General features: G+C 46.3%; 1 protein-coding gene and 1 non-coding gene across 3 annotated transcripts; one reads left to right on the forward strand and one right to left on the reverse strand.

Annotated features, from left to right (window-relative positions):
* Window positions 1-12,083: 12,083 nt before the first annotated feature.
* On the reverse strand, window positions 12,084-12,219 carry LOC150003728 (small nucleolar RNA SNORA48). The gene has a single exon (XR_016512899.1). It is a non-coding gene; the product is annotated as a small nucleolar RNA SNORA48 (small nucleolar RNA).
* Window positions 12,220-61,686: 49,467 nt separating this feature from the next.
* Window positions 61,687-182,866, forward strand: DOK5 (docking protein 5). Of its 2 annotated transcripts, XM_090285327.1 has the most exons (8): window positions 61,687-62,019; window positions 122,323-122,430; window positions 140,011-140,125; window positions 140,211-140,330; window positions 143,006-143,195; window positions 157,224-157,359; window positions 175,349-175,463; window positions 182,363-182,866. In XM_090285327.1, exons 1-8 carry the CDS (start codon window positions 61,954-61,956, stop codon window positions 182,425-182,427), a joined length of 915 nt encoding a protein of 304 aa, XP_090141453.1. In that variant the 5' UTR covers window positions 61,687-61,953; the 3' UTR covers window positions 182,428-182,866. The 2 variants fall into 2 exon arrangements, with proteins under 2 accessions (XP_090141453.1, XP_090141454.1); XM_090285328.1 differs by lacking the exon at window positions 122,323-122,430.
* The last annotated feature ends 105,492 nt before the right edge of the window (window positions 182,867-288,358 follow it).

The raw sequence follows: 288,358 nt of genomic DNA on the forward strand, positions 1-288,358 counted from the left end.
TGCCTGGAGCTATAATGTGAAATAAATCTCAGTACATTTTGCTTAGAAAGCTTGCTCTGCACTCGCATGGGTTCCTTCTCTAGGTTTTGCTTCTTACTGTAGATATGGTCTCCTTTTTCAGTGCACTGGTCACTGTCATGGCCAGATCTTACTTTAGTCCTCGGGTAATTAGAAAACCTAACACCTTCATCAGTGGGGAAAAAATGTAGACAATTAGAATCTTTTCCATCCATCTACATACTTATAGACCACAGAAGATTTGTGTTCATATCATGATGATACAAATATTAGAAACACATTTCTTAAAGTTTAAAGTGAATGTACCCAAAGGTAAACATACTTATGGCCCAAATGCTTGATTTTATGAACTCTAGTGGAGCGTCACATTGATTTGGGGCTATGGTTATGAAATCACTATTTAATATTTAGAATATTAGAATAGAAAATGGAAATGCTGAAGGTTGGGTCTGAATTTAAGTCCTATTCCTCCCAAGCAGCTTTGCTTGAGATTTGAGAATGTGAGATTCTGGGGTCATACAGATGGGCCCCTCCTCATTAGAAAAATCACTTTTCCTCGCAGGTGTGAGGTGTGTGCCGAATGAAAGCTGATGTGTGCACACCTGGCCGAGAACACAGAGGAACCATTAAATGAATGTGAGTTCCCTGCCACCCTTGCCCCCTTTAGGATGGCTATCCTAGGCGCAGGAGAAAAGCACATATTGGCACAAGCCTACAATTTAAACTGAGACCTGAATTCCAATCGGGGATGTGCCGCACCCTAGCCATATGTGGTTATAGGCGCGCTGCGTCACTTCTCAGGGCCTTCGTTTCTTCATCTATAAAACAGGGCTGGCAATCTCTCTTTCCTACTGTCATAATTAGGAGCAGATGAGACACTCCATGTGTCTGTTTCCCTCACTTAGTGCTCAATAAATTGTCACTGTTGTGATTGGCAGCTCACGTGTTTACACAACGCTGACTCATCTCTGTTCACGAGACCAAATGCTCTATAACACATTTAACGTGGCTTAATAGTCACGTTGGTTTAATCTGTCTGTCTACCGACCTGGTTAGGTGTTAAGAATACCATAGTTGTGCCTTGACTCGCGTGGCTCAGTCGGCTGGGCATTGCTCTGCAAAGTGAAAGGTCACCGGTTCAATTCCCGGTCAGGGCTCATGCCTGGATTTGGTCCCTGGTGGGGGCTCTTAGAAGAGGCAACTGATTGATGTTTCTCTCCCTCTCTTTCTTCATCCTTTTTCCTCTCTCTAAAAATAAATAAATAAAATCTTAAAAAAAAAAAAGAATACAAGTGATCCGAAACCAGAGCAAATCATATTACCCACAATTTCCTAAAATGTTTGACTGCACGCCAGGCAATAAGATGTAACAAAATGGATCGCCAGGAAAGTGTTTGGGGTTCCCACAGGATGGGGAGAATCTTGATGAACGAAAGTCAAGCTCCTGCCTTCACTGCAGGACTTTTCAGAGCCTTTAACGTACAAACATGCGTTGCGACTTTTCACGGGCAAATCGTGGAGGCAGTTTTCTGACTTATTTGACCGAGAAACACATTTGCGTGGGGTTAGGGCTGCTCAGAAAGCCTGTGAAGAGGGGATGGCGTAGCCGTTTCACTGTCCACCTGCCAAGTGGCTCAAGATGCGATCACGCCAGTAGTCCAGCTTGCCCGTCGTTGTCACGGTGAATGCACCCTCCTTGCTCTTGAAAGCTGGACTCCCCACTCCCCAAATTGAGTTGCAGCCTATGAAGGGGAATCAAATTGCCTTCCCACTGTTCACACGTCTGCTCTGTCTGTAAATGTTAGGGAATGCCATAAAAAGAAATTTGAATTCCTGCAGGAATAAATATGCAAATACACATTTTCTACAAATAGAGCTAGGGCATCTTTTCCCACCCTTTCGTCACCTCAGGGTCCCTAAACAGGTTTGAATCTGTTGACAAAGCCTTTTAAAGCCGTTCTAGCTGACTTTTTCTTTTGTGTGTTAGCAATCTGCTAAACCATGTTCTCAGGGAACATGGACGAAGAGCGAGCAGGCTTGCTCTCTCCTCCACCCCCCCCCACCCCACCTCTCCCTGTCCCTCTATCGCCCTTACTCTTCTTCTTTCTCCCTCCCTCTCTCCTTCCCTGTCCCTGGCTCCCTCTTTCTCTTTCCTTTTCCCTATTCCTTATTCCTTAGCAGTTTCACCACTGGATGGGCAAGTGGGGCCTCACGCGGTCTTCTGCCTTCCGAGCACCAGAACTTCGTCAAGCACATTCTCTGCCATTGACTGAGCAAGGACTTGAAGTTTGCTCTCCACAGTTTAATTTTTTGTCCCCAGCCTACCACGGATGGCAGGGGAAGCTTGCCTGCAGAGGAATGAGGTCCTGCTCTTTAGGTGGGACATGTTCTAGTTTGCTCCAGACTCCGGTGCCGGAGTGCATCTCAGGAAAAAAAAAAACATTCCACATGTCCATCTTCATTTAGAAGTGCAGTGATGTTTCCATCCAAAGCCTAACGGGAAAGAAACCGCGGACGGCGTATGCACAAATCTATTACTCAGAGCTTACATTGAAAGTCGAAGGGGACCATTTTCAAGGTTCGCATAATGCAAAATTTCCTTCAGCCTCTTGTGCACTCATTATATTTAATGATAATAGGCACGTGTTCAGGATCCTAATGGTGGTGATTACTAAGGTCATGTGTTCATACCGATGGGATTAACTTGAGCTTTGCAGAATGGAGGCTGAGCTGAGGTACAGTGTAGACAAGACAGACAATAGAGAGCCAGATTCTGCACCGTGGTGGCACATAGCAAGTGCCCGATAGCTACTTGTCTAAGGGACAAATGGAGGTCTTCTAAGAGGCTGCTTCAGCTCTGAACACGTGTCCCCTCTTTATCTACGGAGTTGCATGTCATGGCTAAGCTATGCCGTGACTAAGTGGTACAGCGTAATAGTTAACACTGGCCTTGGAATCAGAGTCTTGAGAGGCAGGCCCGGGTCAGCCCGGTGTGGCTTTCGGCAAGTTGCTGAGTCCCTGCGCCTCACTTCCCTCCTGTCTGCAGGAGAGACGATAGCAGCGACATCAAACTAAATGCAATGACTGAGTAAGACAGTGTAGATAAAACACCTTTGCATGGCACCTGGCAACAGCAAGCTTTCGGTACATACAAAGATGACTATAAACCCTGTATCAAATGGATTTAAATTGGACATATTGCAGGTAGAGCAGTATATACAACATGCTATGTAGCTCACATGTTGTATAAAAAATTTATCAGTGCGGCTATTGGGTCCAAAATGAGCATGTAGCACTACATTATGTTGACAATAAAGTCCTGTCCCTTCCTACCCACCCTGATCATCAGGGGAATAGTTGATAGCCCATCTCATGGAATACCTTATGAATAATTATTTCAAAGCATGGTTCTGGGTCAGTAGTTCTCAGCCGGGGACAGTTCCCCTGACTCCCCAACTCCCCTGCCGCCCCACCAAGCCATTCAACAATATCCGGAGTTATTTTTGGTTGTCAACACTGGGCGGGAGGTGGGGTGTGCTACTGGCTTTTAGTGGGTAGAGACCAGGGGTGCTGCTAAACACCCTGCAGTGCCCAGGAGACCCCCTCCTCACCCTCAACAGAGAGGAAACATAGTACTCAGATCGGAGAACCAACCCTGCGCTGGATTTTTGGTTTTAAAAATAACTTTTTAAAGATTCTGTCAGAGTCAATCCTTGGAGCTAAGTGATTTATAAAATTATTTTCAGAATTTGAAAAAGAGTTAAGTCACGTGGCTCAGTTTGTCTGTGAGAACTGGGTAACGAGATCATTCTGGGGAGACCCGAGCCTGTTTCTCTTCCTGGAATGCGTTTGCCGGGCTGCAGGATCTGGGCGGAGAATCGTGGTCTGAGGCAAAACGCCTCCAGCAAATATCCTGCTTTGGAAGGTTTTTAATGAGTCCTTTTCAAAAACTCCAATGCACGGACTAGTGACAAAGATCCTAATTAACCCAGATTCCACTAAAAATAGGAAGAGCTCATTGCATCTGTGCAGAATTTTTTCATTAGATTGTCAAGCAACCCTGGGAGATAGGCAGAGGAGATAAATTCTGCATCATAATTGGTATTGTTTAGTAAGCACAAGCACTGGGGGGAGGGGAGTTGCTGAAGAGCAAAATGAGGCAGAAGTTAGGGTCATTTTTCAGTTGGAACAAAATTGGTGTTTTACCATGAATATATATAAAAGCGAATTTTGCCCTGGCTGGTTTGGCTCAGTGGATTGAGCGTCGGCCTGCGAGCTAAGTGTCGCTGGTTCGATCTTCCAGTCAGGGCACATCAGAGAAGGAAAACTCTGACTCCAAAAAACCTCCGCTGCCTTGCGGCATACCTCTTCAGGGGAAAGGCTAAGGGAGTAAACCCCGACAGAAAATCCGGAGCCGGAGTCCCTAAGGCGGTTTGACGTTGTAGTCAACACCGGCAACTCCTGCGGCGCACCTGAAGCCAAGCTGTATTGACTCCGTCTTTCCCTTGGACCCTTCAGCTGCGAAGAGAGGGGGGGTCTGCTGCATGGGCAACAGCAGACCCTCCATATCACCCTGCCCAGGCTCTGTAGCTTCAGCGTCATCGCAAGATGTCGATTCAACATGGGAGGAGACAGATACCGTGTCACTCCCGAGTCGGACTGCACAGCCATTCTCGGCGGTGCAGATAGACTCTTAAGAAGCTACACCATCGTCTCTCGAGACAGACAGCTGCCGCCGCCGCCGCCGCCGCCAATATAAAAGCGAATTTGTTACTTGGGTCCTCATTAGTTTAAAAAGTTCTATTTTCCATCCAGGCCACATGACATACATATATAATATAGTATGATGTCACGCGAATGTCATATATAATACATGAGTGGCTATACATGTACTGACACGTGTGTTCAAACTATTTTCATTGAGAGCAGTGCCTGGGTTTTTTAATGGCGGTTGGGCTAGGCGACCAGCGACGTCGTAACTAAATCTGGGGAAGAGTGAGGGTAAAAAAATGAAAATTCTTGTCAGGTAGAGAAGATAGGACTTAATATTTCTCATATCTCGTCTAGCCCTCCATACAGTGTTTGGCCCTAAAGGACTTACCAACCCGAGGCCTGCCTCGTCCTTGCCTGGCCTTGGGTGCCCGTATCCATAGTGCCTGTGCTCAGACAGGTCCTACCTCCTGGACTGCCTTCCTCATTCCTCTCTACCTCACCCCTGTCCAGTCTTGCCTACCAAGACCTCCGTGACCACTTCCGATGGAAGTGAGATTCTGCCTCCTTTGAAATTCCAGAGCTGTGGCTCATGGGCGGGGCAGGTCTAGATGGCTCACGGTCTCCTGGTCTTCCCTCCAGAGACTCTGATTCTGTAAGTGTAGGCCAGGGGCGATGTCGGGCATTGCTCAGGGCTGCATTCCTAGCTCTCCAGTTCATTCCAATAAGTCACCCCCAGAAATCAACACCCAAGGGATCTGTGGTACTGGCTATTTAGCACATGCCCCTCTGTGGTACCCTTTCTTTTCGGAAGTTATCTAATTTTTCTAATTAGCTTGCGTGTAACTCAGAGTAGGGATTATTATCGTTGTTTGACCGTAGTAGGTAATCAAGAAATCATTTATTCATTATAAGGATGGAATGATGGATGGGTCTTAATGCCCTGAACTCTTTTTAGAATTGATGTTGGGTCCTAAGCAAGTGGCTCGGTTGGTTGGAGCATTGTCTCGTGCACTAGAGGGTTGTGGGTTCAATTCCTGGTCGGGGCACATACCTGGGTTGTGGGTTCGATCCCCACTTGGGGTGCATTCGGGACGCATCCGATCAATGTTTCCCTCTCTCTGTCTCCCTTCCTCCTCTCTAAAATCAATAAATATATCCTCAGGCGAGGATTAAAAAAAAATAGAATTGATGCTGAAGGTGCACAGTCCCAAGGGGCCCTCATGCCCTGAGCCAGGAGGGTTTTTGGCTTTGCACAGGAAAGAATCCAAGACACGAGCCAGACAAGGGGTTAAAGCGGACAAGCAGGTTTTATTGAGCAGAGGGAACAAGCAAAAAAAGCTACTAGGGAGACAGACGAGGTAGCGGGTCCTTCCCATGAGAGGAGGAAGAGAGACCCCAACCTTCTCTAGAGGCTGAGCTTTGATGTTTGTAGTTTCTAAGGAAAATCGCTGGTGTGGGGAAATAGAGAGCAGAAAAGGTTGGGATGAACGTTAACCTTTACAGGGTATATTTTGTGGCCTGGTGGTTTTTTTTTTTTTTTTTATGGTATGGGTAAAGGATAAGGTATGGGTGAAGAGCTAGTCATCAGTCTTTGCAGAAATTGTCTTTGTCTGGAGGCTTTCTGGGCTCAGCTTTCATCTCAGCCAACAGGGTTCCCTGTCAGGCGGCCCGTGGCAGCCCCTGACTTAACTTGGTTTGACTTGGGTGAGTTTATATAGTTCTCGGGCCCAGATCCTATATTAGAATGGCTCTAGGAGACAGTGTAAAATGCTAATGGAATTAATGGAGTCCTAAAGAAAAACAGGTAGCGACAATAATTGAACCAATTTGTAGGTCAATAGGTTTTCATTGTCATTCTTGAATTTTTATTTTAAAAAAGAATGTTCTAAAATGCTTCCACGTGCTTCTTCTCATCCAAGTAAATGCTCTTTAAAAAAAAAAAAACTCTTCCTACAGATTTCTCTCAAGTTATCTCTAGCCAAGTAATATTCAAAGGATTTTATTTTTTAATGAGTGGAGCTGGGAATTGGAAAACAAATATGCAGAAACCTATTAACAGGCCAGTAAATGAGAATAAAAAGAGCGAAATTTTCTGCTCTTAAAAGAGGGCTCTAATTTACATGCAAATGTGCAGAGGAAAAAAAAATGTGTGCTGGAATTTATTTTTAATGGATCTAGAGAAGAGACAAGAGGCACAAATTGATGGCCTTTCAAACCCACTGCTGGTTAGCCCTGCAAAGAAATGGGCCAGTGTCCGTAAGGACGAACTATTTTAATAATAATCGTGCCACACGAGAAAAATTATTAATCCCTCCAATTAACATTAGTATGTAAATTATTCATTAGCGCAACTATCAGAATGAAATGAGATTTTCTAGGAACTTGTCCACGGTTCTGTCTTCCGCAGTGTGAGAGATGCCGTATTTTGGAAGACTAGCAACTACTTTAGTGAAATATAATTACAGATGGCAAAGGGAAATGCAGGCCTTGAGTATAATTATAAATTTGCTCTTAGCAAACAATTAGGCTGAGTTATTTTGACAGGGCTAGGCCTGTTGACTATTTGTGATTTTCAAAAGCTTCCCTCGTGCATGGAAATAAGGGGGTGATTTTGATATGTGTAGATTTGGGATTTTTTTTTTTAATCTCATAAATGGAACTCTACTTGCCCTCTTTCTCTATAAGCACAAGAGCCAGCCTTCACTGTAGCAAACAGGTAATGTCACACGAATGGAATGAAAGGATTTCTTATCTTTATTCTTCCTGAGTTTGGCCTCACCCCTTCCCCTCCACTGACAGCTTTACATTTTGCTGTCAGCCGAGTAAGAAGCGTTTTGGCAGGCAGTATTTACAAAAGCCTGCAACAGCTCAGGTTTCAGGACCCGACGCAGAAATAATTTTCACCGCAAATCTCTCGCTTCAATGTCTGTCCAGTTCTCGTGACATGGAAAATTGTGACCCCCCTCCAACCATTTCTCCTCCTGATTATCTCAAACTAACAAATCAGTCTGTTTTCTGGGAAAAACCAAACAAAACCCTTGCTTGGGCAAAGGAAACTTAAGAATTTTAAATATATCAATACATGCACTCTATAGACACAGTCGTCGTCGGCAGCCGTCCGTCTCGAGAGACGATGGTGTAGCTTCGTAAGAGTCTATCTGCACCGCCGAGAATGGCTGTGCAGTCCGACTCGGGAGTGACACGGTATCTGTCTCCTCCCGTGTTGAATCGACATCTTGCGATGTCGCTGGAGTGTCCTCTCCAGTGGAGCTGAAGCTACAGAGCCTGGGCAGGGTGATATGGAGGGTCTGCTGTTGCCCATGCAGCAGACCCCCCCTCTCTTCACAGCTGAAGGGTCCAAGGGAAAGACGGAGTCAATACAGCTTGGCTTCAGGTGCGCCGCAGGAGTTGCCGGTGTTGACTACAACGTCAAACCGCCTTAGGGACTCCGGCTCCGGATTTTCTGTCGGGGTTTACTCCCTTAGCCTTTCCCCTGAAGAGGTATGCCGCAAGGCAGCGGAGGTTTTTTGGAGTCAGAGTTTTCCTTCTCTGAATAGACACAGTACACATATGCATATGTATACATTATAGATACATTTATGTGCATGACACGCATTAAGTTCTTTGTGTAGGATTTTTGAGCTCAAGGTTTTCTTCTAGTCAAAATCCTTCGTGGCATCTTACCCTTTGAGGATCCAAAGTCCCCACCATGGCCTATAAGGCCACAAAAGTGGTTTTCTTCTTTCTCTCTCAAATCCAGTGATCCACTCCAAGTTTTATTTGCCCCCCCCATACACACAGTCTCTGATACACTGTGATAATTGCCGTGATAATTGCCCTAACAAACCCATCGTCACCTGGCAACATGGAAGATTCTGGTTAAAGCATGATTTTCCATCATTTTGGATGGCAAAGAATGAGTTTTCACATGCAAGACCAGGATCGGTAGTTGGGTAACCTGTAAACATTTGCTCTGCATCCGGGCAGAGACCTGGCCCTGGTACCTGGGACCCGCTGAGAGCGAAGACTTGCCCGGTTGGCACTCTCTCAACAGGACTCATTAAGAATGTGTTCTAAAATAACTTAGGATGGAAAAATACATGAAAATTTTTTTTTCTTGTTTGCACCTAGCAGCCCAAGCAGAAAGAGGCGTTTGAGTGTTCCATTGTTAGCAATGGCTCTTTCCAAATTAAGTTTGAAAAACTCTGATTGAAGCTAAATAAAAAAATTAAAAAAAAAAAAAAAGAATTTGGAGTCTTCACCTGTGACCAGGGAAAACAGCCATTTTTAGAAACAATAAAGTTAGAATATCCAGTTGATTAAGTTTCATCAGTTTCAAGAGAGAAAGAGAAATACTGAGCTAAATCCATCTTGCCCTTTTTCTTAAAGGTTAATTGGAACTTGGCTCCACTGGGCAGGGCGGGTCTCCGCATCACCTATGTACCTTTAGACTACGAATAAGGATTTTATTTGCTGCTCAGGAAAGGAAGACAGATCATTCTGATTCTCCAGTCCCCAAATAAACTCTGTTCGTCATTAATTTTTATAAAAATAAATAAGTTGGAATGTGTTGAGTGCATCAGGGCTAACTAAAACCAAACCAGATTACAGAATAAATTGGTGGAAGGATGCCCTTGTATTTCACAGCAATTAGCTGCGTGATTGGTTATGGCTCTGCCGTGTTCATGTTGGAAAATCAGATTGGAAAATTAGGTTGGGAATAATAGAAGGCATTTGCTACACTGATTACCATTTTTTTTGGAAGGCTGTAGTTATGCATAAAACAATTTGAATTTCAATGGTGTGAGCACAATTCCTGACGTGGAAAGTTTCATTTAAGATTTGAACCTGAGGAAGAAATTCATTAGTTAGCTATTACCTTATGGCTTTGCGCTGCTGTAATGAGAAAGTGGCATTAAAAATTATTTGTTGAGCAATTGCTTTTCAAGGCTTTGGGTGTTTACAATGCGTAAAAGATGCATATGTTTGTGAAAGATGGTCCGTTGGAGATCCATTTAGGTACTCATATATTCATAGCCTCTGTGTTTTGAAAATTCTAATTGCCAACACCAAATTAAAGTCATTGCTGTTTTTAAAAATGTTCCTGCATTTTATTATTGCCGTGTTCTGCACATTGGGTTATAAATATTTATATACCTAAGTGGAATTATGTAGCTTAGTGGCTCCAGAAGGAATATATATATATAAAAGAAGACTGTTTTCAGCAAAACAGACAGACAAACAAGCAAACCCCAAACCCAACAAAAGCAGGAAAGTATTACCGAGAATCCGTCCTTTGAACTCCATTTTTTGCTTTGCGGCATTTTCTTGTCACAGAGCCATGAAACCCCCCAAAGGGAAAAGTGGACTAAATGAGTTCTGAGAAAGCAGTGAAGTGAGTCTTTGACCACCGTGGCTCCGCACAGTAATAAATTGTGTAGAGCGTTATGGAGATCTGATCTGAAAACCGACTTTCAGAAACATCAGAAGGCCTGTTATGTGCTCTCTGTAATTCCCTGGGTTAATATCTCCACTCCTATAATGATGATGGCTTTTGAATGTCGCATGTTAATTCTGTGACTTCACTCACTCCTTTAATTAAGTGCCTCAGAAAACTGCCAGATTTCCACGTCAGTTTGGGCCAGACTGACTTATTTGGGGCAGGCCCATCTAGGTGATGTATTTCTTGGGGGGGGGGGGTAGGGGATGGGAGTCATCCACTGGAGAGCTGTTGTTCCAACACCCCCAAGGAAAGGTCATGAACAGGCTTGGTTCCTCTCTGAGACTTGTTACAAGAGCAGCAATGATAATAATGGCTCATAACCATGGATAAAATGTCCTCCACGTGCCAGGGACTCTATGTCAGCTCATTTCAGCCTTGCCCCACCTGAGGTAGGCAGTGTGTTGACACCCTCACGTCAGGAACGAGAACGTTTGTGCCCAGAGAAGTTATAAAACTTGTTCAAGGGTCCTGAGTTAATAGATTTCGGAGCTCGGGCTTTGCACATGGCACAACCGATAACTTTAATGGAACAGGCATTTTCAATGTACCCAGGTGACTTTCGTTGGGTGAGTGTGAGTCATTTTCTGATAAGTTAGGCAGAAAGTCTCAACTTTTATAAAGTTCAGGTACCACGTATAGGAAAAATACTTGTGTAGGCCCTGTATTAGCTTAAGTTGCTTGTATTATAATGTTATTTAAGGACCAAGCAAAGCTAGGACAAGCTTACTTGACAATCTTACTTTGATTTCTCATGTTCGACTATAACATCATGATGAATTTACAAGTTGATTTCAAATAAAACTCTGAAACCAATAAAGCCAAAGTTGAAAGGATCAACTGTTATGTTAATAATAGATGTTTTATTGCCGAATCCATATTTCTTCTCACAGAGTAAAAATGTACTAGCACCTGGAACCAAGGGTTTCTGAGTTTAGCGTGATTGTGGCAGTTTATGCCAGGCAAGGACCCCAGCCTCCCATCATTTTTCCCTCTTTGAACTGCTCCTTTCTTCAGTGTCCGGCAGCATTTTACACCATCCATTGATACGAATGGATCATGTCCCTAGTAGGCCCACATCTCTTCTTCTTCTTCTTCTTCTTTTTTTTTTTTTTTAACAGATAAGAAGAAAAACTTGATACAATAGAGAGCATACACTTTGGGATCATAGGACAGTCAAGGCCTTGCAAAATGAGATCTATGAGCACCCAACAGAGCTATGTGCCAAGCATAAAATGCCTCACAGACTTAACTCCAGCACAACATAGTACCCTAAATGGGAAGAGATCTGGTTATTAACTCATTTACTATTACACGAGAAAGACTAGAAATAAAGAGCAGGTTGTCGTCGTCGTCGGCAGCCGTCCGTCTCGAGAGACGATGGTGTAGCTTCATAAGAGTCTATCTGCACCGCCGAGAATGGCTGTGCAGTCCGACTCGGGAGTGACACGGTATCTGTCTCCTCCCGTGTTGAATCGACATCTTGCGATGACGCTGGAGTGTCCTCTCCAGTGAAGCTGAAGCTACAGAGCCTGGGCAGGGTGATATGGAGGGTCTGCTGTTGCCCATGCAGCAGACTCCCCCTCTCTTCGCAGCTGAAGGATCCAAGGGAAAGACGGAGTCAATACAGCTTGGCTTCAGGTATGCCGCAGGAGTTGCCGGTGTTGACTACAACGTCAAACCGCCTTAGGGACTCCGGCTCCGGATTTTCTGTCGGGGTTTACTCCCTTAGCCTTTCCCCTGAAGAGGTATGCCGCAAGGCAGCAGAGGTTTTTTGGAGTCAGAGTTTTCCTTCTCTGAAAAGAGCAGGTATGAGCTGGCAAAAATGCCTTATTAACATTAAACCACTAATCCATGTCTCCAAGGCATGAACCAGGCATGGGCACAAACCAAAAGCCAACCTGGGATAAACAAGGAGTTACTTTGTCCCTGGCTGATATGAGATTAGCACCACCAAACCAGATGCAACTCTACCCAGGTCAGGGACAACGTCTCTTCTTCTCATTGTCAAAGAGAGATTAAGTTATAGTAGCCTAACTCGGCCTCAACTCAACCAGACGCTCATACTTTAGAGCGGAGATGGAGTGAAGCATTCAGATACAGAGCAGCTTTTACTGACATTACCGCCACCTGTTCAGGTCCCGACCCCTTTCTGAAACAGACAGGCAGTACCCACGCTCCTACCTGCATGAGACTAGGTGTAGCCATGGACATACTAAAATATGAGTGGAAGCAGTAAAAACCGGTGTACAACACTCCATGTGCCCTTCCTCAGCTGTGGTCATGGGGAACTTGTTTTGACATCATTTCTATGTGACTAAAGTGGCCTCCGTCACTGAGCCAGCCCATGGCCCTGCAGTGAGAAATGCACCTTGGTTGTGTTCATCACTGAGATTGAGAAGTATTCCTTATAGCAGCATAACCTGTTCTAACCTGGCTAATGCAGGGATCATCCACATGATTAAGAATATTCTCATGTTTATCTGGAGGGGGGGTTGTTATTTAAATGAAAACAGGAAATTGAAAAGGTCACTTGGGACATCCTTAGCATCTCGTGATATTCTTAGAGCTTCCACAGAGTCCTCAGTCTGCAGGTTGTAAGCCCTTACTATCTGCAGAGTATTGCTCCTGCCCTTGTAAATGACATTTTCTGATCCTACTTGGATATGGTTGCTTTTTTACTTAAAATTCTCTGAGAAGTAATGCTCCACCCCGGGAAATGACTGCGTGATCCTACATTGATAGAGTCAAAGGAAATTCATTTTCTCCTTGGCTGTATCAGCCCATTTCATCTAGAAAATGCTTGGGTGTCTGGAACTTCAGGAGAACACGCAGAATCTGGCACCATGCACTTAACTCTCTTCCATGCCTGAGTTAAGCGTTTGTGGCCAACCCTCTGGGTTGGGGGCTCCGACACCTGTTTCCACCCACCCCTCTTCAGAAGGCGAGAGACCTAAGTACCTGCGGCTGGCTGTGACCCTGGGTTGCAGTCCGGCCCATCCAGCCTAACCTGTTACTTTACCAAGAAAGGCGATAGCGTGGTCCTCACGTGTTGCTGTGAACACAAGTGTCATAGCTGGGACCACAGCAGCTACGTTTTGACTCTGAGGGGAAAAGCCAGGAGACCTTCTCATGTGGAGCCGATGAAATGACACCAGCAACTGCCTACTTCCAGGCTCCATGTTACCTGAGAATGATTAACTTCCGATGAGGCTTTCTGTGACTCTGAGCCGGGGTGCCACCTCCCTGACATTTACAGGATCCATTCCCTTGCTGGAATCTCACTTACTGCAGAGGTGGCAATGCACTAGTAAGAATATACCCCTTGAAGAGGTCAGAAAAGAAAATCCAGACGGGTCAGTTAGCTGTCTTCCTAGCAAACATCACGTTCTATAGTGTGTAGTTTCTAACTGATGACAAAGGGGCCTTGTTCATCACAGTTTATCGTAATTTATCAGCGTGATATTTGGGGATGTATCTGGAATATGTCCCCAGAATATGTTAGATGAATTAATGAAAGTAACGCAGGATTAAGGAAGAACCCCGGTTCACTGTGATTGCATGCTCGTAGCCCCAATTTGCCGACATGAATGCCCGGCTTCCCATCAGGGGCCTGCTCCTCATTCCCTTTCTGCAGGAATGAGGCTGGTTGTACAGATACACACCATGGGGTTATCCCTCTGGGGAGGAAAATACCTCTCAGGAAAAATCTATTCTACAAAGGCTCTCTCAAAATTACAAAAGCCATCACCAGACACTAAGCTATTCTAATTAGCCAATTCCTCCTGGCCTTGTGCAAACACCCAAAGGAAAGAGGAGAGCCAGAGATGTTTGGGAAATTTTCCTAGGGGAAGAGGTTGGGGAGGAGGGGGAGGCTCAGCCTGCTAATTAAAAGAATGAACTTGAGCTAAAGAGTCTAGTGGGACTGTTGTCGTAGTAACGAGATCCAAGTAAGAAAGCATTTCTTGGAGTTGCTATTCAGAAAAAGCCCCTCGGTCGAGAAGACGTGGCTTGTGATGTGGGACACCAAGTTTGCAGGCCTCAGCCTGGAAGGTTCGAAAGCATTTATGTCACGTCAGTCACATTAATCCCCAGATACAAGGAAGATTGCTTATAATGTTATGCAAATAGCCAGCAGGGAGAAAAACACAAGATAATTTCCAAGCATCGTGTGTTAATGTTATTAAATGTCATCGAAAAGAAAATAATTGGAAAGATTGATTCTGCTGTATCTTCTTTTCATGTCTTTGGAGGAGGCAAGAGAACTTTAGAGTGAAGTAATTATGTCATATTAAAAATCGTCGCACCAGAATATATTAAATGCCGTCAGTGATGTCACACATCTACAGATCAGTTAGCTATCGCTGTGTGACGACGCCCCTTCCCCAAGGGCAGGGACTCGATTGTACTTGTTACTGGTTATGAGTCTGTGGGTCAGAGGAGGGGACCCTGTGGGATTTGACTGATGGCAGCTCATTGCTGTGCTAACTCCAGACCCAGCGGGTGGCTTTGCTGATTAAATGGGCTCTGTCAGATGGAGAGGAGTTTCCTGGCCAAATATTGGGCCAGAATGGCCTTGGCCAGCGTGACTGGGCTCTGTTCTGTGTGATCTGTCATCTTGCGGTACATTGGTCCAGGCCGTTCACACGACAGGGGCGGGGCTCCTAGGAGGAGCGGAAGTGTCCAGAGGTCTCAGAACTCACCCCACGAATACCACGGTGTTCTGTTGGCCACACATGGCCAAGATGAGCTCGGATGCACAGCTGGGGAAGGAGGCGCCATTTCTTGTAAGGTTAGTGACAACTTGCATGGAAATGAGGAGGGATGAAGAAGTGGGAACTTTTAAAAAATCACCCTCCCTCGTAGCATGCTCTCCTTCTTTCTCAATTTGAAAATGATTTATTGCTATTCATCACAAACAATAATAAGCCATTCCCGCACTGGGAACCGTGCTACCGCATCAGATGAAAGATCTATTCTTGGAAGAGAGCACACCATCTTCCGGGGGCGGGGGGCAAGGTTTAAATTAATTCACGTCAGTATGCAGCTGCGGAGTACTCCTTCCTGCTCAGTACTGAGTTAGGCCCCGAAGGGTAAAGTACAAAGTGAGACAAGGGTCCCCACCTCTCTGGACTGCCTGATATTTTGGGGGGCAAACCTGATAGATTGAAAAAATATATATGCTAAAACAGGGTTATGTGAAGTGAGATATTTTAAATATTTATTGTCTACAAATTAACTGACATCACTTAAATACGATGCAACATACGCGTGCTTCCTACAAGATATTTATAGTAGGAAATGTTGATTACCAATGCGTGGATGTAGCATGATCTGGTTGTCATGCAAGTTCTCTGAGTTTGTTCCTTCTGTTATGTCTCATATTCTCTTCATCACACCCAGTAATTTATTTATTTCAGAAGCTCCCTTTGGGTTTTTTCTTCTAGCTCATTTGTCTCCAAATTACGTTAGCATTTTTAAAAGAAATACTTGAGTATATTTACAGTAGCCATTTTATATCTCGTTAGCAAATTCTATCTTTTTTGTCATTTCTGGTTTGGTACGCAATTGACCTATTTTTATCCTAATTATGAGTCACGTATTTTTCCTGCTCCTTGGCCTAGTGATGTTTGACTGAATTCAGGTCATGGCGACTTTCCCATTGCTGAATAATCTGGATTTTGTTGTCTTCTCTGGTCAAGTGTTAACCTTGATAATAGCAGGCAATTAAGGAAACTGCAGACCAGCTTGGTATGTGCAAGTCTTTTTTAAACCTTCAGTATTATAGCTATAGGACAGGTTTGGCCCCTACCACCAAGGCATGGCCCTTCTGGGGGCTCCGCTCATGTCCCAAGTAGGGAACAGAGGCTGTGCGTTCTGGTTGGCCGGGACTTGGATGAGCCCCGGTCTTACTTACCTTCTAGTCACTCTTGGCTCAGCCTTAGAGAATGTGGGTCTACGCTTGCACGTCTTATAATTCAGAAAAGAGCCCGGTGCAGAGAGACGTCGGGAGTTCTTTTTCTCCACGGCTCTCTGTTTTCCGGAACTCTGCCACGTGTCTTCCGGCAGCATCAGCCTCCACGAACTCCGATCTAGCTCCTCAGCTCAGGGAGAAGACAGAGAGGGAGGCCTGCCCTCCTTCGCCTTCTCTATCCTCGAACTCAGGCGGGAGTGTGACTGTCAGCACAGACTTGAGGCATCAACAGGGCGCCCCGTCTTTGTGTTCTGTAGGGGCCACAGTCTCTCACGGACGGTTGTCAGTGTCTGAAACAGTTTTTTCTGTATTTTGTCCAGTTTTCTGGAGCATCATTCCAGTGCCAGTTATTCCCCTGTGGCCGGAGTTAGATGCCATTTTGAGCCGGAAGTCTCACCTAATGAACTACGTCCATCAAGTGGCTTCTCCTTGTATGTTTTCCACCAAATTACTCCTTAGCATCTCTCCCGAGCAACTAGCCATATTGTAGTAGGAAAAGGATGCTCATTTTAATATTTTATTAAGCGTATTAAATAACTAAAACATGATTACAAAAGAAATGACTGAAATTCAGCGTCTATAAAAATCATGGCATCCTATTATCTTTTGAATCAGAATATTTTTACTGCTCTATTGGCAGAGATGATTGAGATGTGATTCTTTTCAGTAAAATCCTGGATTAGAACCATATAATCACTCATTTCTGCATCACCGAAGAGCTATTAAATGCACAGCATTTTAACCGAGTTCACAGTGGTAGAAGCAAACATGAGATTTAATTTTATTGTTATTGTTGTCATTGTTTTTTAAAAAATCATATTTCAATAAGGAAACGGATTTACCTTAAAAATTTTTTTTCTTATGAATTTTCTTGCATTTGGATTAGAAATATAGTTAAGTTTGACATTTCCTCTAGTGCATACGCACCCTTGCCAATTTATTCTTTGCCATAGTGCCTGCTATGGGGATCATGCCTCTGAGACATTCAGTAATAGTGGGATGATGGTAGTTTTTTGGCTCATAACTCCTAAAAGTGCACCACACACACACACACACACACACACACACAAACAGAGGGGCAGTGAGAAAACAGTACCCACTTTTCTTATTTTTATATTTGGGTTAAATCTTTAATATAAGTCCTTATTAATAAAATTCTTCATGGAAGTAGCATATTTAGATAATGTGTTTGATTTTTTTCCCCCCTTAACCTACAGTGGATTTGAAAATAATGTTCATGACCCCAGGCTCAGTTTTTATGAGCGTTTTTCAATTCCTGATCTGTTGGAACAGAAATATGTCACTTACCACATCAGTGCACTAATGAAATGTTGCATCACTAAATTGCCCAGCGACGACCCCATGCTCATTCTTGGAACACACACACACACACACACTGACACATACTCACACACTCACACACACACTCACGGCCTGGGCACTAAGGCAGAGACCTAATCTGGTCATATCTCCCCATTCTGAAGAAGACATCTTGGTACCTGGGCAAACAAAGCAAGTGTCAGTGGCTGTGGGGTAGCCATTGCAGATGAATGGCCCGCTCAAGTGTGAAGACTAAAAGAAATGATAGCCAGTTGGAAGTATTCATCATTTCTTGACAGGCTGCCCTAATAGCGCCGTTTTTATAGCTCTGTGGCAAATTCTGTTTTCAGACAGAAATCATTCCGTTATACATCATCCGTGTTTGTAACAGCTCTCCTCGTTTCCAATATAAGATCCAGAATCAAGAAGACGCTTGGGAGATAGGAAGTGGAGGGGCAACGCGTTTTCAAAGAATCGGGAGCTTTGTGTCATCTCTGATTTTGAGTTAAATGCAGATGCGATGATATTAATAACATGACCAAAGAGCATTGCCTTTAAGCCAGAGATAAAAAAAAAAGTACATACAAAAAAAGCAACGAGTTCCCTTTCTTGATCATAACTCATTCTCAATGCCGTGAAATATAAACACCAATGGGATCGTTGCCCTGTGGCTCTCCGGATCTAGCGATGTGTTTCTGGATGGCACACATCTATCTTAAACACTGCGATAGTGGGTTGAACTCACGAGGGGCTCGTTGCCTACGCGTGGAGATTGCAAATATGTGTTTGGAATTATAAGCGGTTATTCCAACCACAGCAACCGTAATTAAAAACGTAGTTAATATTTTTTGTGCCGAGCCTCTTAACAAGTCTCTGTGCTTCAGTCCCCGCCCCCTACTCTCAACACAAAAGGCAGAGCCATCCTGTTCCAGGCCTGGTCGGATCCCACTGTCCCCGTGTTCACAGCCTTCCCACTCCTGCCCATCACAGAGGACAAGCCTGAGGTAGGGACTGGCCAGCGATGGCCTGAGAGCCAAATCTAGCCTGGTTCCTATTGTTTACAGCCAGTGATCTAAAAAAAATTTTTTTTTTTTTTACATTTTTACGTAGCTTCTGTGGCAGCTTTGGTGAGGCCAGGGCACAATTGAGTCATACACGAGATGGTGTAGCCGACGAATCAAAAAATGTAGGAAGGAATTCCCAAAATAATACCATCCCCGACCTTTTTTTTTTTTTAAAGAAAATTTATATGAATATGAAAAAAGGGACTTAAAATTTAACCACGCTTATTTCTGAGTGATTAACTTATGGACGGTTCTTGTTTTATTCCTAATATTTTTTTTCTGTAGTTTTTAGAACTTCTAAAATCTGCCAAAGATCCTTTTATCCCTGTCTGTGCCTCTGGTGTCTGAGTCTTTGTCAAATGTCCAAAGCTTGATTTCAACCATGCAAACCCCAGCCCCTCCCCAGCTTTTGTAAGAAATATTTGTGAAGTCCCCTTAGTTATTATGACATTAAATTAACAAATACTATGACCTAAATAGACATATAAGATAGATACGGTGCTGTAACTATAATATATAGGAAATAAAAGCAAAGTAAATTATGACCAAATCATATGCATTTAAAAATATAAATGCTCGACCCTCACTGCATTAGATAGGACAATGACATCTCTTGACCCTCCTATCATTGATGGAAACGTTGTAAAACTTGGAAGCTTCCAGTACAGGCTGGTCTAGATGTGGGCACAGAAATTCAAATACAATGATCCACAAGGTCACCAGGGACAGGATTTTTACAAAAGAGGAAAAGTTGATAAAGTCCCAGCAAAACGAAGCACAGGCTTCTCTTGGTTTACACAACGGTTTCCTGCCTGTGAAAGTCGTTGAACAGTGGAGCCCTGCATTGCATTTCTAGTGACGGGAGTTCGGATTCTAACTGCAGTTTGTTGTAAACAGGTGCTTTGCTTGTGAATGGCATTTGGAAGTTGGGCCGAAGGGGAGACCATTCTTCTTTGGGCAGGACCATCGGACGCCTTGCAGACACTTGCGTCTTAAGCCACCTCCTGTCTTCACGAAGTGCTTATAAGACCCCACACTAGGACCCCCGAGGAATGCCCCACGCATTTCCACAGTTTCCTTCAGCGAACCACAGTGCCCCGTTGCAGCTCCGCTCTGCATTCCTGGCCTCGCTCCGCCCGCGCCCAACAATCCGCGCCATCAGTTCCTTGTGGCCAAGCCCAGGGGGCCAGCTCAGGCCTCTGTCCTTTTGAACTACCGATTCGTCTACGTGGGACGTCCCACCGTCTTCCCTCCCCGCCAGGATGTCATCGCACTGCATCGAATCTGAGATGCCTTTGACATCTATTATTTATGTGCCACCAGGAAAGGAGAAGAGCTGCCAGGAAACCGAGGGCATGCCGTGGAATGTGAAACGCATCCCGATTTCTGATAGAAAATGTGAAACAACAAAAAAAGTGCTTTTAGAATCAGTGAAACCTGGTCTTGGCTGGTCAGACTCAGGCTGCCTCAGGGAGGCTGTTTGCCTAAGCAAATCGGGATCCAGGCTCGGAGCTGGGGCCCTCACTCAATACCAGTTCCTCCAGTTACAGCGCCGCTGCCTCCCTCTTCCGAACTCTTCACATAGGGGTGAGGATGAGATTTTTGGAGAATGAAACGTGGTGATTGACAGCCTTGGTTCCCATGGGCCCCCTCGCCCCGCCTGCCTGCAGCTGTCTGGGAGTTTCCCGTGATAGCGGGGTGCATCAGGCTGAGCCCCATTTGGCCTTGATCAGCCTGTCACGCTTACAGCTGTAAGATGAACTGAATTCAGTAGTTCCTTTTTTCTTCCCCCTATAAAACAATCCCCTCCTTTCCTAGGACCCCGGAGTTGGGCCATTCACGGCACAGCTCCCCCCCAGCTTGCTAATTCCGTCAATAAACTTCTTTTCTCTGCGCGCCGCGTCTTCATGGTTTTCTGAGCGACTCCGTTCTTACAGTAATTCCTATAAAGCGCCCAGCTCGACGTCTTGCGCAGTGGTAAACCCTCGGCGACGGTGGTTATTTCTTATTACTAAGTATGGGCTGTTGTGTCACCTCTACTGTCAATTTGTCCCTGATTCTCTCCATCGGAAGTAGCCCTTCCTTTCTGTGAAGGTTTTGGGAGCCTCACACCACCCATGCACCCCCTTGCCCCCACTAATCATTAAAAGGTTCAACAGGGTTCCCAGAGGGCTTCTTATTTAGAAATAATGTTGACATTCATGGGCACATGCACACATGGGTGCGCACACATGGGAAGCCAAGAGGAGAAATAACTCGCTCCATTCCTAGAGATAGGGGCTAACATTACCTTGTGTTGCCTCTTGGCCAGGTGCTGGGCGGGGCAAGGAGCACCTCCCAGGCATGGGCTTGCTTAATCCTTGTGGAAATCCTATGAGGTGGGCATGGCATAGTCAAGAAACTGTAGCTCAGCCAACAGAGCTGATGGGACAGAGCCAGGCGGTCATCCCAGGGCCTCTGACCCCGGAGCCCCAAATCTGAACCTACGGCTTATCTCTGGTTCCATTAAATCAGTGTCAGAACCAAGTCTATAACAAGCTGGCTTGTCTTTCACGTTCATGACTCTCTTCGGCCATGACCCCATCAAGAAGGTTCATTAATGACCTTTCACCTTTTGGGATTGGGGACAATAATATTTGACCATTTCCCAGCAGCTTCTTAGTACTGAGCAAAGCTGTGTCAGAAAAGATTTTTTAATCTGTCCATTTCCATCCCAAACAGTGAGCCAGGTAGAGAGAGGGCGAGGAGGTGGGATTTGATTAATGCGTCAAGCCGGCTCCGAGTCTGGATGAATTTCTGAGAAGAAAAGCGGCCTGGCCCTCTGATACAGCAGCATTGCAGTCGCCGTGTGCTTCTGCCAGATAAACACCCTCGCCCTGTCTCATTCTCTCCGGGGAGCCGTACAGCCGCGGAGCTTTGCATTTGATGACTCGAAGTCGGAAAACCCAATGCTAGACTTTTTCTTTGTCGGAGCTTTGTGGATCCAGCCCCTTTATTCTCTTCTCTCCCCAGTGATTCATGATCCTGAAAACAGCAAAGATGATGAAAATGGTAACCAATAGCTTAGTAAATATGCAGGTCATTTTTCCTCCTTATTTTGTTTGAAAACATGGCATGGCAAATTTGCCAACTCTTTTTTTTTCTTTTTTAAAACCCAAGGCAGTGAAGGCAGAACTATCAGTTAAGAAATGTGCAGAGCTGCCAAAATCCTGCTGAGCAGCCCCCAACATCTGGAATTCAAACTGTTGCAAAGACGGGGAGTAAGAAATCTATTCTCCTGCTGTTGCTGGCAGATAAAGTACCGCTCATTAAGGCTCAGAGTGACGTCCGGGGAGCCAGTCTGGCGATGAGAATGCCTGTCATCTTGTAGAAGCCTTGCCTCGTGCCACTGAAATCCCACAGAAGGGCATCAGGTGCTCTCTAAAATGGGGCGGGGGGGTCTTGTCGTATATATTTCCTCAACTAAAGGTACTTTTATGTCAGCACACACAGCCATCTGATACGCAGTGCCTATTTGCTTATCCGGAACTCAACCGAACAAAACATTTCACTGATGGATTGTCGTAATGATGATCCTGTTGTCATTAAGTTCCTTTTCAGACGTCAAAGGAAGATTAAATTCTGTCCGGTGGACTTTGGTACTCTTAACTTGAATAATTTCCTAAGTGTTAACTTTCAGTCCAGGATGGCAGATGTTACCGTCAAGTATACGTGTCAGCCCTGCCCCTGCCCAGGAACCCATGGAAGCCACCTTTCAGTGAAAACGGAGCTCTTCCTTCCAGACCACCTGTTCTTATCCTCTAAACCTCTACTAAAAGACGGGCCACACTGATGCTGAAATATGGAGTAATGCTTCTTTGTCGTTAAATTAACTCCTAAGATTTTGTCAAAAGAATATTCAGTTAAGAGCCAGATAAACAGGATTTTGTGGATCTTATGAGAAACTGTATTGTGCGGATTGCAGTTCAATGTGCTATGGATCTGTGTTTTATATAATATTAGGTCTTTTCTTCAACGGGTGCAAAGCTGAGCAAAACTATGCAGGCCGCTGGTAAACTTGGTAATATAAAGTCACAGGGCATATATCTTAAGGGTTAAAATGTGATTACATGATTACATTCACTTGGTATATATATATATATGTAATATATGATGACATTTATAATATACATTAAGTGTAATATACATATGAGCAGGAGACTGCACCACGGTTAAGTAGCTAACACAGAGGAAGTATATGTTCCATTTATGCAACTTCATACGTTATTTTTTAATGAACTATATATATTATAAAATGCACACGTCTTAAATGTAAATTTCTATATATACATTCACACCCCCCACAGACCTCTCAACTTCTCAAGATATGAGCTATTTCCATCACCCCCAAAATTTCCCCTGTGCCCTTCCCTGTCAATCACTGCCTCCCACTCCTATCTGCCACGAGCATCTGCTCTCTGGCTTCTGCCTCTGGGTGGGTTTTGACTATTAGAACTTGTATATCATTGAGATCACACAGTATGTACTTTTTGTGGCTGGCTTTTTCTATTCAGCAAGAAATTATTTTTAGATGAATACATACGATTACAGGTAACAATAGTTTATTTCTCTTTCATTGATGATTTGTATTCTACAAATTGCTTTGTCTATCTTCCTGCCAATATACATACATTTAGGCAAAACTTTGCAGATCAGAACTTATTAATGTACATATGGCTTAACTTTTTTAATAACATGGATTACTATCAAAGTCCATAAATTTAGGCTGCAAGTAATAAAGACCAGTTTTAAGGATATCCACATTTAGAATAGGACAAGGAAAAGAAAAGAAATACAGTTTATAAATATTAGAATGCAGAAGACAAAATTGTAATGATTTTCAGATTCAATCTTTCTCTTTCTAAAAACCCAAGTGAAAAAACTTTGAACTTAGTAAGTTCAGGAAATGGCCACTGAAATAAATTCACAAAAAAAAAAAAAAAAAAAAAAAATCAGTAGTTTTTCCATGTGTTAAAAATTGTCAGTTACAAAAACATGCAATATAAGATCATATTCATACAAGTAATGTCAAAAAGAAACTACACTCATAACTGGAAGTAAACTTTTTAAAAAGGCAGGGCCAAATTTAAAGAAAACAGCGGGATTTTTCAGAGGGACACAATGTCAAACAGGCGTGAAGGCGAGCCATAGTGATTGAAGTTGCGCACGTTAAACTGGGGAAATACTCACCTGGAAGAGGTAACCCATCGCCTCCTACTCATTACAGCCTTCGCTTCCGTTTGCTTAGTGTACAGTGGGGACTCACTCGGCAACGTCCTACGTAGCGACACAGCATGGGCGGGTCTGTTAGTAGAAATGATCAGAGAAAAAACCCCGAAGAGGGAAGTATCAGAAGGGACGCTACCATGGGATGTGTTAACCTTTATTGTCAGGCTCTCCACACGTGGACGGCTTTCGTAATGGATTCAGACTTTACGGGTTAAGCAACGTCTTCATGGAAACCCCTGAAAAAATATGGAAAGCTGCAACTCTGGTAGATCATTTTTAAGGTATATTTGTATGTGCGCCATAAAATAACAATATGGCACCCATCAGCCATGTTGGGGATTGTGGCTGTTGCCCCGGCGACACTGAGTGTTTCTCCCAAGGGCGCCGTTGGCCGAAGCTTCGGTAAGCAGGAGGGCAAGCAGCGCCCCGTGGCATATACGCACCACAGCTTTCGTATCCGGTCGTTGGCTCAGCCGCGAGCAAAGACAAAATGCTGTCATGTGCAGCAACACGGATGGATCTGGAGGCCATCACGCTAAACAAAATAAGTCACATGGGAAAAGTCAAGAACCCTATGATTTCACGCCTGTGGAATATGAAACCGAGGGCAGCAAATGCACAAAACAAACAGACAAAAACTCACAGACACAGCAGGGCGGTGGTCCCCAGAGGGGAACGGGGCGGGGGAGGCAGCATAGGATAAAGGGGCCAAATAGAAGGTGACGGAGGGAGGGTTCGTTCACCTTGGGTGCTGATCACAAAACGCAATATGTGGATGAGGGGCTGTAGAGCTGTACACTTGTATCGTTTTATTAACCGGTGAGACCCCAATACATTTCATAAAGTTACAACGAATAAGCAGGAGGGCAGCCAGACCATGGACTCACACAGCGGCCGTGCCCTGGAGCCTCGCTGAGAGGGTTTTACACCTAAGGCGAGAAGATGGAACTCTGGCCATGATTCAAACAATAGCATCGATGGCTCTTACAGCTTTTGTTAGTTTAAGACAAAAGATGGTTACTTCGATTGAATCGTTCCTGAAAAAATTTTTTCCACTTCAGTTCTGTCTGCTGTAAACAGTCCACTGAGTCTTTGAGGGCTGACTGCGCCCCCCAGGGCGGAGAGGGGCAGGGTCTGCACCCTTCCCGTAAAGAGCTTTGCCAGCTACACGGTCTCTGTCTGAACTCCCCACACCGGCCGTGGTCTCAGAAAAGCAGCCACACATGACAGGCAAACACATGAGCGTGGCTGTGTTCCAATAAAACTTTATTCGTAGTCACTAAAATGTTAATTGCATGTAAGTTACATGGGTCATGTTCTTCTTTTGACTTTTTCTGCCACCCACTTAACATGCAAAAACCATACTTAGCTCCCGAGCTGTGATTAGATGGTATAAGCCAGATCGGGTCACGGGTCCATAGCGTGCCAATCCCAGGGTTATGACATTCATTGATTGTTGATACCCTTTTGACAAAACCTTGAAGGAGGCTGGGTGGGTATAGCCTCGTGCTTGGGAGCCAGGCAGTGGCGTGAGAGCAGCATCATTGCTTTGCGGTGCTTCTGACTGGTTGTGTGACGTTAGGTCAGTTATTAACCCACCGAGCCTCCGCCTCTTCACCTGTAAAATGGGGGTGTTAATACTCCTAATCTGTAGGATCGTTGTAGAGATTCAGGCAGTGGCTGGCGCCTAGGCAGTGTCCATTACATGGAAGCACTGGCCTTGTGTTGAAATTGAGCTTGGATGGGAAGGAGGCGCACTGGAGCCCCTAGGAACGCCCCTGGACTACGATGCCCACTGGGCAGATGGTCGCTGGAAGAAATCAGTTAATTGCGTTGAGAGTGTTTGTGTTAGAGGTGACTATGCCTCCCGTGTCCATTTCCCGCACCCCCAGCCAGCTCTCGAGGCCAGCTGACGCGGGAGGCTTGGAAAGAGAGGATTCCACGCTCAGGTGTGAGTTCCATCTGTCTGCTTATGATGAAAAGCGTCGTTCGGGCCTTACACAAGGAGCGTGTCATATTTACTGACCAAGGGCTCAGGGACTCTGTGAAATGTTGCAGGCTCACCTGGCTGCTTGGCCGCCTCTCAGCGTGGTGGCATCGTAGCTCCTGGCTGAGATCCTTGGAGCGAGGCTGGCCTTCTGTTTCTTCAAGCTGCAAGCGCGAGGGCTTCATCTATGCCTCATCCCCTAAAAACAAAGGTGTGCACAGCCACCCAGGCACTCCGCGAAAAAGTAGGATAACACCGTCACCCTTAGTCAAAGAGGGATGGGCTGAGGGGGGCCTTAAGGAGCCCTCTCCAGTGTGATTTGCCAAGTGGTGCCCCCCCAAGGAAGCAGGCAATAGAATTTCAAGCAGAGTAACCGGGCACAGTAGTAAGTAATCTTCAGAAGTTCAAGCCTCCATGTATAGAACTGCTGGAATTCTCGCCCAAATTGCCCCCCAAATTGCTCACTGAGGGTCCCAGGGGCTCACGGGGGAGGGTGGAGGTGGGGGTGGAGGAGGCAGGGTTGTCTGCCACCACCCACCACACAGGAGTGGCCCTGGCTCTGCTATGGAAGTGGGTCTCATTAGCAATTGAAGTCGATGGCCATTTACATCACACAGGATGATTTTAGCAGCCTTTTTTGTTATTTTCCCCCACTAGAGTCTTATGTTTTTCCAGGGGCATGCCACGGCTGTTCCCCACAGTGGGTGTGGGGTTTCTGTCTTTCAGTGGCAGGCAGCTCCTACCCTGGTGCGCCTGCTTGATCACCACACTTCAGTTCAACCCTCATATACACGAGGGGACAAACTCCTGGACCTGCCTTCCCTATAGGTGCGTGGCCACGCCCACCGGTAAACGGACTGACAGCAAGGACTCTGCCTGAGCACTTGGTGCCCCTTTGGACACTGCCACCCTCCTTGGCACAGGCAGGGGAAGGCTCTTGGTCAACACAATTGCTGTGAATGCTACCAAACTTACTTTGTGACTTGGCCTCCTAGGTTGGAGCAGGCGGCCCATTCAGAATCTCAAAGGTTGGGTAAATGAACCTTTCGCGTAAGGACCTACAGGCGTCCCCTTTCCTTGGTTCTGGCGTAGGACATGTCCTTTGTCACCCCAGGGGCTGCTCCTCCTGCTAAAACTCTTCCTCTGTGTTGCTCGCCCCAGGGGTCGTGTGGGTCCCACCCCAGCAGGGAAGAGTCCCTTTTCCAGCTGTCCCACCTTTGGTGAGCATCTAAACAGTCCTTTGAAGGAGGGGCCTGGGCTTGGCCACCATTGTCAAGCAGCTACAGTTCCTTGGGACACGCACAGCCCAAGGTGGCTCTAAGGCTGGCTTTTCCAATTCGCCCAGTTCTTCTGAGACCTGGCTTTTCCCACTCGGAGGTTTGTGTCCCGGGTGTATAACAGTTTTGACCAACATTTCCTCCAGGAGAAGAGGCCCCCCCACCCCCACCCCCCGACCCAAAGGCATCCTCCACTTCTTTCTGTTTGCACATCTACTTATTTTTCTCCAGCTGTTACAATACAGGGATGTGGAGCTAAAGCAATCGATGCATAAACATGTAAGTCGGGTGACAGATTAACTACAGGTGAGAGTGAACACGTATGTGTTCATGCCATGCGACGGGCAGGATGCTGACCCAGGGAAAATGCAACTCTTTTAAACCAGGGCTTGGAATATGCCACAGAAGTGGAACCTGGTAACTGTTGAGATTTCAGTAGATCAATAAGTCAGCAAACTTTTCCAGAAAAGGGGGCAACCGGAAATATCCTAGCGTTTGCAGCCCACGCGGTTTCTGTCCCAACTGCTCTGCTTTGCCCTTGTAGCAGGAGAGCAGCCACAGACGGTGTGCTGGGTGGTATCCCAATAAAACTTGGTTTACAAAAACAGGTGCCAGATCAGGCCATACTTTGCTGATGCCCCCGGCCTGTTTGATTTCACTTAAGGCAGAAGGTATTCATTTTATCCCAGACCTGAAAAAAATGTGTACCTTCTAGCTCTACCTCGTCTTCAAGTTGATCCCTCGTCGCTGCTATCGCTGTGTCTTTAAATATCATCTTTGAAAGTAACTCAGCAGGTTGTGCTGTTTTTGAAGTGGCCAAGTGTGCTTTGCTTTTCTTGGGTATGCAATTTTTCCATGTTTCTAAGAACCACCACCTTTCCTAAGATGAATTATTTAATGAACACATCAATCATAAAGTAGTTACTTATTCTCACTTGGAAAAATGCTGTAGCGCATTAAGGAAACTGAGGGGAGGCATCAGATACTAGAAAGGGTAAAACCTTCACTGCAATAATGATGATGGTATTTTTTACTGTGATTGGCTCTGCTAAACCTGTGTGTGTGCCTTAAAAGAGGGATGTTATCATCCCCATTATGAATTGGAGGGAACATAGTCCCCAAGGTTTTAAGGGATGTGCGGTGTCCAAATATGTCTGCACCCTACACGGATTGCTTGTGGGGTTGGCTCTGGGCACCCCTCACAGGCCTCACTGTCTAAATAAAGGGTTGGTTTCATGAGCTTTAACATCCCACCGAATGTCCTTATTTGAAATAGCATTTAGTCGCTTCAGACAACAGGCTTTAAGGATGTGGCAGACACTGATAAATTCTGGGGACATGGATATTTTCCATGGAGTTGGCTTTCTGGAAATAAGAACTGTATTTCCTGTACAGCATAGGATGTATTTTACAGCTCTGAAGAATGGAACAGTTGTTATTAAAACATCGTGCGGGCCCCAAGCTTTGAATAGAACTCTTAAGGCTTGCAGGCAGTGGTGTAACTAATGAAGAAAAGAAATCCCTAAAATTCGAGTGGGGGCTTTTATTTAAACAGAAAAAGCTGTGAAAGGACTGAGAATACATCATTTACGTGTGAGAGTTGGAAACGAAGTCCCAGCTAACGACAACACATGAACTTGAGGAGGCGTGTGAGTGCAGGAAATGATAAAAAAAGAGGAATTATGAGCAGAGCGACGTGTGCAGGAGTCTTAAGGTGGCAAGCAGCAGAAAGAACACACGGCGCGTAGACCAGAGAGAACTCATCAGCCCAGTACACACCACGGACATGGAAGCCTCGCAGAAGGCGAGGGGGCTGGTTGCCCCAGAGTTGGGAATAATCCCAGACGAAGGATTCATGGAGGTTAGCAATCATCTTCTGTCTGCAAGGACCTGGTTCAGGGTGCCAGAAACATTTCCTTCCCCTGGGAAGGAGCCCCTGATGGTGGAGGTTTATTCACAAGCAGGGCCCTTTCGCACGCCAAGAAGGTACTTTTCCCACCCTGGTTTTCCTAGAGAGAGGCAACCCTTAGGGTTATCCAACTACCAACACTGCGTACGAATGGGGAGAGGATCCCCAAAAGGAGATGGGAATAGAATGGGCAGGCCAAAAAAAAAAAAAAAAAAAGAAGTGTCCCTATTGAGAATATGACTCAAAACAATCGATGAGTTCACACCCAAAATTTTGATGTATTCAGATAACTGCCCAAGTTTATTGTCAAACGGCAGGCAGCATATTCCATTTGGCCGAATCTGATCTTAGATAATCAGCTTTCATGTTTTCAAATTATTCCTCAAATGCAAATTGGATTCCTAATTTCCTTTTCCCAAACAGTAGTAAGCTAGAATTATGTCCTATTAAGCACCTGCGAACGTAAAATGAGGCGCGTGGGGGAAACAAGGATCATGGAGTCATTGAATGTTGCTGTGGCGGGGATGTGAAATTGATTTTCATGACAGGGCAAGGCCAGCCAGGGGTGGGAGTCGATGGCTCTATTTTAGGACAGCTGGCAAGTGGATGGAGGCGAGGCGGCGTCGGGCATTTTTATTCCCTGCCCCGCAGGAGCCTCTGTAATTGGGCTCCGGAAGTTGAATGAGTCTAGAGCGTGCGAGTGAGGTTGACGTTTGATGATGCACGAAGACTTCCTTGACTTCTCCTGCCTCGAGGTAGAGACGCAGCCAACATTTCCGGGGTGCCTTCTGTCTGCGTAAGCGAGGCTAACCGTGCGTGTCAGAGGGGTGAAAACCTCATGGTTTCAGTGCTAGAGCAGCGTGTGGTCTCGTTGGGAAAAATGGACAAGGAGGTTAAGGTTATGATGAAAACAGGAGCTACGGGCACATCAGGGGCTATGGGAACCTAGAATAGGCTCCTCTCCAGCTTGAGGTTCTACCACAGAGTCCCCGGAAGATGACGTACCCTCTCTTGCTGAGAATATAGCACAGTGGTTTTCAAAGCGTGGTCCGCTGGCCGGCAGCATAAGCCTCACCTAGGAAGTCGTTCCCAAGGCCACGTCTGGGCTCCCTCAGCAGACAGACTGAGTCCTCATAAGCCCTCTTGGTGACGAAGTCGGCTGTGTCTCAAGTTTAAGAGCCACTGATACAGCAAAAATGGTTAAGACTGCTGACTTTCCTATCAGATCAATAGTTCCTGATTCCAACTATGTGTTAGAACCACCTAAGGAATTTTTAAAGGCCTTGATGCTCAGACAGGATTGTATCAGTAAACTCTCCAGGACTGGAGCATGCGCCTCTCTCTCTCTCTCTCTCTCTCTCTCTCTCTCTCTCTCTCTCTCTCTATGTACACACATAAATACATATTTAAAATGTTTTTGCAAGTGCTTTGAATGCTAGATCGAAGGTGGCTAAATCCAGCCTTTAATTATTGAATGCCTTCTAGGTGACAAAGCCGTAGGTTGAGAGCAGATGGGAACAAGCAAAAGGAAGAAAGAGAAATAACACCTTTTTTGAGGATGGCAGGTCAGGCACTGAACAAGGGGCTATCGAGACAAAGAAAGAACAAAAGGAAATGATGAAGAAAAAGGAAGGGAAAGAGGGCATGAGAGAAAAAAAGAGCTTGGGAGCTTTTAGCCACTCTACAGACGTGACACCATTCGGTCCTCATGACGGCCCTTCCACGGGGTTGATATTAGACCCACCTCAAAGATGAGAAAAGTGGCACTCAGAAATAATAAGTAATTTCTCAGGGCTCTGAGACTAGGAAGCAGCAGAGTCGATACCTGAACCCACGGTGGTCTGCCGCTAGACCCGAGGCCCTTTCTCTGCTCCCTGAAAGGTCGTGTAGCACTGTGGCCGGGCCCGGGGACTCAGACCAGACTCCTCACTGTCAAATCCTGCCTCTTTCCCTTTGAACCGTGTGACCGTCAGCAGATTACTCAGCCTCTGCTTCGGGTCCCTTCTCTGTAAGCAGGGGACATGAATGGCACAGAGATTGTTGTAAGGTCAGGTGCGTTAACGGACACAAAGCTTTTCGAACAGCATCTGGGCCATAGGGAAGTGCGGAGACATTTGGGAGCATCATAAGCAAAATAAAAACAAAAAACAAAAACCAACAGAACAGGACTGTTGTGGACGGCCCCTGTGGTCATAAAACCGTTCAGTAAAAGGAGATAGAACTATAAACAAATAAGCTGACTGCAATGGGACCATCTTAACAAAAGACTTCAGAGGAAGTTATAATTGTATACATGGGCATTCAAACTTAAAGTGTAGTGTGGCCCTGGGAACTCCACTTTTGTGAACCTTTTCTGTAGAAGTAAGAAAACTTAAGTGGAAACAAAACGCACTGATGCATTTCTTGCGCCTTTCTGGTGGGGTGACCAAAGTAAAAAAGAAGAACGAGGGAAGGGAAGGAGGAGAGGAGGAGGTGCAGGAGGCAAAAGAGGAGAGAAGTCACCCAAATGCCTACCAATAACAAAGCATGGTGTCTTTATCAATAGGATATTATACAGTTGTTTAAAACATTTTATTTCTGCCCTGGCCCATGTGGTTCCGTTGGCTAGGCATCGTCTCATAAGCTGAAAGGTCACCAGTTCGATCCTGGGTCAGGGCACGTGCCTGGGTTGTGGGTTCGGTCCCCGACTGGGGTGCGTACGGGAGGCAACTGATCGATGTTTCTCTCTCTCTTTTTCTTCTTCCCTTCCCCTCTCTCTGGTCAATAAGCATATTCGTGGGTGAGGATTAGAAAATAATAATAATTAAAAAAATAAAAGTTGTATTTCTCCATATATGCTTACGGGGATATTAACGATACAAAAAGTAAGTTGCGATGTATATAATGCAGGGTGATTCCACTTAGAAAATGAACAATAAAACCGATATAGGTTTATATAAGTTTACATAAGCATTCAAAAAATGGCAGGGGAAGTTTTCATTCCAATTTTGTTCACCTCATTGCTTCAGGGATCAGAATTAGAGGAGTAGATGGGGCTTGCCAGCTTTTTATTCACTTTTGTTTTTGTTTCTCTTTATTCAATAAATGAAGAAGAAACAGTGTTTGAGAAACTACCGGGACTTTGACCCGTGTAACTCTCTGCCTCTGCCATCCAGTGAAGAGGTTCTGGGAGGCAGGAGTCCCCATCCCTTCATCTGTCAACCTCCAGACACAGCCCAGAGAGAGGCGTGTGCATACTGAGAAATCTGTGTGTTGTGTTGAGCCGCACCGTTGAGAGATCTCTGAGGCAAGGTTTGGTGTGGGGCCTGAGGAGGAAAGAGGGGTTTCTTGGGAAGGACCCCTGCTACCTACAGGTTTAGCTTCAGTGCTACTACAGGGTCTTTGAGATCCAATGGGATGGGGAGAAAAATCAATATACTCTTGATGATTCACATTTTGTGCGTGAGTACCTCGGGGCAAACGAATTCGACTTTGCGTGCGATGAGGGCTTCATTGGCAAAGCATGATGGATTTGGGTCAGGTTTGCCAATCAGTCCTGTCTGTTCTCCACCTGGGGAAATGATGGAGCTAAATGGGGTTTAAAACATGATTGTTCTTGGCTTCCTTAGAAATAAGCAACATGCAAATTACATAGGTTGCCTGGAATATGCCGGGAGTGACTAAATCAAATGTTGCTCTTCAACTGAAATCAGAGTTCAGAAACGTCCAACCGTGTATTTCCTTGACTCTGCCCACGACGAAAACATTCTGTGGTGCACACACTTGGGGGGGTGGGGAGTGCTTGCGGCCTCCATCACGGTCACCCGATGATTCGATCGGTAATCAACTCGAGTGAAGATGATGTGAGTGACTTATCGCAGGCCAATGGAGCGTGCTGAGAAGTTATTACCTTTTGTCCCAGCAAATGTGAAATACGTGCAGGCTCCTTCTGCAACACCTTGAAATCATTTCAGAGGTAACAGATTAATTAGTCAGCTTCACTTAGCAAGCAAGCGGTGTCGATCATTTGCCGTTGGTAGGCAGACGTGTTCCTTCCCTGTGCCTCTGTGTCCCAAGCATGTGGGTGATTTAAGGAGAGAGGAGCTTCTGGATTTATTCTCTCCCTCCCAGACACTGTACCTCACCCGCAACGGGGACCCAGATGATTTTGTGCAAAGCAATCAGACTTCATTTGCCACAGATGGTGTTCTGGCCACGTTGGCAAAAAGTGGGCTCCTCTCTGTGCGCGGCATCAATATTCCAATCTGGTCTTCTGGCGAGGTTGCCTTGAACCTGCAGCAGAAATGTGTCTGAAGTGCAAAGGAGAAAAATAGAACTGCATATGGACTGGATCCACTGACCATGACTGCTTCTAGACTAATATTTCTTTTTTGAATATCCATAAAGAATGCAACACAGAAATAAAATGGACAGCATCATTGGAGATATTTCTTATAGGACGAGAGCCTTTCTAAAAAGACTAAGTTCTTAATGGATCTTCCTGGGAAATCCTAGGCTCTGGATGGACACCATGAAAATCTTTGTTTAGAGCAAACACTTCATGGGAGAATTGTCTGGCCTATTCCTAGATTCTCCGATTTGGGCCAGTGACAATCAGATACCCATGCTTATTTTTGTCAACCTGCTGGCAGTTCCAAAACTCAAAAAGATGACTCAAACTGTCTTCAGTAATAATTTATTGGCTGACGGAACAGAGAAGTTGAGATCAGTCTTCAGGCGTGGCTGAATCCAGGTGCTCAGACTTCATCATTAGGGATCTCCCTGTATCTCTTCTCTTTGCTTTCTTCTATCTTGACTTTAGCCAGGCTCTTGAGTCATTGTAACTAAATGGCCTCCAGAAATTCTAAACATACATCCTGTTAGAATGGCACCGGCATTGTAAAGAGAATTTCTTTTTATAATGATTCTGTCACAACCTTAAGGTTGTCTTATTGGTCTGGTTTGTGTGCACTCCTGAACCTAGCGGTGGAAGAAATGTCCCGACTGGTCATGGCTTAGTCAAGTGAGTACTGCTGCAGCAACATCAGTAGATTCAATCCTACAAATACTGTACAGACTAAATTAAGGAGGATTTCTTTTCAAAGGACGAAAGATGGACTCTTACTAAAGAACAGAGAATGGATGATGGTAAACAGAAACCAACCAAGCAACCAACAAAATATGTCCATCTGTTGGGGATGGAGATGGGAAGACCATTGCATCAAAAACGATTCACCTCCCAGCATTTGCTTTAGTGGCATCTCCAGCAGAATAATCGAGCTATGGCCTCTGTCCAGCCTCAGGGAGGAGCAGTACTGAGCACCTGACTTACCCTTACCAACCTCTGTGGAGTGCTTTTTTATCAGAAGAGGTTCATACAACTCAACCAAGTATGTACCTTCTATTGAAAAGCCTTACAAGGTCCTCACATTTTTATTCCTGATGACAAAAATGAACAAGCACCAGGGACCTCAGTATTCTAAAGGAAAAAGGAAGTTCCAGGGTGCACATAAAGTACTTTGTGCCCAGAAAGGATTGTTTAAAGAGAGGCTGGACTAGAAGAATGCTTACATTTTTAAAGAGCAAATTGAAAAGTGCAGAAATGCTTGTATTAAATTTTAATGTGAGGGAAATGGTCTCTGTCAGGAGGTAGAAGGCCATAGAGCTTGTAAGGTAATGTGAGTGCATTCAGACTTTAAATTCTCCCTAAATGCCACAGGAACCATTTTACATTAATCACGTCTAAATGAAAGAGGGGGGCGGTGTAAGTCCCAGGAGGAAAGCTAGAGCTAGAGGTCACCCTGGCCCCACCCCTAGATAGACTCTCTATTCTACTGTGACCCTCGGGGACCAAAGGGTTTATTCGAAAGCCAGGAGATTTGTGCCCATGCCATAGCCCTGGAATTTTAATTTTCTCTCTCGGAACATGAATACAAATGCAGGAGAAGTTTAAGAAAGATGAAGAGACCAGTTGTGTATCAAAGAAGAAGGTGACCCTAAACTTGAATGCCATGGTTCATCTTCTAATTAAATAAGCAGCCAGATAGATGTCTACTGTCAGTGAGGATATTTCAAAGAGTGATGCTTCTCCTTCAAAGCAGGGTAGAGTTTAAAACACACAGTCTCTATAATCTATATTTTGCAGTTTCCTCCCTGGTCTTAAAGGGGTACCTGTATAAAAATGAACCCCTCAGTGTTCTCAAAGCACTTTGTCCACACCCCTGTCATAGGAATTCGCTCATTTATCCACTCACTCACTCACACTCGTTTAAGAGAGATTTATTGGGTATCACCTATGCTTCGGGTGCTGTGGATTCATCGAGGAACAAAACAGAGCAGGTGGTTTTCTGCAGCTGATAGCCCAAGACTCGAATAAAAGTCAACAGGCAATACACCAAACGATGATGCAACAACCGATCCAACCCCTTTGATGTTCTCCGTCTCCTAATTTTGTTGTGTGTATCAAGTAATATAAAATATGTAAAATGCTTAGTGCAATGCCTGAAAGGTAAAAAAGAACCCCCAACAATCAGTATTATCGCTATTACATAATTAGTTCTTCGATTATAAGGGTGTGTATCTAAATAAATTCATGTGTTTTGTAAGACGTTCTAGAGTTAAGTAATTCTTTATAATAATATCAAGATTTACACATCTGCTACTAGGAATGATGTGGTTAAAACCACTTTCTAAAGATATTAGTGTTTGTGAAACATTAATCATGTGTCATCTTTACAGTTGTTGACATATTATGTATCATGGATGCCCGTTCTATTTTGATTTATGATTTTTAATGGAAGAATCTCTCTTCTTTCTTTATATATGTATGCAAATACACAACATACAAATAAATACTTATATGTGTCTTTTTATGTCTTTTTACACATATATCACATACATAAATACTATGTCACTGGCTTAAATGGAGAAACAGTATTTTTCTGATACATAGTAAAATGAAGGCATTCCTGTTTTTAAAAAGTGTCACACCTGAGTTCATTTCATACCCAACACTTTGGGAAACATGAATGAGTTTATACTCGTTAGGTAGAAGTGCTCTCTTCACTCAGATCCTTGCCCAGCTTATTTGTAAAGACCTCTTGAGTAGATTTCATAATCACTCTTAATTACAACCTGAACAGGAACTCGATAAAGGTGGGAGCTTTGATTTTATTCCCTGCTCCATAAATAGGTGTGGAACGAATTAATTAATTCAGCGATTGGCCCTCTCCTTCCCACCATTCCCTGGGGTTGCGGCGGGACTTGTCGCAATATATGTCCCTGCTGTGGTTTGTGGTTAGCGTGCATTCTGTGGGAGAAGTGGCAGAATTGGCAACTCTGCGCCACTTTTAGAAACTTCGTTAAAAAATAAAGAGTCGCATTGCTTGGCGAGAGCTTGGTCCTCAGGATGTTTGGTTTTGATATAGGCCATGCCCTCTGTCACATTTCCCCCTTGCTCTGGGAACTCTTCCTGGAGATTATTTTCGAGTCATGAGATTTTAAAACTTTTGCAGAGAGTAGTGCTGATGCTATCGCAATATAATTAGACATTTGGAAATGGGTAAAATCCAGCGAGCGTATATTTGGTTTTAGTTAGAGCTGCACCTTACGTAAGAAGCAATAACTCAGTCCCAAATGCTAAACAGGGCCTATAATTAGAAAGGCCCACTTTTATAATGGATGGGTAAAATTATTGTAACGTGCTTAGTGGGCTTACTTTTGTTTTTCTTATCATCAAGAACATGTAGGCAGCCTGTTTATGCCTTTTAAAAGAAGATGCACAAAATTGTCCCTTAAAAAAAAATAAGGTCACTCTATAAAGCATGGTTATCTTATGTTCTACTTTGTTAAATGACATAGTTTGTAAGTTTTCAAAGTGCCATCTGCATTCTATAATTAGAGCAGTATATTTTTCTTCTAAACATTTGACAAATTAAGGAGCCCAAGGTCTCAAACATAACTTCACAGCATGAGCATAATGCTGGGAGCTTCTGTGTATGTATATATATCAATTCACGATGAGGTTAGGCCATTAGTAGGAAAAACAAGATTAAAAAAAAAAAAAAGACATCGGCCTGCGAGCCAAGTGTTGCTGGTTCGATTCCCAGTCAGGGCACATGACTAGATTGCACGTCAGGTCCCCAGTTGGGGGCGCGAGTGAGAGGCAACCACACAGTGATGTTTCTCTCCCTCTCTTTCTCCTTTCCCCTCTCTCTAAAAATAAATAAGTAAACAAATAAATTTAAAAAACAACTTTAAAAAAAAAAAAGAACATGGCTTGGGGTAAAAATATACGAGTTGAAGGCACGGCGCAGCCCTTTGCTAGCTTGGGGAATTCTCTGAACTCCTTTGCACCTCTTTTTCTCATCTGAAGAAGTGGGGAGATAGGAACGGGTCTGAAAGAGCGGGGTGTTCAGTGCAACAAATATTTTTCTGAGTCTCCATCGCACGTCTGGTCCTTCCTAAGTGCATGTGAGACAGAGAAAAACAGGGGGAACCCTGCCTTTGGGGAGTTTGTACTCTATTCTGCAAGACAGGAAAATAGAAATAATTGCATTGTAATAGAGGGAGAGAATGTCAAAATCGGTGTGGGTGAGGGGCCCAAAGATAATCATCCCTTCCTACATCCCACAAATACTGACTCAGTACTTCTTATGGGCCAGAGTCTAAAGAAAATGGATTTTCACCATCAGACAAAATGACAAGTGTCCCAGCTTCCAGGGAGGCAGGACCTTTCCTGCCTGCCATGAGCGTGGTGTGAGGACTCAGACGAGGAGCAGAGTGGGGGTAGAAACCCGAGAAAGATGTTGGGTGGGAGAGCCAGGCGACTTTAGACCGGCTGCTGGAGAAGGCTTCTGTGGGAAGACGTGCTTAAGCCCAGCCCTGCAGGCAGCTGGAAGTGGGACCGATGAGCCCTGAGGTCACAGTGTCCTTGGAGACGGGCAAGGAGTGAGAAGGGAACCCAGATATTTCAGGCCTTGTAGGTCGCCGCCAAAATTTCCAGTTTTACTCTGTGCGTGTTGGGGAGGAGAAGGTGATTTTGAGCAAAGAAGGGCGTGATCTGTCGTCCATGTTTTCAAAGGATGGCACAGGCTGCCTTAAGAGGCACGGGCATCCCCGGAGGGAGCCGGGCAGACAGGGAAGGGCCGTGATGCCTACAGGAGAGGGTGTTCTTACACCAGTAGGACCACGCCGAGCCCTCCCTCGCCCGTTGGAACCCGGACCACGGGAGACAGTGTAACCCGCCTTCCGTGGTTACAGAACAGCCGCGCTCCCGGAGGGGAGGAAGAGCTCCCTGACGCCCAGGGACTGAACGCGTGAGGAGGAGGAGGCAGGTGCGGGAACGGGAGGGGCGTCTGGTACCCAGGTATATGGTTTCCGGAGGAGCACAAGGTTTTGGGCGTTGGGGGTAGAGAAACCCAACAGCGTGGGGAAGAGAGACATTTGCAGGAGGAGAGCTGGCCAAAGGGTCTTCAGTTTTCAGCACTGACAACGCACGCAGATGGGATGGAACAGCTAATGGATAGAAAGGGAGAGAGTCAAGTTCAGTGCAGCCACATCCCATTTTCAGACGATGCTGAGGAAGGGAGAGGCAACCTCCTGGTGAATACTTATTGAGAATGACTTACTTCAATTTTTTCCTACTATATATTGATCCTTCAATGGGACAGTCCCCCCTCCTAGAAATGTATTCTCTAAATAGGTAAGGATAGGTGCAGATACTTAACTACAAATACATATAATGCAATAATTAAAATTAAATTTAATAATAATTAAAATTTTAGAGTCAGTGTCCTGTAGTACATACTGGTAGATGTAGGGGGTGCTCACACAGTGGAATATTATGCATGCGTTTACAAGGATGTTGCGTAAGAATAGTTAACCGTATGGGAAGTAAGTATTCCTGAAACATTATTAAATGAACGAAGCAAGTTAAAAACAATCGTTTCATGTTATGCCATTTATGTCTGCGGGTCTTCATGATCCGAGATTTCCTTATCTGAGCCCTGTGGTTCAGGAGAAAGTAAAAGTTATCATAACATAGAAGTGTTGATTAAGAGACTACTTTAAATTAATAAAAAGTAGTCTGTGCTTAAGTACCCTCCCTGCTCAATACCAATAGCCCTCTTGGTAGAATCCTAGTTGATAGAAAGTTGATTTTGGGATGTTATAAATATCTAAAAATGAGCAGGGAAGGAACTCAACCTGTTTGATAGTCACCGTGAACAATACAAGATAGGTCGGCTCTGGAACAAGATTCTCCGCACATTCTGTCTTTCATGGGGCGGGTGGGTTTGGACGGAGGCGGTCGTAAAGGTTGCTCTCGGACCCGGCTCCACTACAGGCTCCCCATTGTTCTAGTCCCAGACACACGCCAAGGAGCAGGGACAGGTCTTCAGGTGACGGCAGATCCGGACGGACGTAAAGCCAATGGCAGTGCTGCCTTGACGAGGGTGCAGACCGGGGACTCCGCCGTCATGGCAGCGAGCCGTAAGCGAGCCTGCGTCCTGTCTGGGGGAGATGCCCCTTCATCCCTCAAAGCTGCTGGCTGCAAACAGAGTCCTGAAAAGTGACCTCGGTGAAGAGCAGTCGGGGCATTGCATTCTTGACACACTCAGCAAGAACAGGCAGGTATGCTACAGGCGTCACCCCTCGCCCCAACGTCAGCCCGACATCTCCCAATGGAAACGGAGCCATTGTAAGAGCCAGGTTACCCCTCACGCTGTTTTAGAAAAAGGCAAAGAGCTGCTTAAGAAATCAGAGCGCTTTTGGCTGCAAGTAAGGGAATATTCACTTTTCAGGATCTTAAAGGACAATTTCATTTGGACCTAAAAGAAAGCTCTGGCAGAAGGCGGTGGTTCAGTGGCTCAGCAGTACCCGGGCTCCAGGTCAGACTTCCTGCAGTTCTCTAAGCTTTCCACTCATCGTTACAAGGCGGGCCTGACGCTTCAGAGTGGGATGTTCTTGCCCCCAAATTTCCGAAGCAAGGGGGAGCAGGGGAAGTGAACACAGACAAGTCACTTTTTCAGGGGCCTCTGGGGGACATTCTTGTTTAGATCTTGTTGGCCAAAACTAGTCACACGACCACTCCTAGATTGGCACCCGTTTCTTTCTTTCCTGGAGGACCTCTGCCAGGTATTTAAATAAAGCTGAAGCTGCGTGAGCGAGGAGAGCAGGTGTTGTTGGCCCGGCCCGTCTCTGCCGGGTTACTGGCTGGCATCCGGACCAGGGCTGGAACCCATCCTCCCCAAAGCACGTGGGGGCTCTCTAGGTGCTTTCCCAGGGGACCCACAAGCCTGCGCTGGCGATGGATGCAGAGCCTGCCAATTAATTTGGCCAAAGAACTCCGCTTCAGTGAACTTTAAGTAAAGAGCACAAAAGAAGGCCCAGGGGAATTATTTCGTAATCCGACTCAAGCCTTGCGTGTTCCCGAGTCGCCGCCGAAGAACAGAGGGAGGAGAAGGTCTTCCTGGTGTCCGCTGCCAGGCGGCCGCAGCCGGAGGGGCGTGGGGAAAGGCTGTCCCTGGGCCTGGAACCTGTCACAGAAATGCCAGAGCAGCACAATGAGTGTCCCGCTTCTCGGCAGGCGGCGCAGGCCGGAGTCGGCGTGGTCCGTGTACCTGCAGGTTTAGTCAGCGTTCTTTCCCCTCCTTTAAAAATATGCACCATATTGACAGTCATCTGCAGGTTCTTCATTTCTGCATATGGTCCTGCGGAAGTCATTCTTTCTTTTCTATGCTTGCCCGAGACCTTGTTCGAGAAACACCTGATACAGGCAAAAGATAAATCAATGTAAAAACATGTTTACTACCGGGCATCAATCAGAAAACACCTTTGGAAAGTTCTTCTGGCTTTTGCACAGAAAGTGCCACATCTATTGGTGTGATGATGGCAACATCTAGGACATTTATTGTTATAAATTAGAATCATAATCACAGACTGTTTTCCATTGAGAATTATTTTCCACTATTAGGTCTGTAATATATCTTTTTAAAGTTTAAAGAAATAAGTTCTTTTTTTAACTTGCTAAACAGCACATTTATCACACACCAATTCTATTGTTGTATTTATTAGAGGTCCGAGTGTACCTAGAACTATGACGGTGTTTTTATGTGGACAGCTGTGTGTGTATTTGAACCTAGAGAGTCTTAAGGGCCCATCAAAGACAGATCATAAAGGCAACTGGCTCAAATATTGGCCCAAATAACAACATAGCTTCAGCCAGATACTTATTGTAGATCTGGTGGCTCACAGGGTGGCTCTGAAGGGTTCCAAGTCTTGCCCTGTCATGTGACCTTGGGAAAGTGACTTTATTTCTCTGAGCCTCAGCTTCCTTATTTATTGACTGGGTTAATAATAAATAGAAGAGTAATATTGAGATCAACCGTAATGATAATGATAGGGATGATACAGTAGCTAATAGTTATTGAGTGAGAAGCACTGTCCTAAGCACTTCTCACGTGTTTACTTACTTCCTGTTATCACTATTGATAATTACAGGGGTTTGTGAGGATAAGATGTAATGTGATATCCCTAACACAGTGCTTCATATGTTGTAAATATTTTAAAACATGTAGTAGCCAAGATAAGATTAATCGAATGAATGAATTGGGAAAATACGTCAAAATGGAAGAGACCAATTAGGTGTCTAGACTCCACCTGGATGCCCCAAGCTGTACTAATTATTGAATTTCAGAGACATCGCCAAGGTGTTCTGGGCAAAGGATTTTCAAAGTATTTCTTACCCTGACAGAATTCACCAAAGACATTCACAACAAAGGATCCTTTGTCTTTCAAATGAGAGCCTTTAAGATTCCGCATGCTTGCATGTGCATCTGGGTATTTCTGGCTAGCGCCTCGAGGGTTTAATTAAATAATGGCACAGCAGACTTTCTCCAGAACGCTTGCAGACGACAGTTATTCCACCTGCTGCAACTTCAGGTTGGCTCGTCACTTGGTTGGCATTTTTCCTTTTCTGGCTCTGGTCCCCGTCAGCCGAGGGACCCCCAGCTGTCCCCACAGGAGAGGTTCCGAGGGGCTTTCTGGGCCTCCTGGTTCTAGCAGTTGTTAAGCCCTCCCCCGCTGCCTTTTTAGGAACGCACGCAGAAAATCGGCTCACGCCATTCATTCATGCATGTGCTCATCCCTCTGTAAGAGCACCCAGACGGGGTGCTCAGGGTTTGCAGAGCAGAGCCCGAGGCCAAGCACGGAGGCGGGGCCGGGTCCCCGGTCTCTGTCCAAACTGACGCGCGCTCAGCTCCCCGCGCAGCTCAGAAGCAGCGGCGGCTCTGACCCGAAGCAGGTGGGTCCCGCTGTGCGCCGATAAAACTTTATTTATCAGCACAAGCAGCCGGCTGGATTCAGTGGGCGATCGTTCGTGCACCTCTCTTAGAGAGGGGGATGTGCATGCATTTGTTATAAATAGCCGTTAAATGGCAGCAGGGGTTTGCACTTAGGTCTTTGTGATTCCCATAAGCTAGATTTTAATACTTAATTTCTGTACGGCCTCCCCTTCCCACTGGCCCGTCTAATGGATCGGGGCCACTATAGTTTTTAATAACTATGATGTACATTTATTGACTGCTTACGACGCACCAGGCCATGTCTAAGGGATCCATGTGTATACAGGGCAGGGCAAAAGGAGGTTCACAGTTGTTCATACGGAATTAATAATAATAATAATAATAATAATAATAATAATACAGGAATAAACTGTGTTTCAGGTACTCACAACTGTAAACCTAGTTTTGTCCCAACCTGTGGTCAACAATTAAATCCTCCTGGTGTTGAAGGAAGAAGCCACCTCTCAACATCTGAAATAAAAAGCTGAATTTCTTGTTTGCTAAGGAAGGAGAACTGTTTTGGTTAAGTCTCCCTCTGAACAAGCAGAGAGAGAGAGAGAGCTGACCTTTTCAGGGTTTGGGGAAGTGTGGAGTCCAAGGGTTGAAGGAGGGCTTGCCTTTGGTTTTGGAGGTCTGGTTAGTTGCCCGAGGCTGCTGGGGATATACTGTTGGAAGAGGGGTGCTTGGGGAATCACCCTGGGTAGCCTGGGATAGATTTCAGCCAATTCGGGTGATTACTTGTTTGGGGCATGGACGAGGGTCAGAGTATCGTCTGCTTTTTAAATTTTTCTTTAAGTTTATATTTATGGAATATTCATTTTTTAAAATTTATTCATTTGTTTATTTATTTATTTGTAGAGAGAGGGGAAAGGAGAAAGAGAGGGAGAGAAACATCACTGTGTGGTTGCCTCTCACTCGCGCCCCCAACTGGGGACCTGACGTGCAACCTAGTTATGTGCCCCGACTGGGAATCGAACCAGCGACACTTGGCTCGCAGGCCGACACTCAATCTACTGAGCCACAGCAGCCGGGGTTCGGTCTGCTTTTTTCTGTCTTGAATTTGGATACTCAGAACTTTTAATGCTTTAGTGCCCCTATAAAGGAGAAACTCTTGCCTCCGATGTTTCAGGAAATAGAAGCATATAGAGATTCTGTGACTTGCCCTGGATCTTAAGGCCCGCAAATGGTGGAGCCAGAACTTTAAAATTGAAAGTGCAATCCATCCTAACAAGGATCCTCTCTGCCCCTCACGTCACAGCTTGCTTTCAGCGAGAATTACAAGTTGATCACCTACAGGCATTCAAATGAATTCCCCTTTTGAAGCCATACATTTATTCATTTTCACTCATCATTTGTTCTCATCCCCGGTCCCTCTTTTAGATAACAAATGGCCACTTAGAAAGGAACATCCACAAGGCCAAGTTCCTTGATGAGAAATGCAGTGCCATTTAAGGTCATTGTTCTTAATATTTAGCTTCTAACTGAAAAGTCGGGCTCGCTTTTGCTGAAAGGTTAATAAGCAGAAATCTTGGCTTCACACTACATCAGGACAGATAAATGACTACACAGAAGATAATGCAAAATTATAGCCTCGTTTAACCCTGCTGGGTTTGTTCTCGACTCCTAGACCAACCTTGCAAAAGGTGAAATGGAAAATGAAGGGAGACGCACGCTTCCTTCCCTGCAAAAGCATGTCCCACCTTCTACAACTTACAACTCACAGTCAGGGGCAACATCTACAGCAAAACTAAGAGAATTATACGACTAAAGAGTTACGATTGTCGCCGACTTGACCACAGACTGACTCAGGGGACAGAGGGCTTGAACTTAGTCCCAACTTCCCCAGTAACTTAGATGGGGAAATCCTGGGAAATGGGTCAAATCTATCCATATGGATTAGTATCCCAGGGTTGCTATAACGAAGTACCACAAACTGCGTGTCTTAAAACAACAAATATTTATCTCATAGTTCTGGAGACCAGAAGTCTGAGATGTAGGTGTTGGCAAGACCATATTGTTTCTGAGGACTCTGGGGACAGTACCTCCTTGCCTCTCCTAACTTCTGGTATTTACTGGTAATCTTTAGCTTTCCTTGGCTTATACATGCATCGCTCCAATCTTGGCCCCTGTCATGACATAGCTTTACCCATCGTGTGTCTGTTTCCAAGTCTCTTCTCTTCTCCTAAAGCCGCCGGTCAGAATGGATTAAGAGCCCACCCTTCATACTTTGACTCGTCTTTCTAATCACATCTACAATGACCTTATTTCCAAATAAGTTCACATGCTGAGGTACTAAGGGTTAGGACTTCAGCCTGTGTTTTAGGGGATGCAATTCAGCCATAATACCAGGATTTCATGTTCTTATTTGCTTTATGATCATATGATTGCCTTCTTCATGGGGATGCTGAGGGAAGGTAATGAGATTCAAGTCCTTTGAGGGGAAAGTACTCTGTGATTATTAAACATTTCACTGCCAGACTAAGCAAAAGGATGAGGACATATTCATGGGCAGCCTTTATGGAGACCAGAATTCTTTTATTATAAACTCAGCCAACTTCCTTTTTTTATAAGAGCTGAGCTCTCCAAGGCATTTTTGTTTTGCCAAAATAATAAATAACTTCAAAATAAGTGAGCCATGGACAAAAGAATGATAATTTCTGCCCTAGATGTGCTTCTGCAGTAAGTTTTAGAAACTGCTCCCTTTACATATAGATTGGACATTTCTTAAGAGAAACCCAGTTTCTCCCCAGAGATGCGAAGGAGTGTTTCTTCTGTTTGTTCTGGAAGAAAAGGAAGTTTTTCATCAGCACAGCCTATCTATATTTGGCTTTGTCACTGAACTTGTAGAAAAGAATGTCAATTCAGAGACTGATTTTGTGGGAGGTGCAGAAAGTGCTCTCAGGCCTCTCAAGAAGTAAAGGTTGAATGAAATGGAAAAAACATGATCCCATAACCTTGTTCTGGGTTTTGTTTGCTCACTCGCTGATTTATTCAGCACCTACACAGCCCACTAGGTGTCGGGCAGAGACACCAAAGGCGAAAAAGTCCATCAGATACGACCCCTCCCTGAAGAGAGCCCACAAGGGAGAGGAGAAAATATCTAAAGAAACAGCTGCGCTATGTTAAGTGTGGGAATTGGGACAGGGGGAGGTAGGCTGGGGCCGTGTCGTGAATATTTTCTTAATATGTGACACTGAAGAATTTGAACTCCATCCTCCTAGAATGACAATTTTTAAAATTTCCTTATAACTATTTTTTCTTAACTTGAATTAGTGCCAGCTTGTTCTATAAAACTTTAAGTGCTATATAAAATTTAAAGTATAGAAAAATGTACACATGAAAATTAAAATCACCTTTAATCTCAGCGTCTCGAGGTAGTTTTTTGTGTTTTATGTCTATCCTTCCATTTTTTTCTTATAATTAAATACATGTGACATAATGTATTTATTTTAATTTTAGTTTATTATCATGTTAATATATAGATAGATAGATATGTAATGTTATTTCTCTTTTTTTTTCACTTAAATTATCTTGTAGACTTTGTCCTAGACAAAGTCTAGACAGTGTTGTGATGTGTCTATATTTTTAAAAGATGTTTAACTGGCAGCAAGGAGAGGGTCCACAGTCTAGGGTAATGACATCACAGACGCTATATCAAAAACTTGAATTCCAGCCATTCCTAGCTGTAGAATTCATTCAGTCTTGATGCCTTTCCACTCATCATGTGACTCACAGAAATAAAACAAATGCCTTTTTTTTTTTAATAAAGGGGAATTTTAAGTGACAAATAAAAAAGAAAATGTTGATGAGGAAGAATGGCAGGTTTTAATCAGTGCATTGATTTTCTAAAAATAAGCATGTCTCTTTATTTAAACTTAGAGTCTGAGCATTCTGAATATGAGATACTTTAATCCTAAGATTTCCATGAACTGCATCATTAAAAGATGCAGAAACTTGGTTGTCAATATTACAGCCATCTCATAGAATTTATCTGGAGTACAAATATGAGATCAAAATAACACCACGGGCCACACCAGAGTTTTTAAAACGTATCCTTAAAATTTAAGATAATACCATTAGAATGGATCCAAGTAGGTCCAATGGGCATGCAATGAAGCAACCGACAGGAACGTGGGCCCGTCCAATGTCTCCTGGGCTTTGTCTACCTCTGAGATGATTTCATGTTTTAATGTGAAAAGTCAATAGTTGGTTGCAACTTTAGCAATATTTAATAACATCCACAAATTCCACTAAACCAGAGTTCACAAACAAGATAAACACGATGATTTGTATTTTGCCTCATCTTAAATTAGAGGTTGTCAATGATGCCTTTTAATTGAGCATTCATCTATGATGACACTTTACGTCTTCAAGGATAAAGAAAAATATGTTAAGGACCTAGAGGGAAAGTCAAGTTATCTCTAAGGAGACAAAGGTCAGGCTAGTTCCAACCTTCTCTACGGGGGCAGAAGGAATTAGACAGCCCTGTCCGTTACAGAAAGATAATTTTCAAGGAGAGGTAAAATCATGACTTACGTAGAGATATCAAAGTGAACAGAATGATTTTATTTTACTCACAGGAGAGGTCCAGGCTGATGTTATAATTGGTTCAAAGGAAAAGTCAAAACAGCACAAAGTATCTGGAATAGAGAAATGTTGATATGAATTACAAGCAAAGACAAAAACTGTTTTTTTTTTTTCCAAGGGTAGAAGTGACAACAATTGGAACCTCTACCAGATAAGACCTACTTTGTGTATCTATCAGTTATCTGTGAGTTACAGAATTACAGCATCGCTCCAAGTCAAGGACCAGAGCTAGATTCCCGTAACTCAGAAGGTGCGCTACAGACGCGTATGGTCTTCTACTGAAGGCCCTTCTTTATGCCATGAGGACAGTTTACCTCTTTGTCCTGTGGTCTTCTGATCCCCATTCTGCCAGTCTTCTGTAAGTCGAAAGCCCAGAATCAAGTAAAATGATGCCTATAGTTTTAGGAGAAAAAAAAAAAAGATTTTAAAAAGCACGAACCTAGGCTCCAATAGTCACTATTACAGTTCACGGGCAATGGGCCGGCACTCTCCCACTGCAGGGTAAGTTCTGTTAACCTAGGACCTCCTGCTGTGTGGTCCACTGCTAATGACAGATCCTGGTTTTTGAAGCTTTTACAATGATTGGAGCCCTCCTGACAAAAGAAAATGTATGGAGAAGTGTGAATACGGAGCAAATATTTACTCAGAATGAGAGGATAAATAATGAAATAAACAGTCAATCATTAAAAAATCATAAGTCACAAATGATTTTAAAGCTAATAAAAACTGCATGTGCCACTGAGTGCAGGAAAAATAACATAGGACTGATTTTTTGTTAACTAGCTGATCCACACCTCTCTAGTCCCTTTTCCCTACTTTTTTTTTTTTTTTTTTTTTGTGGGCACACACTTTGATCTTTCTTCCATAGGACAATGATTTAGTAATATTATTTTCTAGGGGGAGCAGTGAAAGAGAATTCAGTCTTCTGCTGTGGCTGATTATTTCTGATTTGAGAGCTGTTTTGTGTGCTGTTTTGTCTGGATACGCAAGACTTCATCAGAACAAGAGGTACCAGATGAGCTGTGATTTCATAATGCTGCCGCTCATTTTTCTGTGTGTGTCTTGTACGTGATGAATGCAAGATTCCGGAAATTCTGTTTTCCATAATTCCCATCAAGAGAGGCATAAAAACGTATGGTGCATTTATTGTTACTTATGCTATATTGGCAAATAGATTCTCAATGCTGGAGATCCTGGGTGTCAGAATTTTCCGGAGGCTGTCATCTGACTCTGAAACGTTCCACGCGCTGTTTCTCCTCCCTGGCCCACGTACTCGGGAGGTCAGGAGCGTGGCTTTGTTGTGATACCGCTTCTGTCTTCACGTCGGGTGGCGTGACGCCCGGAGGGCCCACCCTTTAGTCACTGAGTGTCTCCCAGGGAGCAATTCCTACACCAGCACAGTCAGCGAAAGTGAGCTGAAACACATCAGTGACTATCAATCACATATATGTATATCCCACTGAAGCCCAAACCAGCGGGCCCTGAATTCATTTTGCTCTCAGTCAGCGGCTGGCCACTGCCACTTTCCTGCCGTTGATAAGAGGGAGGGGGAGCACACGGGAATTCGGTGGGGAAGGAAGCTGCATTTCAGCTCACTCATGCTTGAACATCTCACTCTTACAAAATGTACGAAAATATAAAAATAAGTGTCCGTGTGAATATATTTTCAGTAATCCTCCTCCATGTCTCAATGTATCCCGTTTCTTGTATGTCACATGGATTCTAATAGACACTTAATAAATCTCTGTTTGAGGGTTAAATCAATGCTTCATGAAGCAACAAGAAAGAAAGGATATATTTATGGGAGGGTTTTTTGTTTTTGTTTTTTGGTTGCACATGGAGAAAATACTATACAGAAGGTTTAAAAAATTAGTATTCAGTTTATTAACATTACAGTTGTAAAAAAATGCTAGCTTTTTCTTAGGTTTTAAGTGGATCTCACAAATCTATTATTCTGTTTTTAAATTCAGCAGATGTTAGTAATAACTTTAAAGGGATCTTTGACCAAAAAAACTTCCTTTAAAAGCTTAAATGCCTCAAATATTTTAAACACCCTTTATACATTTAATGTATTTCCTTTATTTAAGTACTCCAAGAGAGTGAAGTAATAAAAGCAACTTTCCTGAATATTTACCAAGTCTTTTTTATTTACTGATGTTTAAACTTATAAAAATTTGAAGTTTTCATTTTCTTCAAATGTTTCAAATGCATAAGATAAAGTGTGTATAATTTGTTGTTTACAGAAAATATTAATAGTTACTCTCAACATTTTAATACTTAATGTTGATATTTAAGAAATCTGTTCATATTTGAAGAATATAGTTATCATTCCAATTAAATGGATTTATTCATGATCACAGGTTTCATTCACAAGATTTTTAGTGGCCACTTTACTGGGACACATTGAGGTCTATTTCAGTTTCCTTATCGTGTCTCCATAACTCCAAGATACACTCAATTAGCCTATATCCCCAAGTTCATGTTGTACACATTTATTAATCCATATGTCTATTCATAGATTCTATACCTATTACCCAAGTTGATACTTGATTTAATTTTGATTTTTCTTCCTCCATCAATGATCCTTGCTAAATCAGATGTATGAATTTGATAGAATTTTAAAGACAGAAATATAATTTCTATCCAAGGATAAAGACTTGCCAGTTTGATGATCTCATTTTAAAAAATATATTCTCAAATTTATACAACTGGTAGAGATGTTTACAGTGATATACAGTTGAATTTTGTAGACTTCATCTGATTTGCATTAAAATTCAGTCATTCTACGAGAAGGAAAGTTAAGTACTTTTCTTAAAATAAGACTTCCTGCTATTCATGAAAATATATCAAAGAATTTCAGAGAAGAAAAACGACAACATAAAAATGGGCAGTGATCAAGAGAAATGTGATTTAACACAGGCTTTCGTTACATGTGACAGCAAGAATAACCAAAAAATTCAAAAACAATTCTCGAATGAGAAGGTGCTGAAAACAATAAATAATGAAGTTATGGATTAAAAATCTCAGTTTCTAGAGGTTCTCTATAACAGATAGGAGAAGAGGTAGGGCAAAGCTCATGTAAAACAGAATGCTAATTTCCTATCATAGATATTTATATACTTATAAAACCTAATTTAGATGTCAAAAATAATTATTGAAAGAGTAAGAGTGATGTAAAATCATCATCATCTTCACCATTATAATCCCCCATCATCATAACAACGAAGGCTAGGAAAGGGGATAGGGTCTTGGGGAAATAAAAAATTGCTTAGTTTTTTCTATGTTCTCCAAAAAGTTAGACTTTAACATTTTGGGACATAAATATGAAAAATAGATTTAAATGTATTCATAGAACTATGAAATTAAATGCCAAGGAAATAAAAATAGGATGGTGGTGTTGGCTGACTCCCCAAAGAGGTCATTCAAAACAACCTGCAGATCAAAGCCAAGTTGATTGTCTACTGCAGGAAGGGAGGGCGGAGTGTCCAGAACGTCTCTGAAGGAGATAAGCCAGAAGTGGGCTCTCTGTGAGGCTTTTGTGTCCTGATTGAAGGTGGGTCTTTCGGTCTGGGGGTCTTGGTGGGATCTGGCAAAGTTCGTGGCTGACTGGTTGAGATGTGATGGATGTGGAGAGGTGAAGATTTTGAAGTGAATCTTTAAAGAATAAACAATAATTTGATGAAGCCTCTTGAGCAATCTGTTGTATCATAGGAAGAAGAGACCGTTGTTCCCTGTACTGAGAACAAGGTGAATAGTCTATTGTTCAGATAAATGGATGTTTCCAGCAAGTTCCAGCAGCAAACAAGAAAGTTACTGGCAACTTTATTTTTCTGGGCAAGAATTTCTTGGCATAACAGAGTAATGTTAATTCAGGCAGTAAGTTGAGTTGGGTAGATAATAACAGTTGTCAGCAATGGTTTATTTTTTTAAACATCAGAATTATTAAAACTTAAAAAAAAACATAGCTTGTATAGAAAAAAGGGGGAAAGAGAAATCATAAAATGAGCATAAAATCAGAAAACAAAATTAAGAGGGTAGGAAGAAGACCAAACACACCAAGAAATGTTAAAAATGGACATGAACTAGCCAGTGACAACAAGATGCAATTATAAACGGACTGAAGATGGACGTACTTTACAACGATGCCTGTAGGTTAGAGTGGGCAGGGACGTCTCAGACTGTCACAAAAACATCAATAGGGAGTTTTACACTAATGCGAGAAATTAGGATTCAAAACAAAAATTATTAATGTTGTCAAGGAAATTCATTGTCTAGCTTTCTGTTATTTGTTCAACATCTTATGACCCTCATGATAATCGAATAATAGCCTGGAGGCGCCGTCTGTGTGGCTTTTCTTTTTCTCTTTCTTTCTTTCTTTCTTTCCTTCCTTCCTTCCTTCCTTCCTTCCTTCTTTCTTTCTTTCTTTCTTTCTTTCTTTCTTTCTTTCTTTCTTTCTTTCTTTCTTTCTTTCTTTCTTTCTTTCTTTCTTTCTTTCTTTCTTTCTTTTCTCTCTCTCTCTCTCTCTCTCTTTCTTTCTTCCTCTCTCTCTCTTTTTCTTTCTTTCTTTCTTTCTTTCTTTCTTTCTTCCATATTCATTCATTCATTCATTCATTCAGCAATGTTGAGCATTGCGCCAGACACTGAGGCTTGTGGTGGACAAGTCAGAGGGTCCCTACTGGAGCCCCGTCTAAACGGGGGTGGGGAAGAGACAGGAAATATGTTAACCCATCAGTAAACAACATAATTTCAATTTGTGAGAAGGGTTTTGAGAAAGAAAAGAGAACAGTTTGATGAGGGCCAGTGACTTGGTTGGGAAGTTCAGAGGTTAAGCAAGGCTTCTCAGAGGAAGTGACGTAAGCCGAGACCTAAATGGCAAGAGGAGCCCGTTGTGAAAATCTGAAGCTGGTGTGTGAAAGAGAGGAGCAAGCAAATGTGGGAACGCCGAGGAGAGAGGGGGTGTGGTGCCCCCCGAGAGAAGGGGGATGCGGTGCAAGGGCAGGAGGTGGGTGGTGTCAGGGAGGTGGATGAGTGTTCCGGGCTTGTGGGACCCTAAGGCCAGAGATGGAGTGTGGATTTTATTCCGTGTGCAAGTGAAACACGATCCTGGCCAAGGCCCTTCAGAAGACTAAAGGTTATCTTTCCATGAACTAAAATCCTAATGCAATGTCCTGCGTGTTCTTGCTTCTCTCATTTTTAGTTATATGTTTACAGTTATTGAAACAGACTTATGTGTAAGTTACATTTTGACGCTTACAAGGGAAATCAAAGAGATATTTAAAATAAAATCGTTTAGTTTTTATTCTCCCTGCAGAGTTTCAACAAAACAGACTATTTTTATTGCTCTGGCTCCTTCGAATGTCTCAAGTTATTTGACTTCGTTTCTTAAAATTTCATTTTAGAAGGCCCACAAGTACCTATATTCTTTAAGAATTCTGATATTGTCCATGACTGACAGTGATTTGGGGTATTTTTTGGAAAGCTATTACAGGGATGCTCTTATTTCCTGTTTTAGGTCTAACAATTTAATGTCTGTTGCTTGTCATGGGATGGAATGGAAAGGATTTTAATTTCCATCAGCGGAGAAAGGAGATATAAAATGTGTTACTGTCATGTGACAGAGTATGAGTCAGCAGTTTAACGGACTAGGTCTGTGTGTATCAGCCTGTACACGTCTCTGCAAAATGAGAAGGGAGGAAGAGAAACAACACCCCCCCCTCAGTTTATTGAGATATAATCGATACATGACATTGTGTCAGTTTAAGGTATACAGAGTTGATTTGATACATTGATACGTGGCAGCATGGTTGTCACCAGCGTGGTGGCGTGAGATTTCAGGGGCAGGAGAAAACTTGAAGGGGTGACGGGTTCATTTCCTTGATCGTGGTGATGATATCGCAGGTGTATCCGTGCGTCCGACTTAGGAATTTTTACATTTGATTATGTGGGGTTTGTCGGACGTCAGTGATAACCTCAGCGAAACTAGTTAATATTGTGGTTGGTTGCTGGCTTGAAAAGGGAGGTTGGTGGTAATTTTCCTTCCTAACTGGTGTGTGAAATGGTCATGCATCTTAAAATTATTGGCATCTTAGATTTCAAAAACTGCAGCGATAGGAACCCTTGATCTGAGATTCGGGTGGCTGAGCTTTAGGCTGTTTTTGGCTAAAAGCCTGCTCACTGATGTCATAGGAGGTACGAGCGGGGTATGATGTGAGGAAGACTATGAACTCATTCTCGGCCATGTTAAGATTGTGGTGCTTTCGTTAGAGGCTGCTAGCGGTCCCCCAGGGGCTTTCTACCCAGTAACTTTGTCCTCCTGGGTGCTCTCTGACCCAGTCTCCCCAGCCTGTGCGGTGGACTCCCACCTTAGCCTGGCACATGGCTGCCTTCAGTGAAACTTACACTTGCCCACCTCCTTGTCTGTCTGTGAGGCCAAGGTCAGGTGACAGCCCTGGCCAATGAGATTAAAGCGAAGTTGACGTGCGAGGCTAATATAGTCACCAGTCTAAGAAAGGTGCCCCTAACATGCAAATGAATCTGCCTGTCATATTTTATTGTACACGGGTCTGGTGTTTTTCCCTTGCCTTATAATTCACCCACATGTTTTCAACATAAAAACCCCTCCAGATGCAATTTAATTGTGTGTTGAGTAAGTCGCCCTGTTTCCTCTTTGAATGTTATTGCTGCCGACCGCGCACCCCCATTCTGAAGCAGGCTCCTTCTGTGTCTTGGGACAAGTCATTTAGTCTTTCCGCTTCAGGTCCCTCCGCCGTGACATGTGGATGATATAACAGAGCTTGGGGGTGCTTTGAGGATTAATTAACATTGGCAGAGCGCTGAATACGACACTCGCCCTCTTCACACATTTTATCCAGAGACTGCAGCGGACAGGAGGAGGAAGGCTGGTCCCATTTATCTGTTTCCCAGATCAGGTTACGAGGCAGGAACAATTAATGACCGAGTCACTCAGTCCACCCGGGGACCGGCCCTGAGGAGACCCCTGGAATATTGACTTCTAATCTTGTTGCTACAACCAGCGCACGCACATGCTCTGTTTTGACAAAGAGCCCCTGTAGTTCCTTCCCTCTGGTCTCTCTCTCCTGCGCCGGCCAAGGTTTTCCTGGGCCGCTTTGCACTGACCTGCAGAGAGGAGGGCTCTTCTCATCAGAAGAGAAAGGCCAGCTCCTGGGAGAGCCTAATGAGCACAAGACTCTAAAATTCGTATTCCAGTCAGGTTCACTAGAGGTTTGTGTTTGCCTTTGTGTCTTTGGTTATCAAAGTTAAGACATGAGGCCCACCCATGCGGAAAGAAATAGTCTTTCTATTTTTTTAAAAATTGCTATGGGATTTTTTTTTTTTTTTTTTAAAGCACACAGGACAAAAATGAACATTTCCAACACTCCTGCCAAGAGCTAACAACCGCTGCTAATATTTCAGCTTTGGAGATATTCAACCTGGGTTTTAAAAATAGTTATTAAAAAACTCATTTAAAAAAAAAACCATAACTGGCCCATACTGCATAGATCATTTATAACTCACTGACCAATAGAGGAGACGCCCTTTTATTTTCTCCGGCCTCATCACCCACGAGCCCCTCCTTACACCCCGACCTTGTTGTTTCCTGTTCTCATGTAACGTACCTTGTCCCGTCTGGGGCATTCATGCTGTTCCTCTCCCTTCCTCACTGTCCCTCCCCACTCCCCCACACAATAGTGCCTTCTCCCTAATTTCTCCACCTGTCCCCACCTCCCAAAGGGGTCAGGGCCTCTTCGCTTGCCCTGACATCACAGAACTTTCTGTAGTGCACACTCTTACACTTCTGTGAGCATTTTATTAGTGTCTGGCACCCCCACGAGGGACGGCCCGAGGGCAGAGTCGGGCCTCGCTCTGTCTGCCCCATTGACTCCTCCCTGCCTCACCAGCCTGGCTCAAATAATATCTGTTGGACGAGCAAATAAGAAGGGACATCTTTTACATCTGTTTTAATGGTTTTTAACAGAATGGTAAGCGTGACTCTTCCAGTTGACTCAATTTCAGCAGAAGCCTCCAAAGCCCAGGGCGTGAAAACATTTAGAAAACATGGTAAGGCAAGGTGCTGGGCCATCTGTGCAGAAATTGCAAAAAAGAGTCATTCAAGACCATTTTGTCTGCATCTGTTGATCATGCAACCTCAGCCCAAATGAGAGATAGTGACCCGACTGGAGAGATGAAAGAAGATGGTTTTTGGACAGAGAATGATTCTGCTCACGAGGCAGGGAGACGGGGAGCCACCCCTCACCCTACAGCAGGGGGCGATCTTGAACAGAGTCGCTCAGCAGATATGTGTCCCTGCAAGTGTGGGGGCACAGACTGGTGACCAACCCGCTCCTTAAGAGGGAGTGTGCCCTCCGGCCAGTTGGTTGAGCACTCAGAGGAAACAGCAGGGATGTCTCAGTGAAGACCCACCGAGAGGACCATCGGGAAGGAGAAGGGGAACCCAGTACGGCCCTGGAGCCCTGGGATCCGGGGGCGTTCAGGCGGGTGAAGAGTAACCAGATGCAGAAAAAGGTTGAAGGTGGATCTCTGGGCAGGTGCGTTTCTCGTGACTTCACAAAAGCTCCCTGAGAGAAAGACTGAACGTTTCTATACCTGCTGCCCAGAGCACATTCATTTCCAGGCAAAACTTGGAGCAAGCGAAACTTTCCTGGGTTCTAGCCTCTCCTTTCCCTCCCGTCCCGGAGGCGGGGGTGAAGGGGGGGGCGGTGGGCAGAGCCTGGAGCTGTTATGTGGGAGAGAAGGCAGAGCAGAAAATTGCGAAGAAGCTGTCCCCAACCCTCGCCGTACTCCTGTACCTGGACTTGGGGCCTGGGATAAAATGTAAGTGGTTCATACTGCATGTTATGTGGCTATTGCATTAAAATGGACTCTTTATTACCTACAAGCTACTGAAAGGGCCAGGAACTTTATGGAGATTTCATTCAGGTTTAGAGAAAGAACTTTTGTTAATAAGCAAAGCTTAATGGGGAATGATTGCCCCCCGCTAACCCGAGTTATTTCGGATATTTGGTTATATGTACGTACATACTTCCATGTGAAAAAAAATGTTTAGATGCATATATTATATTGTGTTTATATATATATAACACATATAAAACATGTTACATTAAGGTATATGTATTACATTAAGATAAATATACACATCATCATAAACAGTACTGCAATGAGTATTCTTGTAAATAAATATTTGTGCCTTTGGACACATCCCCAGAGTGGGACTTGTTGAGGACCAAGGATGAGCAATGATTGAAGTTTAAAATTTTTTAACAGGTTCCATCACTGATGCTTCAAAACAGTTATATCAATTGATATAAATTTATAAGCTTTATTTCTCTTAAAGATTTTGGGGTGAAGGTCTTTAGCAGTACCTTTTTATATGGCCTCATCATTTCCAGCCCAGTTCCTTCTAATCTATTTTGTTATTCATTTGACAGAATTAACGTTTTGAAAATATAAATCAGACGTTTCTGCATAATTCCCTGCTTTTGAATAGGACGCGGTCCCCTGGCTGTGGCCTGCTAAGACTGGGGTCACGTGGTCCCATTCCGTCTCTAGGATGCTCTGCACCTCTCCCTCCAACAGGCTTAAGACACCCTGCCCTTCCCTCAGCTCCTTGAACTTGGCAGGCCCTTTGCTGCTTCCTGGCTTTCAAGTGTTCTTGCCACCAGTGGGAACGCACTTGCCCTGAGGGTTCCCCACAGCTTCTCACCTTTTCCATCATAGCTTACTGTCACCTCCTCAGGGAAGTCCTCCCTGACTGGAGCTGCCTGTTACTGCCCACACAGCACACCACCTATTTTCTTTGCCCCGCTGTCTGTAGTTCTTAAAACTGCTGATTTGCTTGTTTATGTTTCCCGTCTCCTACTGGGATCCAAGCTCCATGGGGACAACAACCTCCCATAGCAGATGCTCCGTCCTATTTATTGAAGCAGGAAGGAAGCAAGGAGGCCATGAGTAACCAAAGCAGCCCTCTTCCCAGTTTCATCGCCCAAGCTGCCCTTCTCTAGCTGGGTAAGGACGAGCAGAGCAGAGACCCCTCTCCTCAGTGACGGTCCATCATTTTCATTAGCACTGTCTCCGCTTTGCCCCAGGAAAGGCTGCATATGTTTCTGTGACTCTCCCACTGAGAGCCACGGGCGACGAGGCCAAAGCTCAAGTTATTTTTGGCAAAGATATTGGCCGAGTGCCATGGCGGCCTCAGCCTGCGTACTTTGTGCTACTTGATGAAAATACAACCTCCTTGGGTGAAGCTGGGGAGCCCGACACCTGCTCTGGAAAAGTTAGAAGCTTCTGGATTTTTGCACACCATTTTCTGTCCTGAAGAGCTAAATAATAATAATAGTAGTGGTAGTAATATTAGCAATTTGCTGAATGAAATGCCGAAGGAAAGGCATGAGTCTTTCATATGTCAAGCCCGAGTGGATTTCCGCATGGAATACTTCAGAGGAGGCAAGCTTTGAGTTCATTTCTGGCTCAAGGTTCCAAAGTTCTATTTCAGTACAGGACATAGTTTTGTTTCATATCAACAAGATGCCAAATAGGAGCATGACTGTAGGGGTTCCATTTGGAACTCACACTGATTTCATTTTACTGGACACGTTTCTAATGAGGAGAGCGCTATGGACTCAATGTTTGCTTTCCTTCAACATCGATGTGTTGAAGCCCTGCCCCGGGATGTCATGGTATTTGGAGGCGGGGCCTCTGCAATGTGATTAGGTCAGATGAGGTCATGAAGGGTGGGGTCCTCGTGATGGGATTAGCACCCTTATAGAAAAAGGAAGAAAGGCCAGCAGGCCCCTGCTCCCAGTGGGAGCACAGAGCGAGATGGTGGTGGCTGTTTGCAGGCAAGGACGGGGAATCTGCTGGCATCTTGACCTTGGACTCCCCGGCTTCCAGGGCTGTGGGAGAGACACCTCTGTGGTGTTCTATCATAGCAGCCCAAGCTGGCTGAGACAGGCGGTGTCCGGGTCAGGGCTGGCGCGAGGCACTTAGGGTACACAGTGCAAAGAAGCCCTCTCTGTCGGGGTCATGTGGGTGGAGGCTGGCACTCAGGTAGGCTGACAATGGCAGGTGCCTCCTTACCCTGTGTCCCCCAGTGCCTCACTTGTCTCTCCCTAGTCCCAGCCCCAGGGATTGTCCTCTATAATCCACATTAAATGGGACCAAATAAACAAGACGCAAAATAAACAGACTATGTCACTGAGAAGTACAAGACATAGTTCTGGCTTCAGGGATGGTTGTATTTCTAGCTCTGTCTCCAGTCCCATCGTCTCCTTTCTTGGCTTTGTGCCAGCTGGGCTCATTTGGGAAACAAGGTGGCGATGGGCAGCTGCATGTCGCAGCGTTTTCATCTGTTCAGCCCAGGGAAGACTTTGATTGGGCCTTCTGGATCGCATGTCCATCCCTGTGTCCAAGGTTGCCACATGCTGACTGGCCAGTCTTGATCAGGTGTCCCGCCCTGGGGTGGGCAAGGTAGTGCTCCATCCCCACTCACTCCACCAGAATCATTCAGTGTTAGAGGAGCAGTAAGTCCCAAGTGACAGAGGCTGTTCCAGTGGGCTCTAGTTTTATGGGAAAATGCCATAGGAAATGTGCAAGTTTTCTCAAGCAATCTGGGCCTTACAGGTGTGTCTGGATAGAGTTTAGTTGAAACGCTTGAGGATTCAAATCCCAGTACTACGGCGCCTTTGACAGGATTCCTTTGGTTGCAATTGACAGAATACCTCCATCTGAGCTGGTTTAAGCAAAAAAAGAATGTTTTTTTTTTAGCATGGACAATTAAATAGTCTAAGAATGACACTGGGGAGTGCTAACTGACCCACCCAATACTGGTTGTAATTTGTTCTTTCAGAGATACAGCCGTGCCAGCATGGAGACTACATTCCCCATTCGCCCTTGGAGACAGGAGTGGCCACGTGACAAGATGTTTGTCAGTGGACTTCAAGAGAAGAGCGCTTTGAAACACCTGAGTGCTGTTTTCATTTGGACGCTGCTTTCTCTCTGTGCTCTCTTTCCGCTTCCTGAGACGTGGCAGCGACCAGACCCCCTGGCTTGAGACTGAGCTTCCTACCTGCCCAGGACAGTCTGCTCACCTAGATTGTTTCATGGGAGATAACTAAACTCATATCCGACCTAAGTCATTGCATGTCGGGGTCCAATGGGTACACCAGCCTTACATGTAGTTGAGTAACAGAATAGGTTCGTGGGGTGCAGATTAAGGGGGCTCGAACAGTGTCTTCAGGGTTTGGTGTGCTTCTGTCTGTCTCTTGTTCCTGCTTCCTCTCTGGCGTCCACTCCCGCAGCTCCTGGGACCCATAGAGACCGCAACTCAGCCATGCCCAGGGGGACTCTTGGCCCAAGAAGTCAGCAAAAGTCACTGCAACCAAGCCTTCCGCAGACAGCGTAGGTCACGTGTCTGGGCCAGAGGAAGGCCATGTCCGAGGCTGCCCACCTGTCCTGGGGGCAGAGGGTAACGAAGTGAAAGGGGCGGCCGCTATATGGAAAGACGAGGGTCTGGCGGTTGAGCACGCGAACAGAAATGGTTACTCAAAGGAGAAGTTCTAGGCTTTGGAGACTGAGTCCCAAACAGGGATGGATGGAATCACGTTTGCATCGTCCCCTGCTCCCGCTGTGACCGTGCGTCTGGCTGGCAGCGTATAGCTATGGAGTTGTGCGCGGTTCAGCTCTGTGGATTATTCCCCATGCCCCCGTCCCCCCATCCCCGCAGCGGGGTGCCCTGCGTGTTTTGAGAAGGCGTCGGAGGCTGTCGGCCCCGTGAACAGCACAGCACAGCCTGTGTATGTCGCACGCATATCCGCTGGACTTCACCCAAAACAAATAAATCCACATACCGGATTCAATTATGTCATTGAAACGAGTCTCCTGTCTCTTCGCATCGAGTTTGATTCTGATTGCCTCACTTCTCGCTTCATTATTAATGGATGGTGATTAAGCTCAACAGGAGCTACCCAGGGCGAGACTTCTGTGTCTCCGTGTTTGCCAGCAATCATCTCTGTTGCCTCGAGTGGGTCACCTCAGGCTCCGCGCGCCGAAATCCGCTCTCTGTTTCCATGATGCTGGGGGGTGAGCCTACCAATGACGTGTTAGGCACCTGCCTCCTGCGGACAGGTCCGTTTCATGGCAACCACAGGCAGTATTTTTTTTTTTTTTAAGTTCTAAGCCTTCAAAAAAAAATTCTCTAAATGACTTGTATCATTCCATCCTCTCCCGGTGAGAGACTTAAACTGAAAACATCATCTACAGCGAATGACAGCGTGAGGACTGAGCTGCTGGCTTAGCCCCCAGCAAAGAGTGTCCCCCGACAGGATACTTGCTTTTTGCTTGTCCCTACCTAGTCTCAGCTCTCCTAGGACGCACTCCTGGGTCTTTCTCTTCAGCTGACACCCCTGAAACCAAGGTGACTAAAAGCTCGTGTCCCCATGAGAAAAGAGTCATGTAAGTCATAGAATCTTAGAGTTGAAAGGCCTTCAGAGGTCAGTAGTTCGAAGAGTCCACTAAATAAGCAAATTTTCATCTTAATAGCCCTGACCAAAGGTCGCCCAGCCTCGGTTTGGCCACCTCTCGTTAGTGAGGACTGTCAGGTCTTTGATGCTGCATTGCCTTGGTGGCTACGTGATTAGAAAGCTCTTCCTTGGGAACCAGCTAGTAACCTCCCTGCCCCAGGACGTCTGCTCTTCACAAGGGGTATCGGACAGCGTTGCCTCCTTTCGGTCCAGCCCTGTGGGACCTGGGCAAATCTCTTCATTCTTCTGAGCTTCAGTTTCTGTAAAATATGGTAACAGCCTGTATCTCATGATTCCTTTGACAGTTAACACACCGTCCAGCATCCTGATGCCCCACAAATGTCACTGGTTATCATCAACTCAAGGAAGGTCATGCAGTCATTCAGGTGAGTGCAAAGTCTGGTCCCCCTTTACTTTTATTCTGTAGACAGTATCCCATAATGGGTGTGAGGGTGAGCTCTGGCGTCAGGCTCTGGATACATAAGTATGGACCTGGTATTTACACAGGGGGGACCTACCTCAAAAGGTACAGGGGGCTATAAAGGTGCCTGGTGCTAAGGATTTACTGAGCACCTGCTCTGGGCCAGCCTCTGGGGGTGGGTGGCTGGGCAGGACATGTGAAACCAAGTCAGCCTCCAGAAACAGATTCGGATGGGAAAGACAGGCTCAGACAATAAAAATGTGGCAAATGATATCCCCGAGGGCTGGGTGCAGGATGCCAAGGAAACCCGAGGGGCGTGTAGCTTAAGCCATGGCAAATCCCTGCCCTCATATGCCAAGGTCAAGGCGAACCATGGCAACACCACCTCCGCAGAGACGCTCACCACAGATGTAAAGATCAGCCCTTCTCAGGGAAGAGATGGGGCTGAAGGGAGAGGTGGGGTGGGCAGCGGCTGGGAAAAAGTGAAATTTCTACTCCTTCTAAAATAAGCCACCGGAGTGAGAAGTGAGGGAGCGTAATCCCGGCAGGCTGTCTGCGAGGCACAGGGGCGCCGTTGGGGGCGCGCTGGGGGTCCCATCACTTGGGGAAGTGGTCAGGGCCAGGTGGGCGGGGGACCCTGGGAGAGCACATTCAAGAGCGTCGGCCAGTGGGGGGCCACCTCCTGGCGTGCAGACCTGCACGGCTCCTCCTCTTCGACCCCCCTCGTTCCTCCTCCTCCTCGTCCTCCTCCTCCTGGCAGGCTGGCTGATGAGTCAGCTGACGCCGGCGCTCCAGCCTCGCCTCGGCGCTGCGCTCTCTGCGCTTCCCCAAAGTGGCTGCAAGCCGCCCACTTCCAGGGTTGGGGGGCCAGGCAAAGTGATGTGCGCCTGCTAAAGCCTCACGGAGCCGCAGCCGAAGCAGCCTCGCCTCTTCAACTTTCTCCCCGCCCCCACGCCTTCTCGCGACCCTGCCCTCCGCCCTTTCCAAAGCCACTTAGGGTGCGTGCGCTCGGGTGAGGGGGTCACCTGCTGTCCGGGATGGCTTCTAATTTTAATGACATAGTGAAGCAAGGGTACGTGAGGATCCGGAGCAGACGCCTAGGGGTGAGTGTGAATCCTCTTTCTCTCTGTTCGCTGGTTCAATTGTCTTTCTCCTTAGCCAGCATCTCCGAAGGGAGGAAGAAGGTCCCCGCTGCGCGCTGGCGAAATGCGGGAGGCTCTCCCCACCGGAACCCACGCCTCCGGGGGCTGCCACTGGAAGGCCAGGTCGCAGTATGTCATGGATCTATCTTTATCTCTCGGATGACCTGGCTTTCGGGTGGTGGCCGCGTGTTTGGCTTCAGTAGCCACAGGAGCCCATCTACTCGAAATAAATATTTCTCGGTAGCCATGGGAGTTGGAGCTGAGAACCCGGGCGGGCGCGGAGCCTGCCGGATGCCCCCCGTGCCCCTCTTCCCACTCGCCGCCAACTTAACTTTTCCAGGGGATGGGTCAGCTGGCAGAGAAAGAGGGCAGACGCCCTCGGTGTGAACAAGGTCAGCGACCCTCTGACCCCAGAGAGGGTTCTGCCCACAGAAAGGTCTCTTTGGGCTCCGGGTCCTGCGCAGGAACCCACGTCTGTCCAGGTATTAGGAAAGGCGGCGTGGGTAGCCCCTGGCCAGGCCAGCTTGGGGTAGATACTCGGGTCTGAATTCTCCCCTGTCCTTAGTCCGTGGGGTGGCCTTCTGCTGCTGGAAACACACACTGGAACCCACTGAGAGGTCGTTTAGGGAAGAGCGTAATCCCTGGCCTGGGGCAAGTGTTCCCTAAATACGTGCCAAAGGAAGGAACGGATGACTCTGAGGCTACCCGCAGGGGCCAGATGATGGCATGGGGCTGGCTTCCCTCAAAACCCCCTCTCTTCCCTCCTTTGCTCATCATTGATGGGACTTCAGAGAGCACTCATTCTGCTTCTCCTTGGTCTTCAGGGACCACAGTCAAGGAATTCTGGAGGGAGGCGGAGGATGCTGGAATGATTCCTCTCTTCTATTTTTATTTTTAATCTCAAACGGCTTCATTTCTCTTTGCTGTGCGTCGAGTGTTGCTGCTGCCTTTGTTTACGGTGTGCGTTGGGCCAGAGGCAGAGGGGGAGGAAAGTTTCTTCGGTCACGTCTGACATGATAACGTCAGTAGCGACGTGGACGCCGGCCACACTTGGGGAGAGAGGCACAGAGACGTCTTTCTGTACAGACACGTCCCCCGCTCCTTTCCCTCCGTCGGTCTTTGGACTTTCTTTAGGTACCAGGTAATTTGACTGAAAACCGGACAGAAATTTTGCCGTGATCAACAGCTAGGGAGGAATACCTGGTGATGAAAAATGTGTAATTATTAAAAACTCATGGCTGGTTTGCTCTGGTCCCTCCCCCTCGCCCTCCCTCCCTTCCTTCCTCCCTCCCTTCCTCTCTCTCTCTCTCTCCCTCCCTTCCCCCCCCCCCCCTCTCTCTCTCTCTCTTTCTCTCTTCCTGGCAGTTGCCACATTCTAGCAACTGTGTCCTCAGCTATCATGACTATATAAGTATATAATGAGGGAGAAACGTAGCAGAAGTAACCCATCCCAATCAGCCCTAAGTTTCCCCTGATTTCAGTTTTTGTTTTGCAAATATGCATACCACCAGGACCAACTGTTGTCGGGGTACTTAACTGAAAGACTTTCATGCAAAGGACAAGAACTAATAGGAACTTTATACGTTTGGTAACCTTATGGGCCAGCCAGACTGTTACAATAGTAAAGGCACCATTAAAAAATAAAAACAAAACCCCAAAAAACCCACCATTCTAATTTTAGACTTACTCTATCAGGCCAATTGAGGAAATTGTTGGGAACATCCATTCCGTGTCTGTTAGGGAGCCTTCCGGTTGGAAGAGGGCATGCATTATTAATGTACAGAACGTGAATTATTCATAAGGAGCGGAGTGTATGCCAAAGTGTGACACATGGTGATTTATTTGAAAGACTAGTTACCATAACTTTCCAGCTCATGGTAATTGAGATTATTTTCCTATATTACTACAGCTGACACAATATAGCCCTATGTGTGCGCCAGTGTTTACGGACATATGTTTGCAGCAGAAGGAAAGGAAGTGTAGTTTGCATTCATTTGACATTTTACAGTATTTTGGGTGCCAGTGTGCAGTATACTTTCCCAGGATTTCTTCATTTTTGTCTGTGTTAACACTCAGAGTGATTTTGGAATATCTGCTGAATGATGGTTATTGCTCATGGAGAGAAAAGGTCTAAAATACAATCAAAGAAATCTGGTGTTCTTTGTTGGCTTCGGTTTCATCACCAGTTAATTTTCTGAAAGCGTTCTAATGATATAATTTGTTGACACAAACCGAGGAGGCTGATTGCGTCATTCTCAGAAGACAGTACAAACTAGAGTTTTGAATGGAAACTGTTAGTCATGGTGAAGACTCTTTAGGGAACCCGTGTAGGGGAGCTCTGTCCAAAGGGACACGTGGGAATGGCGTTCCTCCAGGCTCAGATCACGTGGGACAACATGTAAGTCTCAGAGGGAGGGAGGGCACCGGGTCAGGCACAGAATGAGCATCCCGTATGTGCCCGTTGAACTAGGCCTTGAATTACAGAGCGAATGGGTGACTGTGCAATTCATTAGCCTCTTTAGAAACTCATCTGACAGAATGGTTTTATTCATAGACTCCAGACAAGCGTCTGTGGCCGAGAACCATGTTTGGGAGGGTTTATAATTAAACAGGAAAACAACATTTCATGGTAAGCAGCTGTTGTGCCGGGAATGGCCCCCTTGGACCGGGGAAAAGAGAAGGGCGCAAAGGCTGCTTCTTCATTCATGAGCTCTATATGCTTGGCCTTTCTTGGCCTCAGTTTTCAAATCTGTACAATGAACACTAGTTATAGCGGGGACATGAAATCAGATAACACTTTTAAAAATGCAGCAAAAGCATACAGCCTGATTCTGGCTGGATTATTTCTTTAGCGTAATCAAAAGTGAGTTAGAATCAGTGGGAAGATATAGGGATTATCGATTCTCTTATAATTTGAAGTGTTGAAAGGCATAGATGTTTATTTATGCCCCTGGAGACATTCTCATTGGATGACACTTTCACAGATTATACACATTTGAGTGATTAAAAGAAAAAGATGGAACAGGACGCATTCTAAGACCGTCCCCATTCAGAGGGGTGGTGGATCAGTGCTCATCTTTAGTTGAGGTCCTGAACACTTAAAGTGACTAAGCAATCACGTAGGAACTGACTTTTTTCTTTAAACACAGAAAAGCTTCCTGCAATTCAGTTCCCGTAATGCAAAAAGTCTCCGATCTTCACATCTTTGTCCTCCAGCTTCCCCTCCAGCGGTCTGTGGAAGTCTCGGGCTGGGCCCCGGGACAGTCTTCACGCAGGAATGCCCATGTTATCACTGTTTGGGGGCTACTGTTCAGGTGGGAATGGGAGCAGATGTCTACAACTCCTTGGCTAACCCACAGACAGCCCTAGAAATGTATCCTTAGGCAAGTGGCAAATCAGACAATTGGCACGTCGTTAACCTGACACAGTGTGTGGCCTAGATGGCACATTGTGACTGTCCTCACTTGATGTCTTCCTCTGCAACCGAGAGAGTGTCCCAAGCAATAATGGCTGTGGCTTGTCCACAGTCCAAGCCTCAGAGTTTACACTCAGACTTAGACATTTCATCCGGGCCCTCCACTGCTCCCCTTGCAATAACACCTCTGTGCTCTGGTCTGCCACGGGTCTCCTCTCCTGCCCAGCCCGCCTCCGCCTGGACGACTCACTGACGCCTGGCACTCAAAGCTTCCAAACCCTCGATTGTTTCATCCAGACCCGCTCCCACCAGAGTCTGTGTCTCCGCCACTAGAGGTCCCAGCCTTTTAGGCGCGCTGGTAAAAATCAAGCCCGTCAGCCAGCACACCTGCCTGCCGCTTCTCCCTCCTTCCCGCTTCTCTCCCTCCCGTACCATCCACCCGGAGATGCTGCGGGTTCTAGCTCTGCCAGACACGTAGAGTCTGACCGTCTCTCCCGCTGTTCCTCGTCACCACCCTGGGCCAAGCCCCGGTCATCCCTTCCTGTGAGACTGCAGGGACCTCCCAACCTGTTTCCCTGGCTGCTCCACCCACGGAGTCTTCCCATGAGGTTCAGAGCGCAAGCTTTCTGGTGGGAGTTCCTGGGCCGACTCAGACCCTCTTCCAGTGCTGTTCCTCGGGCTTGGAATCCTGCCCTCCCCCAGCTGGCTCCCTCCCTCACCTCCTCCAGACTCTCCTCAAGGGCCGCATTCCCATTGAAGCCTTCCAGACGCCCTATTTTTATTTCTTTCCTCCCCCTCCCCATATATCCCTTATCTTTTTCTCTCTAGACTTATCACCCCCCTCCCCATATATCTGTATATTTTACTTGTTGATTTTCTGTGTCCCCGAAATAGCCTACAAGGCTCCGCGAGGGCTGGGAATTCTCTGTCTTTTATTTATATTAGAGCTGAACCCCCATGCCCAGCACGGAGCCAGCAGGTGATGAAGAGGAAGGAGTGCGTGGAACGGTCATGGTGGGCTGGTGTGAAAGCATATTCTCGGACATGAGACCGGGTTAAAATCCCAATTCAGCAACCGGTTAGGTGACTTTTGATGAGTTATGTAACATTTGTCAGCCTCAGTCTTCTGCAACAATAGGGAGACTCCTAAAACCCCTCCTAATATCCCCCTCCCCCCGAGACGGTCAGGAATTTGCATCTTTTATGATACCGTGGCAGAGTTATATTCATAACACGAAAATCATAGAAATAGGATAATTTTATCATATAGTATCAGTACCTAAATATATGTACACACACACACACACACACACACAACCATTCAGTAAGACATATAAACTGGGGGTTTTCTTCCTTAAGAGAAGAAGAGTTTGGGGATAACTTTGCCAGTCATGAAATTTACGGTCCGACCGACTGAGTTCAGAGGCCTTAGTCGAGGCTGCGCAGTATTTGGGCCTAATTTGAATCTGCTTCACTGGTTTCATCGTCAGAAGGGCTTTCCAGCTGGTAGTTCCGTCATCTTCGTCCAGTGGTCCATGTGGATGGTGTGATGAATGACGTGTAAAGCCGGCCTTGAATCATCGTCCCCAAAACTGATTTAAGCAAAGAATGGCCAATTTAGGGACTTTGTGTGCAGACAGAAACTGAATTACTGATGTGACAATCTTCCCCACAACTGCCAATATATATTTTTTAAATTATATTCATTAGATGACTAGAAAGACTTATCTTTAAGCAGTGTGGTAATTTTTGTTGGGGAGTCATTATCTTTGGTATTTTAAGAATTTAGTTCTCATGTGGGATATATTTGCTTTCATTTTATCATTCATCAAATACTTATTGAGTGTCTACCAGGGTTAAGCTTGGGATAAACCACTCTACGTGAGACAGATACAGTCAACGTCCTCAAGGAATTAACTGTCTAATTCTGGACTTGTTAACTTGAGATTTTTACATCTGCTATAGTTTACGGCGAACTGGTCTCAGGGACACGTCACATAGTCACTTGACAAGTATCTGCAGGTGTCTCCCTGTTCTGTGTTTGTGGAATGAGGAAAGGCGGATTTGGTTTTCCTCTTACTCTAGGACTTTGGTTCCAGTTAGGTGGGAATAAACCTTTGGAGATTCTCAGCCAGGAAGAGCTTCTGATGCCTCCCTCCTGCCAGCCCCTGTTTCTGAGAATTGCAAAATGAAATTGTGAGTTTAGAAATGCCATGGATATATGTGAATGTCGCAGTGAGAACAGCTTCTTTCTACGATGCAGATGGCTACATTTTAGATGAGCATCCGGAAGCCGAGTGTTGCGGAGCGGGTGGGGGACTAAACCCTCTTACTAGTGTTCTCAGCCTCTGTTCATGCCCGGGATCCCAGAGAGCATACATGTGAGCTGTGAGTTTTATGTTCCTCAGTGGAGTCCCTTAAACAGGCTCCACGGAGAGGATACAGGTCACTTTCCTCATAGTTTTTATCAGATTCTTACAGAGACCCAGCCCTCCTTGCTCAGGCCCTCTCTCTGCCCACGCTCTGCATTTTCCAAAAGGCTAAGGACTATTGTCTCACTTTTTAAAATTAGGTTTTAAAAAAAAAAATTTTAGATAATAGTAGGTTCACATGCAGTTGTAAGACTTAATACAAAAAGATGTTTCATGCTTCTTACTCAGTGTCCCTCAGTGGGAACAGCGTTCCCACCTACGAAGCACAGTGTCCCAGCCAGGACGCTGACATTGCGACACGCAGATACAGAACACCCCCTCGCCACAGCATCCTTCCTCTTGCCCCGTTAGAGTCGCTTCTCCTGCTTCCCCTCCCACAGCCCTAAATCCCTGACAACCGCTACTCTGTTTTTCATTTCCACTATTTTATCATTTCAAAAATATTGTCTAAATGGAACGATATAGTATGTAACCCCTGGGGCTTAGTGTTTTGTCCCCCCGTCTGGAATTGTTGTGGTACCAATGGGCTATTCCTTTTTCATCGCTACATACTATTCCATCACGGAATGGATGTACCATAATTTGTATCACCATTTATCTGTTGGAAGATGTTGGGGGTGGTTTCCACTTTGGGGCTGTTATGAGTAAAGCTGATATAAACATGGGGAATAGTTTTCTGTGTGAACATGTGTTCATAGCTCTGCCACCTGCAAGAAAGTGATAGGGGCTCAGGTGTGACCACAGAGTCAGAATAGCAGCATACTGTTCCCCCTACCAGTAGAATTACAGGACTAGGAATGCTTTCGACCTCAGAAAAGATGCAATCAGGTTAAGGGAAGTCCCTAAAATGGTGCTTGAGCTGTAGCTCTTAAGGCGGTCCTTTTGATGAACTTTGCCCATTATAATAGTAAAAAACATACCCCTGGGTAGAGACTAAAAGTGCTGATGAGACATGCGTAGAGGCCCCACTGCACGTGTGCCAGCTGGTGCCGGCCCACCCAAAGTGGGGCCTGAGGCATGAACCAGGACCCAGGACCCAGTGCCACGTCAGTGCAGCCTCTGCAAAGGCTCAGGGACCCACGGCCACTTTTGCCAGGCACTCCCTCGGTGAGCGATGACCAAGCTCTGGTCTCTTCCGTCTAAAGCTTTATAAACCTTTTCTGTTCTCACTACCATGTCCTCTATGCCTTCTCTCCCTGATTTTGACAAGAACCTACTCTTTGGTCAGTAATACCTCCAGGTAAGTGCCCCGGAGAGCGGTTGGTGGCTTATATTGGTAGTTGCTTGTTTAGTTTTTTTAAGAAACGGCCCAACTGTTGACCACGGTGGAAACCGTCACATTCACACCAGCAGTATGTGAGTGATCCGGTTTCTCTGCATCCTTGCCGGAATTTGAGGTTGTCACCAGTTTTTGGTGGTGTCACTGTTTTTTTCTTTTAGACCCTCTGGTGTGTGTGTATCGATCTCTCCTTCTGGTGTGGATCTGCATTTTCCTCATGAGCCTTGATGTTGAGCATCTTTCACGTGCTCATTTGCCACCTGAATTTATATTTTGGTCAAATGCCTATTCATGTTTTATGCCCACTTTCTATTGGATTGTTTGTTTGTTAACTGTTGAGTTTTGAGAATTAAAAATAAAATTCTGGATATTAATCTTTTTCAGACATATGGGTCCTAAGAAAATATATCCCATATATTCAATACCATCCCCCTAAGGAACTATCATCTGATACCATGATAGGGTGTCTGTGTCACTTGCCAGCCCCAAACCCCCAAACTTATCTCAAATTTGCCTAAACCTTTATTTTATCTTCCCTTCATTCATAATACAACAAATACTTTAGTGGTTAATAGAGAGAGAAATTAGCCTGCCTTATGAATGGACTTGCTTAAATTAAAACACTGCTTTGAATTCATAGCTTTTACTCAACGTAAGTTTCACTGTTTAGGAAAGCAATTCTATTCTTAAAATACATTTTATTATCTTAGTGCCACACATTAACTCAATAAAAGAAATTTATTTAGAACACCTTGAAGAAATCATACCTTGTGAATCCCCTAGCAAAATCAACTCTTCCTCTGAACAAGTTCTTCAGGTTTCCAGGTTTTTATCTGCCAATATGCAGATATTTTGACTCATTGGCAAAAGAACCACTTTTGAGCCTGGGTTGGAATTCACCAACTGTGGCCCCAAATCTAGATGTTATGAAACTAATCTGGTCTTAGTTCATCTTCATTCAGACATGACATGTGGTGTGAAGTGAGGTCCGAAGGGCACAACTCTCTGGAGAGTTTGCCAATGAAGAGGCCTGAGTCCTTTGATCTGCCTTCTCTCTGACTTCCTCCTGGCTGCTGGTTTCTGCTTGTATCCTGATCAGAGCGTTTTACTTTCTGTTTCAGAGGGGCCTGTCCTGACCGTCCCATCTGAGGTCTTCCCCGTACATACCTCTGGAACACCATTCCAATATTAGAGTATACATAGAACTTTTTAAAGTAACTTTATTATTTTTTTTGCCAGCTATTTTTCTTTTTTGGTTATGTTTTCTCCCTCTAGGATCTAAGTTCGATGAGACCGAAGACCTGGGCTAGCTTGTTCACGGCCATATCCCAGCTTTTGGCTCATAGTAAATGCTCAGTATCTGCTGTTTGAATGAACTGAATACTTTTACTGCAGGTCAGAATAATAGAAAGGGAGATTCCAGTGTAAGAAGACAAGTAGAAACCTGTGCTTATGTCCAGCTGATTTTGTTGTAGATTCTATTCCTGAGTGGTAGAATGTTCTAGAATTTCTCATTGGCATGTAATCTGCAAATTCAGTATCAGGGAATACAGCAATTAATGCTGGAGGTTTGGATTGACCTCCTTAAAATTAAATTTTATTTGATGGCTTTGGGGATAGGTAATATGTACACTTGATACAAAATTCGAAGGTTCAAGGTTTGTGCATTGAACGGTAAGATTTTGTTTCATGTTTGCCCACAGAAATCACCTAGTTTCATTCCTCAGAAGCAACAACTGTGAATAATTTCTTCCAGAACAGTCTCTGTATGAAGAGTTTTGTGTGTGAGTGCCTGTGTCTATGTGTGTGTGTGTGTGTGCGTGCAAAATGTAAAATTACACACTCTTCTGTCCCGTGGTTTTCTTATTTAACAACCTACCATGCTTTTCAATGATAAGATCGGATTTGGTGTATCGATACACCTAATATCCTATACTTATTTGCTTATTCGTTCTCCCTTCTTTCCTTCCTTTTTTATGACTAAATATGTGGCACGAAGCACTTCTATGCCCGTTTTACAGATCCTGAAACTGAGTTCCTAAGTTTTTTCCCCAAGTCGCGCAGCTGGTACATGGTGGACCCTGAATTTGAATCCAGCTGCACCTCTTTTGTGGAACATTTGGGCCATTGGTGTGTGTTCCCCTGTACTGACCGCTGGTCATCTTACCCAGCCGGCGAGCGCCTTGGGGAATAAATTCCCAGAAGTGGGTGGGATCGTCACCCATAATATACTCACATGTAAGGAGGGTGCTCTGCACCCAGTGCCTCTGAGGACACCCGCTTCCCCCAGTCTCGCAAACGTGAGCTTTGAGAGCTTTTTAAGGTCTCGCTAACCTAATAAATGTGAAATGGACCCTCTGCATATAGATTTTCTCAAGCATGAGACTGAGTTCTTGGCAATTTTAGAATTCAAATCTTTTCCTTTTCAGTCTTTTTTTGAGAACTATATTTAGCCAACTTAAAAAGTAGTGATTAAGTAAGGGTTTAGAAACTCCTATAAAAGGTTATTTACTTTCTTAAAAAACACTTCCCTGGGAAAGGCTATATAGAAATCTTTGACCTAGAAGATATGATAAACCCTATGTTAACTGTGATTGTTTGTTATTTTTTTCCCTAAAAATAGAATTATAATATTGAAAATTTGATCAACATATATTAGATAAAAAAGGATATATATATATATATATATATATATATATATATATATATATATAGACTCAAACAAATATAGCAGTCCCTCGCTATATCACATTCACTGATCGCGGCCTCACTGTATCACGGGATTTTAAAAAATATTATATTTAATGATTTATCTCAGATTTTCTGCAATATCGCGGGAGTTTGCGGTGCTGTATACGTAGTATGTTGTTAAAGTTGCATAGGTTTAGGAGTGTAGAATAGACGTAAGGTTCCTACTTCACGGGGGGTCTGGAACGTCATCCCCACGGTAAGTGAGGGATCACTGTACGTGCTGACTCCTGTAGCCCAATCAGTATTTTTATTAGCGTGGCCAGCCTTGTCAGAGGCTTCAAGCGGGTGCAGCTGGGAGGGGGCATATTAATCTTTCCACCGCTGGCTAGATGTGATTCCTGAATATCGCACTTAGGTTATCCCTCGATATTAAAACCCACGAGGGCTTGCTCAATAGAACCTGTCTTTTTCTTGCTAAGCTTCAGCCACTCTAGGGCCTTTCTGGCCCTCCCAGGACACACTCTTTTTCATTTACACGCTTTGCACTCCGTTCTTCCCTTTGTGTGTCACGCTCTTCCGCTCTTCCGTGGTGGCTCTTAGATTGTTACCAGCTCGAAGGTCACCTCCCGGACTTTGACACTCCCCTCCCCGACTCCAGGTGGCCTCTCTCTGGTATTCTCTGTCCCATCGCCCTTCCTACTTCATGCAAAACTCATTCCTCACGACTGTAATGGTTTTTAAAATTCTTCCATTCTGTATTTTTTTTCTACGTGCCTCTGATCTTGGAGAGGGTAATATCTTTTCGCGTTTCTGTTGCTGATGGTGATGATAGTATTGTTGCCCACAACTGAATTCTCCTCAGTGGCTAGAATAGTGTCTGGGCACATAGTAGGTGCTCAATAAACATTTAAGTAAGTGAATGCAACCTTGAGATAACATTTTGCATATTAAATTATGAAACGGGCACGAACCCTGGCATATCATGTGTGTACGTGTTCAGGAGTTCCCAGACACTCCCAAGAGTTTGATGGAATTCCTTTGTGCGATTTTTGCCTGTAGCCCTTCTGCGTTCTCCCCACTGTAGTGCTCGGACTGGGCCAGACATGTGGGCAGAGAAACCCGGCTGGAATGGGAAGGGCCCGATTGTTACCCGGTCCTGCTGCTGGCCATCTGCTGTGACCAGAGCATGTCCCTGAACTTCTCACACATCCGCCGCTATGGTGGCAGAGCAGAGATGGAAGCACGTGACCTCGCTCTCTCCCCGCCTGGCCGCCTTGGGACCCGAAGTGTGGTTGTGAGTGTGAAAAGCATGCCAAGCACACAAAACAGTCTCTCTGGTCCCAGGGGGATCTCGTCCGTCCGTGGCCTGTCATTGGCCTCCCAAGTGGCGAACGGCAGAGAGAACTTTGGATTCCACTCTGATGCCGTGACTTGTGTCAGACCCTAAACAAGAACAGATGGCTTTTTAGATTCATTACGCTGGATTTCAAAAGGCAGAATTGAATTTCTGGAAAAAAAAAAAAAAAAGAAACCAAACAATAAAAAAAGGCCCACTCTACCTACAACAAAACATGGCCACCCATATAGACACACATGGACCCATGCACACACAGATACCCCCGTTCTTTTTAACAAGTCTTTTGCATTACCTGCATGTGGTGAAGAAATTTAAAAATCAAAAAAAAAAAAAAAAGAAAAAAAAAAGAAAAAGAAAAAGGCAACGAAGAGGAACTTTCCCTCCTACCTCAGACTAGTCTTACCTCCCAGGCACAGCCGGTCATCAGCTCCTTGTATGTTTGTGTGGAGATGTTTATATGTAAGTCCACATAAAAGTGCATGAGTTTGTGTGTGTGTGTGTCATGGGTTTTGCACACAGGGGTTCATATTAGTTGACATTGTTATATACGCTGTCCCTTTCCAGCTTATGTTGAAGCACTTTTCAGAAATCTTTATGGATGCTCAGTGTTCACTTATCTGCTGTCCCACAATTCCTTTATATCGTTCAGACCCATGGTAGACAGGACAAGGTAATTTCAAGTTTTTGCTCACTGAATAATGAAGTAGTAACATACCTGGGAACACATGCGTGCATGCTGCGATGTGTCTAAGATAAATCCTGAAAAGGGAGTTGCTCTTGCAATGTTGTGGACAGTTAATTTTTATAAAAGGAGCTCATTTTTGTCTTTTCTTCCAAGAGGTTGTCCCAGGTGTTTGCTCTAACACAGAGTGCTCAGGGGGCTTGTCCCTGCCAGTCCTCACCTGGGCGTGTTTAAGTGTGTGTGTGTGTGTGTGTGTGTGTGTGAGAGAGAGAGAGAGAGAGAGACAGAGAGACAGAAAGACAGAGAGAGAGAGGGAGAGAGACAGAGAGACAGAGAGAGAGACAGCAATACCTCAATACTTTTCGGAATGTTCTCTTGCCTCTGTTTCTTGGCTCATTCCCTCACGTCTGAGTCTATCCTCTTTATGACCAATTGATCACCTAAAAAACTCAGACCTAATCCTATCCTCCCTCTACTTTAAAACACTCTAATGCCTTCCTCTTACACATAAATATTCTGCAACGTCTATAAGATACTCTGTGAGCTGCACCTTGCCACATCTCCTACCACCTAGATCATTTCTGAACCAGCGAGCCCCTGAATCAGTGCCCAGTCACCATACCTGCTAATCCGCGCTCAGGCCAAACGTACCCCCTTTACTTCCTGCATAGGCCCGGCTCTTTCCCTCGTCACTGCCTTTCCACACGCCTCCTCATTGAGGAGGAAAGTCTTCCTCTTCCTTCCGCTTCCTTCTCCTCCAGCAAATCCCAGCCCGGTTGTCACTGTCTTGGAGATGCTTTCCCGACACCAACCCCCTGCAAAGCTGGGAGAAGCCCTTTGCCCCAGGTCACCTGTTGAATTTAAATTCGTTACATTGAACTAGAATACAAAAAAATTCAGTTCCCCGGTCACACTGGCCATATCTCCAGTGCTCAATTGCCACGTTTCCTTCGTCGTTGCCATTCTGGGCAGCATCAGTGTAGACTGTGTCCCGCAGCGGAGAGAATTCTGTTGGACAGTGCTGCCCTGTGTTTCTTTATAACACGCATGGCCGTTTTAAATGATACATTTAGAGAGTAAAGCTTTGATGATTTTACCCTCGCTGGTCTGTGAGCCCCACAGGGGCTCAGGTTGTTCTTATCTTGCTTCTTGTTCTTCCCCATAGAGTGGGAGTTCAATAACTTTGTTGAATGAATGAATGAATGAATGAATGAATGAATGAATCCCCCCCAGCTCTTACCTTTCGTGTTGTGCCTCACTGATCAGTAGACTTTCCAGGCAAGGAGGGGCTGGACCATCCATGCTCTTACCCAAGTCCCCTCAACATTCCACTTGGATACCTTAGCAGGACCCTAGTTTTTTTCCCCATCATCCTCTGGGATTATTTAACCTTGCCCATGGGCTTGACCATTCAGCATCCATTGCTCAACTGGACAGGTTGCCTGGGATTGGACTAGACCTGTGCAGGGGGCATCGGCGCCTTCCAGACCTCTCCACTCTTCCAGGCCTGCAGCAGCCCTTCGTCCTGCCCCGCTGGGGAGCGGGGGTGGTTAGATTGGCCCCTTGAAGCTGAGTGCCACCCTCCCGCCCCACCCCTTACTGAAGAAAGCTCCCGGGCTGAAAGCCAAGCCTCAGCCAGGGGCCGAGCCGGCCTGCAGTGACTACCCCAGTTTGGGACAACTTTGTGGGCACCCAAGGTCCTGCATGGGGGTGGGGGCTTCAGAGGGCACTGTGGATAGTGCAGCCCAGCTGACCTGCCCCCTGGGCTCCACCCTGAGTGCTGCGACCCAGATGTCCCCGTTACACTCACGGAATCCAAGTCTCCTTCTCAGACTCTACCCCCTGGTGAGGCCTACTAGTGACAACCTGGTTTGTAATTGCAAATCTGCCTTGCGCCTTGAGTCTTTTGCAGTCTTTTTTTGCTTGATTTGTTGGCCCATGGTTGCCCCTGTACTTTACCCAGGGTTCTCAAAACTAAAACGGTTCTTCAGTTTAATTTTCTTAAAATGGAACTTTGGTGGCTCATTTCATTTACTGTGTTGTTAAAATGCTACAGTCTCTTCAGTAGATCCAGCTCATGAAAGAATGAAGGAAATACCTTAACCGGTTCATTATATTGAATTTGTACTCGGTGAATGATCAGTTTCAACCACGTTTTTCTCCAAGGAAACAGTCGGCAAGATTGATATGCGTAACACTTTTGCTGTTTTTGCTCGATGGCCGTTCTTGCCCCTGAGGACCTGTTCAGACCAACCACCGGGGAGGATTGTGGGACCCTTGTTACAGCTGGGGGGAAGGGCAGTGGGTCTGATTCCACTTTGATCCTGAGCAGGGCATTGGGCCATTTAGTAGCCCACTCATAAAGAGGAGACAATTGTTTTTTTTTTTTTGTCCCCAGAACTGTCGATTTCAGTGGGCGACTCCGAGTTTCTGGGGAATATTTGTAAAATAAATGGAGTTACAGAAGGTAACACGGTTAGAGATTTAGACAGACGTACCTTTCCCTGGGCTGCGGGACTGCCTTCTAATGAGATTGACAGTTTTATCCACGGGACGGCAAAGGTTCTTTATTGCGCAGAAGAACATTTCTAAAGTTCAAGCCACTGGAGAGAGATGGGCGCAGAGGAAAATGGGGGGAGCATGTGTGAAGGAGATTGGACGTTTTCCTGGTTTTTAACTTCGAAGTTTATCTTTGAGAGAGAGTTGCAGTTGAATATGTCCAAGATGGAAAGACCCTTTTGTTAGTCTAATTATTCTAATGTTAATTCAAATAATGGCTCAGCTTCTGCAGGTTAAGGCCATTTATTCCAGGGAATTTGTAATTGTGATTTGCGGTGGGCATTAGGCATACAGGATTAGGAATTAGCCATTTTTCATTTTATCTTTTAAAGATGCCGACTGAGCAAAGAACTGGCATATAAGTCAGAGAAACATCTAACAAGGAGAATATAAAGGTGACTAAAAATATTTCTTACTGTCCTTTGACCTAGAGAGGCATGTAAGTGAAGATTATATGAAATTTAAGGGATAACCTATACAAAGAATAACATCCATTCAGGTTTTGAAACCGGAAAAAATGAGGATAGGCCAGAATCCATAAATACTCACAGTGCAGAGAGGTTTGATATTAATTCGTCTGGTGCCTGTATTTTACTGATGGCGACACAGAGGCCAAGAGAGATTTCATGATTCATCCAAGGCTCTAGCATCCTGACCATTATGTTTTTAAACTGTGTAGTCTGCGGCGCGGGGACTAAGATCAGAAGCCATGGTAGGAGGTGGCAGACAGAGCTTTCTATGCTGCTGACGCCCTGTGACGTAGAACATGTCACTTAGCCTCTCCTCATTTGTTTGCTCAGTGAATGGGCTGTCAACAATTATGGATCTGGTCTCCTAGGGATGGAGTGAAAATTAAATAAAATAATCGGCAGCACATTTTGTAGCCTCTAGGTGACTTCTTCATCTGGCACCCCGGGCTGGCCATTAAGACCCTGCGAGCAAACACCACAGACCAGCGTGCCAGGCAAGGGCCTCACGGATGAACCAGGCTGCAGCTGTTACCAGTTTAAAGGACCAGGTTAAAGAGTCTTGCCTTCGAAGAACGTACCCGGATTTCGTTCTTTGACTGTCTCCAAACGTGTAATTACGGTGTTGGCCAAGGGCAGCTCCGAAAGGGAGGAATGGGGGGTTGCAAGGGGTTGCAGTCGGCTGCAAGGTGACAAATCATCCCCTGGTGACTGGGGGGCCCTCGGATGTGCTCATATCTATGTCACCCCGCTGCTGTGTCTTCTCAAAATAGTCCCGATGTGGTTTTTTTTTAAAATTTATTTATTTATTTGTTTGATATTATTTTTAGAGAGAGGGAAAAGGAGAGAAAGAGGGAGAGAAACATCACTGTCTGGTTGCCTCTCACTCGCACCCCCAACTGGGGACCTGACGTGCAACCGAGTCATGTGCCCTGACTGGGAATCGAACCAGCGACACTTGGCTCGCAGGCCGACGCTCCATGCACTGAGTGACAACAGTCAGGGCTCCTGATGTGTTTTAAAAGAGGGGTTTTGGCGTAAATGTGTGCATGTCTGTGTTTCTGCATGGGTACAGAGAACGGCAGAAAAGGAAGGCTGCTGGCGGTTGGTCTCATTAAGTAACTGCTGGCCCTGAGGAGCGGGACTGAGGGAGGTGAGGGGCGGGGTGGGGTCGCTTGCTTGTTTTATGCTTTTGTACTTCTCTGTTTATCTATCTGTTTATCTGTTTTACGATGAACATGCATCCATTTTGTAAAACAAACACAAAAAATATGACCCTAATTGGCTAGAGACAAAGGACAGTAGTTGGGAGATAAGCCTTTTTTAGCAAATTCATTTTATTTAAAATATATTGAAAATCCATCCTCTGTATGATAAGATTACACACCTACGTTGTATTCTCCTGAAAAACATGGTCCAATAGTGTCACCGGTTCTTTTCTCCGATGTACCTGTGGGGACTTAGGAGAACAACAGGTCACGTGCATCCCTAGGTAAACTACTCACGCATTTGCGACTTTCCCTTTGTAGGAGGGGTAGCCGGGTACCCGACTTCGTGCACCGCAGCAACATTGCGACGGCCTTCTCAGAAGCATTAGGAGACAGCCTCACAGTGAGAGGGAAGTAGGTTTTCCTTCAGTGACCATTACCAACGTTGTTTTAATCAAGAGCTTCGAGGGCGCCGGAGGTCAGCAACATGTCTGTCTCTCCCCGTCGTAAGTGGGAGGATGAAATGGTCTTTTTACAAATCATATTCACTTTATCAGGGAAGCAGCAGCAGCTCCAGTTTGTCAAGAGAGGTCGATGGGTTTTGGATGACTATGCTCGACTATTTAAACGTGGACATTTCAGGAATGAGGGACAGCGGTCAGATCGAGCAAATGGCAGACGGAAGTTGGGTCAGATTTTCAGAGCACATCAAGCTGAGGTTTTGTGTCCCTTTGCAAGTGCTGGTGTTTGCCCTCGTGAAGCAAAACCACGTTAAGTGTTTAAGGGTTGTGGTCCTCGCGAACTGTGTAAATAGTACAACCAACCTGTTCTGTTTAGGACAATTATCTAAAGCAGGGAGGGACAGGGCATGCCTCTTTAAGCTGGCTTTATAAAGGATTGTCTGCAACAGCTAGGATTTTGACAGGTTTCAGCTCTTCAGCTCATTAAGGATTTTTCTGTGGAAGAGTAAAGCCATCTGTTGACCATGTCAGTGTGGTTAATTGGAATGCGGAGGTGGAAATATAGACATATTGACAGCAATTACTCTGGGCTCTATGAATTCATATACTGAGTCCGGACAAATCATAGTGGGTATTTAATAGCTGGTACCATTAGGCAAAGCACTATATACATACAGAGGGGAATCAGTTACTATTAGTGACCCCATATTATGGATGAAGAAAGTGAGAATCAGAGCAGTGGCTTGACTTGTCCAAGGCTGTGTGTTCAAGTGCGATGAACCTGAACCTGAACTTGGGCACATCTAATTCATTCTTCATTTTACTCTTGGGACAACATTTCATCCATTGGTTACTCCCCTTGGGGAGAGAGTAGGGATCCTTATAGGCCATCAAGATTTTCTAAGTCATATGTTATAAGCTTCACTTAAAGTTTCAGGCAGCTCAGTGTTTTTGGCTAAGAAGTTACATGTCCAGAATCACAGAAATGGTCAAGGACAGGAGAATTTGAAGCCCTGTTGGTACCAGCGTGCATGCTAGTGCTTGTACTCACACCAACACTGATGCAGACAGACCCAGAAGTTTCTTCCGTGCATGGATGAGAAGGCATGTTGAATCAGGCACCACGCCCACACCATGCTTCTAGGCGTGGTCTGCTGCTGCAGTTACAGCAGTACTGTTGAGGTAATATCAGGCGAAAGAGGGCCAAGTGGGAGTACCCATTTACGTTGTCTCTTTGGCCAATTTAAAGGGGTATTTGTAAAATTAAGGCACAGGGAAATTAAGTAATTCACCAAGGTCATACACACAAGACACCCACATCTGTTCCTGTGGCTAGCCGCCATCACTTGACTAAGTGGCCATAGAGCATAATAAATTAAATCTGGGTTTGAATTCAGTCTCCCCCCCCCCCCCGCCCCCTACAAGGTACAAAATTGCCCTCATTTTATAGATGAAGGAGTTGGGGCTTAGAGAAGAGGAGTAATTATTCAAGGCAGCACAGCAACAAACAGGAGGAGCTACGGGTTCTGATCTAGCCTTTCTCTGCTCTGTTATACTAATGCAGGCCCCTCTAGCCGGTCCTTGTAATTTTAATGTTGGTAACAAGACTGATCGAACACCTTCAATTATCACGACAATTGCCTCTTTTGATATTTTCTTCAACTGCTTTATTTATCTGATCCTCTGAAAATACCTTGAATTCCTACTGCAGGATTGCTTTTCAGAAAATAGACTCATAGAATAAAGCTAGGTTCTATGAATAGAATCTTTAGAACGATTTTAAGAACCAAGATGATCTCATTCAGTAGAGTCACTAAATTTGAACACTGGGCACAGGGCATAGCAAAAGACCACCTTGATGTTAATAATGTTTATTTTAGTATTTCTTTCTCCCTACCTATCTAAAATTTCACATGCTTTCTATAAGCTATTTACTATGTCATATCTCACATTTCAAAATGTGTTGTGCTGTATTGTAGACATTTTCTCAAATGGCTACAGAATCTTTAAAACCATAATTTCCTTGCAGTCTGTGATACTCCACTGCGTAGGCACATAATTTACTTGACAGTTAAAACAATTGAATTGCTTCTAATTACAATAACACGCAGGCTTGTAACTGTGACAGTGTTTTGGGTTGTTCTCTGACAATGGATGTGACTATTGTGCCCTAGAGTTGGAGTATTTTTATTGCCCTTGATGTACCTTTTGAATTAACGTCCCCAAGGGCCGTGACAATTGACAGCACTGTCAGCAGGGTCTGACAGGACCAAGACCGGTGTTTCAGGTGAGAAGCTGGCCACGCGCCCCAGAGAAAGCTGCGTTCTGTTTGCTTTGCGGCCCAGAGTTTGGCTTCAGATCCCAGAGGAAGTAATAAAACAAAGTTATACCCACGATCGTCAGTGCATTTCAGCCCTTAGCCTGAAGATAGATACAGTGTTTTGTGACTTCCATGATTTAGACCCTGTGTAAATTCTTGAAATAATTTAGGGATTTCATTATAACCAGAGGAAAATTAAAGATGCTCTTTGCGGTGGTGAGCGGGGCTGTCTTCGGTACATTAATCAGTGCTGGCAGACGACTTCAATGAGCATTTGGTTTCATTCTTTCCGAGACGGGAAAGAGGACACGTGGTATCTGTTTCTGAATTTTGAGCAAAGTTTAGTCCCTCGGGTAATTCTCTGAAGGCAGTGGACTTCCTATACACTTACTAAGAGTGGAGGACACTGAATTTGGTTCTGTGGCTTATGCCCTTTATTAATTATATTCCGTTGATAAAGCCAGCTGTACCTGCTGAGACGCTGGGAAAGTTAATAACGGGAGTGTGTGCTCTTTTAAGTAAATTCTGTCCTCTGGTGATTTATTAGTGGTGTGTGCATAGCGCTATCAAGCTGCATTAGCAGTTGGGACCTGTTTAATAGTCATTACACCTGCGACCTAATTATTCTGGTAGCTTCCACTACTTCGTGCACTTACATACACGCGTGGGTTTATGCACCCCGTCCCCTCATTTGTTCAGCACCTTTTTATTGAGTACCTGGCTGCTAACAGATAACCAATGAATCCGAATAAGCCGGAAAATATATGCATGACAAATGCAGTCACTTAATCAGTAATTTTATCTTACTGTAATCATTTTATGCTCTCTGATTTAAAAAATTTCATAGACCTTCCCATGGCTCAAAATTCAATAAATAATAAATAGGGTACACAGCAAAAATTCTCTCATTCCTCTTCCCATAGCCACCTAATATTATTCAAATAGGCAACCAGTGTTACAGTTATTTACGTGTTTTTCAGCTCTGTTTCAGGTGCATATCAACATTAGACATGTATGTATACAGATCTGTTTATCGATACGCTATGTGCGTGCCTCGTTTTTCCCACCTATACATTTTTTGCCAGTAAAATTTTTTTCATTTACAGTTGACTTTCAATATTATTTTGTATGCACTTCAGGTGTATAGCATAGGGGTTAGACAGTCATGTACTTTACAAAACTGTTTGTCCCCCACGCCCACTTTCCAGTACCTACCTGGCACCGTACATAGGCATCGCGCCCACGTATACTTTTATGCAATGACCCAAAGGAAGGGCACGGAGCCATGTGGACACACGAGGGGGAGTATTCCAGGCAGAATGGAAGGGGTATAACAGGGCAAAAGGCCCACGGCTGTGTGTGTTGGGGGAGTGCGAGGACCAGCAGGGAGGCCCGTGGACCAGACACGGAGCGAGCCATGGGAGAGAGGAGAAGCATTCGGTGGGGTTACTTGCCATCACTGACCCCGCTGTGTATGCGTGTAGTGCTTTGCCTGATGGCTCTGGCTATTAATTATGCTACTATGATTCGTCCAGACTCAGTATACAGATTCATAGAGCCCAGAATAATCGCTGTCAATATGTCTATATTTCCATCTCTGTGTTACAGCCAACCACACTGACTTGATCCACAGATGGCTTTACTCGTCCACAGAAAAAATCCTAATTTGGCTGAAGAGCTGAAACCTGTCAAAATCCCAGCTTTTGCAGACAATCCTTTATAAAGCCAGCTTAAAGAGGCATGACCTGTCCCTCCGTGCTTTATATATTGTCCTAAACAGAACAGGTTGGTTGTACTATTTACACAGTTCACGAGGACCATAACCCTTAAACATTTAATGTCATTTTTGGTTCGTGAGGGCAAACACCAGCACTCGCAAAGTGACGCAGAAAAGTGGCAGGGAGCAAGTGACCAAGGTCAGTTGTAATCCCAAATCAGCTCGATTTGCTCTGAAAATTTGACCCACGTCCTTCCATTTGCTCAGTCTGACCATTGACTCTTAGAACAGTGCCTGGCCATTGAGTCAGTAGTCAGTGTGTGCACTGGTATCACTGCCATTAGTGATACTAGGTTCTGTGTACATGGTCAGCACTGACTATGTGTTAGCTCTGGAGACACAACTGGGCATGAGTTCTCGCTCCTGTCCTCATCGTGCTGATGGGGAGACAGGAGCACTCGGGGGTCTTAGGTTTGCTCTCTGGTCTGGGGCAGTGCCACTTGGGGAAGTTACACAGACTTTGCCAGTGTCCAAATCATGATTTCTATGAAACGAAGTCACGTGCAGCAGACTTAGTCTCTATAGAAAAGAGATGTTGACTTTATTTTTATAGTTCATTCAAGTGCTCAGTAAACACACGCTTAGTACAAAAGGTGCTGTCGAATCATTCATTTGTTTCACAGATATTTGTTGAGTGTCTGCCATGTGCCGGGAGCTTGGATGCCATTGATGGCAGAGGGTGAATAAGACAGACGAAGACCCCCTGCCGTCAGTGAGATCCTGAGGGGCTGGGGCAGGAATCAATTACAAATGAGTGGGGGTGCTAGAATTCATGGAAAAGTAAGTGGATTCTAGAGCCACTCTGTCCAGTAGAAATACAATGGGAGCGGCATGTATGAGCCATGAATGGAATTTTATATTTTCTCGAAGGCACATTAAAAAAGAAAATGAAGCCCTGGCTGGTGTGGCTCAATGGATTGAGAGCTGGCCTGCGAACCAAAGGGCCACTGGTTCAATTCCCAGTCAGGGCACATGCCTGGGTTTTGAGCCAGGTCTCCAGTTGGGGATGCTTGAGAGACAACCACACAGTGATGTTTCTCTCCCTCCCCTTCTCTAAAAATAAGTAAATAAAATCTTTAAAAAATGTTTAAAAAAATAAAATAAGTGACATTAACAATAACATATTTTATTTAATCCAATATATCCAAAACGCTCTAATTTTAGCATATAATGTGCAAATTATTAATAAGACATTTTACATTCCTTTTTCTACTAGGGTTTCCAAAATCTGGCCTTTTATTTATGAGAGCACATTTCATTTTAATCTAGTCACATTTCAAGGGCTCGAAAGCTACCTGTGGCCGATGGGCATTGCAGGTCTAGCGTGGCCGGGGGTCTGCTTTACCCTGAGTGGTCAGGGAACGTGAGACCTTGTGACCAGAGGGCCCCAGCCTTGCAGACTTGTGGGAAGCCCTTCTGTGTAGAAGATAGAACTGGGCAAAGAGCCCAGGACAAGAATGGGCTTCCTGTGTCACCCAGGACAAATCAGCAAGGCCAGCGGGACCAGAACCCAGAGAACCAAGAGGCAGGCACATGAGGTCGGAGAGCTACGTGGGGCCAGATCTGGGAGGAACTGAGAGTCCATAGCGAGGAGGGTGGATGAATTTTAAGTGTGTTTGGAACCAGTGGGAGGGTTTACGTGGGAAGTGAACTATAAGGGCAAAGGTCAGGAGATAGAACAAACCACGACCCACGTGGGTAACAGTAATGGCAGCAGCTCGACACACCTGCAGGCGAGTGTAAATAGGCAGGTGGGTCGGGTGACGGATCCGAGCTGTCTCTGGAGCTAGATCCGGAGAGCTCATAGGCCGCAGGAAGGATTTTGATCTGTTTCTATAGAGCAGCGGTTCTCAACCTTCCTGATGCCGCGACCCTTTCATACAGCTCCTCATGTAGTGGTGACCCCCCAACCCTAAAATTATTTCTGTTGCTACTTCAGAACTAATTTTGCTACTGTTATGAATCGTCATGTAAATACCTGATATGCAGGATGTATTTTCATTGTTACAAATTGAACATAATTAAAGCAGAGTGATGAATCATAAAAACAATATGTAATTATATATGTGTTTTCCGATGGTCTTAGGTGACCCCTGTGACAGGGTCGTTCGACCCCCCAAAGGGGTCATGACCTACAGGTTGAGAACCGCTGGTCTAGATCAAGGGAAACCGCTGGTAGGTTTTAAGGTAGAGAGGGTACCCAGCATTTTGGAAAGCGCTTTACCATCCACGTCTCATCTGATTTGTCTTCAACATGTACCAAGCAAGAAATGTGACAGGGTTTAAAGCAAGGTGGTGACGGGAGCATTTATTTGTATTCGCTAGAAGATTCTTCTTGCCCTCCTCTCTACTTTCTCTAGTTCAATTCTATAAGTTGAAAACACCTGCTGGTAAAGACCGTAGCTTTGATCACAGAGTTAGAAATTTCATTCCAGAAGAGACTGCACGCCAGCTCCCCCTGACCTTGACCTCCACTGCTGCAGAGGAAAATTTCTTCCTGGGCTTGATCCAGTAAAATTGTCCAGTTACACTGAGACAGAAATACCCACTGGAAGCTTTTGGAAGGAGCGTGGACACTTTGTAAAATACCAACTTACGTTTTCTTTTATTTGCAGTTTTTGTGCGTTTGCACAAAATTTCCTAGAAACAATGCTGCTATTAAAAACTGCGCCATTTCTTTTCCTTTGTTGTACGTTCTTTTCTCCCTTTTTTTGATTAATTAGGCTGGCTGGCTATGGAAGAGGCTGCTTCTCTTCCCACAAACGCTCAATAATTCATCTTAAAATATATGTATATGCACTAACCTAACATTTTTGAAACAGCCCTTTAAAGCTTTGGACTTGTTTAATTTATAGCTTCTTATTGGAATTAAAGAAAGAATAAACCCTTTCATGTTCAATTTCTAGTCATGGTTAAGAGAGATGTCTTATTGCTCATCTCTTTAAACCACAGCCAGAAATGTATACTGAGAAAATTACTTTATAGTAACTCCTAACTGGAAAAACCTACAATGTTGTTGGAACATTGAGGGAAATAGCATGTGAGCCCTCTTTCTTTCTTTCTTTTTTTAGGAAGATAATGATTTTATTTTTTAAATTATATTTTATGGATTACGCTATTACAGTTGTCCTGATTTTCCCCCTTTGCCCCCCTCCACCCAGCACCCCCACTCCCTCAGGCAGTCCCCCCACTATGGTTCATGTCCATGGGTTCTGTGAGTTAAGTTCTTTGGCTGCTCCATTTCCTGTACTGAACTTGACACCCCTGTGGCTATCCTGTAACCACCTATTTGTGCTTCTTAGTCCCCTCACCCATCCCCCACACATTCCTCTTCCATCTGGCAACCATCAAAAAGCTCTCCTCATCCATGATTCTGTCTCTGTTCTTGTTTGTTTTTTAGATTCAATTGTTGATATGCATTTTTTGCCATTTTATTGTTCATGGTTTCGATCTTCTTCTTTTTCTTAAATAAGTCCCTTTAACATTTCATATAGTAATGGTTTGGTGATGATGAACTCCTTTAGTTTTTTTCTCATCTGGGAAGCTCTTTATCTGCCCTTCCATTCTAAATGATACCTTTGCTGGGTAGAGCCATCTTGGCTGTAGGTCCCTGCTTTTCATGACTTTGAATATTTCTTGCCAGTCCCTTCTTGCCTGCAAAGTTTCTTTTGAGAAACCAGCTGACAGTCTTAATGAAACTCTCCTGTAGGTAACGAACTTCTTTTTGCTTGCTGCTTTTAAGATTCTCTCTTTGTCTTTAACCTTTGGCATTTTAATTATGCATCCATCTCGTTTGGGACTCTTTGCTTCCTGGACTTGCATGTCTATTTTCTTAACCAAATTAAGGAAGTTTTCTTTCATTATTTTTTCAAGTAGAGTTCCAGTTTCTTGCTCTTTATCTTCTCCTTCTGGCACCCCTATGATGCAAATGTTGGACCTCTTGAAGCTGTCCCAGAGTCTGCTTATACTATCCTTGTTTTTCTTTTTTTTTAAATTCTTTTTCCCCCCTGTTGTTCTGATTGGTTGTTTTTGCATCCTTATGTTTGAAATTATTGATTTGATTCTCGGCTTCATCCACTCTACTATTGTTTCCCTGTAAATTGTTCTTTATGTCAGTTAGTGTATCCTTTGTTTCTGACTGGATCTTTGTTATGCTGTCAGGGTCCTCGCTAAGTTCCTTGAGCATCCTACAATCAGTGGTTTGAACTCTGCATCTGACAGATTGTTTATCTCCATTTCGTTTACTTCTTTTTCTGGAGTTTTCTTCTGTTCTTTCATTTGGATCATCTTTCTTTGCCTCCTCAATTTGGCAGCCTCCCTGTGTTTGTTTCTGTGTATTGGGTAGAGCTGCTTTGACTCTGTGCCTTGGTGGTGTGGTCTCATGTAGTAAGTGTCCTGTAGGGTCCAGGGGCACAGCACCCCCCATCACCCAAGCTGGGTACTCAGGGTGCACCCTTCGTGTGGGCTGAGCACACCCTCCTCTTGTAGTTTAGCCTTGATTGCTGTTGGCAGATTAATGGGAGGGATTTACCCAGGTTAGTTAGCTGAAAGGACTGGCTGTGACCCCTGACCACCAACCTCTGCCCTCCGTGGAGGGTCAGCCCTGCAAGGCAGGGTGGTGGTCCTCCAATGTGGTCGGTAGCTGTCCACTGAGTACACAGGTTCAGAGGTTTCCTGGGTGGTGTAGGCCAAGGTCAGCCCCCACCTGTGATTTGCCTGGGGCACCCTGCCTGAGCTATACAGCAATCTGAGATGGCTGCTACCTGTGCTGGGCTTGGAGCTTCCCAGGTGAAGCCAAGCTGCGAATCTAGGCTGGCTGCTGCTGGTGTGGGCCTGGGGCCACTTAGTGAGAAGTACTGGCGTGGGGGTCTCTCTGAGGCCTGCCGTTGCTTTTTTGAGAAGATTTAGGAAGTTGTGAAGCAGGAGCCAAGACCAGCCCTTCACATGGAAAAGCAGCTTGGGTGGGCCCGTAAGTTGTGGGGGGCAGAGTCTCTGGGGATCTCCAGGGTGGGGCAAACATTGATGGAGCCACATTGATGGAGCCTTGGATATGGCATCCATGTGCCAGCTCTGTGGCTGCCCCGGGGAGGGCTCAGGAGAGGGATGATGCCTCTGCCTGCCTTTCTTTGTGGGAGAAAACTGTCCCCCAGCTCCTGCCTTGATGCCAGATGCTTCAGTTCCTCCCTGGATGCCAGGGGTGCCTTTCAAGCTGCGCCCCCGGGGCTGGAGCTCAGAGGGAGGGAGTCTGTGTAGGTGAGTCTGTGTGTGGGTTCTTTAAGGGGAACTGCTTGGGGCTCCTGAGTTTTTTCCACCAGCTCAATCCCCGCTGGTTTTTGCAGCCAGAAGTTGTGGGGACTTATCTTCCTGGCATTGGAACCCAGAGCTGGGGGGCTTGTGTGGGGCTGGGACTCCTTCTCCTGAGATATCCCTCCCGAATTTTTATCCCCCTCAGGTGGGTGGGTGACCGGCCTAGTCTGCATCTCTGCCCCACTAACAGTCTGAGTGGATATGGCTTCTTTAATTCCATAGTTATCAGACTTCCATTCAACTCTATTCCTGACGGTTCCGAGTGATGATTGCTGTATATTTTACTTGGAATTTTGATGTGGTTGTGGCGCCATCTCGACCGGAAGTCAGGAATATCGCACGTGGGCTTTCAGAATGGATTTGGCACGGGATCCTGTGGCCTAGTTTGAGAGAGAACGTTTCCCCCTCCTCCTCTGCCAGAATCCAGTTAGCGCATCCCCCCCATGCTTTGCTGGAGTTCACGTACATTGCCCAGGGTCATGCTGGATGGGAAGGCTGCCTGGCTTCGTGGGTTCGCTGGGCCAGAATTACTGTCCCTGCCCAGCCATTGGGGGCACATCCTGTGTCCAAATTCATGCACTTGATTTCACTTCTGGGTTCTGGACCTGAGAGAGCAGCCCTTGGAATGGGCATGAGCCTGGGGCTCACCAAGGCTGGCTTTGTCAACACGGTTGGCCCACTGTGCTCAACTTGACAGTGCAGAGTAGCGGTCGTGTCTGATGACAGTCAGGACCACCAGGCTCCTCCTTCTTTAGCAGTAACAGCAACGGCCGTAGGCATGGCTACCATTTAGTGAGCATTTTCCACGTGCTCAGTCCCGAGCTAAACCTTTTCCTGAAGCCTTCCCAGGGGGGTGAAGGCTGCCTCAGCCCCTTCCTGGCTGTGTGGCCCCATTCCTGCAGGCTTGGGCTTCCCCTTCTTCAAAATGAGAATATCAGGAGTAACAACTATCTCAAGGTGCTCTATTAGGCAGGAGACTATGGTGCCTGGTACCTAGTAGGGGCTCCGTAAGTTATTTCTTGTCATTGCTCTGCTAATGAAGACATTTAGGTGTAGCGAGGTGAAGGTACCTGTCTGACTTCTCCGTGCTCACACAACCCGTATTTCCTCCGGCCTCACCAAAGGATGAAGCCGAAGAAAGTAGCGTAAAAAAACAGCAGGTGTCCGATAACTTAAAAAATGGTTTTTCCAATTTGTTAGTGGGTTGCCCCTAGTTCCCTGGGGAATTTAATAGCCATTGTCTTGGTCTTGATAATGTTGCCCATCACCAGGTAAAGAGTCATAGCTGGAATTTTTATCAGTTGTGTGCAAACGGCAGCAAATCACATTAAAAGAAAGATACTGACTTGTAAGATTCCAAGAGCCAAAAGTGCATCAAGCTGGAGGAATGACTTAGTCCAGGAGGCCAGATGATATTGATGGGAACTGATTCTTTCTTAGAACTGATTTTTTCTTGAGCTTACAAGATGACTGTGGCAGTTTCAGAATTCTTACCCTTTTAGATTCTTACCCAGTGGGACAGAAAACGTTGAAGACGTGTTGTGAGCCTGGCTCTCCCTGGCCAGAATTAGGTCACATGTCCATCACTGAACCAATGCTGTGGCCCAGGTGATGGAGAGGGCGAGGTGGCTTCGGCTAACCAGGCTGCGCTCTTGAACGCGGTCATGGGTCGCCTTACACACACCGAGAGGCAGGCAGAGATGGGCTCACAGATCAAGTCCGAGGTGCTGTTTCCTGGGAGAGTGACAGAGGCCACCAGCAGTAGGAACCCACCAGACCCCTGAATAAACAATGAGTAATCCCACCTGTGACTTTCAGAGTATGTCCCTTTTTACTTTTCTTCTTTGTTCCCTTCGACTTTTTTTTCCTGCAAAATATACTGATTCAGAGAATAAAGGCAAGAAAAGATTCATCACTCTCAAGAGAAAACAGCCAACTGTAGGGCAGTATTTTATATTTTCTGCTGTCCCCTACATAGCGCGGTGTATGAGTTAGACTCAGACCATCATGCCATTTAATGGTGATCGGCAGGAACTCAAATGGAACCAACTGATGTGAACAGTTGCAGAATTGTGAATTCCCTCACTTCAGGATCCATTCGGGATGTCGATTCTGCCACGTGTACACTACTCAGCAATAGTAACGACAGCCAATGCTTTGATTATAGGCTCCTAATTCTTTACCTTGGGGACCCACGGGCAGTCAAAACTAGGCTTGGTGAAAAAGTGTAGCACATTTAATAGTGTTCTTTTATATCAAAATCCCACACATAACTATTTTTAAAAATACTCTTGTTTTTAAAGAAATTTGCTCTGAAGGATAAGCCCCCCTCTGGTGGTGTGTATCAGAGTCCAGTCCATAGCAAAGCCGCTGCTATTAGAAAGCTCTAACTGGACCTTTGATAGTGAGCTTACATTACCTTGGTAAGAAAAATGGAATGAAAGAAGTTTAATGAACAAATAAGCAAAAACTCTGCCTCCTACGACATGTTTATAACTCTGCTCCATTTAGGGAATACAGAAATCATATATTCAATTTGACAAAGAGCAGGGAGCTTAAATTCCTTTGTCCCAAATCTTAGAACTGGTCAGCATCTGAAGTCAAGAATGGCCACCAAGGTTTGGGAAATCTCATCCCTGTTCTCACCACTGACTAACCACTAACTCCTTAACTAGCTGCGGGCTAATCCCCTACAGTGGAATGAACTAAACTGCTCCCTTCCATTTTTCACCGTGACCTCTCTGCCACCGGCGGACCTTCTAAATCTGCCCCTTTCCCTTCCACGTCACCCACAACCTCGTTACCCCTGGTCAGGAAGACGGCTCCCTGTAGAGGACATACGTGCTTTGGTTTTGGGAACCCAGGCTCAAGTCCCATCGCGCCACCTTGCTTGCTAATTGAGCCACCTAACCTGAGACCCTCAGCTCTACAAAGGCCCCTGGCCAACAGGGCTGTAGTGAGAACTGCGGGATTGGTGGGCATTTGACAGAGAGACGATCAACAAATGTTAATTCTAGACGGCTGACGCGTAGCAGATGCTCTAAGATGAGCTACAGCGGCTGAAGACATTGTTCAAAAGAGGCAAAATCCCCACTGCCCTTGGGACAAGTTGTCCCCCTAAACAAATGAAGGGGGCTGGTGAGGGGGTCGCACTAAAATAACATTTGCCCTGTTTCATATCCCGCCGGGAGGCCCCACTTGGTTAGTTCTTCCAATTACTGAAGCAAAACAGGAAATCCAATTTTATGTGGAACTTGATTATGAAATATGGATTCATTTATTTTTTTCAGGCTGCTCTGTGGGCAAAAACTTCATATCCATTCTCAGGGTGCCGTTATGCAACTGATCATTCATTGATTTCATTTAGTCATTCGACAAACTGTGGAGAGGTTGAAGGTCATTCAGAAGTGAGTCACAGATTCGTGTTGGGGGAGGTGGGCTGTGGGTTGGCTGATTAATAGTTTCAGACACACGGAGGGAATTTAAGCAGTCAGCGGTGGCTAATTATTCTTTGTCCTGGAGAGAATAGTACAAAAAGAAAAGGCCTTCATTTTTAAGGAGAATAATTATGAATACATTTGAGACACATGGGGACTGATGGAGTTTTAGACAGAATAGGGGTGGGAGCCGGCGGTGGGTCCTTGTTTTGCAGAGGCCTTTCAGCACAGGACAGATGTGCAGAGGGACCTGCGTCTGTGGTTTGCATGACCTTGGAGACCTCCACCCCCAGCTGGGATTCTGAGGCCGGGAGGACTTCTGAGTGAATTCAATGGCCACGCTTATCTTTTTAGACTCACTGTTCACTGCAGGGTGCGATCCAAGGGAAGAGTGGAGGGGTCCCGAGGGGTTTGGGATTCTGATTCCTCGAGTCTCTTACCTTCTTCCCCCATAACCACTCTGGTTAACGGACAGACGCTTTGAATACAGGGCTCCTTTTGGAGAGAGAGGAAAGAAGTTTCCCCCCAGGGAAGTGACATCTCCCAGCTTGACAGATGCCAACTGAAATCTTCCTGCTCGTTCGTTATTCTGAATCATTCCGTGCCGCCCCCGTCACGGCGGGGCAGCGCAGAGCGGAGGACTCGCCTCGGCCACTTGTCAGGGGTGCCAGGAGCTCCTAGGGGCCAGGTCCTCCTTGGGCTTTCAGACCCAAGTGGGGCTCCAGGGGTTCCGGAAATGACACCGGGTCCCTGCTCCTTCAAGCTTTCGTTCAGGTGTGCTTGAACAACGTTAAGCTTAACGGGGTTTTAAATATTCTCTTTCCTTTTGCTGAAAAACTTCAAGTTATTTTAAAACACGAGGGTTGCCTAGTAACGACAGCTTCACCAGCTGTGTGACGGAAGGTGGCTTTTTTTTTTTTTTTTTTTTTTTTGGCTACAGCAGGGCAGTCAGGGAAGAGCAACGGGAGATGAATGAGAAATCAGGTGTCTCTCTGGGGCTTGAGGTCACATAAAACTGATGTTGGAGGGCACATGTAGCACTGGGCTGGTGTCTGAGACAATGAGGAGCTAGTTCAAGGAAGTCATCTTCCACTCTCTTTGCTTATTTGAGTAGTTTATGTGAAGTGTATTGAGTCCAGGTCAACTTGGTGGGAGCTGAATTATGAAAATGTTGTCTCTAGCCCTTCCTTCCTTCCCTCCCTCCCTCCATCCCTCCCTCCCTTCCTTTCTCTCTCCCTCCCTCCTTCCTTCCCTCCCCCTCCCTCCCTCCCTCCCTCCTTCCTTCCCAGGTTAACAAAACAGAATACTGCAGACTGGCTTGAATGACAGAAAGTTGTTCTCAAACACTTCTGGAGGCCAGGGAGTCCAAGGTCTTATAACCTCATTTAACCATAATCACCTCCTTAGAAGCCCTGTCTCCAAGTGCAGCCACATTGGGGGGGTGGGCTTCACTGTGTGACTCTGGGGAGGACACACTTCGGTGCATGACAAACAGTGTAGATAATCTCAGTGATCTATGGACCTGACTTCAGGCGCTGAGATACAGGTTAGTTAGAACTGGATTTATTACTGGTTTTACTCCTCTTTGTAATTCTGCTTCTTTCAACCGAGTGAGAAATAATAATCCACTGATAGGATGCAAATCTAGTTAGAACCATCACCTGCTTTTACCAGGGAGGCCCAGGTTTGTAAGTAACTTGTAGAGGAGCGGAATGGCGAACTTTGCGGAGTCAAATGGGGATAGGTGGGAGCTCTGTGGACTCACAGCAGGACTCGGCGCCTTTCCACATTCAAGGACAGGCTGTGTTTCCTCTCTGTCTCCCTCCCTCCCTCCCTCCCTCTGTCTGTCTCTGTCTCTCTCTGTGACCTGTAAAGAAGCAAATGGAGGGAAAGCGCAATTTAAGTAACTGGGACCATCATTACGGTGTGATTTGTTTAAAGAATATTTATTAGTTGCCATCTCTGAGCCAGGCCTGTGACTCAGAATAATATGGTGAACAAGACAAGCAAGGACCCTGCCCCTACAATCTTCCTTCCCCGTCTATTAGATCTCAGTCTTCTGGAAGTAGAGGGACACTGACCTTGAAAGAAGTGGGTTTAGAAGAGGTACAAAGAATGACTAGTTTACCAGCAGGCGGGGCTCGTTCCCCCCCAGGTCTGGGTATGCGGTAGGCACAGGATGTTTTAGGGAAAGCCGGCTACCATCTGCCCTTTCAGAGAGACAACGACCTCATTCTTTCTACTTAACATTCTTTGTAGTCTCTTTTGGGACACAGTCCTGAATGGGATGACTCGTTGGCCTAGCATTTTCTGATTTTTCTTGTGTGTTTCCTTGATGTCCCATGCCTGGATCACGGGTCTTTCTCTTTTCTGTCTGTCTGACTCTCCCTCGATGTCTGCCCAGGTGGTACCTCCTGAGTCTGACTGGGAAACAGAAGCCGCTGTAATATTTCACTAACTTTACTTATGTGAATGATGCATAGCACACTTTCATGATACGATGTTAAAACATTGCCGGTAAACGCCAAGGCTTGCGTCCCTTGGCTATATCGTCCTACCTTTAATTCCTTACCAGGGACACCCTGTGCTGTCAATTTGCCTAATATAATTTCAGATGACTTCTAGTATTGGCATAAATACATATCCCTAGAAATACAGTTACTTGGTGTATGTGTTCCTTTATGTAAATGATATCTGATCCAGAGTGTTCTGCAAGAAATTTTGTTTACTGACCTAGAGAGATACACGTACTTAAGCAGAGGTGTGGTCGGATGACCGCTGCATCATGGTTTCCGGTGGCACAAATTAAAAACAGCGTGCGTGTCCATTAATAGAGAAGAGGTCAAATTACTCTTACTGGTGCATACTGTGGAATTTTATACCATTTTAAAAATGAAGGAGATAGACAATGAAATACATATATATATATATACACAGAGGCTGACATGGTTATCTCTGTGGTTTGCATCACACCCACGTTTCCATCCCATGAGGTATGATGCAATACTGACGTTGTTGACATGTGTCCCTCCTGAATTAGACTAGCAGCATCTGGAAGGCAGGAGTGGACATTTTCATATTTGCCTTTGGTCTACTTTGGTTCAGGATCTGCTTTCAATAAGGGCTGTTGAACGAGGTGAAAGAAAATATTGAACACGTAAGTGCATGTGTTCTACGTGACCAGATAAATAAGGAGCAAATACAGGACTACGTTTCCAAAAACTGGAAAGAATTTTAAGTTACAATAATTCTGGTTCGGTGTTCAAAACCATCAGTTATCTATGGATTCAGTTTTCCATAATGGAAATTGCAAAAGTATTTGTCCCGAAGGGTACCTTTTAAAAAAATACTAAGACATAGATTACTTGCACATTGCTGTTGAAACAAATTACCGCACACTTAGGGATTGGAAAGAACACAAATTTCTTATCCGATGGTTTTGGAGGTCAGACCTCTGAACGGACCCTTGCGGGCTAAAATGAAAGTGTCAGCAGCGCTGCACTTATTCTGGAGGATTCAGGGAAAATCGTCTCCTGGCCTGTTTCAGACGCTAGCACCTGCCTGCACCCCTTGACTCCTGGCCTCTTCCTTCCTCCCCAGAATGCATCACTCCCGCCTGTTTCCATGGTCAAATTGCTTTTCTGGCTTTGCCCTCGTGTGACAACATGGCGCCCCCTTGGAGAATCCAGGGTGACCTTACTCTCTCAGAGTCCTTAGCGTGATTGCTTCTGCCGAGTGGCTTTTGCCGTGGAAGACAGCATCTTCACAGGCCTGGGCCACAGGACACGGGCATCTTTTGTTTGTTTCCCGTGTGTGTTTGGTTGCTCCTGGTTCCTGCCTCCTACTCTGAGCTCTTATCGTGGGGATCATTCTACCAGCGTCCCTTGAGATGCAGGTTTGTAGAGCTTTGAGCCTGTGTTCTCTGTTGCTTCTTAACTCATTTCAGGAAGTTCCTTTGTTCACCAAGAACACAAATCGTTTCTTATAGTGGCTGCCGGTGAAAGGGGGCAGACCATGACGGTCCTCGTGCCTCCCAGGATGCTAGGTGCCCAGAAGGGTGTGTGAGTAATGCAGAGGCGCCGGATCGCTGGTGGCCACCCCATTTTCTCAGGTGCTGGCTCAGAGTGGGCTCTTCTGCCATTCTCGAGGCTGCAGGAATTGGGTGACGCGTTAGCTGAGAGCGGTCCCTGACACACTCCATCTCCTCTGGTTCTATTTACTCGGATCTTCAGGTCGACAGGTGATACCAAAAGCAAGGTGTGTGTGATAGTAGCGTGCTTGCCTGCCGTGTGCCGTCCGCCCTTGGGCTGCAGACAGGCAGCCTCTCAGAACGCGGCTCCCGTGTTCTCGTTTCCTTGCATGTAATTCCGTAAGGGGGCCGAAGCGTGTTGCGTTACATAACCCTGTTATAGTGGGAAGAGGAGCTATATTTAACGGCCCGTGCGGGGAGCTCATTGTCAGCTGCAGATACATATTTAATTACTGTAAGAAAAAAAAAATCCATGAATTTGAATATGATGTGGGGGTTGATTTTATTCAAATCAAGGTTCTAATTCAGTCTAGGAAGAACCAAGCAGTGTTGTTGAAATGGTTGCCTCTTGGGAGACTCTGTGTGTGTGTGTGTGTGTGTGTGTGTGTGTGTGTGTGTATATCTCTAGCCCTGCGTTATTTAAAGAGGCCTTTATAGCAGATGGAAAGGCATGCGTGAGAGAAGAAGTAATTTAAATTTAACCTTTGGAACTACTCCAGCTTTGGGGACATTTTTTATCTTCTTGGGTCTGGTAGAGTATGCTGTTGTGTGTGAGCTATATCCTCTCTGTCCAGCATCCTATGCTCAGAGTTTTATTTTCACTAATACTCTGGTCTCCCAAGTGATAGAGGATGGAACTTCGACTGAGGTGGCCTGACCCCAGGCGTGTGCTCTAATCTGACCCAAGAGCTAACCTAGCAATAAATGGTGAAAAATTAACAGAGGTATTTACTCCTGCATTCATTTATTCAGTTACTAAGTAGGAATTTACTACTCACTGGTCAGTTTTTACACAAAACACTTCTGACACCCAGTATGTGTGGGGTTTCCCTCCAACAACCTGCTCCCCAACACTTCGAACACCAACTGGTGTCTTGCAATTCAGTCAGTCATGGTACGAACTACCTAGGGTTACTGCATACCCCATAGTTCAAGTGCTCAGCCATGAGACCACCCCCATTTTGGATGTTACTCACAAGTAGTTGGGTCCCCAAGGTTTCCCATTGGTGCAACTTGGCTACAAATTGGGGTTCCCATGACCCCCTTCTTCGAGTCAATAATTTGGTAAAATAGCACACAGAGCTCAAGGAAGTGCTTTACTTCTATTACTGGTTTATTATAAAAGATTTTAAAAAGGATACAAATGAACAGCCACACGAGGAGGAACGTAAGATGAGGTCCGGAAGGGTCCTGAGCCCAGGGGCTTCTGTTCTTGTGGAGGTGGGGTGTACCACCCTCTGGACACGTGGATGCATTCACAGACCTGGATAATCTCTGAACCCTTGTGCAGGATTTCCATAGAGGGTCCATCACGTAGGCCTGATTGATTAAATCATTGCTCGTGGTGATTAATGTAATCTCCAGCCCCTCTCGCTTTCCTGGAGCTCAGGAAGTGGGGCTGAAAGTTCCAACTCTAATGATCCCTCTGTTCAGGATGGACCAGCCCCCATCCTGAAGCTCACTAGGGGCCCACCAGGGGTCACCCCAGTAGTCTAAGCTCCGGTTTGGTTGAAAGGGACTTCTTATAAATAACAAAACACACTCCTCTCACCTCTAGCACTCAGGAAATTACAAGCGTTTTAGGAGCTGTCTACTAGGAAATAAGAATGACAACAAACTTATATTTCTTATATAACAATACTAGAGATCAACATTTTTCTTAGATTGAGAAATACAGATTTAGATTTAGTTTCTGCTCTCAACGAATCTACAGGGTAGAGGGGAACCCACTTGTAAACCAGCAATTCAGTCTTTAACACCTTTGCTTTTATTCTGTAACACTGAATTTAAAACAGGTTTTTCTCAGAAGCAAATCTGGCTTTACAAACTGTCTCCTGGGCTCAGAATTCCTCATATTATCAAGTTTCTTCATAACCATGCAGTCACTCTTAAGTACAGCATATCAGAGTTTATGTTTTATGTTCTGTAATAATCTTTCGATTTCTTTTCTTTATTTGAGAATTTGAAAATATACGTAACTATGTACAAAATCCCTAAAGAATTAGCAGGCTGGTTTGATTTAAATATGACTTCTTAGCCTGTGTGCAACGTGAGACCACTGAGTTCCATAGATTTCAGTTCTAACCCCTTCTGTGTCTCTTGTCCCGGCTTTAGTAGCATTTGGTTAACACACTTGGGTTAGCCTGGCCTGAGTTTCTTCCCCTGCATGATTGGCAGCTGCGTGGATTTTTGCAAGGATCAAATACTATTATGTAGGAAGTCTGTGAACTAAAGTAATGCCGTAGCACAGGTTGAACTTCTAGCATTCATCCCATGGGAAATGCTATATAAATACCAGATATTTAATTAACATTAGATCTGTTTGAACGTATACTCTTATTTCATTTCCATTATTCTTTTTAACATTAAACCATCCTGAAATGAATAGACTGTGTATTCTCCTCTACGGTGATGCAAAAGTGATCAGTGTCCATTCCTTAAAGAGGAGGGAATGATGAGATTTCTGTACTATCTACTGAAAGGCAAAGCCCTGGCTGGTTTGGCTCAGTGGATTGAGCGTCGGCCTGCGAGCTAAGTGTCGCTGGTTCGATCTTCCAGTCAGGGCACATCAGAGAAGGAAAACTCTGACTCCAAAAAACCTCCGCTGCCTTGCGGCATACCTCTTCAGGGGAAAGGCTAAGGGAGTAAACCCCGACAGAAAATCCGGAGCCGGAGTCCCTAAGGCGGTTTGACGTTGTAGTCAACACCGGCAACTCCTGCGGCGCACCTGAAGCCAAGCTGTATTGACTCCGTCTTTCCCTTGGGCCCTTCAGCTGCGAAGAGATGGGGTGTCTGCTGCATGGGCAACAGCAGACCCTCCATATCACCCTGCCCAGGCTCTGTAGCTTCAGCTTCACTGGAGAGGACACTACAGCGTCATCGCAAGATGTCAATTCAACACGGGAGGAGACAGATACCGTGTCACTCCCGAGTCGGACTGCACAGCCATTCTCGGCGGTGCAGATAGACTCTTAAGAAGCTACACCATCGTCTCTCGAGACGGACGGCTGCCGACACGACTGAAAGGCAGAAGCACATTTTTCATTTAGGTCCACGTTTCAAGTTTGGACATGACTTGAACTCTTTTTCTCCCCAGGTAACTAGCTTGTGTTTTAAACAAATCCCATTAAGTCCGTAACCGCATCCTCTTGTGATTCAGTTAAGAAAGAGAAATAGGTTGTTTAAACGCAATGTTTTTTACCAGCCCATTTGAAAGTGAATGATGCATTCAATAACTGTATTTGTGAATTTGGCTCTCTGCTATGAAATAACCAATTTGTTTGATTTTTATCTTTGAATTAAGGCTTGTTTTGGCTTCAAGGAGAGGTGATGCATTAGAAATTGCACATTAGCTGTGGCAAATCTGATTTGTAGGCGTTTAGTAACACCTCATTTCAAATTATCAGGGGAGAGAATACTGTTATCTTAGCATTTTGGTCCTTGGAAAATCAAATGTGTTCTAACTTCTGTAGCATGTGCCTATGAGCCTGCTGATGCTCCTTGATCTACAGCTTCTGCTCAACCTTGGACTCTTGGTGCAAGGCCCATGTCATTGAGTACCCCCTCTCCCAGTGGATTGGATCAAAGGTATCTTAGTAGAACCCCCAATCCAGCTCCCCAGACATGTCCTTCATACAGTCCTTCCTGTCTTAGTAAATGGCAACTCCATTTTCATTGCTTGGGCTATCAATCTTCAGTCACCCGTGACTTCTCTTTCTCTTCCATTTCTTTCTCTTTTTTTAAAAATAATTTATTTTTTGTTTGTTTGTTTATTTATTTATTTTTAGAGAGAGGGGAAAGGAGAAAGAGAGGGAGAGAAACATCACTGTGTGGTTGCCTCTCACTCGCGCCCCCAACTGGGGACCTGACGTGCAACCGAGTCATGTGCCCTGACTGGGACTCGAACCAGCGACACTTGGCTCGCAGGCCGATGCTCAATCCACTGAACCACAGCAGCCAGGGCTCTTTCTCTCCCATTTCATTGGTAGTTCCTTAGCAAATTTTTCTAGCTCTATGTTCAAACTACATCTAGGATTTAATTCTTTGCCCCCCTTCTTTTATCAATGGAGGTCAAAACTCCATGTATGATCACCTGGAATATTCCAACAGCCTTCTAACTTCTTCCTTGCTTCTACCCTTGGCCATCTTGGGTAGGACTTCAGATACTGTAAATTAGAATATGCCATTGCTTGCCCCAAACTGCACAAGTCTCTGATCTTACCCAGAAGAGAATCCAGAGTCCATCCATGGCCTCTGAAGTTTCACACGAGTTTGCCTCTGGCTCCTTCTCTGCTCTTCCCTCCTACTCAGGCGAGATGCTAAAAAACTAGGAAGGTTCCTTGACAGGTGGGACGGGGACGCTGAGGCAGATGCCAGACTCAGACGGTCCCCATCCAGCACCCTGGCTCGCCTGCCTCTTTCTCTCGTGCACAGCAGTGAGGCTCTGCTTGGCATCGATAATCTAGGAACAAAGCCTAGAGTTTTGATCAAACTAGAGATAATATCTAGGTCTCCGCTGTGTTTCAGCTCCAGGTCTGGAAAAACAGCAGAACCTGAGGAGGTGGCTCAGTGGCTGACATCAGGACCGGTGACCCCTGTCCTGGCATCAACCAATCAGTAGAGACCACACCCCTAAAAGGACCCACCTGGAAAGCTGATGAATAGTCTATTGAGATCCTCCCCTGAGACTCCCCTAAAATTCCCACTTTCAGAAAGTAGATAAAAGCCCTTAAGACAAAGCACCCAGCTTCTGCTCTCCCTGGAGCACGCCTGCACCGTCCCCCGTTTCTTTTCTCAGGCGCGGACTTTCCTTTCTCCACAGGCCCTTCTTTGCCTCTGGAACCTGTTTCCTGAGCCCACGCAGCCTGGCTGGCTCACTTCTTCTGCCTCTGGGACTGTCTTCCTAAAAGGCCACGGCAGCTCTCCGAGAGGCCCGCTGGGTTCTTCTCTTCGAGTGTACCTCCTCTTTGCTTGCTAAATAGATTTCCTCTTGTGCTGGAGTTCTTGGCTCTGAGGTCTTTCTTTGCTGAACTCGAGAACCAAGAGCCTACATCACTGCTGATGCTGCCCCTGACCATTCACTCTATGGACAGCTTTGCTTTCCCTCAATTGCGGCAGGCACACTCCCTCGGGGCCTTTGCATGTACCGTCTCCTTGGAGTGTCCTTTCCCTGCCTGTGGGTCACGTTGCTCCCTTATGCTATCTGGTCCTTTGGTCAAATGACACCTGTCAGAGGGACCTTCTACAAGCAACCTCTGAATAGCATGTGTCTTCTCGATGTGGACCTGTCCTTCATTTTCTGGCTTCATGCCCATTATTATCAGTTGTGGTGTCTCTTATGACCCAACTTCTGACGGCAGTTCTCCAACACCAGCTGGCTGTCCGCAGTTGGAGGCAGGCGTGAGACTGATGCCTGGGGTGAGCACAGACTCCCCTGGTTAAGGGCTCCACCCCACAAAGCTGCCCCGATTTCAGATCCCAGCCGCAAACGAGGTGCCCAGGCTACCCGCACTTCTGCCTGCCTGGCTACAAAATCGGGGCTCCTGCGACTCCCTCCTCAGGTTCAGTGATTTGCTAAACAGCTCACAGTGCTCAGGAAAGTGCTTTACTTCCATTTGCCACATTGTATGAAAGACACAACTCTGGGGCAGCCCCACGGAAGAGACGCGCAGGACAAGGTACAGAGAGGAGGGTCTTCGAGGAGCTTCCATGCCCTCCCCAGGCCTGCCCCCCCCCAGCACCTTGAAGTGTTTGCTAGTCCTGAAGCCCCTGAGCCCTGTCATCCAGGGGCGTCTATGGGGATTTTATTATTTGGCAGGGGGTTCATTACACAGGCACATTTGATTACATCACGGGCCACTGGTGATTGAACTCAGTCTCCTGCCCCCCTCCTGTCCCAGGAGTTTGGGGGTGGGGGTGAGGGTGCAGCTGTGAGTTTCAACGTCTGATCACATGGTTGGTTCCTCCGGCGCATCTAGAGTCAGTTCATTGGCATAAACTCATGGTGGAAGGGAGCGCATTCTGAATAAGAAAAGATGCTCCTAAAACGTCTTCCTGTCACTCAGGACATTCTAAGGGTGTCAGATGCTCAGCGCCAGGCACCAGGGACAAAAATGAAACACGGCTTAGTTATTACACTGCACCCATCTGCCTGTTGGGGGTTTTACTTAAAGGCCGATTGTCTCTCTGCACCGGCTAGAATTCAACTCCGCGGGCAGCGGTTCTTCTTGTCGCTTTTCTTAGTGCTCCTGGTCAGCGCCCAGAACAGTGCCTGATGCACCGTGGACAGTCAGTCCATATTTGTTGAATGAGTTACTTCATTGAATTAACTCGAACATTTATCAATTCAGCAGTTCATGGAGGAAGACCACAGACAGAGGCAGAGAGGCGTGAACACGCGCTCCGTGAGAGTCAGAACCCAAGAAAGGCAGAGAGAGAGCAAAGCGGTTTTCTGAAGAGCTCTGGCTGGAGTTTTAGTTCTTTCCTTTGCGACACTGTGTCCAAGTGGAAAGTTTCCCGAGCTTCTCCTGAAAATAACCCCCCTTTTCTTAAGCAAGGCGGAGTGGGTTTTCCATTCATCCCAAGCCAAAGTAGTAGCTCAGTTAATGCCGCCCTGATAGTCCTGGAAGAGTAAAAGAAATGTGTCTGGCACGTCCCAGGTGCTCAGGAAATATTTTCTACATTTTCATCAACCACGGCCTCTTTGAGGGCACTTGACCTCAAATCTCCAATAAAAATGTCGCGACTGTCAGTTACATAACTGGGTTTAAAGTCAGCACCAGGGGCCACGTTTATTCTGGCTGCGGAATCGAAGCCTTTCGGTGTAGCTGCGTTAACCTCCTGCCTGGCGGGCATGGAAAACCGTGTGGCTGAAGGCTGTGGACTGGGTCAGCCATGGTTCGCCCCATTCACCTCCCAGCTGTGCCCCCTGCACCTTCCAGCTGTGACCCAACTTCAGTGTGTCCCACGTGGGGCTGGTGGAGGGCCGAGGGGATGAGACACTGTGAAGGGAAGTCTAGGACCAGGGAAGGGGAATGGCTTTCCTGCCAGAGAGGGAAGAAACGAAGGGTGGCTTCCTGCCGTAGAGATGCGACGTGGGGTGTTTGTCCCTCTGTCCGTGGTTCTCCTACACAGGTCTGGCCCCCTTGCTAACGTCGGCAAATACCTGCAGATAAACATTTTCCCTAGGGTGCAGTGGGAATTCCCAGGGCTTGCCCTCTGAATGCCCTGCAGTTCCCAGAAACCCAAATTCTGTGTCTCTGACTGCCTGCCGTCCCGGAGTGCCTGGATTTTACAGCTGTCCCCATGACTAAGGCTGAAACAGACCCCTGTCACCGGTGCCCCTCCTCTCACCATGCTGCAGAGCGGCGAGGAAGGGCCGGCTGCATTTTCTTCTTCGTGCAGCGGGGAAGCCGAGGCTCAGGAGTGCAGGAGTCAGCTGCCCAGCGCCACACAGGAGACCGAGCTGGTGGGAACGCAGACGTGGGCAGGGATAGGTCCTCTCGGAGAAAACAGTCACCCAAATGTCCCCGAGAGCAGGTACTGCTTGGTATTTTTGTTAGTTTCACATTTTACTTCTTCAGGGCTGGTATCATTGCAGGGCGCCTTTGTGCAAGGTGACAGGGAGAAAAATCTAGATGCAGATTGGGGTTCCAGATGCCAGACCCCGTTCTTTTGCCTTTAGAGTTTCTTCACCCGTAACGCGGAGGCCATCATTCTGTGCTGGGAGACTTAAATCGGCTACATTTACGTAGAAACCCAAGTAAGTGGTGGCTCTCGGAAGAGACTGCCCATTAGTATCCACTCGCAGGGAAACCCCTTAAACATTGTGCTGTTTTTACAACTTAACCCTTTGAGGGCCAGGCGTAATTCAAAATTTGGATCAACATGAGAAAAAATTATATCAATATATAACCTGAAGTACAAAAAAAGCGAACAACATAAAATATGAATTGCTCCATTGTTATTTACATTTATAGCCATCAAAAAAAGAGTCACTGGGAGCGATGCTGGCACTTTTGGGAAACTTTGTCAGCGTGGCTCACAGCGCTGTGGACACTCCGAGGGTTAAAATTTATTATAATAATCCAGGCAGTCATAAAAATAGCATAATTTAGACAACCCATTCATCTTTACTGAAATCATAGATGTTGTATTCAGGTCTTCTGATGCTTCCCAATTGGCGATTCCATTTGTTTTGAAGATTCGCCTGCAGATTTGGGGCCAAACACAAAGAAACAAATCACGGTTTTATTTTAAACGTATGCGCGTGAGCGGGCAATGTTCCTCCACGGCAGTTCCCAGCGACAGGCTTGGCTGTTCTCCTTCTGTGCTCGCTAAGCTTTGCTCTGTTCGTGTGGCTGCTCCTCCCAGTTCAAGTTTCGTCTTCTCTGAGCTCCAGCCCCGCAGCCAGCGGAAAAGCAGACCAGGAGCTTCTCCCCCTTCTCCCCCATTCCTCTCTGCTAGGTTTGAGGAACTCAGGTTTCACTGTGGCCAACCTGAGCGTTTTCTCCTTCCAGTCATGGTGTTGGGGAAAGCCAGGCTGTGCACAGAGCGCTCTGGCCTGAGGGGTGTCCTTTCCCGGCTTTGGGAAGGGCGAGGCCCCAAGGCTGGGACAGCGGCTGTCTGGCACCAGGATCCGCGGTGTTTGACTGGGGAATATTCAGGAAAGAAATGTGTTTGTTCCCTTCGATCTGTCTCTGGCTGCCAGAGCCGCCGGCTGGCAGGTAAAAGAAATGGGGGGGGGGGGGCTGACAAGTCAGGTATTAAGAACATGAGAAGTAGGACCATCTCAGAATTGGAAACTTTCTTGCTGCAGACACGTGGTTTGATTAGAAACCAAGTGAGTATCTGGCAGAAACCAATTCTGTTGGTTACAAAAAAAAAAAAAAAAAAAAGAAAAACAACAAGAACTTGAAGACACAAAAAAGATGCCCAGGTGCTGGATACCTCCCAGGACTGCGCAGACATATTAAACCGTGTTTTCCAGAAATACCTGGAGCATCTCCGTCTTCCAGGATTAGCAGCTCTTCATACACATAATCTCCCAGAGAAAACAGTGAAACTTTATTATCAGAAAGCAGCCTTTTTTCTTTCTGTTTTTTTCTTTCTGAGTACCCGTGTGAAAGGCAAGTACAATTTCTCAGAGGTAGAGATGTTTGAAGATTAATTGCTTAACCACAAAAAAAGGAATGTCTATGAAATAATGGGATTTTATTTCTCGTGGACCATGTTTATTAAGACACAGCTTGCCTGGTCTTTTATTTTACTGAGAAGCGATTCCAAACAGTTGAGGTTTCTGTAGGGATATGATAAGGACGCTGAAATAACTGTACTCCCAGCAGAAAGGGCAATCTAGAGAGTCTCTTTCATTAAGCTTTCTCTCCAGAATTGAAAGTTGGAGGATCGTGCCTGAAAACAGGGATTTGGTCCCTGCACCGGACATGGGTGTGTTTTACCTGCGTCGCTGCGCTTCTGAGGCCAGTGGCAAACCTTGGGATATGGGATTCAGAATTGGTGTGCTCTCTGGGAGTCATGGCTTAGGAAGTTTATTTTATATTACCCCCCGACAAGTGTTAGCTCTCTTGTGGTCTGATGCATGTAGGTACATTTTGAGTGTATACACCTGTGCTTAGAATTTCATGAAGCTTCTTTGCTCTCGCCATTCCTCGGTGGTCCCCAAGAAAACGGCCCCTGGCTCGCTTCTTTTATGTGACCATACGCTGCCACTGTCATGGGAGCCACAGCCGGAACTCACGTCCAAGAGCAGACCTTTCACATGGGTGTCCTGACGTGGCGTGGGCTCCAGTCGTCTAAGGGGATGCTGTCCCCGAAGGGATTTTTGTTAGTTTTCCAGAATGGGAACTGGGACTAAAGTTGCTTTCCTAAGAACAAAATCAAACTCAATGCCATGGGAAGGTGGCGCTGAGCCGAAATTGATTATTTTTTTTCCAGAATGAGAGAGCATTTAAAAAAGACATTTAACCAAGTAGCCGAGGGATACAGGGGCACAGGTTGAGGCTGTAAGATGTGTAACGAGGTTCCGTGAGCCGTGTCTTCGTTCCGTTTGAAAACTTTTTGTTGCCTGCTCGCCATCCTTCAGTTCCTGTAATTAGAGGCCCTGACGGAGCTCACTGTCTACAGAGAGAGAATTAAACTATCATAGAGTGTAGTTTATGCATCATGGTGAAGGTCAAGGGGCCCTAGGTGTACAAAGAGGGGGCTCTGACCATTTAGTGATTATGGATGGAGTCCCTACAGGATGGCAAGCACCGTGAATGAGCTGAGAATGAAATAATGAATATAGACACACTTCCTTCGCTCACGGAGATTGCATTTGTGTAAGAGCATCTATCACTCATTAAATGTTCGTGTGCCAGGCATTGTTCTAGTGCTTTAAATGTAGTAACTCATTTGATCCTCTTGACAGTCCAGTGGGGTAGCTTCTCTTACAGTTATCCCATGATGTTCAGAGAGGTTAGTAACTTGCCCAAGGCCACACAGCGTGTATAATTGGAATCAACAGTTGGGCCCCGCGACAGGTTGGCTCCTAAGGCCGTGCCCCTGACTTCCGCTGCATAATGTATGCGTCTTTGTATGGTCTGCGTGTCTATTGGCACAGGGGTGACAGGAAGAAGGCTGTCCAGAAGGAGTCACAGGACACATGAAAGAAGCCACCAGGTGGGAAGGTATGAAGTAGGGAGGTTGCTCCACACAGAGGCAGGCATTACACCCAGGAGCAAGGGAAAGCGGGGGACTCTTGGTCTCAGCAAAGGAGGGCCCTTGTCGGTGGCTCTGTGTCTGGCTCGGCAGAAAGCCTCTCAGTCACAAGCAGACTTGAGTCTATGTGGACAGGGACAGCCGCTGTCACAGCCTTTGTTGCGCTTCTTTTCCTGCCGATTCCTCCTCCTCGTGCCCTTTCTCTGGCTTTTCATTTCTACCCAGGCTCAGGTTGGGGCCAGATCCCGGGAGGCTCCGAGACCGGCAGTCTGAGCGGCACTTCCTCAGGCTTGGTCTAGACCTCCTGGCTCAGCACCGATGGCTGTCACCTGCCCTGAATATCTTGTCCTGGGACTCGGGGCCTGTCCCCACTTGTTGGGATCTGTGTCAACCAGACCCTGAAGCATTCTATCGCAGTAACAGAAACGTCTGGTCATCTTGGTGTCTGGCTAGTGGGACACACACTAGGTTTTACTGCATTTTAAAATGTTTCCAGTGTCCGACAGACCTGACTCTGATCCGTTAGTCCTTTTATATCTGGGATAAAGGCTTTAATTTTGAGTAGGCTTTGCTTTATCCAACATCTTCTTGTTCTCCATTTGGACACTGTTGACATTTTGGGCCAGATGTTTCTTTGTCATGGGCGGGGGTGTATCCCGCGCTTTGGACGGTGTTTAGCAGCAACCCTGCCTTCTCACCGCTAGACGCTGATGGCAACATCCCAGTTGTGACAAGTAAATACTATCTCCAGGCATCACCCACCGCATGTCCCCTGGGGGCAAAGTTGCCTCTGGGTGAGAACCATTGATCTAACTGGGAGTAGTGTATGCGTTTTCTAACCTGTTATAATGAAATTAATATGAATAGTAATAGCAAAACAATAAAATGTGCAGTTAGGAAAGGCATATTTAAAGAATAAGATAATAATTGGCCCGTACGGAGCGCTTGCTGACTGCTGGGCACCTTCCACACAAACCTGTGTCGTAACCGCTCTTATGTTTCACGGATGAAAAAACTGGAACTCCAAAGGGAAGGTTATTTGCTCAAAGTCAGACTGGTGACATTTTTACTGACCTTGATTTTATCCCAGGCTTCCCATTGTTAGAGCTCAGGGACTACGTCTCTTAATATTAAGATAGGTGATGTAACAAATAATATTTTTCTTTTTGATCATTGTTTTTGATTTGATTTATTGCATGAGATAAATGACTACATTTTTTCCCCTCGAGACATGTCAAAATTAAAAGATGAACATTCTGTTTCTGGACTGATTTTGTCATTGCAGAGATCCCATGTCCCCCCAAATGCTGTTTTCAAGCAGCGATGCGTATGGACGGCGGCTGTATCATAATCTCTTGTTTGACAATGGTCTCATTTTTTTACTCTTCTGCTGAGGACTTTGTAGAGTCATTTCATTGCCAGGGATAAATCCAGTTCCTGAAGAGGAAATTCAAAAGGACATTGCCAGTCTGGTTGCTCCTGAGGATTTGCTTCTGTTTTGCCACTGGGGATAAGAGCTCAAGACGGGGATCTTGGTCTGGGAAGCAGACAGACCTGATTTCAAGTGTTGACTCCACAATATATTTGTTAATTAATGTGATGCATAATACGGGGTTGGCCCAAAACTTCGTTCGGTTTTCCATAAGCTGGATCTAGTAGCAGTGAGCACAGTTGTCTTTAACTCCATTCAAAACAATTTTGCTAGATTGTCTTGTGACAGCTGTCATATCAGCGTGCACTTAAAAAATATCATCAAAATTAGTGAATTTTTGTGTAGCCGTTTTAATATTGAAGATGGGAGAAAATATGCAACCTTTTCAGCATATTGTGCTTTGTTATTTCAACCAAGGTAAAAATGCAACTGAAATGCAAAAAATGATGTGTACAGTGTATGGAGAAGGTGCTGTAACTGATCAAATGTGTCGGAAGTGGTTTGCAAAGTTTTGTGCTAGAGATTTCTTGCTGGACGATGCTCCATGGTTGCGAAGAGCAGTTGAAGTTAATAGTGATCAAATCGAGGCATTAACTGAGAACAATCAATGTTATACCATGCAGGAGAGAGCCGACATATACACACTATCCAAATTAATAAAGTTATTGGTGAACATGAAAAACGTGTCTTTTATTTTATGGAAAAAGACCATGCAGAGATTTTGGCCAACCCAATAGTTATCATGTTGCCAGTGTTTAATTCCGCTCATCCTTCGATAAAACCAAAGGAAGTCAAAACGTCCCCCCAAACCAAAACCAAGCCAGCACCCGACCTTGCAGGTGCCGTTGCTTCCGCCTGTCTGCAGGACGAGAATGACTTTTGAAACTGTTTCTTTGCTGTCAATTGCCCACGAAGATCTGCCACTGTTTCCTCCTACCCTTGGAGCTAAAGAAGCCAGCTACCCAGAAATGCCAGTGGGTACCCACCAAAGTTCCCCCCCAAATCCCTTTTTTGGATGAACAGACTGGGACGCGAGGCAGCTTAGCAATGCATAAAACGACTGCTCTCCATCAGCCACGTCCCACCCCTGCCACCGTGTCTGTGAAGGCTGATGAGGGAGCCTAGACGTCCACCCCGTGAGACTCCGCAGTGAGTCACACGCTCCCCCCTCCCCTCTTAGGTGCCGGCCCTTGGCACTGCAAAGGAAACAGACAAAAGACAGACTCACAGGAGGAAAGGCGTACAAATGTCATCGATAATTTTACATTCATGGGGACGTCACAGGAGAGATGTGAAAATCCAAACGTTGGTGAGGGTCAGGGCCATGTATACTATTTTGACAAAGGGTAAAAAATTGGGGAGAGGGGACCGGACACAGGAGAAGGGATTGAGCTCCTGGGGGTGGTAGACTATGGGACGGTGACTAGCAAATGTATGTAGATCAGGGTTGCTCAGTGTGGTTTGTTACACAGACGCATCGTAGCGCCACCGCTGGCCTTCCCGGTGCGAGAGGAGGAAGCACCTTCACACGTGGACGTCTGTGCCGCACCGACCTGGTTGGTCTCTGCGACAGAGACGGTTAGGACTTTCTGGCTCTTGGGGTGACTCTGTCATTATGGAATTGCAGAAGGTGATGGATAAAAAATATAAAAGGAGGTGGCCCCGGGCACCCTTGAATCGTAACTTGTAGGCTGCGACCAGCCCCACTTACCAAAATAATGAGCTGGTTCAGAATCTATATTTCACGAAGTGAAAAAAAAATCATTTTAATGAGCAAACAACATGATTCCATGCCTATCATTTGCATGGTATACCTTTCATTTGCAAGGAAAGAAATGCTAATTTGAAGGTTTCACACTAGCAAGATACATTTTAAATTCACTGCAGGAAAAAAAAAATACCAGAAAAATAAAACAGGATAATTAATCATAAAATAAAAATTTTATAAAGATGATTAAAAATACGTAAAATCCCCCACAGGCAAGATATTGGCTATGTCAGACTTTTGCTAATGGTGGAGTAAATTAGGACAGCCTTTCTGGAGGCAGAATTATGCCTACCCTTTGACCTGGAAATATTAATTCTAGGAACTCCCCCCCCCCCCGAGGAAATAATTAAGGAACTATGCAAACATATGGGAATAGGGTTCTTCAGCATAAAATCTGGAAACACTCAATGCTGCTGGGGACTGGTTTAATTAAGCATGGCATACCTGCACACGGCCAATTGCCATCATTAAAAACGATGTTGGTAAATCACAGCTATACCATAGAAAATGCTATATTAGTAAATCACTAAGTATAAAACGTAGGCTATCCCAGCTTTGGAGTGTTTCTACTGCATTACAGACGCTCACTCAGCAGATACGGCTCAGCTGCTCCCACAAAGATTGTGAGCTGTCGGGACCCTGCCGCCCCTGCCCTCGTTCACACACACACGGATACACCCACACTTGCACACTCAGAGGGGAAAATATCTGCGCTCGGACTGGAAAGCTATGCATTCTCCAACACACACTTCCAAGGTGCTCCGCCTCTGAGTGGTAGGAGAGACCCTCAACTCTAGATCGTTAACTCATCAAAATGCAAGATGCTTCTCGTCTGTCCGTAAGGCAAGTTCTCCGTCCCTTTCAGAGGAGGTTCCCTTGACTTCGCTCCCCCACCGTGGGACACCTCCTTCACTGTGCAGACTTCACAGAGGACCCTTTGAACTGCTTATACGACTCTGCTTTGTTCTCTCATTGAAAGAATGAGTGAAGTAGTATCTCTAACATGTTCATTTTACAGCTTCAGGTCACGCTTTTACCTGCTTTTCAAAAGTATCTTCGAACACCAAGCATCAGTCCCTGAATCCCGTGTTTTTCACCATCCAATGAAGCCCGAAGCATCTTCTCTCCTTCCCTGGGCACCGCCAGCTCATCTAAGTCCCCGTCCCCTAAACCGCAGGCAATTTCCCTGCTTTCGCTCTGGCCACCTGTCAGCCCATGGCCTGCAGTCCCTGGGGGGGTGACCTGTGAAGTCTGACCACACCGGTCTGCGCTTTAAAACATTTCTGTGGCTGCCTTTTGCCTTGATGGTGAAAACCAGCGCCCTGAGAAGACAGTCCAGGACCGGCAAGAACTTGTCCCCACCGTCTTAGCCTTACTGCACTGCTCTCCTCATTATATATGCCTGCCTTATAAATACACCAACAGGCGTTGTTTAGTGATGATCAAACAGTACGCTATGATGCAAAATTCTTATGGAATCAGTGTCTGTCAAGAACTGTTCTAGCTACTGTGGGGGCTGAAAAAATAATACATTTCCTCCCACCGTCTACGTTCTTCTGGCTGGGCTAATTGTCACATTGACAGAGATTCACAGGAGAAAATCAAATTTTAATATGTGTGCCAGGAAGTGCCCACACAAGTGTGTGTGTATGTGTGGATCTTACAGAGCACAGGTAGTATGTGGTATGCTCTTTAGTACCATGCACGGACGGACGAAACCCAGGTATTCTGAGGCTAAATAGGGGTGCTCCGCTCTGAGAGAAGTCCTCGGAGGGAAGGCGGCCTCTGAGCAAAGACCCGAAAGAGACGAAGAGACGAGGGGTGAGTGGGGTGGATATGCGGGGGGCAGAGGGCGACAGGCAGAAGAAACGACGCACGGGCCTGGACTTAGAACCCTGCCTGGCTTGCAGGACCATCCATAAGGAGGCCAGCGGGGGCCAGAGAATTCAGGGGTGGTGGTGGGGGATCAGATTGGGGTCTTCTGGGTCTCCTTGGAAACACTTGGCCTTTTTCTCTGAATGACATGGGACATGATAGGAGGGTTTGTTTGTTTGTTTAATTTTTGATTTATTTATTGTTCTTCTATTACAGTTGTCCCGTTTCCCCCCCATGGCTCCCCCCACCCCACACACCCCCTCTCCCACAGTCAGTCCCCACCCCCTTGTCCATGTCCATGGGTCTGTTATACTAGTGCCTTGACTAGACCCTTCCCCTTCTTCTCCTCCCTCTCCCCCTCCCCCTTGGTCACTGTCAGTCTGCTCCTCTGGTTCAATCTTGCTTGTTTGTGTTGTTGAGATGAAGAGTTTTGAATGGATATAATACAGGGTTGGGCAAGAGTTGGTTTACATTGTGTGTGAAACACTTCATGCTTATATTATTATATATTAATCATTGTGTTATTGTCCACACAAACCAGTGCAAGTCTTCTTTTGCCCCACCCTGCATAGTCCAATTTATATTACGGAGCCGGTAGGGATCTAAAGGCACAGAGACTGGTCAGGACAATGACGATTTGGGCCAGGGTGGGAGTGGGGGAGGGGATGAGACGTGGGCAGAACTCGGATATATTTTGAAGGGAGAGCCAATTGCTCCGTCCATGAGATTGGACGTAGGGATAAGAGGGAGGAACGTGTCAGGATGCCGGCAAGGTTTTTAGCTCGAGGAAGTGGAAGGAAGGCGTTCCCACGAACTGAGCAAGCCTTGAGGGGGACGGGGCTTGCAGGAAGGCTGTGCAGTTGGGGGGCGGATACACTGAGCTTGCCTGCCTGTTACACATCTTGTTGGCAGCCGTCCGTCTCGAGAGACGATGGTGTAGCTTCTTAAGAGTCTATCTGCACCGCCGAGAATGGCTGTGCAGTCCAACTCGGGAGTGACACGGTATCTGTCTCCTCCCGTGTTGAATCGACATCTTGCGATGACGCTGGAGTGTCCTCTCCAGTGAAGCTGAAGCTACAGAGCCTGGGCAGGGTGATATGGGGGGTCTGCTGTTGCCCAAGCAGCAGACCCCCCCTCTCTTCGCAGCTGAAGGGTCCAAGGGAAAGACGGAGTCAATACAGCTTGGCTTCAGGTGCGCCGCAGGAGTTGCCGGTGTTGACTACAACGTCAAACCGCCTTAGGGACTCCGGCTCCGGATTTTCTGTCGGGGTTTACTCCCTTAGCCTTTCCCCTGAAGAGGTATGCCGCAAGGCAACGGAGGTTTTTTGGAATCAGAGTTTTCCTTCTCTGATGTGCCCTGACTGGAAGATCGAACCAGCGACACTTAGCTTGCCGGCCGACGCTCAATCCACTGAGCCAAACCAGCCAGATGTTACACATCTAAGCTTACAGAAACATTAGGTCAAGCATAACGATTATGCAGGTATGTATGGATGAGCCTGTATACACATCTGACCCTTGGGCAATGCAGGGGTTAGGGATGCCAAAGCCCCGCACAATGGGAAATCTGCACACAACTTTTCACTCCCTCAAAAGGAGCCTTTCTGTTAACATAAAGAGCTGATTAACACATCCTTTGTATGCCGTAGGTGTTATATACTGCAGTCTCACAGCAAAGTAAGCTAGAGAAAAGAAAATACTATCAAAAGAAGATCATAAGGAAAATACATTTACAGTATTTACTGGAAAACATCAGCTTATAAGGGGACCCACGCAGTTCAAACCTGCGACATCCAACGGTCAACCGTACAGGAGTTTATCGGACTTTTAAAGCGAATTAATAGTGCTATGTTCCCGATAGGGCTGTTGTCAGGATGGGATGAATCAGTGTATTTAAAGAGCCTGCATTGCTTGGGAAGCGCTCCACGGTGGTTGGCAGCTTATACTGACAGGCTAGGTGGTGATCTGCATGCCAAAAAGGATAACACACATTTTGATTCCTTCATCCACTCATTCGTGTGGCAAATATTTACCGAGTATCTAGTATGTCCTCGGTCCTGCTCCAAGCGCTGAAGAGGCGGCAATGCGCCCAGCCCAGTCCCCAGATTCACTGTCTCGTGCGCGGAGACAGGCAAATAACTCTCCAGGCCCTGGCACAATGCCCGGCGTGCGGAGAGAATGATTATGGGCACACGTATGGAACACTGTCATTTGGTCGCATGCACTCAATCAGTCTTTGGTGCAATTAAAAAAGAAACTATCTTCCTGTAGCTTCCAAAGGGACCCTGGAAGCCGCCTTTGAGTGATCACGGAACTAAAATCACCAACATGCAGCGGCAGTTCCATCGCCTGGCCCTGTGTAATCTGACCCCTGCCTACTGGTCAGGCCTCTTCTCCCACCCGTGCCAGCTTCGCTCCTGACCCACCAGCCTCCAGTACACTGCACTCTTCTCTGATGAGGATGAAAGAATTTGCGGGAACCCTCTCCCCGCTGCTGTTCCCAGGGCTGTCTCCTTTCCGTCCTTCAGGTCTCAGGCAAACCTCTATCGGTTGGCTATGGTTACATTACAAATCGCTCCGGAGCTCGGCAGCTTCCCACAACCGCCGTTGGTCCCATCCCATGATGGCGACCATCCGTGAGGCGGTTCTGCAGATCTGGCCTGGCCTCCTCCATCATGGCTGGGCAAGCAAGGCGCGGTCATGTGGAGTGAGCCGGGGGTGGCTCAGCTCTGCCCCGCGTGGTCTTGGATTCTCCAGCAGGTTAGCTGGGGCTTATTCTCACGGGGCAAGCAGGAGTCAGAGAGAGGAAGTAGGGATCGCTGATATCCGTGGGGGCCCTTCATGACTGCTTTGGGGGGCAGGGTCCTGTCTCTGAGTGTCATCTCCGCTGACACCCCAGTGTGGGTGGTCTCCTTACCATTGGGAGACGGTGGAAATCCTGACTCTCTACTCGGCCTCCTCGGACAGCACCCCAGCCAGAAAAGGAGGGGGTACCTCATCACGGCTGGGCGAGGATGCAGGTCCAGCCTCCCCACGTGCTCTCCTGACACCGTGCTGCGGAGGGCTAGTGACCGACTGGCAGGGACGAGAGTCCCGGCTCCCGACTTGCTCTCCGCAGACACCACCTTGATGGAGGGGAAGGAGAAACGTGAAGGAGGAACGCGGGCAGGTGGAGGGGGCATCTCTCCCCGGGTTCTCCTTGGTGAAGGTGCCCTCCCCGTTTACATCCACGTGGCATCCTTCTGTGCCCTTCTCTGTGGCTGTTGGCCTCAGAAAGCAGCAGAGTAACCCTGAGACCCTGGCCAGCATCGATCGCCAAGGTGCGGCTGGCTGTTCCTGGGTAAGTCACTGGTCAGCCCCAGGGAGTGGGCGGCCCGCGCCCGCAGAGGGGCCGGTAGCCAGACCTGACTTGACTGCAGTCGTAAGTCATAAGAACGAGAGGCTGAAGGTTCGAGGGGCGAGGGAGGCCACGCAGAACTGAGCCGCTGCAGGAGATGCTTCCAACGCAGTGAGCAACGTTTGGGTTTCTGGACATCAGTGAAGGGTACTGAATACCTCGTCACTGAAGGACAGAGAGTGTGGAAAGCTTTTAAATGCAAGCACTTCTTTTCTGCAGATTGCTGAAATACCATGGAGTCCTGGACGAGGGTCTCAGAAATCCTTCATTAAAAACTATCTCTGGCCCTGGCTGGTGTGGCTCAGTGGACTGAGTGCCGGCCTGCAAACCAAAGGGTCTCGGGCTCGATTCCCGGTCAGGGCACACGCCTGGGCTGTGGGCCAGGTCCCCGGCTGGGGGTGAGTGAGAGGCAACAACACATGGATGTTTCCCTCCCTCTTTCTCCCTCCCTTCCCCTCTCTCTAAAAATAAGTAAATAAAATCTTAAAAAAACAAAGCAAAACGAAAACTCTCTCTGTAGTTGAGCACTTGGTGCCAGTGAACTAAAAATCACAAATACAGCCCTGGCTTAGCTGTACGGAGCATCATCTGCACACCAAGAGGCTGTGATCCCCATTCAGGGCATATATTGAGGTTGTGGGTTCGATCCCCAGTCCGGGCAAGTGCAAGAGACAACTGATCAGTGTTTCTCTCTCACACTGATGTTCTCTCTCTCTGTGTCTTCCTTCTTCTCTCTCTCAAATTAATAAACATATCCTCATATCCTCGGGTGAGGAGTGAAAAAAAAAAATCACAAATGCAAATGTCACATGGAAGTAGCTCGGCTGTAAAGTTGTCCAGATGACAGAGCGTATGGTTACAACTAAATGTGTCTCTTTTTAGAGTATGCGAAGCGTGAAAATACACTTCCTACAGGCCCCTCGATCCTCAGCGTGCATTTGTGCGTCCCTAAGAGTCCAGCTTTTCTGGGGAAATCCTGGGGTGATGGGTAAGAGCTTTTTCTCCCGAGTCAGGCAATTCGAGATTGAGACCCTGGCTCATTTCTACGAGCTTCATGCCCTTGAGGCAGACTTAGTGCAGAACCTCCCTGCAGCTTTATTTTCTCATTGTAAAACGGGGCGGGGGTGGGGGAGGGGGAGGCAGGAAAGGGGAATAATAGCACCTGCCCCCGAGGCTTGTTGGGAGGGTTCACTGAGACAAGGCACCCGGCAGGCTCCGCCTTCTGCCCCAGCACCTTAGCCCAGGCTAGGTGTTGATATTAACATCCTGGATGAGGAGATCTGATTTGTTGAGGAGATCGAGTGAATGCAAGGTTAGGGCAGGAGCAATGAGGCTCCCCCATCTTTAGGGGAGAAGGCTCAGGAAAGAAAAGCTGGTGGGATTACAGAAAGGGGATGCTGGCCAAACGGAAACCAGTCCTAATATCCCTTTCTCCCCAGTGCACCTCGACTTCCCTGGATAAGGTAACTATCAAAAGCTCATTATATCCAAGGGCAGAGATGGGATTCTAAATCTCTGCCTGTGAATGTGTTTCAAGAGAGTCTCTGCGTTTCTGGTAGAGCCGTGATTCCTGACAGTGGGCAGGGCGACCTGGAAGGGGTGGTGGGGGGGTGGGGGGGGTGGGGGCTACAAAGGCATCGGGTCAACATTTTAATATAATTTGACCGAAGTAAAATTTTGGCGTGTGGAGAGATGTGGAACATATAGGGATTTTCACCTGGGGCACATTTCTTCCTTTTTTTCCCCCCAGGAGGGATGTGTTCAAACTGATTTTTATGTTCATCAAAAGGTGACCTGAGCCCTGGCTGGGTACCTCTGTGGATTAGAGCACCGGCCTGGTACGCCAAGGTTGCGGGTTCGATACCTGGTCAGGGCACATATAAGAATCAACTGTGATGCACAAATAAGTGGAACAGCACATCGATGCCTCTCTCTCTCATCCTTCCTCTCTCTGTAAAAGTAATAAAAACAAACAAAAAAGGTGACCTGAGTTTAAGCAGTTGGGAAATGCTAGACCCCAGGTTGGTACATGGTGGCGTGTGGTCCGTGTCTGGCCCACTGCCTGGTTTTTAAATAAAGTTTTATTGGAAGACAGCCACACCCTTCCCCCACACGTATATTCTATAGCTGCTTTCGTGAATGAGTTTAGTCATTGCCACAAAGCACCTATGCCATCAGAGACTCAAATATTTACTTTCTGGCTCTTGAATGAAAAAGTTTCCTGACCATTGCAATAGATCAAAAGACTTAAATGGTCACATCTCCCTTAACTTTTCTCTTTTCCTACATAGAGGCAGTATATAATTTTCTTTTAACGGGGATTTTGTGATTATAACTTGCTCTCTGTTCTCTTCATGATGGTCTACGCACCCTCCAGGAGTTTAATTTGTGACTCGGTTGTTCAGGACGTTGCGATAGACTGGTGATAAAATCAGGAACTCTAAACAAATTCTTCATGGTTTCAGCTGCTTTCTGGAACTGGAAGTCTTGGCGAACTCACCAGAACATTCTTTGTTAGGAAAGAAGTTAGTACAGGTGTCAGACATTTGAAACCAGAGCTAAGCAATGATTAAGGATATCGAGATTTAAAGAAAGGGAAGACAGTGAAAAAATAGTCACAGTATTTAAGGGTCGGGGACGATTGAAGGCTGAAAGTGAGGTATAATAAAACCAGCACCATCGGTAACAAAATACCCACTGACGACCGTTTTTAGGTAACTACCGAATCTGGTGTGTATCCATTCAGGTGGTCCTAACGGTGTGACGAGCTTATCTAGTTTAGCTTCCAGGATGGCTTGTATGGATCGATTTATCCAAATCTGGGACTTTGAAGATATGCCTAAAGCCTCATGTTCTTGAAACGTGCCATCGAAGCTTAGTGGGCATTCATCTTTAGCGGTGGTTCTTACTTTGCTATTTGGCAGTGCCTGGAGACACCTGTCCCCTGAAGGTGGGGGAGCTTAGTCCTGGGATCAGGTGGTAGAGGGCCATGTTGCCACTATACCTCCTGCAGGGCACAGGACAGCTCCCCACTGCAGAAAACTATCTTGCCTACAATGTCAGTAGTGCCAAGACCGAGGAAACCCTGCTGCGTCGGAGGTGAGATTTCTCACCATGAAAATTATTTTGTCATCAAATTCTCTACCAGTGTATTCATCATTGGATGGCCTATTCTTCATGGCCAGTGAAACTCCTCTTTCCTATTGTGGGGAAGGTAGACGTTTCCTCTCTTCAATTAAAAATTTAGTTAAAATGTCTATGCAAAGAAAATTGTAAGTTAAAAATAGTATAGATGGTATGCAGCTACGTTGTTGAAAATATGAAGGAGATCGTTGAATGGACGGGTTTTCAGAAAAGTGCTGTCCTAGGCTATTACGTGAGTGGCGTTATTCTCATACGGTCTTCCTTTTCACGTTTTAACATGTCAAGTGTTAATCCAGCTGTTGTGCACACATTCCCATGGTCACAGTCCTGAGTCCTCCTGTTTCATTTTCCCTAAACAATGCTAAACAATATTTTGGCTAGGTTTTTAATCCTTTTATGCGACGTGGCTTTTCTCATGTTCTCGGGACAGAAAATGCATGACAGTAGAACTTGGGAGTTTCCGGAGCAGATTCGAGTTTCGCCTTCGACGTGCCTCTCAAACTCAAGACAGCCCCTCGCACCGCCGCTGAGGCCGATTGCTGGAAAGCGCACCCCTCAGAGGCCCTCATTCGGGAGCGAGCGTTGGGGGGGGGGGGCTCTGCGTGGGCGGTCCCAGCGGGAAGCGCTGTGGTGTCTGAGCATCGCCATGAATATTTATGAGCTGGCTTGCAAATGACAAACCAGAATAATTGGGGAAGGAGGGCAAGAGCAAATGTGTCTGGCTGCACCCCAAGAGGCCCCGATTCGGGGGACCTTGGCTGAGCTCTAGGAATATGCACACTGAACAATGACTCTGAGTGATGTGGGACCGCCTCTGCGCGCCAACCAGATGTTTTCTTCTGTTCTGTGGCGACTCCCGAGCTGACAGTTACACGCAATGTCGCGCGTGAGTTTGTATGACAGTATGTTTGCCATTATTTGATGGTCACGTTGTGCTTCCCCTCCTGCTATTTAATAACAACGAAAGAAAAACAAGAACACGAGAAACAAAAATCCCCTAAACTGAGCAGAGATGGCTTAGAGGGGAATCATTAGACATGCTGAAGTTGAGGAATCTTCAGCTTGCGTTCAACAGCCTTTGGACGCAAGCCAGATCAATACCGGTGCAATTGTGACAAAAATGAACAGAAACAGAAGAAGTTAGACGTGCCGTCATTCAAGATTGAGTTTGGAAGTTGAGGCACACGTGGCAAATTTAAACGATCTAATTCAGTGGCAATACATTTTTTCAGTAGCGGCGAATTTCTTGCAGGCCTTCGACACGCTCAATATCTAAGCACATTTTCTGGGGTGTGCGCAAAGCAAAGTGGTTGCCAATAATAGAAGACAGCGATAAACCTATTTTCTACCCCTTTTATTTGAACAGCCAGAGTGACAGTCATTCCCGCTGTAATTACAGTGATCTGGTGGCTGTCACATTGGAAGGGAGCCGGGTGTCTTCTGTGTTATTCAGACATAAGTGAGGTGTTGGTAAGACTTCTGTGTGGCTGCCGGAGCTCTGAGAACGTTCATCTTCACGGCTGAATCTCCATCCTGAAAGGGATGTTTGCACCGGTGCTTCTTGTACCTTGTCTTCTTCAGGTTCCTTGGCCTCGTGGTTAATTAGCCTGCAGTCTGATAGTAGAATCAGTAGGGCTGGTGACAAGTGTAGATGACCGTCATTTGATTAGGTGGTCATTTTAAGATGTTGAGTGAATATCTCTCCATTTTTCTATTTAAAAATTTTAAGTGCTTCATTTGGAAATAATTGTAGATTCACATTCAGTTATAAGAAATATCACACATAGATTCTATACCTTTCCCCAGTTTTCCTAGTGATGACATTTTCGAAATAACAATGCCATATTATAACCACGACATTGGCATTAATACAGTCAAGATTCAAGACAGGTCCATCACCGTAAGGGTTGCCCGAGTGACCCTTTTATAGACACACCCTTGTGCCCAACCCCCACCGCTGACGACCATTAGTCTTTTCTATAGTTTTGCTATTTCAAGAATGCTTTAAATGCAGTTATACAGTGTGTAAACTTTTGGGTTTGGTCCCCCCACCCCACCCCCACTCAGCATAACTCTCTGAAGGTTCATTCAAATTATTGAGGGATTAAGTGTTTGTTTGTTTATATAGCTGAGTCCTATTGCGCGATAAGGATGATTGTTTAACCAGATACCCACTGAAGGACATGTGGGTTGTTTCTAGTTTTGTGCTGATACTGTAACAGAATCCGTGGGCTGCTCCGATTGAAACAGAACCCCCGGCTGTTCAGTTATGAGGGGCCTGATTGCCCGCTGCCAGAGCATAACTCTCAATACCAGAGTTTGGTGAAAAGAAAGAATTGTTTATTTAATTGTTACATAGATTTAGATTATTTGCGGATTTCTGCTGTTAAGTCTTTTCTTCAAAACACCCACAAACACACAGTTCTGCCTCCCTCTACCAAACCAGGCTAGTTTTAGAAAAGTCAGAGATACAGTCTTCCTACTTTCCAGACACAGTTTAGTTTTACCAGCAGCTCCCAATCAGTCATTCGATCCCGATTGGGGAGGTTTTGCCTGTGTTGTGGTGCCCCTCCAGCTCTTAATGCAGAACCGCGTGGAGTTCCCAGCCTCCTTGTAAACCGCATGGAGTTCTCCTAGTCAATATGTCTGCTACCTATTTTTAAATCCCTGACTGCGTCCTGTGACGCAGTGGGCATGGTAACCAGTTCTGACCATTCACAGAATCTTTGTGTGTGCTCTTTTTGCACCATTCCCTGGTCCAAAACCCTTCCCATCTTCTTGGGGCCTTGGAAGAACCAAAGCCATTTGCGTAACAAAGCCACTAGCCACTAGCCATAGGCACGTGAAGGCGTCTTAAAAGCTGTTTCCTTTCCCCTTTCCCCAACCCGCAGGCTCTGGGGATTTTTGGAGACACCCCCCCCACCCCCATTCTGTAACAATACAAATAAGGCTGGTCTGAACATTCTTGTTCAAATTTATTTTGTTGTAAGTTTGCATTTCTCTGGGGTTGATGCCACTGAGTGCAACTGCTGGTCCTATGTTGCTTATTGGGCTTTTAAAGAAATCGCCAGGCTGTTTCTGAGAAGCTGGACCAATTTATGGGGCCACCTTCCTGCGCATGCCTGGCAGCCTTTGGTGGTATTATGCTTCTTATTGTGATTTATTTGAGTCAATCCGATTGGTGTGTAATGATATCTCATTGTGGTTTTAATGAACATTGACCTGAAATCTAACGACACTGACCATCTTCCCACGCGCTACTCAGTCATCTGTGTATCCTTGTCGCTGAAATGTCTGTTCAGGTCTGTTGTTGTCTGCTCTGTAATTGGATTGTTTCTTTACTGTGGAGATTTGAGAGGGCCTTGCATATTCTAGATACAAATCCTTTGTCTGATAATGTGGTCTGCAAATATTTTCTCCCAGTCTGTAGCTGGTCTTTTCATCCTCTTAACAGGGCGTTTCACGTAGCAGGAGTTTCAAGTTTCAATGAGGTATAATTTGGCAAGTTTTCTTCTATGGACTGTGCTTTCGGTGTGAAGTGTGAGATGGTCTTCATTCAGACCGCCATCCCGAACAGTTTCTCCTTTTGTTCCTGAAAGTTTGATAGTTTTGCTTGAGAGTGAAGTCCATTTTGAGTTAATTTTTGTGTCAGACAGGTGTTTTAGGGTAAAGTGTTTGCTTTTCCCTCACGGATGTTTATTGTTCCCACATCATTTGTTTAAAAGCCTGCTCTTTCTCTCCATTTAATTCCTTTTCCATTTTTGTTTCCATGGTGTAGCCCTCAATAAGTCAATGACTGTGCAAGATGAAAGCCGAAAGAATTGATTTTATTCACTATATTATTTTACTGGTACCTCTGGATATTTAAGAATTGACATAGAGAGGCTGTCTTTCCTCGGACTTTAGAACATATCGGACCCATGGTTCTCATATTTAATGGCATCTGAAATCAGAGCATGTGCCATGATGCCTATATTATTTGAAATAGTTGAGATTTTTATCTTTGGGACTTTTTGTCAAATAGTCCTACTGATAGTGTAATCAAAACAGGAAGAAATTTGCCTTCAAATACTTTTATTCTAATTTCAGTACTTGTCAGAATGACATGATACACTCACGTGGAAACAATTTTGGTTTTAAAATGTTATTTTCCCAAGGCACCACCCCGTTTACGGCTTCTGAATATCTCACAGGTGAGAACACCAGAAGGAGAACATTTAGATGCAGATGTCATTACACTGTCTCTGAGCGAGGAGTGACTGAGCTCAGTCTTCGTCCTCTGTTGCAGATTTATCAGCGATGCTGGTTAGTATTCAAGAAAGCCTCCAGCAAAGGTCCCAAGAGACTGGAGAAATTTTCCGACGAACGAGCGGCCTATTTTAGGTGTTACCATAAGGTAAGACTCCACTGCTCTCGCTTTCCAGAAAGCTGTTCGCAACGCAGGTAGGTAACCCGAGGTCATTAAGTCTGGAAACCTGTCTTGGTTCTGTGACCAAGGTGCAGGTCATTCTTTCCCCAAGCACACAACGTCTCTAAAATAATGTCTGCTTGCTAATTGTTTAAAATAATTGTCTAACCTTAAGTCCTGGTGGTGGTTTCCTACTATTTGTTGTTACTTTCCAATCTCCAGTGTAAGAATTTACCATGTTGTTCTGTAAATTTTCAACATGCATAGTAGACGGTACTTTGAACATCAGAGCTCCCTGAAGCTCAGCAGGGGAGCTCGTGGAATCTAGCCTGGTGCCTGATGCAGAACAGACCCTCATTCAGAGCTTGTGGGGAGAGGAGACTGGGGTTGGGGTGGGTGGGAGGAAGCTGGGAAGTGGGTGATTGGTGGAGAAGGAGGAAGTACCATCCACTAGTTTATTTCTTCAAGTTCGGTGACTAAATTTCATTCAGATTTCCATTTTTCTTAGTAGTAGTAGTAATAGGAGTAGCAGCAGTAGTAATAGAGGTGGTAGCAGTGAGAGTTCCTGACTAAAAATAGGAATCGTGTGTTACCAGTCATCATTCAGGAGTAGAAAGTTCAGGTGAATGCAAGGTGTGCTTATTGCTTGGATTCATAAATCAGGTACCGCTTTCCCTCTACATGGCAATGTTTTCCATGGTCCTTGGTATTGGGCAGCCCATGAATTTTCTATTTTCAGGACAGTGTGGAAAAGCGCCTGGGTAACACTTCCCTTCCCCAAGGTTCTGGCTATCTCTCTATTGGGAAAATACTACCCTTTTGACTATGGAGGGACCACGCTTATTTTTATGATAGAACATTTTAATTGTTTTGGTTTTCCATGTTGAAGATTCTCATCCTCATTTGGTGAGAAGTTACCAGGGGGCCACTGGCCATTTCTGTGAAACCAGTAGATCTAGGAGCACAGAACCTTGGCTAAGTGAGGGAAAGCGGGTGATCTCTCCTTTTGCGCAAAATCTCCAAAAGTGGTGGCTTTGCAGCATCTTATAAAGGATTCATGTTGACATCTTGGTTTATACACTAAATTACTATGGTAATTTTTTATAGCAGCCTGAACAGACTCTTGCTCTGGCTGGTCCTTGTGTGTGGCACTTCCTTGTTTGGGTAAAATTCAACATACATCCAGGAATATCTTAATTCTTCACAGTCCCCCATACCTACCTTTCCGAGTGAAGAAATAAAAAGAAATAGGCTGTGCTGTGCCTACAGACCTATACGTACCTCAGAGAAGAAAGAGGACAAGCAGGAAATACTTTACAGAAGCTCCCCAAATCCAGGCCATCAGCAAATGGTGTGGGCCCTGTGTACAACAAACATGGAGACTGCACACGCTTCTCACACCCGTTGCTGCCTCTGCTATGGTCCAAGCCCCCGTATCGCCCGATTCCCGGCCCTCTAGACTCTGTCCCATCCTGTATCGATCACACCGTGGTACTCCCGCTCACCACCCTCTGCCGGGTCCTCACAGTGGACTCCGCACTCACGCGAGTTGACTCCCTGGGGCCTGTTGAACCTCATCTGCTTTGTGTTCCCCAATCCCGCGTTTCCCGGCTACAGGTGCCTGGGCTCCCTGCTTTCCCTAGAGAGTGTGCCAAGCACATTCCTACCTTGGGACTTGTTTTTTTCTTCCCTTGGAATCCTGTCCCCACAAATACTCATGTAGCTTATTTCCTGATTTGGCTCAAATCATTGCTTAACTTTTTCTCAAAGTGAAGCCGTTTCTTGACCCCGTTATTTAACATGGAATTCTTTGATAACCCCCCCAACTGCCTTTATTTTTCTCTTTAGCACTTATCACTACATACATATTTACTCGGTTGTTTCTTATTGTCTTCACCACATGACCACCATAAAATAAGGTCCCTAAGGGCAGAGGTTTAGGGGGGGAGGGAGGTTAGGCATGGTTCTGTATTAGTTATTAGTACCTAACACATGTTACGGTATTGGTTGGATAGCAATGAATATTATCAGAAGATACAGAATACATATAGATGTCTGTGTGTCATACTTCTGTTTATCTTACCAGAAAAAAAAAAATTCTGTACTTGGGACATCTAAGGCCAGGAAAAGGAATTTTGATTTGGAGGAAACGGGGTGAGTGATGACAGGGGGCAGAAAAAGCCAGGATGGGGACGTTTTCCCAGGACAGACTCAAAGGGCAGACCAATGTGGGTTGCAAGTTCCCCCTTGACCGAGAAACAAGTGAGGGGAGATTGAGGACAGACTTGCCCTGGTTCAGACGTCTGCCTCCGGGCTTTGGAATTTAATATGTAAATTTTCGAGGAACATGGTGAGCCAAGTCTCTTTCATCTCTAATCATCATTAACCAAAGTTCAAAGCATTAGAACGGAAGAATTATCTGCATGAAGCCTCCTAGCGCCTGATGAGTTCCTGTCGCCGATTCATCCTTCTTATTCTTTTAGATCTGATACATTTAGCATTAATCTCTTGGGGCATATAAAAGGCGGGAGTACCTCTGAGATACACATTTTTTATCTAAAGGCTGTGTCACTTATGAATCTTGATAATAAAATCCTGGGGTTGTAAGTAGCACATCGTGACCAGATTCCAGAGTTTATTCAACTAGAAATAAAGCCATTTCTGTACCTCATGCTGTTTGGTCAGTACAGAGATGGTGTGACTTACGTGACCGTAACTGTCCTGTAGAAAATCTGGAGCACTTAGGAGAACACAGTGCTTCTTTCATTTCATTTTTAAAGATAGTATTAAGAAAAAAAAAAAAAAAAAGCCAGACTTGCGTATCTGCTCCTGTGTAGAAGTTTTAAAACAAGAAATCGGCTGTAGAATTTTAAAAGTTGGTGCCATCCCCCCTGCAGATGTAGCCGACTGTGCTCTTGGGCAAAAATTGGAAAATAAATATATGAGTCATGCACACACAGAGCAAGTCATTCTTCATTGCTTGGCCTCCCCCGTGAAGCGCCCCCGAGCACGCGTGGCTGTCAGAGTTGGCTGTGAACGTGATGAGCTCTAATTGCAGGCCCGTGGCCAGGCCAGTGAGTTTACCCAGAGCCCCTTCTTGTTAAACACAAGCCCCCTCTTTTCATTCCGGAAATCAAAGGTGTTCCCAGTCACCAGAGGAGGTGAGCATTTCTAGGCGCAGATTCATTTTTTATGTGTGATGAGGAATAATTGGGAAGGAATCTGAGCGGAAGGAAGACCGTCTCTTTATTTTGAGGCCAAGGCAAGCGGCGTGGCAGAAGTGCGCTGGGCCCGCATTTGGGAAACCTGCTTTCTAATCTGGACTTTGCTCCCCGTGTATCCTGCGAGGGGCTTACGTTCTGTGTAAAGGTGACCTCTGAGGCCAGTCACATCGTGGCTTCTCTGTTATCATCACAGGATCCAATTTGCCTTAGACCAGAAGGGTGAGACCACCAATTCCTCTAACCTAGTGGGTCCCCAAATGTGTGTGAGAGGGCGTGGCAAAGGAGAGTTCTGGGACCTGCAGCATCTCCATCCCCTTTTGGGGGTTCCTAATCCATGGTATTTTACAGAGACTCTGTGGAATTCTACAGTTTGGAGACCTGAGTCCCTTTAGGTCAGCATTTCCAAAACTGATTGCCCATGGAGCTATCATTTAAAAAAAAAAAAATCACAGAGTCCACAGAACGAGCACCTTTAATTCTAAGGAACACAGTTTTGTCTGTTATATCTATTCCTGTGAAATAGGTATTTTACCCATTGTTTTAACTGGATTTTTTTTACTATTGTGTTTGACAAGTTTTTAAATAAAGTTTAAATACTAGTGTCTCCTGTCAGCTCTGTGGTTGCAAATATTGTCTCATTTCATATCTCCCCTTTTCATTCTTTTAACAGAATCTTTTCAGAACAAGAGTTTTAATTTTGATACGACCTAGTGTTGGAATTTTTAGTTTTATGGATCATGTTCCTGGTGTCAAGTCTAAGCACTCTTTGCTTAGCTCTGGATTCTGAATATTCTCTCCCAGTTTTATTATTGAAATATTTTTAAATGTTTTATAGTTTTAAGTGTTACATTGAAGTCTGCAATTCATTCTGAGTTTAATTTTTGTCTGAGGTGTGAGATGCAGATTGAGTTTCATTCTTTTTACCTATTCTTTTGTCTGTTCCAATGCCGTTTGTTGAAAAAAAGTCATTGTTTCCCCACTGAATTTCTGCTGTACTTTTGTGAAAAATCATGTGGGTATATTAGTGAGGGTCCATTCCTAGAGTCTATTCTGCCCCACTGAGCTGTGTATCTGCCTCTCTACTAATATCATGCTCTCTTGGTTATTATGGATATAATCCTAAATATTGGGTAGAATGATTTCTTCCACTTTATTCTTTTTTTAACGGTTGTTTTAGCGTTTCTAGTGCCTTTCCCTAAAATTCTGAAATAAGCCTGTTAGGATTTTGGAAAGAATTACATTAACCTTATAGATCAAATTGTGGGAAAACGGACACCTTTTCTATGTTGAGTTTTTCAGTTCATGAACATGGTATGACATTCCATTTATTTGAATCTCCTTTGATTTCCTTCATCAGCATTTGTACTATTCAGACTCTATATCCTGTACATGTTTGGTTAAGCTTATACCTAATTATTTCATTTAATTTGGATTAAATTTAAAGCCTTTTGGATTAAGTACTTACCTTCTGTAAGTCATGTTTGGCCTATAATCTAATAAAGCAATCATCTAGTTTGAATTACTTTTTTCCAATCCCTCACTTATTTGACTAATCAATTGAAATGGTTGGTTTTCCTTGAATTTTGGGAAGAGCCTCAATTTTTTAAAGGTTTATGAGAATTTAATCCTTTTACTCGGTCACTAGTCTGTAAGTCTGTTTGACTACTTATATTTAAGAAACACACACCTATATGTAGCAAAATAAGAACAAGACAAAAACAAATTTCACCTACAAAGTTCATCGATTGCAAATACCTCCCCCCCATTTACACTTATTTCTTACGTGAATTTCTTAAGCGTGTCTAGCTCTAGGACTTGTTCTATGTTATTTTACATTTGTGTGGAAACACTTGACTGTAATCCAAGTCCACACAGAAGCTCTCTGTAAATGGTGTCAAAAGAAAAAGGGTGGGGTTTCTCAAGTTAGGGAAAAAGTAGTCCGTGGGTTTTGGGTTTGAGAGACATCGTGGAATACTATTGGCCAGGGGAGCTGCTCATCCAGCGGTTCTATTGACAAAGAATGGAGATCCACTCACTTTGCTTAAACTATTTTGCAGGTTTCTCTCTCTCTTTCTCTCTCTTCACTCTTCTTCTTCTTTAATTTATAAATACCCTACATGTTCCTTGTAACCGACTTAAACAATTCTGAAGTATATGGAGTGAAATGAAAGAAAATAATGACCCTCGTCCCAGTCCCCAGAAAAAAAAAACTGTATTAGATTGATGTGTATTTTCAGACCGTCTTCTCTGTCTGTCCAAATAGAAATCTCGTCTCACTCATATACAGATCCTATTTTTAGAGCAAGAGTGGAGTGATTCATTCCATACTGTATGTACTTATTTAAGGAGACCGTGATTACAGATTTCCCCAGGACACTTGGGTGGGTCTTTAGTAACAATTCCTTTCATACTCAGAATATTATGCTTCGTGAGTAAATTAGACGGTCACATTAATGATACCAGTCCCCTTTCATTCACTCCTTGACTATAATTCTAAGTCAGTAATTAGTGGCTTATTAAGGACACCTCATTAACTTAACAAGTCTAGAGTAATCTTTAATATTGCCATACCGTAATCTGTTTAAAAGTACCCAAATCGATGGACAAAATGTTTCCAATTTTGTGTGAATACACATTTTATTGCAGCGAAACACTGGTGCATCTCTCTTTATGTGTTCATGTTGACCTTTTTTGGAAGAAAAAGCCTTAGAAGTGAGATCGCCAGGTAAGGTCCCACACCTTGAACTTCTGGTAACTACTGCCAAATTGTCACCGGAAAGGTGATGCAATCATGCCCCCATCTACAGCTTAGGAAAGTGCCCTTCCCCCTCCAGACTCCACTCTACTTAAATGTCAGCTGCAGACTTTTCAGTTTCTGCACTTTTTTTTTTAGGGTGTGTGGCTTTTTATTTTTAAGGAAGACATAATAAATGGATTATTTAAGTTATTTCACACGGACAAATAAAGACCCACTCTTCAGGGAGACAGTTCAAATTTATGACTCAGACAGGCACCAGTCCAGTTTATTTTAAGCGACCAGGGGCATGTAGATATTTTGGGAAAGAATGGAACCATCTCTATGGGGCTTGGGATAGCACTGTCTAGACTGGTTCTTTCTTAAGAAATCTTTTATGAAATGTTTGCTTAGACAGCTGTGTTCAGGGTCCTGAGGGGGAGACTTGTGAAGAGGAGTATTTTGTGGTGACAGCTTGCAATTAGACCCGAGCATCTCCCTTCTTATTTGCCTGGCCCTGATTGCTGGCACCGTGTCTTAAAACCAGTGGTTTCTTAGGAAAGACAATATGGAAACATTGAAAGCTTTGGAACACAGTAAAAGGGATCTAATGGAAAATTTTAACAGAAATGTTTATCAGGGTATTTTAGAGTACTCTGAAATGTCAACACATAGTGATATAAAAACAAGTGTTACCACGAAAACAATAATAGTACGAATAGTGTAATTGATTACTTTATTAGTACTTGGGAAAACATTACGGACCCCCAAATGGACTGCTTTCATATTACTCTTATGTTCAAAGACAACCTGCAGAAGTTAAAGGGGCGTATGCTTCTTGTTTTCAGTAGGATAATGGCTTTAAAGAATAAAGCAATTTGAAGCTTTTGCAGAGCTGTGCAATTTGCACATACAAAGTGAATCGCTCACTTAATTCATTCAGTTCCTAAGGGGAAAAATAATTAGGATACAGCCTCCAAAATCACGGCGGCAAATTGCCTTTTTAGGTAGCAGTCTTGTTTTCTCTCTGTAAATATAAATAAATCATCATCTGTACATTACTATCAGCAAAAGAAGGAGAAAAATTGGAAATCAAATCCTTGTTTTTCTAAATGGATTTTAACTTTGCAGCCCACCAGGAACATACTTAAAATTCCCACATTGTGCCTACTAATTGCATAATTCTGACAGGAATGTACCAGTTACTCAAGGGAATGTAGTTTTTAAAATCCAATTGTCTTAATCTTCTCTTGAAACACCAGAGGAAATTCAACAGTCTCTCTATCTAGTTACGCAATAATCCATTTGGAAAATTGAATTGTGTAATTTGTAATTGTTTTCCGAGTTGTTAATGCAGAACTATATCGGTAGCAAACTCAAGTTTTAAAGTATGGCCGCTTTGTTAATCGTTGGCTGTTAAACGTTTATGTCAGTGAATATCATCACTGATTATGAATAAGACAGCTGGCGTATGGCTTTTAACAGCCAAAATAACTTGGCGGTCCTTATTTGGGAATTCCTAATTGGACAGCATACTTAAAGATTTATCAAAAGTTTCGGAGAGCGTTGAATATTTTTTTCTTTGATGGAGTCATAGACTTCGTGTTTTTAATGATCAGAAAAGTAGAAATCAGGAACTGCATAGTAATTAAGTACTGTATTTTTTGCTCCATAAGACACACTTTTTTTCCCCCAGAAGTAGGGGGAAATGTCTGTCCATCTTATGGAACAAATATTGTGTCACAGACCGTGGTGTATATGACCTGACCTGTCAGGGAAGGATGAAAGGATTGTATAGTCATTCAAAAAATGTGGCATTAGCAATGCCTTAGAAGAACTGAAGATATTATCATATATGAAGACAGCGAAGAAAGTGATATCAGTGATTGTGAGCACCTGACCTTCATAAATTGACACTAGTGATGATGAGGTCTTGGAGTTCCCAGAAACTAGAAGAGCATTTGAACCTTAAAGTCTCTCCTCATTTGTTAATGACAGTGATGATGGTTCTTAATACCACTGTTGACTGCTGTTCACTTTACATGGTTGAAATATTATTCTGTTATATTTTATTACATATTTTAGTACACCATTTGGTTCAGAACATTTTTTTTCTTGTTTTCATCCTCTAAACCTAGGTGCGTCTTATGGTCAGGAGCGTCTTAGAGTGTGAAAAATACAGCAACTCTTAAAATCTCTCTCCATCTTTCCATTCTTCCTGTTCTAACCTAAGCCACGCTCATCATCCACTTACTGCCTGGCAGTCTGCTGGTCTCTCCAGACCTTACCTCTGCCCTCAGATCCTGTTCCCGTCCGTCCCAAGGTTAAGGCCACCATGGATGGCCAGGCCCGCTACTTACTCACTGCTTAGCTCCAGGGGACGTCACTCTCATCACTTCCACGGGACTGTCACTCTGTAGTCACAGAACGCGTCAGCCTCGTCCATTCTCCACTTTGACCTGATCAGGGATTCTCCGCCCAACTCTGTTAACATTTTGGTTGCGGGGGGAGTCGGGGTGCTGTCCTGTGTATTACAGGATGTTTAGCAGCAACTCTGGCCTCTGCCCAGTAGAGTCCAGCAACGCCCCCAGCTGTGACCACCTACCATGTCCCTAGACATTGCCACCTCTTCCCCCTTGCAGAGGAGAGGGGTGTGAAAACCTCCTCCAGATTGCAAACCACTGCTCTCCAAGAGTCTGTCTAAAACACAGATATGACCCTTTCATATCTGCTTAGAGCCCTTACATGTCTGCGCTTCGGACTTCATGACTCACGCTTGGCCCCCGCCGGCACCACCAGCCCTCGGGAGCTCAGCCTGGCCCCGCTGCTCCGTGTTTTGTGGCACAAACCGCGGTCTCCTGCTTGGGCATGTGTGCTTCCTTTTGCCTGAAAATTTGTCTTTCTGTCTCATCAACCCTTGAGCATCCTTCCTGACCACCTGAGGAGTGAACAAGGCCTGACTCAGGAATGGGGGCCTCTCGGTTCCTTTTCAGTATGTTCACTGGGTGGTTTGTTTGGTGGTTCAGTGCAGGGTGGTCAGGTCACCTGGGTGTGAATCCCAGTTCACCTGTTGGCCAGCTGTGTGCACAGATGAACCTCTGGAGGCCTCAACGTTCTCGTATGTACTGGGGCGACAGGCGAGCACTGGTAGGTAGCCACATGGGAAGGTAAGTCACACGCGTGCTATGAAATGCCTGGGACCCAACATCCGGCACGTAGTTAAGTGTCTCCCTGCCTGGAGTCACATCCTGCCTCTGCCACTGTTTGGGATTTGTCCAGCCCTGCGCACATGAATGGCATCACTGCCAGGGCCTCGTGGTCACCACAGGAGAACATGGAGTATGGAACGTGTGCTCATTGAGGGTCTGCACAGTGTGAGGCGCCATGCTGAGCCCAAAGATACGGGGAAGAGACAGGCATGAAGGAAATCCGCACGTAAATATCTGGTGTGTTGTCGGCGTGACTGCTCAGTGCCGAGGAGGAAATGAACGCAGGGACGGGGTGGGACGTGTGGAATGAAGGTGTGGCCGTTGTAGATGGCGCAATCCGGCATGGAGTCAGTGAGAGGTTCATCTGTGACTCGCTGAGCATGGTGAGGCCAGAGGAAGAGTGTTTCTGGGCAAAAGGAGGGGACGCACAGAGTAATGGTGCTTCATGGGACTGAAGAGACCACGTCAATGCAATGGACGTCATTTAGGCTTTTAAGGTCAGGAGACAACCGATGATGCGCTGCCTTTATTTCGGGAGACTTCTGTCTCTTCAGTGTGATGACTGCTCACATCACTGCAGGCCGTATGTGCAGAGAGGCAGGCAGGGACACTGTGGACGTGCCCAAGAGCCACCCCATCAATGAGTAGGACCTACGCGGAGACATCAATGAGCAGGTCTATTTCTTCCAGCTCTGGAGAGACGTCCATTGCTCTTCGAGGGACTCAGAGTGTGCGGGAGGAACCCACCATTGGATTGTCTCTTGAGGAAAGTGAACCCAGGTTTGTTCGGACTGATTTCCAGGCAGGGCCATCCCACAGAATCAACCTGCTGAAGGCCAGAGCACACCCCCAGCAACGGGGCCTTCTGTCGTTCCCACGCTGGTCCAGAGATCTATCTTAGCGAAAGTGAACACGAAATTAGAAAACAATGTGGTCATTCACACAGTCGTGTACTTACTACTCAGAAACCAAACGCCTTCCATACGTGATGGCACAGATGAGTCTCAGAGACATGTGTCGGGGGAAAGAATCCAGACACAGAAAAACACAAAACACGTACAATGTGATGCCATTTTATACAAAGGTTTTAAAAAGACAACGAACCAATGATGCCGAAGGTCAGAGCAGTGGTTCTGTTTGTGGCATTGACTGAAATGTCTCACCTGTCAGTCTAGGTGGTGCCTGCGTGGGTGTGTACACAGGTCAAGCTTCCTGGCCTGTCGTCCTGAGATTCCTGTCCTTTATTGTACGTTCTTGACGCAGAGTACCTGCTACTTAGGTTCCTGTGCTGGGTGTCCCAAGCAGAATTTCCCCAGAGCAGAATTCTGGGTACAAACCATGGTGCCACATGTACCCCCATAAGAGCAAGTGCTTTCTGGAAAGTTGTTTTCTTCAACATTAAAAAAAGGATTTTATTTATTTATTTTTTAGAGAGAGGGAAAGGGAGGGAGAAAGAGAGGGAGAGAAACATCGATGTATGAGAGAGACATCGGTCAGTTGCCTCTTGCACGCCCCCAACTGGGGACCTGGCTTGCAACCCAGGCACGTGCCCTGACTGGGAATCGAACCAGTGACTCTTTGGTTTGCAGGCCTGTGCTCAATTCACTGAGCCACACTAGCTAGGGCTCGTCAACATTTTAAGGTCCAAGTAGAAAAGATAATTTTAGTTCAGAAGGTCCTTTTATTTTTTTGAGTTGAAAAATACTTGATTTTTACTTATGAATTAAGATTTGTATTCCTTATTTTTCCCTCTCTCCCACTTTTAAAGATATGGTTTACAAGGGGCAGAAATGCCTTTTAATGTGTTTGCCTCCAAAACCATCAGCATCTTTACTTCTCTTCATTTGTTCCTTTATCCACCCAACCATTTATTCATTCTTTTTTATTTTATTTTATTTTTTTAAGTATTTTCTAAGGACCGCACGTCATGGAGTGAAGGGTTAGGAAAAACATACACTTATAAGAGCCAGAAGTTCTAGCTCTGGGTGTGGCTCCTCCCTTCCCCGCTATCTGTGAAATTATAATGGCTTGTTCTCTGAGTCGCACTCTTCATCCATGTGATGGGTTTAATCACAGCAGCAGGGACGCTTTGGCATCCTGAGGATTCAGTATCACGTTGTAACCACCCGACATTCTGTGGTTAATTGAAGGGCGTGGGCTTCCTTCCTGAGAAGTGGATTTATATCTATTACTGTTGAGCAGAGGAGTGGGTGGGACTCATTCCCTTATTTAAAGAGACTGGCTCTACTTCAATTTAACGTGACACTTTGTATGATTTCCTTTGAGACGTTAAAACAAACAAACAAACAAACAAACAAAAAACCCCAAAGGATTCAATTGCTAAAAGAAAACTGATGACCAGTGTTTTAGTGTGTCATTGCGTATGTGACTAGGAAATCTGGTTTCCTTTGTGCTAGAAGCAGAGTTGTTACACAGCGGGAGTTGAGAGAAAACTTCTAGGAAAAATCTTGGCCAAAGGAAATTAAACAGAGGGTGTATTAGCCAGCTTCTGCTGTGGCCGTAATTCCGAAGTCTTAGTAGATTCTAGCAACCCATTTTTATCTCCTGCCCTTGTCACATGAGAGATCTGGGTTGAGCGGGAGGCCTTCGAGCACAGCTGGGTTTGTCTGATTCCTTTGAGATCCATTTGATGTGTCTGTAGGCTCAGAGACCCAGGAAGGAAGAGGGGGCTGCTCTTAGGGTGGAGGGTCGAGGCTCAGGGAGAGGAACTGACCTCAGTGCACACGCAGTTAAGTTCACGGACGTGGCCTGTCGGCTCCCGTTCTCTTGGCCAAAGCCAGTGGCATGACCAAGTCCAAACTCATCGGGAAAGAGCCCCGAGGGCTGAGCGGGAATGGGTGATTGTGAGCCAATAATTCAAGCTGGAAAAGGAAAGGAAGGTTTCCGTGACTTGCCGAACTTGCCTTTGGTCTGAATTTAAATAATTCCAAATTCTAGAGTGAGAATAATTCTTGCCAACTCTTTTCTTTACGTAATCTTTTCCAGCCTCCATGTTCAGAAACATACCTTGTGCATCGGAGAACTTCCTCTTTAGTGTGCATTCTGTTATCCTCAGTGGATTTTCCTAGGAGCCGCTGTGTTCTATGAATTTTCTATTAGTCCAAGGACCGCATTGGCTCAGGATGTACAAAATCAGATTAAGCCTGAAGCTAACGTGGGTTTTGGAAAGTACACACCCATTTTCTGAAGAAAATCAAGGAGTCAAAGGTCCTAATAGTGACATTTTCAGTAAGCCATACAGATGATTTCTGGTCTTTGAAAGTGTAGCTGCATTCAGTAAGCTTAAGTGTATCTTGGAAAAGAAAAAGGGGAGGTACATATTGAGAGCTCACAGATTTATTTTAAAGGGTAACCAGCAACTAGCAGCCCAGACAATAAACTGAAGTCATTTTGCTTCTCTACCTTCCATTTGAATTTCTTATGTTTTCTTTATAGCTCAGATCAGCCAGACATTATTTCCTGCCAAGCTCAAAACGCTTTAGGAAAACTCCCTCCTGAGCCTCTGTAGTTATAGATTTTAATTTTCTTCCCCAGTGCAAATGCACAGATATGCCATAAAGTCTCTGTGCATTATGCTGTCTTTTTCTATAGATTCACAAATAAAATGTAAAAATTTCTTCAAGGTATAAGAGCATCAGGGAGGGGACTGCCTAAACACCACTGTTCTAGAACCACAGACCTGCTTCAAGAATCTCCCTTGCATTCCTTCATCAACTTTTAAAATTAATGGTTCACAATAATAATCCAGGTCACAGAGTCATCCAGAACAACTCTCATTTGCTTGGCAGAGGCAGGACAGCAGATGTCAATAGAAACTTGATAAATATTTGGTTCCCACTGATGTCCCAAAGGACACTTCTACACAGGACCATTTGGGTTTTTCCCCTCTTTTTTGCCCATTTCACAACTGCTTTTCTAAGAAAGACCATGAAGACAAATTTCAAGCCTCATGACCAAAATCTAAAATGTGTCCGAGAATTGTAATTTAATGGACAAAGGACCAGTTCCAATATTTTACATGCTTTTGGTCCTGAGTGCTCATCCTTTTGAGGTAGTATTGGGGATCTGAGAGCCACTTTTGATGGTCAAGTGTGCTTATGTAGCCCCCATTTAAAATAATATTCATATTCAATGAGAATCTGAGATGGCATGAAAATCGGTGTTTGCTTTAAAAGTGATTCTTTAAGCACACATTATTTCTTTGTAAAAGGAATATTAAAAAACAAAAATCCTGCCTCGGTTTTCTCATTTACAAAATGGAGTGATGGTGGAACTAAATAGGTCTTATAAAAGTTTTATGTGACTTATAAATGTATCGGCAAATGTTAATTCTGATAATTAACGCTTTTCCATGTATTCTGAGGAAGATTCGCGGATTAGCGTAGGTTTCAGTTTTATAAAGTGAGGAGGATGTCGGGGTGCGGGGGGGTTGCGGGTATGTGCTCACATGTGTTCACTGAGACGTAGCTCTGATTTGGGGACAGGAACTGTGGCTTTAGAACCTGGTAGTCCTTCCTCATGTGAAACATAGCCCTGCCAGCTCTGAGAGCACTCGCTCCCCTCCCCCGAGAGGGGGTGTTGGGTTGTTATTATCTGAACCAATTTCCAAAATGGGTAATTGTGTTCTGACTCATGCAGTTCTTCCTGCCTTCCCTGACTCTTTCAGGTGACTTATTCCTTCCTCTTTGCCCTTAAGGGATGTGTAATGCAATGACATATTTCGGAGTCATTGCTGTGTTTCAGACAAGGGTAGACGTCGCTTGTGTAGGGACCCGGCAGAGGGTCAGCATAAAGCCTGGGGCCCTCACATCATAAGTCTGCCCCCGCCCTGGTGAAAAATGAGGTCCTCAGGCAGGAGATGACTTTTGGGGCTGAAGAGTCTCTGTGCTGAGGGTTTTTCGAGTCAGTCCTTGGCATTTCATTCAGGCAGCTGAAGAGCAGAGGATGTAGGGTTATGTTGCCTCATTCAGAGCTTGGTTCTGCCAGTTTTTAACTGTGAACTTGGGCACATGACTTTGACCTTTCTCAGCCTCAGTTTCTTCATCTTAAAAATATTGATAATAATATCTATCTCATAGGGTTTTTTTTTGAAGATCAAACGAGACATATTACCCAGGACTAGTCTAAGTGCAGAGTGTGGTGGACGGTGCAGGCTTTATAAATGTTGACTCTCATGTGACTGGTTTCCATTGACTGAGGCCATCGGTAAGTCACTGATAGGTGACTCACGTCTAGCTGTCTAGCTTCGAGCTGGAGAGATAAATGGATTAATCACAAGAGCAGATAATAGAATACAGCTTCATGCATCATACAGGGGAGCAGAAGGAAAGGAACAATTAATTCACAGGAAGGTCGGGGCAGGTTTCCCAGAGGAAGTGGACCTTAAAGGAGAAGGAAAATTTCACTGGAGAAGACAGGCAGGAGAGCGAGGCATTCACTTTGGAGAAGCACCGTGCAGGTACATTTGTGGGTGGCTGTGTTCGTTTGCTCAAATCCACACGTAACTGATAGAGTTTCCACTGTGCAGCAAGCTGTGTGTTAGACTCAGGGGACACAGTGGTGAGCAAAACATATACTGTCCCTAGCCTATGGGACTTTTCCTCTACAGGCAAGATGGGCACCAAACCACAACCCGTAGAGCCATCAGTGGGCTGTGAGGGCAAGGATGTCATTGGAGTAGATGTCATTGGTAGAGTCTTGAGACTGATTAGTTGGGAACGGGGTAGGCGGTTGTCTTGGCAGGTTCTGCAGTAGCTGAGATTTCAGCAAAGGCCTGGAAGGTGAGTGGGAGCAAAGTAAGGAGCGAGTAGGGAAGGCTCTGTGGCAAGAGAGTTGTGGTCCCTTCTGGGAACTAAATAAAGGCCACTGTGGCTGGGCCACAGGACACATGGCAAAGGGGTCAGAGAGGAGGCTGGTGAGACAGCTAGGGGGAAGGCCACCGAGGGCCCTGATGGTCATTCTACGGATTTGGGCTTTTGTCCCAAGTGCCGTGGGAAGTCATTGAAGTGTTGTTTTATGCATAGAAATGTTCGAATAGACTTGTGTTTTGAAAAGACCATCTGGACGTTGTGTTTACAGTGAATTAATGGGGTAAAGATGGGCGTGGAGAGACCAGTAAGTAGCTGTGGCAGAAAGATAGTGGCTTCCATTGGGGCGGCAGCACAAAAATAAATTAAATATAAATGGTTTCTTCTGGCAGATTCTAAAAGACTTGGTGTAGTTGGAGAATAAGACAGTAGAGCTGAGCCACCAGAGAGACTGGTTTGGCGAGCTCTTGGGGAACATTGCTGTCTTAGTCCATTTGTGCTGCGAAAACAACGCCATAAACTGGGTAGTTTATAAACAGCAGAAGGTAATTTGTCACGGTTTTGGAGGCTGGAGAGTCCAAGGTCAAGGCACTGCCAGATTCAGTATCTGACGAGAACTTGCTTTCTGGTTCATAGACAGCATCTTCTTGCTGTGCCCTCATATGGCAGAAGGGACGAGGGAACTCTCTGGGGTCTCTTTTATGGGGACGCTAATCCCATTCATGAGGGCTCCACCCTCATGACCTAAGCACCTCTCAAAGGCCCTGCCCCTTAATACCATCACTATGTCCGGGGGGTGGGGTAGGATTTGACCTATGGATCATGGGGGAGGCACAAACATTGGGTCTGTAGCGACTTTTATGTTTCATGCTAAGCAATTTGCAAGTGTATTATAAAGAGAGCCAGCAGAGATAAAAACATCAGGGCAACACACTAATTAGGTTAGTGTGCTCATCGAGGGCATTTATTTTGCTCCTCTCCTACTTGTGGAGTCAGGCCTTTATTGAATTCAGAGTAGCAGGTGGGAAAATTGGTACATGGCTGAGGGCAAAGATGGGTGGCAGGCTGTGGGCAACTGCTCCTTGTGGCTTAGGGAACTGTAGCCCTGGCCTGAGCATGACCGCTGCCGGCATTCCGGCTGCGCTTGTCTTTAAGTCTCCCGCTGCGTGGGAGTCATACCCGAAAGCCACTCAGAGGGTTTCCGTGGGAATTGGATTTAAAGAATGCTTATTATGCTTTTATGCTTTAGAACTTGCTCTGCTTTCTTTATCCGTAGTATAACATAAACAGTCTCTAGATAGGAATGTATGAAACCTTCACCTAATGCCAGTGTGGCATCAAGATGTTTGATAGACCCTGACGCAGACTGGTCACTGTGCCCTCTGTACTCGTACATGTCATCTGTTACTGTCAACTGCGATTCTAACACCTCCAAGCTATTGATGATTCATGAGTCTTGACCTTGTATCTCTCATGTGTATCATCCCCAATAAAAGGCATGAAGGAAGAAGGTCTAATCGCTGTCCTCCACTAGAGAGAGGCGGTCACCTTCCTTCCCCCAGACATAATAAAGTGTCCTGGGTAAAAGTTATTTCATCGGACATAATAAAGTGTCCTAGGTAAGAGTTTGTTCCGCTGTGGTCATGAAGACTCTGCTGGACAGAGCAGCTTCCAACTGAGCCCAGGGTGTGAGGCACCTCCGCTTCAGCAGGCACATTCTTTTGTATAACACAGGGGAGCTATTGGAAGGGGAGGTAAAACTTGTCGGTGAGGAAAGGTTCTCTTGTAAATACTCTACCCTGAAGTCACTTAACCATCCTCTCAGGCAGGAGCCAATGCTCATACCCCTGGCCTGCAGTCGGGGACCCGTTGAAACTGGAGGAGGGATGGCCATTTTGGAAACACTATAAGCAGTGTCCCATGTGGGAGGGGAGGGGTTAGTGCTAAAGGAACCAAGAAATTGTGGGAGAGAGGAAGGAGACAGTGTCTCATGGGCTGTCTTTCCCTGCTGATGGGAAGAAGGCATTACCAAAGCAGAGGTCTCCGACTCTAAATGAAACTGAGGCTGCATAGCCCGGGGGAAGCCAGGAAGTCCGAGAGAGTGGGCACACACTTCACAGACCAACTCTCTGTGTCAGGACCTAGGACTTGAACCCTGACGCTGTGACTGGCAAAGAGTGAGGTAATTGAGTTATGCATTAGACTGGTTTCCCCTCCCCTTCCTTGGGGCCAGTGGGGTTAAGATGCCTCCACTGGGGGTGTTTGAAAGGCTATCTGCCATGGTGCAGACACACATGAGAATCATGGAGAAGGCAGTCTTTGGTGGGTAAAAAAATAAAGTAAAACAACGAAAACAAGCTTTCTACATCTATGAAGGTGAGCGTAGCCACTTCCGGTGCCTGAGGACATTCAGGAGTTATAGGAAGGGGAGGTGTGTTAAGGATAACATGGGAGGAAGTCACCGCTTTTCCGTCCAGCTATGGGTTTGTGTCTGCCTTGAGTTTGGGGGCGCGGATGGGAAGCCTTCATTCGGGGGGAGGGCATGATCAAACCTGCAGCTGTCCATTTTCCAGGTGACAGAGCTCACCAACGTGAAGAACGTGGCCCGGTTGCCCAAGAGCACCAAGAAGCACGCCGTAGGGATTTATTTCAATGACGATACCTCCAAGACCTTTGCTTGTGAATCAGGTTGGTACGAGGCAGGGAGGGCTTGGGCTTCCGCCTTTGGAGCGGGCGCCGGGCTTACAGGCTCATCTATTGGATGTTTCTGCAGATCTCGAGGCTGGTGAATGGTGCAAAGTCCTCCAGATGGAGTGTATAGGGACACGGATTAACGACATCAGCCTCGGGGAGCCTGACTTACTGGCCACGGGGGTTGAGAGAGAACAGAATGGTATGTACTCAGGAGTTTCTCCTTTGCTCTTTGACCGAACTGTGTACTAAAACATAAGGTGTCTGCATGGTGGACAGTGCTTCAAGGTGTAAAAAAAAATGTATGTAGAAGCAAAAATAACTTAAAACCAGGGTTAATATTTCAGTGTATTTCTTTTCTTGATATGTCTTTGATGTATAATATGACTATATCTGCATTAATAACATCAGCTAGACATCTGGGGGAGACTGCTCTGTGCCTGGAAGATGCATTCGATTATTCAATTTGCTCAGCAGCTATCACTAGGTCCTCTGACTTTCCCATTTCACCGATGAGGAAACTGAAGCTCAGAAGAGTGAAAGCTCTCACTCCAATGCCAATAATTAGTGTTTGATTCCAGACTATGTGTTTGGGCCTCTATTTAGAACGTACAGATTTTACAGTGTCATGGGTTTGTGTCTTGCCTTTTTCACTTACAATTTTTAGTGAAAGCCTTCCAATGTTTTTAATGGAATCCAAACTTTATGAATATTTCATCAAGTTTAAACCCAGCTAAGTCTGTGGTTTCTTTTTTCCTTTCTTACTGAAACACTTGAGCCAACTCTCTGAGCTCAACAGTCAACCCGGGAATAAGCCATTTCAAGTAATAACGACCAAAATATTCATGAACACTTCAGCAAAAATCAATGTTGGTTTATAGTATGAGCCTGGAGATGAGAGTCACTTCTTTGTCTCCAAAGAGCTAAGCCGTGTGACAGGGCAGATTGGATCCCCAAATTCTGCTTTAACCGATTGACTTGATCCATGAGGCTGTGTCATAACTGAGAGACAGAGGGGCCCCTGGTTTCACCAGGAACATGGCAGAGGCGGAATTGGTCTAAACCTTTCCCTGGTGTACACACCAATTGTTAGAGCAAAAAAATTCCTTCCTTCCCATTGGGAACTGTGTCTTCATTCCCAGTCTGGGATTATTTCGCTTGTCCTGTGTCTGCCATAACGCGCCTTCATGGAAGTGTTGATGGAGACCTAGAAGTGCTAGCTAATTCGAAGGAGCCTCTCTGTAGGCTAGGGAATTGCGCTGCAGGGAGGTGGTCCTGCACCCGTTTGAGACAGCCAAGGGAGGGACCCCTTCCCTGGGTCGCTAAATCAAGAAGTGCCTGGATTGTGAGGACCCCCCTCCCCACCATAGTGCCTCACAAAGGACAGGCTTTTTGATTAGCACTTATTTTCCACACATTTCTGTTGGCGAAGCTGCATCCTGAAGGTGCTACAAACTGAATTTAAGAATTGGCTGTGCCTGGGAGTTACCTTTTCTGTACCAACTTCCTATGCCTCAGTTTCCTCTTCTGTCAAATAGGCGTAAGAATACCTCTGGTAGAGAGGTACCAGGGATGCTTATGAAACCCAGCTGTCCTTTAAGGCACTTTACAATATCAATTTGCATGACTTCAAGTGACCATCATGGAAGTGGTTACTCTTACCACGGTTGCTGCTGTCATTCTTGAGGAAGGTAGTTATAACAGAACTTTGAAGCAAATGAGCTGGTAATGGCCTCTCTTACCTTTTATTAAGGACGACAGTCTTTCTTACCTGTTCCAACAAATACTTACTTAGAGGGAGCTGGCAATAACTGAGAAAAGTTGAATAACACATCCCTGAATACATTTCACAAATACAGTCTTGAGATTCCTATTTACTGAATTCAACTAAAACCTAAGAAAATTCTAACTATAAATTCAACTAACATCTATGAAAATTCTAAAGACATCCTTACTGCTATAAAATAATTCATTTAGAATTGCATTAAGGGTATTGGCACCCCACTATTTTGTCAGGTGTACGCACGCTGCCATAATGATGGGTTGGTGAAAATGTGTTTGCGATAGTAATAATATTTTTGTTCCTATTACACTTAAAGGTTTTTGCCTCTGTGATCTTAACTTAATGAACTTTCTAAAAATATAATAGAAATACTGTGGCTGTACCTGTAGAAATGAAAAATTGGTTGTAGTAATGAACCGAGAGCAATGTCTATAAGAATCTTAGTTAAATTCAAACAGTCATCCCAACAAGCAAATGAATGTCTCTTTCCAGTCTTCCGCTGAAGACAGCTCATTGTTCAAATGAGCTCAAATACATCAACTGGCATTTTTCCAAACTGTAGGTCTATTAAGGGCATGGTATTAGTGTGGAGTTTCATTTAAATAATTTGGGATACAGTTTTATTCATCTAGTTATGGACATTATAAGTTGATCAGTGTAACCTTAACATCATTAAACCATGTGACAATGATTTCACACCTGCACTTGTTGTGAACACAGAAGTGTTATGTAATTAATATGTACTTTGCAGGGGAAGAAATGTTTTTAATGGTTTCATTGCTTTAGTCTTTTATTGGCATAGGAATTTATTATGCCAATTAAAGAATTCTAAAAATGGTTTTTGCTCATTTAAATAGTGTTTAGTGTGTGTGTTGCCAGGCAGACTGTATCGTTATTGTGTGATTTAATATGGTCTTCATTAAAAAAAATCATTTTCTGGCTCTGTGAACCTGTGAAGAAGGTTTATCTTTTTGAGCATTCAATCAGAAACTAGATTATGAGCTTGAATTATTTTGAAATGCCTCTTTGTTCCTACGATGTCTTTGATGTTTTATTCCCGGGGATTTTAGACTAACCTTTTGTTTTTCTCCCAGAGAGATTCAATGTGTATTTGATGCCATCTCCTAACTTAGATGTACATGGCGAATGTGCCTTGCAGATTACATACGAGCACATCTGTCTTTGGGACATCCAGAATCCCAGAGTCAAACTCATCTCTTGGCCGCTAAGCGCCCTGCGGCGGTACGGACGAGATGCTGCTTGGTTCACTTTTGAGGCAGGGAGGTGAGTTCCATGATGGTTTTTCCATGGGGTCCCCACACTGTCCCCGCCAACCCCCGGTGTGCATCATTTGATGCCTGGGTTTTCACACGAGTTCCATCTTGCACCTCACTTTGGGACATGCATAGAGCTATGTATGACCATACAATGTCATAGAAGGGCGTGTTGTGAAACAGTCATCTATGAATAAACATGGCATTCTTTTCCATGGGTGATTCTATTGTGTCATGAGTGTGACATAGTTTGATTGCATACCACACCCTGGAGGTGAACTAGGTAAAAATGTACTGGATCAGGCTCCTTGGTTTTTGGAAAACCTGCGCATGTTTCTTTATCTGAGCTGACTACGGTCAGTTATTGATACAGCACAGAGGGCGCTGATCACTTTGGGAGCTACAGGGGGTTGAGCCCTACCTGTTTTGCCCCCCGTGTGATGAATGGCGCTAATACTGGGAAAGGTTAATTCTAAGATGTGCTCATTGCAATACCCAGCAGAGAAAGCACCGCCAGCGAGTTCCCTTTGTCCTTCTGGAAGTTCATCCGGGAGAGAGAAGATAGCTCCCTAGCATTTGGGGGGGTCATGAGCTACAAAGAGATCAGTCTAATCAGTGTTTCATTTTCCTTCCTCAAACTTAGGCTCTATTTTAAAAACACTGCATGTCAATTTTATATTTCAGAAATTTAAATGACTCAATTTTTAAATGACTAAATTTTAAGAAATACAAGTTTTTCGGTAAAAGGCCTGACATTACATTAAAGCTGAAAATAATCAGCTTGTGACTTAAAAAAATATTGTGTGTCTACCTGGACGGAAAGATAGCGCTTGATATAAGGAGGTACACACAGAGCTGCTCAGCCCTGAGACCCTAGCCCGCCTGAAGATGCCACAGGAAGGCTGCACTCAAATTAGCTGTTAATTCCGTTTTACACAAAGCCCAGTTATTTAAAATTTGCTTTTCCAAAATGTGAGCCACCTGATGCTCTTGCAACCATTCTAGAAAGTTTTTAGATTCTTCTTTCCCATGCAACTCTTCTGCAGTGCATGTATTTTCAAGTACTACAAGTACATTTCAGGTGGAGTATAATTTCAGGTAGAGCATTTCAATGAGCATTTAAATGAGTCAGTGGGTCTCCCAGAGGCCGCAAAGGTCCTCACAGTAGGAAAGAAAAGTTTAGTCTTCAGAGCCACGTTCTCCGTTTGTCAGAATTTACCCTCACGGGAAAATCTCTACCTAGAAAATTAAGGATTTGTTTGGGAAGGTGGGCACATTTTCCTGTTTGGGTCTCAGGTACTCTCTGTGTATTAATTGTAATCAGTAAAATCAAGGTATAAAAATGTTTTATAATAGACCTTTTTGTTGCCTATACACTCCTGTCATTCCCACTGCTGCTTCGTGTGGATGCGCAGGACAAGTCTGCTTTGATTTGGACCTTTGGGGCCCATTTCAGGCAGCACTGATTCAAACACGGATAGTTTTCAATAGTTCTTTGATTCACTGTGTATAGGAAAGAGGAATCGGAAAAGTGTGTGCCCTTTTAAATCATAATTTCTGAAGGCTAACACCTTAGTCAACGTTTGTAGTATCTTATAAATATTTGAAACCTTTTTGAAATGATCTTATGATTTCAGATTTTACTCCTACTTATACCTTCCTCAAGATTAATTTATTCATATTGAGAAACTCATTGAACTTCTAAGGATCTAAGATGGTTTTAAAGACTTATATTTCTCGTAGTTCATGTAGGAAACCATTGAGATTTTTTAAGCAGGTGTATTTGTGTCTATGTGTGTGTGTGTGTGTGTGTGTGTGTGAGAGAGAGAGAGAGAGAGAGAGAGAGAGAGAGAGAGAGAGAGAGAGGAAGAGAGAGAGAGGGAGAGAGAGACGAAGAAAGAGAGAGAGAGAGAGAGAGAGAGAGAGAGAGAGAGAGAGAGAGAGAGAGAGAGAGAGAGAGAGAGAGATGTGATCATGTTCCTCGTTTGTGAACATCAGGATACCGGGCACAGATGTGAGTGGGGAGAGACACTGAAATAGTTCACCTGAAGGTAACAGTGGGTAAAAAGTGTGGATGTATTGGAGACAGATGTTTCAGAATTATCCAATGATAGAGTGCTGTCTTGGAAAAATGGAAGAGTTTACTCTATGACTTTGGTCTCTTTGTGGTCTGACCTTTTGGGTGTTTCACCCAAGAATTCCAGCAGTTAGGTGACTATAAAACCCACCACCCATTGCACACAGCTTGGTGCCTCCAATAGCGCAGGGACTGAGAGCATTTTTTGATTTTGAATAGCGTTCTTAATCAGTGTCATGCTTTGTGGGGCTAGTGCACCCTTGAGACTGACCGATCACAAGGACGGGTGCTGGGGACTGTGTTCTTAGGACCTGACTCGTTTCTCAGGCAGCATGGTGTAGCTGAGGGCGTGGGTTCAGGAGTCAGACAGACCCTAGGTTCTAATCTCTATTCCTTATTAGCTGTTGGCCTTGGATGGAGTGTTTGACTTCCCTTGTAAGTTTATCCAAAGGATAACTTCCTTGCATGGTGAAAGCAGAAATGCATGTAGATGGCCTACCAGGGTGCTGAGCTTCTCCTAAATCATATCTTTGGTATTTTATTATGATTCCTTTGGAACAGGAATTGGGTTTGCGGGATGCAGACAGTGGTAAGCACAAGGTAATATTACTATTTCATATTTTGCCTGAAACTCAAATAAAGATGGATTTTTATGGTTACCATCAAGATGCTCAGGATAATAAGATCATTCGTGTCCCCCCGAGCATGAAGCTTTCATATCTGCCTTGCTTTATTAGTGAAGATAATTTCTTCCTTGGCTATTTTTGGATGTGTTCAAAACAAGGCAGTTTCATATTAACTAATATAATTTCCTCCCTGCCTCGCAAGGATAAATGAATAGGAGTTAAGTCCCTCTCGGTGACTTGCTCCTGCAAAGATGTTCCAGTATTTCTGTTTGGAACACGGGGAATGTTGCCAAAGACCTTGGGTCAGGCTCCTCTTTAGCCCCTCCACCCCCAAGACCGACAGTAGGCACATGTGATAAACTGGACTAAATGCAATTATATTTCTCCCACACACTGGCTGTGGGACTCTGAGAGAGTCAGCTACCTTCCTGAGCTTCTGTTGGCCGCCTGTAACGTGGGTGTAATAGATTACGTATCTCACAAGATCGCCATGGAGACTCGTAAAGGTCCATGTACACACCCCTGTCCTAAAGCCGGCACAGAATTAGGCACTAGTAGCCATCCAGACTGTCAAGAGCAGGAAAGAAATGCATTGGATTACTTAACCCCAAGTCCAGGGAGTCGGGATGGCTTCAGGCATGGCTTCATTCCACTGTCAGTGATGACCCTGGGTTTCATCTCTCAGTCCTGTTTCTTCTTGGATGGCCTCACTCTGGCCCCCCATGCTGGCTCCTAGCAGCTTCGGGGTCTTCTCACACCATCAGCCAATAGAAGAGCGATAAAGTCCTGCCACATGTTGGCCACCACATGTACAAGGTGTCAGGCACCGCACTGAGCGCTTTCTGCAAAGCATGCAGTGTATGAAATGAATGGGGGTGGGTCCCCCCAAGCAGGAAGGGGGTTTTGCTGCCACCAGAAGGGGAATGAATGGGAGGTTTTAGGACAAACTAACAAAATGTGTCCAATACAACATTTAATTATTACTCAAAGCAAATGGGGTGAAGCGACTGACCGTAATTAGCAACATCACTCAGAATGGTGCTGAGATGCAGAACAAGGGTTCTCCACCAGCTGTGGTTTTGCCCCTGGGGACATTTGGCAATGTCTGGGGCCATGTTTGCTCATCAAAACTCTCACCGGGGGCACGACTGCCACCTCGTGGGTAGAGGGGCCATTGTTGCTGCTAAATCTACACTCACGGACACTCCTTCTCAACAAAGAATGATCAGGTCTGATTAGTCGATGGAGAAACTCTGCCCTAGCAGGCATATTCACCATTGAAAACAATTGCTAATATTTATTGAGTCCTTACTATATGAAAATCACTGTACTAAGCCTTTGACAGGCACTGTCTCATTGAAGCCATTTGGTGGCCTTGTAATAGTATTATTGCCATCTTGGCCCAAAGGCACGAGACTAGTAATTAGTGTTCCAGGAGTCACACTGAGATCTTCTTACTTCCCAACCCTACAGATTTTGGAAAAGGCTAAGTATGACCATTCTGTGGGCAGTCAGCCTAGTTCTTTTTTCTTCTTCTTTTTAATTGAATTTATTGGGGTGATACTGGTTAATAAAATTGTATAGTTTTCCAGTGCACAATTCTATAATATCTCATCTGTATATTGTATCACGTGTTCACTACCCCAAGTCAAGTTTCTGTCCGTAGAAGAGCCTAGTTCTTAATTAACTTTTACAGATCTAAGGAAGAGAAGGCATATACTTTCATAACCCCCTCCTCCTAAACCCATTTTGGGTGATCTTGTCAGAATATTACCATTGTTATTGTCATCAATGAACAACAGACTTGCAAAGATACTCATAATTTGAATAGGCCTCCTGAGATACAGCCTAATATATACATTTTCTTAGTTTCCTTGAATTCTGGAACCTTCTATTTGTTCTTTGAGTTTGTAGTGCCGGCACATACAGCTAGGATTGTTCATCTCTCCCAGGCAGACATGTCATGGTTATAGGTCAATAGGGTTTTCTAGATGCTATGTCTCCCTCTTTCCCTCAGCGACCCCGCCCCATAAGCAAATCTGACCACATCTCAATATTTTCCTGGAAGAAATTCAGAGTTGAAATGTAAACTTTTCAGTTAAGTGTAATTGCACAATGAATTGCCATTCATTGCCCCTGGAGATGAAGAACGTTCGTCTATTTGAGAGACAGAGACACAGATTGCTGCTTTTGTTGGAGGTTTTGCTCGTCTTCTGTTCATTTCTTTTCATTCCCAAGCCTGGGACCCTCAGGGCAGCCCATCCGATGGACAGAGACTCCGGTCCTTACGGTGGGGATCCAGGTGACATGAAACCCTGACTGGGGCAACATTCCCCACGGAGCCATTCTGAAATGTTTGTTATTCAAAGCAAGGTGGCAGGTGTCCGCATTTCCGTTAACTTCACAGCTGGCGGCTGGGTTCGCAGGCCCTGGTGTCACCTCCTGGCTGATCTAAATGAATACTTTGGACGTGTCACCTGCAGGACCGGGAGCCGCTCAGGTGACATTTGGCAGGATGGACTGAATCATTACCACACGTGAGCGCTCTCTCTACCAGCTGGAGAGCCTCTCTCCTGTGCTTTTGACATTGTTTTAAGAGCAACTTTTTGGTGTGCCAAGAATATGTGAAAAGTGACGTTCCATTGACAAATGCTTCTGCTTAAATGGGGCGCATGAATGTGTGAAAACGCTTTTTTTTTATGGACGGAAAGTCACCGGAACAGCCTTGGAAAAAGAAATCATGTTTCCTGCCTGTGTCACTCTAAGAACAAGTCTAATTGCTGAAAAAACTTTTCATTTGAAGAGAAAATTATTTCCCCCTCCTAATTAGTGAATTCACAGCTAAAGGGACAATTATTCTGATATAAATCTTTGAATATTCTCTCTATGTCTTCTTGATTCTAAGCTCCTTAATAATCTCTGATTTCTGAATATTTAATAGAGCACATACTTGTTCTTATTAAAGGAGTGAAAGCAAATTAACAAATAAAAAGTACCCGCTTCTCCCTGCTACGTTGATAGATTTGAGTGAACATGAACTGGGTCTCACACGCAGGCTTGCTCAGAAGTGCCATTGCTTCTTTGGTAAGAAGGCAGAAACTACTGTTAGGTCATTTGTCCATTTGTTCCTGGATAGCCTTTGCCTCCAAATAATTTTAACTATAAAAGTAACACATTTATTTAATTTATTTTATTTTTAGAGAGGAAGGGAGGAAGGCGGAGAGGGAGAAGACATCCATGTGTGGTTGCCTCTTGCGTGCCCCCAACTGGGGACCTGACATGCAACCTAATCATGTGCCCTGACTGGGCATCAGATTCATGATCCTTTGGTTCGCAGGCCAGCGCTCAATCCACTGAGCCACAGCAGCCGGGGCTAGTTTAAGTAAATAGTAGGAAGACTTCCCTGTCTACTCCACAGAATAACGTCTCTAAGAACCATCATGAATGGATCTCTCGTTGTGTGCCTGTTCTTTGCCAGGCTCTGTGCTGGGCTGGGGTGTGCAGACAGAAAAGACAAGGCCGCCATCATAAGCGTTGCTAGGGCCCCCTACTGCCAGGGTTCTGTGGTTCTAGCACAGGAAATCCCTAAAGGAAAGGATGACTTTCTTAGAGACTTTGGGAAACATGAGACACTCAGCCACGCAGCCTGTCTTGTGGCCATCTTTTAAAAAATTAAATGTGTATGATTTATTTATGTATTTTTCCAGCTTTACGGAGACAGAAGCGACATATGACGTTGCTTACATTGAAGGTGTACAGTGTGATTTGATACATGTACGTGTTGCAAAGTGATCGTTACAGTGAGGTTAGTTAACATCTTCGTCACCTCATCATCACCTTTTCTCTGTGGTGAGAACGTTTAAGATTCACTCTCTGAGCACCTTGCAAGTACTCAATACAGTATTTTTAAACTGTAGGGACCGTGTTTTCCATTCTGTCCCCAGAACGTGCTCACCTTCTCACTGGAAGTCTGTCCCTTGGACTCGCGTCTCCCCTGGTTGGTAACCAGCATCCTCCCCTCTGCTCCTCTGAGTGCAGCCTTTGTCAGTCCCTCATTATCAGTGAGGTCACACAGCATTTGTCTGTCTCTCTGCCTTGTTTCACTTGCCACCATGTCCTCGAGTTCCATCCACGTGTGACAAATGGCAGAATTTCCTTCCTTCTTCGTGTGACATGGGAGTGTGTGCGTGTGTGCTCCTGTGTGTCTGTGTGTGTGTCTCACACTTTCTTTATGTGTTCACCCATCTGCGGACACGGGGTTTGCTCCCGTGTCTCGGCTGTTGTGAATAAGGCTGCAGCGAGCATGGGGTGTCGCTCTGGCGTGGACACTGTTTTTCTTTCCTTTGGGATTTACCCACCTTCTAATACTTCCTGAGGTAGCTGAGTTACCAAGAAGCAAATACACTTCCAGCTCAGATCTTTAACAAGAGGACCCAGGCAGTTTAATGGCATTATTTTGCTTTCCTTCCATGCATTTAAATGTCTGCTTTTAATTAATGTCAGTGCAAACTGGCTTAGGATATGGATTTGATGATGCTATTTGCAATGCCTCCGTTGAAGGGGCAAAGAGGGACTTGATTAAATAAGCATTAAATGGGTAACACAAAGATTTGTTGGAAATCGGAGTTCAGTGACCCGCGGTCCCACGGGCTAGCTCCTGCTTGTTCCGCACCCTGTGCCAGTCACAGCAAAACTCTCTCTCTCTCTCTCTCTCTCTCTCTCTCTCTCTCTCTCTCTCTCACACACACACACACACACACACACACATGACACAAACAGAGTCAGACTGTCACCTTGTCTCAAGCTGCCATCAGCCAAGCCATGATGCCAATGATGGGACAGGCAAGACACCGCAGAGCAGGGTGGACTCTTGACCTTGACCTGAGTTCAACCTTCAGGGGCGCGGTAGTTCCCCCAGCCCAGGAGCTGCCTAAGTCACCTTCTCCCCCATTTCCTTCTTCTCCACTGGTCAGAGGAGCAATTCAGAAAGGGAGGGTGTTGTTGGGAAGAGAGATGGGTGTCATTTGTCAACGTCTGGGGACAAGTTTGGCATCCAGTGAGTAGAGACCGGAGATGCTGCTAAGCACCCTACCATGCAAAGGACTATCCCCCCCAACAAAGAACAATCTGGCCGTATCAACAGCGCGGAGGTTACTCGTGCCACTGTATAGAAACCCCTGTTCTGTATTATAAGCTTCTAACAGATTTCTCCCCAGATTTTTCTTCCAGAGGGAGCTACTGGCTTCCCTGTGTTTAGGCCTCTTATTGACTTCATTTTGCATATCTCTGTGTGCGTTTTCTTGTCATGGGGTCCTTGGCATTGCCATCGCCCTGGGTGGGGGAGGGGGCCCTACAGCTGTTCACCTCACTCTCACAGGCAAAAGATTGTAAACCTTCTAAAGTGTTTTTGCTCCTGATTTTGTGTCCTTCTCTGCAAGGAGCTTCTGATTGGTTTCTCCCAGGTTTGGGGCTTCCTAATTTTCTGTTTCTCCTCTAAGGCTGACACCCACCTCTCTTCCCAGGGATGCCTTTCCTTTCCTAATTGCTCCCCTGACTCAGTCCACCATGGCCTTATTCTCAAACCCACTCACATATGTAGAACTTGTCTAACCAAGTACATCGTAACCACCACAAAGAAAAAGCCACATCTTTTAAAAAATATGTTTCCATTACAGTTTACATTTGATATTATTTTGTATCTGTTTCAGGGGTTTAGCGTAGGGGTTAGACATTCACATAATTTATGGACTGATCCCCCTGATAAGTCTAGCACCCACCTGACACCACACAGTTATTATAATTTCATTGGCTGTTTCCCTGGGCTGGGCCCTCGTGATGGTTTTGTAACTACCCATCTGTACTTCTCAACCCCTTCACCTGAAAAAGCCATGTTTTCCCTTTGTTTATACCCATTACAGCCGCTGATATGATTGGCCTTGTGTTAGTATGACAGGTACTATATCCGTTCCATTACAATATGTAATTGCATATGTAAAATTCAACAGCGATTTAATAACCACTTTGCAGGGGTGGAGAGAAGAGTATCTTAAACATACATGTTGCGTACCAGGTTCATCCTGTGTTTAGCACTGTGCAAATATTCTAAACACACAAGTGCACATGCTCACAATACATCTATAAAGTGAGGAGATACAGAACTGACTGGCTTACTGACTTCGTAAGTTTACTCATGAACCCTACCCAGCATGAGAAGATTTGTTTTCGTTTTTTATAATTTCAGCCCATTAGCATTTGTCTAATAAAATATATATATATTGACCCTGGCTGGTTTAGCTCAGTGGATTGAGCGTCGGCCTGCGAGCTAAGTGTCGCTGGTTCGATCTTCCAGTCAGGGCACATCAGAGAAGGAAAACTCTGACTCCAAAAAACCTCCGCTGCCTTGCGGCATACCTCTTCAGGGGAAAGGCTAAGGGAGTAAACCCCGACAGAAAATTCGGAGCCGGAGTCCCTAAGGCGGTTTGACGTTGTAGTCAACACCGGCAACTCCTGCGGCGCACCTGAAGCCAAGCTGTATCGACTCCGTCTTTCCCTTGGACCCTTCAGCTGCGAAGAGAGGGGGGGGTCTGCTGCATGGGCAACAGCAGACCCTCCATATCACCCTGCTCAGGCTCTGTAGCTTCAGCTTCACTGGAGAGGACACTCCAGCGTCATCGCAAGATGTCGATTCAACACGGGAGGAGACAGATGCCGTGTCACTCCCGAGTCGGACTGCACAGCCATTCTCGGCGGTGCAGATAGACTCTTAAGAAGCTACACCATCGTCTCTCGAGACGGACGGCTGCCGACGAATAAAATATATTGGTGTGAAATGTCCTTGGTAAATAAAGAGCTTGTACAGCTGGGCCTTCAGGGCCTTTGGGGACCATCGCATTCAGGTGGTGACTTCTGCTGTCTCGGAACACTCACGCTGCCCCCTCCTCCACCCTCTCCCCACCAGGGAGGAGTCCCTGGACTGTCCCACCTCAAGGCATTTGGTGTGCGGTTGTTTCCATTGGGACTGGCCTCCTAGCCACCTCCTCCAATCCGTTTCCCTCCTGAGGGTGTCTCAGTGAGTCCTCAGGTTAAATAAGACTTGCTCAGGGAAGCCTGGCTCAAGTTCCCAGTTCTGCCTGTTCTGGCAGCTGCCTGCTACATCACCCGGCGGTCTAGAGCATTCTGCAGTGACTTGCTGAGCATCCAACGGAGGCCACGCCCTCTTCTAGGCCACGCCCTCTTCTAGGCCACGCCCTCTTCTAGGCCCTGGTGGAAAAACCAAGTCAGAACGGAAGGTTTTCTACGGGGACCTTGCCTTGCAGTGGGCTGGTGGAAGGGCACACGAGGTGAAGCTTTGCTTTGTGCACACGACATATCGTATCTAATGCTTTCAGTAAAACGAAGGGACAGTGACCGTCACTGTATTTGCTTTCCAAAAGAAATGCAGGCTTAGAGAGGTTAGTTGTCAGGTGACCACGCTGGTAAGGGACCATCCAGGAAGGCAGTCTGCAGCCCAAGTCTCACCTCTCGTTCCAAGTTGCTGGGATACATCTGGGCACGAGTGAATGAATTTCTCATTATTTTCGGAGCTCTTGATCTTCTTCCTGACCAATCACGCAATCCGTGGTTTTGAGCGGGAGGCATACCATCCAGGCAAAGTCGTGACTAGGAAATTCAGAACTAAATGTATCAGCATGGCCACAGTACACTGTTACCCGAATCCTTATCTTCAGAAAGAACACAGGAGAAGGCACACTTAGACTCACGATTTTACCTGTTCCGGGTTTCTGTCCAAGCAAGGCCGTCAGGAAAGAGCATCGGCACAGTTGGGACCACTTTAGATGCTGGAGAAGCATCCCAGGAAGAAGTCGGTGGGTGAAGAGAAAGAGAGGCGTCTGGACCATTAAAGGCCGGAATGTGTATCCGCAGTTCTGCTGCGGCTGAGCCCGTTAGGATGTCTTTGTTGTGTGCCGTGTTCTCTGGCGCTGAGATGCAGATGTGGCTCTGCCGGGTTATGTAAGGCCATTAGCCTGTTTGATGTGCTTCCTTTTTGCTTCCTTTCCTCTTTTCTGATTTTCCTTCTTCTTATTTGTCTCGGGGAGTTCACCCATTAGTAACATTTGTAATGGATTTAAAGCTGCTTACGAAACAGCACACAGATCTCTTGGGAGGGGGTGGGTGGAATAAAAGAACTCCTGGGTTGAGGTTAAAAGAGACTTAAAGGACAGCGTTTAAGGTGCATTTTTTGTTCATTATCACCTTCCTGGATCATGCTGTCCCTCCGAAGGACAGGAGCCTTTGATCAGCGTGGCCGAAAGGCCTAACTGCTGTTCTGTTCAGTGTCTGTTCTGTGCCAACCAGTGCTCTCCTGGCCAGGTCAGCTTATCAGGGGATTTTGGCTCCCATAGCTTAGGAAAAGATGGAATAAGTGGCCAACATTAAAAATTCAGGTTATTTCACATAAAAATCAGGTGTTCTGGCTTCTCTTAGACAATCAGAAGCTGTGCCCCGATGTGAGTACCTGACGGGCTGACTGGTGGGTACGTCCCAGCCACGTCGTTCATTCCTCTTTGTGTGAACTCTGGGTGGACTGAGATTGTGACCCCTGGTCCTTTCTGTCAGTGGCCAGCGGTGTGTTTACTGTGTGTATCTGTGTGAGTGTGTATGTTTGGGGGTGTGTGCGTCTTCCAGGTCCTCCGGTGGAGGCGGGCGTGGGGTGTCTATTTTGGCGTACTTCAGAGAAGGCTTCTTGATGCTACAGTGGTTTTGATTTCATTTGCTTCTGATCACAGTCATTATTTAGAGATTCAAATGTCTTTAAAGAAAGATTGTAGATTTATTATGTTTATCGAAAGCTGACATCGAATAAAAGAGTGATCGTCCAAGAGTAGGTCTTACCAGCTCGCAGGTTATAATCGTCGTCGGCAGCCGTCCGTCTCGAGAGACGATGGTGTAGCTTCTTAAGAGTCTATCTGCACCGCCGAGAATGGCTGTGCAGTCCGACTCGGGAGTGACATCGTATCTGTCTCCTCCCGTGTTGAATCGACATCTTGCGATGACACTGAAGCTACAGAGCCTGGGCAGGGTGATATGGAGGGTCTGCTGTTGCCCATGCAGCAGACCCCCCCTCTCTTCACAGCTGAAGGGTCCAAGGGAAAGACGGAGTCAATACAGCTTGGCTTCAGGTGCGCCGCAGGAGTTGCCGGTGTTGACTACAACGTCAAACCGCCTTAGGGACTCCGCTCCGGATTTTCTGTCGGGGTTTACTCCCTTAGCCTTTCCCCTGAAGAGGTATGCCGCAAGGCAGCGGAGGTTTTTTGGAGTCAGAGTTTTCCTTCTCTGATGTGCCCTGACTGGAAGATCGAACCAGCGACACTTAGCTCGCAGGCCGACGCTCAATCCACTGAGCCAAACCAGCCAGGGCATAATACAGATTAAGTATTCCACTATCAGTGTTAAAACTAAAATAGAATAGAAACCATCAGCATGTTATAAGTTGATGACAGATAAATAGCAAGATAGATACACTGGCTCATAATCTAAACTGTATGTATTACTGTAGGTTGCGGTTGCAAACACTTTAAGAGCCACTGGATTGTCAAGTGTGAGAAGCTCCATTGTAGGATTTGATCTTAAGTCAACTACCACTGTTTCTGGGTAACAGGTATCTTCATTCTTTCTAGAACCAAGGTTGGAATATAAGTAAGTAAGTAAATGGGTAACCTTGGCCATAGGAGAGACAGAAGGCCACTTCTTCTTCTTAAAGAATCATTTGAGGTTACGTCCTCCTCTTCACAAACTAGATTTCCATATTTGATGGGAGAAGGAGGTATGAAAACACCAGACCTTGCACAATTAGGTGTCCTATTTGTATGGTGTGTCAGTGAGGAGGAGGTAGCCGTGAGTGTTGAAGTATCGGAGGAAGTCTTGGGCAAAGAAAGAGGACGTGAACGAAATGCATTAGTTCTTAGTTTTTTGTTCTTCATTGGGGCAGAATGACCTCATGAGGTAGTTCTTTATATTAGCTTCCCGCAAGAGCCATCTGTTTCTTTTTCTTCTTCTTCTTTTTCTTCTCCCACAGCCCATATTAGTGAAACTCAAGCTCGGCAGGTTTTGACCAGTTGCATACATTTTGCTCTGTATATGCTGAGAGCTGCCATATGGCCGTGGCATTGGGCCAAGTGTGGGAAATTAGGCGGGGAGGAATCTTTCTATTTTTGTTGCATTAATTGCATAGACTGGGCTCGGTAAAATAATTAACAGTGGTTTGGGTCGAAAATTTGCTTGGTTTCCATGTTGTGTTAAGTAGTTCTTCAGATGTGAGCAAAACTCAGGCACTGAATTTTTCAGAGATTCCGAGATACTAGGAGTGGCACTGTGTCTTGGAATAATTAGGTTTTTTAAAATAAACCAAAGGAACCTCTTAGTTTACTGTTGATATATGTATATATCAAAATCAGAACTTTAAGAATATCCTTGCATATAGTTTTCCCATGTTCTTTAAAAATACTTAGAGTGATTAAATATACTCAATAATTATATATCATGTATGTATATATACGCACACACTAAACACACTAAAGTATATCTAGCCATTTAAACCCATTTATTTGCTTCCTGCCTAACTGTGTTTGCCAGTCTCCCCTTATTAATGGAATTCCGTTCTGGCTTAACAGTCTGAGATAGAGGTGATCTTCCTCTTAATCCTTAACATTCATTATCAAACCTACACAGTTTCCATCGGGAAACTTCTCTTACATTCCAAATATTAATTCAGCACAGTCATGATCGTTAAAAAAATTCTGACCTGCATGAGATTCATCACTTTGAGTGGAAGCTGGAGGGTAATGTGATCTGTGACTTTGGAAGTGAAAGAATCCTTCAGGCGTTGTCTGTAAGGAAAGTCGGAGCAGAGTCTGAGAGTCATGCACGCCCTCGTTTCGCCTCTGAGCTGAGCGGAGCAGGTGCGGACAGGTCTCCAGTCCCTGGATTTAAGGGGATATAAAACAGTCACATGGTACCCGAGAGAGTGGGAAAACAAAGTGCAGGGATGATGCTAAAAGTAAAAAAACGGCCTTTAAAACAAATTAACTTTCTATTTTGCTTCTTGACCAAAAGAAAAAAGAATCAGCACTGTGTTAGCCTAGAGTGATTCGTTCCTGCGGCATATTTATAGCCATTCATTAGAAACTGGATTCTCGTTCATTGTTTAGCCAATGGGCATGCGCGTCCTTATCTCCTACAAAATAAATGGGTCTCCCCTCCTGGGGTGTCTAGGCTCTGGGGGCGTGGAACCTGGAGGGGCTGGACTCTCAGAAGCTCTTTGTCTTTGCCTTCACAGGATGTGTGAGACGGGCGAGGGGCTGTTTATCTTTCAGACGCGAGATGGGGAGGCCATCTACCAGAAGGTCCACTCCGCTGCCCTGGCCATCGCTGAGCAGCATGAGCGCCTGCTGCAGAGCGTAAAGAATTCCATGGTATGTTGGGCACTTCCTCCTTGGGACCCGGTGGGCGCCGCTGTCAACAGCAGCCTGGGAATCAGTGTGCTGCAGACTCCAGCCAGCGTTATTTGGGCAGGTGCTTCCCGCTCGCCCCCCACCGTGGATTATTATGTGGATTAAATGCCACCCCGGGATGGCCTGAAGGAGCCGGTAGCTAACACGGTAACCTCCTTCTCTGCTTCGTGCATCAGTTATTAGAGGTGTGCTCCTTAATCTGTTTGGGCTCCTATAACCAATACCATAGACTGGATAGCTTATGCACCACGGGAACTTATTTCTCACTGGGAGGCTGGGAGCCCAAGGTCAAGGGGCTCTCAGAGTCAGTGTCTGGGGGCCCACCTCCTGGCTATCTTTTCTCTCTGTGTCACATGACAGAAGGGATGAGGGATCCCTTTGGGGTGTGTTTGTAAGGGCACTGTGCCCTCAGGACCTAATCACGTCCCAAAGGCCCCGCCTTCTAATACCCTCCCCTTGGAGGTGAAGATTTCAATGTATGAATTTAGGGGGGACATCCCCACTTAGTCTGTTGCAGGGAGTGTATACATTAAAATCAGTTCGGGCATGTATGAACTTCTGTAGACGCCACTATGTGGGCCATCAACCTGTAGACACGTATTTATAGCTGCGGCAGAGGTTGTGATTTCCACTGTCACCAGGGATCAGAGAAAACCCATAAGGAGTAGCAGAAGAGGACTGAGGGCAAACTAGACGGAAGTGCTGGAAGCCCAAGACCCAACAGCTGTTGACATGAGGCTGTGGGCTCCATGGAGGAGAGCTCTTGATGTCTTTTTTTCCCAGAGAAGCTGAGGATCTGAGTCTGCACAGAGTACCTCCCAGTCTGTATCTGTCCAAAATGAATTCCAGTTAAAGCCAACAGCAAAACTGTCATAATTTGTGGGCCAAAGGAAATGTGGCCATAGACTTCGTCTTGCCCATAGACATGTATTTGCCATCTCTGGTTGATAAACCTTCATAGTCTTCCATGTATCAAGACACCGCAGATACACAGGATCCCTCTCGGAACACGTTCCCCATTCACTGCACTGTGATAGGAACTGTGCATTGTACAGAGAACTACAAGTTATGAATTCATGAAATTGCCATCGAATGCAGCACAGTTAAACCATGCGAATCATGCATTGTGGCTGCAAACACATGCAGAGAGCTGCCCATCTGCAAGGAAATCTGCAAAATCAAGAGGAACCGTGTTGACATGCTAAGATGAGGGTAGTTTGGAAATTGATGATCTAAACACATGGGGTGGTTGGATTTAAAGAGGGGGGAAAGCATGCTGGTTATCAATATGATCTGTCCCAAAGCACCCTGAGATTACTCCCAAATGACCTGTGTGTGCATTGCTCTGGGACTTTAGGGCAGGAATCAGCAAAACTTTCTGTGAAGGGCCAGGGAGTAGATGCTATAGGTTTTGTGGACTAAGATGTTCTCTGGCATCTCCTCAGGTAAAGCAACCATAGGGAAAACATCATCAAATGAGTGTGGCCATGGTCCAAAAGAAAAGAAAACAACTTTTATTCAAATTTCATGTAATGTTCACAATTAGTGAAATATTCTCTTTTTGATTCTCCCTCCCGATCATTTAAAAATGTTTTTCTTTTTTTTAACGAATGCAGACTTGGTATTTATTCCCCCCCCCAAATGCTGACCAATTCTGCATATTGCAGTAGAGATCGGTAAATGGGTTGATGGACAGATAGCTGACTGGCTAAATGGATGGATGGATGGATGGATGGATGCATAGATGGGTAGATATTAGCTAGCTAGCTAGCTATAAAGTTGACTTCAAGTTACTTTGAATTTATGGGGCAACATATAATTGCATTACGGTTGTGTGGCTATCCATTAGATGCCTTCAAACATCTGAGGAGATTTTCCCAAGATTCCTCAGTTGTAAAGCCATCAATTAGCATAAATGGTGGTGTGCTTGAAAGGCAGGTTCTGCCCACACGTGCTTTTCCATTTACAGCCTTCTCATTATTTCCACTAAAAATTAAGCAGGATTATGAGTAATTTGTTCAGATCACCCCCTTGCAAATTGAACGGGAAGATAAAGTTGTTTGCTCTGAATTTGCTGTATGCTAAGCGAGTTCTGTAAAGCGAGTGTCATTTTAAAGCTCCGGCTTCCCGTTTTAGATGGAAATGAGTTAGCTTCAGAATGGATCTGAACCTCAAGGAAGTTAAACTGGGAATGGTGAGATGCTTCCAAGCGATGTACTTGAATCCGTTTCTGATTCGGGGAGAAAAGAGATGACGTGCTAAATGACAGCAGCGTGACTGGCCACTCTCCCTGGGTCTGGGTGGCAGTTCTGAGATTGCTGGTCATGGGAAATGTATCCACATAGATCTGGCTGTAGTTTCCACTAGCCGTGGCCCTTAGGCCACTGTTGGCTTGCCTCTCTGAGACAGTCAAGGTCATAAGTGGCGAAAAATGGTGACATGAACCTCTAGGCTTTGCTTCATTATTAGGAAGCCCTAACCCACTGTTAGCAGACTTCACCTACAGACAGAATCCTTCACAGGGGGACCCACACCTTGTGTGAATTGGTTTGGGTCAGACTTGTGACCTTGCGTCCCAGAAGTCATAAAGAGGAGCCTTGTGGGTTGGATAATAATAATAGCAAGTATTATGATTATGGTTGGCTGAATAATGGCTCCCCAAAGACCTCACATCCTAATCCCCGGAGCCTGTGACTGGTACAGACTGGGAGATACTATAGGTAGATTCAAATCCTTGGCTTCTCTGGGAAACAAATCAAGGGATCTCTTCCATAGAGCCCACGGTCTCATGCCAACCATTGTTGGGTCTTAGGCTTTGGGCAGCACCCTGTCATAGTCTGTGGAGTAAAAGTAAGTCACAGGTTCTTCCCACAGTCAGAGAAGGAGACCCCAGAGGGCATGAACCCCAGGATGAGGAGATCACAGGACCACCTTACTGTCTGTCTTCATACCATGCAAACTTCTGGGATCATGTTTATTTAGTGCTTTGATATTATCTTCTCGATACCTTTCCTACTTTATGGTGTTTTGCAAATAGTATCATTTATTTATCATTTATTTATCATTTATTGAACATCTGCTGTATTCCAGGCTCTTTAGTAATAGCCTCTGCGATTTATCACGGCTCCTACGATATGCCAGATACTTCCCTCGCTTTTTCTCTGAGCACCGTAGCAGCTCTGTGAGGTAGACTCATTCATTCATTTGTTCATTCAAAGCTGTTCACTGAGGCCATAAGATGATGCTGTTGCGTGCGGTGGGACAGCGTGCTGACTGACAGGTGAGGCCCCTGCTGCCCTGGGGCTTAGAATTTAAGAAAATATCATTCATGACTCTGGACCTAGGAGGAATCACTATCCCTGTCATGTTGATGAAGAAACAAGCTCAGAGTGGCTGTCACATGCCTGTAGCTGTCGAGCTCATGACTGTAGGAACCAGGAATGCAGGGTCATTGTATCTGGTTCCTAAATCCCCACCTGTGGCCACAACTCCGCGGCCCCTGGCCAGGGGGAAAGCGCTTACATCCCTGCGTATCTCCACTGAGAAGTGCCTCAGGGTTTTCAGATTAACCTGAAAACCTTCCAGAAATATCAACTTAGAGTATATATATATTTTAAAAAATCACTGCTCCAGAGAATCCCATTTCTGTGGGGAGTTTTGGCACCAGAAAGCAATCTCGTAATTCTCTTCTCCCTTCTTGCTTTTTAAACTTGGCGTGTTGTTATTACTCTCTCCGAAGGGGGTGCTAGGGGAGGGCCGGGCAGGCCTAAACCAGGGAGGTCTCCTTGCTGAATGAGGTGGACCAGCTGCCAGCCGCCTCGCGGGGGGGGGCGGGGGCGCTGCCTGGAGGCTGCGGGCCCAGCGCCGGGTTCCCCCGGGCAGCCGCTATTTTTGCCACCTTGGAGATCAGTGTCTCTGACAAAGTCTAATTTTGGACCAAGGAGTGGCGGTGTGTGAAATGGCCCTCATTCCACAGCAGGGCCTGTCGTTTTTGGAACTTCTCTGAGGCAAGAGCAGCCTGGTGGAGAATGATTGCCATGTGTCAGGCTCTCTCCCCGGGGATGTGGGACAGGGGCGTCCACCGAGGGTGCCCTGTCAGCCCCACGGTGACGTCTCCCCGGCCTCTAGCTGCACACAGGTGTGAGAGTGAAATCCAAACAGTGTTTCCCTGTATTCACTTGGTTGCCCCTTCTGGGTTGGTTGGTTGAATTGACAGATTTTCTTCCAGACTTGGTTTTGCAAATCAGTTGCTAATGAATTTGTAGAATTCATGTGGAAGTCTTCCACAATTCTGGAAATCAAAATAATTTATAGTCCGTGTCATTTAAAAAGCAATATGCTACACAATTTTTAAAAAGCATATAGAGGGCATCAGTGAAATCAGAGCATCAATTTCATTACTGTTCAGACACTGAAATAGACCCTTACATGCTGGACACACACACACACACATACGCACACACATTCCTTTTCCTCCCCACCCTGCAAAAAAAATGTTTTTTAACCTTTTCTTCTGTTTATGGGCTCTGGTTAATTGGGGTTTTTTTACTTTCTTTCTTCCTCCTCCTCTTCTTCCGCTTCTTCTTCTTCTTTTTTTTTTTCTTCTTCTTCATATATTGCTTAAAGCAATTATCAGCTTTTTTATTTTCCTGAATTAAGCCCTTTCTATATCTTGGTATATTAATTATCCAAAAACCTTCTAACAAACACCTGTCTACTACTTGCAAAACAATGCAGTAGGTCTTATGAAGAATACAAAATAAAGTGTAAAAATCTTTTTGCCTCTTTAAAAGGAGCTTAAAATTTAGATAAGGAGTCACGATTTAGAATCCTCAAATCACGCAACAATATGGTCCGGTAAATTCAATTTGTACCATCTCTTTGGAAGGCAACTTGTCCTTCTTTATCAGAATTAAATTTACACATCTCTCTCCCCGGCAATAGCACTCCTGGGAATTTACCCTGGAGATGCGCTCGCAGAAGCACAGATGATGTGGATCCAGTGTTCACGGAGGGCCTCCTGCCTTTCCTCTCCCGTTCTGCTGTTTGACAAGTATTGGCTGAGCCTGGCTACCCATGAGGTGCTGGGAAATGACTTCAAAGAAGACGAAGTTCCCATTCCTGGGGGGCTGATTTGTCATAACAGACGTAACTGGAAACAGCTGCAGGCCCCTCAGCAGGGAATAATTACATAAATCATGGCACCTGATGTCACAGGGATTCTATGAGGCCGTTAAGAGGCATGAGAGTCACACTTGTCATGTCAAAGGTGTGTGAAGGACATGAAGGAGCAAGAGGCAGGGCAGTAGGCAGAGCGGACACGCTCACACGTGCATCGCGAGCACAATTTCCAGCGGGACGCAGAGGTACATGGTCATGTTGGTGACATCTGGGAGGGCGGGCAGGACAGTGGCGGGAGGGTCTGGGAGGGGGCCTTTATATTTCACTGTCTGTCTTTCTCTCCCATTTAATGTTTTTAAAAATTGTGGCTACGTAATTATATTTATAGGCACAGAAACATTATTTGAACTTCCGGCACATGGCAAACTGAATCGATGCCACTGGTGGGAGAGAGGGGTGTTTTATGAATGCATAAAAATGCATGATAAGAGAGAATGATTTAAAAAGACATATGTCATGGAGCCGAAATGCTTCATAAGTAAATGTTCAGGTGCTAGAAATGGGGTCTCTGTTAAGAGGCAGGATCATCTTGTTGAAGAAGGTTTGCCTGAACTGAGTTTTAGGATGAACAAGAGCAAGCTACATGCTGCTATTGATGGTGATGATAATATATCTCATATTTATTGAGTAGTTCCTATTTGCCAGGCACACGTCCAAGCACTAGACACGTATTAACTCTTAAGCTTCATCATGACTCTATTGACATGGTCACTGCCATCATGTGTTTATCGCTAAGGAGTTTGAAGGGCAGACACCAGCTGCAGATGAGGGAGCCAAGATTTAAACCCAGGTCCCAGCATCCACGCTGGCCACCACACTCTGCTTACTCAGCTAAAATTAGATTAATTGAATTAAGTCACAGAGCACTCCTCCTGACGTCATTAGAAATTGAGAGAGTTGATGTAGAATTAACCTACATTTAGTAACAGACATTGAAGACAGACTGAACTGTCCATTCAGAATGGATCGATACAGATACAACTCAGGCTTCTTAAATTTGCTGGGATTTTTATTCCTGCGTATCAGGGAGAAATGTAATTTTCTGAGCACGCCCCTTTCAGACTCTTAAAACAAAATAATGTGCAACGTGCCATTGTGGACATTAATAATCCTTTCCCCTGATTATGAAATGCTGCCCTGCCTTGTACAACTTCCTCCCCAAACTGTAAGCTCCTATAATGTTGCCGTGGTCATGGCTTAGCTGGTAGCTGTGCCTCTACAGGAAACGGACACACGTGGAATGTTGCTCACAGGTTGTAGCTTTGTTTACAAACCTGAAAACTAATGGTAATGTTTAAGGTGGTGTCTCTGTAAGGAGGAACCAAATTGCAAGCCTGACGGTGGCAAGACAGCAGGTCATGGCATGAACTACACGTGTTCACGTGAGAGCAGGGAGTGTCTGGTTGACTGGGAGCGTCTGGTTGACCAGATGGACGATGGTGAGCACTACGGCTTTCCCTTTGTCAATCACGGCAGAGAGCGTAGAGGCAGGGATACTGACAAGGCCGGAGAGATGCATGGAATTCGTTCAAGGCCATTTTTCATCTATTTTGAGAAGTCAGGAGGTGAGTGATTTCTCCATCTCCACCAAGGGCCGGATGGTGCCTCTTTTAGGCTTCAGGGGTCATGAATGGTCGTTCTGCTGCTCCTTCTGCCTTCTCCTCTTTTTTTTTTTCTTTTTTAAACTTTAAAAATGTAAAAACCATTCTTTGTTCTGGGCCATACAAAGACAGGCCAGCAGAACCTGGCCTGGTTTTTAGGCATTAGATACAAATGTGCTTATTTAACCGACTCTCCTCCTCCAAACATGCGATTCAGTTTTTCTCGTAGGAATTTGTCAAAAGCCAATGTACCCACGTCTAGAGGCTTGTCGACTGAACAAACCAGGGATCGGTTAGATAATTTTGTGAGCATGGTGAGAAAGAAAAATAAAGCCAGCGTACCCCTTGCCGTTCCCTTCCCATGCCCAGCCGAGGCCCAGGTTTGGGGCGGGTCAGCTTCAGGAGGCGTGGGAAACAGTCCCCTGGGCACGAGTCCCGGGGTGCAGGTGGAGGAGGATTTCCTTAGCGAGGGGGCATCCGAGTTACCAGAAGTGAAGGGAGCAATGATTTTGTTGAATGCGTGTGGCTGGGAATGCAGATGGCTCTGAATAAATACATGCGAATCACTTTTGTTCCCCATGAAAATAACCGTTGGGGCGCATCTGGTACTCGGCAAAACGCTGCGCTTGGAAACGCGGTCCCCCAGCTGGCCGATCTCAGCAACGGTCTGCCGCATCCAAGCCGCAGCCACGCTGGAGGCGTCGCGGTAGCCGGGGCTCTCAGGGAGCGTCTCTGCTGGAGTTTTTCCTTGGTGGGAAGCAGTCTTTCTTCTCCCCTCCCCTTCTCTCTCTCTCTCTCTCTCTCTCTCTGAAGTTCAAGAAGTGAGCCTCCACTCACGCTATTTCCTCTCCTCAACCGTTCAGTAATATTCTGTGCTGTCTCGGTACCAATTTGATGATAACAGTCCTCATCACTTTTCCAGCACATGTCAGAACGGGGCAGAGGCGCTGGAGAACGGAAAGACGGCTCTCTGGGTGCTTCCTGCCAAGCGTGTCCCCGCGGGACTCAGGATCAGGCAGCCCACGAGAACAGGGTCAGTGGGAAGCCGAGGCAGACCACAGTGGGCTGGTAGTTCACTTCCAGTGCACAGAAGGCCCCGGGGCTATGGGGATCAGAAGCCAGGCCAAATCCCTGGTCTGCTCTGTTCCTCAGGGTGCCCGGGCGGCGAGGGGGTGGGGGGGGCAGGTTGGGGGGCGGTTCCTATTTCCTTGCATTCCTAGATGGCTGGCCAGCTGCCATCTCTCTAAGCTTTGGAAATAAAATTCGGGTGTCTTTTATCATGATGAACAGGATACGAGCGTATCCTTTAAGGTCTTCGTACCATCCTATGAGAAACACACGGGATTGTGATGGGAACTTTGTATTCTGGAGTCCGCAGCCAGGCCTTCAATCCCGGCTGGGCACCTCTACCAGCGCAGAGGCCTTGGGTGAATCTCTCCGCCACCTTTGGTATTTGTCCCCCCTCTCTACAGGGGGTTCTATCGGTACCTGCAGTGTGAGGCGGGATAAAGCCAGTCATTCCCTGACCTAGCGCCCGGAATCTGCTGAATGCAGATCAACGTGAGCTGTCCTCATGGACTTAAGGATTCGTTGGCTCAGCCACGACCGTCCGTTCATCCATCCCAGAGTCATTCAGCTGCCTTTTATAAAGTGCCTACTGTGTTGCAGGAGTCCTGCCAGGCACCAGGGCTGTGAGCACGTACAAGGCATCTTCTCCACCTCTGCCCAACAGAGGCTTTGCCCTTTTGTCAAGGAAGGCGCCATGGCCGAAGCTGGGCCTTGGACCGGCGCTCTGGCCGTTCCCTGGGAACCCGTGGGGCGCAGGGGAGCTGCGCTGGAGTCATTTCTAAGTCGCCAGGCCCCGGCACAGCGCGTGGCTTATAGATGAGGCCCAGGGTGTGTAAATGGCTGGAAGGGGTGAATAAATGCGCCGAAGAACACCGAGTGCAGAACTCCCTGGAAGGGGGAGCGGGGAGGCAGGGCGTTAGGGAGCCTGTAAGCAGAAAACCACGTTCGTCTAACTGAGGGATAATTAAAGTCGGAACGAGCCGCTCCATCTGGCTCTGTGCTGAGAGCCTGCACACTTTATTTCGTTTAATTTTCACGACTGTCCTTGGAAGTAGGGCTTGGTTTTGAAGCCTGTTTAATTTATTTTTACATAAACACATGTATGTAAAATTTAACTGACTGCAAAAATATGCCGACTTGATGATAGTAGTTCTATATTTTTTCTTTGCATTATTTGTATGCATGTCTTTGCCCTCTTTGCCCCTCTTCAGCAACTCCTAAACCTTATCAAGAAGTTTATATTTATCTTTCCACATTCTCTTCTGTATCCATAGAATCCTGTGTAGAAATCTGTCTACATACACACATAGATGGACACACACAGAGACCCGTATGCAAGATGTGTATCTGAGGCTCATTGTTGGTTTTACAAAAGCCTGATCACATGACACACTTTAAAGCCCGCCCCCTGGTTCTCTCACTCAATAGTAACTATCCAGTGGCAATAGCTAAAAGCCATGAGGTACATAGGTCTGATTCAAGAATTGGCAAACTACGGACCGCAGGCAAGGTCGGGCCTGCACCTGTTTTTCTAAGTAAAGGTTTCCGGGGACACAGCCACGCCCATTCAGTTATAAATTGTTATGGTTGCTTTCATATCAAAACAAAGGGTCCCTGGTTGGTCATAGAGACTCTGTGGTCCGCAGAGACGTCTCCTACCTGGCCGTGTCCTGTTCATTCTTTCTAGTGGCTGCGTGATATTTCAGGGTCTTGAGAGGACATTAATCTATTACACCTGTTTGTGGGACTCTCAGATTTCCTGGCTGCTAGTAAACAATACAGCAATAAACGTGGACATGTGCCTTTATATACTGTTTATTTAACTGACTTCCTGAACTTTATTTAACTGAGTTTTGAGAAACTTCTAGTTAACTGAATTTTCTACATGTAGGAGTAGGATTGCTGAATCCAAGGGTATAAGTATTTTTTTTTAACTTAAATATATGTGGCTACATTGCCTTACAAAATACTGCAGTGCGTTGCATTTCACTGACAGTATCATCAGGTCCATTTCATAAAGGAGAAACTGAGGCCCGGTGACTCAGGATTAGTAAGTGGAGAGAGAGAATAGGAATGTAAAGCCCAGGGCTGTATTCCATGCGAACTGAAAGGAAGGAACACACCTGGGGGACTGTGGCAGTAGGACACAGGGCAAGGAGGGCCTGGGCGGGTGACAGGGAGAGGAATGGGACAGGGACATGAAGGGACCTTGTTCTCTCAGTCACCGAACTCACTGGGCTTTTACCTCCAGTGTCCCAGAGGTCTGGGGTGGGGTGCCGGAATTTGCATTTCCCACAGGTCCTTGGACAAGCCTGATGTCACTGGTCCAGGGACCACCCTGGGAGGACCGTGGCTCGGCAGTGACTGAGAATCTGTCTCCTTGGTCCCGGAAGAGGTGGGATGGGAGCTAGAGAGACCATGGCGTGGGACTGCACCTCAATACCCTGCACGCATAGAAAAAGTCCCAGCCAGACTTGCCCCCATCACTCAGCAAACACACCGTTGGGCCAAGAACAGAATCCCACGGCTACCTGTTACCCTGGACACTAAGCAGCCTCTCAGGTGTATCTGCGGGTGTGTTTGCAGGGTGTCCTGTGTTTAGGAGAGCAGGAACATGGTGTTACGCTCCAGGGGGACGAAAGGGGGGCACAGAGTCATCAAGCAGACCCCGTGCACCCTGAGACTGACTGACCTCTTCTCGTCAGCAGCCATCCATCATGATTCCCGCACTTGCTCAGAGACATCGGCTGTGCTGTGCTGGAGGAATCGGTTCCCAACGCGGGGCACAGCAGTGAGCATTTTAAGTAGTGTGCATTGACGGAACGAGCCTGCTCTGTCAAGCAGGAAGAGCCCCAAAGAATTTGGCACATGCAGTGATCACAGTAATTACTCTGAGCACCAAGCCAGGCGAGATACGCTTGCTAGAACTTTACAAGGACGTTTGATAAACTTCAGAAGCATAGATTATTTGTCCCATTGAAGATATAGATCGCACGTTCCACGAACACATGCTTAATTTCTCTGTCTTTTTTTTTTCTTTCTAGAAGGTATTGTCTATGACTTCTCTTTTACGGGAGACATTCGGTCTGGATTTGGTGGAAATTAATGTAATATTTTAAGATTCAGTTCAGAACATGTTTACTCTTCATGAGCTATTTGGAGCACTTCTCGCTGGTTAGACATTTGAAATTACGTTTAAGCTTCATTGAAAACTCATTGCTAGTTTCCTTTGAATGTCCCCTGGTTTTCCCTTTTATTGTAGTAACTGGCCTCGGAGAAGACCACCGGGGTTGGGGCTGGGAGGGGGACCAGAGAACTACAGTGTATGAGAAAAGGAGAGATGCTGACCTTGCCTTTGAAAGGATCACAGGGGCAGCTGCTTCAGAAAGACTGGGGTCAGGGGCAAGGGGACAAGTATGAAGAGAAGTCAGGGGGCTGTTTCAGTCATCTGGTGTCCAGTTGAGTGCGAGTGACGTGGACCAGGGTGCTGGGGGGGGGACAGGCAGTGACAACCGCTAGACTTCAGGTACATTTTGAAGGTTGGAGAAGCAGGATTTGCTGAGCGGGAGCTCTTTTGCAAGGTAGGGAGCGAACCTGATGGTCTCAGAGTTGATTTCTTCTTCAAACGGAGCAACAGGTAGAATGGAAGAAGGATTTGCCTAGAAGGGGCAGCGGTTGGGGGGAGCGGAGGGTGAGAAGCGATAGTTCAGGTTTATACACATGAAATGAGAAGTGTCTGCCAGGCATCTCGGGGGAGGGAGGCGAGCGGCTGTTAAGGACACGTGTGTGAGGCTTGGGGGAGAGACGGGAGTTACAAGTACGCACCTGAGAGGCAGCACGGGGAGAGTAGATGGTATTTCAGCCCCACCAGTGGGGGGCGCACATGCGGAGAAGTAACTGCAGCCCCTTGGTTTTAGAATTATTTTATATCCCCTCACCAAGACCCACCTTTTTCCTTTTAAATGTCCGCAAATTAATCTGTCGTCTAGATGCGCAGTAGTGTAAGAGTGAGACTACCTTGTCTGACGCTTTGAGAGCCAATGTCGCTGTGAGCGACGGTGATAAATTTTCCCAAAAGTGCCTGCGTCGCTCCCAGCGACTCTTTTTTCGAGGGCTAGAAATGTAAATAACAACGGAATAATCTGCATTTTATGTTTTGTTCTCTTTTTTTATACCTCAGGTTATATATTGATATAATTTTTTCTCATGTTGATCCAAATTTTGAATTACGCCTGGCACTCAAAGGGTTAAAACAAGAAATGAACCGAACAACTCCTCCCTTTTTCGACGCAGTAACAGTTAAAAGTAATGTTTGCGTCAGCATAAAATACAAATTGGACATGTAAATTAAATTAAATTTAACAGATCTTTTAAAAACTGATTATTGGGATCATGGGCAGTAGAGGGGATCCCAGAGTAAAAATTGTGGTTAGCTGGGAAAAATAAGTGATGAAGGAGGTTGCATAAGGATTTAATTCCCTTATCTCACCGGGTAAATTATCAATGATTAAGGAAATGAACAACAACAAAAGTATGGGACAGCCAAAGGGACAGCCTAGGACGCAGGCATGAAAATGACAGGGGGACTGAGGGGGACTTCGGAACACTAAGATATGTTCAGAATATATTAAATGAAACAAAGAAGACAGCGTACAGTGTAAACACTACCGTGCAGTTTGTGTTACATACATGTTGTGTACGCACATCTTAAAAAAAAGACTGGACGGAAATATATTAACAAGCTAAAAGTTATTGTTGCTTCTTTGTTTTTTCTAGACGTTGGATATAGGGCTTATTTGAACTATACCTTATATATATTTTTCTGTATTTCCTGAACATAAAAATATGTCAATGCTCAGAAAGAAGGAATACAGTTTATTAGATGTCTTAAAAATGGGTAATAAATGTCACAAAAATGTGGGCCTCCTCCCACGCCCACCCTTTTAGGTGCCAGGCAAAATACTACTAGGTCCAAAGAGGGAGAAAATAAACTCCCCAGGGAAGGGGAGGTGCTTTGGTCCTAGGGGAGCCTGGAGTATCTAGGATTTCTTCTGTTTCTACAATCATTCCATGCTGAGAATAAGAATTTTATTCCTGCCTGCTCATTGAGTTCATTGCATACCACCTGGAACCAGGTGGTTTATTCAATACATTCTCTAAGTAGATTTATTGATTTGATTCGATGTGTGGATTATTTGTTGTTGTTGCCTGAAAACTTTTTAAAATATCTGTGCTCAAGCCGGAAGCACAGTCCAATATCAAATATTTAGGTTTGTTCAGAAGCTCTTGCTGAAGGCAGTATTTCAATTGATATAGGGCTCATTATAAATATCGCTGACATCTATGGGATCCCGCTATGAATCAAGTATGTTCTTGGAATTAGTTGCAAATTAGAAACTGTTTTCTCTTTTTTTTTTTCACTGACAAGATATTAAGGAGTAAAGGAGGTTAAATACCCTAGAGTCATACAGTTATTAGTGGCAGATTCCAGACTTCGATGCAATTCTTGTCCACGTTTGGGCTCTTCTTACCCCAGTGGGTAACTTTAGTCCCAGAACAACTGATCCGAAAGTGATAAGTCACATAGGACAGTGGTTCCAAAAGTGTGGTCCCTGGACCAGTAAGATTGGAATCTTCTGGAAACTTGGCAGAAATACACATTCCTGGCCCGCACCCCCAGAGCAGGGGCGGGGCCCAGGAATCTGCATTGTAACGAGCCCTCCAGGGGACCCCTGGGCCTGCTGAAGTTGGAGAACCACTGGCGCAGGGTGCAGAAAGCACAGGGAGAGTATATTTTCCAATATTATTTTCAGAGCAGAATCAGCAGGCAGACCATGCGGTTGTAGTCCAGGAAGCCGAACGGAGAATGGCAGTGAAATAGGAGGGTCCCGCGAGCAAGACAGCTGAGCGTTGGGTAGAATGAGCGAAGGAGACGTCGAGCTGCTGATTTCTTTGGAACCCAGTTTGACTTTTTGTCTCTCGGACCGACTTGTCCCTTCTGACTCACCTTGGCCCACATTTTGCGCTTAAAATACCCATGGAAAGGAAATTGGTTTGTGTGCGCTTTCTCAGAGGAGACGCCGGGCTTGGAGGAGCCCTGGAAGCCTCCCAGGTTGGGCAGATGCGCCCCGGCGTGGCTGCAGCTCTGACTCAGCTCAGCGCGACTGTCAGCCCCGGGCCCTTGCCCAGCAGGCTGCGTGAATGGAAAATGGCGGTAGGATCTGCATTGCAACGTTGCCACGGCAGGGACCCCCCTGGAGTCACTGCTAAGGAGCAGCCTGGGGGCAGTTTGAGTCCGATGAGGATGGAATCAGGGCTTGAGGTGTTACCCAGCCACCAGGACGACTTATGCTTATTTCTGAATGGACGCAGACCCGCGTCACAGACACGCCCCGTGGTGCTCTTGATGGACTGTGGCAGCCGAGGATTCCATCCTGTCCTGCTGTTCCGTTTCCAAAACCATTCTCTGCTGCAGAAACAGGTGGGTTCCGGAGAAGGACGGCGTGGCGTGTCTCTGTAGGCACTGACAGACTCACTGCGCCAGCCACACCCAGTGCAGGACACAGGAACGAAGTGTGCCTGGCCCGGGAGAGGACCCCCGGTTTCCCTGCCTCGCTTAGAAGCTGTGCTCCGAGCTCCTGAGAGCTTTTCTGTCCCAAGAGGGTGGCTGGATCCGATTGGCCCCTCCTTCTGCGGGGAGGGGCTTGGCCGTCAGCGCGCCCTTCACCTTGGGCGTTGAGAGGTTTGAAGAAGGATCTGTCTGCGTGGTTGATGGTGATGGCGGCAGGGACTCCTGCCTTGGTCCGTTGTCATTCCAGTTTAAATGGCACTTTCCCTGGGACTGGGAGCCACCCACTAACTCATTATGTCATGCTTTTAAGTAATAGTTTCCATAGCCCACGGCTGCTATCTGATTTTATATTTTTGATGACAGCTTTATTAAGATATAATTCACATACCATACAATGCGCCCTTTATTTAAACTGTACAATTCAGTGGATTTAATATGTTCACGGAGTTGGGAGAGCGGCACCACACTCGATTCCAGGAGAACCCCATTTCCTGTCACCATTCCCCCCAGCCTCAGGCAACCAACCACTGATCTAGCTTTTGCCCTTTCTGGACGTTTCACAGGAACGTTTCACAACATGCGGCCTTTGCGTCTGGCGTTCCAGTGTGAATCAGAGCCTCATTCCTTTTTATGGTAATCTGATTATGTTTATTTGTTTAGTTTCATTATCTGTCTCGTTAGAAGGGCAGTTCTTCGAGAAAGGAGACTTGGAGGCTCCGAGAAGGGGCGGGGTGTGTCCCACATCACGCAGCCCCCGGAGAGAATCCTACCCGGCACACGGGTCTCTGACCCTGAGCTCCCTTTCCCTCCCTGGCAGCGCAGTGACCCCCGTGCCTTCATAACCCAGTCCGTTAGATCCAGGGATTATTTAGGCCCCTGGGCAGTTTCCAAACTCACGTAGGCTGGGTTGGGGGGAGGCCAGCCCTTGTCGCTGCTGGTTAGGGGGACAGTTGGAGTATTGCAGTGGGGGAAGGCATTTGGCTTGCGCGAGGGCTTGTCTTTCCTCCCTGGTGGCATCTTGGGCTAACACCGCTAATTGAATGAATAAATGTCGCGCTGTGCTCCCCTGCTGTGGGAATGGTCTCCCCGACTGGTGCCTGTGCACAGAAGCAGATCCTACCTGAGGCTTCGATCCTGCTCATCACTTGAATGCAAAGTAGAATGAAGCAGAGTCTTATTACCACGTCTTGCATGGCCAGGGACGGACGCGTTCAGTTAACCTGGACCTAAAGCTTCAGCAGGAATTCAGCCTTGGGCTCCTGGATGTTCGAATTTGCTGGGTTGATTAGGATTTATTTCCGCAAAGTGTTCCCTGCTACCCCAGCAAAGGCTGGATTCGTTCATCATTCATCCATCCATCCTCTGTTAAGCCTCTGGAGGCCCTAGCTAGGTGCTGGGGATAAAGATTGACGATGCAATCCCCACTTTCCGAGACTTCATGTCTGTCCTGGAGGGCAGGCTGTATAGTGCTGTCCCCAAACAAGTCAGTGACCAGAGTTGGAGCAGGACTTTGTGTCTGGTAGCAGCATCTGGTATCATTAAGGGAGGAGAGATGCCAACAGAACACCCAAGGGAAGTGATTCCTGAGCTGACTCCTGAAGGGAAGGTCGGTCTTAACCAGGTGGCCAGTAGGGACAGCTCTCTGGCTTGGGGACTTGTGTTTTCAGTGGCACAGAGGTATGACAGTGGGCGCCACAGGTAGCTGGAAACCTGGACCAGGGGCATGTCTTCGGCCATGACACTGGAAGCCAGAATTTCCAACCAAATGTTTTTCTGCATTTTCTATAATCCACGCAAACTTCCAGCCTCCAAGCTACCTCCCAAAGTGACAATGACTCTGCTTATCAAGGGGCATAGATTTTGAGTGATCTTCCCATAACCCAATTTTTCCAACAGTTTGCAAAACGGGAGGTTTTCTGGGAATGTCTGTATCATGTTATAGCAGAAATACCTTTACTTATACATGTGATGGTTGGGCTAATTTTTATTTTTCCTTTTGCATGTGAAAATACTGTGTTTATTTCAAAGGACAAACAAAGTATGTATAGGCGTATCAGGTTTTTTAAAAAGGGAGGAGTGGGGGAGGAAAAATGCAATCCTCTCCAGATACCCCAGGTTACCCAAGTTTAACTCCTCCAAAAATATAGTGTTAATGTGCATGTCCCCCGGGGGGCATCTGTGAGCCCCATTCACACCCGCCTCACTTGCAACAATAAAGAAAAGTGAGAAGGGACACTGTCTTCTTCTGCTTTGCAGGGAATGACTTCCTATAAGTCTTTTCACCCTTTGAGACTTCAGACATTTTGGCATCATTTTCCTCCAAGGACAATTAGAATGCTCCTTCCGTAAAATAAGCTGTTCTGTCAAAGGGCTGACAAAGAAGTAGAGAGCCAGGCCTTGTCGTGGTCTCCGTGAACCATGACATTGCTGTCATCTCCTCCTCCTCTTTCCAAAATAAGCTTTCTAAAAATATAGACAAAGTGAGCTGCGCTGCAGAAATACATTCACAGTCACGTCCTGAACAATGCGAAGTGATGGCTCTTTCCCAAATGTTTTTCTTCTATTAAATTTCTTCTTATATTAAATATAATCTCTGGATAGAAGGGAAGTCAAATAATCATACCTTGACAATTCAGTTCTTCTGCTCTTTATTTTCCTGGGCCCATGCAAATGCGGTCCGATGGGACCAGACGTCGCTGGAGGTTTGGGTTTGTTGGCTTGGTGCTCCGAGATTTTGAGGCTGTCTGATATGTCTACAGACACAGAGAAAGAGCCACAGAACTCCTCTGCTAGCTTCGCTCTCCTCCTCATGCCCTTTTCAACTGAGAGGATATGTTTAAGAAAGTAAAATGTCCTCATGAAACCGAGTGCTGTGTAATTCTTCTCGGGGACACATTTTGGTAATTGTGCTATTATCGAGAAAGGGACCGAAAAATTCAATCATCGCACATAAATGCAACACATAAATTAAATTATCTTTGGAATAAATGGTTAGAACCCGTTTTTTTTTTCAAGTTCAGTCTCATCAACTACAATGATTTTGGTCTCCGGGGTGTGAAGTCTCATTATTGGGGCTTTATTGAGTGAAGGCACAGATATTATGCCTGAAACTACCACGCCGATGACTTGGGCAGAGTGGGGAGTTTTCTTAAAAAAAAAAAAGAAAAGAAGAAAACTTTAAATGGGTTTTGCAGTTAATAATTAATAATAATATCCTCCATTTTCCCCCTGTCAAGCCAGTCTGTGCTAGGCAAAGGCTAAGCAGGTGCCATCTCAGGGACCGCTCACAGGAGCAATGAAAATGGCATTTCCCCGGGTCGAGCGGCGGGTTCCTTTGCAGGTGGTTAAATCTGCCTTCCTCTGGTTTGCAGTAGCCAGGCATGCCGTGGCGTGTTTGTGCAGTTACGCCCGGAGCCGAGCGGTGGAGACGTAAGTCGCCTCCACGGGGCTAGACCGCGCGCCCCGAGTCCGGCAGGCAGGTCTCTTTCCGCCCCGGAGGCTGACACGCTGCTTTCTTGCCTTGACGCAGCTGCAGATGAAGATGGGCGAGCGGGCCGCCTCGCTGAGCACCATGGCGCCTCGCAGCGCCTACTGGCAGCACATCGCGCGGCAGCACAGCGCGGGCCAGCTCTACCGCCTGCCAGGTAAGTGCCGGCGCCCGGGCGGGCCACCCTGGGTGGGAGGGGAACCTTACGGGGGCCCTACGAACGAGGGGGTCTCCGCTCAGCCCGCCGCCGCCGGGCTCCCCGGCCAGGGCCGCAGCAGGGGCGCACTGCCCCGGCCCCCCCAATCTGTCCCGACGTCCTAGGAGAAATAGTTTGCAATGTAGATTCTCGGGCCCTCCACCCCAGAGATGATTAAGAGGTGGAGGATGGGGCTGAGCAATCAGCAGTTTCAACATAAAGTGCGTGGCCCGGGCAAGAGGTCTGGGGCGCATTGCGAGACACGGTCTGGTGGGCGGGCCCCGAGCAGCGTCCGCGTTGCGGAAGGCAAAGATGTTGGGGCCCCTCCCCACGTATCGTTTGTAAATGAAGAGGCCCGTGGGGGGAGCTGTGCTGAAGGACTCTCCACTGATGGGGTGCTAGACGCACGCCCCTTTCCCCCCAAAGAGCACGCTCTAGACGGCAGCTCGTTCCCACGCAGGAGTGTGCGGAGCGCTCGTGCGTTTTGTTCTCCCAGTTCCGTGCACGGTGTAGCCATGACATATAACCGAGGGTTTTCCCATTGCAGCCTTCACGACTTCAGTCTCTTCGGTAGCGGAGAACACTGTGCGTGGTAGAGCTCAGGACATCCCCGCGCATCCTGATGCGGGTGTGCATGCGTGCGTGTGTGGGCACATGACTAAGCAATCGACAGACAAGCCTGCCTCCTAAGACATACCCACACACAGAGCGTTGGGTGAGAGCCGGTTGTCACAAATGCCATTTGTTCTGTGTCATCTTCAGAAACTTGTGATATTTGAATCGCACCGTCACAGCTTTTATCATACATACCCCTTGCACTATTTATTCAATTTGGTTCAGTCTCATCTATTGAAGCGCATTATTTTTTTTTAAAAAGTGTGTTTCACTACTGCTAGGCTGTTGTAACAGCTGTATTTTTTCTGATATACAATAAGATAAAGCACATGAAGGTGTATGTGAGTATAACCTCTCTACCCATACCAAGCTAATCTTCACAGAAAAGGGGTGTCTTTTTAGATTCCCCATGTCCAGAAGGCTCAAGAAAGTTGAGAACCAATGGGATGTAGGGCTCACAGAGAGGAAATTGATGAACTGCCTGAATTCCTGAGATGCAGCGGTGGCAATTTGAGAATCGTCAACATCCCTAGAATAAATACCATGTTTGCAAAGATGCACCGAGGGCGAGGAATTCCCGAGCACTTACAATAAGTGATGATTTCTGAACTTATTAGTGAATATCCCAGAGCTTCAGAATCCTCGGGACAATTGGGACAGAAAATGTCATATGAAGAACAACACGCATTTTACAATTCCTAACTAATCGAACCATCCTTAACCAAAATAATGCACATTCTTGAGAAATGATCTAAGGCCAAGTAAGGGTCTTATCAGGGCCATGGTTGTGAAATAATATTTAAAAAATCCTTTTTAAATCAAAAGAGGGTGTTTTAGCTACTGTTAGCATATGGCTTGTGTGCTCCCAGGGTACATATGACCACCCCAACCGTGTTTACATCAGGGCACACCTGTCTCTCAGCGTACAGGCAAGTGTTTTACCAACGACAACAGAATTTGCAAACGCACACAAAGCCCCTGTTGCAGCGGGAAGGCCCATACGAAGCGGGCAGGTCTGGGATGACCCCCGGAGACCCGTAACCCACACATTCCAAAGTTAAAACAGTGACCGTGTCACCTGTGGAAGTGGAGGGGCGGGATCCAGACCATCAGAGCAAAGACAGAAATCCACATTCTTCAGGACAGTCCTACTCTTGTTTCTATCAAAACGATCTGGCCACCAACCAGACCACTGCTCACCATTAAATCCGGTTCAATCCCTTCATAGTTAGGTTTATTGTTTATCACGGTCTTACCCATCGCTCAGAAGTGATGAGGTATTTCTGTAAAATCAGGTGCAAGGTTGTGGGTCCAGATTTTTCAAATGGACACAGTGGTAATACTTACAAAACGGTCATGGGAAGAGTGATGGTTCAGGTTCTGATGACATCAGGGGCAGTGAGGATGAGAGTAAATGTCACTGGATTCCTGCAGAGATGATGGCTCATCAAGCTTTGTGACGGATCGTTACAGGCCTTTGGAGCTAGGCTTGTCCTCAGTTTTGAAGAAGATAATTAAAGCCTTTCTTGTTGGCTTTTTGCTGCATACTATGATCTTCATCGAAAGTATCCATTTTTATTAGAATTCTTACATTTTTTCCTGTTTTGGCTACCTAGTTGTTCTCCATGAAATACCCTGTGACCTTGGAATATTTCTGTGCGTGGGAAGGACGCTGTGGCTGCCTCAAAATTCTTTTTTTGCTTTGTGTTTGGTACTAGGTATTCCATCCAATGATTTATCTTCACATACGTTTGTTCCTTGTATTGGAATTGGTGGAAATGTATTTTATTTTGTTATTTCTTTTGGACCGGCGTTGACTGAGATAATTCTTCACCTGCGTGTTCTGTGTAGATTTGACCACATTCATTTGACCTTGGGGGTTGTTCCATAGTCACCTGTGCCAATATGTGGTCTGTGTTGTATGGGACACAATTTTTCCCCTTTTGTTCTCTTAGAAAAATACAGCTCACAGACTTCCTAAAATGATCTTGCTTATTGGGGGTGGTCGGTTACACAGCAAATACATGGAATAAGTTTATGTTTCGTTCCACCTGTACTACCTGCCTGGGGTGGTCACAGGAGGCCTGGTGGCGGCGGGGGGAGGGGCTGAAATTAAGACAAATTAGTGACATCATGGCCCTGTGTGTGCCACATGGTGAAATTGCATGGCACAGAGCTTCTTCTGGTTTTGCTGGTAGTTACGACTTGTAATTTCTCCGGCTGACTCACCTACCTTGATGGAATCTTGGACATTAAAATTATGGGAGAATTTATCTGATTTGAGAAATGGCTCATTTCCTCCCTAAATCTAGTCCTATGGTGTCACCTGCTGGCTGAGTGTGGAACTGTCATTTATTATTAGTTTTTGGTGCCCGGAGGAAGGGGCTCGGTCTGCGGCGTTCACCCGTCTTGTCCCATTTTCCCGATTTCACATAGAAACCCTCTTCTGCAGGTGGGCAGATACAGAACCAGCATGTTGAGGAGGTTCAGGAAAGCTGGAAGACACTTATGAAAGAGAAACACTCAACACGTATACGTTGACACTACTCACAAGATTTCTTTAGGAATGCATTGAATAAAGTCACCTCAGACTCACCTTTTCCCACTTGTGTTCTGCGTCGGCTTAACCCCGGTAGACGTCACCCGACCCCCTAAAAGCACTGATGTATGACGGGTTTGGAGGAAATGCTATGTGTGAATTCTCCTTTTTGAGACCCAGCATGCAAACCAACATTTCCAAGGTTCTCAGATGTCTTGAGGGAAAGCATCTGTTTCACCTTGTTTAAGCCAGAGATTTGCAAATTCATCCAATAGGAAACCTCTTCTTTCCTTTTTTTATATAAACAAACATGCCCCTAGTGAAGGGCCATGTTTGTTCCTTATAAGGGGGACAAGACATACTTGATGAGTATCTTTATGAAAGCTACCTTTTCTTGAAGACCTACTGTGCTGCAGGCTTTGTGTGAGGCCCCAAGGCACATGATCTCATTTCATCCTTGAAACAGCCACCTGAGAGTATGTTATATCCCTTTGCAGTGAAGAACCTGAAAACTGGAAGGGTTAGTAATGCGTCTGAGATCACCTATGTTAATAGTAAGTAGTTGGAGTTCCACCTCTCCATCATTCACCCCCTCACTCATTCATTTAGTCAGTAAAAGTTTATTGAGCATCTACTTTGTGCCAAGCATGTTTCTAGATGATGGAGAGAGACTGGGGATACCAGATACAGGTTTCTGCCCTCCTAGAGCTTATTGTCTAAACAAGGATCATAGTCAATGATTAAATTCAAATTTGACACATGCCACCTTGAAAAGAAAGTGTTATAGAGAATAGGGAAGTGGAGCTATGGTTTGTGGGAGAATGATGATAAAGGGACTTCTTTAAATGGGGTGGTCACAGGAGGCTGTTGGCATGTATCCCAAGGGCTGAAGTTGGAGAAGAGGCAGCCACACTGAGAGTGAGGGGAAATCCGTCTCTCTGGGGACACCAGCAAGTGCAAAGGCCCGGAGGCCAAAATGACCTGGGAGGTTCAAAGAGCAGAAAGCAGGCAGTTTGGCAGGTGCATAAGGGGGATTAGGAGACAGCCGGGTGCCAACTGGTTCCCCTGGCAACAGATCGAGTTGGCAAGAGCAGGACTGTCTTCTCCATTCCAATGAAGGCAGAAACCGAGATGCTTGGAGGTTGGGGAGTTGCTCCCCATCACGTGACTCGTGAGCGGCTGAGGTGGCATCAGAAGTCCAGGGCTCTGACGCCTCATCCAGGGCTGCTCCTTGTCTCAGGTGGTCTTGTCTGTGGGTGTCCCACAGCATGCACCCTGATGTGGAAATAGCTCCGCCCCAGAGCGTGTCCAGCCCATGCAACTTACATATGTGTTTTAGGGATGATAGTTTCTTGGAGCACGTGACCACTGGAAGACATTAACAATTGGGTTTTCAATATCCATTTCTAACACCGTCACCGACATCACGTCTGCAGCAGTCAAGACCGAAGTCATAGATTAAGACTGAGCAAGTGTGAACACATGATAAATCAGGCTCTCAAACTGGCATGTGTGTAGGGGCCAGGGGCCATGCCAAGGGTGTGGGCGTGGTGGGCCCCTGGGGGGCCACAGGCCTCATTTGCAAAGGGCACTTTGCAGGCACCTGCTGTCCACCCTGCTGTGGCAGGACTCAGGCCGGGGGTACCTCCCAGTGTTACAAGAGCACAGGTCAAGGACCACCTTTGTGGGCAAGTCCACAGTTGTTTAAATAGTGACAGACAAGTTCCAAAAGCCTGATGACCTGTGCAGGCCCGAGAACAGGCCTGGGCCCGGATGGGGCTGCGGGTCAGTGCCAGCCGGTACCCTCTCTGTGGCCGACAAAAACGTGAGGGAATCTTTCGATCCGTTTCCTGACTTTAAGCTAAAAACTGCCCAGCCTTCCAACCAAGCTGGAGGGATTCAGTGAGCCAGCACATAGAAGCTGCAGGAGTTTTTGTTTCGGCCTGACCCCAAGTGCATGCTGTCAGTCACTTCCCTGGCCAACTCAGGGGCCGCCCTTGACAGCACAGAGAAGGGCTTTGCACTTGACCGAGGATTTGGATTTTGCATTAATACTGGTTGCTTGCTGTCTGCTTCCTGCAGGAAGTTTTTATCAAGCTATAATGAATCTGTACCTGGATTTTTACTTGTAGTAAAGCTCGTTATTGCTTGTGTGTGTGTGTGGGGGGGGCGGGGGGAAGAGAATAGCATTCCTGTTCATCATGGCTGGGAGGCTGGAAAAAGTGATTTCTAGCAATGGAGGGTATTTTAATATTCGAGATTTCTCTGACAACCGCTGCTGCTCCGTGCCAGTAACTGTATGACTAGATATATAAATTTTCTTATGGTTCATATTGGAGGCGTGCGAATACCTGAATCTGTGGTTTTTGTTTTCCCTGTGTTTTGATGTTGTGCCCTCAGTAACTTACATAGGACTTTATTTTTTAAAAGATTTTCTTTATTGTTAGGGAGAGGGGAAGGGAGGGAGGAACAGAGGAAAAGAAACATCGATAGGTCGCCTCTTGTACGTGCCCTGACTGGGAACCACATCCGTAACCCTGGCATATGCGCTGACTGGGAATCGAACCGGTGACCTTTCTGTTTGCGGGACGATGCTCCAACCAACTGAGCCACACCGGTCAGGGCTACGTAGGACTTTAAAGAGGCGTGGACTGAGGCCTGTCAGAGGTCAGAGAATAAACCTAAGGGCCCCAGGCCCCCATCCCCTTTTTTGCTTGGGTCAGAGTTGGAATACAGCGGGGTTCTGAGTGACGTGGGTGGGCAGGCACGCCCTCCTCTCCGTGGGCGAGTGTCTCTGTGGCTCTGGCGGCGCGACCCGCGCGTCTGGTTCCCCGCAGTCCTGCGCTCGGGGACGCTGGTGGCTCTGCTCAGGTGTGCGTCTTACAGGCCCCGTAAATTTCTCGGCTCCTCCTCACCTGAGCCAGCAGATGGCAGTAAAACCTCTCGTTTCTGTAACATCAAGGGCTCCGTGCAGGTCGGCAAACCGAGGCCGCTGCGGGCTGCCAGCCCCTGCCTGCCGGTGCGAACAGAGGTGCGTTGGACCATCCACGCCCGTTCGCGGGAGCCGTGTTCCCCGCGGCTGTCTTTGCGCTCCCGGCAGCGAGCTGCATGAGACCACGTGGTCTGCAAAGCTTACATTTAGCATCTGGATCTTCGTCTTCATCACAGAAGTTTGCCATCTGCCTGTCTGTCACGGGGCAGCGGCGGGGGGTGGGGTGGCTGACAGTGGCCTTGTGTGTCACCTTCTTGAGTTCTTCACTTTCTTGGCTGGAACCTAAATTTGCAATAATAAAGGCCAAATGGATTTTAAGACGTCCTCCTTTATAGCAAGAGTTCCTAGGTATAACGAGCATAATAAATCATCTTATTTCTGGTCAGTTTCACAGAGAATGTCCTCGCCCTAAGTTTCCAGAGTCCTATGATTTTGTGTCACTTTTCCCAAATGCCCTGGGAGTTAATGAAAACAAAAAAATCTAGGAAAATAATCAGCGGTCTGATTATAGCGCCATGGAAAAACCACATGCAAACGATATGTTAATGACACAAGTTCATGAGTCTCATTTGCATATCACTGCAAGTGGCCTCTGGGGGCAGTCTGGGTCATAGGTTACTTATTTCTGTCCCGTAGACACTGTCACTAGCTAATGTGATTGTGGGCTTTCTTGACCTGTAACCACTGTTTGTTTTCACATTCTTTTTGGAAAAGATGTTGGCAGTCCTCTGAAGCTCCATCGGACAGAGACTTTTCCTGCCTACCGGTCAGAGCACTGACAGTGACTGCCCAGCGCGGCCGTGTGACATGCGTGGGATACGCCAGCCACCGATCCCCCAGGACGTCACAGGACAGCGGGGAGAGAGGGGTGAAGGAAAGAAGCTTCCAGTCCTGGCTCATCCTGTGCTCGCCAAGAAATTGCAATACAATGTTTGTCTTTCTGTTTTTCCTTCTTTTCTTTCTGTTCTTTCTTTTTGTTAAAAGAACAACAACACAAAACCTTAGCGTAATTGAAACATGCTCTATAGATAGCGACGTTTTGTTCCCCATTCACAGCTGGGCAGAAAGGAGTCACTGTCATGCAACGATTTTCTATTGTAGGTACCATGTCCCTTGCACTTCTCGGAATCTGTCCTTTTGTGGGTTCTTGTGATTTTTTCCTTCTGTGTTTCACTTGTATGACAGTTGGTACTGACAATAAAATGCCTCTTAATTATTTGTTATTTGTGTATACTGTGTTCCTCCGTTACTATAGAACATCCTGGTTCTGGTTAACTACCTGCAATCGCATTTCATTATATTACCAGTTAGTTAAACCAGTGCTTTGACTTGCTCTTACCGATTATGTTAAGGAATTACTTTTCAAAGGACCCTTTAGGATTCTCTGCAAGGTGACGGTTTTTCACACAGTTTCCCTCCTTTCCTTTTTTGAAAGCCTGTATATTGTTTGAAGTACCTCCATCAAATGTTTTAAAATAAAAAACCGTTCTTCCTCCAGGTGCTGTCTGGCTGGATTCTGGCAAAATATGGTTTCCTCTCTCTCTTCAGTATTTCTGAAGGTCTGTGAGTCTTTTCCTCAGGAGCCCTGGGCATGGCTTGGCATTGCATTTGGTCCGAGGCCGGCCATTCACAGAGTGGCACTCCTCCCTTGAAGGGGTCTGTGCTGACCACCTGCTAGTTCAAGGCTGTGTGCTAGATAGAGCCCAGGGACCTGGAGATAGAGACACAGGCCCTGTCTCCAAGGACCCTAGCTGCAGAGGAGTTCAGCAGGAAATGAGGCTGCCATTTCCATGCAGAGGGATGTCTGCTAAAGGGCCCCCAGGGGCAGTGACAGGGCCACATGGTCTGCCCCACCGGGGAACTGACTCTGGTGGGCTCCTCAGGCCGGAGTTGATACAAAGCTTCACGAGCGAACAGGGATGAAGTCTGTCAAGGTCACGACCCTGTTGCCAGGAAAACTATGGGACATCCAATACATTTGAATTTCAGATGCTCGATGAATAATCTTTTAGTATAAGTGCGTTGCATGGAACATAATTGTACTTGTTATGAATGTTTGTTGTATATTTTGAGTTCAAGTTGGACTGGATGGTCTGTTTTTCTTTGCTAAGTCTGGTGTTCCGACTTCCCAGACCCTAGGACCGTGCCTGAGTCGTGGCCCATGCTCGGAAAAGTACATGTTGAATGAATGGCTAGACATGTAAACTTCTATCCTGGGGATAGAATTCATTCTAAAGGAGGCAAATTAACATTGATTATCTATTTTCTCAGTGCCAGGCATGGGGTTAGGTCCTTCCAAATTGAGGACTTCTACCAGAAGATATTATCTTGTATTTTCTAGGAAAAAAATAAATAAATTTTACTAAGCCCCAAGAAAGGGCCATAAAAAGATATATTTTTATTTGTTGTCTTTCCAAAAAGTATATAATTTCCCAGAATAGCGATTGACCCATGAAACCACAAAGGCCTGGCTATAATCCCCCTGGATCTGAGTTCCTTGGGATTTCCAAGGATGCTGCTGGTCAGCTGTGCAGAAATATTGGGGGGGAGGAGGGTTACACAGAGCTGTGCGTTAACGAGTGGATTAAAGATATGTATATGATTTGGTGTTACTGGTTTTGCTGGGGTGCATTTATATTTCCGCTACTTTTCATATCACTTAGCTCCTCCTCCTCCTCCCAGGTGCGTTCCGATTCATCTTGCAAAAATGTGGTTTGCCACGCGCACTTGATAATTCAGTTACTGTTCATTTTCCCGACTCTGGCTCTTATTTTATCTTCTTTCTCTTCTAAAACTGTCTCAACACGAGGCCCTCCGTGAGTCCCAGGGCCTTGGCCGCCCACGTCAGGGATTAAGTTGAAGAAGCAGATAAAGGAAATGGAGTTAAAGAAATAATTATAATTTTAATGAAGTCAGAATTGCTGAAGCAAGTCTAAAGCTAATGAGTGTGTAAAGGAACGTTGCCGGGTGTAGTTTACTACAAGTCTGAACCTCTTGAAGGACCTTAAAGAGAAACATTCACAAGAAGAGAGCGAGCATTCTATTAATTATCCTGACAGCTCTTCTGTCTTGCCCAGTGCTATTCCTTGTGCTTGGCTTCTATTATCTTCTCGAATCCCCACAACAGCTCTAGAAGGTAAGTATATTGTCCCCATTTTCCAGATGAGAAAACTGAGCCTTAAGGAGTTTTTAATAAATCTAAATAATATGCCCAAGATCTCTTAGCTCTGTTAAAAGGTAAACTGGGACACATTAAAAATTATAACAGTTTAGCCTTGGCCAGTGTAGCTCAGTGGGTTGGGTGTCATCCCACAAACCAAAGGGTCGCCAGTTCAATTCCTGGTCAGGACACATGCCTGGGTTGCAGCTTCAATCCCAGCCTGGGCTCAACCAGTCAGTTTTTCTCTCGCATTGATGTTTTTCTCCCTTCCTTAACCTCTATCTGAAATCAAAAATTAAAAAACAAACAAACACATTTAAAAAATAATTTTTAAGAGTTTACTTGAGCATACGTGGGTTTGATATGGGTCATCCCGAACAGCCGGTGGTTAGAAGCGCTCAGGGACAGAAGCGAAGGGAGAGGTCCTTACAGACGAGACACAGATGGAAGCAAAGCAAGGAAATTCTTCGATTGACTAGAGCTTAAGTGGTGTCTTTCACTTCCTTGAGAAAGCCTAGCTGGGCTGTTTGTGATCGGTTGTTATTATGTTTCATTTCCTCGAATCCGGAGCCCTGATTCTGGCTTACGGTTTGATGTGCTCACGTGGGCCATACTTCACGGCCATTCCAGGGCAGACTCACGTCTGATCCCAGGCATTCTGATTCCCAAGCCTGCTGTGTAAGACCCTAACACGTGCAGCAAAGTTTTTTTTTTTAAGAGCCAGAATGTAGATATTTTAGGCTTTAGGGGGCCTCTGTTGCCATTACATCACAAAAACAGCCGCAGGCAATACACAAACCCGTAGGGATGGCTGTGTGCTAATAAAACTTTATTTGTCCACACCAGAGTCGCCAATCCCTACTCCAGGCTGTAACAACCATAAGACTATCTTTTATTAGTTTCAGGTTTTGGGTAGAACCAGGAGAAATTTAAACACTTTAATCCCTGGCCTTAATCAAGGGGAAGCATGATCAAACATGATTTTGTCCTTCTTTCCCTAACCTGTGAGTGGCGAACACACATGTACGAGAAAGGGGGGACCCTTCAGAGCTGGGGTGGATTTGTATACAATTCAAACTACATTCGAAAGACCTTATGCCAACACTGCAAATAAACTCACACCTGGGGGTTAAACTACAGAGTATGTCTCAAGACACAGTTATTGTTTCCGTTTTAATCATATATGGAGAAAAACGACAACTGTTTTGGTGGGAGGCGGGATGGGGAACAGGGGAGTAAATTCCATACTCCTCTTTGCACCCCTAAGCCAGTGCCGAGAAGACCTTTGACCCCGTGTAAGGCAGAAAAACGTAGTTGTTAAAATCCTCTCCAAGGAGGCGGCTGGGGTTCCTGAGGGGCCCCTCGTTTCCCATGGGCTCATTCCGTGTGTTCTCCGGGTGGGCCAGGCTGCGTGGTCGCCATTCCTGGGAACACAGAGTGAAAAATCAAGAGCAGCATCCCCCCACCCCCACCCCACCTCACTGCCCTAAAGAGAACACACACATTTGTGTACAGAGACAGTTTACGATTTCTCTTCAGGACGCTCTTGACTGTAGTTTCAAGAATAAAATACATCCATTTTCAGAATTCCATGAGGACCGCAAACTGTGTGAGTTCTTCTGGTTAAGTGTTGGAGGTAAGTTGGCCCACCTGCTGATGAAAGTCAACAGCTGATTTTAAAGCAGACTTTTGGCTCCGGCTGCGGGGACTGGATTCAGCCGGAGGCAGGACCCACACCTGTGCCAAACGAGACATGGGCCCCCACGTTCGGCGCTCTGAGCTCTCGTTACCAAGTGCCGGCAGAAGATGCTCACTCAGTCGGTCTGGGAGGCGGCCCATGAATCTTCATTTTTCATTCAGTGTCTCCAGGTTTTTCCAGCGCAAGCGGCCTACGATCAGTCCCATTGGAGGAAATCTCGAGGGGCTGAGCCACGGAGAGAGGCTCCCATCAGGTGAGACCTGGCACCTGGAGGCTGTCGGTAAGGTGTCCTTAAGCAAGACAGCGTGCGGGAGAGACCGGGCAGAGCGCACAGAGCGGGGCTGTCAGGGGCCGCGGGACGCGCAGGTACAAGTGAGGTCCCCCGCGCGCGCACGCGGGTCACACGCAGGAAGGGGGCGCGCGGCTGAGGCTCCGGAAGTGGGCTTCCCGGGGGCGTTTTCGGTGCCTCTGCAATATTTTCATTGTTGCTATAACAACTGAGAAGGAGATTCAATTTGACCTCCTTTGTTTCTCCCAGTGGCGTGACCGGCTCTTCTTCATAGAAAAAGCCAGCCGGGAGCTGCGTGCGGACTCCGGGCAGGGGCTGCAGAGGACGCGCGTGGGGCGAGGGAGGCAGCCAGAGCCCAGTGAACCAACCTCTCTCCCACCCCTCCCCTTCCCCGCGTACCCCTTCCCCATCCTTATTGAAATCACGACCTGATTTTCTTTGCCAATCTTGCCTCCCCTCCAGAAAAGCAGGGGTCGCTTGGGTGGATTTAAAGCGCCGGGGATGGGTAACGATTAGGATGTGGGCTCTGTGAGTCCTCTTGGTCCCTCTGTTGTGCTGACATGTTGTGTTTCGTTGCTGGTTTACGTGGCATGAGAAACGAAGAGGCCAAGAACTCATTTTAATCGTGTCTTTTCAGTAGGTAGTTACTTTCTCTAGGTGCACGACGCAACCCTCTGTCGCAGGGGCGCGCAGGCTCCGGCCAGAGCTGGCGTACTCCCGGCTTCTGTAACTGAAGTTTGATTGGCGCACAATCGTTTATTATAGCGATGCCTGCTTTGGGGGCACAGCTGCAGAGCTGAGTGTCGGCGGCGGGGACATGGGCCCCCTGCAGGAAAGGTTGGCCCAGCCCTGCTCTTAGGACCCCTGCCCGCAGGAGAACCAGAGCATTACCTAGGCTCCCTGCCACGCCTGCGGAAGGGCAGTCCCAAGCAGCTTGCAAAACTGGAAATTCCTTCAGGCTCCAACCTAAACACCAGGCTCTCTGCAGCCCTTCCTGAGCCTGCCCCCCTCCCTGCCCCCCACCAGATGAAGCCCCCAGTTTCCGCGCGGTGCTCACTGCTGTTGATCACAGTTTTCTGTGACTGAGGATTGTCCCTCTCTCTCCCTGTGGTTCTCCAGCTCCTGGAGGGTGGATGCTGTATCTGTTCAGCTAAGCTTTGCATTGGGTTGGCCAAAAAGTTAGTTTTTTCCATACGATGGCTCCAGTAGTGCTTAGTTAGTTGTCTTTAACTTCATTCGAAATGATTTTGTTAGATTGTATTGGGACAGCTGTCATATCAGCGTGCATTAAAAAAAAGTTATCAGCGTTGGTGAATTTTGGGGTAGCCATTTTAATATTGAAGATAGAAGAAAATTGCAATATTTTTGGTGTGATATGTTTTATTATTTCAAGAAAGGTAAAAACACAATTGAAATGCAAAAATAGGTTTGTGCAGTGTGTGGAGAAGGGGCTGTGACTGATCGAACGTGTGAAAAGTGGTTTGCGAAGGTTCTTAGTACCGTTGACATTTTGGCCAAATAATTCTTCACTGTGGGGCTGTTTCATGCACTGGAAGACCTTGAGCAGAACCCCTGGCCTTCCCCCACTAGAAGGCAATAGCAGGAGAGAGCCGACACTCAAAATATCCAAGTCAATAAAGTTTTGGTGAAAATGAAAAATGCCTTTCATTTTACAAAAGAAAAAGCCATACAAACGCTTGTTTGCATGTAGCATTCATGATGCCTATGAACTCGGGTTTCCGGAGGACCCAAGATGGGTGGGAGGTCTATGAGACCCAGGGCAAGGACAAGGTTAAGTGTGTCACGGCCACCGTCTGGTAAGCAGAGGTCTTGCTTGACAGCCAGCCCAAGAGGTTCCCCCTCTGAACCAGTACTTGCTACACGTGCAGAAGGCAGGCAATGACATCTAAAACACACACACACACACACACACACACGTTACGTCCATATTCACATTCCTTCTCTGTCAGACATGGAATGGAAGGAAAGAGGGGAGCACCCCCGTAGCTGGTTCTTCCAGCCTTTCCCTCCTCATCAAGAAGCCCAAGGCCGCGTGTGTAGGTAGCATGTGCTCAGGTGAAGACTCGCAACAAAAACAGCCAAGTGTGTTGTGGGCCGCGTGGCTCTCGTTCAGGCGAGAACAAAACACATTCTCTTGCTCGGGCCCCGGAAGGCGCACTGCGTGGTTTTTGTGAACCAGCAGGTGAGTGAAATGTTCTTAGGTTAACATTTAAAGTGGGCATCACACAAGAAGAAGGTGACCGGTAAAACGCATGCTAATCATTTAAAATTGTCATTCTTTTTTCCTTAGAATGGCATTGCTAGCCCATAGGAAACACATTGCCAAATTGAGAGAGAGAGAGAGAGAGCGAGAGAAACACTTTACACTTCAGTTCCTTTAAAGGCTCGGAGCCCTCATGTTAATTTTAAGCCACATCCCGTGTAGAAGGTGCTCCTTAAAGAGCAGGCAAGCCGAGTGAGACTGGGCATCGTGTTCCAGTGGACCCTTCTTCTGCCCCCTTCCTGCTTTCACACATGGCTCCCACCGAGGCCTGTGGCTCACCCTCTCTACCTTCCAGTCCAGACATGGAGCAGTTGACCTCGATTGAAGACAAGCCACACATTTCCTGTCTGAAGCAAATGCCCTAAGCCAGCCAGAGACTGCACAGGGCCAAACACTGTAGAATTATTTTCCTCATCACTGAATTCCTTTTCAAGTTGTGCCATCAGAACAAAGGAAGAAAAGCATTTGGTTATCAAAGGAAGCCAGCCCCCAAACTCACTCTTTTTTAGCTGTCATGCAAATTTCAAGCCAAAGGCCTAGCTGGATGGCTTTGAAGATAAAGATCACAGCCCCGTTCTAGAGACACTTCAATAGTGTTTGTGAGGATCCTGTGATTTACTTGGGGAAGGAAGAAAAGAGCAGAGAACAATGGGAAGGACTCAGCTCGGAAGGCAGAGAAGCCCAGCGCCTAATTCCGGTCCTTGGGTTGGCTGTTAATGGGGAAGGGGTTGGATGGGCCTAGACCAGGATTCCCACAGGTGTGTCCCACGAGATGCCAATTGAGATTGGGGGTGGGGGCGGGGGGGATTAAAAACACTTTGGTCCCTAAGTGAATTTTTAGCCAATGTTCAGTCCACGAGTTACTTTACTTGGCAGACTTTTTGGAGCCTTCCATCCTGTCAACACGACAGAGTCACCAAGCGCGTGCTAGAGCAGACGGAGTTTCCATTGCACCGCCAGTTCAGTGAGCTGGCCCGTGGTGGCTCCTGAATCAGTAGCTTCCAGGGTTGAAAGGCAGGTGAGGGCAGGTCTCCTCACCCTCCGACAGGCCCTCAGAGGGCTCTTCACAATTCAGGTGCCCCAAATGTTCAGACCCCTGTTAACAGTTCTTAGCCGGAAGGTACAAACACGCTGACGTGGGCGGAGTCCAAAGCCCTCATGCACTCAGGTGTTCTGACTGTTATGGTAAAGGGTTCCTGAGGCAGACAGGACAATATTCTAGCAGCAAGACCGAACTCAGTAAGGTTCTGGTGGGAAGTGAGGGAGTCCCGCAGTGATCACCTGGAAAGAGAAACAAACCAGGACACTAATTAAAAGTAACATGAAAAGGATCCGTGTTGGTTAATGTCTTGTACATCAAAGGGCAGAAAAAAATGTCTGTGGGTTAAAATAGTAATAGACCTGCCATGTAACGCCCCCTTCCCAATTAAATTGGGCTGCCATTGGTATTATCAGCTCTTGTTATTAGCTATTAGCTATCCTTGATATCATTGTACAAATGGGGAAAGAGGCAAAGAGGTGAAATGGATCAGGGTGTGGCACTTCCAGTTTGCATGAGTCTCAGGGTAGGACGAGGGGACTTCCGGTGAGTTTTGCTCTTCTAACCATTTGATATTTTTGCTTTTTCTTCCCCCTTAAGCCCCCCTGAGGCTTTCAAGCTTTGATCCCTTAATTCATCCTGTTTAGCAAGGACAGCATGAGCAGTTTTATTATACACATGACCTAGAAGGAGGTGCCTTTGTCCAGGTGTTATTCATGGGCTGATGGGCGTGATGAAACTTGACCCCGGTCACTTGGAATGACTGAAAATGCTATGACCTTGGTCTTTGCATGTAGTTCCCTTAAATTCGTTAACAAAATATTTTGTTATTCATTGGCGTTCTTACAGAAAACCAAACTGATAGAATATTGCTTCTGTGCTGTTGCATCATTTGATACATATCTGACATTATAAAAATATGAGATATAGTTCTTCAAGCGGCAGTAGCAGAGCGGAGACAACCTTTAAGCGATGACGTCACCGAAGCAAGAGACTCAGAACGTAAGGGGAAATGGAAAATACGGCTTTTCCGTACAATGGACGGTCGTGCCGTAAGGGTTAACACTACGGGCCACGGACTCAGACAGTCTGCACGATTTCCACTCACAACACGTGTGAGGATTATGTGCTGCACCGGCCACCAGTTCTGACACCACTGGGCTGTCCTACCATCCATCACAATTCCGAGGCTCGCGGGGAGCGAGCGCAGACCCCGCAGGGGAAGGGCTCCGTCCCCCCAGGCCACCCCGCGTCAGGTCGCCTGCACTTCGGACCCTCTGGCTGGGAATCAAAGGTTCCGCGGCCCTCTTTTCGGGTTCAACAATGTGCCAGAACAGCTCGCAGACCTCAGGAAGGCACTTTACCTACTGTTACCAGTTTATTGTCAAGAATGCAGACAGGAGCAGCCGAACGGAAGAGAAGCACAGGGTGAGGGGTAAGGTGAGGGCGTGGACCTGCCGCGCCTCTCTGGGCACATCTCCTTCCCAGCACCCAAGTATGGCCACCGATCTATTCCCAAATGCTGTCATTTGGTGGTTTGCATGGAGGTTTGTTTCATTTCATAGGCAATGATTGACTAAATATTCACAGTTGGCCATTGGTGAGTGAACTCAACCTCCAATTCCTCTCCCCGTCCCCGAGGTCGGGGGGTGAGGCTGAGGCACCCAACCTTCTCCTCATGCCTTGGTATTTCTGGCAACCAAGCCCCATGATGGGGCCACTGAGGGACCCAAAACACACTCATCACTCCGAGGTCCCCAGATTTCAGCAGCTGTGTGCCAGGGACCTAAGTGAAGACCAAGTGGCTCTTAGTGTGTCACAGACAGCCCTAAGATTGTGTCTCTCTCCTGCTGCTGTTTATTACCTGCATAAACGTGGACAAGGACTGGTAACTGGCCAGGCCTCAGTTTCCTCACGTCTATAATCGTTACACCGATTCCTGACTCAGAGTGTGGCTGTCATCACCCAGAGAAACACCGGGGGCCCAGGACAGGGCCTCCCGGGAGGAGGTCTCAGGAATGGGTGTCAGCCTGGAGGCAATGATGACCGGTTCGATGATTGCCCAGTAGAGGTCCGTGGTCCTTGACTTCTTCGATGGTTGATAGGAGTCGTCCTATCAAATGCAATTTGAACGCTGGGAAATTCCAAACCGGGTATAAGAAAACACTGGCATTTTAATAACCATCATAATACTCGGTTTCTTTTAAACTCAGCTGCATACAGTTCTAATTAATATAATATCCACACCTTCTACTTGTGCAGTGTGACGAATTTCGGTCGATGTACACTGGCATGTCCCCCCATCACCATCGAGATTTAGAGCATTTCAGCACCCCCACAATTTCCCTCCCGCCCTGTGCAATGAGCGGCCCCTTTGGCCTTGGGGAAACCACTTCTGTGCTTCGTTCCCCTATTGTTCTGTCTTTGTTAGAATTCCATATAAATGGAATCATACTGTATATGGTGTTTTTTACACTTTGGGCAAAATGAATTTAGTATTGCAACCAGCATTTTCAAAAATGAAATAGAAAATGTCAGCGCAAACCACATTTAGGAATGGTGAGTGTGTTCTATTAAATGTTTATTTTAGGGGTGTGTATTTGTGTCCTGGGTTATCATAATGTAAGCTCCGTTTCTTACTGCACGCCAGAATCCACAAAGCTAAAATAAAATAAAGTAAAATAAACCTACTTGGATAGTCTTAAAAATATCACTGGTACGTGGAAATAATTTCCACTTCCCCTCATCTGGGCCCCTCTTTCAGCCGGAGGGCGAGAGATTAGAATAATGAGAGTTACCTTGTTTTTTTGTGCTCAGCCCTCTGCCAGGGCTGGGGCTCCTCCCCTTTTCTCATTGGCTCCTCCCACCGCCTGGAAGAGGTTGTATCCCTTTCACAGAAGAGGCTTGGACAAGCTGAGCTCACGCCCTCACAGCTAGCTAGACGAGAAACTAAAATGCACACCACGGGAGATTAATTGGTGTGGTTAGACACCGGGTAGGACCAGACATGGGAAAGAATGGGAACAAAAATACAACTTAAAAAAGCCCATTCCTGGCAGTCACTGGATTATCCATCTGCAGATGGACGAACACAAAATCCTAAAGACCAAGCCCCAGCAGGTGCTGGGAGTCTGAGCGGGCAGAGAGGGGCCTTCTGCCCACAGACAGGACGTGAAGGTGCTCAGCCTGAGTGACAAGAGCATGGGCTTCGGTGTCACGCCAGATGCCAGGTCCTGATCAGTGAGGATTCAAGTAGAGCAGAGTTCCTCAAACTTGACTCTGGCACTTTTTGGCCGGACCATCCTCAGTGGTGGGGCTGTCCTGGGCACTGCAGGTGTTTCCCATCAGCCCTGAGCTCTACCCACTCGATGCCAGTAGCACCCATTCCCCCACCCAAAAGTATCTCAGTCATTGCCAAAGGTCCCCTGGGGGGCAGAATTACCCCCAGTGGAGAACCCCTAAAACCAAGTGGACACATTGTCCCTGCCCACAGACTCTTGTTCCTCCCCCAGTTATAAAACAGAAGTCCTCATGCATTGCAACGGTGGGTCCCCTGCCTGAGCAGCAGACGGGCCTCAGCTCAGGTGGCCGGCATCTTCCGGGGGCGCCCAGTGGGCAGCGGGGGGCGGTGGGCAAGCGCCTGGGTTTCTGGCACTCAGTACCCTTTTCAGCCCCCTTCCCCTTGCCTGTGAGCTCCCAGCCTGTGGCTCCGTTCAGTCTTATGCTCTCTCTAGCTCTGCCGAACCCTGCGATTAGGGCAGTGCCTTCTTCTCAAGATGGGGGGCTTCTGCCTTTGGCAAAAGAGCAATGCTCTGCCCTTGAGTTTAATTAAGGTCCTGTGCTCTTTCCCACGATCAGCCCCATCACAGCCCAGCAGCTCTTCTCTACTGATTTTGTTCTGTTTGTAAAACTCCTCTGAGTGTGACAATCAGACAGCAGTGTGACATCGGATAATTCAAAGAGCCACTTAACCACCTTGCCTTGGCAGAAGCTGTCAGCATTTCAGATCTGCTTTATTTTTTGTTGTTGTGGGTTTTTTCTTCTTCTTTTTCTCCCCTACCTTATTATAACTCCCTTACTGATCCATCTGTGGAAAAAAAGCAGTTGTTGATTAGAAAAATGTGTATTTCCCCCTTATATTATACCAGGCCACATCAGAATGCATTGAAGATTGCCTCGTATGTTATAAAAGTGCCAAATATAATTTCTATGCAAATATCTTCTGGGATTATTTTGAGTTTATATTCTTTGATTGTATGCAGAAAAATTCGCCAAGTGAACTGGAGGCAAACACATGCGAGACCCTGCTGTGATCAGAACGCGTCCTAGGGAGAAGAAAAGGAACTGTCCCTTGAATCAACTTATTCATATTCTGTAGAAGAAATGGCAATACTTCCCCCCAGGAGACACGCTCTGGATTTTATTTTCTCTACCATCAAATGTGCCCATTTCCAACCAGTTTGCCCCCTGCCCCTGCCCAGTCCAGGAGTTCCCAAGAGGCATCAGAGAGAACTTGCATGCCTGGTACATTCTACCCTGGGGTCTGTTGCCTGGAGCCAGTGAACCCCGTGGTTGCCAAATCGTGTCCCCTCTCCTATTGTGTGGAGAGGCAGTGGCCCAGGATATGTTCTCATGGCGCTGCCCTGGTGACCGGATACTCTTAGTTTGACCTGTGATGGGAGATGCTTACTATGTGCCCAGCAGTTCACAGGGCATGTGCGTGAGAAATCTGATAGTTTGAAGTTCCAAATATATTCAACACATATTTAACTAAGTAGACAAATAATCCAGGGACGTGAAGACTGCCAGAACTCCCAGACAGGTTTCCAGTCCTGTCTCCCCTTAGGTCCTTTCTCAATGTATGCTTTTGCTTAAAGCTGGCTTTCCCAGGGGAGCAAGGGATAATACTTTACTGAGTGATCATATTCTCTCCTTCAACAAAAGCCCAGAGTAACACACATGCGTACATTCATTTGTTAATGCACTCCTCAGATGTGACTAACGGCCTTGACATCTGCCAAACATCATGGGAGGTTCTAGGGAATAGGAGGAACTAGATGTGAAAGCGATTTTTCTTAAGCAGCCTGATACTTGGTGGGAGAGGAGAGGACAGCGATACAAGTTTGGGGTGGTAACAGGCGAGTCCCGAGTGCTTGGAAGCCCAGAGTAATCATGGAGGGCTTCCTGGAGGAGGTGATGCCTGAAGAACGAGTGAAGAAGCGTGTAGATGTGTGAACAGCACCGCTCACTGAGCAGGGAGGTACAGTAGAGGGAGAGGAAACAATCTGTAGGAAGACAGGAGGCTCCCCAGAGCACGATGGAGCCTTGAAGGAAGGCAGGGCCACAAAAGAGAAGGAGAACGTGGAAGTGATGGGAAGAAAAGATGATAGACAATTAGGTAGACCGGACTCATTTGCTAAGAGAGCCCAGCGTGGCAGACTATTGGTTTCTGGTTCCTGATTGCCGCTGGATGCCTGCCTGCTTGCTTCATCTCCTTGCATAGAAGCCTCTGCTGCCCGCCATTTCTAGGGACTATTGAACAGGCTTCCTTGCTTTTTTTTTTTTTTTTTCCTATTTGCTGAAGAGCAGATGCTGCAACGGGGCATGAAAGAGACAGACTTGTATAATGCATGGCTCCTATAGCTCTTCACGCATTCATTCATACACCGAAAGTTTATTGAGCAGCTATTATGTGCTGTAGACATTGGAGATACAGCAGTCAATGCGGTAGACAATTCTCTGCCCTCCTGGTACGTGTATTCTGCTGGGGGGAGTAAAGAATAGGTGATATTTGTGTTGCGCCTGCCGTTGACAGTGTTGTTGAGAAAACCAGGCAGGGCGGGTGTAGGGAGTTCTGAGGGGGTGTCCTCATTTCCAGTAGGGTGGCCAAGGAGGTCACAATGGTAAGGTGATTTGGAGGAAAAAGCCTGAAGTGGGTCAGCCTCGTAGAGTCTGGGGGAAAATCATTCTAGGAAGGGGCACCGGGAGGGCGAAAGCCATGAGGCCCGGATGTTGAGGAACAAGTTGGAGACGTGGGTGGCTGAGGAGGGGTGAGTTTGCTGTGGGCAGCTGTGGAGAGCAGGTGCAAAGGAACATCCAGGTCTGGGCACTGGCATGAGCAGACTTGGCAGAGGGCAGACAGCAGGCACCTTGTTTGTCCTTGACTTCGTCCGGGGGCCGCTGTGGAAGATGTTGATACCCAGCCCCCAAATGCTGAAGGTTACACACTCACTAGGAACACCTTTGTGCCAGATAGCATAGCGCACTTCCCACGGTGCCTTGTATCCAGAGGACCCTGCTCCCCCGTGTTCTTAGAAATGCTGGAAATCCAAATTTTTATGTGAAATCTTCCAATGTTGAAACAATGGCTTTTGCTTTGCTTTCATGATGTGCATGCAGAACTGCACCTTCCTCCAGGTGGGATTGTCTCTGTGGCTTCCAGCTGAGGGGTCAGGTGTTAGTTGGGGGGAAAGTCTGAGCAGCAGCAAGCAGATTGTTTATTATCAACTGGTGTGTCTTGTATCACAAAAGGTGCATTGGGAAGCCAGAGAAGGGAGAAACCTCAGCTGCTCGGAGTGGTCTGGACGCCTCTCGGAGAAGGTGGGTCTCCGTTAACTAATTAAATACTCAATTAAATAACGGATATAGTCTGAGTAAGCCGCAGCCAGGTGCGGTGAAGACCTAGAAATCCATATTCAGGGCAGATACGCTGGGAAACAAAGAAGGGTGTGTAAGAGGTTTAGTCTCCTGGGAACGGGTCCTATATAAGGGACTCTAAAAGGTCAGCCAGTAATTTGAAATCTGTGCCCCTTTCATTATCTGCAGTTCTTCCTGCCGGCCGCTGACCCACCTCCGTGGTCAGGTGTGAGTGTGTACCGTCTCCGGGTTATTTTCGACGTTGCTGATGGCGATTCAGAGATTCCCCACCAGGGGGCGATGTTCTCATTCAGAAAAAAAAAAAATGAAAGGGACGCCGAAGAGAGCAACTTTTTGTTTAATGATGTCTGCTGGCTTCTCTGATCCCGGCCTAAGCCTGGGTTTATAGCTAATAAAGCAAAAACGGCACGCACACTGTCCCTTTCTCTGTTCGTCTCTGGCACTCTCCACGGAACCTGCCATGCCAGGCCCCCCGGGTCTTTATTTCTGTGGCGACTGCTATGCAAAGTGTTCGGGGGACGCGTGGCATGCCCTCGGGAGGCAGAGCCGCAGGCGACAGAGAGCAGATCAGGCAGCACGTGTGATCAGGTGGCCAGCGGACAGGACGGTCTTGAGGGAGCGGGGAGGGAAAAAAAGAAGCGGTGGCTTTCCTCCAGCTCTCCAAGGCGTGTGATTGAGATAGAAGATTGCCTGGGAAAGACCCTTATTACGTAAACGAGGAGCAGACTAACAGTGACAAGTGGGGGCGGAGGGAGGGAGAGAAGGGGTAAGTAGGGGAGGGCTCTAGTTAAGGAAGGTGTATAAATGACCCATGGACGTGGACAACGGCGTGGGGACTGACAGTGGGAGAAGGGGTGGGCGGGGTTAGTGGGGAGCAAAGGGGGAAAAGGGGGGGAAACTGTAATAGGAAAACAATTTTTAAAATGATGAAAAAAAGAAGAAACTGAATATGGAACCATTTGTAAAAGACTTGCTTTGAGCCTGTCCACCTGGGGGCGCTCCGAGCCAGGACACCCACCCAGAGGGGCAAGGCTGGTCGCGAAGGACAGTCCCCAGGGCTGTGAAGGATTGGGGAGGGGGCAGGGGAGACAGGGGGCGACTCATGGGCAGGGTTTACCATTTTCATTTCTTCTTCGACCCCATGGAGGGAGCCCCATGAAGATTTCCTCAACCCCCCGAGACAGGGTCGACTCAGGACACTAGATCGGGGGTCCGTTGTCAGCTCTGACCGCAGGACACAGCTTCAGTGGTCCCTCGGACGAGGAAACACCTGTGAGGGGCTCGGTAACCCTCCTTTGGGGTCAAGACGGCGCCTTAGTGCGATTTCATCTATTCTGCTCAGACTCACTTTGCCCCTCGTCCGCTCTAGACATCGGACCGATGGAGATCTTTCCTGTCATTCTGTTCCTTCTTCCCTCACGTGCAATCCCATGTCTCGTCCTGGTGCATTTGGGACCTGCCTTCACCTCACGGTAACCAACACGTCCCCTTTCCCAGCCCGTTGCTGGCTGCCACCTCTCCACCCCCCCCCCCCCCCCCCCCCGCCAATTCCTGGAGAGACAAGGCTGTGTGTTTGTTGCAGGTAAACCTGCTAGAACCCCTGCCAGGAAAAGTGGGGCAAAGGCTCCCCCTGGACCCTGGGTGGGCAAGGATATAGGGGGGAGGAGTGAGAGGTGCAGACCAGGAGACCTGCTTTGAGCACCTGCTCTACTGGGGGCCCCTTCTGGGCGGTCAGCTCAAGCCCAGGTGTCCGGGCACCCTCCTCTCAGCCCCGCGCGAGCTTCAGCTGCGACCACCGGCCTGAACCACCTTGTGGGGGGCTGTGTCTGTATGACTGCCATCTAGGCTTTAGGTTTTTTGTTTTTGTTTTTTTTAAATTAGTGGGTCGAGTTTCAGGAGGTTTCAGCTGACCTTCCTAGAGAGCCGCCAACCCTGAGAACCAGGAATACGTCCCCTGCTCCAAAGCAGCACGCAGCCCCCTGCCGCCTGGCCTTGCGTGTTCTCCTAACTGGGCACCGCCCCCCAGTCTGCAGCTCGGACAACCTCACTGCCCTGCTTGGTCACGATTGGGCACCTAGAACCTTCCCCAGCAGCTGTGCCTCTGAGCTGCCCCTCTGGACTGCCATGCTTCTCCTGACTTTGATGGCAGGGCTCAAGTTCAGCCGCGTGTGGTGTGCTGGGCGTGGTCTTGTCCCCTTGTCGGTGGGGAGGGAGAACTGAAGAGTCAGTCAGGGTTTCCAAGTCCCTCCCAGCTCTAAGGTTTGTGATTGGTGGCAGTCCGGTCCAATGGGATCAGACCAGCCTCATTCATTCAACCTACAACTCAGTGTCTCCCAACACTGTCCTGTCGAGGAAGGCACAGCTCCTGCAGTCCTGGAGAAATCATTAGAAGGGGGCAGGTAACAGGCAATAAATAATGCACAGATAATATGTCAGGTGGTACAAGGCTGGGAAGGGAAATTCAGGGAGTGAGAAGAGGTGGCCAGGGAAGCCTGAGTGATGGAAATACTTGGCAGGGAGCCCAGGGCGTGAGACAGGTGTTCCTTCGCGGAAAGCACATTTCAGAGAACAGCATGTGCAAAGGGCCTGTGGTAGGAGTGGGAGGAATGTGCTTGAGGCATAGCGAGGAATCCAGTGTGGCTTTAAGGAAGTGGGCAAGGGGGAATGGTAGAAAAGGAGGTTAAGAGGGAAAGCTGGGGGTTACCAGGGTTATGTCAGCGTTGTGGACCCTAGAGAGGCTTTGGAATTTCACTCTGAACAAAATGTGAGGTTTCCTGTGGGTTTTAAGCAGAGATGTTACCTGATGTGACTTCAACATTTCAAAAGGCTCACTCATTTTTTTCATTCTTCTAAGTGTAAATACGGTGCATGTATAAAGTTACATGCATGCATATGTCTGTGTATTACCACAGATACACATACACACACACACATAAAGTTGCATCCATAGCCTATACAGGTAATCTGGAAATAACTGGAGTGCATGTCTGTACACCCTTTTCCCTGAAATGTCGACTGTGCACAGATCCCTGTTTCTTCATCTCTTTGCCTCTAGGGTCGGGAACTCATTTGGAAGAGCAAGAGGAAGCCTAGCAGTCCCGGGGAGTTCTGCCCACTCTGTGCGCTCCCTGGGTCCATCTTAGGGAGCGGTGCCCCGCAGCACCCCCTTTCTCAGGAGTACCTGGAAGCGGAGATGTCTGAGGTGCGGGGGTTAAAGTCTGGGGAAGGAACACGTGCCAGGGAAACTGAGTGATAGGTGTCCTGACGGCTCCGTGGCTCTGTAAGGCTGCGCTGGGAAAAGCTGGAGTCCTCAGTACACAGGAGGCCTCGTCCTCCACGGATGTAAGATGAGGCAAGAGAGAGCCCACTGGTGTAGATGAAGCACTGCGTGTAATTTTAGCGTAAAAGCGGTGACTCGCAATAAGACCGCAGGACATTTCAGATGGACTGTGTGTGTGTGCACATGCGTGTGCATGTGTGTGCAATGTGTTTAAAATTGAGACTTCCTCAAAGATAGCTCCTATCAAAGATAGATTTTCAGACCCTCCTATAACCAATCTGATGTCTCTGAGTAAGAGTCTGAGGTCCCAGTCCAGGATCTCTCCAGGTACCTTTGGCCAAACGGTCACGGGCTGGTTGCAAACCTTGGTGCTCCCTCATTACTCTCTTGGGAATGAACCTTCTACTCTAAGTTGACAGTCCCTTTCTGGGGACATTGGATTCCTCTTAAAGGATTTTGATAGCCGTGGCAGAAATGTTAGGAGACTTCCTCTGAGATCTTTGAGTTAAGGGATCAACCCAAGTGTTCTTGGATCAAGTTCATCTACATTCAGATGCTTTATAAGTCAGATTTGCTTGGTAGACTCTTTTATTTGATTTCGCCCTCATGTGACCTGCATTCGCCCGTGCAGGGCCTCGGTCAAACGGAGTCTCTTTGGGACGCTATGTATGAAGCGTCCCTTTGCAGGGCTGGGGGGAAGACCAAGGCGACATGAGGGCGGCTTGGGGAACAGCTTCCCTGTTGGACCTGTAGTGACTCTTGCCCGGACGTGGGCTTCAGTCCTCTCGTCCACACGGCAGCCAGTGCCGGCGTTCCTAAAAGGCCCTTGTGGTTGTCACCCTGTCCCTTCAGTGCCACCCTGAGGGGCTCTCCAGGGCGAGGACTGTATCTCAGCCACGAGGATGTCCCCTTCCCCTCATTTCCTCCAACAGCCCAGGTGCAGTGACTCTCCCCCCTGGTGGCCGGGAGGGGTGGGTGGGGGGTGGGGTGAGAGTCCTGCTCCTGAATTAGGAAAAGGTCTAGTTAACCCTTCCCAGGGCTGGCACTTCTGGTCATTCTCATTTTTCTTTGTTTCTTTTTAAAATTAAAAACACTGCTCTTAAAAATTGTCAGAAACGGGGGCATAAAACAAAGACCTCCTGCCACTCAGAGGCCTGCCACTCAATCACAGAAGTCTGTGTGTCTGCCAAGAAACGCACAGGCAAGGTTTCACTGGAGGGAAATCCTGTCTCCAGCTCCGAGGTGTGTGTGCATAGCATGGGCAGCCTGATTAGTGAGATCATGCATGTAATCACTTAACCTAGAGCCTGGCACATGGCTCTAGATTTACTGGAAGGTGACCATGACTCTTGGCCCGTCACCAGAGGGATCTTCGGCATCATTACAAGTACATAGGGGACACCTCCTTGACCAGCGTCGTGTGCCTGGTTCTGTCAGGCCTCAAATATGTAATGATGGGGTCTGTGCACTGAGAGGTACCTCTCAGTCTATGATCATAGGTCCCTTCCATGCCAACTGTACCGAGGAGGACATATGTGGTACTTTTAAAAATCCTCACCCAAGAATATGTTTATGGATTTTAGAGAGAGAGAGGGGATGGGAGAGAGAGAAGCATTGATGCAAGAGAGAAACATCGACCGATTGCCTCCCACATGCAGCCTGGTGGGGGACTGAACCCACAATCTAGGTACATACCCTGACTGGGAATCGAACCTGCCACCTTTTGGTGCACTGGACGGTGCTCCAACCAACCGAGCCACCCAGGCAGGGCCATATGTAGTACGTTTAAGACTAGTTTTGAGATACTTTTGTATTTGGTGATATTGAGAAGCTCTTCTTGCCACCAAAAGGTCTTGCATGTCCAAATGCACAGTAAGCATTGTTACTCTATTTCTATTTTTTTTTTTGAAGCTGAATTTCCCCTCTGTTACCATAACCCCTCAGAGTCCCAGAGAGGTCCTTCAGTGAGTTTGTGGACCCTTGTGGCTTATTAATTATCTGGAATAAATGCTTAGACGGAACCTGAGGGGAAAACCTAGTGTAAGCGTGCCCTTTTTCGTCTTCTGACAATTTATGGTTCATGGATTTGGGGTCCATGAGGGCAGGCGGTGAAAATGGCAAAAGATGGGATAAGAAATGCATGTATTTCTTTCTCATTACACATGGGGCCAGCCGGCGAGCGAGCCAAGGAGAGATTGAGGAGACCACCAGGTGAACACAGAACACGGATCCCTGGCCTTTTGAAATCTTGGTCCTTGACCGTTTTACAGCCATATTTATTAAAAGCATAACTGTGCAGAGTGGTGTCAGGAGACACGACCTTTGTCTGGTTTGTCCTTTAAACCATTGGCTGAAGATTCAGGCCTCAGTTCAGATGGACTCAAATTTGGATCCTAGACCTCTTTGGAGCGATGCTACCTTTGGCAAGTAACTGTGCGTGTTTGAACCACGAGAGTCGACAAATACTCAGTGAATGCAATAAGTCTGCGGCTTTTGGGACCTTTGCTGTCACGAACAGGGAGACAGTAAAGAGGCAGCGTGATGCCAGTCTCTGGGGAGTGGGTGTGGACGTGCAGGCCGGGTTTAGGGGATTTAGAGGCGAGGTGAACTGGGGGCCCTTTGAGGAGGTAAAACCAGAGGTGGGGCCTGCTTGGCCAGGCTGTCGTGAGGATTAATGGAACACACAGAGCCTTTAGCATAAAGCCTCACACGTATGCTTGGAAGGAGAGCCGTTATTTTTGTGTGTCCTTCCATAATTCACGACACAAATCTGTTCATTTCGTGTTTCCAAAAACACTTGCATTTTGGAGCTGGAAGAAGCAAGGCTTGGGGACACAGAAATGTGGATATGGGAGCCAAGAGATGAGGTCAGGGGTAGGAAGCTGGATTTCCAGAACTGGGTGATGTGACTCCCAGCACATCACAGCCTCTTCCCGTCGTCTCTGAGACCGAAGAGAAAGGAGGTGCCCGCTGGTGCCCCCTCGAATGCAGGTGCACACACGCGTGATTGTGCATTGGCACGGGGAAAAGTTGCTGTGGTCCTAAATCTGTCCTTTCAATGTCTGCTTTCCTTCACCATCAATTGCTTGAGAAACAGAGTCTGTTCTCTGTGTGACGACCGCATCTCTTGTGTGACTGGCTGCGCCCTGTGGCTGGGTCCTAAGCAGCCATATGCTATGCAGATTTCATCTAGACCGGGGCTGGGACGGCTGCGGGGCTGATACTTCTGCCCTTTGCTTCTCAAATGGTTATTTCAGTTACTTGTTTACATGGCAAAGCATAATCAATCCGAAGTCATTTTTTTGGCCCTGCTCATGTGACTGACCAGTCCCAGAGGAGAGTGCTTAAATTGCGTGATCCATTGCATAGAGTGGGGAAGAGCATTTAGTTACAGCTTGATTATCTTGCAGATGGGGAGCTCAGTGGCGATGGGGATGATCCGTGGGCACTTGCAGCATCTGGGCTTCTGGCTGTGTTTTTCTGAGAGAGCGAACTTGCTGGTCACACAATCAGAGTCTCCAGTTATCGCTGCCCTAGGTCCTCTCAACTGAGAATCTTGTTGCTTTTAAATTGCAAGGCTTTTGTTATCATGACAGCCGCGAACCCTCCGGTAAAAATGAAAGCCAAAGGGAAAGCGGGCAGATGGGCAGGATTGGGTCTGGGCTTTGGTCTGGTCCAAGTTCCGGAGAAAGCAACTTACAGGAGATTACGGGGAACCTCAGCTCCTTCTCCACGTTGTCCTGCGTTGCTTTTTCTTTGCAGCTCTTCCAGATGACGTTATTATCCTAGCCTGACGTTAAATTGTGGCCTCTTTGCATTTTTCCTGCAGAGGTGTCTTACTCGTGAATGCAGTTTCTCCCCGTACAACAAAGACAGAGCGTAAAAACCGTTTTTCTAAGAAGAAAGTGTGAGGATCCGAGCGCCGTGTGGGTGACTTTGCTGTCTGCCCACATCTGGCTAATAGGATAACAGAAACAGTTATCAGAGGGAAGAGCCAAAGAATCCAATGTCACTTTGCAGAACCTGGGCTGCGTTTCTATTGGTGGCTGCAGTGTGGGGCACAGTCAAAGCGCCCGGGAGCCCTCGGGAGAGCAAGAAAGTTTCAGCGGCTGTCAGTTTCCACCAGGTGTGAGGGTGCGACCACCAGAGCGGACCTTGTCACTACACTTCTGCTCCCAGGGGACCGACCATAAACTGGAGGCAGGGACGAAAAGCAGTGAAATCTAAATGACTTCTCGAGATTCAGGGTGGACGTTTTTACACCAGAGGGTCTGGAAAGGTGTCTCAATGAGCTCCGATGGGATTCCTGCTGGAAATACGGTTTCTTTTTCCAGCTTCGGCCTCCAGACTTGACAATTGTGTTCCCAAGGGAGCTGCCTGGTGTCCCACTGCAGAGTTTGGTCCCTTGGCCTTGCAGGTATTTGGTGCTCAGATGCCAGTTTTTAACAAACTGTTAATTTCCCATTGCAATATTCCCTCCCTTATCGCGGGTATTACGTTCTAGACCCCCCGTGGTAAGTGAAAATCTGCGAAGTAGGAACCTTACATTTATTTAGTATTTATATATATTTTAAGGCTTGATAAACCCCTCCCACACACTTATAAACCGCTCCCAGTCCCTTATTAACCTTTCCTACTCCCTTATTAATCTTTCCACACTTTTATAAACACTACTTATGTTCTTAAACATATTTACACTTTTAAACCTACGTCACTTTAACAACATATGTATACAATCCCTCACTATAGCAAAAAATCTGCGATAAATAATTAAATATAATATTTTAAAAAATCCTGCGACACAGTGAGGCTGCGATAAGTGAACCCCGATATAGAGAGGGACCCCTGTATTTTATTTGCGCAGACCCATCCCCAGCTTATTCACACTGATACCGACTTAGGGTTCCCCGAATGAAAAAGAACCAGGTAGACTCTATGGAAGCAGTCCCGATAAACGAGGCGATTCAGGAGTGTTGCCTCAGTGTCTGCCCTTTTACCAGAAACCCAGCTGCTGGGAGAAAAGAAACGTGGGCCCGGCGGGGCCGGGGCCTCCTTTCACGGAGCGCTGACTGTGACAGGCAAGGGAATGGATTTTGTGTCAAGCCTACCTGGTCATATTCCATCTTCATGATCACCCTGTGAAAAAGAAGCACCTGCATTTTAATAAAGGGAGAAATAAAATAAAGAGAGGCTCTGGAGCTCGCAAAGCGAGCGTCTGGCCGGATGTGCCGGGGTGCTATCGCTGCTAGAAACACCACCGCCTTTAGTGACCTGAAATGACGCAGGTCTATTATTGTACGTTCTAGACATTGCCCGTCCTAAAATCAATGTGTCAGCAGGGCCGCGTTCCTTCTGGAGGCTCTGGAGGGGGGGGGGCGGGGGGGAGGATCTGGTTCCTTGTCTTTTCTAGTTACTGGCCATCTGCACTTCCTGGCTTACAGCCACCTCCTCCATCTTCAACAGCAGCAGCTTCCAACCTCTTCTCTGACCTCTGTGGTTGCAAAGCTCTGTCTCTGACCCAGCGCTGGCCCGACCTGGGCCATCCAGGGTCATCGCTCAAGGTCATCGGCTTACTCACATCTGCCAAGTCCCCCTTTGCCACGTAAAGCAACACATTCAAAGGTTCTGGGGGTGGGGGCGCTATCCAGCCCACCGTGGCTGGGCCACAGCGATTCGTGTTCTGCGAGGAAGACCGGCCCTGTTCTTCGGGCTCTTGCTGGCCAGAAGAGCCTGCGGCCCACAGACTTGGTGGGAATTTTGAGAGCTGTGCAGGGCTGTTCTAAAACGAAGGTCAGGTCTCAGCCACAGATTTCTTTGTCTCTACTGCATTATCTATACATTTCGGCATCTGTTTCAGGGCCTTTCAACTGCTTCAGCTCTTAAACACGGACAAGCTCGGACCAGATGTCTGACGACACGGATGATCCTGCCGGATGAGGAGAACCCTCGTTTGGTGCCATGGCAGTCTTTGCTTACAGGCACCGTCCCGGGTCCACTGTCCTCTTATGTCAAATGCAGACATCAACGCACTGCCTTTTCTGAGTTCTTTGCACCCATCTTCTGGATACGTCTGGCTCAAGAGGCCACGGCGGACCTCATTTCTGCAGCCTCTTGCTGCTACAATGTTGACATCTTAGGGAAGCCCCCTGCTGAATCTGGAGAATGTTTTCCTGAAAAGGACAGAGATGATCAAATGCACGAATTCCGAGCTTGACGGCTGGGGTTTTAATCCAGGCTTCCAGCTTTGTTAGCAGCGTGGCTTTGGGCTGGTGTCTTCACGGGACCTAGAGTTCATTTTCTTCTCCTTAAGTGAGGAGCCCACAGCATCCTTGCGGGAAGGTTTACAGGCCGGTTGAAGTGGTTCTGCCCCACACGGGGAGCTCAGTTACTCAAACCTAACGGGTGAGTATCCGGCCACGTGCTCTGCCTAGTGCCTAGAGGGGGCCCAAGAGCGCCAAGTCATGGTTTATATTTCACTGCTTATTTATGTACGTTTTCATATTAATAAAAGCAAATACAGAACTTGAGTCCAGAAGGCAAATGGGAAACGTTCATTGAATAATTGGGAACTTATTTTCTGAGCTGTTCTGCATTTTCATGTCGTATTTCCTCCCCGGCGTTGGTTCCTAAGCATCGAGGGAGCACGTGTCACTCGCGGGAATTGTGCCGGAGCCTGGGGAGGAAGCGGCTGCCACAGCGGGCCGACACCCAAGCCCCTCATTCTGCGACCCCCATGGAGATAAGATTCAGAAGCGCCGTCTGCTGTCTGCACGGCGGCTGAGTAACTGAAAGATACAAGCGAGGACTGAATACTCCATCCACTGAAGGCAAGGCCTGTTAACGCATTTTAGGAAAATTAACGCTTCCCAAATTCTAAGTGGGTATCGGTTGTCCTGCCCGTGTTCAAGTGAGAAAACACATCTGGGAAATAGTTTTACATATTAAGTGAAATAATTGGTTTTCTGCTTCTAACCGTCCCATGCAAACTTTCTGTTCATCTTCCCCATTTCCAGCCGAGTTACCTCTGCACAGAACTAACCAACTTTTTATAAAAACAAAATGCAGGAGACAGCCCCACAGCAGAGGATTATTTGGCCCAAATGTCAACGGAATCAAGAAACTTCGCAAACCGCTTCTGAAGTCTTTGATCAGTCACAGCACCTTCTCCACACACATTCTGGGAGGATCAGGGAGAATGACTGGTGCTTGTCTCTAGGATACAATCTTATCTGAAGGCCCGTTATCGCTTTTTTTTAGGACATTTCAAAAACCCTAAACAGCCCCCCAAATAAACTTAAATCCTTATACATTAAAAAACCAAACGGTTATCTGGAATACTTGAACGGACAGAGAGAAGGAATCTGTTTAATACTAATGAATGAAAATGGGATTTTTGGAAAATATTGGTAGCAAACAGAACTCTCAAGGTATTTTTTGGTTAAAAAATCTATTTCAATCTTGCACTCCTTGGGACTTCTCCCCAGAGCTGCGTTGGTAATGATTTTATGTTGATTGTATTTCAGAGTTGGGTCATTTTAGATTTCATCTTTTGTTTTTTTAAAAAATATTGAGATATAATTGATACACAAAACTTGTGTCATTCTAAAATAGTAGGGTTAAACATGAAATTATAGTTTGTGACAAAAATTGTCACATACCAGCAATTTCAGATGCTTAACTAATAAGTGAGATTTTTCTTATATGTACCTCTTAGTGAATGTATTGCACCTCTGAGTATAGCAGACATATTTTTAAAAAGGAGAAAGAAAGCTTTATCATTCATCCTTTCCAGAGTGTTGTATAAGATGGATGGTATACAGCAGTCTCTCGCTATGTCGTGGTTCACTGATTGTGGCCTCACTGTATCGTGGGATTAAAAAAAATATTATATTTAATTATTTATGGCAGATTTTTTGCTATATTGCGGGGTTTTGCGGTACTGTATATGTATGTTGTTAAAGTGACATATGTTTAAGAGTGTAGAATAAATGTAAGGTTCCTTCTTCGCAGGGGCGGGGTGGGGTCTGGAACGTAATACCCATGATCAGTGAGGGAATACTGTACTCCCCAGATGGGCAGCTAGGTGACTCCTTTTCTCAGGAATGACCTGAGAATCATGGGTCAATTCTTCCTCAAACGTCTTCTTCCTTCTTTACCAGAAAATATATATGCAATCTGGAAGAAGTCTCTTATCAGAATTCATTTTCTCATGTCCTTACACTGAGAGAGACAGGTGGTATTTCTAACAAACTACATTTTCATTCTTAAAATTTCCACTGGCTACATAGCAAATCCTGAGCAGGTATTTCCCCTATATATTTTTAAATTTCTCGAGGACATAGAATTTTAGTGAACTAGGTGTGTAATTCAGAAACTTTGCAACTTTCAAAAGATAATATCAGTCTCTTCCCAGAAGGAAAGAGCTAGGTTTCAGTTCTGAATGAGGGATTTCTGCTTCTAAGACTATGAAATTAACCCAACTCTGGATCTAGACCCTGATTGGCTGCTTAATCTATTCCATCAGATGTCTGAGGTCACATGGGGGCTGGGACTGGGGCTGGAAGAGCAGCACATGATCTTCTAGCAATGTCTGCAACACGAAGAATTACAGAGGGGAGGGCTGGGATCACAGAAATTCAATCCTTGCACTTGCCTTTAGAAAATCAGATTTTAAAAAAAGTACAAACAGTAGCATCACTTGAAAAGAGGCACTAAAACATTCTGGTGCTAAAAGAAGGTGCTCAGTTATTTAAACCGAGTATGTGAATATCCAGGCATGTGGGAAAGAATTAGCTGTAAAAAACAATGTGCCCAGGGAGGTAAATGTCTGATGTTGTCACACATGTGAGCAGAGGGTGGGGGCAGAGGACCTAACCAAAGCCAAATGCAAAAGATGAAATGTTACAGACCTACAGGGTTATTTGTAGGGAGGCTAAAGGTTGTGATGCGTTAAAGCTTGTGGAAATATTATCTAAATGGAAAAAGGCTTAGAGAGGTAAGTCAGATAAGATGACTGGGAGGACGTGGTATGTGTGCTTGGGGCAGAGGGAGAAGTTCAATGTCAGCAGAACCACATAACCCTCATTCTCTCTTCATCTTCTGTACCAAGAAGTCTGATCTTGAGTCTGAAAGTGGCAAGCCAGCAAAATTAAGGGGAGAATTAAAGACATTACAACACTAAAATAAACGGGAGGGCAAACTTTTGCTGTAAAGGCCCAGAACCTTGAACTATATTTGGCTTTGGGGGACTTCTGGTCTCCATGGTAACTATTCAATCTGCCACTGTTGTGCACAACCAGCCACATATGATACACAAATGAATGGGCGTGGCTGTGTTCTTAGAGAACTTAATTACAGACACTGACATGTGAATGTCATGTAATTTTCATATGCCATGGGATGTTATTCTACTTTTGATTTTTTTTTCAACCATTTAAAAAATTTCTAAAAATGTTAAGTGTTTGAGCCCTATTAAAATATGTGTTTGGCCAGAGTTGGCCCACGGGCCATTGTTTGCCCACCTGGAAATAAGAGATCACTTAGCCACTTTAATGATGGCATTCTCTACTCTTGAATGAAGTGTACCAACATACTGAAACACTGAAAGACATGACTAAGAAGCTGCTGTTCACCGTCCTTCATAGTTGGTATTGACTGAGCGAAGGATCAAATTTGGGGACAGATGGGTACTAATTTTCTAACAGGTAGCAAATGATCACTTCTGGGAACCATAGACCAGAATGTTTGAGATCAGCCACGGAAGTATATTGGAACACATTATTAAACAGGCAGGTGCACTAAGAATCGATTACTCCCTAGTGCGAGTTAACAAAAATAAATATCAAACTTAAAAAGCACTGGTAGATAAAATTAGGAAAACAGATGAATGGCACCCGCAGAGGATATATGGGATGTGCAGGAGAATGTCTGGCGAGAATCTTCCAGCATCCACACCGCCGGGCCAAGGGAAGAAATAAGCTGTACAACAGCACACTCTCACAGGATTGTCATTACTTCCACAGTGGCCATGTGCGCTGACATATGAGTCCATATTGGATTTACCGTATAAAATAAAGCCTTTAACCTTCTGTTGCTAGATGCTGAATTGTAGGCCTCCACGCTGGCTCAACATTCCAAACTGCCTTTCCCCTGAAGTCTGCTTGACCATTACTAAAGCCATGCTCCTCAGATTTTCAAGCGACTCAATGGAATCACATTGAAAAAATATGTCAAATTATGAAATGATAGGTCCAAACCAAAAAGACAAAGTTCAGTTAGATTAAAACAAACTCCTTTATTAACAAGTAGAGATGGCGAAGTGCGTAGTGTAACTACTGTTTTCTCTCTGTGTGTGTGTGTTTTTCCAGAAATGATGAGGTTTGGTTAATCCCAAACTCACAATTAGCCAATGGTCTGATGTTTCTGCCTATGAATGTGTCCTCTTTCCTCTTTCCAATCCTTGTGTTGCAATTTGGGAAACTATAAAGTGAAGGGACCCTTGGCTTCATTTGTGGTCCAGGAATTTTCTTCATCACGATAACAGCTTGGGAACATTCTTGGTAGCCGTTCTGTCTATCGAGATTCATGTTTTGGATAGTTTGGTTGGGTCGAACTTTCATACCTTACTAGGTTGCTTACAATGGGCCATCTGCAGTCTTAAGTGTTCAGTTGATTCCATTTCTGATCCGTAATAGGTGTGCTAGACCCTCAGCGTAGGAGGCAATAAATAGGACACAGATGAGACTGAGGATATCAAGAACCTTAGGACATGGGAATGGAGATCATAGTAATTCACTCTGCAGCACTGAGCAAATTACTTAATGTCTCTGAGGATAAGGGCTTTGGCTTCTTTATCTTAAACAGAAATATGTGTATAATTGGGGATAAGGGGGGGTGTGATCTTTCCTATGTTCACGATTATATTCTTCCCTCCTGAGCCTCTCTGTCCTCTGTTCCTGACACGGGTCTCCAGACCTTTGTAGTGTGCGGGACAGAGGCGCTAGGAGCATCTTTTGTCCTAATACTTGGCTTCGACCGTGGATCTTGACCCAGAGCTCCGACAACCCTTGTCATTTCCTGAGTGATGTGGGGTGATCGGAGTGTCTTGCATAGAGCTCCTGCATTTCCTGGGCAATAGGAGCCTTTTTCGTTTTAATGAGGTCGTTCCTAAATCGCTTCAGGATGGGGCTGTTCCCTGAAAGACCAGGCATGATAAGGAGCTGGGAACTTTCAGCCCTGCCTCTCCTCCGGAGAGGAGAGCTGGGCTGGAGGTTGAGTTAATAATTAATTATGATACGTGGTGAAGCCTCCATAAAAATTCCCGAAGTGCAGGGTTCAGAGAGCTTCCACGTACGTAGGTGAGCACATCCACGTGCCGGGAGGGTGGTACCCCCAACTCCACAGGGACTGCAGCTCCTGAGCTTGGGACGCTTCTTGCCCTTGCCGTCTTCATCTGGCTGCTCATCGCGATCCTTTATAATGTCCTTTATGGCACCGTAAACTGGTAAATATAAGTAAGTCTGCCTGAGTTTTGTGAGCTGTTGTAGCAAGTTACTGAACCCGAGGAGGGGGACCCTCCTGATTTATGGGTGGTCCCTCAGAGGCAACTGACGTCAGAAGTGCGGGCCATTTTGGGGGATTAAGCCCTTACAGTGTGGGATCTGATATTATTTTTAGGCAGATAATGTCAGAATTGCACTGAATTGTAGGACACCCAGCTCGTGTTGGAGAATTGGTCGGTGTGGGGAAAAACCCCACGCGTTGGGAGTCAGAGGCGGGGTGAGTGAAGAGAAACCAACGCTTTCCTTTCGGCCTCAGACTCCTTCTCAACACAGATAACGAGCCGGCATCAGACAGATGCGATATGGAATGTGAACAATCTCTGTCCCGTCTGGTGTGATGGCTAGTGGGACTTCCTCCACCCGAGTCTGTAGACGATTTCCATTCTGGGGGTTTTTAAGTTTGTATTGCTATTTTGTATTTTGATATCTCCCCCATGTCACTCTTTATCAAATATTATACAGTAAATCTTTATAGTTTTATCAATGTTTTAATATTAATAGTGCTCCAAAAATACTACTGGATTTGCTAAGATAGTCTTTGGGAGTTTTGCGAAAATGGGACTTTCTGAGTCTTTTCTTGGAACGGCCATTCTAAACTCTGAAGATTGATGTCTAGAAAGTTGGTATAATCAATATTATATGAAAACCTATAATGCAGAATTCCTCCTCCCAAAAGATGTCAAGGCCAGTCAGTACATCTAGGAAATGATGGTAATTCTGTTTTCTTAGACTGCTAAATTGGAGCATTCATTTTCCACTCTAAATTCAGACTAACTTTCTGTCCAGTACTCGATATCTCTGCAATTCAATGTGGCCGTCATTCACGAATTTCCGGTCAACAGAGGGGAGTTTCTAATTCGGAGCCCGGCCAAACGACACTTAATAAAGCCTGCGGCGACCCTGCCATTTCCACTCACGTCCTTTCTCTATGCATTTCCTGCTCACCTCATGCCCTTAGGTCCCTCTTTGTCCTGTCCCCACTGCTGCCCAGTCACCCAGGCTGCTTGGTGGCATGTGAGCATGGTGCACGCACAGAATAAAGGCATGTGCTGTCTGCCCGGATGCACGCGGCTGTCTGTGTGGACTACACGGGACGCACTGAGCAGTATTTTGAAATTACACAGCGGCTTTGATTTTGGGTCCTTGGACTTAGTCCAGAGAGGGTGTCTGTCCTCCGTATCTCAGGTGCTGGAGTCCCTTCTCTCCCTCGGGTGCGTGCCTTATCTCTGTGCTTACGAAATTGTGCTGGAGAGTGGGCCTGATGTCGTTCTTCATTTAAGTCTGTTGGAGGACTCTCCAAATAAAATGTCAGTAATGTCACTTACAGATACTGAAACCCACGCTCTAGATCTAAGAAGGTGTCTTAAGTGCCCCAGGGCTGGGGTAGTCTGACACATGGCCCATCCCCACTCTCAGAGAAAATGATGCGTTCAGTGAGGATGCTTATGTGGATCAAGTTATTTTAAGTTATTATTATTATTTTTAAATTTTCTACCCAGCCTCTTTGCCTGGTGGGGACTCCAATACCTCTCCAGTCACTCCCCAGACACCATCTTATTGATCAGGTTTCAATTTGGGGGAATAGCTATCCCACAAGCCCGCCTCTGCTAATCAGACTATCCATACATTATGTTCACTGACTGCTTGGAATCTCTTCGAGGGAAGAAGTTTTTCATGGGAGGACGTCTGTGTGATGCCAAAACTCATCTGTTACAATGTAGGCATGAAGTGGAGAGATTTACTGCGTATCTTCCGTCTGACACCCTGCGGCTGCCTGCAGCGACCATCCATCTTCTGCTTCCTTTAATAGGATCTGACTTGCGACACCATGCCTGGGAAGGCTGCAGTTTAATGGGTGTGTGTTCTCCCTAACACACACGCACGATGCAGAAACCCTAGGGTTCCCTTTCTGTTTCATTTTATTTTTTGAGTCTGTAGAAGCCAGCTGCTTTGGGGGCTCTTTCTCCTAGAGACTCTGGCAATGTCAGGGTCACATTCTGGTTGCGGCAAGTGTATGTCCATAAACCTGTCCTTCCAATGGATGCTTAGGGCTTGGCTCACGCAAGGGGGGCTTGTCCTGCTAGCTGAGTGCCACATGGAGATGCCAATGACATTTATCTTCATTAAGTTTCCAAAGCAACTGGTTGGGAGTGTGGGCACAGTAGTGCATATTTATTTTTAAGGGAGGTAGCCTTGATTCTGAGGGGTCTGGGGTGTGGGTTTCAATGTATTGGAGGCGCCTTGCCTAAAATGTTGCCTTGGATCAGAGAATAATACCACGATACTGCATTCTGAATTGTAGAATTCTCCAAGGAGAGGAAACTGCTGATCAATTTTTTTGGGAGGTAGGGAGGGGGGAGCAAAAATGGCTGTTGGGGTGTCTTAATATCATAAATCATGACTCTATTAAGGTTTGGTCAGTGGGATGCTGGCTACTTACTAGAAAGATGGGGGTCTTGGTCTCACCTGGCTTCAGAAAAGTCCAGGTGACTTTGGCAGTGACCTTTTTGCATCACCTCTCATGCTGACACTTGCTTTGTGATGTGGGCAGGTCACTGTTTTCCCTCGTCTAAGAAAGGATAAGTCAGTGCAATAACTGAGGGAGCTTCAACATCTTCATAATGTCGGGGATCTGTTAGGTTGCTTAGGACTTTCTCAGATCCAAGAGGAAAAAAAAACCTACCCAAATTTACCTTAGGCAAAAGCATCGCTAACAAGTCTGAGGGGCTTGCTGGCTTCTGGCCTGGGGGTAGGTTCGGGATTCACCTGATCTCACTGGGACTATCTTTCTCCCTGACTCTTGCTGCTATGGTTGGGGGCCATGTGGTGCTCCTCGCCTCCTACCAGGCTTTCCCAGGGTGTCCCCCAGTGATGCCAAGTTGGCTGCAGCCCAGCCTCAGGGAGTAAAGTCTAGCCAGAAATGGAAAGCTCCCCTCCTTCTGATGCCTACAGAATCTCTGAGGTCTCATGGAACGAGTCCCCGAGCCTGTGACGTGGCCCGAAGAAAGTGGCATGCTCAGTCCAGGTAGCCCGAAAGGAGCAGAAAATAGATTCCACACCAGAATCCATTCTTTGGTGAAGACCGGGAGGCCAACAATATAGGTCTAATTCTAATTGTACCTGTCAGGGGCTGAATGGTGCCCCTGCCCCCCAAATCCGTACATTGAAGGCCTAATCCCAGCACCTCAGAATGTGACTGTGTTGGAGGAACGGAGGGAGTGAAAACGAGATTGTGGGTCCTCACCCAGCCCGGCTGGGTCCTGATAACAGGAGGACATTTGGACCCACAAAGGGACAAGTCAAGAACCAAATGTTTAAGCCACTGCTGTTTGGGGCCTCTCTAGAGGAGCTCAACTAATATCCCAAACAGGGCAGCTACCACCTCCTTCATATGAAGATTCTGTCAGCCTCTTTAATGTCCCCTTCAAAGATGATGATAATTGCTGGAATTCTTCAAGGCCTCTCTGACAGACACAGCAAGGCGCGGGACCTCAAAGCTGCGAAACAAAAGGTTGAAAGTCGGTTTTTCCAGGTCCTCGCGCTGGGTTTCCGTTCCCTGGGATGGAGATCCCGCGCACAGACCAAAGAGGAGCGTGAACTTGAAAGCGAGACACCATCCTCCGCCTTCTCTGATCCTTCTGCCTCTGAGTTTGTGAAGGAGCGTTTTTGTGGTGGTGCTTGTTATTTTTCAGCGGCGCGAAGAGCATGTTTTCAGCTGACACAATAAAAAACACACCATTTAAAAAATAAATAATGCATAGCGTTTTCACTACGTCTTTCAAGACACATAAAGATATCCACTTGCAATTATGTTAGCAGCTCTTTTAGCTGCTGCATACATGCTTCCAGGACTTGTCCGTCCTCTCCCCTCTCGGAAATGTGTCTGGTGTGTGAAATTCATTTGCGGTGTACATGAACACTGCTATTGCGTTCTAGTCAGTGTACGATATCATTACAGCATGTGTCAGTCACAAGAAAAATAAACTCCAAGGCGCTCTCTATGTGGAGGCCAGCTTCATAAATTCTACACAACAGATGTACCTGTCAGTCCCTTCTTCTGCCACCTCCCCCAGTTCAGTAAAGAGGTTCCCACAGCTCTGCTCACCCTTGTATCTTGGGTCGTGTCGCGGAGGCGCTGACTTTGCTGATCTTTCTCTGGAATCTTCCTTTGACCCAGAGAACGGTGGCACGGTAAGTGTCTAACGAGACGGTCTGGCACAGATCTGGCCGTTTGGAGTCCCGCAGCCCTGAACAGTTGAAAAGCAACTCGGAGTACCTCTCAGCATTTTGCCTGGAGAGACTGTCAGGTTACATTTTCTCCTCTGTTTCTGATGTCTTGTATGCTCAGTCTGCGGAAGCCCAGGGCCCGAAGAAAGGTCACCTGGGTCTCCGCGCTGCCTTGGGAAGAGCCAGAGCTCATCTGTCAGAAAGACAAGAGAAGCCAGCCATGGTTCATAGTTTTCCAGCTTGACCAAGGGAAGCCAAGGCAACCTATTTCTTTGGTGTTCAGAAAAAAAGTTAAGGGATTAAATAAAAAAAGGAGTCCTAAATTGTGTAGTCTATGGGATACATGCAGGTCTGTTCCTTCTCTGTAGAAAATACTTGTTCTTTGAGGATCAGTATTAGTGGTTTATACTGTGGTTTATATCTAACTACGGGGTCTCCCATGGCGTCGGCGCTGGGTGCAAAGCTGGTCACACCCACACAGTCCCTGCTCTTGATTTTGTGTCTCTCTCTATGTGCCAAACCTTCTGAGAACCAGAATCAGATGGGACGGGGCACTAGCTCCCCAACAGGAAACAGCCTAGGGATGCAAAGAAGTCAGGGGGCTCCTGGCACCTAGCCAGCCATACTTCCAGCCATCGGACCCCGACACCATGCCATCTCAATTTGGATTGGAGGCTGTCAACTGATCTAAAAGTAAATATCTATACAACGGGCATTGGTAGGACACTCAGATCATTTACGGTCAAAACTAGGGCAGTATCAAGAGGGCAAGAGCTCTGTTAGTGCCAGAAACTGGGACAAGCCTGGGCAACCCAGGCATAGACAGAGTACCAGCAGCGCACGCTCCCTGGGCACGCTTCTGAATATCACCCCACGTATCACTTCACTTGATGAAATGTGCTCTAGTTACATCTCTTTTACATACAGGGAAATGGAGGCAAGGGGCCATCAGGAGAGAGGCCAGGAGCTTCAGGGAGGGCCCGGTGAGAGGGCTGGGGCTGGGAAGACTGTTTTGTGGTGGGGAGTCAGGGACCTGTCCCATCTTGTTCTCAGAAGTTTGGCATGACAGAGAGCCATAAAATAAAATGGGGTGGGGGGTGTGAAATAAAAGTTGGGGCCCTGGGCAAGAAGGCATTTCCTGTGAGACTGGGAGAAGAATGGAGTGTCAGCAGTGGGCAGTCATTGGAAGACAACCCGGTCCCCCTGGGAGGGCTTCTGATGACGATGGTCCAGGTGTCCCTGAACGCAGCTTCCCTGTGAAGAGCAGCTGCCTTCACGTCCGTCAGGGGCATCCGCTCCATCTGAGGGAGCTGGATGTCAGCTGGCCCCCTGGGGAGTGTCCTGGTGAAGTCGGAGCCTGGCGCTTGGGCACAGGGGCACGGCAGATAGAGACAGTCCAGTCCAGGTTGGCAGGTGGCACTTTAAGAAGCAAGGACTTACAGTCCATGCGTGTCTCGGACTCCGCATAGGAGTAGATCTCTGCACCTGCCTCCAGATTCTTAGAAAGTCTGCACAGAAGCTTCAACTGGGTTATGTCACGGGTGGAGTCCCGACGTCCCCAGTAACGCAGGCTGTGTCCTTGGAAGTGGTTTCAGCCGTGGGGATGAGCAAGGGCGGAAGGTACCTTCTGAGGGCAAGGGCGGGCGGGGAGGAGCCTCTCAATGTCAGAGACCAGCGGGAGGCCAAGCCGAGGGTTCTCTCCTGGGCCCCGTCTGTTTCCGGCTTGTGGCCGGTGCTCTGTGCTCATGGGTTTGCTTAAAAACAGAGTTCCTGCAGGTGTCGGGGTCTGCGTGGCCCAGATGTCGCGGAGGCCTGTCGCGCGCTGTAATACTGTTGTGTGGACCCCCAGGGATCTCTGAATTGTCTAAGGGGCCACGGTGAAGCCTGGCTCTATTTCATTTTTACAACTCATATATGGTTTCACCGAAAGCAGCGATGAAAGCAAGCGGCCTCAAGTGGCTGTGAAACCCTCCCGCATCGGGGACACCAGGGTATCGGCATCTGCTGCCACCGTCACTCCTCAGTTCAGAAGGCAGACGTGGCTCCAGGGGCCTGGGTCGCATGCTGCCTCCAGCACTTCCGCCGGGTTGGACTTGCCCCGTAGCTCCTGCTCTCTGTGATGCATGTTCTCTGTGAGAGGGGACAAGGGAGCGCCGGATTCACGTCGGGACGTCAGAAGTGAGGGAACTGAACAGGTATCTCTGTTAGTGTTGCTGCTGCTGAGCTGAGCGCAGACTTAGCCTTCCCCTGTTGTCGCCGTCGCCCGCGGGAACGTCTGTGAGCGCATCGTTCATGTGGAGAGGTGGAGGCTCTGCCTGGCCGTGCACATACGATCGTACGTACATTATTGGCTCCTACGCAAAGAATGCATAACAAAGAAACGGATCACATCGTATCGGGGGGCTAGATATCATTTTGGGGACGTTTCTTACAGTTTCTTATCTGATTATAACATATATGTACTATATTCTGTAATGTCCTCTGTTTTTAAATTTTATAGCTAGAGAATACATGTTATATATATATTTTATATTTAAAATATCCTATATTAACTCTGTTACAAATGCACATCTATAGATTTATAAACGAATATATTTATAGTTTTACAGTATACATTTATAAATATATTTAGATACATGCATTTTATGTGTATATTGTATGTTGCTTTTATATCACTGAATGATAAGATACCTCAAAATACAGAAAGAGATAATAGTGTAATCACCACCTGTGTATCTGCTACTTAGATATAACATCAACTTTTAAAATCGTAACTTGTTGGAGAAATGGAACACTGCAGAAACAATGACCTTTTCTCCCTTGCGTCTCCTTTCCTGTGCTCTGCCTCTTCTCCCCACCTCCAGTCAGCCCTAGTCCGAAGCTGCTGTGACTCTTACATGCCTGTTACTGTAATATTTTAGCCCACGTGCGTGTGTCTGAGGCCCGTGTTTAAAGCACGACACATACAGCGTTGGCAACAGCAAGCGAACCCCGGGTCAGGCAGACAAGCAGACCCGAACGCGAGCCTCTCCCCGCCTTCCTTGTAAACTTCAGTCTTCAGCTGCCTCCTTCCAAAGCTGGAGAGCGAGGCAGTCCTTTTATTTGCTTGAAAGCTGAAAATTAAGAGGAGTCAAGGAACGCTTGAGTTCTGACATGTAAAATGTATGCAAAAGGGAGGTGAGGAGCCGTAGCCTGGAAACTGCACTCCCCACGCACGGCCTGGAGCGCCCCCATATCTCAGGACGGGGTTCGAGCCCCCACGTGCCCTGCACGATTGCTAGTGAGGAGGAAAGGCTGCAAGCAACGCTTATCAACATCGCTGGGGAGCCAGCCAAACGCCCCGTGCTGTGTTCTGACAACGATAACATTACCGAACAGCAATTAAGCTCATGACTTAGGGGTCACCGATCAGCATGAATAAATCTCAGGAAGGAAGTTGACTGAGAAAGTTGCAAAAATACATTTAGAAAAATGTCATTTATATTGATTTTTAACAACAAAAAAACTATACAGTATTCCCTCACTGATTGCAGGTATTATGTTCCAGACCCCCCCGCGAAGGAGGAACCTTACATTTATTCTACACTCTTAAACCTACGTCACTTTAACAACATACGTATCCAGGACCGCAAAATCCCGCGATAGAGCGAAAAATCTGCGATAAAGAATTAAATATAATAGTTTTAAAAACCCCGCGATACAGCGATATAGAGAGGGACTACTGTATTTATACTCTTAACTACTGCATCCTTGTTTTGCATATGAAGGCAGTGACCAGATTGTGAAGTGAGCACCGGAACAAAGCGCTTCCTCAGTATCACGTTTTCCGAATTAATCTGAAGATGGAAATGACACTCAGGTGCAGGCGAAGTAGGGAGAAGCCAAGGGCCACCAGCAGTGCGCCCAGGTCTTCCTGCTGTGTCCGGGCACGCCCCAGTGAAATTTAACAAGCGAGGAGTCTGAGGGTTATGTGCAAACACCCTACTTATACAAACATCACTATTTTCTACTCTTGCTATTTATGGAACTTAGGTAGCATGTTCCAGGGAGCCATGTCCCATAGGCCCAGAGCAACCCAGACAGGCCAGGCACACCCTCTACTGAAAGCATTTCATAGATAAGGATTCTCCCCCCAGGACGTGCCATTTGTGAGTTTGCCAGCTGTTAGCATATTTTCAGGGAGACTTGACTGGATCATTTTACTTCCTTTTAGGGTTCATCCACAACAAAGGGGAGAGAAGATTGCAGGCAAGCTCTGTTGCCAACATTTTTTGTCCCACGCACCATTTCTGGGGATTAAAAATAACGACCAAATATTCAGGGTCCATGGCCAAAGTCACTTTAAAAACCTTGCCCTATTAGCTTCAGTAGCGGCAACTGTGAAACTCAGAGTGATTGTTTTGGGGACCTACTTTTGTCTTCTTCTTGTCTGAGGTTAAATTTCTGTTCCTTGACATTTCCAGGCGAGGTTTAGCCCTACTTTCCAACTCTCATTCTTCATGGGCCTTGTCACCAACCATAATTTCTGACCTGCAGTGAATCTTCTAAGTGGCCCCTTGGACTCACTGTGTTTAATCAGATGAGGCACCGAGCCTAGTAATATTTTTTAAAGATGGACCTTAGCAAGGGTCACGGCACTGCGTGTTCACCTGTTTATTTCTATGCATCAGCATAAACTGCTTCGGAATGGAAATAGAACTTAGCTGTTTCCTATTTTTGTTGCTGAGGGGTGGGATACATTAAGAAGTTGGGTCATTTGTTTTTCAGAAATGGAATGATTTCAGTGGAGCTCTGCCCCTCTTACGCGGGTCCATTTTTCCCTCTGTATAATTTCCTGCCTTTCAGAAGGCACCTGTGATGAAACAATTTCGGGCAGATGAATGCTGAACAGTGAGAACCAAAGGGGATGGTGTTCATATTTATGTCGCTTATCAACAGCGGCGCTTTCCCACGGAGGAAGGTAGTCCCTTGTGCCAAATCCGAGAAATGAATTTTGTTTGGAAACAGTATGGGAGGAAAAAGCAGAGCGTTAATTCAGAAGAGAGAAAGCACATGAGCTTTCAGATAGAGCTCTGAAATGACGATCACTAGTTTGGTTTAGAAAATATCCTCTCACTTACCAAACACACCAAGTTAATTAGGGACTATGCCGGGGACGAAAGTCACACAATGTCATTGTGTACCTGCTGCCCGACCTCACACCTGCTCTTCAGAGTCACGGCTGAAACCGCACCGGCAGTAACCACAGGACGCCTCGCCCAGGGAAGTGCGGGAGAGCTATTTCATAACCAAGTTGGAACACGGTCAACAGCGTTGGGAGATTTCGTCTCCGAAAGGATGTATTTTTCTCTGCTCTGGGACTTCCCGTCCCGTGTGTGGTCTGTGCTGTGGTCCCCGGGGCGACCTGACCCAGGAGTCAATATTGGCCTTCTGCAGCGCAGTGGGTTCAGGTTTCCCCTCTCAGGTCTCAAACCTCACACCTCATAAATTCAGCATGTTTGTTAGCTTAGTGAGCGACCAGCGTGGTCATCTAATCAGACCTTTGCTGGAGTCGAACCGTGGGGCCCATCAGCTCTTCCACGGCAAGAGGCATTTTCAAACGGAGCCACAAGATTCCTTGTGGTTTCTTGATCTTGCCGGACCCCAAATTGCTAAATCCAGGATTTGAGGGGGGAGGAAATATGATCTGTATAGCAAGTGAACTGAAAAAAGAAAGGCTTTGTTCTTAAATGTTTAGATTGGAAAAGACATGATTATAACTCTTAAATAAATCATTTACAGCACTGCCCCTCCCCCGGGCTGCACAGCAGGTGAGCTTGAATGTAATGTGCTCAAATGCCCCCCAAACCATCTCCCTCACCTCCAATTTGTAGAAAAATTGGCTCCCACGAAACTGGTTTCTGGTGCCAAAAAGGTTGGGGACCGCTGATGTACGGAATGGGTAAGTGGATAAAAATGGATGAACCGCAGGAAGGGGGTACTTCTTATTACCTGACTCTAACAAGCTACAAGGGAAAGGGGGGGGGACCTCCTAGCAGAGCAGATGGTGATGGTGACTCGCCTCTATGAGCGCTGACTCTGGGCCTCTGGGCCTCTGGGCTCCTGTCTTCTCCAGGGACTTTCAAAGCATCGTCTTATCTCATCCTTACAACAGCCTCATGAGAGGGATGCTATTGTTGTGCTCATTTTAGGTAACTTGCGGAGGTTCCTACAGCTACTCAGGAGCGGCTTTATCAATGTCGCCCATCTGGTTCCGGGGAGCTACAATAATACATCTGGACCCACAGATCAGTCAACATTCCGCGTCACTGAATGACTGAAAGAACAACACGAGGCTAAGAGAAGTCTGTATTTTTCCTGGGGAGCACCTGTCTCTCCTGAGACCTCCCCAGGGGACCTTAGGAACGACACAAACATGTCTCATAGGATGCTGGGCCATACGACTCTGTGGCTAACTGGGATTCTGATTTCAGACTTTGGGGCTCCCCGGATCTTGGCCCTGTGAGTGCTCTGGCTTGCTCGTGGCCGGCTAGACCCAGTGTCATCTCCTCGTCCTAATCTGTGACTGCAGCCAAGGTCCCCATGGGCCAGTGCCAGGAAAGCAGAAGCCTTTGTTTTAGTTTTCAAAATAAAGGACAATAGGATGCGTGGCCGACCTAGGTACCCAAGAAAATTGTAGGGCGTCTGGTGATTTTGTGTATCATCCTTGCTGACTGAATTGATAGTGCAGGAGAGGGAGCATTTCGTTCGTGCTGAGGGGTCCCACCTGAGCAGTTGGTTTGGTTGCAGTTCTTGGTCTAATAATTTTGATTTTTGTTGCTTGCAATGTTAGGTTCCCAGCAACAGAATCTCAGTGAAACTCGATCGCGTTTTCAGAAACGAAGTGTGTATGTTACAATGTCAGGCAGATCAGTGTGTCTGAAGAACTCAGGCAGGACGTATACAGAGTTTTGAGGAACTGAAACTAGAAACTAGAAATTTAAAAACTACAGTACTCTTTTTCTCTCTCAAGAGTTGAATGGGACCTCATTTTCGCTGGTCTCTGCAGAGGTAATTTGTTCTTCTTGGCCTCTGTAGCTAGACCTTTTCTGTTTCTCCACGTCCGTGGCAGAGAGTGGCTGGCCCAATCCACCTGTACAACCCTCTTCACGTTCAGAGCCCAGGTGAGTTTCCGATATCTAAGCCCCAGCTCTCTGGGGTAGAGGGTCTGAAGGCCCTAACTCGGATCCTTGGGGATCCTGCGACAGTTTGGTCATATGGGCCTCTTGGAAATACACCTGGGCTACGGTGGGAAAGGCCCTCCCCTCGACACACCGAGAGAGGCAGGACGGGGACAGTGCTCAGGGTAGGAGACCGCGACAGCTCTAGGTCACCTGTCGAGACATTGCCTTGCATGAATTTGGTTTGTAGATCTTCTTATGTACTTTCAAGCCCGGCCTTCCACACGATTCCTTATTGTCTGAGGAATGACGCTGTTTCAAATTTTCCTTTGTATTAGAATTGGGGAATTTCATATACGGAATGTTAAGTATTGCAATGACAGTGTGGCCTTTGCAGTTCGAAGTGCCTGGGTCTGCATCCCAACACCAAAGCTTACGAGCTGGGGGACCTCACGAGAGTGACTTAACCGCCCTGCGCCTCTCCAGCCTGTTCTGTAGGACAAGAATGCCATTAGAAACTACCTGGTAGAAGTCCTGTACGCAGTAATTATTTGACTACGTGGATGCTGTTAGAATACTTCCTGTCATGTAGGGTTCTCAGTAGGGTTGTTTGGCAAGAGACTTTGTAAATTATAAGATTTTATAATTATGAGATTAAACATACTTAGGGATTTTTGCATATTAATTGACTGAAATTTAAAATCGGGGAATTAAAGAGAGTGTGCGTGTGGGAGGCGCTGACAGGAAAGCCAGCGAGATGGAAAAGAGACTCCAGAACAATCCCAGCCTTATGACAACCAGGGAGTGGTTCCGGCGAGTGGGACCAAGGTCCAGGGAAGCTCAGACTGGGGGGGCCCACTCCACGTGGGCCCAGGTTATGGGGTGCCCTTCCCTCTTCCCTTCCTGTCAATATGATCATGAGAAATGCCACAGGCAAGTGAGTCAGCTGTAATGTGGTAGAGCCGTGGGTGGTCTGGCCAGCACCGTGTTGGGGACGGTGGGGAGAGGCTGGGTAGACGTTGGGGTGGGAGACACAGGATGAAGTCAAGGGCGGGCGGGTTTAGTTGCAGATATAAGGGTTTGTTCGGACTTGAAGCTTCCTCTGTTCCAACGGGGGCTCTGCCACGGGGCGGGGGTGGGGGCGGCAATCCTAGTTTAGAAGATGGCGAGTCTCTCTTTCTTAGTGGCTTTTTACGTTGCCCCGATTCCCTTTCCCTGGGCCCAATTCTACCTTAACTTATTATCTTCTCAGCTCTCGGCTGCTCCCGAGGAGTGTCACGCTTTGCTAAGGCATATAGAAAACACAAAGGTCCGAGTTATAAAAGCAGCGGATCATTTTAAATTTAAAACCCGTAGGCCGTAGATGTTGGACGCTGTAGTACCAAGAGGTGGCCGCTGTTCTTCGCTGCCCCGTGGTGTGGTGGGCGAGGTGAGAACCCCTGCGGAGCCCGGTGCGGAGCAGGTGCTTCTAGGGCGCTGTCCTCCCGCTGGCTTCTCCAACACTCGGCCCGCTGAGGCCACGGGTAGGCCCGAGGGCCACGTGGAGCGTTTGCAATACAAGCAGCTCTGTTCTGAATCTGGCGACCCATGTCCTGTTTCTCCCTGTTTTGACTTCTCTTGTTTGTTCAGAGAATTACTGAGAGAGCTGACTTCTGATGCTTGCTGGAAGAGAAAGATGTATTTAATCCTAAGTTTTTCCCGTCCTCAGTTTAACTTGGGGTAAGTTTTCTTTTTCAATAAGTTCCAAAACCAATTTTTAACTTGTAGTCGAAACAAACTTTGGATTATTTTGAAATCGAATAATGGCCCAAATCACCTACAGGTGCCCTTTTTCTCAGGAGAGTTTAATTTAGATATCAAGTTTTATTTCTTTTTTAATCTGATAAAAGCAAACAGATGAGCACCTAAACATGTTTTTGTTTTTCTTTCCATTTGGCTTTAATGACTTTGAGAAGATAAGCTTTGATAACAGAGTATGTTTCGTTTTGCGGTTGGTGAAACTTTGCTTAAAATGAAGCTAAACAATTGCTCATTTTTTAGTTAATCAATAGTATTATACTGTGGTAAGGCAGCTGGAATGTCGTGGTGGCGCTCACTGAGAGTCTTCCAGAAAGAGGAAACTGTGGGCAGAGCCTGTATCACCACCCACTCTTCCAGACGTTTTTAAGAATACAGCGTTCACCATCATCTTTCAGAAAACGGGCATTGTGTTTCCTTCCTGTTTGTGTCCCTCATACCTAGCATGTTGCCTCGCACATAGTAGGCCCTCAACGCTTCTCTGTGGTGGTGAATGGAATTGGAACTTAGATCTTCGAATATGCTGGAAGGTGAGACATACAAGTTGAGGCATGCAGATACCATGACTACCTACAGGAGCTCTGTTTTAACCCAGAAAGATGGTACTGTTGGAAACGCTTGCTTTGTTATGACCCGGGAGCCTTATTCCTAGGGTTATTGATGAAACGTTGAGAACATCCTTTGGGTTTCCTCATTGTTTGCAGGGGGCGTGATACGCGAGAATCTCACACCGCATGTGCCAAGGAGGAACCATGTTGCCTTACGTGAAAACGGGTCCCGACCTCAGACCAGGCATCGCTCTGTGCTCCCTTCAGGAGGCAAACTGCGCGCTAGGCACTCACAATGCTAAGTACCTGTTAGGCAGCATCTCCCTTATTCGTGCTCAGGGCCTCCTTCGGTGTCCTCTCTGCGGCTTGTGCTCTCGGGTCCATGCCCGGATCTTGACCCGCGGGTGTATTCCAGCCGTCCCCGGGCTGAGCCACCTCCGCTTCCCGCCTGCAGCTGCAGAAAGCCTGGCTGCCCACGTGGGCACACGGCAGGCCAGACGTCGCCGGGATTTAACAGTCCAGGAGAGCAGCCCTGGACCATTGGCTCTCATGAGTTGGGGCAATTCTGATGCACTTCTTGTGTACCGCCTCCGGCGGGGGTGAAGCTCCCATTGCCCTTGGTGGGTGGGCCGCCCCTCCTGGCCGGCTCCCTTCCCTACAGCGCGTTTCCACGTCCCCATGGGCGCTCCAGCCTGTCTCCCGTGGCGCTGCGCTCAAAGCTGTGTCTCCAGGGCTTCTTCCGGGAGAACAGAAAGGAAGTGTCGTTATCCTGGTTTTCTCTCGAGCACCTTGATGCTCAGGGAATTTCAGGAGGTGGCACGTGGTCACAGAGCCAGAGAAGGATGCAACCAGGAGCTGAGTCCACATTTGTCGGACCTGCAGAGGCAAAATTAACAATGAATGGGAAACCAAGGGGAATTCTAGTGTCCACACAATTCTGATAACGTTACGTGTGGAGAAAGACAGCTGATCCCTGGAATCAGTATCATTGGTTTGCTACATTGAATGTATTCTCTAGATAGTCTTTTTCCCCCCTCTGGTGTACCTGGACTAGTGGGACTAGGAGACAGATTCCTAATGGATTTTCAAGCCCAAGATTCTGTTCTTTCATTTGTAATTCCTTTTTTAGTTCTCCCAACCCTCACTGAAGAAGAACTTGTTTCTGAACTTATATGGCCATGAGCTACTTTCTCTCTAGGCTGCCTTTCACTGAGGGCCTGAGGGAAAGTATTAGCCGTGTGTGTGCGCGTGTGTGCGCACGCATGCACACACACGTGAGAGAGGAATATACGCACAGACATGCAGTGTCCGCACTGTGGGCTCACATAGCATCCTAGGCATTTTTCCGCTCTTCGCTCAGTGTGCGTGTCACGTGTGTGCGCGCTACTTCTTTCTCAGGTGTCTCTGTGGTGGCAAGATGGCTCCCCGCTGCTCCAGGATAGCATTCAAACCGTGCTATCAAGCAGCTACTTTTCCACAATTCCAGAAAAGTCCTGCGGTTGCGTCTTATTTGACTCCCTTGGGTCATATGCTCATCTTGGAGCCCGGCATGGGCAGTGCTGATTGGCCAGGGCTGGGCCAAATCTACACAGACCCCATGGACCAGAGAGGCGGAGCAGCGCTCCTTCAAAGGGTCGTATTTCCAGTGGCCAGAAGAAGCAGTGAAGGGGCCTGAGCCTGCACAGCAAGAGAGGTCCTCGGCAGTGGTCGGGGTGAGCGGTACCTGACCCTCTAGCTCAGTGTTACATAGCTTCTGGAAAGCATACCTCAGCAGTTTTTAAAAATTGAATTCAACGCGTGAGATTCCTCTGATGTAAAATGCAGAACGTTTGCTTTCCCAGTGGCTGTAGTCGGTATTCGATGAGCAACGGTATCGAGTCTATTAGTCCTTCAGCTGAACACGAGGGATTTTGTCTGATGAACAACAAACTTAAACAAATAGTGGGAGTGATTAGTGGAAGATCAAAAAGCAGTGAGCCGAACACTGTCTCAGCTCCAGCGTGGTCAGAGCCTTGGAGTCATGGCCGTTAACTTTCTTAGGTTGTAGTCAGTCCAGCTGGAAACTCTGATAAAAATCAGTGTGTCACCTCAAAGAAGACATTGAGTTGAAGTGACCTTGTTTTGAGTAAATAAATTAGAAAAGACTATAAATGTAAGCGGCAACCTTGAAACAGCCAACAGAGAAATCTGCACCAGGATTATCTGCACCAGACAATTTCCAGCTTCTGTTTCTCTGCTTTGTGAGATTTCAAGCTGAAATCGCATCTGAGGGTGTGAGCTGCTGCACAGAGGTGTCTCAGGTCTTAGTGAATGTTTCTGGCTTGTGATGTTCTGTGTTATCACATCCACGGGTTTGGAAACGGGAAAGGGGGCGGGGAGCAAAGTGCCAGAGAACTAAGGCACCACAGTCAGGCACACCGGGTTTCCGGTCGTGCCTCTGACACTTCCTTACTGTGTCCCTGGACAAGGGACCTCACTGCTTTTGAACTTTTCCACATTGGGGAAGTGAGGGCATCTACAGTTCCAACCTTATAGTGTTGTAAGTATTATGTAACACTATTTATTTTGCCAGCGCTTAGCAAAGTGTCTGGCACATACCACATGCTCAGATAATACTCAGAAAATGAAGGTTGCTGTAATTAGAGGAGTACATGCTCTTCCAATTAAGGGCATCCTCAGCGTGCCTTCAAATAGGAACACTAGATGGACAAGCCAAACACTGATTAACCTGTGACTCATAAACTCATCTGATCACAGCGGGACGCTTCCTCTGGCTTTTATTTCCCCCGGGAAAGAGGTGATGGAGCATGGAAGTCAAGAACTTTCCCTAATTAGATGGTAAAGGGAAATAAGAACAGCAAATCAGGCCTTTCAACATCATGGACGGAGACCTGTCCTCTGGATATACGAGTACTTTCTTCAACTCTCTTTTTTTTTTTTCCGTGAATACCTACGGTGGGAAGGGCAGGTGTGAGACTGGAGTACTTCCTTCATCTGTTTTCATGTAACACAAGTTGAAAATGAAGATAAAATGTAGTTTCCATTTATTTGTGCCAGTGGACGGCAGCCCAGAGGCTGATGTCATCTACTGGAATTGGACAGTCTGAACCGCGTTTTGTTTCAGCACTCGGTAACTGGTTTGTTGAGGCTGATGCCGAAACAAGTCGGAGTTCCCAGAGTGCATCTCAGTCGGCGGGGGAAGTGGGGGGCTGGCCTAGAAAACTCTGCTGGGCAGAAGGATAACGGCCGAGGGGGTTCCCCAACGCACCCGAGAGGGTTTGCACATGGATAATTGAGTCTTGACTGTAAGCAATAATCGTTTATGTTCTTCTGCCAGAGTGCAATGCTCAAATAGTCGTTTTACCAAACAAAAGGGAGATTAGTCTGATCTCTGGGAAACCGTCTCCCACCCAAAAGGAAACAATGATCACGTGACGAAGTGTGCAGATGGCAGCTGCCTGTTTGGATCGGTCTCTTCTCGCCTGGAAAATCTTAGAGCATTTCTCTACCTGAGATGTTTTGAGAACACGGTGGTGTGGCCTATTTCCAAGTCCTCTCAAATTAAAATAAATGTACATGTTTGCACATAGAGGCATGCCAATTGATTAACACTGAAATGTGAATCTTTGTACATTTTGAATTCAGTTGACATTTTGTCTTTCATGTAGCACTAACCAAGATCATTTTTATTGTTTTTTTAAAAAATGTTTCTGAGACTGTGTGAATATTCTGATGTAAATTTCCTTCTCAGAAATTTGCACTTTTAGTGATGTCTGGTTTGAAGTTCTATGATTTGGATCCAAACTGTTATGTAACTTCATTTTTATTATTGCAGTACTATTTTGCATGGCTGGTTTGGCTCAGTGGATTGAGCGTCGGCCTGCGAGCTAAGTGTCGCTGGTTCCATCTTCCAGTCAGGGCACATCAGAGAAGGAAAACTCTGACTCCAAAAAACCTCCGCTGCCTTGCGGCATACCTCTTCAGGGGAAAGGCTAAGGGAGTAAACCCCGACAGAAAATCCGGAGCCGGAGTCCCTAAGGCGGTTTGACGCTGTAGTCAACGCCGGCAACTCCTGCGGCGCACCTGAAGCCAAGCTGTATTGACTCCGTCTTTCCCTTGGACCCTTCAGCTGCGAAGAGAGGGGGGGTCTGCTGCATGGGCAACAGCAGACCCTCCATATCACCCTGCCCAGGCTCTGTAGCTTCAGCTTCACTGGAGAGGACACTCCAGCGTCATCGCAAGATGTCGATTCAACACGGGAGGAGACAGATACCGTGTCACTCCCGAGTCGGACTGCACAGCCATTCTCGGCGGTGCAGATAGACTCTTAAGAAGCTACACCATCGTCTCTCGAGACGGACGGCTGCCGACGAGACGACGATACACACACACACACACACACACACACACACACATAGACATAGACTTTGATATATAAATGTACATTTGGAAATCTGTGTCACTTTTTTATATTTCTGTGTCTATATAAATATTTATATATTCATATATATGATATAAATTTTATGTATACATACTGTATATGTAGATGTATGACAGGGAGAGGGGGAAGGAAACAGAGAGGGAGGGTGGGAGGGATAGAGAGAGAGAAGGGGGATTGATCTTTTCAGAAAAGTTTAACACCAAGAATTGTTAGCCCTTTTAGTTGAGAGCTGTCATTTGAATCCAAGCCTTCCTGCCCCTGTAGATTTATTTCCCAGAGTGTTCCCCTTCGTATTCCGTAAACATGAGCAGCACTGTTGTGGAACTCGGGCCCCACATTAAACAGCATTCAGTGATGGGACGCTCGTTTTCCTTTCCTCTGGTTCCTTCTGCCTCGTGTCAAGGAGAAGCTCTTGGTTGGATTCCAGTAGGTACCGGCCCCACCCTCACTGTAACTAATCTTCATTTTTAGTGACAGTGGCAGACTTCAAGCAACCAACGAGGCCTGGAGACAATTTAACCATGTTGCTTTATTTTCATTTAAATTTTATGTCTACTTTCTATTTTTGTCAAATGATACTATTTTTTTTTTGCTTGTTCTCATAAGGTTTTTCAGTGAAATGTAAAGAGTTGTTAAAAAATGAGTCAATTTAACGAAAACGTATTATCAGTGAAAGCGTGTTGATAGGTAACCTTCCTAATGGCACTGTGGGCGTGGCCAGAAAAGGAGAAAGGCCCCCAGAAGGCGTGTTTCCACCGTCTGACTTCTGATAAATGCTGCTTTTCAGACACATGCTTCTCTTTCATCACAGGAACAACACATGTGCCAATTAGAATGGCTTAGCTTACTGTGTTTTCTCTCGTGTTCCTCTGTCGTAACTAAATTCTAAGTAGTTGTAAAGGTCCAATTCTCAACTGTGTCCATGAAGTCCTCCTTTATCCCATAGCAGAAGGTCTTTCTACACTGTTTTCTCCAAACATTTTCTGTCACTGAAGTCATTGCCTACTTGTAATATATGTTTATTTTCCTCTTGTATGGTAGTTGACACGCCTTAGGGGCAGACTCTAGTGCTCTAGTATCCACAGATTGGTACCTGGAATACTGCCTTGAGTATAGGAAGAAAAGATAGTCATTTGTGCAATCAATAAATTCATGTGTGAATGGATAAAGGCAATGGAATAACTACGTGATTCATCCGACCTGTCACCATTTTGCCATGACTCAATGTCACCTGAGGAACATTTCCATTCATTCTGCCTTCCAGAACGCCAGGTAGACCAGATGTCCCATGTTCATCCTCAACATAATGGAAATAATTTGGGACCTGAGACATGAATTAAAGACAAACAAAAACATCAAGTCATTTTTTAAATCATTTGATAGAATGATGGGTAATTTATACACAGTAACCCAGCTGACTTGGGTTTTCTGACACCAACGTTCTTTTTTTTTATTTTATTTATTTTTTACTGTGTGGTTGCCTCTCACTCATGCCCCTAACTGGGGACCTGACGTGCAACCTAGTAATGTGCCCTGACTGGGAATCGAACCAGCCACACTTGGCTCGCAGGCCGATGCTCAATCCACTGAGCCACGCAGCCAGGGCTCCAACGTTCTTCTACCGTGCACTAGAAGCCTTTCCTTAAAATGAATGTAAATCAGACCTTCCTGGGCGTGCCGGTCTCCCTGCACTCTCTGTGGGGATGGGGCTGAGGAGGGAGTGGGAGGGAGGGAAGGTGCAGCTCAACTTTGGGGAGTTGTAAGTACTTCTCTGGCCCCTAGTGTTGCAGATGCTAAAGCCTGTGTGCAGAATTTAAGTGAACCCTATATTTTAATAAGACCTGTGTGGATGTGGCTGCTTCCTGGGGCTGGAGTTCTGGTCCTTACCAGTCAACTGCTGTCTCTGGTAGCCCCTTTGTCTTGGTTTCGACCCTGCAAAAATGTCTGCTCTGCTACTTGATCTTTTGTCTTCTCTGTCAATAGGATGATGCCCCAAATACCTCGGGGTGTAGTCACACTCTGGATGTTCATTAGCCTTCAATGCCCTCTGCTGCAGGTATTTATTTCCTGCAGACCTCTGTCTGCAAACAAAACAATAAACTCTACAGCTTGTTATGGCACCAAGCAATCTAAACTGTTTCCCTCTCTAAGGCAGTTCATGGACCTTAGTATCTGAATTTTTCCCTCTAGGCTTTCTCTTCCTCAAAAGTGAAATTATCTGCCAGTGACCATTTTTCAAACCTCCTTTTCCCTCGAATAATCTGGACCATTGGGTTTTCTAATCTTCTTTCCTTGATTAGCACGGCAACACCAGTTACCAATGAAGATCACGTTTCTGGAAATGGCTGATTTTGAGCCAAAGAGCCTGAAAAGTAATGAGTGGGTTTTCAGAAAACTGGAAACATACTTGACATGTTATTGAAAACCTCACGCTCCTTGTCGTAAAGAATGGATTTAAGTAGCGGTTCAGGATCGTTGAGTTCGGATCAGTCGTCCAAGATTTCGTTTTCATAGTAGCATTTTATTCCTTGGGTATTTCAGAAGACTCTTCTCTCCCACCTCCACTTTTATAATTCTAGGGTCACCAGTGTTCCCAAAACACTGGTCAGTATCAAAGGTGCCTGAATTAAAAACGCAACTTCCATTTCTTGGGCACTCATTGGGTGCACTGGGATGGGCAGGGGAAAAGCCAGAAGCAGGAAGAGCGCTAGAAACAACAGAGAAACCAGTTTCTGAGTCACATTTTTATTGTTTTTCATGTTATTGCTTCAACTACGCACCTCACGCTTTGTTCAGTGAACATGGCCCGTGATAAAATTTACTGTGACTGCGTGATTCTTAGAGTGCGGAGTTCGTGGAGAATGAGGTGAAGACGTTCATCATTTCCCTTTGAAAGTTAGGCTGCTACTTACGACTGGTTTCAGGTCCCTGAGACACGAACTACTTCAGCGGATGAAGCAAATGGGCATTCATTTTCCTCCCGTAGTAAGTGGGCTGACAAAGAGATCCAGGAGTGAAATGAGGGCTCCATGCTGCTGGCCTGGGTCCAGGTCGTATCGGTAGTTGGGCTTTGCTGTCCCCAGCCACGCAGTTCCACACACACAGTCTCAGTCCGGCTGCTGAAGCTTCTGCCATCACATGGGCATCCCAGGCAGGGAGAAGGAAGGGCGAAGCATCGGAGGCAGATGCCAGGCAGGTCAGTTACCTGTTTCAGGAAAATGCTAGCTTTCCATGCGGTAGAAGCTCACATTTTACGAGATGAGAACTTGGTGGGAGGTCCGCCCAGGCTGCCAGGAAGCTTGGGGGTGGTGAAGGTTTTATCTGAATACAGTCATCCCTCTCTAGATCACGGTTCACTTACCGCGGCCTCTCTGTATCGCAGGATTTTAAAAAATATATTTAATTACTTATTGTGGATTTTTTGCTCTATCGCGGGATTTTGCGGTACCATACAGTAAATACTAAAATACATGTAAGGTTCCTACTTCACGGATTTTCACCTATCGCGGGGGCGTCTAGAACGTAATACTCACGATAAGCAAGGGATCACTGTATATTGCTACTTAGAACAACTTCAGTGAACAGATACTTGTATACGACTAATACTTTATTGATTGTGCTATTAGAGTTGTCTCAGTTGTTCCCCCTTTGCCCTGCTCTGCCTGGTATCCCCATTTCCCCTAGCAATCCCTCACCTTAGTTCGTATCTATGGGTCCTGCATATAAGTTCTTTTAACGTTTCCTATACTATTCTTGATACCCCCCTATTTGTATTTACCAATTATGCTTCTTAATCCCTGCACCTTCTCCTTCATGCTCCCCCTCCCCCCTCCCTATTGGTAACCCTCCAAGTGACCCCATACCTGTGATTCTGTCCCTGTTGTGCTAGTTTGCCTAGTTTGTTTTTTTATATTCAATTGTTGATAGTAGTGAATTTGTTGCCATTTTAATGTTCATAGTTTTGATCTTCTTTTTCTTAAATAAGTCCCTTTAACATTTCCTGTACTAATGGCTTGGTGATGATGAACTCCTTTAGCTTTACCTTGTCTGGGAAGCACTTTATCTGCCCTTCCATTCTAATGATAGCTTTGCTGGATAGAGTCATCTTGGTTGTAGATCCTTAACTTTCATTACATTGAATACTTCTTGCCAGTCCCTTTTTGCCTGCAACGTTTCTTTTAAGAAATCAGCTGATAGTCTTATAGGCAACCCTTTGTAGATAACTCTCTGCTTTTCTCTTGCTGCTTTAAGATTCTCTCTTTATATTTCACTTTTGGCATTTTAATTATGATATGTCTTGGTGTGGTCCTCTTTGGATCTAGCTTGTTTGGGACTCTGTGCTTACTGGGCTTGTATGTCTATTTCCTTTGCCAAATTTGGAAAGTTTTCCTTCATTATTTTTTCACAAAAGTTTTCAATTTCTTGCTTTTCTTCTTCTCCTTCTGGCACCCCTATAATTCAGATGTTGGCACGTTTAAAGTTGTCCCAGAGGTTCCTAAGCCTCTCCTCATTTTTTTTTTTTTCAGTCTTGTTTCCTCCTCCTGTACTGGTTGACTGTTTTTCTTCCTTATATTACAAGTCATTGATTTGAACCCTGGTTTCCTTCCTATCACCATTGGTTTTGTGCGGATTTTCCTTCATTTCACTTAGCATAGCCTTCACTTCTTCTCTTATGTGTCTGCCGTACTCAAGCATATCTGTCAAGCCTGTGAACATCTTTATCACCAGTCTTTTGAACTCCGTGTCTGTGAGGTTGGCTATTTCCTCGTCTGTTAGTTTGACTATCTCCTCGTTGCTTAGTTCTCCCACTGGAACCTTGATTTGTTCCCCTTTTGGGCCATACTTCTCTGTCTCCTCATCTTGAAAGGTTCCTGTATTTGTTTGCCTCCGCATCCCAGGTAGAGCTGTCACACCTGTTATGTTGTAAGGGGCAGAGCCTTAGGGATTCGTCAGTACAGGGCGACCTGTTTCACCATGTTGTGGTGCTGTGTGTGGGGGAGGGGTCTGAGAGGGCACAACGCCGCCTGCCCAGCACTCACCCCTTTTCCAGGCACCTCTCCCACTTACGGACTTGACTGGCACTCCTCTAGCTGCTGCCCTGACCGTCGTTCCCAGAGTGGGTGGGTCTGTGGATGTTCTGGGACTGTGGGGCCCTTTAAACAAGCGGACTCTGCTGAGATTGACAGTTTCTGCCTCCGCCCCAACCCCCACTGGTCTGCACAGTCAGAAGCAATGAGGCTTAATTTCCCCCGGCGCTGGGACTGTGAGCTGTGCTGTGTGGTCTGGGGCTGGAAGTGCTCCCCAGGTGTTCTTCTCGACTTTTTAAAACGTGTGACTGCACTTTCTGCCAGCCTGCAGCTGCCACTGCCGCTGCTGCCACCACACCGTGTCCTCTCCACCCCGGCTCCACCCCTCCTACCTGTCTGGGTGAGTATTTCTTCTTTATACCTTTGTTTGCTGGACTTCCATGCAGCTCGATTTTCTGGAACTTCTGGTTGTCTCTAGTTTTGAGGTAGTTGTGTTCCTTCTTATTGTGGAGGGAGATGCAGTGTGTCTGTCCAGGCGTCCATCTTGACCGGAAGGAAGTCTGCCGAGCCCTGCCAGTTCTGCGTGCCTCATATGGGGTTTATAATAGTGACACTGGAGATTGAATGAAATAATTTGCTGTAATATTAGAATAGTTCTTGGCATATAATAATTGCTCAGGTGAAGAGAAATAGTATCTACATTTTCCAGTTAATTCATCGTTGAAGGCCATTGTCCCTATTGTGCTGTGTGCCACAGTGGTAAACAGATGATCAGTTTAGTAAGAAAAAATGATCAATGACTCTAAGTAGTTTTTCGGTTGAGACCAAAGGTAGAGTTTTGACTAAAATTTCCCATTGGGTATCGTGAAACTCTAAAGGGAGAGGCTGAATTTCAGATTAGGCCAAAGGGACTGTGACTGAGGAGATTATTCAAGATGTCATTTTAGCTATAGTCTATGGTACTTTAGTAGCTACATATGATACACCATGTACTGTGTATTCTACAGCTGTCTTGTTCGTACTACGCACTGTATATGTTATACTGTTAACTACTCCGGCTTTTAAGTATCGATTACGTACTAGGTAGGAGGTTTATCATAGATACTGGGTTTCATATCAATTGCGAATCTGTTCTTCTGAGAATTGCCATGGTTCAGGCCTGCGGTGAAATATGTGTTTGCTCAGTTTTTAAAAAAAGGCGTCTGTAAAGGACATTAATAATGAAATGAAGTGAAATAATTAAAAGTGAATTTTAAGGAACTTCCCAATGCAGTAGCTTCATAGTCCTTGCACGTACTGAAGCTTTCGTAAGGCTCGCTTCAAATGTTTAACTTTCTTTCCCCTATTTCCTTAGTTTTAGTAGAGAATGTTGAAAGCTATAAAATTCTAAAGAATCTAAGTTCTAAGAAACATACATTCGAATTAGTTCACATTTAGCTTTAGAGTCCTCCTAGTTTATGTCATTTGGTGAGAGTTTGGTATATCCACTTTAAAATGCTGTTTGCATTTTTTCCCACCTGTGAGCAGATTCATTCCCGGTTTTCTGCTAGGCTGTGGACCTTAAGAAATCAGAAACTTTTTAATATATCACAAGCACCTGCTATTCATTCATTCATTCATTGAGCGACAAGTGGCAGAATCAAGGGTCACAAAATGTTTATTGATTAAATAAGTGGAAATACGTGTAGAGAACAGAACCAAAATGCATACAGAGAGGTAAACTCCTCAGCAGATAACACCCTGCTGACAATTTGCTATGTTTTCCTGCTGCCCTCTTTCATTGTGAGGCTACTTTTGGACCTAGCTGGGTTCATTATTTATTTGTATATAAAAGTATAAGCAGCCTTCTGTACTGATTTCTTTTTTTTTTTTTTTTTTTTTTAAGTTTTGAAGCCTTTACTTCAATAGGATCATTTAATGATATTTGTTTCACTGAACTCATGTTCTGGAGAGGGTCCTATTCCGGGGGAATGAGACCGCGCTTCCCCCCAGGCCTGTGCAGACGCTGACTCTGAACTTGGGTAGCAAGCAGTAGCCTCTCTAGAGAGGGCTCTGGCATGCAGGAGAGTCCCTCCCTCAGACGAAGGGCCCGATAATGTGTCTTCTGCTCCCGCGTGAACTCTGTGCCACCGTGAGTTGGCCCGAGCTCTGGCTGGAAACACAGAATTACACTCCCCTTATTTGCAATTCTCAAATCCAGAACGTCCTGAGCATCAACCTTTCTGGCTGTGGCCCGACTGTAGCCCAAACAACTGTGATAGTAAAACATAGCCCGCACTGAGTCAAGGCAAGCAGTGACCTCATTCATACCGTCGACTGAAGAAGCCGTAAGATTATTGATCCCCGGGATAGTGGTGGTGTTACCTTTCTAGAATTGAAACATTCTCTATGTAGGATCAAACTCTGCCCCTCAGGCTTCAGATAAAATACCGTAGACATGTATTTGCTTGGAAACACTTAAATTTTTAATAAAGAGACAGTGTGATGTAGTTGTTAAGAGCCGGACTCAAAGGACGAAAAGCCGATGTGCTGTGTCCTGCGTATGACTCCTGACAAAGCCGCTGGTACTCTGTCTGTCTCCGGCTCCTGTCCTGTAAAATGAAGGTAGTACTGGTACCTGATTCTGTCCCCCCGGGGGTTATCATGGGAGCACGTACATCATGCTCAGCATGATGCATTAGTTAGTCCTCATTAAGCACCAGCAACGCGTACACTTTCAGGTGCGCAGTGTTTTACAAATTGGTTGAATTCATGAATTGGGAGGGGGGCAATCCGGACTAGGGCTCAGCGTGGGATTTGCCACTCAAGAGTTGACAATGTTTGACAGGGGAAAGGCTTCACTTCAAAATACAGACATTTAAAGACACGCTCAGTGACCAGACCACTTTTCCTCTCTGAACAAATATTGGATCTCCAGGTCAGCAAATATCCAGGGATCACTCCAGAATAATTACTCTGGCCGTTGGGACTTAATAAACTGATATTCAGTTTAACTGAGTGTCATCATTTATTAATAACTATTTGAAGAGGCAAAAGCAAGGCGACACAGAATAACATGTTATAATGTATCCAGCTATGTTTACTTTTTACGAAACACAAAACACCAAGGGTTCTGTGTTAAGATAAAATCTTTCCTTCAACCCCCTCGTGTGTGAATTATTGATGGAATCATTTTAACACTTTCCTCGTGGAGCTCTAGTCTGATTTTCATTTTGGGGGCACGGCATCCCTCTGCCAGATAAAACCACCTGCAGGAGGTCAGTTTCTCCTCTAACCGCTGGCTCTTTATGTGGCTTACACAGCACTGACACTGGCTTAGTTCTGCATTTCTCACGTACCAGGGAAAGGTGGGCTGCGGTACTGTTTTTTCGTTGATGGTTCATGACGATTTTTTTTCTCAGGAAAAACAATTTCAAAGGCTAATTTTCTAAGTGTGCTTTTTAAACACCCACTCTGTGTTATTTTCAATGTTCATATTCTTCAATGCGTATTCCTTTCTGAAAATAAGTATTTGAAACATCAGTTTTAAAAAGTAACTGTCTCTGTAGAGACTTCCATAAATTGGACTTGAAGTATAATTTTTTTTTATTTGTGATGTGTGTGTTTCCATGTCAGGGTACATTTTCAAATAATCTGGAAGAGCAATAGCTTACAGTCTTGGCTGAATTAATTTAATATCTCGAGGGGAGAAATCTGTGTGGTTATTTATTTATTTATGCCATACAGCACTTTTTAAAAGAGGACCCAAGGAATACTAAAAAGATTCCTGGGATAATAAATTTCGCCTCTAATAAGAAAGCCTCAGTGGGTTTCAACGATAGCAAAAATACCTGTCTTGTCTCTATCAGCTCCGTCTTATTCCAAATAGTCCCCGTTCATGCCACTCCTTAGGGTCACCTTCGGAAGATTGACGTTTTAACGGGGTCAGACCTAATGTTAACTGGTAGGACAATGATATTACACCAGACTTACGGATTTATGTATATAAACAGTACTGCCGTGCATTTTATAGAGAGGCATAGAATGGGTATTTTGATATGGCTACTAATTATGATTACTTTCTTTGTAACTGTGTGTTCTGTTTACTTCCTTCGTATCTGTCATCCTAAGCTGAGTTTGTCACAAATGCATGTTTTTATTTGGGTTTCTCTTTCGCAAGTAGTGATTTTCTCAATTATATATTTTTCCTACTGAAATACCTGTGAATTTTATAAAAATTCAAAATGTGTGCTCTTCAAAAAACAAACAAAACAAAAAAAACCAAAAATTAAGACTGTGACATAAAAGAACCCATAAACTGGAAGAAAATATTTACAAATCAAATATCTAAAGGACTTGTAAACAGAATAATAATAATAAAAAAAGAAACCCTCTATAACTCAGTAATGAGAAGATCGGTAACTCACTTAAAAATAGGCAATGGCTCCGAACAGTCCTTTCTCTAGTGAAGGTGTTTAAATAAGCAATCGTTCGTTGGCAGCCGTCCATCTCGAGAGACGATGGTGTAGCTTCTTAAGAGTCTATCTGCACCGCCGAGAATGGCTGTGCAGTCCGACTCGGGAGTGACACGGTATCTGTCTCCTCCCGTGTTGAATCGACATCTTGCGATGACGCTGGAGTGTCCTCTCCAGTGAAGCTGAAGCTACAGAGCCTGGGCGGGGTGATATGGAGGGTCTGCTGTTGCCCATGCAGCAGACCCCCCCTCTCTTCGCAGCTGAAGGGTCCAAGGGAAAGACGGAGTCAATACAGCTTGGCTTCAGGTGCGCCGCAGGAGTTGCCGGTGTTGACTACAACGTCAAACCGCCTTAGGGACTCCGGCTCCGGATTTTCTGTCGGGGTTTACTCCCTTAGCCTTTCCCCTGAAGAGGTATGCCGCAAGGCAGCGGAGGTTTTTTGGAGTCAGAGTTTTCCTTCTCTGTAAATAAGCAATAAGCACATGAAAATATGGTCACTATCACTGGTCACAAGGAAAACGCACATTAAAAGCACAGTACGTGCCACATGAGATGCACTAAAATAGCTAAAAATCAAAAGACAGGCAATGAAAAGTTTTGATGAGGAACTGGACGAAATAAAACTCGCATACTCTGCTGGTGGGAATGTAAAATGGGACGGCCACTTTGGAAACACTTCAATATTTTCTCAAAATGTTTAAAAAAATCAAGTTACCATGGGACCTAGCACGTTTACTCTTACGTATATATCCAAGAGAATTAAAAAACATGCCTACACCAAGACTTTGACATGAATGTTTTAGCAGCATTGTTTATAACGGCCAAATAGGGGAAAAAAAATATTGGGTTGGCCAAAAAGTTCGTTTAGTTTTTCCCATATGATGGCTCCAGCAGTGCTTAGCTGTCTTTGACTTAATTTGAAACAATTTTGCTAGATTGTATTGTGACAGCTGTCATATCAGTGTGCTTAAAAAAAAAAAAATCAAAATTGGTGAATTTTTGTGCAGCCATTTTAATAGTGATGGAAGATGATATATCACATTTTTGGCATATTAGGCTTTATTATTTCAAGAAAGGTAAAAAGGCAACAAGAACAGAGATTTCTGCGGTGTATGGAGAAGGGGCTGTGACTGATTGAACCTGTAAAAAGTAGTTTGTGAAGTTACTTGGTACTAGTGACATTTTGGCCAAATAATTCTTTGCTTTGGTTCCGTCTTATGCACTGGAAGATGTTTAGCAGCCCCCTGGCCTCTCCCCACTAGAAGCCAATAGCTGGAGACAGCCGACATACTCAGAATATCCAAATCAATAAAGTTATTGGTGAAAGTGAAAAATGTGTCTTTCATTTTACAGAAAAAACTAAACAGACTTTTGGGGCAACCCAATAAGATATGTATATGGCAAATAAGCAGAAGAATTATGTTCCATGTTATAACCGCATGAGATGCTACTGTCCATCTGCTGTGTGTGCTAAGTGACCCGTTCTGGGTTAGGGCATGTTCTTCATTTCATTAACTATATAAATATAAAGTCGGGGTCAATGCATTCATTATAACCAACTGTTTTCACATGTGTGGGAGTCAGTTTACATGGGGATCATGGGCAGCAAAATGGCACTTGGTACCTAGCAGGGAACAGATGATATTAGAGAGAAAAGTAAATTCTTAAAAATTAAAAAATTGGTATTCATGGTTGAAATATGTGTCAATTTATACAGAACATTTATTATAACTATGACAACGCTCGGGTCAATGAGATTCGAAGACTGACATTTTCTTCATTGATGGTTAGCAGCCCGCCAGACAGCGTTCCAGCTCTATAACACCCCTGGGTGCGGGGGAGATGCCGTGACTCTGGATGGGTTGGCTGCCGAGCGCGGGGGCTGAGAGGGCAGCCCAGCTCCGTGCGGCTGGTGGTGGTCAAGCTGATTTGAATCCAGCCGTCCAGCCACAGAGACTGAGCTCTTCGCTCCTGCTCATGGGCCCTACACACCAGGTGGATGAAACAGTCAGAACTGAGGTCCGGGGGCCTCCAAGAGAAAGTATAAGGTTGGCGCAAAAATAATGTCCGATTTCGAGGTCTATTTTAAAAATGGAAAAGCCCATGCTTATGAAAATATTTATTTGTTAACATAATCTCCTTTGCTTTCTAGAACCTCATTTCACCTGTCAACTAGCTTATAAATGCCACGCTTGTATAATTCTTTACGTTTTGAAGCAAAATATGAATTTAACTCCTTTTCAACCTCTTCTCTTGATGTCAACCAAGGACCATCAAAATGGGTCTGTAGTCCCCGAAACAAGTGATAATCAGAAGGAGCAAGGTCAGGAGAATGTGGAGGATGAAGCAATATTTCCCAACCAAGCTCTTTCAAGAAATTTTTGGTGAGTCGAGCCGTGTGAGAACGAGCGTTATCATAATGGAAGACGATACCCTTTCTGTTGACTAAGGAGGGTCACTTTGGGTTCAAAGCTGCTTTCGAACAATGAAGTTGTTCACAGTAAAGATTAGCAGTAATTGTTTGATTGTTGTCTAACAGTTCGGAATGGACAATCCCCTCCATATCCCACCACACACTCAGCATGATCTTCTTCGGATGAAGTCCTCCTCTTGGTTGTTGAACTCTCCTTCCTCCTTGACTGACCCATGATCAGCCGTGTTTAATGTTATGGTAAAGGACCCGCTTCTCAGCACCTGTAACAAGCCGACCTAAAAGTGGTTCCTGAAGGTGTCGTGAAAGGAATGATTCACAACGAGCAACATGCGGTTGCAGATTCTCTGGAGACAGTTCGTGTGCGACCCATTTTCCAACCACTGACACCTTTCCGATCCTCTCCAGCTGGTGTAGCATGGTCGTATGGGCTACATTAAATTGTTCTGCAAATTCCCTAAAGGTAATGGTGGGGTTTTCTGTGACAACAGCTTCCAACACTTCAGAATCAAGTTTTTTTTGGACGACCCTCTTTGGGCTCATTTTTCAAACTGAAATCCCCACTTTGAAAATGGGAAAACCACCTCCTGCAGCTTCTTTCAGTCCCTGCATCGTCCCCATGAGCGCTCTGAGTAGACTCTGCTGCTGTCCTTGCATGGGTACCTTTATGAAACTCATAGAGTAAAACAGTTCTAATGTGGCCTTTAGATGGGACGAACGCCGGTGCAAATATTGTGGATGATTATGAACAATACTTCGATCATCTGAAAAAATAAGGTATACATTAGTCACTGTGACATCAAAAAATTAGAAGAAGAGGCACAAATTTAATAAATACTGTCTAAAACTTTCTTTTAAAAGAGTCAGACATTACTTTTGCACCAGTACTTCCAGCCACGCCGATCTGATGTGTGATGGGGCCTCTTTTTCTATTGCTGTTCATTTTGCACAAAATGAACAAGGTAACGATCCATGTTCATTCAACGACCTTCGGCCTATATCTTCTAGCTCTCCTTTGCTGGCAAGGGTCAAAATATTCCAATATGTCCTAGGCAGGGAAATATTTCTTTACTGGTTCACGCCAATGAGCAGAAAAGGGCAAGGTGTACAGTAACCTTAGGCTGGGCTGGAAGCAGAGGTCAAAGGTTGATTGCTTCTCTTTTTCTGTTACTCCACGCGGTATTTCCTCTGTTGATTCCATTCCCAAGGAACCTTTCCTTTCAGAGTTGCAACATGGCTGTTAGGGCAATAGGAGGCTACATTCCTTTAAGGTTAAATCCAGTGGAGAAGCGTGAGGCATTTTCCTCCCATATTTCTAGCAGACGTGCCGCTGTTCACTTTCTTTGGTCCGGCTTCGATGACACGCCCACTCCCGAGCGTGCTCAGGACAAGTTGTTTGGCCGATTGGTTCCATCCTAGGATGGATTAGACCTGCTGAGAATGGAAAATGGGAAGGTACCCTTAAAGAGCCAGGGGGGCTGGAAGAAAAGGGGAGTGGGGGCCGAGTAGCCAGGCTGCAGCTAGTCATTCCAAGTTCCAAGGTCATTTCCACGGGAAAATTGTCCAGCTCCCTCCTCGCCTCCCTCCTCTGTACGATCATTGGAATTGGATACCTGAGTATCCTGCCTTGATGAGCAGCATCTAGGTCTGCAAAATGAATGACCCACTGGGTCGGTTTGAGGGCAGGGGGGAGAGGGAATTTAATGAAGTTCTTCGATGGAACACCTGTAGGTTGCTTTGCTCACCCTCCTCCAGCAGAAGGTACTTTCTAGAACGGAGGCTGGGATTACGCATCCACCCAGAGACAGGCTGGCGTGACAACAATTAAGATCGCGGGTGGATTACGGAGGACAGGCCGGATGCGCCCTGGCAGAGCAGGTGAATCAATTTCCCACCTCGGTGGGCCAGAGCGGTGGAGGGAAATTGTTCTGATACAAGTGGAACTCGTGACTAATGCAGATTATCTGGACCGGACTCTCTTCCTGCTCCCATTCATGATCGTGGTGCTTTTGCCCTTCTGACTTCAGTGGCTGGCACGTCTTTTGTTCTTCCAAATTCGCTTAGGAGTACATCTGTTGATTCAAATACAAACTTAGGGCGGGCCGAGATGCACAGCATGCAGCTTCCTGCTCTGCGGGCGGGGTGCATGTGGTGGAGGAGGACGGTCTCCTGGAGGGATGGTACCTGTTGTCATAAGGAAAGGTGACAGTCTCTCATCCGGAGTGCCCAATGACTGCCGTAACATATATTTCGCTATTTTGTACCATGTATTTTGAAGAGAATGTATCAGGTCAGATGAACAGTGAGTAGAGTTGAGAAGAAGCCCAGATCTCTCCTTAACAAAACAAAACAAAAAACAAACAAACAAACAAAAAACTATGGAGACTATAGGGACCTAAGTGTCACTTGTTGCAAAGCCTAATCTCAGACAACCTGAGACACATTTTCCTTGCATTATAACCCGATGATACTGGGCACCTAATGCTAGCAAATAGGTCCATTCTTAAAAAAAAAAAATAGTTCAGGGAAGTCACGTTTTTGCCAAAGGGCAGTAGCCAGTAGTTAGCAATGGGCAAGGAGGAGAGGGGAGTGTGGTGGCCTTGCCTCTGGTGTCCCTTAGATCGGTGGGACATTGGGCAAACTGCTCCCTCTGTTGAGGGACTGCTGTTCCCATCTGTGCCACGTGGGTAGCAGGACCGCACATTTGTGATGAAGCTTCAGCATCCAACACAGAATTGATGTTGATTGAGTGTTTTCTCTTTATTTATTGACGGCCTGTGTCTTCGGTGCCAGTGACTTTCCTGCCATTATTTCATTAAGGAATCCCGACAGGGTCGGAATTGTGAATCTCCGCATTTCTCAGAGAAGGCGCGTGAGGTCAGGAGAAGTCATATTCTTGGGGCTCACACCTCGTAAGTTCCAGAGCAGCCCGAATTCAGCCCACGTTTCTCTGACGGCAGATCTTCTGCAGTTTTTACGTTGAAAACAGAGACAAAAACCAAACCCAACCTTGGAGAGGCTGCCTGTGGTGGCTTGTGTCCTGATCACGGTCGAATTCTTCCCTTGAATGCTGGCTTTTCCACGTGCTGGCGGAGGTGGTGGGAAATTAGGCGCAGGTATTGCTTCTGTCAGATATACGCGTGGGTTGTGAACAGGGTTAGAGACGAAACCCAGGAGTTCCTGGAATTTCAAAGAAAATTGTGCTTTCTATACAATGTAATTAGTTCAGCATGACAAAGCACTGAAGTTTTTAATCCTTTGGTGTTTGACGCTTTATAGAGCAAATAACGCCAGCTTCCGTGAACTGAATAAGGCAAGCTAAGGTGTGACTCCATTCCGTCAAACGCTCCTCCCCAACGCCCCCAAGACAGAAACGCTTTCTCCGAAAGCCAGAACTTGGGGGAGGCGAGCGACGTGTCTCGTGTGCCACATGTAAGGAGGTGCTTCCTCGTAAGGTTATGCAGGCACCGAAGCCTATGTGAGTTTTCCATTACTGCCCAGAGGCCAGCAAAAGGAGTGGTTGAAAATAACATATTCATTGTCCCACAGTTTCTAGGGTCAGGAGTCCCCGCTCAACTTAGCTCAGCCCCCTGTAAAGGTGGCATTCAAGGAGCCAGGCAGGGCTGAGGGTTTACCCGGAGGCCCAGCTGTGGGAGAATTCACTCCCACACTCTCACAGTTGGCGGAATGAATTTTCTCGCAGCGGCAGTCCTGACGGCTTCATCCCGTTGGCTGTCTGCTGGAAGTTACCCTGAGTTCTCAGAGGTCTCTTAAGTCCCATGCCAGCTGGGGGTTCCCCAACGTGGTAGCCTGCTTCCTCACAGCCATGGGAGTAAGGGAGTCCAGCACATAACCATGTGTGAGGCTGGGCTGTGGTGTTCTTTTTTTTATGCAGAAAGAAAACCTCCTTTTAGTGAATAACAGGCCACTGTGGCCTGGCGGACAGGAAGAATCTAAAGTGAGGAGAACAGGGCAGAGGATATGAATCAATGCATGTTTTATTTCCTGGAACCCTCGCCAATGTGCAGTGAAATATTGGGGAGATCTTTAAAATGTCTCACGACAAGTCCTGCAAGACCCAAGTCACAAGGACTCAATAAATAAAGGGGTTTGTATTTCGGATATTAAATCCCAAGGTGGGACACCGTCTGGCTTCGCTAATTCAGACGTTCATGGATGCTGTGAAGAACCCAGGTCCTTTCTGACGTTCTGCTTCATCATCGTCGGCATGTGTTCGCTCCTCCCTCATGACCGCAACATTGCTGCAGGGGTTCCTGAGCTCGCATCATTGCTCAGAAGCAGAAAAAGGGGCCTGCTCGTTCCTTGCATCTCTTCTTCTCCTCCCCCTCCCCTCCTCCCCCTCCCCCTCCTCTCCTCCCCTCCCCTCCCCCCCCCCTCCTCAGGAAATATTTCCATGAAGCGCAGGCAATAGATTCTCACTGCACTCATTTGACAGCATTGGGTCACAGAGCATCTCCCAAGCCCATTGAGGAAGGGGGATGAAGGTGCCCGATCTAGATCAGGTAGCTCAATGCTTACTCCTGGGGCTGTGTCTAGGGTCCCCTTCTTAGAACATAAAGGCCTAGGAGTGAGGAGAAACAAAAGCTGAGCCCTTGCAGCAGAGAAGTGTGTGTGTGCACGTGTGTGTGTGTGTGCGTGCATACGTGGGTACGGGTGTGTCTAGCAGGCGATGGCTGGAGGTCGGAACAACAGTCTTGAACTAGACATTTACTGTGTGAGCGGGTGCCCTCCCCCCAAGAAGGATTGTGGAGTCAGAGACTTGGGTCAGATCATGACTGAAGCACAGTCTCGCTCACCGACTTACGGACTTGACCCTGCCCGCAACTTGTAAAAGAGGAATACCAGCGTCACCCACCCCTGCAGGGCTTTATGAGCCTTAACTGTGGAGAGTTTACCCCGGTGTCTGCACATGTTAAGTGCTCAATACATGGTGTGATACAAAGACAGGCAACGAGAATTATCATTATTATGCTTTCTCTTGAGTGTTCTAATAGCAATGCCCACCTTTGGGGTACTTTCGACTTTTCCCCAGTGTAATGAAGAAAGAAAGAGTTAAGAAGATTCTCAGCGCCTTCCCCAGGCCCACCCAGGGTGCACGAACCTCCCTCAAAGCCACGTCTGCAGAGGTGACGTCTGGCACACGGAGGCATTTCTTCTTCATTTCAGGCCCTTGTAGGGCTCTGCCGCGTCTCCGACATCCCGCGTGGCCTCAAGGCCGTTTTTTACTTTTATGGGCACTATTTCTCCCTTGACAGTCCCATCTCCCACATCGAGTGCCATGGGCGAGCGTGTCTTTACGGCTCCTCTTCATCTCCCTCTCTCTGCACGCGGGGCCCTGGGAAGACCATAAAATACTTGGCCGCAGCGGCTGGTTAAAATTCTCCAAGAAGAAGTAGCTCCTGAAGTTAAATGAAAAGTTACGGGTAAACTTTGATCCGCTTGGTATTTGTTCCGGATAATGGAGAGGGTCCATATGAAGGCCAGCTGAGCATTAAAGAGAAAAAATGAATTAGGAAAGCAAAATGCTCCATCAGCCAGAGGGCGGGCCTTCAGCGGAGACCAAAAATAGTGTTCTGTTAGGGAACTGACCCTGTCCCCTGTTGGCACATCCGAATGGAGGCAGAGGGGTGTGAGGGGCAGAGGGGGGTGGGGAGGCCAGCAGGGACCCTGCAGGAGGGAAATACCCTGCTCAGTTGGAATGTTTCAGGGGTCAAAGACAAAAATCCAACTCCAAGAGGATTGGGCCGAGAAAACACATTGGCTCTTGGGTAGACAGTGGAGAAGTCCCTTCCTCCCGCCTCGTTCTCTCAGACCCATTGTCAGTGTTTATGTCTGAGGGACACGCTCCTTCCTGGCATTTCCAGAACCTTCACTCTGGAAGCAGCCACCCCCACGCCCTCCCGACTTCCTTACCTTGCTAAGCGGCCACCTCATCCCGCGCTGTTCATAAGTCTGATTCTGGGGGGATGCTTTACCAACGCTGGCATGAAGCTTAGTTGTCCTGCCACCAAGGCGATGTTTGGGTTTTAACTAATTATTGTAAACTTCGCTTTCATCCGTTATGGCCCCTCAGCCAGGCACTGAAATGCTGAGTCAGTGAAAGACATGTAGACAGGAGGGGTGGAGGGAAGAGTACGTTACACACACACACACACACACATGCACACACGCAGGAGATGGGTGTTCGTCAGCATGTCTCAGGGCATGTGAACTGTTTTGACACATGCATGCTATAGAAATGGATACATTGGAAGGGTTCCTGCCCTCTTTTCTCTGCAACAGACTGGAAAGGACATGTACCACTTGTCGGTCTTTCTGAAAGGCCTCTGGAGGAGCTGTCTGCAGAACCCTCAGGGGGTTTTCTGGTCTCCGGTGACGGGGGCCCTGGGCCCTGCCCTGACGCAGCCACTGGGGGCTGTGCTAGCCCAGGTGGGCTCTCCGCCACTCATTTGCTTCTGATTTGCTTCTTCTCCTGGGTTAGTTTCCCAGTTACCTTCCCCCCTTAACACATGTTCTGTTAGGCCCCTGAGCTGAGGTTTTGAAGCAGCTGATGGAAGGAGTTGGAACGTTCTGTCGTGTCAGGGTACACAGGCCGGGTCTCAGAAACAGAGCGGATGAGACAGAGAAAACTGTGTGTGGACCGAAACATCTGTTTTGGTTTGATTTTAAAATATTGTGAGAGACTCAATGCACAGCATGGCTTGAAAACTGGGAAAAGTAGGGCAAGGCTAATTTCCAGTAAAGCCATATTTCATCAACTCGCTGGTGCCATTTATTAAAATATACAACCTTGTTTTATTTCTAAGAAAGAAAAAAGTGATCTTGAATGGTTTTTATCTCCTTGGACAATGCATGTGTGTGTGTGTATATATATATATATATATATATATATATATATATATATATGTATTTCTATATAATTTACTCTTGAGCTTGGTTCTGGGATTCAGTTACTTGGAAGCAGTTTGATCCATTCAAGTCTTGTTTTTAAGATGTGTCCAATGGCTGCGCCACGTTTGCCGAGGGCTAGCTATCCACACCTCCCGGACCAAGGCGCTTCTGAGTCCTTGCTCCAAGGCCCCGGGAGTAAGGCTGGTTTTCGGCCTGGCCTCTCAGAACAGGCGCTGTTTCTGGCCCCGTGGAGACAGCTGCTTCCTCTCCATCTTTCAGTAACGTTTCCCCAGGAGCGTGCATGCCCAGGGCTGGCGGCCGCTCAGGACGGGTCCGCTGGGGGTCCCGGGGCTTCTCTCTCCATGCCCCCCTCTCCCCTCTGCTCTCCTGTCTTGGAACTCGGGCTCCTTCGTCTCCTTGACTCTCATCTCTGTCCCATGACTCAGGTGGTCACCCTCTGCTGCAAGGCTGGAGGACTCCCTCTGCCGTGGGCTTCCCTCGCTTGTCTCCCACGTTGCAGGGACTCCCAAGTCCAATGTCTTGCAAGCTGTTGTTTTGTACATTGGGTAATCAGACATTTTTGTCGTGGGGGCTTTAGGTGGGGCAGTCTGACCTTAGTTACTCCATCTCAGCTAGTAAAGAAGTTCTTCCTTGTGGTTTGACTTTGAATAAGTGAATTAATCTCTCGGGGTAAACACCAGGGATTGTTTTCAAAATAGTTTTGACAGTGTTTTTATTTTTTCTGTTTCATGACTGCCCTTTGCTCACCCCATGGAAGTGACGGTCACATCCCTGTGTCTCCTACGACAGAGTAAACACGTGACCTAGGCTGGCCAGTCAGTCCGGCTCATGTCCGCAGTGGCTGGTATAAAGGTGCTTGTAGATTAGAAGCTCCACAGATCCTGGTCATTCCAGGAAGACTTCCTAAGCTTTTGTTAAGAAGACCACCCCTCTTACCTCCCCAAGAACGATGCTCTTGTGGATTAGCTGGGATGAACCCCTCCCACCGAAGAGCGGAGATGACCAGGAGAAAGGTGCTGCCCTACCCACTCAGCTGTGACAGAGGACAGAGCTGGTCGGTTTTCAACTGTGTGAGCCAGTATCTATTTCTCCTCTGCTTTTGGTTCTTCTTCCCCCCTTTTGTTTTGAATCAAGACTCCACCTCTTGAAACCAAAGGAATCCTGCTAATTAATACACCTCTCTCAGCTCTGGTTTCCATTTGTACAGGATACGTCTCTCTGTATAACAGGTCTGTACTTATCTGCCTCTGTGTGTCCCGGTGTTGGGAGGCCCACATGGAACGCGTGCTCTAGAAGCGGTTCTCCCTTCGGATATGTTTCGTCTTTACTTTCTGACACTTGGTTGGTTTAGAACGCCCGGCCACATTCTCACCCGCTGGCAGCACTAGTGGGTCATGTGACCCATCCCGCCTCCTGGCCAAATGATTGGTTCAAGGATGAACACCTGATTCAGCCTGGTCCCATGAGACCTGACGCCCAGGGGTTTTGCTGTAGTTATTGGGAATTACTCAGCCTCTGGGCCGTCCCCCCCACCCCCCCGACCCCCAACCAGGGAGCAGGAGGAGTGAAAGCAAAGCAACTCATTACTCATTAAACCTCCTCCATCCACCTGCGCATTTTAAAATGCTATAAATCAATAAGTTATTATTTTTCCTTAAGATGGTTTGCATTGGTTTTTACCACTTTTACTTTCTGTGGCACGGTGCTGTTGCTGATGGCTGTTACATCAGTTATTATAATAGTTGTGATTATGTAATTACTGGGAACTAGGTTGCTTCGTTCTTTTTTTTTTAAAGCTTTATTTTTTTTAGAGAGAGGGGAAGGGAGCGAGAAAGGAAGAGAAACATCACTGTGTAAGAGAACACTGATCAGTCACCCCCTCACATGTCCCCAGCTGGGGACCCGACCAGCAATCTAGGCACGGGCCTTGACCGGGAATCGAACTGGTGACCATTCAGTTCACAGTCTGGCTCCCAAGCCCCTGAGCCGCACTGGCTGGGGCTAGATTACTTTCTGGCGCCTGCTCTCTGACCCCGCACAAAGAGCAGGCAGCTCGGGAGGTCAGTGTGCCTCCAGACTTCACGCCTCCGTGTGCAGAGTCCGGAAAGGAAATTTTGCGTGATTCCATTTAAAAAGTGCCTCTTTTCTTCACATAAATCTACCTCCTGCAAACACAGCCTCACAAGTGTTTGGTTTACGTCGTTGCTACACCAGCCCGTGGCAAAGCCTATCTTCAGATAAGGTGCTGAAGAATCGTTAATGAAGCCTTGGAATGAATAAAATATCACGTCTTCCATCACCTCTTTATAAGGATGTCGGGATTACTTGTACTTGGAAAGTGGTCATCATTCTTTAATGACAACTTGTTAACATTTAGATGATCATTTTGTGTTCTAGCAAGTACCCATGCTGGTGAGCTACAAAGGGAACATTGATATTAAAGACGTGGCGTGGTCCTCCTGCCTGGAATGAATAACCTGTTTTCATTTGGTTCCTATAAAATACCCACCAAAGCAAGAAACCTCTACCTGCTCCTCAGGCGTCCAGGAAACTCCTGTCCTACAAAATGGGTTTGGTCCTCAAACTGACAGGGCGGGTCGTGTCTACAGAGCACTAAAATCAGGGCCCGAATGTATATAGAAAATAAAAGTGCAAACAAGGGGTCCCCAGCCTCGCTGCTCCTAGTCTGTTTCACAGACCAGCGGCGACCTCAGGCCTGAGCCCGGCGTGGCAGGACCAGAAGCTGCATTCAAATTCAACTGCAGCTAATTTTCAGGCACTTTAAAATTTGGGAGGGGTCATGAAAGAGCATTTGTTCCCAGACTTAGCTGAGAGTTACCGTCACCTGAGGAGCTCATTTAAAAACTCCCTATTCCCAAAGCTTGTTGAAAATTAACATCAGGTGGGCCCTAGCCCTGAAGGTACTTTTTTTTGGGTAGGTTAGGAAGGGTTTCAGGTGTTTGAATTATTAACCAGCCCCTCCGGCGTTTTGGATACACGTGGTGGAGAACCACTGTAGAACAGGTGGGCTGGTTACTGTGGGATGTGCAGGAAAGTTTAGCAAAAGAAATAGGAATTGAAATGATTTCTGCTCCTGGGTTAAGACCACTAACTGTGTGTGTGTGTGTGTGTGTGTGTGTGTGTGTGTGTATATGTTTGCACATGCGCTCTCCTAAGTGCTTATAGGCACGTGTGTACTTACATATGTGTACCTGTAATCAGAATGGTCTTATGCACACGTACAAACATATAGTCTATTTCTAGATATGCACCTGTGTCTGGCACATTGAAGTAATACATTTAAAGACCATAAACTCAGCATATAATAGATCTGTGGGGACTGGGTGGGTACCACTTTAAATCCTTTCTTTCCCTCCTTCCCGGGTGTGACCAGCAGCAACCCTGTGCACCCCGCTGAGGACACAGCACACTTCCATGCATTCCTCGGCGGGGTGGTGGCTAAGGGCCGAGACTGCAGCCAGACTGCTTAAGGTTGAGTCCTGGTGCCCCCATGTCCAGTTCTGCGACCTTGGGCAGTCTGCTTACTTCCACAGCCTCAGGTGACTAATTGTCATAGTAATTAAATAAGTCAATTCAGGGCTTCAAATTCTGCTTGGCACACAGCAGAGTTGCAATAAGCATTAGCTATGATGGCTGTTGTGTTGTTATTCATAAGACTATTGGTTAAGTAGACATAGAACAATCGTGAAATGTTACATACATGTATAGATAATGTGTATGTATAAAATATATGTGTACATATGTATATAATTACACTAGATTCAAGTGAAAAAATTTAAGTGATTTTTCTCTGCACTAACATTAATGGTCCATTTCTAATTTTTATGTCTGATACTGAAGAAGCGCGCTGTAGTTACCCTGTGAACCTGGTGGAAGTTAGGGACCATTACGCATGGAAGGTGCGCCTGTGTTCACACACACACACACACACACAGTGCAGAATGCAGCTCGTGATGACAGGTCGCCAGCGGTGGGCGGAGGCCATCAGTGCGTCCCCAGGTAAGAACCATGCATGGATCTCTGGGCTCCTGAAGGACAGGAGCTGTCCCCGTGTGTGTCTCTGGCCCCCAGTGCAGTGTCGGGGTCAGTGGAGGTGCCCCGTAGCCCACTGCTAGGTTGCTCATGCCACTGTTTGGTTATCAGCAGATTACTACCTCTGTTGGAAGACAGAAAAATGTCAATCAATCATGGGCATCGTTATTGCTGAACTTGGGTGTACCCCGTAAAACAAGCCCGAGAGCAGCACTGGTCAAATTTCAGTGTGCACAGGGCCAGCTGGGATTCTGGTGACCGCAGATTCCGACCCTGCGGTCCGGGGACTGGGGCTGAGGTTCCGTGTTGCTAATGAGCTCCCACGTGAATGGCGACGATGCTGATCCAGGGACCATCACACCTGCAAAGCTGCCGAGGGCGCAGCATGGTATGATGGAGACAGGAGAGGGACGAGGTTTCCATCACAGCTCCTTCATCGCCAGCTTTATACCGCACGGCCTGCACCTTAATTATAACTCTGGGGTCTATTCCCAAAGGCTGGCGGAGGGGTGCAATGTGCTTATGTGACTCAAAACACCCAGCACCATGCCAGGCACACAGGGAGTGTTCATACGTCCTGTGTTCTGAGAACAGGAGCCCAGACACCTGCCTCCCCTTTCTGAATGTGGGCCCTTCCATAACAGCCCTGATGCTGGCTGGATGGTAACCAGCTGGGAGCGGAGGGAGAGTACATCAAGGTTGTCATGAATAATGCAGCAGGTTAATATTGTGAAGTATAATGGGGGGCTCACTATGTATAATTTAAAGGGACCGAGTGACTTTTGGAGTCAATCTTTCGCTGTGAATCAAATAATCTTCAGGTTTTTTACAGAAGCTTTTTGAAATTCTAGACAGATCCTCATAACCTACATTCCACTTCTTGTAAAATAAAGTAGTGTGGCCGTAATGCACATGGAAGTTGGTTATTAAAACACTTCATAATTCAATTAAGTATTCCTTGGGCATCTACAGGACACTATTCTCTATTGGGAGCATGAGAAGGTGTAAGTGATAAGGTCGTATTGGAAGAACTTGGAAATATGAGGAAAGTAAGAATTACATTAAAAAAATAATTTATTTGTTTGTCTTTTTATTTTATTTGTAGAGAGAGGGGAAAGGAGAAAGAGAGGGAGAGAAACATCACTGTGTGGTTGCCTCTCACTTGCACCCCCAACTGGGGACCTGACGTGCAACCGAGTCATGTGCCCTGACTGGGAATTGAACCAGCGACACTTGGCTCACAGGCCGACGCTCAATCCACTGAGCCACAGCAGCCAGGGCCAGAATTACATTTTCCTCCTTTGCTTCATTCATCCATTCGATGCATACTTCATCAGTACATTTTTATTGAGTGCGTACAGCAGTGTTGGTACTTTCAGAGAATGGAATGTTACTCAGCTGCGAGAACGAAGAAAATTTTACCCTTTGCAAAAATAGGGACAGACTCATAGGTAGAGAGCAGGCTGACAGCTCTGGTGGGCGGCTGCTTGCAGAACTCATGGACATCGACAACAGGGGGTTGATTTTGGGGGGTGGGTGGAAGTGGAAGAGGGTGTGAGTTGATAAATGGTGTTGGAAAAAATAAAATAAATAAAAGATAATACGTGCATTTGAGAGGAAACATCTTTGGAATCAACTCCCATGAGTTTCCAAATGCAGGCCTGTCGGAGCCCCCGTTTCCAAGGAGTGGTTTGTCATTTCATGCTGGGACCCCTCACCTGTCCGTACGGTTTTTACCCCGTTTTCAGCCATGGAATGGTGCGTGCCATTGAGTGAAATATTAAAGGCAAAGGAAGCCTCCAAGATGAAACACAGGAAAATTCCTTTAGTTCATATTGCTAGATATGAGGTGTTTAGTCGGCAGCCGTCCGTCTCGAGAGACGATGGTGTAGCTTCTTAAGAGTCTATCTGCACCGCCGAGAATGGCTGTGCAGTCCGACTCGGGAGTGACACGGTATCTGTCTCCTCCCGTGTTGAATCGACATCTTGCGATGACGCTGGAGTGTCCTCTCCAGTGAAGCTGAAGCTACAGAGCCTGGGCAGGGTGATATGGAGGGTCTGCTGTTGCCCATGCAGCAGACCCCCCCTCTCTTCGCAGCTGAAGGGTCCAAGGGAAAGACGGAGTCAATACAGCTTGGCTTCAGGTGCGCCGTAGGAGTTGCCGGTGTTGACTACAACGTCAAACCGCCTTAGGGACTCCGGCTCCGGATTTTCTGTCGGGGTTTACTCCCTTAGCCTTTCCCCTGAAGAGGTATGCCGCAAGGCAGCGGAGGTTTTTTGGAGTCAGAGTTTTCCTTCTCTGATGTGCCCTGACTGGAAGATCGAACCAGCGACACTTAGCTCGCAGGCCGACGCTCAATCCACTGAGCCAAACCAGCCAGGGCTATATGAGGTGTTTACAGGCCAGGTAATTCACAGGTTCTTTACTTTGAATTTGCTCATTATGGAAAAATGGCTTTTTTTTTTTTTTTTTTTTCCTGGATGATTCCACATAATGTGTGATTAGATGCATAATCTCCGAGACAGACAAACCTGGGCTCCAGCCTGCCATTGGAGGCCGGAGGCTTTCCTCCTCCTATGCTTTGGGGGTTTGCCCGTCTCCCAAAGAGAGATGGAAATTCCTACTCGGGGGCTGGTTGGAAGGATAAACGTGGTAGAACAGGCACACAGGAAGGCTCAGCAAGCTTTGTTGTCTTTATTCAGCATTCCCACGGCACTCTATGTAAATAAATATCACTTAAAGGAGCAGTGTTTTCAGGAGGGAGCGGAGCAGAGGACGCGAGGTTGGTCCTTCTGTCTGATGCCCGATCTCTCAATCGGAAGTGCTCACTCACGCCTTTTAAGAAAAGGACAAATGGGTGTCGTGTTTATGCACAAACAGCTGACACCCGTGAATTTCTCCTGTCGTCTATAATCTGCAAATGACAGTCTGTTTCCGGGACTCCAGACAGTGTTCAGTGTTCCTTGATCATTATCGCACTTGAGAGTTGGAGCTGCTGAAATCTGACAGATCACTTCATCCGGCTCAGCTGTCACCTCTGATAAGGAAAAGGTACTGTCACGGAGGCCTTGGTGGCACTGACGCTGCCTGCTGCTCTGGGAAGGGTGTCCCCCCCCCGGTGCTCTCTAGCAGCCCGGGCCCGGTCCCTCCTCATTAATATTCAGTGGCTTGTATGATTAAGTGGTGAGGATTATGCCAGGTCAGGTGTGGACTTTATCAGGGGACTTTGCAACCTAGGGAGGGCCGTGATTTCAGAAGAAATATGTTCATTGGGTAAAAAGCGGGATCACAGGGTGATAAATTCTGAGTTAAGTTTGAGAATCATACATATTCAATGTCATCTGAGATCAAATGAAAAGAAACCTAAATGCTAACCCAGGTATATCACATGGTTTTAAAAATGTTAAATAATAGTGCCTGGATGGCCCTGGCTGCGTGGTTTGTTTGTTTGGAGCATCATCCTGTAAACCAAAAGGTAGGGGGTTTGATTCCTGGTCAGGGTACATGCCTGAGTTGTGGGTTTAATCCCTGATTAAGGCTCGTTTGAGAGGCAACCAATTGATGTTTCCTATCTTTCTCCCTCCCTCCCCCTCTCTCTAAAATCAAGCATGTGCTTATGTGAGGATTAAAAAAAAAGTGCCTGGATCTTCTTTATCTCTTTCTTTTCTTTCTCTTCCTTCCTTCCTTTCTTCCTTCCTTCCTTCCTTCCTTCCTTCCTTCTTTCCTTTCCTTCCTTTCTCCCTTTCTCTCTCTCTCTCTCTCTCTCTCTCTCTCTCTCTCTGTTTCTTTTTTAAAAATCTGATACTGGTTTCAAAAGTGAAAGGGTCAAACTGGAGAGGAAAGGCATTTCCTGGCTAGAATTTTACTTCACGTATTCGCCAGATATCAGTGCAGCGCTCGGTGTGGTGATCCAGTGGGAGGGAAATGGATGATAACGTCGCTAACAACACTGCTGCCATTAGAACAACGGTAATGACTAATAATTACGGTGCGCTTAATTTGTGCTAGATGCTAAGTAGGCTTTATCTCATGTAATTAGCCAGGCATAGCTCACACGGAGATTTCCAGCTAGTGGGCCAATCACGTAAATAATAATAATGCGTGGAAATTTTGTGAAAGGAAACGCACAAAATACAGAACAATTCTGCGTTAAGTATTGAGCACGGTCAGCATTCAGATCTCAAAACGTGATCTTAACTGTAATCCTGTTCATTGCCTCAGTTTGCAGACCTCAGCTAGGCAGCAACCTCGATATGTTTTGGGAGTTCCGTTCTTCTCTGCTCTGTTTACAGTGCTTTTCTTCATGCACTAAGATCACAGACAGTGAAGACAAAAGACGCAACACCAAGCTCCCCCAAAAGGTCCTGTCTGGCCATGCAGTGGCCCTAACCCTCAGCGCTGGAAGGACGGGACATGGGGTGCTTTGCCCAGGCCTACAGGGGGGCTCTGCTAGGGTAATCTGCCTTTCGGCCCTCATCAAAATCGATGATTTCTTTACGTCTGGACTCTTTCCCACTCAACACTTACATCCTCAAGGGTGCTCACGGGTCGCCTGCGCCCAGGCACTACCCGAGAGCAGTTTCTCAGCCTCCTGTCGTGTGTTCATTATCACCCACCTGTGGGACCTGCTGAGACATTTTTCCTGATGCAAGTTTATTGCTACAAAATGTACACTGTGTCTGTCTTTGTACCTTACCTGCGCTTTCAGCAGGAATGGGGTAAGATTGTTTCACCTCCCCAAAGAACCAACTTCGGTCCCCTTGGGGTGATGCCGCTGCCATTGCGAATGCATGGGCTGGACCCTGGGCGGGGGGCAGAGACGGGCCAGCCCCTCCCCTCAGGGGACTCAAATCCAGAGGGGACAGGAATCTCTAAACAGATGAATAGTTAACTCAAGTTACGACGGCCTCAGTGGGGTGAAGGGGAATGTGCTACGGAGCACTGGTCTACCAGGGCGCCAGGGAAGGCCTCATGCAGAAGGGAGCGCTTCGGCTGAGATGGAAGAATGGGGGCCCTTTCCCAGGCCCCAGAGCAGGAATTTCTTTGCTGGAGTCACTGTGCTTAAGTAAGTTGGCCTGTGGATTGCTGGAGACGCTCACTGGGTGGCCATGTTTCATTTTAAGATGGAAGGAGACTTGACTGGGGTGGGGAACACACGGTACAACATACACATGATGTATTAAAGAATGGTACCCCTGAAACCTGTGTAGTTTTATTAGCCATTGTCACCCCAAGAAATTCAATGAAACAGATAAAAACCTGCGGGAAGCCACGGAGGGATTTCAAACCGGGGGATTGTGAGGTCAGGCGCGCTGCGTCCTCGTGGGCGGTCAGAATGGGTGCAACCACAGAGCGTTGGGCCCCATGCTGCTGACTGTCCCTTTTTATGGGCCACACTGTCCTTCCGCCTCCTCCTCCCTCGAGGGCTCCACGATGCTCTTCCCACTTGGGGGAGTGACCACGTGTCCGGCGGCAGAAACAGTGCGGAACTGCGTCACCTGGGGCTTCCTGCTCTCGGCCAGCCCCGTCTGTGTCCTGGTGTCACGATTGTGTGCACGTCGTGGTGAGACATCTCAGCAGGGGAGGTGCTGGCTCCCGGGGGATACCGGGCCGGAATAGGCAAGTCTGGAGGGGGTGGCGTCCGGCCGGCCTGGAGAAGAGCTTTCCTATTCCAGCTAGGCTCGTCCAAGGTGCCGGCGATGGGGGCGGTCCCCTGTCAGGGGACTGCCCCCCCTTTCCTCCTTCTCCTCACCAGCCATTCACTAACCAGCCACGTGTCAGGCTCTCCAAGCTGCATATATGCAAAACCGAATTAAATACGGCTCTTGGCCCAAGGAACTGAAAGTATATCATGGAGAGTGGGGTAGGGAAGAGGTATCTGCCAGCCTAGCTGTGGGACGGAGAGGACAGTGTGATACAACCTGTCTTCACCCTTGACCTACGGCGACCTTCACTCTGCGTTATTTGGAGCATCTGCTCCCTGTGTAACCCCCTGAATTATTTCCATCTTTATTTCAAAATGGCCCTGCACCCACTCTCCCACCACACAGCCCCATCTGCGCCTCTCCATCTTTCTTGGTGTCGTATTTGAAAAAGAAATGCGTTTTCTTCTCTCCAAGTCAAACGCCCTCCCTGTACTCTCGGCCACATCTCCCCAGGGACCCCACAGCAGGGCCGCGTCTGCTCAATACCAGTAGCCCCACCGGTGGGCACTGCCCGGGGGTCCGCTGGGCGGCAGGGACCGGGCGCTAATGAACTCAACATCGCTGCGCATCGTTTCCTTTTCTCTCAGCGCGGCATTCATCCTGTTTCACAGACTGGTAAACTGAGGTCCCCTGACCAGTACGTGGTGCGGGGCGGGTCTGAATCCACATTTCTCGGAGTCTAGAGCGAGGTGAAGCTTCTCCCCTGACCCACACTGCCCGCCACGAGTACGGGGTCTGTAACGCGTACTCCCCGGAATCAAGCGCAGGCTTCCCTTCGCCCCCTCCTCATCCTTCCCCTTGTCTTTCCTCCGGGACAAGCATGACACCTTCCGTAGACGGGGCATCCCCACCTCTGTTAGCCCCTTCCAGTGTAGTTTTTTCCTACCGCGACTCCTAGAAACGTCTGCGCTGGTTTTCACCGCTCGCCCTCCCTCTCCCACCGCGTTCCAAAACGCCCTCCTTTCCTGGATTCCAGGACCGGCTTCTCTTGGTTCCTTTAAGCCATCGTGTAAATAAATGTGGAGAGGTTTATTATTAAGCAATTTAAAAAAATACGGAGCGAATAAATGTACCTAGTAAACGTGCAATGGATATTTTATGGTATTTTTTGAACTCCTTTGATTTTCCTGGTGGCATCTCTGAGTATTTTCTCTTTTACAATATAGGGTGCCTTGGTCCTAACTTTCCGAGTGCTTGTATGTCTAATGACATCTTTCCTCTGCCCTCACTCCCGATTGGCAATTTGATTGGCTATACATTTCTACTGTCAGTTTGAACGTTTATAGAATTCTGAGTTCAACATCTTTTCTGCTCAGAACGTGGAGGCCTTGGACTCTCTTCTCTTCCAGCATCAAAGTGTCTGCGTGAATTTTGACACCCAGTCTCATTTTGTTCCTCCGTGGGTGGGATGTTGTTCAGGTTTGTGTTGTTTTCCCTGGTCTGTAAATAATTTTAAATCTTCTTCATCATTAGCATTCTGAACATACTGTATTTCTACTTGGTGCCTTAAAATGTCCTTTCAGTCTGAGGATGTAGGCTTTTTTTTTTTAAAAGCTAAGGACATTGTATTCTATTATTCTTTGATTATTTTGTCCCCTCATTATTTCTGTTCCCTACTTTTTCTAGCTCCTATTAGTTGAATTCTGGGCCTCTTGGACATTTTTTATTCATGTTTGAAACTTTTTAATGTGGCTCCTTCCTCCCCTTAGCTCTCTTATGTAGAAAAACGTGCTCCACTTTAGCTTTTTTGAGCGTGTTAATGTGACTCTGAGCTCTTACCCTCCTTTCTCTTCTTAGTCTCTCCATGGAATTGTTTCCTTCTGCATCATCTTTTCAATGTCCAGACTCTGCCTTTTAAAAAATGCTCTCATAGCTCCTTTTAATAGTAGCCTGTTCTTTTTTCATAGATGCAATATTCCTCCTGAGGTCAGTGAATGACTTTCACTCGTGGGCAGATCTTCCGTGTGTTTGTTTTGGCTATACACCCGGTGTGAGAGCCCGTTACCATGCCCTCCTAGGCTCCGGCACGCTCACCCAGTGCCTTGCCAGGCACATCCCTGCTTTTCGTGGAGAGCAGTCGTCCTAAAGCCAGACCTGCCGCTCTAATCCTTCTGTCTGTGAGTGGGCTGTCTCTGCTGTTCTCCGGTGAATTACCCAGTGAGGGATTATTCCGGATGCCATAAGATTAAATCATGGTAGCCTTTCATTTAATCTGAGCGTCATAGGTCAGGTACGGCTTCCTGGAAGAACTGTGTTTAAGCTAAGGTTGGAAGAATGTGGGAGATTCAGAAATCAAATTTCAAAGTCTACACAGTCTCCCTATAGCCTCTCATGGCTCCAACCACATTCTGCTCCCCAGTGTGGCAGACGCTGGTCGTCACCTACCTAATGCGGAACCCTGATTTTGTTCCAAGGGACACACGTGCCAGCCAGTAATTTTCTTTTTTTTTCTATCCAACTACCCTTAGAGCTGGAGAGAGAATGTCCTGTAACACACTTACTTATTGAGATGTTGCTATAAATCCCCGGGGAAGATAGCCCTTCTAAATGAAAATAAAAAGCCTCTCTAGGACAGAGCACTTGACCCTTTGGCTTGTTCATGCCTGGAACAGGGACACGATGCCTGGAGGCACAGCGGCCATCCTGAAACCATGAGGACAAAAGCCACATTCCACACGGATCTGGAATGTAGACGGAGCCTGGCCTTTAGGGATATTGTCTAACAACTGCCTGAGCGTGGTCTCCAGACATTCCTCTAGAATTTATAAGGGAAAAATAAAACTCCCACTAATCAAGCCACTGCTAGATTTTCTGCCATTTCTGGTTTAATATCCTTACAAAGCACAGTAGTTCAGGTGGACCTTAAAACCCCTAGAGCAGTACGTCCCCTGGTGTGGCTCATGGACTAGCAGTAGTAACACCGTCTGGGAACTCACAGAAATGCAAGACCTACCAAATCCGACACTCTGGGGACCGGTCCCAGCAATCTATATTTTGATAAGTCTCCCAGGTGATAATTCTGATGCAAACACTAAAGTTTGAGAACCCCTGGAGCAGAGTAAGGATTCAATAGAATATATTGAATTGAGGAAATATTTTTCTTTGACCCTTAATGGTACATTATCACATAAATACCCCTTCAGTGAAGACATTTATGGGTATAGATAGATACTATCTATATCTGTATATATTTCCCTTTTTTGTTACAACAACCACCATGACTCCCTATCACCTACTGAATTGAGTAAAAGCATCTGAGTTATTTAAAGTTGAAACTACTGTCTTTGCCATATTCTTCTCTAAACATTTTTTTCAACTCACATGATTCCGGTAAAAGTGCTAACTTACTGTGGACAGAATACAGCCCCTGCCCAAGGGATCTATAGGGCTCATCTTTGTCCTAATTCCTGCCTTTGTTCTCGGAGACCTGGGGTGTTGGTCTGGCCCGGCAATTGCAATCACTGTCACGGAGCCCCGAGAGGCTCTTCCTCTTGGATCCTCTGTACCCTCGTTTGTGCCTTTTAAGAGGTTCTTTGAATTGTTTTTGTTTTGTTCATGTGGCAACTGAGGGACCCGAGGAATATACCTTGATAATTACATTTAAAAAGAATGTAACATGTAATTAAAATGAAACAAAATATAATTTTATGCATAAATGCCCTTTTGAAAAATATGTCCGAAAGTTGACTCTGCATTATAATTTTTATAAACATAATGAGTGCTAAATTGTTATTGATTATTCATTTTTTTACCACACTATCTGGGACTGGGACTCTGGAAAAATGTAATGAGTACTTCTGTCATCATTTTAAACTTAAAACATAAGAGATTTCTTTTTAAAAAGAAAGCAAACTTTACAATTACAGCACAGTAATTAACTTTTTTTTTTTCGAGATACTTCAAAATTTATTATAATCTTATTATGACCCTGCATGACAGGTATGGATACAATTGAATTTTTTCTTCTTCTTCAAGTTTTCTTTTATTTTTTTTTCTTTTATGTTTTGGTTTTTCAATTAAATGAGGCAAAAAGCTACTTTTCCCTTAAAGGAATATGTTAGGATATTAAAAAAATGAATAAACATAATCTGTAATATTTTGTCCTTCAAAAAAGGTAGCTATTATAGGCAATTAGAGAGACATGGCTGTTTATTTTAACAAAAGACTCATTGTTTACTTCCATAATTAATTTCACATTTTTTACATTCCTTAAAAAATTAACATGCTGTATGATGTATCGTCGTCGGCAGCCGTCCGTCTCGAGAGACGATGGTGTAGCTTCTTAAGAGTCTATCTGCACTGCCGAGAATGGCTGTGTAGTCCGACTCGGGAGTGACACGGTATCTGTCTCCTCCCGTGTTGAATCGACATCTTGCGATGACGCTGGAGTGTCCTCTCCAGTGGAGCTGAAGCTACAGAGCCTGGGCAGGGTGATATGGAGGGTCTGCGGTTGCCCATGCAGCAGACCCCCCCTCTCTTCGCAGCTGAAGGGTCCAAGGGAAAGACGGAGTCAATACAGCTTGGCTTCAGGTGCGCCGCACGAGTTGCCGGTGTTGACTACGACGTCAAACCGCCTTAGGGACTCCGGCTCCGGATTTTCTGTCGGGGTTTACTCCCTTAGCCTTTCCCCTGAAGAGGTATGCCGCAAGGCAGCGGAGGTTTTTTGGAGTCAGAGTTTTCCTTCTCTGATGTGCCCTGACTGGAAGATCGAACCAGCGACACTTAGCTCGCAGGCCGATGCTCAATCCACTGAGCCAAACCAGCCAGGGGTATGTATGATGTATATATATATACATACAAATATATATATTTTTTTTGAGGAGGGGAGAAGGATATCTTTAATGATATGACAAGGTTGTCCTTTTTCTCCGCATTCACTGGTTGATTCTTGCATGTGCCCTGACCAGAGACCAAACCTACAACCTTGGTGTATTGGGATGATATGCTAACCAACTGATCTTCCCCATCAGGGCCAGATTTTCTTAAAATTGCAGACACTTGGCTGATTCCCTTATGCTTCCTGTCATGAAATAGATTATTTTTATTTGGTTTTCGTAATTTGATTGGGAATTTGAGTAAGGAGGGGAGGTGAATGGGTAAGCTCACTGCCACTTTGAGCGGAAACACACTGTGACATTTCTTTCAATAATACTGTTATTCTTCTTCCTCTTTATTTCCTAGTGACAGCAAAGCCTGCCCGGATAGTGTGCGTCATACTTTTTAGCTAATAAAATAAGCCATTCCTGTGGTTTCCACGATTATAAGAGAAAGGCAAACCTGTCTAGAAGTCAACATAGATGTGACTTCAAAAGGGAAAAACAGCTTTGTCTTCTTTAGACTCAATTTGTTCTTTGGAAGTAGAATCCAGTTTGTTGTGGGGGTGGGTTCTGTATTCAAAGACAATGTAGTTTGAAATGACCCTCCTTCTGTCCTTCTCTTGTGGGTGCTGCCCCTCTGTGTAGCCCCCTCCTTCTGCGGCTCTTTTTCTCTCTCCACTGAGGACCCAGGTCTTCTTCTTTCTCTGTAAACTAAAAGATAGATGCTTCCAGAAAGTCTCTGAGAGGAGATGCCTTGAGGAAAGCTATCGGGAACAAACGCACGGGAGTCTCTTCCATCCTCACGGAGGTGGCGGTGCTTCCCCAAGTCCATGGTCCTTTGTCTCTGCTTCATTGTTTCTTCTTTGTTTTGTTTCCCAAAACAACACTGGTCCTCTCAGGTGTCTCCAGGCGATTCCTTTCAGGGACCGTGAATGGGGTAGTATTTTACCCCTAAATCTTCAGGATTGCTCATCATAGACGAGTCTGACACGGAGGGCGTGGAATCCCACTGCAGATTATATTGATAAATGTATTGAGGAGAATTAAGTTGGGAGGGAGAATAGCAAGGAAGCTAAGAGAATGAGCTTTGTTCTAACAGTGTGGCAGGATGTGTACCTGGTGCCTTCCTTGAGAATCAACTTCATGACTTTGGCCAAAGGATTCAACTTCCTAGCTCTAGCTGTCCTCTCTTGCAAAACTGGTATTGTATTAACAGTATCTTGTATATTTGTCAGGACAAGTAAATGAAATTTTGCCTATGAGGTTAGCACAGAGTTGGGCAAATAGCCTCAAAACTGGCAAGGATCAGCAACACTGGTATTTCTGTCTTGCTTTTTATGTGATGGTGGCAAATTACCCTTTCCCTTGCCACCAAGTTGGTAGTATGGCATTGATCCTGGAGGTAAAACATGGGTGTATATTCATTCTGGCTGCTTCACATACATGGGTCCCTTTCCAAATGCACAAGGAGAGCCATCAGGAGCTCAGCCTCCCAAAGTAATCTCTGTCCCCATTCTTCTTACGAATGCCCCTGTCTGTCCACCCGGAGTCCCCGATGGGAGAAGGAGCCAGGGAGGATATTGATTGGAACTCCAGCAAATTTTTGACATAGAAAATGCCCCCTGGTGTTCCCCAGACTTGAGACTTTGTTTCCTTGAAGCAGTGGCCACTGCTTTGCCAAACTTATTTTGTGCAAGTCAACACATTCAGAACACAAACATTCGCAGGGTTTGAGGATTAATGCGATCACTTGTGTTTCCAGCCCTCGGTCACCTGCTCAAGGTTTCATTCTCTGCCTCCTGCAGACCCGCCTCCCAGATTCCTCTCCGGGTCGTTCCCCGTGGGGTGCTGGTTGTGCCTCATGTTGCTCTTTCTCAGAGGAACGTTGACTTTATTTCCCGTGTCTGTGTTATTTGCGTGATGAGGGCTCCAGCAGTGCTGGGGGCGCCCTCCTCTTAGTTACGTCCTTCACTTGGTTTGCCTGGGTTCCGGGTGAGTCCCTGGCCCATCTGACTTCTGTGGTTGCATGAATAGGAACTTCGTGAAGCCTCACCTGTTTCTTTAGCTAAATATGTTTAACCCGATTTTGCTAGCTTGACGCTTCCTTTTTGTTATTAACTAAACATGATATGCTGCACCAGAAACGATTTATTCTGCTTGTCTTCTTCCTAGTGTGTATGGTCATCCCTCCCTCCCTCTCTCCCTCCCTCCTTCCCTCCCTCCTTCTCTTTGTTTCTCTGTCTCTTATCTCTCTTGATTTTTATCTTCTTTTCTGGAATCTCTTGTGGTTTCCATTAGGTTTTATATCTCCATGAATGCCACCAAATGCTTATTAATACCGCATTCCTAGGCTGACTAGTCAACCTCCTGGGGACGCGCTGAGGGTTCCCGAGATCACGCACATTTACAAATGGGTGGCCCAGGGCAATAGAAGAGGGTGTTGAGCCTCCTGATTGAGCTCTGGAGGCCTTTTTCTGAGCCTCATTCAGGGATGATCAAGTTAGACATAAGAATAGCAGTCTCTTGTCTCCCACGCCCCCCCCCAAGTGATACCTCTTGGAAGGGACAGATAAGATGCGGCTGAATCTCAGCATCCTCTGGACCATCCGTCACAGCAGGCGGACGAGGGCGGAGTAACCTCCGAGCCGACTGAGAACAAAGGAATCATAGCTATTTCTGTGCAGTGAAAGGGCTAGGGATCCACGCAAGACCTCCCTTTTCTCGTTCGCAGTAAGCAAACACCCTTTCGTTTCTTCTAATACACATACGGTGAGTTCTTGACAATGAGGACTTAACATTCTCCAGGAAGCTGGTGAAGAAGAGACTGAGCAGGGCAGCCGTGAGAGACCGTGGAGGAGCCAGCGCACGCCAACACCTCCATCACCTCTGCCTGCGCCACAGATGATGGCCAGACACCTGTGCGGCAGGTGTGAGGCGCAGTGAGGGTCACGCGCTCTTTCCATGGGCTCCATCGGGTACCAGGCTTTCTTCTGCGCTGTTTAGTCTGACCTTGGTTGATACCCCGTGAGCTTGGTGCTAACTGTCATTGCCCACAGGCATGCGGCATGCACACCCTGCAGCCTGGTGTGAAACGAAGAGGGTTGGCTCTGCACTCTGCGGCCCACATTCTTACAGTATCCTTGGGGCATGTGCCACAAAGAAAAAGGCCCCGTGTCATTTGAGGTTAATGGGATATTCTTGTGTCCTATACTTACAAGTGCCATTATAAAATGATCAAGGGAGGAGGGAGAAACAGGAGGCAGGGGGGTGGTGTGCAGAGAGGGAGATGCTTTTGTTATTAAAATAATAACATTGCTAAGCCTTCAGAATGTAGATAGCCATAGTGTGGTAGTTACTGCTTAATCCTTTTGCCCAAAAGACAAACAAAAATAAAAGCATAATTCTTCCCCAATAAAAAGACTATGTTGGTATATTTTTCTTTCTTTTAGTTATAACATTTTGTTTTAAGGCAGTAATGAACTTCTTTTTTGATTTAATTAGGAAATCTGCTTTGCTTCTAAACTCACACTCAGGTAAAGTGTCAAACTTCCAATTATACCCATAAAAATATGCTTGGAATCTCTGCTAAAAATTTGATTTGCATTAAGCTTTCATCATCATAAAGGAAAAATGTAAATGTTTCCAAATGGTCTAGCTACATAAGTAACCATCCATTTCTTAAGTATGCAGTAGACTTTCCCCCCCGAGAGAACAGAAAACGCTATAACTTTGATAGTAATGTAATGGTAATTAATTACCAGAGAGAGATTCATACTGCATGCCAGGAATGATACAGAAATGCGTAGAGACCCTATATACTCGGCAGGCCCTACAGAGAAGGAAATGTGAAAACAGGCCTGTTTAATTCAAATTTCAGGCTCATTTCACCAAAGGCTATTCCTGTGTTAGGTGTTTGTTTGTTGTTTGTTTTGGATTGAGTATCTCAGCTGAATATCTGTTCCACATCCCCTGAATACTTGCAATAACCTCTTTATGGGCCTGAAAGTTCCTGATAGCGGATCTCAACTGAACTCTTGTCTTAGGAAATTGGTTGATGTCTTGCTGCTTCCAAATAATTTCACAACGACTCCGTCGTCAAAGTCCTTTGCTTAGAAGCCTTCAATGGCTCCCCATTACCTTCAGAATGCATCCCAGTCTTTAAAGAAGCGTTTAAAGGGTCTTCATGGCTTTTGCCACATTTGCTCTTTTCCTTTCTCCCTTGTCCCCAAGGTCCATCCTCCGCAAACCTATGGTCCCCAAATTGGTTAAAAAGTATTCACTGGACACTTAGGAGTGAAAAATTCAGATTCCCAGGCTCCTTCCTGGGAATCGAATTCTCTAGGAAAAGGAACTGGGGGTCTCCATTGTAACAAGTGACCCCAGTCTTCCAGACAAGTTGGGAAACTCTGTCCCAAGCAGAACACGTCTTGTGTCACCCCCCAAACGTGACCCATACTTCCCCTCTCCCACGCCCTTTGCTTACCATACACTGTCTTGCTTATTGAAATCCTACCCCCGTGGGCAATGCAGTCAGCATGGTCTCTGTGTGGGTGTCCCCCAAAATAGGGCCTAAGGCAAGGCTTCGAATACAGGGGTTTATTTCAGAGGTGGTCGTAGGGCAAAGAAGTGAGTGAGGACGAGAAGTGAGCCAGGGAAGGGCCAAAAGGACCCCCCACAGGGATGCGTTACCAAGGTTATTGCTGTCGGCAAGGACAGTTCCGTTCTGCTGGCTCCTGGGTGGCCTCCGAGGATGTGAGCACAAAGCCGCGTGAAACCGGCCACGTGTGGGGCGCATGTCTGGGCATTTATCCACCTGCCTGGGGCACGCCGGGGCCATTACATGCCTTGCACACGGGAGGGATCCTATGGCGTGGGAGCAGCCCTGGCGGAAGTGGGACAGAGCGGCGTGCAGGCTCTGGGGGGGACTATGTCACTAGAGGGGAGCCTGAGCCCGTGTCCCAGGTCGGCTCGGGGTGGGCCCCGGCCACAGACACGCGCCCTGTGCGCACGCTCCCGGGCGCGTTAGTTCTCTGTAACAGAGCCCCCCAGTGATGAGTTACGCGGCTGTCACAACCCACGTTTATGGCCTCCTCGTTTCCGAGGGGCGGCAATCAGGTGTGTTCAGCTGGGCCCTCTAGCGCAGGCACCCACGGGGCTTCTGTCTCCTCAGGGCTGGGCTGGGAAGGACCTTGGCTCACTCGGGGGTCGTGGGAAGCATTTGTGCTGGACGGAGGGCCTCGGTCCCTCTGGGGCTGCTGGCCAGGGGCCACCCAGGGGTCCTTGGCCCATAGGCTCCTCCACAGAGTTTTCTATAGCGCGACGGCTGGCTACATCGGAGGGAGCCACAGTGAGGCCAAGGGAGCGTGCTGGGGGCATGCGCTCAGTCCTCGGTGACCTGCCCTCCGGTGTGACATCTCTTCACTCTGCTGTCTTCTAGTCTTTAAAGGAGCCACACTCGGGAGAGCTGGGGTCCTTGTTTCCTGACGTCTAAGAGGTTCCTCCGCAATCCATTATCAGCATCTGACAACGGAGCCGTGGTTTGTACCGTGATGAAACGTTACATTAAATGTTGTTTTCCTTTTTAAATTTGGAATGTTTTCCCCTCTCTTTGTAACTTCTGCAAATGGAAGGCAGTAGAGGACATATGGAGAGACGACGTGAATAAATCACTTGACACTTTTCTCAAAGAATGCCCTTTCAAAATTAATCCATGCGAAATCCAGTCAAGAGCTAATAAGGACTACAAGAAGTGTGAGGTGCTGGTAGCTTGTAATTAATTTTTCATGCTACAAAGGCTGAGGGAAAATGTACGTAAACCGCTGCAGCTAGACTCACCCACAGCTTGAGGTGCTTTTGCGCTGAACCCTCCGTGGGCTGCGTCATCTCCATTTTACCTGGTGGAGAGGCCACCGAGCTTACGCCCTGAGGGGTCTTCTGCGTCATCGAATTGCCTGAGACCCAGTCCCATCTCCTGTTCAGTGGGAGGCTAACAGGAACCTGAGGGGTGATCACATCTGGATTAAGCACTTCCTGTGTGACCCCGTGAAAAGCACTAGTCACACTGCCTGCAGGGTGCCTGGCTCACAGTAGGCCTGCAATAATGACCAGCAGAACCTGACTCTGGGCCGCAGGGGAGCCTCTGAGGAGCTCCCCACCGAACAAGGGGGACGGTGGGTATAGATGAGACAGTATTTGTAGAAGGAACTTGAATTTCCACGAGTGAGACCTGTGCTCGCACATGTTTATTCTTGTGGTTTGAAGACCTTAGTGAAGGTGGAGTTCTGCGCCACTCCTGGGGCACCAGGTGCTCAACGCTGACTTATTGAGTGTCTTTCTGTGTGTGGCATGGTGTCCTTCGGGCCCCTGGGTGGCTGGGTGAAAACAGAGGGGTGGCCCTGCTCCCATGGGGCACATGGGGGGATGGGTGGGGGCCGTCACACTGGGCCAGACACGTGTGAGCCATGTGCTTGTGTGGGCCAGACTGAAAGCAGGGACCTGGAGCATGCCAGAGCTTGTGTTCGGTGACATGCTAGGGGGCGGATGGGACGGTCTGTGGCAACACTGGGGCACCTCTTCCTGTCCTAGTGCAGTGGCTGGGAGCGTCTCCTCTGCACACAGCCCCCCTGGGTCTGGCTCGTAGCTTCACCGTGAACCTGCTGTGGGATCTTGGTTGTTACGTGATCTCTTTGAACTTCAGTTTCTTCATCTGAAATGTGAGTCATGATAGGATAGGTTTCATGGGCTTGCTGTGAAGATTAAAAACTTAAGACCCGTGACACACTTAGAACAACCTGGCCTGTGGTATTCCGTAACTGCTGCTGTCATTATTGCTGTTATTATTATTCATACGGTGATTCTTATTGTCGTTATTATTAATAGTAGTCATAAGCTTCATGCCCTTCACTGTTTCGTCTTAGTTTCTGATTTAAGAATAGCTTGGGAAGCGTGTTAGAATGCAGAGTTGGGGGCTCCATCCCGGTTCAGTGGGCTCAGTAGGTTGGTCATGAGGCCGAGGAGTTGGCATCTGTAATAGGCCCCCAGGAAGACTGCACGTTCAGACGCTCTGCCTTCTGTGAAGATCATAGTCCGGGAAGTGAGGATCCACAGAGAGCCTGCTTTGCTGCAGACACGGGGCTCTGTGCTTAGCCCATACCACGTGTGACCCTTCCCGAAGCGGCCAGGTCAACACTACTGCCCCTATTTCAGGGTGAGCAAACTAGGCTCGGAAATTCAGATGACTCACACATCTCCCTCCAGGTACTGAAGCCGCGCTGTTCCATCCCAGGCCTGTCTGCGTCTGTTCTAAAGCCGGCCCCCCTTCCAGCCGGCCGTGCTCTGCCTCGCTGGGCAGACCTACTTCATTACTTCCCATCTGTCCCTCTCTCAAGTGTGGTCTTGTAGCCCCCGGTCATTTAGCTGAGCCCGAGGACTTGGGTGGGCTGAGCCACCCAGGAGCTGAGTCAGGACCAAGGCCAGCCTGGCGACAGGCAAACATCGTAGCACCTTTTCTTTTTATGGCTGGGAAATGAAGTACTTCATTTTAAAAACCTTTTCCAGCTTTATTGGGATGTAATTGGCAGGCGACATTGTCAGGTTTCAGGGGCACAGCATGTTCAGTGATACACTTACGTGCCACACGGCGGTGACCACCGGGGCAGGCCGACACCTGCAGCAGATGAACACAGGGCAGGGCCTTCCGATCCTTAGCTGCCTGTCAAACCAGCCTGGAGGGCCTTTCCCCGGCTTCCGGCTCTGGTTCCCGGAGCAGTATCTTTGCCTTATTCTTGAGGATGAAAATCCTGCTTCTCAGTCACCTTGCGAATCACCTTGCTTTTCTCGTCTTTTCCTCATCTTGCAGCCTGCTCCCCAGTGCCTCTGCCTTAAGTGCTTTGTGACTTGGACGGGTCCCCTCCTGGGACGGGCAGGCTAACCAATGTGCTCAGGGGCTGAGGTCTCTGGCTCTTGGGCTTAGGCTTTGGCCTTGGGGATGCCAACAAGCAGCAGAGAACGGGTCCCCCAACAGTTTAAACAAAAAGGGACCAACAAAAGCCAGGGAGGCCTGTTTGGGGACCGTAAGGAGCTTCTGTGGCAGAGGAAAGGGTGATGCTGGTGTGACAGGCAGGCAAGGGTGACCTGGATAGGGGCTGACGTGGCACACCCTGCTCTGGACTGGGGGAGGTCACGGGAGGAGGGAGCATGATTTCTAACCACGCGTGTGCGCGCAGGGTGTCAGGGAGCGGGGGCTGAGGCCAAGGTCTAGGAGAGCTGGAAAGCCACGGCGGACCTACAGCAAAATTTCATTTCACGTGACATAAAGTTGAAGCTTGTATGTCTGTGCATGTGTGCATGCAGATGGACACACATGTCCCACAGAGGTCACTGTGTTCTACCACAGAGCCCTTCCCTTACCGTTCCCACACCTCTCACACGTCTTGTGCAGTTTTGCTGGGATAGAGAGACGCGTACAAACACATCAAAACGAACTCTGAAGTTAGCCAAGTATTTGAAAGCAAAATTAACTTCAAGCTAATGCGCCGATCCTTTTCATAATTTTATCCCGAGCGGTTCTCCACAGGCTTCCCTTGACAAGGACGTCATTTAAAGTCACAGCGGAGTGAGCGCAGCTAATACGCTCCTCATTCCCTCTCATGACACATTTTAATGTAAGTGTCAGCGCCCGGATCTTTACAATCCGTCTGCATCCCCTGCAGGCAGCGCTCTCCGCTGCAGTACCCGGGGGGCGTGCAGAGCATCCGCCGGGGAATACGTTTGCAACGTCTGAGCCCCAATTCAAACGCTTCGGCGGCCGCCTCCTTTGCCTGGGCTCTGGGTCCTGCGGTGCGCCCCAGACAATGGGGGCCCCGAGGTGTCCATCCGCTGAGAGCATGGTGGGTGCACGCTCAGGGGTCGGGTCGGGGGGACAGTAGGGAACTGAGTCCCAGAGCAGTAAGCTGGGCTGGGTCCTCGCGGTGAGTTTTGCCGGACTGTAACGCGGGTTGTGGGGAGCGAATGCAAGGCGAGGGGGTTGAAAAACTGTCTTTAAAAGCTCTGTGATCCACGTTAAGAAGGAGTGGGGGTTTTACTCACTTTATTCTAAGAGCAAATCCTTTGAAATAAGAGGTTTGAGGCCAGAGACTAACACCAGATGATTGTCTTAGAAAAGACGCCTTGACGGCAGGTAGGGCTAACATTAGCCCACACCGGGAGATGGGTACATTCCACCCAGGTGCCTTTGAACTAGGGAGCGTGTGTAGCTGGGTACCTGGATTTAAGGAAGGGGGCGAGCCATAGCAGAAGAGCAGCCCTGCGCCCCCTCAGACAGCACCTCCTGAAGGGAGAAGCGGAGACGGCAGGGACGGGTGCATTCGTCCTGGTCAAGGAGCGACGGAGTCTTGGACCAGCACCTGGCAGGTAGAAGGTGCAGAGAAGGCAGCTTAGGTCACATCAGCGGGCCGTGGGCGTGACTGAACACGGGCAGGTGAGGGAGGGGAAGGTGCCGGGGTGGTGCTGAGTTTCTGACTCCGTGCTCCCAAGACGTCACATCCCGGCTCTTTCTACACGTGACCGCATTGCGTTTGCATTCAAACCCGCGTGTGGTCAGCGCTGGCTGGTGGCTCAGTGGTTGGAGCTCCAACCCGTGCACCAGAGGTTGTGGCTTCGATCCCCAGGCAAGGCCTGTGGGGGGGCTCAGCGGCTCCCCAGGAGCTGGTAAGTGACGGGCCACGTGGCAAGACGGGAGGCAACCAATCTCTCTCTCTTTCTCTCTCTCCTGCCCCGCCCTCTATCCCCCCGCCCCCCACTAAAAAATCAATAAGCATATTCTTGGGTGAGGATTTTTTAAAAAAGACAACGTATGATTTAAAATATGCACCAAGGTGGTCACATGTTGTTGAATGGTTATTGATTCTGGTTATTTATGGAAATTTTTGCAATGCCTCTCCGATGACTGCTAGAATATTCCTCAAGCAAAGTGGGAATGCGCTTTTTTGACTTTTCCCCCCTCCCTCTGCCGCGGAAGGGTATTGTATCTGGAGGCCCAGGGGCATGTGCTCTGAGCCCTTATGGCTGCCCCGCCCCATGGGGGCCCGTGTGCATCCTGGCACTACGGCAGCCTCTTCCCTTAGCTGGAGTGCACGCAGTAAAGGGTCGGACACAGTCCCCGTGCCGCGCATCACCCAGTGGTGCTAGTGCTCAGGTGAAGCCCCCCTCCCAGGAAGGGCAGGTGCAGGGGGAGGGGTCCCACAGCAGCGGCTCCCTCCCGCCCAGGAGCTGCCTGCCTGTCCTGCCATGGGGCCCGTCATTTACCCGCTCCTTGTGGTGCTGCTGAGGCCCCCAGGCCCCCAGCGAAGGGGAAAATGTCTGCTACTGAACATTTTAAAAGCACCGAATAGTAACTAGGCCAACCATTTAATTTAATACGATTTTCACACAAAATTAGCATCTGTTTCTCTGTGCTCAAATCTCATTTCTTGTCCAGCCCAAATCTAAAAAATTTGCTCCATTACTTTGTTTTTTAGCTTGGGTTTAAGAATTAAAAAACAATGATACCATGTAGACCACTCCAAAAGCAAAAATGAAATAAAGAAAAGAAAGAAAAAGGAAAACAATTCTGGTTTTGAACAGAGGTTTTCCGAAGTGTTTCTTTAGAGCGGGCTTTTATTCCTTCAGGGACGAGAGGCCACCCTCACAGAACAGCAGAGAAACACACTTTCCCTCTCCTCGTGTAATTTCTGACGTGGGGGAACAGTCGATCCTTCCAGACACCGGATCTGCTGTGGAGCTGAACTGGCGATAATGCCTCAGTTTTACCCCGAGGGCACCGGTCAGGGCTCTCCTTCTTTCTGGGGGCTCTAGGAGAAGGAGACGGAGCAGAGGCAGCTGCCAACGGGCGTCAGAGCGCACGTGGAAAGCACTCCCCAGCAGGCGTTTCCATGGCGTGTTTCAAGGTCATCCTCATGTCAAGTACCTTGGCCTCTTTTCATTTTATTTGTATGATTGTTTGATTGGTAGCTCAGGCGACGCCCCGGCCATGTCAACAGGACTGGTGGGGACATGTGCCCATCTACAGAATCGGAGGAAAGGGTCCCGGCTGCTTCCATTGTGCTGTGACACTTGTCACGCCCTAGTCGCTTGGGTTTCACGGGGACACAGAACAAAATGTGCTCAGCGGGATTAAATATCAGCCTAGCCTCCTGCATCTAAAATTACCTCATTCCTTTAAAAAATGGCCATTTCTTGATTTTTTTTTCTTTTCACTTCTATTATTTTCCTCCAACATGGCTTTCAACCGTTCAGTGGCCCCCAGGTTGCTTTCTGCAAAACTCCTGGGAGCGTCCCCTGACTGTTTCCCAGGAGACCTTGGCTGTCACATGGGTAGCCCTGGGCCTTTGCTGGGAGCTGACGTGTCGGAGGAGGTCATCCCGAGGATGTGACCGCTGGATGACCCACCAGCTAAACCTGGGCAGTCGAGGCTCCTCGCCCTCTCCCTGCCCTTGGAAGGCACCCACCCACCATTCCCGTAGCTGGAGCCATCTTCAGGGTCACAGCCCAAGAGAGCAGTGTGTGGCTGAGAGTGTGGACTGCCCGTGTGGCAGAACCCCGTGACGGCCACCCTGCAGACTTCGAAGGCTTTCACCTGGTCATCTTGCTGTCACCCAAGATGAGCCTTGTAAGTTCCATGCGTATTAAAATGGCCACCTACCAATCTGGAGCGATCTGCCTCTTTCTTTGGTCTCTTTGGGGGCCAGTTTGCCAGCCGATGGGAAGATGGTATATTCAGGGTACCCACATTTTCTCAAATTACAGTCAGTCTGTTTTATCATAAATGTAAATACAGTATAACACCACAATGGATTTAAAGCAAGGAATGGAAGGCCATCGCGACAGAAGCCACAGTCTGTGGTGTTGGAACGTGGACAAATACATCTGGCGTGAATTTCTGTGTCATTTTTTTGGTTACGGGTTGTCGGAGCAAAGAATCTGGAGGAGGCTGTTTTAATTTCCTGCTCCTGGTCTCACGTGTGAAGAACAAAGACTCCGAGTGAAAAACCCTGATTAGTTCAATGCTGTGGCTGAAGTGCACCTGTCGCGAGGTAACAGCGTGTACTAGGTGACTGTGCGGATGTTTCCTCAGGCAGGACTGTTCACTGAGTCTCCAGACTTATCTGACAACCTACTGTGTGCATGTGCCTACTGTGTGCCAGGCTTGGGCATGGTAATATTGGGCCGGCGTGCTATGGTGAAACACTCCTGTAAACGTAATTGTGAGAGGGCATTTTATTTTCCATTGAAAAGAGCGGCTCTCAGCACAGGGTCATGACCATTATTGCCTAATACTTGGGAGGTGACCTGAGACATAAGCGAAAGGACAGTCCTATGTCTGCTTCCATATAAAAGGCTGGAGTGATTTTTACCAATCTCAGAGAACAGTTTGAGGATGGATCATTTTTCAAAGAGTCTCAGTGGAGTGTTTTGGAAGGTTCCTCAATGCGCCATCCTCCTCCAGCAGAGCAGAGGGAAAAGCCACTGGCTTCCCGTCACAGGAGGTGGGCCATGCCGTTTAGGTGACCCTAGAAGAGGAAGGGAGCCACGATCATCTGTGCAAGACTCCAGTTAGTCATCACGTGGATGTTTGCCCCCACTTTCAAAAACTGATGGATTAACAGCTGCTTCTCCCACGGGAAGCTGCAGAACGCAACACGGCTGAATGGCAGCAGGCATGTACTTACTTAACAACGGCCCTCATTCTCCGGGGGAACAGCAGGAGCCAGGCGGCAGACCCCCCGGGGATAATGAAATAGTATATTGTCCCAACGGCTCACTTCCGTAGTTGTCGGTTAGTGCCAACGCAAGGTTTCACTTGGAGCTCCATCCCTGTCCTGTGTCTTGTCTCACGTGCTCTCCTGCATGCCCAGGGGTACAAGTGGACCATGTGCCTGGGGCTTTGGAGTGCTTTGTGTGTTATGTGACAGAAGACAGGCTGAGACCTGTCTTTCTGGGACCTTGAATCTGGAAGTGCAATTTAGGAGGACAGGCAGTGTGGTGTCCTCGTTGGAGCTTGTTAGGAATGCAGAGCTGCGGACGCCTCCCCAAGCCTATGACCCAGCCTCTGTATTTTAATATCTCCAGGTGATTCATACGTGCAGCAAACACTAAAGTGTAGGGAGCGCTGCTCTGCAAGGCATTGATGGTTTTCAGAAGGCACTGATGTTTTTGTACGGTCTACCTTTTATTTGCCGATTTCCACCGTCGTTCTGTAACAGAGAGCACCTCTCCTCCTGCTCCCCATCCAAAAATCATCATCGTTTTTTGAAGCAGACATCACTCAGACCCAAAGTGGGAAAGTGGGAGAGAAAGCAGTTGCATTTGGAACTCAATGTTGGATGATCATGATTTTGAGGAATCCTAAATTTATCCATTTTAGAAGTCTAAACACAGTCCTGGTCCCAGACACAATTCCAAGAGTTTGCTTTATCTCTTTACCTATCTTCCTAAGAAATCGATGTGTATTTTTAAACGCATGTATACATGGCTTCCTTAATGAAAGTTTTATGGCAAAAGCACTTCATTCCTAATGCATCCTTAAGTGAAGTTTTGTATTCTTAATTTTCCACTCAAGTAATTTAGAAACCATTAGTTAAAGCGAAACTCGGAGATGAAGTAGGATCCTTGTACATTTAGATGGTTTCCTCTGAAAATCGCTCTTATAATTGTCAGAGAAAGATAAATTCTTAATTGCATTTCATTACATCTGGGGAGCAGATACATATTTGCTTTCCAGGTACCTGTCTGGCAAGAGCAGCAGAGGATGGGCAATGGAGCGATGGGGGAAGAGCAAGCCAGCATAGGCCAGAGTTCTCCACACGTCCAGCTGGCCCCATGTCACCTGTCTGGGATGGAACCTTCCCCCTGGACTCTGCGCAGCTTCCTTCTGAAGCAGCCAAAGGTGTTGTTTCTCTGTTGTCCCTATTACGCGTGTAGGGTACTATGGAGCTGGCCAAGAGAGCGGTGGCTGCCCCTGTCGTTAGAGACCATGGCTGTTGCCTTCTGAAACGGACCGTCATGGGCGATGTTGATGGTATCCGAAGTTGGTGCCCCTTCCTTATTTTCTCTCCTTAAATGTGTGGCTCTGCCTTGGAGCTCTTTTCCAATCTCATCACAGAGTCTTTTTTTTCTGGTGCTTGAATGGTTTGATTTTTCTTTCAAGTTACAAGTCTCTCAAAGGAAGGCTTTGAAGTACAATAAGATCCCAATTTCAAAAGTAAAGAGGTGTGTTTCACTAAAACTATTTGCCTTTGCAAAACGTTAAGATTTGCCCACATAGGTCAGTCTAAATGTGTCTTTTACAGCTCTAATTTAATAATGAGGTTATAAAATTCCCCCTAATGTACAGATCCTGTGTGCCTTCTTGTGTGTAACAACTGGCTTCTTTCTTCTTTCTCATCAACTTCATAAGAAAGGTTTGAAATTTGAGTTAGAAATTTTACCATAGTCTCTCATTCCAGATTTAATAAAAATTACTAGCTTGTATGATATTTCTGAGTATATTTAATGCATTTCAATACTAGAAAGTTTTAACACATAACTTTTAGAGACTTTCAAATTACAAATGGAGGGAGTGTCTGCACAATGAGCAATATTTTTCTGATGAATGTGTACTCTTTGGAGAAGGGGAATTGAGGTTAGAAGAATCTACTTGCAAAATCTCTAGGCCAAGTGTTCTTAACCTTTGGAGATTGGGGACAGACTGGGTTCATACACACAGTTATGTGTATTGCATTTCTTTTCCCTGGGCAGAGGATTTCACTGGTTTGCAAAGGGGCCTGTGGATATATATCGTCGGCAGCCGTCCGTCTCGGGAGATGATGGTGTAGCTTCTTAAGAGTCTATCTGCACCGCCGAGAATGGCTGTGCAGTCCAACTCGGGAGTGACACGGTATCTGTCTCCTCCCGTGTTGAATCGACATCTTGCGATGACGCTGGAGTGTCCTCTCCAGTGAAGCTGAAGCTACAGAGCCTGGGCAGGGTGATATGGAGGGTCTGCTGTTGCCCATGCATATATATATATATATATATATAAATATATATATTTATTGCTCTGATCATTAGTAATTCAAATCTCGACTCCCATTTTCTTTAAAATATTTGGGTACTATATACATGCATGGTTTCCATGATGGTTTTCCAATTCCTGATTTTAGTCTCTGTTCCAGCCAAGACAATAACTGTTCATTATAGAGGCATGTACATGTGTGCTTCCAAGATAAGAGAAAGAATTTTTGTTTATGGGTTTTGTTAACGATACTGGGTATATAAGCTGTGTATTGCCTATGTCTATACATATACATAATATAAACATAAAGACATGTATGTATATATATTTACATGTGTATGCATAGATGCCTTTGTGTATTTAAGTATGTGTACATTTATATGCTATAGTATGTATGTAGGTGCATGCACAGGTGCATATAAGCAAATATGTATATATATGCATAGTGGTATAACTGTATGTCTATGTATGTGTATAAGTATTCAGGTATGTGTGTGCATATGTGCAGTATATTTGTGTGCACATATACAGGTGTATACGTAAATGAGCATTTATATATGCAGTATATATATGTGTTTCTATAGTCATGCATGCATATGTGCCTCTACTGCTTTTTCAAGCCAGAAGATGTGGCTACACGTTGAACATCAGAGTGATGCTTAGGGAACTTAAGATGGGCTCTGGGGCTCCGAGGAGAGAATCAGGCTTCCTTCTCCTGAGCGAGGCTGAAGGGGGGCTGCCCCGGAGCGGCTGGCTTCCCTAGGATTGAACTTTCTTGCGTGGCTCTCCATCAGTAACTTCCCAGTCAGGTGGGTAGAGGCCTACTGATCCTTTCCTTAGTGTTCGAATGGTCAACGTCCGGACTTCTCATCATGCCAGGGGGCAGGCGGAGGCCAGAGCCGGGGGGTGGACATCCCACCTGGCTGTGGCTGCAACCTGCTTTGGGCAGACCAGAGCGCAGTGGTCAGTGGCTTTAGTTACTGGGTGGCTCCTCTCGCTCACGTGTGATGCCCTGCTTTCCTTGGCCAGACGATCTCATTAGCCAGAAACTTTGAGGAAGCACGTGATTAAGCCACTGCGAGATGCCCTTCTTTTGTGGGGAGCAGGAAGAAGAGCCGCGAGAGCCCTCTTTTCCCATAATTGGCTCATGGACGCTGATAAAGAGGTTGGCCGTGTTCCACGTTGTTTTTTCTAATTCTTTCTATTTTTCTTCTGATTCTTACTGTTTCTTTGAATTTTAAGATAAATGTTGGATGTGTACACTGGGCAATTGCCCTGTTGCTTGCTAATAGGCCTAGTCTCCACCATTAAATTGTGAAGGACACTGTTTAGTAGCTTGATAAGTAATTCATGACATTTTAAACAAACCCTCCGTAGGCTGGTGTGAATGCTTTTCTTTTTCTAGTGTGTTAGGTTTTGGCAATTAAAAAAAATTTTTTTTCTGTGTAGTTGATCAGAGATGGACAGTGATTTTTAAAGCTTTGTAATCTCTCTTAACCTGTAGTCAAACATGCATACGTGCATTTCCAAATAAAATATTTCCATCAGTTCTTTATTTAAAGCAGTAAAACCAGAGGGATGGAGAACTGAGTCAGAAAGTGATATATACAATGTTTGGATAATAGTTTTACTTTTTCATTACATAATACTGAAAAAAATCCTGCCTCTCTAATCTGTTACCTCGGTGACTTACTTCAAGAGGAAAAATTATTGATGGCTTTAAATACTTTTACAACTTCAAGGACACATGAGTGGGATTACATTTGGGTTTTGAGGATAATTTTAAAAAGTTATAAAAACAGCTTTCTGTATGTAGTGTGTTTCTAGACAGGATAAGCATTTGCTCTTATGATATTATTGGCTCTCTTTAAGCCCATACATGAATTTTCATCATGATTCTGGCAAACAAAGTTATAGAATTGTTAACATCATTAAAGAAATAATAATGTTCAAAATTATAATAATCAATTATCCATTGAAAACTTCTCTTGACCCCCAGGTGCATCAATAACATCACCAGTATCCTTAACACCCTACTTACCATGACATAATCGACTTCCTCTCCTTTGCCCCCAAGTTCACTGCCTTCCTAGGTCACTGGGTTCAAGTTCACCTTTGGTTGGTGGAATCTTTTGCCCATGATGCTATTCTGAATTCCACCTTGCTTTGCCACTTGTAGCATCTTCTAATCAATACTCTGTGCTTCTCTGGGTTCTCTGCTGTCAACCACCCTGTAAACAACAGTGTTGAAAATCTTCCTAATGACCTAGCCATCATCAGGCCACCCCAGTGGGCAGCAGCTGGAATGGTTGCCAGGCAGTCATCTCTAATTAATTTATATTGACAAATTTCATTAGTTGCGTGTCTGTCCTCTCCCAGGGACTGTGCTGGAATTTGGGGACCCCTGCCTATAGGAAGATCTCTGTCTGAAGGAGAAGGATGTTAAGGAGGAGACTCTAGTATTGTAATAGAGACTATTAAAGGCTGGCAGAGAGGGAAGCACGGAGACCTGTGGCTTATTAGGGGAGGTGCCAACCAACTCAGTTGGCTGCAGTCAGGGAAGCTTCCACAGAAGCAGTAACAGTAGGGATAGATCTTAAAGATGAATAACTTTAATAGCCACCAATAAGTGTTCCAGTTTCTTGGAACTGACTTTATCCTTTTATTGTTATTCTCTATTAATGATGGTAATAATTATAAGGACTATAGGACTAATTTTAATAATCACACAGTACACATGTTCACTCAATGGTGTCTTTTAATGCCCCCCACGGACTAGTACAGCGAAGTCGTCATTGTTCACGCATGCGCATTCCAGTCCACTCTCCTTGGCTGCCGGGTTACATCAATGTCATGCAAGCCACTCACATAGTATTAACAGTGGTTGGACTTATTCCAGAGAGACCTCATATTCTTCCCCTTTCAGACATGGATGGCTTTGTGGGTGTTACTTGTACCCTTAGCTGAAAAATAAAAGCCTGTGCAGGAATAAATGGGAACCAGGCCATTTACACCTGTTCACTATCACCTCTGGGGGCATTTTCAAAGTGGAAGGCTATATTGAGAGTTGATATTCCAATCCATCAAGCTATTGGCACCTCTAAAAAGTAACGGTAGGGGTTGATGTGATTAGATTTAAATTAGATTTAAAGTGCAAAATGCTTTCTCCAGCCACAAAATGATAGGACCGCATCAAGGTAGGGGGATCTCACTGATATCCTGCTGCCACCCAATGCTTTCACACTGCAGAGCAGGCAGAGCGAGTCCCCTGACTTTCAGGAGGTTTTATAGATGATGATCTTAACTTCTGATTGTCTTCATGGAATCTCATGGAGTGTCTAGGAAACTGATTTTTTTCCAGAGATTCAGGTCCTGAGATGATGAGGAATATCTTCATACATGTATTTTAAAGCAAAACAGAGTTGGATGTGTAAAGGAAATACTGAAGTTCATGGAGACAGATTGGGATTCAGGACATAGAGGGAAAACAAAGGACTGCTTTAATTTTTAGTTTTCTTTAGTGTCCTTGATGAGAGATGTTTGGTAACTACTCAAAATCATTTCACCCAATTCTCCAGGGCCATTGATTTGTAAGACAGAAAGAGGACCTTCCTTTTAATTTCTCTGGACTTAATCGATTGAATATGTTAATTACTCACTTAAATTTTCCTTGCGATGCTGTGTATTTGTTAAGGTGGATCATTGGGGCAAGTGGTGAGAAACGGCTTCCCACTAAGCTGGGGTAATGAATATTGACACCCTCAGCCTCCGCGGCCAATAGAAATCACATTTCTAAGCCCCCCGTCTCTATGAAGCATGCTTAATAAATAACGTCCCCCACCATCTACGCTGTGGGGATGGACTCTCACAAAGTATGGAGTGGATAAAATTTAAAAATCGGCTTTGGATGCACATCAGCATCTGCAAAGAGAAAATACTGAGGCTGATGTTTGCATCTCGAAGACTGAGAAAGACAGAGCGGGCCTGGGCACTGGGAGGGAGAAGCAGGATAGACTCCGAGTCATTAACTCCCATCTCTTCCCCCTGCTGGGTCTGCTAAGAGAGGGAGTCAAGGAACATTACCTAATTAAATGTGGCCAGAGTCCCTGATAAAGATTTTAATTGAAAGAGGAACTATTTCAGCACCTTTTCAGCCCCCTCAACCTTTATCTTCGTTTAACAGAGGAATAAAAAGAAAATCTGAAGCCCTCAGAAACTGGAGCAGGAAGAGAAGGCTGCTTATTTTTTTCTCTGCCTCTTATGTAAACATTGTGTCCAGAAAAATGAGAAGAAGAAAAAAGAAAAAAACAACCCTTTAAAATACTTGAAAAATAAAATGACACCCTCCCAGGGAATATTATAAGTTTCAATCTCCAGGCTGTGAAGCTCTCTTAGGGGGCATTTTCTTCAAAGGTCTCTCAATAGCTCCTCTCTAAAAAGCTGTCTCTCCTTGACAGCTTCAGTTTACCAATCCGTGACTCCTCGTCATAGCTTGTTCTTAGTGTTCACATGTAAAATGATAGCACATTCTTCCTTCTTGAGCTCTCCTCTTGAAAGATTTCCTCTTCATGAGGAGGTACTGCACATCCCGGCGGTGTTCTTGGGGCGTCTCGAATGCTGAAGAGCCCTGGCCGGCCTCGGATGCCCACCTGTTGAAACCCTACAGGTAAGGGAACTGCAGTTCTAGCTCAAAGCGACATACTTCCCTGACCTTATCCTGCCTCTGAGGGCTGGTGCCACAGTTGGAACTTGGGTTATTTAAATGCCATCCTGTTAACTGTCACAGAGCTGACAGGCTTCTTTCCTGAGTTCAAAAAATTAAAAACAGTAATCCCTTGACAGCTTGCTGCAGTTCTGGTTCACAGATGCCCACTTTTTCTTGATTGTTTTTGAAATCTTTTTGTGAGCAGATGAAAAGGGATTCCTTTTATGAAACACGGTGGCACATCAGGCCTTTCCCATGCACCTCGTAGCCTCTTCCGGCCGCTTCTTGCTGTGTTCACCATGAAGGGTCCTTTCTTCAATGGGAAATACAGCCGTTCTGTCCAGTTTTCCCTTTGACCTGGGAAGAGCAACCGGTCGTTGAAACCATGCCCTGAGTCAACATCATCTTTGCCGTGGGAGGACATGTTGCTCCCCCAGCCGCCCTCGTAGGGTGGGGGATGGGGAGCTCATTACAGACTCCACAAGCTGGTTTTGGGCTTTGGAAGAACTTTCCCGAGTTCCCGTGGGTACGGCTGCTGCCATGGGAACACATTGAAACAGGGTGCTGGATGTCGGTGGAGAAACTCGTGTCTAAGCCCCTCCTATGGCAGAGAATCAATGGTTGTGTTTGTTTTTCATTGGTCACGAGTGGTGGAAAAGTAAGTGTAATTTAAACCTGTATCTAAATCAACCAGCTAAAAATGAAAGCAGTGGGTTTAAGAAACACATTAATGTAAGTCCAGAAGATGGACCGATAGGTTCAGGGGCTCAAATCATGTCATTAGAGAGGGGAACAGAGTGAGGGGTGGAAATGCTTTACAAAAAATGTCTGTCTGGAATAGATGAATAACAAGTCATGTTAATGTTAATGGAAAAAGCGTTTACGCTAGTTCATATTTTGATTCGAGTTTTCCTGATTTAAAACAAACAAACAAACAAACTTAAAACACCAACCAAGAAAATATTATGATTTGCTTATCATACAGTATAAATGATGTTTCTTTGTTTCAGTTTGGCAAAAGTACATGGTGGACATTTTCTTAAATCTGAGACCAGAACATTTCTAGCATCGAATTTGAGATTTAAGTTCTGCTTCTTCAAGAAACTCAATTTAGCTTTTTTTTTTTTTTTCCAATTAAAACACTTGAACCCTTTGGCTCATTAATAAAATCCATTACTTTATAGGCTTCCTTTTTATTGTTTTAACCTATTGGTCATCTCGCCCTTTTAAGCTATTTCAAATATTTGTTGTGTATTAACAGCCAATTTTATAATAGGTTGATTATTCAAAAATGAGCTTTGATTCTAATCAGAAAACATATAGGGTGCTACTTAAAAAATATCTAGAGATCAACAAAGTATTAGAAACCAAGAATACCTGATAATAAAAATACAATGCCTGTTAAAAGCTCTTCAGGATGAAAAACCCAGTTATCCATTAAAAAATTTTTTTTAAATTTATTTTTATAATTTATTTATTTATTTATTTTTAGAGAGAGGGGAAAGGAGAAAGAGAAGGAGAGAAACATCACTGTGTGGTTGCCTCTCACTCGTGCCCCCAACTGGGGACCTGACGTGCAATCTAGTCATGTGCCCTGACTGGGAATCGAACCAGTGACACTTGGCTAAAAATTTTTTTATCACTATGTCTGAATAATGCTTCTAATGCCCAATATCCCCCACCTGCACAGACCTGGTTTTCTTGATGGGGGCGGGGGACATTAAATAGGCCTGAGCCTGGAAGAGATGACTTCACATTTCTCGAAAAAGATTGACTTGAATGCCGTTGAAGGCTGACACACACGCGCAGTTGACAAAGCCCTCAGCGGGTACGTTTTAACCAGAAACAAGAATGACTAAATTAAAGGACTCTGGGTCTGCTAGGTCTGCGGTGTGACTTCCCCACCTTGTCTTTTTTCGTAAATGATGACTCTCTCTCTGTGCTTATTTCTCATTTCATTCTTCTTGATGTATGGCTGGAGATACGGAATCACGTGAAGCAATTCCAGGAAGGCAGCAGGCACTATTCATTTGGCTCCCTGCGTCGCATTAATTCTGATCAGATACAAAGCCGATGAATAGGCAGCAGGTGTGAGGTAGAGGCGCCTGTCTGCTGTCGTGTTTTGCTTTTCTCTTCCCCGTCATATTTCCAGGGGTTCGGGTCTGAAGGGGACGCGCAGCAGAGTTGCGGGAATGTGCTCTGATAGGAGGGATTTAGAGTGTATTTTTAAGGGATTCGGATTCATTCATGTCTAAGGCCTGAAGATGTAACTTTTGCATTCTGAGACAGTGCAAGTGGGGAACGCAAGGTCTGAGAGTTCAGAAGAGTCTTCCCTGTTTATTTCTTGATGCATAAGAAGGAATAATACGCCACCTCTGGTCTTTTTTCTTCTTTATTTGAACTGAACCCATGGAATGGCCCAAATGTAATAAAAATCAGAAATTCATTGGACAGCAGAAGAATCCTAAATGACGAGAGTCTAGTTCTAGAATTACAGGGACATACAAATGTGCAAGGGCTCTCCTCGGAGAGGCAGTCCTTGCTGTGGAAATTGAGTCTCCCTCTGTGCTTATCTGGGGGCAGGAACGAGGTCATTCTCTTTATTCCAAACGCCTGGCATGGGGTCCACCCCACCAAACACCGTAACAGGAGCTGAGATGGCATGGCACTTGCTCTGGGCCGCGTGCTGTTTCAGGCGCTTTCATGTGAATTCACTCATCCATTGTCGCAGTCAATGCCCCCACAGCTACCCACCTGAATTCTCTGGCAGCAGTGGCAGATGCCCAGCCCAGCCCCTTGGCACCTGCCGCTCTTCCTGTCTCTCTGGTTTCTCTAGTCCCCAGGGAGCTCGCTGGAACAGACGAACACGCACCCCTCGGCTGGCAGGTGCAGACAGAAGATAGTGGACAGGTGGCAGAACCTCCTCAGCCCCTAGAGGGACAATTCTGTGGCACATGACATGTGGTTTTCAGAGGGTCCCCGGGAAGTTCGGGCCTGCAGCTGCAGCTTGCCCATTTGTGACCGCACGCTCTGCCGTTTCCTGCCCTCCTTGGGTTTGCGCTCTCCACGTTCCCCTCGGAGCTTCCTGGGGTCACCTCCCAGACAGTCAGCCCGCACGCAGGTCCCTGCGGTCTTCGGGGCTACTTTGGGCGGGACCCGAGTTGGACTCTTCGGCTCTTATAATTTTTGTGCCATACACGGACGGATGGATGAGTGAATTTCAGAGGCACCTGACCAGGCCAACCAGAAAGCGTTTCGTGTTTCATAGATTCTTTCATTAGGTTAATGTAGTTGGGTGGTGATACAGCTGCAGTTGGTAATGAAGCCTCGGGAGTTACCTGTCCAGGGACACACAGGAAGGAATAAATTGCCTGAACGCAATGTGGTTGCTGGGAGAATCTGGGTGAGTTTAACATAATTCGAGTACTGTTGAGTTCCTGTTGAACCGTGGCTAGAGATGCCTCCCAGCTATGTTTTTCTATACGTTCGTATTATCAAGAATTGGGTATTCAAGGCGACATCGGACTTTTGTAGGAAGTGACAGATAATTGAGAGAAAACAAACCACAATCACTGGGAAGATGATTTTTTTTTATTCTTTTGAATTATATTAAAAATGACTCATAACTTGCACATAATAAAGAATATCATTTACTTACCATTTGTTTTTGATTTGGTGTTTTGGATTAGGGCCAAGGGAGTTTATTGATTCTGATCACACACATCTGTTCTTGTTGTTGTGAGAGTCGATATAACTTTATTTATTCTATTCTGCTCCCTCCCAGAACTAAATTGATGTTTCTAAGAGTTGTTTGGTTCTATTAATATATAAAAACAACAATAACAGCCATCAGAAATATTATTGGCTGGCTGATAATTGTCATTTATTGAGGATCCCTTATGTGCCAGGTACTATTCTACACATATGTTGTCTAATTAAATTACCATGGTAACGCAATAAGGAAAGTTTATTTACCCTCATTTTACCCATGAAGAAGCTGAAGCTGGGAAGGGTAATGTGTCCAAGTCTATACCTGAAGTAGAATCCACAAGGATGTCTGCCCAAATGCCAAGCCTGGGTCCCTTCCGCTGAGTCTTAGGGTGTCCGATAGCGCGCGAAGGAAGGCGCGGAGCATCCATGTGCCCTGAGAACAGGTATGGAGTCAGAGGCCAGGCATGGAGCTGACACCTGGCGATGGTTTAGGAATAAGCCGAGAGATGGTGTCCCTAACCTGATTCAGGCCCTCACGTCCCTTCATTTCCCTCCCCTCAAAACCCAGGTCTCTTCACGGGCTTTGTCAGTTCTGCTGATATTTGACATGTGAGGGTTCCTTCCACACTTGACCCCACTGTCTTCAGCCAAAGGGAACGTCTTCTAGTCCCCCCAAATCACCATGCATGTTTCGCCTCTGCACTTTGGCCATGCTCTTCTCGTTGTTTGGAACCTTCTTCCCAGTCCTTTTCTTCTGTGCCTGGCTAACTCCTATTTTTAAATTCAGGTCTCCACTTCGGTTTGTTGCTCTCTGGGTAAGACCTCTATCTCAAATTCCCTCAGCGCCCATGCCTCAATGCGGCTTCAGTTATTGTTCTGCGTTTTCATAGCCCGCAGATTTATCTCTGAGATGGGCGGGGAAGCTGCTTGTTCATCTTTCCCTAGGGGGTGAGTGAGCTTACTAAAGACAGATGCTCCCATGCCACCCCCACGGCTGGCAGAGGGTTTGGCACGTAGCTGACCCTCAGTAATTATTTATTGAGTAAATGTGTGAGTTTGCACAGGGAAATTTAAGCAAGGAGGTAAACCTGCAGACCTTTGGTGGGAGCGCTGGCTGGCCAGGGGACGGTGCCTGGTCTGACAGCCAGCAGAGCAAGGGAACTCTCTGTCCCTGGCAAGAATGGTGAGAGCCCCGCTGGCCCCTTCCAAGTGATATGGCCTATGCTATGTGTGCCATATTTTTATACACACAGGGGATAGACACATGACCCAAACATAGGCAGTCCATTGGATGATTGATGACCAATCAGAATCTCCTGTTTTAGGTTTTGAACAGATGCTGGGTCAGTCCTCAAGGAGGTGAAGGGGAATAGGATTGAAAAGATGCAGTGGCCTGGGCTGGGGGGCTGAGCAGGACCACAAAGATGGAGACACAGGGATGCAGTAGGTGTGTGAAACAGAAGCAGAGATGAGAGGTATCATGTGGGCCTTTGAGAGATGAGCCCATTTATTGAGATGTGTCTAGTTGTTCAGCAGATGATATTAAACCTTCTCGACATGCCAGCCTTTGTTGTGGGCTCTGGTTCTATAGCAGAGAGTTAAACGTGTGCAGTGCTGACTCGCACTAGTTTTAGTTCTAGGTGGGAAAATAAACACTAAAATATATAAAATATGCAGAA

The sequence above is a fragment of the Furipterus horrens genome, unplaced genomic scaffold (assembly GCF_987537825.1).
Source record: "Furipterus horrens unplaced genomic scaffold, mFurHor1.1.pri manual_scaffold_8, whole genome shotgun sequence".
NCBI lineage: Eukaryota > Metazoa > Chordata > Mammalia > Chiroptera > Furipteridae > Furipterus > Furipterus horrens.

What these genes read in the sequence shown, in the direction of transcription:
- DOK5 (XM_090285327.1), top strand. Translation starts at nt 61,954, where the DNA reads ATGGCTTCTAATTTTAATGACATAGTGAAGCAAGGGTACGTGAGGATC. An exon ending in TCCGGAGCAGACGCCTAGGG is followed by an intron (nt 62,020 to 122,322) that starts GTGAGTGTGAAT and finishes CCTCTGTTGCAG; the next exon opens with ATTTATCAGCGATGCTGGTT. An exon ending in GACCTTTGCTTGTGAATCAG is followed by an intron (nt 140,126 to 140,210) that starts GTTGGTACGAGG and finishes ATGTTTCTGCAG; the next exon opens with ATCTCGAGGCTGGTGAATGG.